The sequence below is a fragment of the Dipteris shenzhenensis genome, chromosome 18, assembly GCF_047967505.1.
Source record: "Dipteris shenzhenensis isolate YYH24624 ecotype China chromosome 18, Dip_SZ_1.0, whole genome shotgun sequence".
NCBI lineage: Eukaryota > Viridiplantae > Streptophyta > Polypodiopsida > Gleicheniales > Dipteridaceae > Dipteris > Dipteris shenzhenensis.
In genome coordinates this window covers 40,679,320-40,920,645 of record NC_141613.1, presented here as the reverse complement: position 1 = coordinate 40,920,645, position 241,326 = coordinate 40,679,320, and the positions used below count along the sequence as shown (strand labels likewise).

Here is a 241,326-nt window from a genome sequence, read left to right as displayed (position 1 = left end):
AACTCTTCATAACCAAGCTCGCTAGGTTTAGATGGGTTTTATCGCTTTAGTTGGATTTCCACATTCCTTGATAAAGTTCTATTTCCTTGTCTTTCTAGCAAAAGATTTTTGTGATTGTTAATAGTTGCGCGTATTGTTTGTATGTGCCTCTCACAAAGTAAGTTAGTTGAAACTTGAAACATGCCATAACCCTAAAATGTTTGGTAGATATTTGGTCTTGAAGTTTTAACATGAGCTTCTCAAAGAGCAAGTAGATCAAAACTTTAAACGTGATATTATAAATGTAATGTGTTTCATCATAGGATGCACTATGAGATCATTTGAGGAAGAAAGAACAAGATGGAAAATATAAAACAAGCTAATCATCAAGATGAGGTACTACACAAGGTTCATATGGACCCCCTGTGGTACCTAGTTATTAGTAAAGGCCAATTTTGTGAATTGAAACATTTATGGATCAAAATAAGCTCATAATTATGTTTTGGAACAATGATAAGTGAAACTTGGCATGCTCATGTTGATCATGTTCATAGCTTTTAATGTCCAATGACACCATTGTGGTCACTCTATATAACACATAAGATAGTAGGGTCGTTAATGGAAGGGGATTTTTGTCCATTTTGGAGAATTAAACATTGTGAACTTATTCAATCCAGATAAGCAAAAAGATCTGGTAAGCCAGTTCTATACACAAACATTTATAAATCCCGTGGATCCAGTTTTCCCGATGAGTCAAGACATCCCGATTGCTATGTGGAATACAAAATCCTATATGATTCCAAAAATACTAATTAATCGAATCATCAAGTCGGAATTGAAAGGGGAAGTAGTGCCACAAGTGCTAGTAGCGCCACAAGTTCCAGTAGTACCGCAAGTGCTAGTGCCATTAGCACCACAAAATCCTTCGGACAACCCAATGAATCCATAGGTAGCAAGTTTGAAGTGCAATTTCATGGAGTTTAAGGGTCAAAAGAAAGATGATCTAAATAACCACATCGTGCAATTTGAGACCTGATGGTGGTAGGCGAGTGGCTTCGACACCATGTTTGGGGATCCAAAAAAGCTACAACAGTTTGCAGGTATCTTGAGTGGTAGGACTATGAGTTGGTTCAACTCGTATGGCCTAGCACAATTCATGGATTATGAGGAGCCAAAGACAACTTTCCTGCATAGGTTCCATGAGCAAAAAACACCAAATAACATTCACAAAAAGTTGCGAGAACTCTGTCGGAAGAAATTGATGGTGGAAGAATATGCACAAAAATTTTGGGAACCTCAATTCTAGGTTGGATGTGGTGAAAATACCCACAATCGTGACATTGGCAGAATACTTCTACAAGGGACTAAAAAAAGAGATATGTATTGCAGTAAACTAGTTTGGAGATCCAAGGCGCTAGTGGCTTCAATGATTTTATAGATGCAGCTAAAAGATCGAAATGGTGATGTGGAATATTCAAAAGTCAATCCGATGACTTAGATAGTGAGTCTGATTTCGATATAGATGGATCCGGTAGTGATACGGATGATGACACAGAATCCGAGAAGCGAGGACTCCAAAAGTGATTTGGATGATGAGGACGGCAAGTTCAAAAGAATAAAAAACATGAGAAGAAGAAGTCCATCAAGAAAGAGATAAAGAAGTCCAAAAAAGAGAAGAGGAAATCAAAGAAGAAAACAAGTGCCATAGAGAAACTCCTAGATGAGAAACTGAAGGGTTTAGGAGCAATGAAGTCAGTCGCTCGGCCGAAGTGCGAGATTTGCACAAAGAATTACCTAGTTGCAGTCTAGTGGTATAACTTGAATGCTAAAATGAAGCCGATCACAACATGTACCTCACCCACCGGCAACCAACACTAATCAAGTGGCCATTGATCCAACAGCGGTATAGAACATGGCCCAAATCCAGCAAAGAAATAATTGGAATCAGAGAGGCAACTGGAACCAAAGGGGAAATTGGAACTCGCAAGTGGCCTGGGGTCAACAAAATTGTGGTATTAACAAAGACTGTAGGTATTATTTGGAGAACGGACATAGACAGGGTCTGGATTGCCCATTGTGGTGCAAACATAGAATGGGGAGAGGATTGGAGATCACACATTGGCCACCAAGAAGGGGACTGCCTCCACATGAACAACCACTGGCACAAACAAATGAAGCATTGATTGAAAAATGGGGAGATACATATGTGTGCCATACCAAATCCACATCCCATGTCTACAAGTGGCAGTAGTGCAACTGCTCAACATGCATACTCTTTCCCATTGAAATGTAAGGTGGTGCTAGAGACAAAAGCTATAATCTCTTGAGAGTGCCCAGCAAGGTGAACTACCAAAGATCAAATAAAAAAAGATCAATGTGTACGCGATAGCACGATCCAAGGGCCTAATTTGAGAAATTGCAGAGGAAGCGCAACCAAAGAGAAGGAAAAGCATTTGAAATGGAAGGACCAAGAAGACGTCTAATTGACAACTTTGAGCAAATTGATGGTCAACATTAAGAGCGGGAACAACTAGTTACACCAAAATTATGGGAAGCCAGATACACTTCTCTTAGAGCCAGTGCAAATCCAGGGAAGAATACGAAGGTAAGCCCTATGGTCTAAAGTCATGAGAAAACTCTCAGATTGGAGAACTTCTCTGAAGGACTGCTAAATAATGGCCTTGAAGAAGGTGAAAGTAAAGATCCCGGTAGAGCACCTATTATTACGGATGGTTCCCGAAGTAAGGAAAAGGCTGGTGGTGGATCTAATGTGGTGCCACCTAGAGTTTCAACCTCATTTTATACCACCAAGTCACTTGTTGAAGGAAGCACCAATCATATGCTGGGTAGAACTCAAGGATGTGGATTACATGGTGCCATCAGCAGTAAAAGCTTAGTACCAAGGTCAAAACCTGACAAGCGTGTTGAAAGATGGGGGATCAGGAGTCAATATTCTGCCACATTACATGTTCATGCAGTCGAGACTTTCTAGGTTGTAGCCTATAGCCCACTTCACGTTTGCATGGTGGATCAAAGGCAAATTCAGCCAATAGGAATAATCCGGAATCAATTGATATTCATGGAAGGTATGGTGTTTCACATTAATTTTGTAATCGTATAGATGGAGGAAGAAGATGTGTGTTATCCTATGTTGTTGATAAGGATTTGCTCTACTAGACTATTCTTGAGACTCTGATGAGCTCGAAGACATCTACAAACGTTACACATGATCATTAAAACACCACAATCCATACATGAGAATAAAACATGCAAAAAATTGAACCCATTTTGTTTAATCATTGACCATGCTCTATTTCATCAAAAAATGTTTTGGAAAATTTACCTGAGTCGATATTTTCATTAATATTAACGTCGAAAAAATAATTGATAATGCAAAGTATAGTATCCATTGGGTTCCATTTGCATCGTCAAGAATGAACATTTCCATGTTTTTGGCCATGTATCCCCTCTACTGGTTTTAAATAATGCCTCGATGGTATTTTAGTCATGCACATGGGACCCAATGGCCATGATACTTTGCAAGGGACTTAAAATCACCTAGATTAGGCCCATGAAAAGTATCATGGGCATTTAATGGGATTTAATGGCCATGATAGTTTGAAAGGGACTCAATCTAGGTGATTGTAAGTCCCTTACAAAGGGGGACGACCATTTTTTGAGCAAAATCTTTCGAGCGTCCAAGCCAAGGAAAAAAAGAAGCTTTCAACTATGTAAAAATATGGCAAAAATGGATCAAAAGAAAACATAGTTTCTATTTTATACACAAATATTTACATGAATCTTTGGGAATGGTGAGTAACATAATGGGATGGCTTTTGAAGAAACCCACATGTAGAGTAGACCTCTCTATGAAAATTCCCTTATGATCCTTCCTATAACTCTTACTTAATAGGGGGTGACAATGAAAACCCTCTCTCAACCTATCTTCATGAAAGGGTTTCGCCAAAGAAACCTCATTGAAGCAAGCCATCAAGGTAGTTTCGCCAGCGAAACCCCTTTGAAGTAGGTCTTCCACCAGTGAAACTACCTTTGACAACACTTTAAAAGTGACATAACTTTTGTATCCAATGTCCAAATATAGTCATTTGGGGTTATATTTTGTAAAATCTTGCATATATAGTATTAAATATTACGTGTATTTTATGAGAATGATATATAAGCCCAAGTTAATACTTATTTATAATAATTTAAACTTCTTTAGAAACATATCCTATAAAAACACTAGAAAGCGCTTGTAATATTGATATAAATATGTTTAAGTAATTATATATGTATAATATTATTACATTGAGAGTGATAATGAGGGATGTTTTATAAATTAATTATTTTTCAACACTTTTTCTAGGCAATAACAGGGGTACAAAGGGATGTCTATGAATAAGAAAATTTATGTTATGTAAAAATGAATGAGTGACTAGTTTGTCTATTTTTATGATAAAGGGACCTAATTCTAGTAAAAATAAAAGTGTAAAAACTATGTTTTATAAAGAAATACAAATTTTTGAATCTCTTGAAATGCTCGGATAAACATGCTCATAGGTTTTTGCTCGTAAAAATGATGTATCCCTTACAAAGTATTGTGGCCATCGTGTACCATTTGCATGACTAGAATACCACCGAAGCATTATTTCGAACTAGAAGAGGGCAAGCATGGCCAAAAACATGGAAATTTTTGTTCTTAACCATAAAAATGGGATTTGATGGCCATATTACTTTGCGTGGTCCTCAATCTAGGTGAGATTAAGTCCCTTGAAAAGTATAGTGGCCATTGGGTTCCATTTTAATTACTAGAATACCACCCGGACATTATTTCGAATTAGAAGAGGGGATGCATGGGGCAAAACATTGTTCTTGACGACACAAATGGGATCCAATGTCCATGATGGTTTGCATGGGGCTCAATTTAGGTGATTTTAATTTCCTTGAAAAGTATCATAGCTGTCAGGTCCCATTTGCACGATTAGAATATCATCGAGGCCTTATCTCAGATTAGAAGAGAGGATGCATGGGCAAAAACATGGAAATGTTCGTTCTTGACCATGAAAATGGGATCCAATGGCCATGATACTTTTCATAAGCCTAAATTTAGGTGATTTTAAGTCCCTTGTAAAGTATCATGGCCATCGGGTCCCATTTGCATGACTAGAATACCATCAAGGCATTATTTCAAACCAGAACAGGGGAGTGCATTGGAAAAAACATGTAAATGTGCATTCTTGACCATGCACAAGAGTTCATGCAGGTGAGTTTAAGTCCCTTGCCTTTTATCATGGCCATTGAGTCCCATTTTCATGATGAATACCACTGAGGCATTAGAAGAGGGGATGCATGGACAAAAACATGAAAATGTTCATTCTTGACCATGCAAATGGGATCCTATGCCTATGATACTTTTCATGGGACTCAACCTAGGTGATTTTAAGTCCCTTGAAAAGTATCTTGGCCATAGGGTCCCATTTTCATGACTATAATACCACGGAGGCATTGTTTCAAACCAACAGAGGGGATGCATGGGCAAAAACATGGTAATGTTCGTTCTTGACCATGCAAATGGGATTAAATGGCCATGCTACTTTTCATGGGACTCAATATAGGTGATTGTAAGTCCCTTAAAAAGTATGTTGGCCATTGGGTCCCATTTGCATGACTAGAATACCACCGGTGCATTATTTCGAACCAAAAGAGGGGATGCATGGGCAAAAACATGGAAATGTTCATTCTTGACCATGAAAATGGGATACAATGGACATGATACTTTGCACAGGCCTCAATATATTTTATTTTAAGTCCCTCGCAAAGTATCATGGCCATTGAGTCCCATTTGCATGACAAGAATACCACCGATGCATTATTTCGAGCCTGAAGAGGGGATGCATGGGCAAAAATATGGAAATGTTCATTGTTGACTATGCAAATGGGATTTCATGGCCATGATACTTTTCACGGGCCTCAATCTAGGTGATTTTAAGTCCCTTACAAAGTATGGTAGTGATCAAGTCCTATTTGCATGACTAGATTACCACCAAGGCATTATTTTGATACATGGTAAAAAATTGATAGGGATCCTAAAAAATAACACATTTTCTTGCACCAAATGCAATAATACCATTTTGAGTTAGAGGACTGCCAATTTCATCCGGTTTCGCAAATGGATGCCGAACATGGCCATGGAAAATTGGCATCTTGGACCCACAGTGTCCCAATTCAATTAAAACAATAATGGACCCTAAAACAATGCCCATAGGTTTTAAAACTTCACAACCCATTTCATGCTATCACCTTACCAACTCTCTGAAGATGTGGAATAAGGATTTGCATCTAAATTTTGAGACTCAATACCCTAAATGCCCAAAAATGATGTTAATTCATTTACAATGCTTTATTGAGGCTATGGGAAGTAAACTCCGATTCTGAATCACATTGTTTTCATTCTCCTCTCCCATCCTCAATGATCCTCTATAGCTTGTCCACAGCTTGGAAGCACTTCTCCACAACCAAGGACGACCACCACACATTGCAAGCATACCTTTTCACTAGGTATGTTGATTTTCTTTGGTCTTCTTGAGTTTTTCTTTCCTTTGCCTTTCCCCTTTTCCCTTTCCTTCACTTTCCATTTCCATCCCTTTCCTTTTCCTTTACGTTTCCGTTTCCCTATACTTCCCCTTCCCTTTGCTTTTCCCTTTCCCTTTCCTTCACTTTCCCTTTCCATCCAGGGCTTTCTTTTCCCTTTCCCTTTGCCTTTTCCTTTCCTTTCCTTCCCTTTCCCTTTCCTTCCCCTTCCCTTCCCCTTCCCTTTCCTTACCCTTCCCTTTCCTTCCCCTTCCCCACCCTTCCCCTTCTCTTCTCTTTTCTCCTTCTATTTTTCTTCGCTCTCCCTTCCCTTCTTCTGTTTCTCCCTTCTCTTTTCTCTTTCTTCTTTTTTCTTCCTATTCTCCCTTTCCTTTTTCCATTCCCTTTTTCCCTTTTCTCTTCTCTTTTCTCCTTTTCCTCCCTTTGTTTCAAAATTTATGGATGTTCAATTAATTGAATTTACAATGAGTGTTAAGGCTTTGGAAATGTATGTTTTTAAAAAATAGGCTTGAAACATATATTTCAAAATGAATGTGTGTTTAATAAGTTGAATTTGCAAGGCCTATAGCTTCAAATCATATGCATAAGCATATCCTTCAAAGCTTTAAGCTTTGAAGGATATGCTTTAAAGCTTTAAGCTTTATGCATTTGCTTCAAGCTTATATGCTTCCCGAGGCTTGAAGCATATTCATAAATCATATTATTTAAGGATTTAAATGCATAAATCTTTATTGCATAAGCATTTGCAACAACCCTATATGCTTCTCGAGGCTTTAAGCATATGCTTCCCTTCCAGGGGATGCATTTATCCAAGAGCAAGGATTTCAGGAAACACAGTTTAGATGGGGCAATGCTTCAGCTCTTCAAGAAAGATGTTTGATGTATATGAACATGAGGTAGAAGAGATTTCAGATATTGAAAAACAGGTTGGAAATACAGAATACTGATTTTCAAATGGCATAGGAAAACATGTCCAACTTTTACTACAGCAGTGGTAGCAAAATGTGAATATAAAATGTTGGGCATTTTAGATAAGACACAGTGGATACAAAGGTGTTGTGGCCGTTGATCCAACATCATGCCACAAGCTTTCTTTGAGGCCAAGCATGAAAAAGTATTCATTATCACTTGTTTCTCTTGATATTCTTGATTGGACTCGCTTCCTACCTTGCTATCTTAATCGATAGATTAAGATAGCAAGGTAGGAAGCGTGTCAATTAAGATAGCAAGGTAGGAAGCAAGTCCAATCAAGAATATCAAGAGAAACAAGTGATGATGAAAACTTTTTCATGCTTGGCCTCAAAGAAAGCTTGTGGCATGATGTTGGATCAATGGCCACAACACCTTTGTATCCAAGATATCTTATCTAAAATGTAGAAGGTGTATTCCTTCCCAACACTTAATATTCGCCTTCGAAAACTTTTTTGTAAGTACCTCTTCTTTCACTCTTTTATTGAATAATTTTGGGTAGCATGTCAATCACTAAAACTTATGTGTATTTTTATGATGTTAGTTTATGAAAATGGGCCAGGAATGTACAGATGATAAGTATAGGTATGCATACAACAACATGGAAGCTCTAATGAACCTACTCAAGGAGAGAGGATAATTTGTACCATCCCTCAATGTAAGCCCTTATTGAATTTATTTTTTAAAGAAATGCTCTCAAAGATATATATACTAACCATGAAAATCGTGTGTTGTCTGGTTGAAAAGGAGGACAAAGATGAATATTTGAGAGAAGCTTGGCAAGAGGATACTATAGCACATGGAGAGGGCGCCAGTGGGTGATTATAGTGGAGAGGGCACTAGGGGGGGTTGAGAGGATGAGGACACAGATGGGAGCAGTGAGGACTATCACTACATTCTAACCATTTGGTTGTTGATGATGGACATATAGAGACAATGTAGACTTGTATATATTATCAATATTTTACCTCATATGATGTAATAGGACAATTTTGTAATGAACAATTCTAAATGTTACAATACAATGGCCACTACAGTGTAATACATACCTTTATAAAAGGGCAAATTAGGTCTTGGCTAGGCCCGAATCTGCACTTAAAAAAACTTTTCCACAAAAAAAGCATCGATAAGGCTTTGGGATTTTTTTACCAACGTCAATATTAGCATCGGTATTATCATCAAAATTTGTGTCCCAGAGTCGATATTACCATCGAAAAAAGCATCAAAAGAGACCATTAGAAAAATCATAAAATCGTCAATATGAGCATCGATATTATCATTGCTATTAGCATCCAAAGTCTATATATCGACAAAATTTTTGACTGAAATGATGACGTTAATATCAAAGCTTCCTTATCAATGTGTTTTTCAATGGCTTCAGAGTTCAAAAATAATAATAATGTATTTTTAGCCAAAAATGAGCTGAACTATTGTAGTGAGAGTGAATCTCTTGAAGTTTGATCTTCAAACCCAATAGTTGGTATTAGAGCTTGTGATTCAGAGAGCCTATGCAAAGTCCTAAAATTTGCATGCATGTCAAAGAAACTGAATAGATAGATGATTGTTGAAGACGCACTTGTTTTTCCACAAAAGTTCACTAAACCACGAAGCTGTTCTAGTCACAGGAGAAGGCTAGCAATTGACTTATTGGATAAGATGTGTTTTCAAAAAAAATATTTAAGCATTATTTCTATTATCCATGGATTCAGTAAAGAAGAATAAGGTGGAAGCATCGATCATAAAATTCACTTGGTGAAATTTTGCGAGCTAGGAGTTATCCAACCAAATTATGGTTCATGTGGGGAATTGTTTCTATAATTGAGAAGGAGCCAACTATTGGGGAAGTAGAGAAGCATGTATGGAAAAAGGACAATGAAAAATCTATTGGGATGATGGGGCGAGCCTAGGAGAAGACTATTTTTACCACCTCGAGGTCATGAAGTCTACAACTGCCAATTGGACGATCCTAGAAGCTTTGTTTGGGGTTAAGATGCATCATTCAAAGGCAAACATGAAGCAACGATTGTGTGATATGCATATGAATGATAATGAGGACCTTGTGACATTTCTAAACCACATGCAAGCTCTATTGAAGCAATTATAAGAACTTGGTCCCAAGGTCAAGGATGAGGATAAAAAAGCAATATTGTTGAACAGTCTCCCCTTCAGGTACAGTGAAACTTCTCGTATTCTGAGGCTAGATGATGAAGCTGACTTCATGGATTGTGTGGGCTTGCTCATGAGCGAGGTGAAGCGGGAAGAGAATCTCTTCATTGGTGACACTGCCTAGCTTGTAAAAGATAAAATGAAAGGAGGGTTCACGGTCATGTTACTACTGTGGCAAGCTAGGCCATATCGAAAGATTTTGTGCCAAGAAGCAAAAGGACAAGGAGGCAAAACAAGAGAAGAACAAGGCTTGTATCATTGAAGAATCTTCACTAGAGGAGATGGCAGGATTAGTATCAGATGATTTATCTGACCAAGGGCTTTTTGAGTTTTTGATTATGCTTTTGATATTAGTGTAAGGTTAGCTCGTGATCATTGTTTTAGATAATAGTTGCAAGATTGATATGGTTTGGCTATGAAGCCAAGACCAAGCTACGATGCTTGAGAAAGTCTTGGTATTGGGCTACGATGCCTAGGTGTGTTTCTCTTCTTCTTTATTTGAGCTATATTTTCTTCCAAGCTAGTCACCATTGTTTTTTAAGTTCTCATTTTCATGCCCAACCCATCTCCATCTCTACCTCCGTTATTGGTATTTGTCATACATGTATTCTTCTTCAACATCAATCTACTTTTATATCCATGGTGTTGACTATCATATATGATTTCTTCATGGAAGCATAATTCATTTATTATTGCAATGTATTCAAAATTGGGAATTCTAAAAAAGTTTTTTAATCTAAGAAGTACATTTTAAATGATTTAAATAATTAAAAGTCCCTACTTTCACTTGCAAAATTTGCTAATTAGTTGAGCAAGAATATACCACTTAATATCTCATTTTTTTGCATGATACTATATACAAGTCATATATATCACATGGTAGTAAAGAAAATTCGTTCAAATGATAAGCATAGACCAATCTATCAGTCACTAAGGGGAAAAAATACTTGATTGAGTGGTTTTTAAAATGATTTTTATTCTTGAAAGTTTGATTCACTCAATTTAAATCACTTTTTTAAATCAAACGATTTAAATCCCTTGAAAATCCTTAATATAAGACCAAAGTTTTGTCTATCATGTGCTTCACTTGGGAAGCATCACCATCCTCATCTTTTGGTTTAACTAGGTGGACATCTTCTTATTGGAAGTCAATGGTTGAAGTTCACATCCTCATCGAGTGAGGATGTGACATTTTTCCTTTAAAGTATTAAGTGGTGAAAAATGTGAGTTGTGATTGGTCAATACATGCTGGTTAGGTAACTTGGATTGGTCCATGGATTAGGTGAAACGTGATTGGAGAGAAGGGGTAGTTACTGTTGCATGGTGGCAAAGTGGAGACACTTTGCTGATGGTGGTGTCACTGAGCTTCTACAAGACTCCATGGCGATGTAGATTTTCCTCTCTTTGCCAACACAATTTGCCTACATAGTGTCATAGGCTACAACTACATAGAAGTCGATAGGGTCCTATAGTTGAGTCTTGCTATCTAGTTTTATGAGGGCAAAAACCCATAGTAGTGGTGGTGAGCTCATGTAAGGGATTGCCGAGTCTTGTGTTCTCAATCGTGGAGCCAATTCATATTGCACCATCTTCTTTGTATGTCAGGTCTCTCAGTTTATTGTAGACATCATTTTATGTGAGGTGTTGTTCAGAGCTTCAAGTGCAGATTATTTTTGCATTAAATTGTGTAAAGGAATGCACATGTTGTATGAGAGATTTCCATGCTATGATTCACATGCATATTTCATGACGTACTCCTTAAGCAATCTTCAATTGGTGTGCAATCAAATTGTGCTCATTTTACAACATTTCGTATTAGAGCCAGGTTCTAATCTTGTGAGCTGCTATTTGTGGGACTGAGCTACATTTCTCACTGGAGTTCATGAGCAGAGTGAAGAAATACGGTGCTGCAAGCCTCTACATTAATGATCAAATTGTGACATGGAAGCCTAAGAGATTAAGGAGTAGTATTCTTTAATTTATTTTTTGTCTTTTTCCTCAAACGCCCCTTATTTTCCTTTTTGATTTTTCCCCTTTATTTTCTTGTTCGATTTATTACTTCTTAATTTCCTTTTTTCCTTAACATTTTCTAAATTTCCTTAATTTATTTATTTTTTCCTTAATTTCTTTTAGCTTTTTTTTTCCCCCCTTTTTTCCCCTTTATTTACTTTGGTCTCCTTTTTGCTTTTTTCCTTTTGTATTCTTACTAATTTTCTGTCTTCTTAATTTTTTAATTTTTTCCTTTTTCGCCTTTTCCACCTTATAGTTTTATTTTCCTATTTTTCATATCTCCTATTTTAATTTCCTTTATTATATTTTTAAATTCCCTTCATTATTTTTCCATCATTACTTTTTCTTCTCTTATTTTTTTAAATCTCCTTAATTTTTCCTTGTATTTCTTAATTTCCTTTATTGTTTATTGGTTCAACTTAATTAAACCCCCTAAACTAATCCTAATCCCCTTTAATTTAACTAATTTCCTTTCTTCTCATTACTCCAAACATCTAACTACATCTAACTCATGACATGTACCTCAAGTCAATTAGGTTCTAAGATAGATTAGCTTGGACTCATAAATAGAATCTTGAGTGAATGTGCATTCTTCTCTTGTACTCAACAATACATAATAGGCCTCTTATATAGAGAGTGCCCTTTGAATAGTCAACCATGTGGGATTCTCTCATCCACATCTCTCCTTGTGGATATCCTCAATCCACATCTCCACATCATGTAGTCCACATCCTAGGGTGGCTACTTTGATTCTTTCCTATACCATACCTTAGCCTCTAATTATGTGCTCATGGCACAAAAAGTCTCAACACACTCACTTTTTCTTGCTAGATTTTTTTAGTTCTCTTAGATTTCCTTGCTCACTTTTTGGTAATCCTTGGATATTTTTACTATAGACTGCAGTCAAAAGATGAAGGCTAATGATATTTTTACACTAGACTACAATTAAAAAAATGAAAAATAACTTAAATGCGCTGTTAAATAATGTGTAATATTTGCATTTTTTCAAAGCATTGCTAGGATGTCACTAGTACCTTTGCATGAACTTCTTGGCTGTACAATGCACCTAGTGAGAGAGAGCACTTGTATTTTCAAGTTAAACCCTAGAAGCAAGGCATTACTTGTGCCAATTACTTCAATCTCGTGCTGCATAGTCCATGTATTGCTCTCATGCCCTTGGATCCCTATCCTCTCCCATTAGTCCACATATTGCTCTTGTGCCCTCTGATCCCTAGCATCTTGCCCTCTCGCTCCCTTTTTCTATCTTGCCCTCTTGCCCTTCCTTTTCCTCTAGTCTTACATAGCATCTCTTGCACATCCACTTACCTCCATATCTTTGTAAGAATTCTCATGGATTCAAGTGGTATTTTGGATTTATTAATGATATTGAGAGCTTTATTAATCAACGCAAGGTTGCCTCAAGGTGATGTTGAGGCATCCTAAAATGCTTTAGCTTGCTTTCCGAAAAATCAACTAGTGAACACCATTTTTTCACTAAGTGCTTCTCAAACTACTACTTGATTAGGATTTCAAGAGGTTCCCATGACAATCAGGGGACTAGATGAGTCTATATCAGCCATGCTAACATATGTATTTAAAAAGCTTAAGAAGTATGTGGTGGATCTTGCTACCCAAGAGAATTAAGTATTACACTTTCTCAAGACTCCACAACTCTTGGATTGGTTCATCATAACACGAGGACCCTACTAGGGTGTAGTCTGAGAGTACAATGTGCTCGGTATGATGGGATATTACACTAGGTGCACCTCTTCGCCCCACGTACTATACAAGGCATCGTTGCTGATGGGGGATTAGAGTCAAGATTATTTTTTGAAGCTTGGTTAAAAAGTTGAAGTTGAAAAATATGAAGCCATCTCCATTCCACGTAAGAATGGAAAATCAACAACGGATGGATCCTCGAGAATGCTCTCAGATTTGGTAATCACAATAAGGGGCATCCTCTACACGATAAGCCTAATTGTTATAGCCATGTAAGAAAATGCCTATCCACTACTTTTGGGTAGGCCCTGGCTAAAGAGTGCCATCTTACTCCATGATTGAGGTGAAGATACTGATCAACCCTAGTAGAATCTCGAAGAGCTAGAAGCCATAAGGCTTGGAAATGGAAGACAATTTTGCAAGACGTGAAAAAAAGGCTGATGGAGATGAATATCTTACCAATAGGCAAGATTGACATCTTCCAAGTGGTAGCCAAAATCAAGAAAGGGTAAAAAGAGGAACATCTAGCAGACTAAAAAGACCTCTACTATCCCAAGCCATACTTTGAAGATGTAACGGGAGAAAAAACTTGGTCAAGCCTAAGGTGGTTATAAGTCAACATGACATAGAAAACCTAGTTCTTGAGCCCACATAAAATCTAAACTTAGGCACTGAGGAAGAACCTCAAACCGTTAAAGTGAATCAAATGTGACTATGTCTTAACTCAAGAAAAAAAAGGTTTTATTCACAAGTTTCAAGGATGTCTTTACATAGAGCTACATTGATTTGTGAGGTGTACCTCCCAAGATCTACTAACACAAAATCCCCTTGGTGCCTGATGCCAAGCCATAGAAAACCATAGGTGTAAGATGAATTCCAACTACACTAAGCAAGTTATTGACTAGCTAACCAGAGCTAGAATCACCTATGTGATTGATGGGAGTGATTGGTTGTTTTCCAATCATGGTATTCCCACTAAATAATGGAAAACTTAGAGTATGTGTGAAGTGTAGAAAATTGAATGACCAGACCATACCATTTCCCATTCCCTTCACATCCTTGGCATTAGATGATACGCAAAAGGTAGCCTTCATCACTAAGTGGGGGGCATATGCATGCAAAGTTATGCCTTTCAAACTATCAAAAGCCCATCTACTTTTCAAAGTTTCATGGTAGAAACCTTTTAGGGATATTTAACTAAGTTTTTGTCCATTTACTTAAATGATTAACCATCTACTTTTCAAAGGTTCATGGTAGAAACCTTTTAGGGGGTATTTAATTAAGTTTTTGTCCATTTACTTAAATGATTTTTGTGTATACACAAAAGAAACTAGTCATCTCTCCTACCTAGAAAAAGTTTTTAAGAAGTGCTGAGAAGTAGGTATCTCCCTAAATCTAGCAAAGTATGTGTTCTATGTAAGAGTTTGCAATTTTCTTACATTATCTCTAAGATTGTATCCGAATCAAGCAATCAAAGATATAAGCCATATAAAAAATTTCATAATGCGAGAACTCGTTGACACAGCTCCTTCATTAGCTTTATTAGCTCTTATAGGATATTTATCAAGGATTTTGCTAGGGTGGGTCTGAATGCCACTCATATGCCACCTCAACCATGCTCTTCCATCCTTTCATGAATCTCCTTGTGTGGTTTCTGGGCCTCAATAGCATATAACTCCTCTATTGCATTCCTTCTTAGATCCCATTTGCATGATGATGAGGATAAAGGGGGATGCAAATATTGCGATTGATATCACAACTAGAGGCATTGTTGTTAAAAATTCCTCTGAAAAATATTTCATTAATGGATGCATCGATTCATGAATGTCTATTTGCTTGACACCCACATTGAATGGATGTAAGTACATTTTTTTAAATGTTTAGATTTGAAATGACACAATGATTATCACTTTACTAATTCAAAACTTATCATTGCCCAATTAGAGGAGGAGTTTGGAGAAGGCTAAATCCATACCGCACTACACTCGAGATGTGAAAGCCCCTAAAGCATAGGCATGACAATGCTAGGTATTTTTAGTTACACTTGAATTCAATTTGATGCATTTATTATGTTTTTGAATGGGGGGGGGGGAGAGAGAGAGAGAGAGAGAGAGAGAGAGAGAGAGAGAGAGAGAGAGGAAAGAAAGTTGTATTAATGCCTTTGGGAGGCCTTACAAGCCTATGAGACAAAGTACAAACCAAAAGTAACTCATACAAGCCACTATGGGTGAAAGCAAAGGGCTCACTAAGGCCCTTGGTGAGTGCTAAAGTGCTAAACTAGCAAAAATAGCATCAAAGCAGCATAAATAGATCAAGTGCTCAAAGTTAGTTCTTCGAGTACATGTCCAAGCTCCATGTAGCCTAGCATCATGGTGGCTCTCTGATGAGATGCAAAGAGCTCATGTATCTATGTCTGTCAAGTTGCGTCTTGTGGTGGCAAAGAGTGTGGTCTCCTCGATCTCTGTATCCGATGGGCTACGTCAAGGGTGATGCCTCATCTCTAGCAATCTCATCGAGGGAGGTCTAAGATAGACTGACGGACCTCGATTATGTGTGTGCTGGTCTCTCTCCGTGCTACATGAGGTCTTCTACACTACTACTCCATGATGCCCTCATCTCATCTAGCTCCTCCTCCTCAACCTCCTTTGGAGATGACTCAGATGCATAAATGTATGTGATGCGTGTTTGCACACGGTCAACCTCTGTACCCTAGGGCATCACCCCTAGTTGTTCTATGGACTGTCACATCAGTGTGTCTCTATGTCATTGCATCTCAATCAAGTAGAACCCAATGTAAACTTGGTCAAGAAAGTAGATCAACCATGTAAGTGGACCAAAACCATGCCCATCTTGAAAGAGGCAGTGGTATCATCCTTCGATCTCATAGTAGATTGGACAGACACATAAAAAATGCTCCTATGTCTCAACCTCACCCATTAGGCATAGTCTACAAATCCTCTACTCTTGGTGTATGCCTGCATCTCTCCATGCCTCAATCCTCATCTGATGGGATGAAACTCATAGATGTTTGATGGCAATCCTCAATGCATGCGATACTCTCCTATCCTCAAGATATTGGAGTCTGATGATGAGACCATACTCCAAGTAGTCATGGTAGAACTGGATCTTGGTAGGGAACTCTTGGCCTCCCCTAAGTCTGGGATGTGTGGAGCTAGAGAATGTCCAACTTTATGATACAATTTATCTCATATTGTGGTATCAGCTCAGGTGACACATCCATGTTGTACTAAAAAGAGGAGAAGCCTATCCATTTGAATATCATGGCTATCAGACCATGTGGACACGTGTGCATACCAAGCTATGTCAAACTTACTCTCTACTAATCGTCTAAATGACTCTAGTGCTAGCCTTGGTAATCTCCACTGGGTTACGTAAGGCCCAAACTCTGTGGAGGAATGTCAATGTCTAAAAGACGGCATCAACCTGGAGAGGTGTCATGGGGAACTCTACTTGTATGATTTGATGAGGGACCAAAGGCTTACTTTGAATCATCCTAGATCTCCATTAGCTCACCTTGGTAAATCAAACTATGTCGATGGAGCACTGCTTGTGACATATTGAAGATCATAACCTTGGTCATTGTAAGGTTATTGTCAGGTCTTTTTCTCTACAAGACACCTCCAGAGCCTCTAGGTGTTTTTACAGTCTGTTTGTCCATGGTTTAATATATTTTATGCATAGGTTTATCTTTTAAGATCTCATGTCTAATATAAAGAGGGGATTCGAACCCATAATCTTTTATTTCACACACTTGAGCTCTACCACTAAGCTACAGAGTAGTATAGCATCGCTAAAGATAAATATAATATTATAAATGGTCCCTCCTTCCCCTCCATGTTTTTTCCTCTTTAATGCCCCCTTTGTAAGTGGTCCCTCCCGCCTCCCCAATATCACCTCATGTGGCTTCTTCTTTAACTCCATTATTCTTTAATTGAAACTCCTTCCCTCCCCCCTTTATCCCTTAGTTTAATCATGGCCTTGCCATCTTTCTTTTCACCGCTATTCTTTTCCCCACAACTAATTAATAGGGATTTTTGTTTGTCTTCAAGAGTCAAATTTAAATTACAAAGAGCTAAAATCAAATGCTATGAAAGCTTAGTTCAAGAATGCTTTGCAACTCCATTTAAAAGTATTGTGTTCTACTATCGTTGGAGATCACGTAAGGGTCTATTATTCCCCCTCTTACATCTACTTCATCTCCATTTTGCAAAAGATTGGCATAGAACCTGTGGGTGGCACAATGGAAGAATTTGCCATTTAAGATAAGCTTGTTTGTAGGAATTACCATAAAAATTTAGGAAAAGTGCTTTTGGGCAAAAGAGTCCATGATACTGGAAGCTTGAATGCTCAGTTGGCTTGTGGATATTGCCCAAATAGTAAATGCATGTTGGAGGATGCAGATGAGAGTGTGAATGCCCAATATTAAAAGTGTTTAATGCCCAAAATAGTGAAATATATTTCAGATTTGCAAGCCATTGCAAGTGCAAGTTTGGGATGCTCTTGAGGGCCATTTGAAGATATGATATATGTATTTGCACAAAGTGAAAAATGCCATGATTGCATTGGTAATGCTTGATTGGATGTCCACAAGTGGCTTGGCAGATGCCAAAAATTGATGCTCTTGAATGGCAAAAAATAGAGCAAGCTTATACACTTGTTGCAAAGTGTAAATCTCAAATTTGGCTGCTATATTCCTCACATGAAGCGAGTGGAAATTAGTGTGCAAAAAATTCCAAAAAGAGCCTTCACATTCGGTGTTGTTGAATTGCTTTTGAAGTATATGCATAAAGCTTGGGAATCAAGCAATGGGGTTTGATTATGGGAGAAGATGAATGTCCCGAATTGCCATGGGAGGATCCACTGGATGAGGATACATTGGCATATAGGACTTGGGTTGAGAATTCAAGAAAGGTGTTGCATTGGATATCAATATGCATTTTAAAAATTCTCATTCCACATATCAAGAAGGCCAACACTCCAAAGGAAGCTTGGGATATAATTTAGAAAATGTATGGTACAACCACCGAAGCAAGAAAAATTCAGCTTAAGCAAAGGCTCCATCGAATGTGGAGAGGTAATAGAAGTATTATAGATTATGATACAGAAATTAGACAAATCGTGGAGGATTTGGCTTCCATTAATTGCAATGTGGAGGATGATGACTTCGTGTCTATCACCTTGAATGCTATATGCATGATAGATACTATGCCCGATTTTGAAGAGTTGGACTCTTTATACATGATGGAGCTTGGACTAAAAGGATCAAGTACTAGTGGAAGAGACAATCTATTCTACCATAGGGGAGGTACAAGTGACTTAAGAGGGCAGAGTGGATCCTCAAGAGGCCATGGGAGAGCCTCATATGCTCATGAGGAACACAATATGGACAAAAATGAATATGTGCCAAGAGGTTGTGGTTATATGCAAAGACGAAGAGGGAGAGCCCCAAACTATGGTAGAGGAAGGGCCAGCCATGTGCAACAAGCTAAAAGCTATTTTTGTGAAAAATATGATCATTATGAGAGAGATTGCTATGCCAAGTAAAATTCTAGCTGTAGAGGATGTGGTGGAAAGCATCAATATAAAAATTATGTTGGCCAAAGAGAGTATGATTATGAGCAAAGGCATGGAGCTCATTTATTTAGCATGGAGCATGTTATGGGCAGCATGTCAACCCCCTCACAAGGTGATGATTGTTTTGTTGACTTAGGTGCCACCAATCACATGACTTATCATGGAATATGGTTTACTCATAAAGATAAGATATCAGAAGATGAGTTTGTGTGGCCACGGGAGATAATACCATGCATAAAATCACCCACATTGAAGATCTTCCATTGGTTGATAGAAATGGTGTTGAAAACACTTTGGGGGATGTGTTATATGTTTCCACCATTACTATAAGAATCTCACATCAATTGGACAAATGGTTGACCGAGATTATTAAGATTCAATAAGTTTGGATGATTTGTGGAGGAATTTTAAAATGGGAGAGTTAGAGAAGCAGTTGCAAGAGGCTATAAGAGAGGAAGACTCTTTACTTTTGCGGCAAGAACACCTACTTTACAGTAAGGTATGTTTACACAAAGTGGCCACAAACAAGATCAAGAAGCTGAACTATGGCACAAAAGGCTTGGCCATATCAATCACAGAAGATTAAAGGAGATGCACACAAAAGTAGTGAGAGGGTTGCCTATTTTTGGTCATTTGGATTTCTGTCTTGTATGCCCAGCATTATCAGTTTGCCAAACAAACTAGGTTGCCATTTCCAAAGAGGGGGAGAGTAAGAAAATATTCTTTGGAAATAGTGCACTGTGATATTTGGGGTCCTACGGACATTCTAGCCCTAGGAGAAGCAATGTATTATATTACCTTTATTGATGAGTTCAGCCACATGATATGGGTATACTTTTTGAAAGCAAAGAGTTTTGCCAATATAAAAGAATGGATGAGATGTGTCAAATAAAATGCTTTCACACAGATAATGGTGGATAGTACATGTCTTATGAGTTTGATGAGTTCTTGTATAGTCAAGGCATAAAGAGATGGGTTACATGTAAGCAAAATGCTATTGTAGAAAGGAAAAAAATAGAGTGATTGGAGACCTCTCTCGAGTGATGTTGAATATGTTGGTATATGTGCAATGTCCACCTTTCATATGTAACCACCAATGTTCCATAGTGCTCTTTTGTAAGGCTCCCATTATGAAGAGAAGCCATGGTGTAAGCACTGGACATTGGTAGGATCCTAGTTTTGACACTAGATGAGGTCTCATGGTGACCGTTTGATGGTTAGGAGATGGTAGAAGGATCAATGTACTCCTCGGGGGTTCAGGGGCAACGCCCTCGATGGGGGTGTGGGAGCAACGCCCCCAACGACGGGGTTTGAGGCTTGTCGTCGGTAGGCCCTGAGCCGCGATGGTATGCCCTCTGTTGCATGCGTGCAATCACACGTGTGAATGTCCCCTCGCCCGCGTGATCGATGGTGGTCAATGGTCTTTGGCCGGTGGCGAAAGTCAAGCAACATGTGCCACCATCCTCGCACTTAGTCACACACTGTGCTAAGTCAATATGCATGTGCCGCCCCAGCACACCACTGTGCTGGAATTGGTCTACTGCGAAGGGCTATATAAGGAGGCCACTTCTCAAGCCTCAACATCGAATGCCAATACCCCTACCTCCAGTCCTTCTCCATCCAGAGTCTGTCTAGATCGCTATCGAAGCTCTACTGGAGAGCGCATGGGTGGATAGCACCATCAGTTGTATCTGATACGAAATTTTTATTCAACTCTATTGTGTCTATCCTCTTGTTATTGTACTATCATTGTTGTCAAACGATCTCTCCGCCATTGCATCATATTTCTATAGGATAAAGCGAATATGCCCTTGACATATTGGGCCGAAGCGGTGCACATGGCTTTGTATGTAATGAATAGAACTCCCACAGATGCCATACATGGCATGACACCCTTTGAGAAGCTTTATGGGTATAAGCCAACCTTGGAATATAATTTGGTGTTTGGTTGCATTTATTATGTACATGTGCCAAATGAGGTAAGAAAGAAAATGGAGCCAAGGGATGTAAAATGTGTGTTTTTGGGATTCCCATATGAAAGAAAGGGGTATAATTGCTACGATCCCACTGCAAGACAAGTATATGAAAGTCAAGGATGTTAGATATAATGAGAGGCAATTATGGTTGAGGATGAATACATGCCTAATATTACAGCAAGTTGTACCTTCAAGTAGGTCCATCTCAGCAAGAAGAAAGTGTTAATAGTGTGAATTCTTGGAGTGATAGACTAAGGCGTATGCATGTGAAAAAAGGAAGCAAAAAGTAAAGTTGATGAGAGCATTGAGGATGCAAGTGTTGATGAAGGCAATGATTTATAGCTTCTCAATGTAGCATGCCACAAAGTATGTGCCACCACATGCAAGAAAACAAGTGTCAAATCCACAACTCTTGAGGAGATCGAACATCCCGTGGATAGATTGACTTACAATGGTTATATGAGGATGCACTATGCATATATGGTTAGCAAAGTGCAACATGTTGAGCCATCTTGTTTTGAAAAAGTTGTCAAAATTTCAGATTGAAGAGATGCTATGGATGAAGAGATTGATGCCTTGGATAAAAATTCATATATGGACTCTTGTAAAGTTTCCTAAAGGCAAAAGGCTATTGGTTGTAAATCGGTATATAAAGTTAAATGCAAATTGGATGGAGTGTTGAAAGGTACAAGGCAAGGTTAGTAGCAAAAAAATAAGCCCAAACATATGGTTTGAATTATGATGAGACCTTCAGCCCAGTGGCAAAGATCACTACCATAAGGACGGTGATTGGATTGGCTAGCATGTTTTGATGATGTTTTGGTAGATGGATGTTAAAAATGTCTTTCTATATGGTTCACTACAAGAGAAGCTATATACGCTATAGCCAGAGGGGCATGTACACCCTAAGTTTCCAATGCAGGTGTGCAAGTTGAGAAAAGCTTTATATTTGCTTAAGCTAGCACCTAGGGCATGGTGTGATAAGTAAAACCTTGTTGAGATTAAATTTCAGACAATCCAAAGTTGATTACTTCTTGTATGTGCAACAAGAGGAGTAAAAAATGGCGATCATTATCATATATGTTGATGACTTGAGGTCATAAATACTCCTCATGGTATTTAGATGATACAAAGACAATATGTTGAAAAAATATGGTATGACTACATGCAAACCGGTTGAAACTCCACTTGAGCAAAATGCTAAGATGGTTGATGATGATCACTACTTCTAGGATATGATTATGTTCAAGAAAATGATTTGAAGCCTAATATATCTCACCATCACAAGGCCGAACTCGAGCTATACATTGGGTGTGGTGAGTGAATTTATGCAAAAGCCTTGCAAGAGTCACCTCAATGTAGTAAGAAGGATACCTAGATATGTGAAAGCCACAATCAATGTTGGCTTGTTCTACACAAAAGGAGGAGGAATATGCTTGCATGGGTATATAGATCTAAATTGGGCATGCAATATTAAATGCAATATCTTCTACCAAACACATCGATGAGCAATGCCTTGAGAATCAACTTCCAATAAGCACCACTTAAAACATGTACCGACAAAATTTCTTTAGTAGAACATGAAGAATTAGTTAAAACAAGAAGAGAAGAAACCATATCATACCACATTGCTGATTAGAACAATAACAAACAAAAAATAATATGACAATTACTAGACTCCGATCAAATATGAAGAGCCTATGAAGAACTTGTTAAGAAAAAACGACAAGTCTCTCCAGGGCCCACCTTACAACAAGCAAGGCTCAAAGCAATGACAAAGGACTCCTTGTGTGGGGCGATGCATAACAAAAAGGGAGGGGGGATGTAAATCAAGTAAAAAATAACAAAGAGGAGAAGAAAATGGAAGGGGGGGAGAGAAAATGGAAGGGGGGGATATAAATAAAATATAGGATAATAAAGAGGAGGGGGTGGGGGATTGGAATCAAGTATGGGATAATAAAGACAAGCAACAAATGGATAACGCCAATCTTTTAAAAACTAAAGGGTTAAGGCTTTCTATTCTTGCAAGGCCAAAGTATTTATTTCTTACGACTCATGACAAGTCCAATGGGGCCTTCAAACCAAGTCCTCTTGTTGCTTATGACCAACTACATTGCTTGTGCCCACAACTTACCTCAACTATTGGGCCTTCAGGTTCCAACGCTGATCCTAGTATTTACCTCCTCCAACGTCATGGAATTATTTGTCTTGTGTTTGTCTATGTCAATGATCTACTGCTAGCTTCTTTCAACGATAACCCCATCCTTGAAATAGCTTCAACATAAAAGATCTTGGTATAGTTTCCCACTTTCTTGGCATGCACATTCATTGGGCACCTGATATCAGCAGTGTCCATATTTGTAAAGCCAAATATGTCTATAATCTCCTTCGTCAATGGGGTTTTCACCTTAGTCATCCTGTCTCCACTCCCTTGCAATCCCTTCCTATTATCCCTGCTCATGCTACTCCCGATAATGATTTTCCCTATCAAGAAATACCACTACAAGACACGGGCCACTTTCCGATGCGCTGAAAGCTAGTTATATTGAAAGCCTTTATCCTGATAATTATTGGACCAATCTCTTGAACTTCAAATGCCTATCAACTGAAAAGGAAATATTAGTTTTGTGAAAATATCGTATAAATATGTCCATGGCAAACAATGGTCACGTGTTCAAACTAAGATTCTCACAAGACACATGTTAACACTCCTTTGAAACACGACAAACATACACATGTTCTCATCAACTAGCTAATGATTAGCCTTTGGCCTGATGAGAGTCTAAATCATAGTTACGCTGAAAGCGTTTCATTAAAGGCCCCAACCAGAAACAGCGTTTAGAGCTGAAAAACAGGGCATTTCAAGTAACACCCCCCTCCCTCTATTTCGCGATTTCTGCTGACGGGTTTTTTCTGTGTCTGTGTTTCATTTTGGCCTCCACTTGCAATCTTTCACTCCCTCCACCCCTTCAGCCTCACTCTCTTGAACTTTTGAGGGTTTTCTAGCCCTCCTTGAGCCCCATTCACTCCCTGGGAGTCCTTTCTCTCCTGCAGGCTGCTTCAGCCCCCTTGAGCCCTTCTTCATAGCTCAGCCTCCACTCCTTCAGCCTGTAGAATTCTAAATCTGTGCGCGCTCAGCTCAAAACCCATTTTTCTACCCCTGTGATGACGTGGCAATTTCCCGTTTCAGCCCTCCTAAAAACCTCGAAACATTTCCGTTTCCCGCTTCCCCGTTTCCGTTTCCCATAACTATGCTCTAAATAAGCCATCTGCTAAATGTGGAACAGACCAACCAGCAATACTTGCCTTTTGACAAACAACTTGATCAACAACTTCAAACTATTCAGTAGCATTGTTGATCTTTGAAGTTCTTCAAAATAGGGGTGAGATATTTTTTACCCCTTTCCAGAAGTATTCCTTTTATAAGGGTTTATCAACATCCTGAAATAGCAGGTCTAAGAGCTTGAAGAAATTTGACAGACAATATATACTTTCACATTACAGAAATTTCAAAATCTTTTTCTTTGCCTGCTATTTCTTTTCAGAGATAATCTGTATTTGTGGTTGGGGGCCTAGGTTCCAGTTGGTCCTTCATATTTAAATAGCTTGTTGTCTATTCTTTTTTTTCTTGGTGCCACGATAGATTTTCTTGATTAACTGATTTACAAAGATACATCTGCATACAAGGATCTACACTGAGAGACAGAATAAAAACCCACTCAATTTTAAAGAGGAGCATCAGCTTACAATCATGACTGCAACAAGAGACACATAGAGGCCTCAAAACTGTAGCCAAATGTATCTGTGTCCTTGAAAAGAAGGCTTTGTGGTCAACAGAATGATAACTTCCAAAAGCGTGCGTCAAGTTCCTGCACAAATCTGTGGATTTCGCAAGCAGTAGTGCAGGTATGGTGGAGCAGTACCACAGAATAAATAGGCCTATGGTAATCCTTTTGAGAGTATATTTCCACGACCTTCCATTCATAGAATGATGTTGTTGAAGCCCAGAACTTGCACTCCTGTTGTTCACTGACCAAGCAAAAAAGAAACCCGATCACCTTTTGAGTTACTGCCTGACAGGTTGGTGGAATGCCCAAGGTAAGATGCACGCCCAAGGTAAGATGCACTAATAATTTAAGTAAACTAAATACAAGTGATACAGGCCCACACAATATAGGCAGCAAGGTTGAGAATGATTTATCTCTAATGGAACTTTAAAACTGAGGGCTCTGAATGTCAACCATTTTGTCAGATTTCAACAAAGCAATAGAGGAGAGAATGACAAGTGCAAAAAACGACCAAGGAAGAGAAGACTTTCCAAGGACTTTTTAAAGTGCCAATAAAGATTTTATAGTTTTATCAACACAATTTCACAAAATGATCCTCTAAAATAATTTGCAATAGAACTCTTCTTGCCTGGTACAAACACATTTCTAATATATTGGCATTTGCAAATTGATCTCTGATACTCTGCTTTCATGAATCAGTACACTTGGCGAAACTAGCTGATGATTATGCTGAAGGTGAACCTGCTGATCTTTGAGCTTTTATTTTGATGCAATAGTCAACGAACACCCCAGCAATTCTTACAGGATGATGTTACCCAATGACATAAAATTGGAAACTGTCTAAAGTAAAATTTTGGGGGAAAAAACATGGCTACTGTATCTCCATCACCAAAATTTACACAATAAAGAGAGAGAAAAGATATCCAGAATAGCCTTAGGTTCAAAGAAAATTATAAAAATATATTCTGATACCTGCTTCCATACAGAGCTTACATGGAATATCAATGGTCTGGAGGTGCCAATACAAAAGGCGCACAGAAAAAAAGGTGACAGTGCAGTGCCTTTCCTTCCATAGACTGCACATGAATTACATCGTGCCTTGAATAAAATCATCTCCTGGTTCTTCCCTTAGAACTCCCGCATTATACTACTGTACACTTTGATTCTACAGATAAATGATACATTTTGTGAAAATGTGTTATGAGCACTCGTTTGAACTGAGAAGATGTGAGTTTGTGACAGTCGTAGTGCAAGCGACTCCTTCAGGTGCCAATAATAGTAGAACAAGATGACTGAAGGTGCCAGACGTGATTGCAGGCAGGGATGAGCGACTGAATTTGCAGCAACAGCAAAAAACCTGCCATTATATGTACAAACATGGTTTTGTTAAGGAAGTGGGCATAGCAAGATTTTCATCCTCATAGAAGAAAGTAACAGCAGGTAGTTAAGACTAAAGAGGGATACAAAGCATCGATACAACAAGCCCTAAAGACCAAAAGATGGAAATATGAATATATCAATTAACATAGAGATCAATAGAATGTGCTACAATACCTGCGAGCACCAAATGCATACATGACCTTGAGCACAGATGAATACAAATATCACCTCATTTCACGACATTACAATTCACCTGCCTCAATCTTCTCCAATAACTCTACCCTTGTTTTCCTTTTCCAGTTGTTAGAGATAGCAACTAGATTTATAAGACCAATCACTTGCGCTTTGGTGTACTCCTGCACACAAATATCATTAAAACAACAATTTCCCTGTTAAACAAGATTTGTCGAGTCCTAGGGGCATCAACACATCAAGGCTGAGGGGAAATTAACCCCCTTGGATACAGCCAAGTTGTGTTTCCTCTCCTGGAGGTCACTCAGCCAAAGTAGGTGCATGACTGGTAATAAGTTGTATGCGTAAATGTATAGGTGAGCACAAAAATGAAACAACAAAAGCAAAAATAACATACCGGATGGGCACGCACCCAATGGGTATACTCTGTTTCTGGCAGATAAAATGCCTGTAAAAAAATGTATGAACTCAGTAAGAAAGAATGTTTAGAGGTTATCTGTGAGGGATATATCTATATACAAAAGCATACGGTGTTCTACTTGAAAACCACAACAGTCTAGACAAATTCAGTGTCTGCTACAGGCTATGAAGCCTCCTATGTACTTTTCCAGAAAGATGGTGACAAGTAAGCCAAACAACTCAGTTAATATATCTTCCACCGCATAGCAAAAGCCAAGTTGGGGCAGGGGAGATGTTTAATCCTGCAAATGCTCTCAAATGCCGAATGGGTTGATAGCAATGAGCTACAGGAAAGTACCTTGATGTAAGTTTCCACAATCTGCAAGTTAGAAACAAGCCTTTGTGGAGCTATATGCTTCAGTCCATTGATTAACACCTGCAAATAATGCAACGTGCCCTCAAAAACTACTTTTGCCTTCATCATCATAGTATGTACAGCTGCAATACCATTATGTATAACAAGAGAAATAAAACACGACCTGAAGATCTAGAGACATAAGAGCACGTCCCTCATTAGTGCATTTTTTTACACGAGAGAGACCCTCAAGCAGAACTTCTGTCAAGGTGTCCACTCCATACTCCAATAACAGCTCACGGATCTGTTAAGTGAGAAAAGAAGCTGCAGCCTTGAGTTGATAAACAAAAATTGTTGTTCCTCCCCTATGACAAGACTTACCTACTGCAATAACTCCAACTTCGACCACCATATCTTGCTTGTATTGAAAAGAACATAACACTACTTTTCACAATTCCAAAAAACAAAGAAAGATGAACCCTATAGATTGATTGACTGGCTTTGTTGTCCATGGAAAGCAACCATGGTATATGAGATCCAAACTGATTAAAAAATGTTGAACCAACAGCCTTTTGGATGATCTAGTTAGGTGGCAGACTGGTGCACATGGTGCAAGTGAAAATGCCAACTGAGCAAAAGAACCAAATACACAACAGCCTCACTGCACAATGCTGTTTTATAATACTCCAAACAATACTTGTGGAGCTTTGGAGAGGCAGAGAGAGACAGAGATTAGAGAAAGAAAGAAAGTTTATTAACGGCTACAAAAAATCAAAAGGTCTATAAAACTGAAGGAAAACAGATACAATGAAACCTAGGGGTGGGGGCCACTAACATGGGCTCCTCTACCCAAGGCTGATGCCTATGACGAGAAATAAGAGTAGTACATCACGCTATCAGTGCGAGAGAAACCTAGGGGAGCAAACACCAGGAGAATGTCCTGGTCGTCTATCACTCAGTCACCTGTCCCCAGTAGGCTATCGCTCGGTCTGTCTGGGTCCATCTCTCCTCTGTAGTCTCCGTGATGTGGCACGCTATCTGACAAGTGCTATTGTCACCATTCCAATGGTTTGTCTCCCAACTTTGAAGAGAAAGGATAGGTCTCTGGCTCTCATGTGAGTGTCCACTTGGGGTTGGGTTTGACGAGTTGCGTCCTCTGGCTCTCTCAGGCGTTTGATCCCTTGCTGATCACTAGAGCATAAGTCCATGATCGTGCTCCAACTACGCTTGACCAGTCTCTCATGTGCTCTCCTCTGTGCCAATATGAGCCGATCTCTGTGTCTTTGGGCCTCAAGAAGGAAAACAGCTACCCTTCGCTGATATGGATTTGCTAGGAACTCTCTTACCGGTACTAAAGAGATAGTGGTGTCGTCCATGGATCTCATAGTATACACGGCATATAAAAGCATATATATATATATATATAGAGAGAGAGAGAGAGAGAGAGAGAGAGAGAGAGAGAGAGAGAGAGATTTACGTCCACAGGAGGCCTTGCGGGCCTATGGGACAAAGTGCAGAATACACCAAAGGGAAACACTCATACAAGCCACAAGGGGCTGGAGCAAAGGGCTCACTAAAGGCCCTTGCTGAGTATTATGCTGAATAGAGAGCTAAATAGCTCAAGCAAAATCGAGTACAAAACATGTCATATCATATCATATCATGTACTATCTGAAGTAGGAGAGCTGGAGCTGGAACTGGACTGGAATCAGAATCCGAAACCCAGCACTGTGGTGGCTTGTTTATGAGTGACGAAAAGTCTCGGCGGATCTGTGTCTGTTTGGCTGTCTCATGCTGTGGTGGCGGAGGGGGGTGTGGTCTCCTCGATCTCTGAACCCGCTGACCTATGTTCAGAGTGACCCCTTGTCTCGGGCGGTCTCCTTTGAGGAAAGCTGTGATAGGTCGGACCTCATTCAAATGTGCTTTGGTCACTCTCTGTGCCACGGGTGGCCTCTGCAATCCTCCTCCTCCACCCCATTGTGTCCTGGAGCTGACTATAATGCATAGAAATTTGTGACATGCCGTTGTGTCTAGTCAGCCTCTGTGTCCTGTGGTTTGGTCACCTCCTGCTGCTCTCTGATCTATTGTAGCAGGATATCTTGTGTCGGCGCATCTCAAGCAGATAAGAAGACCATATGATAGACATAATCCCTAGTAGCAGGCCACCTAACAGACCTCCTTACACGGTCAGTGCAGCCCAGCAAGAGGAAATTATAAACCAGGTCAAGGACCTGTTGGAGAAGGGGCTGATTCAGCCCAGCTCTTCACCCTACTGCTCACCCGTGCTTTTGGTCCAAAAGAAGGATGGATCCTGGTGGATGTGCATTGACTACCGAGCCCTCAATAAAATTACAATTAAGAACAGATTCCCTATACCCAGGATAGATGATATTTTGGATAGGTAACAAGGATCTGGAATGTTCAACCGCATTGATCTAAAGAGTGGTTATCACCAGATCACAATTCAGCCAAAAGATGTGCACAAAACATCATTTTGGTCTGTACGAGTTTCTTGTCATGCCATTTGGGTTAACGAATGCATCTGCCACCTTCAAAAGAATGATGGACTGGATTTTTAGAGAACACCGAGCCTTTGTTGGCACTTTCTTTGATGACATCATCGTGTTCTCTCAAGATGAGGCTGAACATAAGAAGCACCTCGCAATTGTTTTTGAGGGGCTTCGGAAGCATCAGTTGCTTGTCAACGCCAAGAAAAGTGAATTTTTCATACATAAGATCCATTTTCTCCGGCACATTGTTTCCAAGGATGGAGTCACGATGGACCCCGCCAAGGTAGAGGCTATCAGGAATTGGTCACACCTAAAGACCATCCATGAAGTACGTAGCTTTTTGGGCTTGTGCTTGTACTACAGGCAATTTATCCCATATTTTGTAGAGATTGCATCACCACTCCATGCCTTGCAGAAGAAAGGAGTCACTTTCAGAAGGGGTACCAAAGAGATTGCAGCTTTTGAGAAGATGAAGGAGAAGCTCTGGTCGATCCTGTTATCATACTGCCCGATCTTGCAAACTTTTCACTGTCCAAGCAGATGCATGTGGGAGCAGTGTAGGCGGGGTGCGGGGTACTTATGCAGGACGGTAGAGTGGTGGCATACGAGAGTAGAGTGCTCTAGGACGCTGAAATGAATTTTGGCATCTGTGAGAAAGAGATGCTGGTTGTCATATATGCTCTTTCGACCTGGAAGCATTATCTTTTAGGTGCTGATTTTTATGTTCACACAGATCACTAGTCCTTGCGGTACTTTCTCACTCAGAGAAAGCTGTCCAAGAAGCATATGAGGTGGGTGAATTTTCTCTATATGTTTCATTTTCAGATTATGCATGTGCCAGAAAAGACGAATGTTGTTGCAGATGCACTTTCACGGAAGCCCACTCCAGATGCAGTGTCAAGCAGCAAGTTCCAGCCATTACCATTGCATATCATGATGAGCTTGATGCAATGAAGGATCAATACGCCAATGATGCTGATTTTGCACAGATTTATGATCAGTTGGTCGATGGCCAGAGGCATGAGCACTATACTCTCAAGGAGGGTCTTCTAATGATGCATGGCAAATTGTAAACAGTTGAGGCCAAAAGTTTTGACAGAAAATCATGTCCCACCCTATGCAGGACATAAAGGCATTGATGCCACCATCAAAGATTTCTTCTTTTGGCCAGCATTGAAGGAAGGATGTCGAGGCATACGTCAGGACATGCATCACTTGCTAGAAGGTGAAATATGACAGACAGAAGCCGGCTGGACTGCTGCAGCATTTACCTGTTCCCGATTGACCCTGGCAGAGCATTGCCATGGATTTTATCTTCGATCTTCCCCGTACACTATCGGGACATGATGGGATATGGACCATTATTTGCAGATTTAGCAAGAAGGCCCACTTTATTCCTGTAAGGAAGAAGATTACAACAGACCAAATGGTGAGACTTTTTATGTCTCATGTGTTTAAACATCACGGGATGCCTCAATCAATTGTCCGTGATCGAGACCCGTGGATGACAAGTCTTTTTTGGAGAGGTATCTTTGAGAATATGGGTACCACACTGAATTTCTCATCCTCTTTCCATCTGGAATCTGATGGGCAGTTAGAAGAAGCCAACTCCACTGCCCTTGATTGTCTCAAGTGTTATGTTTCGGAGCAACAATCAAAATGGGAGCAATTTTTGCCACTTGTCGAGTTTGCGTACAACAACATTGTACATTCCTCTATAGGGAAAGCACCCTTTGAGATTGTGGCCAGAGAACGCAAGGTACCTCCCATTTTGCATACAAAAGAGGAGATTTTTGACGTAGACAGATTTGTGGAAAGTTTGGATGTTGCTCACTAGAAGGTCAAAACAGCCCTCCAGAAAAGCCAAGAGAAGCACAAACGGGCAGCAAATAAACATCACCACGAGGTACTCTTGAAAGAGGGCGATTGGGTGCTGTTGCGTAAGATGTAAGGCAAGAACAAAGTGTACACAAAGCTGAAGATGAGGTACTATGGTCCTTTCCAAGTTTCTGAAAGGATTAATGATGTAGCTTACATGCTGAAGCTACCTGAAAATTGGACAATACACAATGCCTTTCATGTGAGTTTATTGAAGCCTTTCCACGGCGATGTGCCTACTGACTTGCTACATGAGGATCAGCCGAGTTGGATGAAATCTTGGTTCCGGAACAGATTTTGGCACATATGGAAAGAAAGGTAAGAGGTAGAGTTTCCCATTGCTACCTGGTGAAGTTCAGGAACTATCCTGCAATGGATGCGAAGTGGATGGAGGAGGGTGATCTGGTAGAGTCACCTCAGATTTTGCAGCTCTACCTGGACACAATTCAGCTTGAGCCCATTGCCGTGCAGGTTCCTATAGGTTCAATAGAGCAGAGATCTGGAGCATTGCCTGGTGCTCGAGAGGAGGGTAGCACCTCCCTTTCTTGATGCAGACTGCTCACATATTTGGAGATCGCTTGGTGACGCTGATTGTCTCACCCGAGATGCTGCTTGCTGACAGTATGTTTGCCGTGAGGTCTCCATGATGGATGTTTGCGACACTCGACACAGATGAACTCTCAAGCTCTCCTAGCCCATATTATCATTGCAGGTTGTATCTTACAAATGATGTATATTTTCGTATGGGCTATTTCTGCCTATTTTCCTTATTTTTTTTGTAAATTGTCAGCAATAACCTAGGTAGTTTGCTGTTTTAAGAGGAGGGTATGTCACGGTGACGTGAAAAGTGATGTAAAGTTTAGTGTAACTCAACTTGGGGTTAACCGTGGTTAAGTCTAGTAATAGTTTGGCCATGAGGGGCTGGCTAGAGGAAGTGCAAACTTCCTAGAAGTCCGTAGGGGCAATTCCTAAGTGCACCCACTAGGTCCTAGGTGCAAGGCATACGCATCTTAGAGGGTTTTAAAGTTGGGCCCAAAGACAACCAACGTTGTCCTTGGTATGATGGTGGTTAGAACTTTAATGAAGGGCCAAGTGGCATGCATGCAAATGCATGTGCTTCCCCCAACCTACCATCTCTCTACCTCTCCCTCCTGGAGCATCCTTAGCTGGCAGAAGCTGTTTTGGCGGTCCTCTCTAGGAGGGATGAAATAGATTGCACCTCGATAGTGCGTGCTCTGGTCCCTCTCTCTGTCGTGCGTGTCTCTCATCTAGTAGCATCGTGGCGAAGACTCCCACTGCTAATCCATGATGCTCTCATCTCATCAAGATCCTCTCCCTCAGCCTCACCGGTGGCTGACTCCAATGCATAGAAATCTGTAACAAGTGTTTGTGCTCTGTCAAGCTTGGTCACCTATGGCATCAATCCTTGCTTCTCTCTGGTCTATCGGATCAATATCTCTCTATCGCCTCATCTCAATCAGATAAAGCCCAACACAAACCTAATCGGGAAAATGGATCAGCAGTGTAAGTGGACCAAAGCCATGCTCCTCTTGAAAGAGACAATGGTATCACCCTCGGATCTCATAGTAGACTGGGCAAACACATAGAAAATGCTCCTCACTCTTGATCTCCTTCATCTGGCGTAGTGTGCAGATCTTTGCTCTCTGTGTATGCCTACAGCTCTCCCTGCCTTAACCCTCAACTGATGTGACGAGACGCGCTACTGACTGATGGCGATCCTTAATGCATGTGAGACTCTCCTATCCTCCAGGTACTGAGGTCTGATGACGAGACCATGCTCCGAGACCCTTAAGAAGAGGTCATGGTAGAACTGGATCTTGGTGGGGAACTCCTCTCCCCCCCAAGCCCTAGATGTATGGAGCTGGAGGAGGTCCAACCGTATGATATGGTTGATGTCATCTCGTGGGATCATCAGGTGGTGCATCCATGTTGTACTGAAAAGGGGGAACTCTGTCTATCTGGATGCCATGACTACCAAACCATGTGAATACCCGTGCATACCATGTGGTATCAACACCACTCTCTGCTAGTCGCCTGGAAGACTCCAATGCTAGCCTCGGTAACCTCCACTGGGGTAAGGCCCAAACTCTGTGGAGGAAAGTCACTGTGTAAAAGATGGCATCAGCTTGGAGAGGGGTCATGGAAAACTCTACTTGTATAACATGATGGGGGACCGAGGGCTTGCTCCGAATTATCTTGGATCCCATAGTCCACTATAGCCTCTCAACTTTCTTCCACTTTGCCACTGAAATATCACTCCTCCAAAAAGGTGCTGCATACATGGCAGTCGGTCTCACCAGCGTGTCTAAATGTCATCCTGGTTCAACATGTATTCACTTGCTTGGTACTATTTCTTTTTGTTTTTCAATAGTATGCTTATTAAAAAATGAAATGTTTTCCTACTGTTCAGTTACGGACAATGGAGACAAGGTCTAGCATTTCAGGGTGGACCCCCTTGCTTGGGATTATGGGCATTAGTGACCCACAAGAGTGATGGCCTCTCTTTGAGAGGGACATCTGGAAACCACACCCCACCTGACTACCCAAACATGGGACCAATCAAATGCACAGATTGCATACTGACCTAGGAACCATTCAAGAGAATGTTCCCTGAGCTTTGGGTGTGGGCTTGGCAACATGCCAAGAGTAATGGAGATACAAGATAAGACGACAAACAAATGAACTCAGTATGGCTCAATTATGACCTTAGAGTACGTCAATAGATAGTCCAAGCTGTTAGGAACCCGTGGGTGCGATTCAGACAACTTTGAAATTTTAGGGTTTTTGGGAGTGGCACGTGGCAGCTGACACGTGGCAGACTGCCACATGGAATCTGAGCTGGCAGTCAGTCCACCTGTCCCACACATGCGGCAGCCTGCATGGCAAGTGGCAGGGCATGCAGGCCAAGTGTCTGGCCCCAAATCTGGTAGATTTGGGGCAAGTTGTGGGCTGTCCTCTTTGGGACTGCAGCCCACCAAAAATCTGGGACAAGTGTCCACCTTCCACTCTAGGCTTGGGGGGGGGGGGGCCTGAGCCTATAAAAGAAGGCCTCTCCCCTTCATTCCACACATGAAAAATTTGTCACTTTTCTTCTCCCTCCTTTTGGATGATGCAGTAGCACCTCTCCAGCTCCTTGGGTGCAGCCAGCTTCTCCCCAGGCCATTCTCTCACCTCAGCAGCACTTTCTCTCTCTACAACAGCACATTCTCTCTCTATAGTTCCAACCGCTCCTCTCCAGAAATCTGCCCCCTCTCAGCTCTTTTGGAACAGCAGCAGCATCCTCTCTCCTTCTCCTAGCCTGGAGCAGCCACAGCCCCTTTCTCTCTCCTGCTGCAGTCTTTCTCTCTCTCAGAATTTCTCTCTCTACTGTTCCAGCCCATTCCCCTTGCAGAAATCTGCCTTTCTGTGTACCTTTGGAACAGCAGCAGCTCCTCTCTTACATCCCCTCCCTTGGGATCAGCATTGGCACTCTCTCTCTACAGCTATCACTCCATAAAGGCTTTCTCTCTCTAGCCTACAGGCTGTTTTTTTCTAAGCTGTTCTCATTCCAGCCCCATTTCCACACTCTCCTCACCCAAGGTAGCTTCAGAGGCATCAAGGACTTTATCTACAAAAGGGTCAAGTCACGAAGGGAGCCTGTATTGTCAAGTTTATCTCATTTACAGCACTATTTGATGTTGTTTCTACTATCTTTCTAGAAACTGGTGCTTGCCTCTAATGTTGGATGTAAGTGGTGATTGTTGCAGGCTTCTTCCTTGTGGATTGGGCAAGCCAAGAGTTGAAACCTGAGCTTGGAGTCCTCCTTTTTGTTGTCTACCTTGTACATATGCTCTTGAGTCTTGTATCTAGGTCCTAGGTTTTCACTGAGCTCATCAGTTTGGAAGGTGCATTGCACCTTGGTCTTGTATCTCCATTTTCAAGAATAAAGTGAGCCTGGATAAGGGGGGGGGCCTGTCTTGGCCCCTCAATCATATTGCAATTTCCAATGATGTCACTTTGTGTTTAAGCTGTATAAGTCTTAATTCCAGCTTAATTGCAAACTCTTAAAGTTCAAGTATATGTGTTTGGCAACTCACAATCATTTCATTCAAACGCCTCTGCAAAATCCGTTGTCTGAATTGATAGAAAGCACCGAGTAGTTTACATTGGTATCAGAGCTTAGGCAATGGTCCTGTACTCTGTGCTTTCTCTTGTTGAGTCTCTCCTTCATTGAGTCATCTTGTCATCATGGCAGCCAATGGACCTGACCCTCCTCCTAACCTGCATGAGTTGAGTGCTCTCTTGTCAAACATTGCTCAACAGGTTCAAGTGTTGGAAAGCAACCAAACAGAAACTCATGACATAGGGCTCCAATCCCAAGGAAGAGGCCGTGTGGACAACACCAACTCTAACAAGGAGGGAAGATCATCCTCTTCTTCCCCTCCTCGAGGTAGACGGCGTCATCGGAGTCCATCTCCTTCGAGACGTCCACGGAGACGAAGGTATGCAAAGCATAAGGTACCTCTTGGAGATAAGCTCTTCAAGTTTACCAAGTACAAGGGAGAGGACAAGCCCGAGGTCTTGCTGGCCTGGATCCGAGACCTCGAGTATTTCTTTGAGGGGGACGAGTACAAAGACAAGGCGAAGATCCGGTTTGCCATCCTGCACAAGCGGAACGACAGCAGCAGCAAGCGGAAGTCCCAGGGAACCTCTTCCAAGGAACAAAAGGGTAAGGAGACAGCAAAGGACGCACCAAAAGAGCAAAAGTCAGCCAGCCAGCCTCCTTCGAAGAAAGCAGCCCACACTTTCAGCTCATTGTCTCCACAACAGAAGCAAAAGTATTACTCCGAAGGGCGGTGTTTTAAGTGTGGCGAGCGAGGCCACAACTTCTACGAATGCCCTCAAGCTGCGAAAAACAGCAGCAACAAAGAAGCAGCTCCCAAAAAGCCAGTTTTGGTAGTTAACAAGGTGGAAGCACCTCCAAAAAAGAAAGCTATAAACGACACCCATAGTTTGTTGAAAACATGGGGTCACGTAAAGGATCAATCTGCTTTGTTTTTGTTCGATAGTGGAGCTACTCACAACTTTATTTCTCATGAGATGGCACAGAACTTGGGGATAGCCCCAGAGGATAAAGGAGAAGCCTTGGAGGCAACTGCAGCCTTCAAGAACCAAGAAGAGAAGGTGTATCCCATCATCAGCAAGCTTCGGGTACACATCCAGGGGTACTTGGATCATCTACCCTTCATGGTGGCACCACTTCAAGGATCAGATGTAATTCTCGGCATGCCCTGGCATAAGCAAGTCAACCCTCGAATCGATTATGTGAAGAATATTCTAACCCTCCAACATAAGGGTAGAGATGTGAGCATTACAGTAGGAGTTTCAGGAAACACCATTCCCATGGTAAGTCATGCACGAACTCCCAATTTGCTTAAGAAAGGAGTATGTTCTTTTCTAGTGTTTGTACGAGATAAGCAACCAAGTGAAGAAAAGTCAGATCCTCTCACAAAAGTAAGATTAGATTTCCTTCAGGAATTCTCTAGTTGCTTCTCTCAGGAACTTCCTAGTCACCTCCCTCCTGAGAGACCAGAGGATCACAAAATTGACATAGTTCCAGGGTCTTCACCTCCAAATAGACCCCCATATAGAGTTAGTCAATCTCAACAAGATGAAATCTTCAAGCAAGTCCAAGAACTCTTGGACAAGGGATTGATCCAACCCAGTAGTTCTTCTTTTTGCTCTCCTGTCTTCCTAGTCCAAAAGAAGGATAAAACCTTCAGGATGTGCATAGACTATAGAGCCTTAAACAAACAGACGGTTAAGAATCGTTTCCCAATTCCTCGTATAGACGATATCTTTGATTGTTTAGGAGGATTTGAAATTTTCAGCTGCATAGATCTTAAGAGTGGCTACCATCAGGTACGAGTTGTACCTGAGGACATTCATAAAACAGCCTTCCGAACCACATTTGGGCTGTATGAATATATGGTAATGCCATTTGGCCTTACTAATGCCCCAGCCACGTTCAATCGGCTGATGGAACGGTTGTTTAGGAACTAAAGACAGTTCACTGCCGTCTTCTTTGATGACATCCTCATTTTCAGCAAGAATGAGGAAGAGCATGAGGAGCATCTAAAGATTATATTTCAAATCTTAGCTGAAAATGCTCTTCACATCAATGAGAAGAAAGTGAGTTCTTTCTTCCTGAGATTCACTATCTTGGTCACATTATCTCACGAGAAGGTGTCCGTATGGACCCAGCCAAGATACAGACAATTGTAGAGTGGCCTAACTTGAAGAATGCCCATGAGGTAAGGTCTTTTCTAGGCCTATGCTCATATTACCGAAAGTTTATTTGGCATTTTGCTGAACTTGCAGCTCCTCTACATAATCTCACTGAGAAAAATCTGAAGTTCAAATGGACCCAAAAAGAAAAGGACTCTTTTAATGCTCTAAAGCATGCCCTGACTACAGCTCCTGTACTTATCATTCCTGACTTAAGGAAACCATTCCTAGTAGCAGCTGATGCCAGTGGCGATTTTGCCTTGGGGCTTCTCTTACCCAGGATGGTCATGCTGTGGCCTTTGAAAGCCGACGGCTAAGAGATGCTGAACTTCATTATGATATCTATGAAAAAGAACTCTTAGCTGTAATTCATGCTCTCAAACTTTGGAAACATTATCTTTTAGGGATAGATTTTCTTGTAAAAACTGATCATGAAAGTCTTAAATATTTTCTAACTCAACCTTTGATCAGAGAGAGACATATGAAATGGTCTACCTTTCTGCAATCCTTTCATTTTCAGATACAATATACTCCTGGAAAAGAGAATGTAGTGGCTGATGCCCTTTCTCGTAGACCACGGCTTCACCATATTTCGTGATGAGCTAACAGCCCTCAAAGAATTCTATGAGGGAGATGCTGATTTTGCTTAGCCATGGGCACATTTGAAAGATGGAGGCACCCATCATGCCTACCACATCAGGGATGGCTATTTATTCATGGAGAACAAACTATGTATCACAAAGCAGCTTAGATCTAAAGTGATGGAGGAAAGCCATAACCCACACTATGCTGGTCATAGGGGTATTGTGGCCACTTTTTCAGCCATGGATAAATTTTTCTACTGGCCTAACATGAAAAAGGACACTGCTGCCTACATTTCAGCTTGTTTCACATGTCAAAAAGCTAAGTATAAGAGAGGAAAACCCAAGGGTTTACTTCAGCCCCTACCCATTCTTGGGAGACCATGGGAACACATCACCATGGACATCATTACAGGAATTCCCAGGACCAATCAAAATCATGACATGATTTGGGTGATAGTAGATCGATTTAGCAAGCAAGCCCACTTCATTCCTTGCAGAAAGAATCTCAAGGCACCTGAAGCTGCCCATTTATTTATTAGACACATCTTTAGACACCACGGCATGCCCAAGTCTATAGTATCAGATAGAGACTCAAAGTTCACTAGTAACTTCTGGCAGGCTTTGTTTGAGAACCTTGGAACTCTTCTAAGTTTCTCCTCAGCTTTTCATCCTCAAACGGATGGCCAAACTGAAGTTACGAATAGTACACTCTTGGATTTGCTGAAATTTTATGTGCATGACCAGCAAACCTTTTGGGAGAAATTCCTTCCTCTTGTGGAGTTTGCTTATAACAACACAATTCATTCCTCCACTGGAAAAGCTCCTTTCGAAATTGTATATGGTAGATCTTTACCAACTCCACTCATGCAAACAAAAGAGAAAATCTTTGTCGCTGATTAATTCGTGGAGGATTATGACTCTGCTTATGCCACGGTTCGAGTAGCCATTCAAAAGGCACAGGAGAAACAAAGAGCAGTTGCAAATAAAAGACAATGGGTCTTATTGAAATTTGAGAAAGCCCGGTTAAAAACCAAAGTAGGCAAAAAGCGCATCTACTTCAAGCTATCCTTTCGATATTATGGTCCTTTTCAGGTGTTGCAGGTAATAAATGATGTCTCAGTCCCATTGAGACTTCCAGAGCATTGGAAGATCCACGATGTCTTCCACATAAGCTTGGTGAAACCCTTCATTGGGGAACCACCTCAAGAGCCCACACTGGACGATGCACCTGAAGTAGAGGATACTGAGATCTTGTTGATCCCACAGTAAATTATTATGCATAACTTCACTACGGGACGTTGAGGCACGACTCGCAAGATGTACCTTTTGAAGTTCAGAGGGCTCCCATCCACCGATGCCCAATGGGTGGATAGAGCTACATTTCAGGAGTGTCCTCAAATCCTGGATGCTTATGAAGAAGCATTTCAGTGGCGGACAACTGAATGAAAGACGAAGGGAATGTCATCCTGCTTCAACATGTATCCACTTGCTTGGTACTATTTCTTTTTGTTTTTCAATAGTATGCTTATTAAGAAATGAGATGTTTTCCTCCTGTTCAGTTACGGACAATGGGGACTAGGTCTAGCATTTGAGGGTGGACCCCCTTGCTTGGGGTTATGGGCATTAGTGACCCAAGAGTGATGGCCTCTCTTTGAGAGGGACATCTGGAAACCACACCCCACCTGAGTACCCAAACATGGGACCAATCAAATGCACAGATTGCACACTGACCTAGGAACCATTCAAGAGAATGTTCCCTGAGCTTTGGGTGTGGGCCTGGCAACATGCAAAGAGTAATGGAGATACAAGATAAGACGACAAACAAATGAGCTCAATATGGCTCAATTATGACCTTAGAGTACGTCAATAGATAGTCCAAGCTGTTAGGAACCCGTGGGTGCGATTAGAATTGAATTCTGACAACTTTGAAATTTTAGGGTTTTTGGGGGTGACACAAGGCAGCTGACACGTGGCAGACTGCCACATGGAATCTGAGCTGGCAGGTCAGTCCACCTGTCCCACACATGTGGCAGCATGCATGGCAAGTGGCAGGGCATGCAGGCCAAGTGTCTAGCCCCAAATCTGGTAGATTTGGGGCAAGTTGTGGGCTGTCCTCTTTGGGACTGCAGCCCACCAGAAATCTGGGACAAGTGTCCACCTTCCACTCTAGGCTTGGGGGGGGGGCTGAGCCTATAAAAGAAGGCCTCTCCCCTTCATTCCACACATGAAAAATTTGTCACTTTTCTTCTCCCTCCTTTTGGATGATGCAGCAGAACCTCTCCAGCTCCTTGGGTGCAGCCAGCTTCTCCCCAGGCCATTCTCTCACCTCAGCAGCACTTTCTCTCTCTAGAACAGCACATTCTCTCTCTACAGTTCCAACCCCTCCTCTCCAGAAATCTGCCCCCTCTCAGCTCTTTTGGAACAGCAGCAGCATCCTGTCTCCTTCTCCTAGCCTGGAGCAGCCACAGCCCCTTTCTCTCTCCTGCTGCAGTCTTTCTCTCTCTACTGCAGAATTTCTCTCTCTACTGTTCCAACGCATTCCCCTTGCAGAAATCTGCCTTTCTGTGCACCTCTGGAACAGCAGCAGCTCCTCTCTTACATCCCCTCCCTTGGGATCAGCATTGGCACTCTCTCTCTACAGCTATCACTCCATAAAGGCTTGCTCTCTCTAGCTACAGACTATTTTTTTCTAAGCTGTTCTCATTCCAGCCCCATTTCCACACTCTCCTCACCCAAGGTAGCTTCAGAGGCATCAAGGACTTCATCTACAAAAGGGTCAAGTCACGAAGGGAGCCTATATTGTCAAGTTTATCTCATTTACAGCACTATTTGATGTTGTTTCTACTATCTTTCTAGAAACTAGTGCTTGCCTCTAATGTTGGATGTAAGTGGTGATTGTTGCAGGCTTCTTCCTTGTGGATTGGGCAAGCCAAGAGTTGAAACCTGAGCTTGGAGTCCTCCTTTTTGTTGTTTACATTGTACATATGCTCTTGAGTCTTGTATCTAGGTTCTAGGTTTTCACTGTGTTCATCAGTTTGGAAGGTGCATTGCATCTTGGTCTTGTATCTCCATTTTCAAGAATAAAGTGAGCTTGGATAAGGGGGGGGGGGATGTCTTAGCCCCTCAATCATATTGCAATTTCCAATGATGTCACTTTGTGTTTAAGCTGTATAAGTCTTAATTCCAGCTTAATTGCAAACTCGTAAAGTTCAAGTATACGTGTTTGGCAACTCACAATCATTTCATTCAAACGCCTCTGCAAAATCCGTTGTCTGAATTGATAAAAAGCACCGAGTAGTTTACACTAAAAGCCAATCCTTCGTCAGAGGGTCCTTGAAGTGTGCCTAGAAGCACATCCTCTCTAGCGGGGCCAGGGCACTCCATCCTCATGTGAGTCGTGCGGTCCCTGCATGGATCATTGTGAAGCCTGGTCTAGTGAGCACTATCCCCAAATATGTGTAAGACTGTACTATCTCCATAGGCTCGTCTCGGTATGTGAAGCTATGGCAACAGGACATTGCTCGCGAGGTGTTGTTGATCATAACCTGGTTTTCCCAAGGTTAACTGTCAGGTCTCTATCTCTGCAGAACATTTCCAGAGCCTCTAGATGTTTCTGCAATCCCTCTGTTGAAGATGATATGAGGACTATGTCATTTGCGTATAGTAGTATCTGCACCATGAAGTCAGCCAGAAGTGAACCCTCTCCACCTATGCGATCTACAAAGGAAGTGATCTCATCAATATAGAGCCTGAAGAGAGTCGGTGAGAGGGGGCAGCCTTGTTTCACCCCAATAGTGCTCTCAACCCAGTCTAATAGACCTCCTGGGGCACATACCCTCCCTCTGACGGACTGATATAGACTCATGACCCCCCAAATCATGATCTCTGGAAGCTGCAACTCCTATAACCTCCTGATCAAGCGAGAACGTGGGACCGTATCAAATGTCTTACGTCTACAAAGCAAGTGTAGACTTTCTGATGCCTCGACTTCGCCTCCTCTCAATAATAGCCCTCAAGGTGAAAATGTGATCCAAGGTGGAGTGTTGTCTCCAAAAACCTGCTTGCCCAAGAGCCCGCTGCCCGCGACCCTCTGTGTGGCTGCTGTTGATCTCTCTCTCTAGTACCAATCCATATATCTTAGCAAGAGTGTGGCCAATCATAAGAGTGCAATAGTTTCCAGTGTCCATGGAATCACTCGCCTTGTGTATCGGTACTATGGTGGTGGTACTCTAGGTCGGTGAGAAGCCATGACGTACAGCATCATTGAACAATTGTGCTAGGACCGGGGACAAGAATCAAGTCATGGATAGCCCCCAGCTCGAGTAGATGCGTCCCATATGCTGTCACTGGTGCATTTGCATCTGCTAACTGCCTCACGATCCCCAGCTATGCTGCATCCATCTCCGGTACTATGAGGGAATCCTCATCGAAATCTAGCAGGCCAACTTGTCTGTTCCCAGTACGTGCATTGAAGTCACCAAGGAGGAGGGTGTTCCCCTGTCTAGAAAGCTCTGTGATGTTAGCATGAAAGTCTCATATGGGCTGTGTCCTTCAATGGTGACTTCTCGTGCATAGGATGATGTGTCTGGGGGGAAGTAACATACTGCAACAATGAAAACCGGACGTGTATCGGGTAGCTGAACTCGCACCCACATATGTCATGCGTGCTCCTCTCTCCGGATCATAGATATGAGTGGCCTCAGATGTGCTTTGAAAAGGACAACCACTCCCCTCGACCCGTATCCCCTAGTCTCCTCTCATCTCCTTCATGTGGGCTGATTCCCAGATATATCTAGTCACTGTCAGCAGCCCTCTTTCCGGGCTTTCATGGGTCTCGGTGTAGACGATCATGTCTTTGTCTGTGTGTGTTTCCAAGAAACCCCCAAGATCGGACCAAAGGGTACCATTGCAATTCTATACTGCTACTTTCAGCCCACTTTGTGCAGCCAGCCCAGTGGTCCGACACCGTTCATAATTCCCCCTCCTCTTTCTCCCCTTTGTATTTTCTCTCTGATGATCACTTTGCCATCTCTGTAGGCAGGCCAATTTCCTGCCTCTCTCCTGCGTTCTTGCTGTAGGAGAGTGAGGCCGCCATCCAAGTACATCTTTGTCCCTTTCAAAGTTGCCCTCATAGTCATAAGGGTGGATCTATCCATGGTAGTTTGGAATTTCAGCACTAGAGGTCTCCTTGGTAGTTCTCACACGTGAGATTGACGCCCATCTTAGTGAACAAAACTCGTGCATCTGCCATTGGAGTATCCCCCACTGTCAAGCCTCTCACTAGCACATTCAATGCTTTGCTGGCCCTCCTCGAGAGTTTCCGAAATGAATTCCTTTTTAGGGGCTGCTGCTCCCTTTTTAACCACTGCTGTCCATTCAAGCATCTCTTCTTTCCTTTCAGTGAGCTGTTGTGTAATTTCAGCATGTTTGCCATTGAATGTGGCCTGCATTGCAGCCATATATCTCTTGAGAGTTGCATTTTCTGCTCTGAGTTCCTCCATGGCTTTGCAGCCCCCTTTTGAGGTCACTTGCATGTCCCTCATTTGCTTTAGTTCAGTCCCTAGCGCATGTACCTTGTCTTGGAGGCTGGTTCTCTCGGTTTCCCATCTTGCTTTCTCTTTTTCCCATTCGTCACGCTTTGCCTTTTCTTTCCTCCATTCCTCCTGTATTTTCCCTCCTTGTTTCTTAAATTCATTGGATGTCTTGTCTACCTGAGCCTTCTCAGCCATTAAAGCCACATTAGTGGCCTCCAAATTGTCGGTCCTCTCAATTAATGCAAGGCAGATTTTGTTGAGGCAGGCTAAAACGTGGTTTGATGTTTTGTGAGCTGTACCTCTTGATGCGAGGGCTGTCATGGCACTGTCTAGAGCTTGTTTGCCCCATATGTCTTCCACGAAACCTTGTGTGGGCATTATGTTTGGCGTCTCTTCTGACCTACAAGACCTGTGACATATTTTTACTGCCTTGGGTGACCTTTGAGTGCGCTGGTAATCCTTCTTTGTCCTCCTAACTTTCTATTGCTGCATTTCTGTGTAGTTGCTGCTGTTCAGCTGCACAGAGAGAGAAAGAAAAGAAAGAAATTTTATTAGACTCTTCGGAAGACCCATGGGTCTATGAGAATGAAAGAAAACCTGATACAAATCACAGTAAGGGTGGAGCTACTAAAACAAGCATCATCACCCGTGCTGAATCCTAAGTCTGATCATACATAATCAAATACATCTGGGTGTGACAATGAAAAGAAAAAAGAGTGGAGCGGAGAGGAATCCTCCGTATGTCATGTCACCCTGGCTGGTGCATAGCCGGTAATGTGACGCTGGCGTCCGTCAAGGGGTGCCGTGCATCTCGGTCTCCTGGAGGAGGCTCGACGCAAGACCAGAGCCACCGTGACTCCCGTGGGACGTATCCCGGGTCTAAACAATGACGGGAGGTCCCCCAAAGTGATCTGTGCGTTCCCTCGATGTCTCGTGTGTTGTGCTGCGGTTGTTGGGTCGGGGTCTCTGTCACGTCTGCAGCTAGAGACTGGACGATCAATGTCACTCGATGGGAAGAACTCTGTTATCCTGCTCTGAGAGGTGTTTGATGGTGTGGCCAAGCCCCCTTGCCTGAGTAAGTACCCTCTGTGTCGGACCCCCTCGTGAATGAAGGCCGCGAGGCATCTCTGATCTGGATAGGCGAGGAATCTGGAAAAAAGCCCGGAGCCGTCTCTGAAGAGACAGTGGTAGCGACCTCGGATCTCGTAGTACATTGGGCACCTGAAAATAAAATGCTCCTCCGACTCAACCTCCTGACAGTTGCACAATATGCATATGTGATGCTCCCTAGGGATCCCCTCTGCTCTGCCGCTCTCTATGCGGAGGCGGTGTGATGATACCCAAAATTGTTTGATGGAGATCCGTAGTGAGTGAGGCATATGAAGCTCAGTGTACCCCGGTGGTGTGATGAATCCCTCCTCCGAAATACGAAGACAGTAATCTCTGTAGAAACTTAGCTTCACTGGAGGCTCCCTCGGCTCCAATCAGGTCCTAAAGGTGTGTAGCTGCAGGAGATCCTCTCGAATGATCTGGTTGGTGTGTGGCCCGATCGGGATGGTGGGTGGGAGTACCGGAGGGGCATCTAAACTGTACTGAAAAGGAGGTATCCTATCGATGTGAAACCCTAGTCTCACAAACCATCTGTGAGTCCGTGCATACCAGCATCGCTCGTCTCCCTCTGCTGCCAATCTCATGAAGGAATTGAGAGCCAACCACGGCAGCCTCTGTCTCCCTGATGTGCAGTCCCCATATGATCTAACTCGGTGTAGATATGTGATGGTCTGAAAGGCTGCATCTAGCTGGAGTGGAGAAGCACCAAACTCAGTCTGAATGATGTGATGTGGTACAGATGGTTTCCCCCAGATCATCCGTGAGAGCATGAGGATCTGCAGGCGCTCCACCCGTATCCACGTTATCTCTGACATGTCAGGTCCCTAACAAGGGCTGCCATACATACCGGCTGGTGGACCAAGGAGTCAAAGAGAAGAGCCTTGGTCCGAGGATCCTGGAAGTGGGAGTGGAAGCACCATCTCTCTAGCCGAGCCAGTGAGGCGTTACTCAGTCTGGCCTGCATCGCTGGTCTCATCGTGAAGATCGGGCCCGAGAAGATGACTCCCAAGTAAGTGTATGAGGATACGATCTCAACTAGTGACCCACCCAAAGTGAACTGCTTCCGTTGCATGTTTGCTCGAGAGGTGTTAAAGATCATGACCTTGGTCTTGCCAAGGTTGACCTCCAAATCATGGGATAAACAAAAAGCCTGCAGTGCATCCAGGTGTCGCTAGAGCCCCTCGGGTGTGAACGACAAGAGTGCCACGTCATCTGCATAAAGGAGAATCCTAATGATGATCCTGGTAAGTGAGCAACCGGTCCCTCCGGAAGCCCCCATGAAAGTCTCAAGCTCATCGATGTAGAGGCCAAACAGGGTTGGTGATAAGGGACAACCCTGTTTGACCCCTATGGTACTCATGATCTCATCTGTCCAACCTGCGCCTGTCCGAACTCGGCCTGAGACTCTCTCATAGAGTGCCATGACTACCCAGATGATCTCCTGATCAAATCCCAATGTCTGTAGGCGTGTGATGAGACGAGCTCAAGGTACTGTGTCAAAGGCTTTGCGGAAATCCACAAAGCAGCAATATACCCTCTCCTTCCGTGATCTGGCCTCCTCAATGACACTCCTGAGTGTGAGTATGTGATCCATAGTCCCATGGTCTCGCCTGAAACCGGCCTGACCCTCTGCTCTGAGCCCTCTCATCTCTGCGAACAGGCTGACCGACACATCCAATACTGCTGCATAGATCTTGGACATCACATGTCCAATCATGATAGTCCTGTAGTTACTCGGGTCCATGGGATCCCCTGCCTTGTGGATGGCGGTGATGGTGTTGAGTGTCCAAGTGCGAGGGAAGCCAAGGAAAATAGCATCATTGAATAGCTTTGCTAGGATCGCCGCTAATGTGTCGATCCCATATGCGGTAAACTCAGTGCATAGCCCCTCGTGATCCTTAGCTCGGCCATTGTGCATGAAAAACCAAATCGATCTATGGCGCCCAAACGGTAACAAGGTTGGAAGTGCGTACAACATCTCTGTCATTGCATGATTCCTCATGTTTGCTACTTGGCGAGGCAAACTGAAGAAAGAAAAGAACATTTCTATTACAACAGTTTAAGATGGAGAATCTAGGCTTGAATTCCCTCATAAATGCTTTGCCATCTCTGTAGACAGCTCATTTTCCCTGGTTTGAGCGAGTTTTTTTGCTATCTATATCTTCATGCCTTTCAATTTGTTAGTTTGTCTCAAGATCTCTACTTTTGTCTGCTTGCCCCTACAACGGAAAAATGATGAGAGTTATGATGGATGCTAGTGCTGCCCATAAACTTTTGAGCTACTCTCCAGTAAGAAGGTGAGATTTCTCATTGCTTGCCCAAGTGCAACATTCTCAACGAAGTAATTCTATTCCACCTAATAGACACTACTCTATTTTGAACTGGTGAAATGTATAAACATCGCAAAACATAAATTACAGTAGGTAGAAGAGCTTTGAAGAGCAAACTAATCACACATAATATCATCATATGGGGAAGTTTACAGTGAGCTCCACCCAAGCAGGATAAAAATGGAAAATCAAGTGCATAAAACAAGTGCGTGAGATGATGCAGAATCTAGAGACAACCAATCACCTAGCTTTAATGCAGTCTCCTGCCTTGCTCTATGAGCATGAAGCAGTGATATGACCTGCACCAGCAAGGACAGCTCTGTTCTATGTTTCTCTGCCTAAGAATACCAAAACAGCCACATACTAGCTTTAAGAAGAGCATATGATCTTCAACAAAATCTGTGGCGAGACCCCCTTGCACACAGAAAGATGCTTCCTGTTTTCATTCTTCTTTCCTTACGTTCATTTCCAAGGACTTTTCTCCAATGTAGTGAAGAGACAAGGGAACTCAAAAGTACAATTACGGGACAAGCAAGCGGATTGTAGCAATTAATATTCAGAGGTACAAAAATGATAGTTACCTCGTTCAAACGTGGATTAAATATTCATAAGTGGATCGTAGTTGAAACTTCAAACATAAAAAAAGATAGTTACCTCCTTCGAGATATCCACATGCGCTAGCTTATTTGCGAAGTGCTTAAACTCTCCAAGAAGAAGATCAACATACCTGGATATCAACAACACAGCAAGAAAGTCATCGTGTGCGAAATCTTAAAAATAGTAACCATCAACACGCAATCATCCCCTAAAGAAACCATATACTTAAATGGAAACTGTGCACTCCGCTTGAAAACAATGTCCATGCATATGTGCAGAATCACGCCACAAAAACATTGGAAGGAGGAGCATTGAGAAGAGGGCACCGTTCACCATTTTTAAAACCATGCAATAGCTTTCTACAAAAGTTCTTGCAACATTGCAACTAACGATACAAACAAAAGCAACCAAATAAGAGAAAACTAAAACCCCAAACCCTCCCTCTAAAGGAAGAAGAAGAAGAAAGATGCAGCACACACTGCCTCTAGCTTACATAAAGATACAATAGTCTTTAATAGCTAAACAGAAACCGCAAGATAAATGAAGGGATAGACCACCTGCCCATAATAAACTATGTTCCCCCCCCACCCCAAAGAAAGAGAATTCTATTAAGTATGAATAAAACTCCAAGAGCAAGGATCAAGGGAGATGTACATAACGCGATGCATGAAAGAACAAAATAAAATCAAGCTCCTGTAGTAAAAGAGCTGGAAAATAACCAAGGTTGAGGCTAATAATGCCACTTCAACCCTGTGGGGGTCTAAGGGGAGCTGCCCCACTCCCTCAGGAAAACATTCTACCTAGTAGGGGTTGCTCGTGAAGGTCCTTGCATAGTCCCCCAAATGCCTGTCAAGGTGTGTACCGTGTCTGTCCAAAGACTCTATCCAATGTGTGCGCTAGGTGGACCTGAGCACATCCAAAGCCTCTTTGCATCTAGATCTCCAAATATGCCATGCTGCTATGCTTGCTAGAATCTCCCATGAAGTATCCACAGAAGTGTGCGGAGGTCTGTACAGAGAGTCAAGAACATCATCTAGAAAACATGACTCAATCATATGTCATCGAATTGAAAGGGCCCAAGAAGAGTCATGTTTCTAGTACAATGCCCGAGGCCCTGAAAGAGAGAGAGATGCTACTGAGCCCCACGTGATGAAAGAAAGGAGAACACATAAAGGTGCTCAAAAATCTAGCGATCCCCTTCCAAATGACCTTTGCCTGTCTGCAGTCCCATAGGCAATGCTGAATAGACTCATCAGATCGAGGGAAACGAGGACAAGTGGAGTCTGTTCCAAACCTCGACCTCCATTGGTTCACTGCACTCCCTCCATGAATAAAGAGAAAAAATCAAGAAAGTGACGGCGGCCTTGAGGCCACCATGCAAGGAAAGTGAAGGGCCTGAAGGGGGAAGAAGAGTAAGAGGGAGAGAGTGTGAGAGAGAGAAGACACAAGTGTGCGGGTGTGAAGTGATGAGCCACACCACAAACTCATTAGTTTTATTAGGATTAGGTTTTACCCTATGACTGTCTTAAGACAGTCATAGATGTCCTATCTTTAATAAAGGGGTGGCAGTGTGCCTTTACCCTAACAACCTCCCACCTAAAGGCCAATGTGCCTAAAGGGGAGAAAAGAATAAAAATTACAGCAATATACAGTTATTGTATACAAGACCATAAAATAAGAATGGTCTTATCCTAATCCCATGATGTGGCGGCAATGTGCAAACCGCTCTGTAGGCAAGCTCTTAGTGAGCAAATCTGCAGGATTATCATCAGTGTGCACTTTCACAAGCTCGAGTCGCTTGTCCTCCCGTACCTCCCTGATGAAATGATATTTCACATCAATGTGCTTAGTCTTTTGATGAAAGACCGGATTCTTTGCCAACATGATAGCACTCTGACTATCACAATGCAAAACTGGCATATCTCTTGTAATGCCCAAATCTCCCACCAGCTGAGTAAGCCATATTGCTTCCTTGCAAGCCTCAGTGGCTGCAACATATTCAGCTTCAGTGGTTGACAGTGCAATGCATTTCTGCAACCGAGACACCCATGATATAGCACCTCCTGCAAATGTGAAAATATAACCGGTAGTAGACTTCCAGTTATCTGCATTCCCTGCATAGTCTGAATCTGTAAAACCATGCACCAATGCATCTTGCCTACCATAGCATATGCACAAGTCTTTGGTACCCTTGAGATACCTCAAGACACCTTTCACTGCTTCCCAGTGCCTCTTGCCTGGATTTGCCATATACCTGCTGATGACTCCCACCGCAAAAGCAATATCCGGACGAGTGGCAACCATGGCATACATCAAAGAACCAACTGCAGATGCATACGGAACCTTGGCCATTTCAGCCTTATCATCATCTGATCTGGGGCTGTCCTTACTGCTGAGTTTTAAATGTGGAGGCAACGGGGTACTAATAGACTTCCCCCCCTCCATTTTAAACCGCTGCAGTACTTTGTCAATGTACTCCTTTTGTGACAGAAACAAAAGTCCCTTGGACCTGTCACGAGTAATCCGCATGCCAAGAATATGATTTGCATCACCCAAGTCTTTCATGTCAAAAGACTTATGCAGTTGTTTCTTCAAAGCACTAATCTCATGCTGAGATTTACTGGCAATTAGCATGTCATCCACATATAGAATGAGTAGCATCAAACTGCCATCCTTTGCCCGTTTAGTGTACAAGCAATGATCGGTTTCACACCTATGATACCCTTGGGACTGCATAAAGGCATCAAACTTCTTGTACCATTCTCTTGGTGCCTGCTTGAGTCCATACAAGCTCCTCTTGAGCTTACACACAAGCTGCTCTTTCCCTTTAACAGCATATCCCTCTGGCTGACTCATATAGATCTCATCATGTAGATCTCCGTGAAGAAAAGCAGTCTTCACATCCATCTGACATAAATCCATGTCCTCATGAGCAACAAGAGCTAACACTGCTCTCAAAGTAGTCATCTTGATTACAGGGGAAAAGATCTCATCAAAGTCAATGCCCTTCTCCTGCTTAAATCCCTTGGCAACCAATCTGGCCTTATACCTCGGGGCGGTAAAGCATTTGAATCCACTTTGACTTTGTAAACCCACTTGCATGGCAAAACCTTTCTGCCTGCAGGTAGCTGCACCAAGTCCCATGTATCATTTTGAAGTAGGGAGTCCATTTCTGACTGCATGGCTTTCTCCCACTTCTTTTTCTCTGTTCTTCCCATAGCTTCCTTGAAGCTGGAAGGCTCACCACAATCTGTCAGCATGATAAAATCAGCCACATTATTGGCTCCTGGAACAAACCTGGTAGGAGGCCGTTGTACACAGGTGCTCCTCCTAACAAAATGTTCCGGATTAGGCTGCTGTCCAGCCTGTTCGTCATGCATGACGGGTGGCTGTACCACCATATCTGGCTGTTCTACAGCCCCATCTGCTGGCATATCCAGTGGTGCATCATTGGCAAAATTATCTGGCTGATTTTCAGCCTGTATACCCTCTTGAACAGGGTTATCTGCAGCAGCCTGCTGCTGCATATAAATGGGCATTCTTTGCTGTCCAACATCATCATAAATAACCCTCCTGTATTCCACAGGTTGCACGGGTTCCTTGTGTACACTATCCTCTTTAAAGATGACATCATTGCTGCGTATAATCTTCCGTTTAACGGGATCCCATAACCTGTACCCCATTTCACCTTCGTCACCATAACCCATAAAGATGCATCTGATGGACTTTGGATCCAGTTTGGTGCGCAGTTCTTTGCATACATGAGCAAAGCACTCGCAGCCAAATACACGTAAGTGCTTATATGAAGGTGGCTTGCCAGACCACACCTCCTCTGGCACTTTCAACTCCAAAGCCTTGTTTGGCGACCTGTTAATAATGTGAACTGCTGTTTGCACGGCTTCTGCCCAAAAGCCATGGGGTAATGCAGCATAAGACAACATACATCGAACCTTCTCCTGAATAGTTCGATTCATACGCTCACTTGCACCATTTTGAGATGCATTATGAGGGGCTGTGAGTTCCTGTTCGATGCCCTTAGCTTGGCAAAACTGCACAAAAGCATGTGACACATACTCACCCCCATTATCGGATCTGAGGCATTTCAGCCTGCGACCTGTCCGATTCTCAACCTGAGCGACAAACTTCTTGAAAGCATCTATGGCATCGCCCTTATGCTTCAAGAAATAGACCCACACTTTGCATGTGGCATCATCAATGAAAGTAATAAAATATTTTGCACCCCCTAGTGATAACTGTGGCATCTCACACAAATCAGTGTGCACTAGATCAAGTGGTGCTCTATTCTGGGGAGTTCTCCTCTTATGAGGAGTCACAGAATGCTTGCCAAATATACAATGATCACAAGTAGGCAAATCTGAAAAAGAAAGAGACGGCAAATAACCCAAACGTGACAGTTCTTACATTCCTTTAACAGACATGTGTCCCAACCGGCTATGCCACAATGAAACCTTTGGCAGCTCGGTTATGGCAACAACATGATTACCCACACTGGAAACATAAAGAGGGTACAAGGTATCACTCTTAAAACCCTCAGCCACTACAGCCTGGCCATCAGTAATCACCCATTTGGAATCCCCAAATGTGGTGTGGTAACCACTGTCATCCAATAAGCCAGTGCTAATCAGATTTTTCTTGATTTGCGGCACATGGCGGACACCATCAAGCATGAATATGCATCCATCAGGAAATACTATCTGTATACTGCCAATCCCTGCAATCTGACATGCATAGTTGTTCCCAAGATGAACAACTCCATGAGTACCTGTGTAGGAAGTAAACCACTCCCTATGAGGAGTAACATGAAAAGAAGCACCTGAATCCAAGAGCCAGGTGTGCATGTCATGGCCATCAATAACCAAAGCATGTGCTATTACAGCAGAAGAGCATAAAACATCATGTATGTCACTGTCACTGTCCTCTCCTGTGTAGAAATGACATACACAGATCCCAACGTACAAACACTCAATGATGAACCTTTTGAGCACTGTCAACGATGGACAGTTAGGGACCGAGTAAACTCGATGCGCCCTGGCCAAGCGTGGCTCAACTGAGGTTCTCTGAGTGTTGCACAAGAAATGTGACCTGCAAGAAAATGTCACCTCGACACTGCGGAAATCGAGGCAAATGTGTGCTCTGTGGCACCACACTACCTCAAGGCATACAAAGCATCAACTGCCAGGCAAAAGCCCTATGATCTGCTCACCCGGAAACTGAGATTCAAGCCCAGTAAAAGCATAAAAGTCCTCTGCAAAATCAAGGCATTTCCTTCACGAAAACAGACAACTGTGCAATCAACCACACAATGTGGTTCTCTTCACCTCAAGCACGAGGTAAATGAAGGTACTTGCTGTACTTTCAAGAAAACACAGTTTTGTGAACTGAAAGATGATCCTGAATCAAGAGCAGAGAGCTCTTTCTCCTTCTTTTTCTTCCCAAAAACAAATTCTGCCTGCTGTACTTGATGTACCTGCGCACGTGTGCAGAATCCCAGAAGAGAGAAGAAAAAAAGGTACCTTGGTCCAACCCGGGGTGTTTCTTAGAGACCTCATAGACCAAGATGTCATTTTCTACACTGAGACACACGAAAGCCCAGAGAGGGGCCTGCCCATAGCGACAGGGTACACTTGGGAGTCAGCTCAAAGAAAGGGGATGAGGAGAGATACTGGGATATGAGACTCTGGAGGAGTGGCGGTTCTCTTTAGATCACATCTGAGGCTGTTCATATCTTGATGCAGAAGAAGGAGCATGCATGCGACATCTGGATACAAGTTAAGTCGCTTGACACACGATCGGTTTTCATTGCAGTATGCTACTCCCCCCCAACACATGATCAAAGGTCACCATAAATGGACATAGCCCATACGAATTAATGTATGGTGATATCTTGGAGTTCTCTAGGCGGGGGGAGAACCTCTTCTAGATGATATCCATGTGTGCATAGGGAGCAGACAGGTGGCACTGCTTGACTTCAGATCTAACCCCTTGAAAGCCTTGCGAAGGCTTAGTGAATTGGGGCTGCGTGCTCATTTGCAGGGAAGGTCTCCCAGATGCAACTTGTAATCATTTCATTGTGAAATACAAAGAAATACCGAAAGGGGCACCACGGTGTTTGGGGCCAATCGGGTGCACTTGTCTATGTTTGTTGAGCAGGGGCATTCTAGCCTCCATCCCTTTTTCAGTGGTTTTGTTTGTGAACAAATGGGTAAATGCCAAATGGTGATCATGCAATGGTTAATGGTTGTGATATATGCTTTGTGAGCTGTAAATAAGTGCTGAAGTGATTAAAGGTTTAGTTCCACTGCCCTCTAAGTGATTAGAGGCCAGTTTCAGGAAAGCCCGTCTCTTCCAAGGCGATACGATATCCTTTGTGAAAGGAAAGCATGTCTTTGCGATATGATATCCGTTGTGCCCCAAGGCTTGCTCCCGTACGAGGTGAGATCTCATCTCTCGGTACTCATCATCAACCATGGGTCCCAACTAGGGGACGTGTTGTAGATTGAGTGGGAAAAGATCTGGCGGTGGCATCCTGAATCACGTATACCAGAGTGTCCTAGGCATGGGTAAGATCTCTATCATCTCCAAGGGAGGTTGATAGCTCAGAAGACAAGTGGCTCATGTAAACAGCAATCAAGGGCATGGTCAAAGTGTATCTGAACATGGGTGGGGACCAGTGGGTCCCGTCCTATGGCTAGCATGGTGATCGAGATGCAGAATGCTAGATAGGAGTGGTCAGCATAAACTAGGGGGGAGTTGCAGTAAGGCTCGGGAGCCCATCAAATAATCCATTGTGGGAAATAGGTGAGCCCTCCGGATAATGGCCATCTATGGAGACCGTTATATATGATCAAGTCATGCACTACTACCATCTCTAGCAGGTGTCGGCCATATCTTGTAGCCTGTGGTGCATGAGTTCCTTGCTATCCCAAGCTCTGTTGGGCCTATCTCTGGTTAGAACACCATCACATAAGTGCACTTAACCCATGGGCTCAATCCAAAGGCATTCTCTTTTTCGAGTGCAATTCCATTGGCTGTCTAGAGGCAATCACATTGCACCCCAGCTACACTCTCTTTGAGTGGTTTCCAGATGGCATTCACAAAGCTTTTCAAAGCTCCAAAATAAAATCAGCAAAGTACCCAATCAAACAATGACTCATGTAGCACTGCCTGGGCACCTGTGAGCCAAGAAAGAGGCGGCACACGAGGCCAACCAATAGCTTATGGCAAAAAGAAATTGGAGCAGCAAAATCACAACTCACCAAGCCCTGAAAACTCGAACTAAGTCCTCAATCGCCAAGAGGACATAGTAGCCAATGCCCAATTGCATTCTCAGCCAAAGAGGAGTGCAAAGGCATGAAGATAGAGCATTTACAAGAGCCGACCAGCAAGAATTCCACTGAAAAATGCGAAAAGAAGCACTTCTGTCGCGAAGAAATGGGAGTTCTTGGGCTCAAAAGAAGCATGCTTCAAAGAGGAATGCATTGAGAAGGTTTTGGAGAAGTTTCATCACCGGAAAGTCCTTCAAAACTAAGAAAAACCAGTCAACCAGCGCGTGGGACCACTCGAAATTCAACAGAAAGCTGTAGCTTTGCAAGAGGAGAGGCCCAGGAGGCGGTAGAAGCAAAAAGGTCCAAAAAAAGCCACTTTTGCAAATTCGACCAGCAAAAAAAGTGCTCAGCTCTGCCCGTTCTACCAAATGCACGGAGGGAAAAGCATATCACTACGAAGGGGAGGCAGAGGGGAAGCCATCGGGCCAAACGGAAGTCGAGGAATCCAAACGGGTGAGGAGTTATGAAGAAAAACGGAATTCAGCTGAAAGAGGCTGAAAAACCAGTCCAAAATCTCAACAAAGGGAGAAGATGAGAGAGAAAACCACACATGTGAAGTTTAGAAGGCCCAAGAAGGTCCAAGAATGGCAAAGGAGCATCTAGAAGGCGCTAGAGCCTTTTGGAAGCCTTCTGGAACTCTAGGGGGGGCCACTGAAGGTACATGGCCCTCTAGGGGGCCCATTAAAAATGCCACATCATCATTTCCCAACAACCACTCTTTTAATTCCTTGGAATGCCTTTGGGCCTAGGGATTAATTACGCTTATGTGCTAGGCACCATGCCGCGTTTAATTACACATTATTAAGCCCATGCTTGGACTTTTAAAACCAAAGTTGTCACGGTCTTGTAGTACATTAAAGTACTTAGAATTTCACGCCCCCGTTACATTTCCTTTCACAGAGGATGGATGAGTTGATTAGATCCTTTCATTGAGGGGATCCCATCATTGCATGGGGGCTTCTCTTTGAGTGTAAGTCACCCATTCCCATTAGAGATCCAAGCATCTACTGGCACACGTATGCGACCTCGCTGTATGACGTCCGAATCGAGGCACCAACCAATATGTCTTCTCTGGCCACGCCCACCACATCCATCTTACTCACCGCACTAAATGTGTGAGCTGCACTATGCCGGATCCACAGATGAAAAGCTCAGGATCATGAGGGGTTGCAAATTCAGTACTTTGCACATGGGCATGAGGTTTTGGCTCTGATCTTGGTGCATATCTTTAACCATGCAGTATGCCACGGCTTCCCTCCTTTGACTACCACCACCATTGTGCCGATACACAAAGCAGGGGACCCTATGGACACGAGGAACTACCGCACCCTCATGATTGGCGACCAATTGGCCATGATCTATGGATTGGTACTAGAGAGAGAGCCCAGCTCTTACATAGAGGCACATGGGCAGCAAGCTTTAGGACAGCAGGCTGGTTTCCGAAGGCAGGATTCCATCCTTGACCACATCTTCACCGTATGGGCAATCATCGAAGGAGGTGAGATTGAGATCCTAGAAAGCCTATGCTTGCTTTGTAGACTTTTTGAAGGGCCTTTGACATAGTCCCACAAGCCCACATGATCAAGAGACTCCAAGAGATGCAGATCTCGAGAGACATGATTTGAGGTGTGATGATTCGGTACGAGTCATATGGAGAGTACGGGCCCCTGGAGGCTTGTCAGATTGGATTGAGAGCACAATGGGAGTGAAGCAAGGGTCACCAACACTCTTTAGGTTCTATATTAATTAGCTCACAACTTTCATTGATCGCTTACAAGGAGAGGGATCCTTGCTTGCTGATCTGATAATACAGATACTGTTGTATGCATATGACATAGTCCTCGTTTCCTCTTCAACGACAGGCCTACAGAGACACCTTTAGGCCCTAAAGGTGTTTTGCAAAGAGAGAGACCTTGTAGTCAACCTTGGCAAACCAAGGTTATGATCTTCAACACCTCACGGGTAGTACTCCATCGACACCACTTCACTTACCAAGGAGAGCCGTTTGAGATTGTGCAAACATACACCTATCTAGGGATAGTTTTCGCAAGGCCAACTTTCATGATGACTCATGTAGCCAAGACATGACTCACGTGAGGGCAGGGAGCTCTGGCTCAGTTAGAGAGAAAATGCTGCTAGGCACACACCCAAGACCCTTTGATGAAGGGATTGTTGGAGCAGCAATGGAAACATGATGGAGGCACAAGAAGATGGAAGAAGCTTATTCATTCATGAGAGAGATGGCCAATATATAGGCAAGAGATACAATGTACCTATGAGCTCAAGAGAGCATCTAGATCCACAAATTTCTCCATGAATCTCTCAATCATACACCACTCCTAGATTCATTCAATCATACCTACTAATTGACACATCATCAGTCACACCTAGCTCAGGCACACCTACACACACACATGTGATCACAGTCGCAACCATAGACCTTGGTCTTAACCCATTACATCAAGTTGTCCCAACATAGCCCCCCACAAATTGATGAAAATTTCTCCATGAATCTCTCAATCACACACCACACTCCTAGATTCATTCAATCACACCTACTAACTAACACATCATCAGTCATACCTAACTCAGGCACACCTACACACACACGTGTTCACACACTCACTCATGTGATCACACTCATAACCATAGACCTTGGTCTTGACCCATTACATCAATTTGTCCCAACATACCCCCCCACAAATTGATGACCTCAACCCTAGCAGTAGTCCATGGGAAACTTTGTGGCTTGCCCACCTCTAGTGACAACACTCATGATCCCAACCTGGCACTCACTCTAGTTGCATCAGCAGTAGACTCATTTGGGCATCCTCACTCCAACATGATCTCACTCTGAATTTGGTCTCTTGGTTTACAATTGGGAGACTGAACAATGACTATGTGGGAAGTTCCCGTAGGTCTAACAAGGTAAAATTCACACATAAGACTAACAGTCACTTAAGGGGAACATCCTAGGGCAAAGAACCCTTATTGACCACACAAAAATTCTAATAATTTGGACATGTGGGAAAGATTTCCCCCTTAATAGCAATCCTTTTCGACGTCGTTTCCATGCTATCATTGTGTCTGGTCGACAAATATGGAATGATATATTCAATAGGGTGCATATTCTTGACCACCATGTTGATGTAGATGAAAGTGTCCAAGTTGATGTTCAAATGCCAATGCTTTGGAGAGGCTCATGAATCATATGTGGTTTATCCTTCATCGTGGCATTGCAAAGCTTTTCATTGTTCTTTGAGAGAGCATTTTGCATCCTTCTAGTGTCCATCTTACTTTTGGCTTGAGTGCCCATGAGGATAGATGAGAGGGTCTTACCCTTGATTTGGGCAGTGTCTGCTCTCTTACAAGGTTGAGATAAATTAAAAAATGATGCACACATATCACAAGTACGTGAAGCATAAAATCTCTCAAAGTAATTTCTTCTCCTAGATGCAACAAGAGATTGATGCAAGATCAAGAGTTAAGGGGCATTTCTCCGTCAACTATCAACCAAAATAAGTGAAATACTATCCGATTTACAAAAGCCCTAAACTTTCAACACTTGGTCAAAGTCAATGCAATGACCTTTTAACAAGATTCGGTCAAAAATAGCTTGTAGAAATAGCAGCAACTTGGATTGCTGAATTCGTGCAGCTGGAAGAGCTATTAAAAGGGCTTTTTATGCAGAAATGAAGGACACATACCAAAGAGTATCCTCAGCTAAGGATGGGCGAAATGTTGCCCTAGGTCGCTGGTACAAGCTGCTTCAATACCGGACTGCTTTTTCATTGATTTCTCCTCAACCACTAGTCCAAATGAACTCAAACTTTAACAACGGCTAGCCCATAAGGTCGCCCAACTATACCTAGGAGGGCTGGTCGAAATTGTACTCCTACAGCTCGTATGCAACAAAAGGTCGTCGGGCAGTAATCGTGGCGGCACAGGAAGAGGAAGGACACTTTCCGAAAACCCTCTGGAGTGGAAGTGCACCTATATGAGAGGATTCTATGGCTGAAAGGGTTCGGAGAATGGTCGCCTACATTCATAGAATTTGAAGCTCCAAGATCAGGCCAGAAAGGGGCAAAATGGGAGGAAAGATGGAGAAAGTGGAGAAGATGATGACGTAGCTAGAAATGGCTCAAGGAGGGCATGGGGGCTCTGACACCACATGTTGGAGCAGCAATGGAAACATTATGGAGACACGAGAAGATGGAAGAGGCTTTTCATTCATGAGAGAGATGGCCAATATATAGGCAAGAGATACAATGTACCTATGAGCTCAAGAGAGCATCTATATCTAATCTCTCAATCACACCACACTCCTAGATTGATTCAATCACACCTACTAATTCACACATCATCAGTCACACCTAACTCAGGCACACCTACACACACATATGTTCACACACTCACTCATGTGATCACACTCACAACCATAGACCTTGGTATTGACCCATTACATCAATTTGTCCCAACAGGGATGGCTATTTGATATACTTGTGAGGCCAACAGTCATGTATGTAGCATCCTTCTGGGTGAGTAACCACTCAATGGCGGAGATTCAAGAGGTTACATGTGATTTATGAGGTCTAGAATGATTTGGAGTAAGCCCTCTGTTCCTCATCAGATAGAATAGGCAGAGTTCGTAATGCACCACTCCAGATTGATGCCAGCTCTACACATCGCGGATGTGATCCAAGTCTGAGTATTAAGTAATCAGCTTCATGCAAATCTCCTACTTCTTATGGAGCATATGATTCGCTAGCCTAATCAAGCAACCTCACAGTTGATGTTCTGTCTGCCATTAAACCTTCAAGACAGATCCCTACTTATCAAAATCTGTAATTAAACCATCAGCAAGGTGCACACTGTACCCTGACCGAAGAGCATTTACTTAGACTAGTAACTTCCCTCCCCTTACTGGGCTACCTTCTGATTGTAGCTTGATAAGACTGGTCTCTGATGAGTATTCAAAGGTAGAATGTAGCTCTGGATTGCAAGCACACTAAGTTAAGGTATATTCAGACTCTTGCCCACAATCTCAGGTATTGACAGCTTCCATCTTCATGCAAAACATATCCATGGGCACTCCTGTACATGTGCCTCATACAAACAACTGAGTCATCCGCTCTGGCACAAGTGGACTTTGCTTAGATAACAAATCTTGTACTCCAAGACTGGCCTTTGTTTAGAGAACAAGAACTTGTACTCCAGAGGGGCCTTGTTAGCACTTTTGACATTGCAAGGTTGGACTCCATCAAATTTTGAATTTCAATAAGGTTGGGGAAGAGCTTGAACAAATACTCCAGTACACCGAGAAAAAGTATGGGAATGGATTCTGCTGTCAGGGTAAATTACGAGTATGACCAAGAGCCACAAATGCATCCACCAACTTACGAGATTAACCCTGCTTTAGTAGTATGGCCTTTTCTGTATTTTGAGATAGATTTGTGCATACTTATAGATGACAGGAAGATACTCCACTATACTTCTTTAAAAACTAGGAATTAAAGATTTCAGAACTGCACAATCTACAGAAATCCTGCAGTATTGGACAAGTAATGCTTACCCACTGTGTTCAGTACCGAGCTCTTTCAGCTCCCACCTTACATTAGGAATACGATCAATGTACCTGAAACAAAGTTACCCTTGAATATTTCTTAAAAACTTCATGAAAAGTTTCAATTACCTGTGTACCCAACTTTGGAATTTTTTAAGTCAAATTAAAAAGTCTTTTGACTCTCTAAAAACCGTGTTCTATTAAACTATGAAAACAAACAACAAAAGAAAGCCTAAGATAGACAAGTGATATCAAAGACAAAACATTCCTTGATTCAACAAATATTGCAGTTTCCACACACCGTTTATCAAATTTTGTCTGCAATTATTACTACAAACTAAATGAAGAACAGAAACAAAAGTTCTACCAAGGATCAGCCTACCCTACAGTTAGGAGGCCTAAAACCAGTTGACCAAGACGATGTTCGAGATTTTCAAAGTTCTCCATATTAGAGACAGTCTTTGTTATGCTCATGAGATAACATGACCTTGGAAAAGTCGATCGACATTTTCCTTTAGAGAACCGAGCTTTGTATTATATTTTATTGTGCTTCATTGTAAACGGTTAAAAGAATCAAGATCAAGGCCTTGGTGAAGATGAATCTAAGGCTGAGGAGCTAGGTGCACCTAACTGTGTGAACTGCCAAGGGGCAAATGGAATTAATGTTTATCCAAGAGGCGGGTAAAGGGGCTTCCAGATTTTGACATGTGGCATCTAGATTCATCTAGGGAGATGAGAGCTCTGGATAAAGCATGCACGAGGCAAAAAAACGTATGTGATATCTTTTGGCTTGCTTGACCAAAGGTTGGCTGGGTGGAATAATCAAGTGCCATCACCTGTAATTTGGTCGCCAAAGATTTCAGATTATGTTCAACTTTGCGTTCTAGATTTTTGGTTGTTTCATTCGGTATCAGAGCCAGGTGTGATGGACGCGTACGTGGTGAGGGTTGCTGTTCGTTGGTTCTCGAATGTACAATCACTTAGACGCTGTAAACAATGCTGGAACGTACACTCACTCTGAGGCTGCAAATGTGAGCGCTGGAACTTCCAATCACTTAGAGGTTGCAAATGTGAGCGCTGGAACGGGTTCTATAAAGAAGAAGCGAGGTAGGCCCCAAAAGTATACACTGGATGACAGTATGACCTTGGCGCTAATTCCAATCTCAACGGCTTCTAGTTTTGTGTCGCCATCTCAAAAGTGAGGCAAGGGAAGGCCGCCAGGATCCGCAGCTCTAGGGGAATCAATGGCAGGCTCTACGGGTTCTAGCTTTACTCCACATGTCATTACAGTTGCTGTATGAGAGATAGGATGTGGCCATAGCATGTATCCTGTCTGCAAATGGAGCCAATTCAAATGTTACTCTTCAGCAGCATGCAACTGATGGTGGTACTGTAACATATGAGACTGTGGAGTCCTATATACATCTGCGGAGAATAGAGATGTAGGCTTTGAAGCTTGGAATGATTTAGGAAGTAGATACTAGTTGAGTTTCCGTCGACGATCATCGACGGAATCCCATTTTTCCCCGTCCATAACCTGATGGAATTTGACAAAACCAATTACAGGCCATAAAAGTATTCTGGTTGGATAAATGATCGTGGCTTTGATGTCATAGAAGCCTGGTTGCACAAATGGGATGAAGGCTTTTTCCATTTGTAAAATCAGAAATAACATGACCCATATGTTTAATGAGGCAGCAAATAGGTGGTGTAAACAACAAAGGGATGGTGTGGCATCCACTACTTGGGAGGGGTTGGTTTAAGAAAGAATTTAGAAAACATTTCTTGCCTCCTGACGAAACATCCCGAGCTTGGGATCAATATAGGAATTTTTATATGAGAAAATTTCTAGTGGCTGAATACACTGATAAATTTAGAGAATGTGTAATGAAGATATATGAACCCCTTTCCTAGTTGGTGCAGTAAAGGATTTTATTTTCGGACTGAATGATAGAATCAAGATGCAAGTTCAGGCTAAATATGCAAACACTCTAGATGAAGCAATAGCCATAGCCTTGAACTATGAAGATGCAACAAGCCAAGTGGGGTTATTTAGGTGCAGTAAAGGATTTTATTTTCGGACTGAATGATAGAATCAAGATGCAAGTTCAGGCTAAATATGCAAACACTCTAGATGAAGCAATAGCCATAGCCTTGAACTATGAAGATGCAACAAGCCAAGTGGGGTTATTTAGGCTAAGACTTGGTATGGGTACCCGAAAAAGAGTGGGTATAAGAAGAAATGGATTAGTAAGGGTAGTGCCTCACAGTCTAGTGGCCAAGCCAAGCAGGCAAAGCCAACACAGTCCTTGTAAACCAAGTACCACCATAGGAGTGAAGAGAAAAAAGTAACTCCAATGGCAGCCCAGGCTTACTCAAAATCTTCTTTGACCCCAGAACAAAAAGAGAAAGCGAGGAGGAAAGGTTTATGTTTTGGATGCCTTCAACCTCATCAGTGGAAAGATTGTCCACGTAATAAGGATCATCGGATGGTGATCTCAGAATGCGACACGAAAACAGAGGGAAGTCCCAGAGCTGAACAAATGCAGATTTAACTAGCGAGGTCTTCTCAAAGATCAACACCTGTGTTATTGTGTGTATCTGTTGCTAAGTTAGTGGGTATTGCACTTGATAACATTCTGTCTAAGTCCGTAGCAACGGGGTATACAGCTTTTAGTGATAAGAAGTCAATTAAAATGAAGGGACAGGTAGCCAATCATGACGTCATTGTGTTGTTTGACTCAGCGTCAACACACAATGTAATTAACTCCAAGCTCGTAAAGAGGCTGAAACTACAGACTAGTTCATCTGACTATGCATATACAGTCAGAAAGGCAGACGGAAGTTCTATTGCAGTATGAGACCAAAGGGTTAACCAATTGGAGCTTCGAGACTATGCGGTGAAGCTGGATTTGAAATGACTAGGCTTGCTGACATAGATATAGCCCTTGGAAAGGCGTGGCATTCTAAGAAGAATCCAGCCATAGATTGGAGAAAGCACATTTATTAGTTTACGATAAACGATGTGCAATATGTCTTGTGAGGCAAAAAGGATTTGCCTCATGGACCATTAGTTTCTTTGATGGAAGTTCCAAAACTTAGGAAGAATTTTTGTTTCTTTGTACATCATTGGTAGAGTTGATTGACGGTCCATCGACTAGCACTGACGCTACCCAAGATGGAGAGATGGTCAAGTTGGCTGATCTAATCGCAAAGGAGTTCTCTGATTGTTTTAGGGATGAGTTGCCTTATGGTTGTCCTCTAGAGCGGAATGTTCAACATAAGATTCAACTTATCCCGGGGGTAGAACCGCTAAATAGGCCTCCCTATAGATTAAGTTTCGCTGAGGAAGCTGAAGTGCGAAGGCAATTGGGAGAATGCCTCAAGTTGGGACAGATTCAACCCAATTTCTCACCTTTTGCTTCGCCAGTGATATTAAAGAAGAAAAAGGATGATACTTTCCGTCTTTGTATAGATTACAGAGAAATGAATAATATCACTGTTAAGCACAGGTATCTGATGGCTCAAATTGATGATTTGCTAGATGCATTACATGGAGCCATAATTTTCAGCAAGATAGATCTTAAGAGTGGCTACCATTAGATCCGAATTAGAGCCAAGGATGTGCATAAAACCGCTCTTATAAGCAGGTTTAGACATTATGATTTTTGGTAATGCCATTTGGACTTACCAATGCTCTGGCTACATTCGTCATGCTTATGAACGACTTACTACGTCTGTATATCGTGAAGTTCGTAGTCCATTTTATTAATGATATCCTTGTTTACAACAAAAGTATTGCTGAGCATCGTGACACGTAAGAAAAGAGTTTGATACTTTGAGGAAAGCCAGTCTATATGTGAATAAAAAGAAACTGTGCTGCGCATGGTAAAACTTGAATATTTGGGGTTCATTATTACTCTAATGGGGTGGAAATGGATCCGAAGAAAGTGGTTGTGATACTGACTTAGCCGATTCCTCAGAGTTTGATCGCGTTACGATCATTCTCAGGATTTTTCCAGTTTTATCGAAGGATATTCCGCGATAGATCGCCTTTGACTAACGTAACCTCAGATAAAGTACCTTTTCAATGGGGACAAAATCAACAAGAGAGTTTTAACGCTATAAATAAAGTTGTGGTCTCTAGTCTGGTGTTAAAAGTTGTTGATCACTAGAAACCGTTTTTCCTAGAAACCGATGCAAGTGGCAATGCAGTAGGAGCAGTTCTTCTCCAAGAGGAAAGGCCAGTAGCCTTCAAAAGCAAGAAGCGTTCTCCCTCTCATCGAAATTGGCCAACTCATGAATTAGATTTGTATGCTGTTATTGACGCTTTGAAAACATGGAGGAATTATTTGTATGGTTTGGAGTTCTATGTAGGTGTAGACCATGATACTCTAAAGCACTTTTGTAAACAACTTGACTTAAGAGATTGCCAAGCTAGGTGGGTAGAGCTCATGCACGAGTTTAATATGACAATTCGGTACTAGAGAGGGAAGGAGAATAAGGTTGCTGATGTGTTGTCACGCATTATGCATAATATTCATAGTATTGGAGAGTGCTTTAATAACCGAGATTTGTCCAGCTTGTCTTCTACTTGTTAAAGTCACCCAAGACAAATGTATTGCCTCCTATCCTTGAGAGAGAATCCTAGGTGTAAATTCCACTTTGGGCCCCAGTGGGAAGCTATTGTAAGTTGTACTCGCTTCGTCAGACACTACAAAGCTAACCACCTTCATTTAGCATCTTGCCACTCTCTAATTATGTCATCTTTGATGTGAGACAATACTCCAATTGCAGTACCATCTCTTCCTTCCTCATGCTTGGTGTACTACCAGATTCTTCTTTTGTTGACTGTTCAATCTAGCCTTTCCGCTCTTTCAAAGGGGAACATATAGTACCCTTTTCTAGGGAACTTGATGATGGTGACTGTCATTCCTTTTCTGATCCAATTTACACTAACCCAGGACTCTAATACTACCACGGGGGGATGAGAACCCGGATGGAGCTTGACTAATGCATGAGACTTGAGCCAAATAATTGAATCCTCATGGAGATCATCATCCATAACCGTGATGTGTAGATGTGGAGGTGGAGAAGACAGCACTTTGGAAGATTTGTGCTCTCAGCAAGAGTTTCTAATATATTTGCATGTCAGCCTTGTTCATCTAAATGTTCTCTGGGCACAACATTGAAGCCAACTTCTGCATGATGCACTTCTTTCTTGCTGTTAATTTCCTTGGGTGCTTTTGGTAATGTAGAGTCCACTTCTTTGGCGCGTGGAAAGCTAGGAGCATTTCTTGGACATCTGGAGGGGACTTTGAAGAAGCCTTCGTACCCATGCCAGAGGGCTGGGCGGCAGGAGCTTCTCCGACATTTTCTTTGTTGGCGGGCTTTTATTAAGGTCCATATTTCCAGGACTTTGGAGAGTCAGTGGGTTTCTTACGAGGTAGTGGAGGAAAAGAAAGAGAATCTGCGATTTTGTCTTTCTAGGCAAAAGGGCTACAGGAATCTCAAAAGACAGCTTGGTCATCCCTGCTCTTGCTTAATTCTATTACCGGATTCTTCCTACGATTCTTGCTACTTTTGATTTGGTCACATACTTCTATCTTCCGACGGAAGGATGCTCGAGAGGATCCTGAGATGCGTCGTAGTTAGATATGGGCGTCTTTCAACTCCTGCTGGCCAAGAGATTCCTCCCCGGATCCTGATTCCCCATCTAGCATCGAGTAACCCTCTCTCCCACACATCAGCAAGTTCCCCTCAAGATGGAGAACCTTGGGTGACCTCACGCAAGAGTAGGTGGTCCTTTGAGTTCTCTTTGATAGGCAGGTTTATTACAGGCACCCTCCCCACCTCACTCAATGCTACCTATTGTCTTTTGGCTGATTGTGGTGACCTGCAAGAGCTCGTGCCCTCTTCCATTGTTAACATACACATGAGGTGACCCTTTGTCTTGTTTTATATAGGCAGGGTTATTAAACCCTGTCCCACCTCAGCTCAGTAATGCCTACTCTCTTTTGGCTGATTGTGGTGACCTAGGAGAGTTCGTGCCCTCTTCCATTGTTGACACTGCTCTTCAAGTGTCAACTTCCATTGCTTTGGGAATTATGTCCCTAGTGGAGTTTCCTTCCCTTGCCCCCTACTTCTACTTCAAGAGATCATCCTCACAGGGGCGAGGTGCTTCCACCACTCGGGAAAGGCTTTCCATGCTACATTCTCCCATCGATGAGGATTGTTAGCTAGAACATTCGAGGCGTTGGTCATTACTGCCATAGGTAGCTAATCCACAATCATCTTTCATCCAAGTATTATGGTGGATAATTCTTTTACAGGAACACAAGTTGGATGGTGAGATTGCACAAAGCTACGAAACTACTTTGGGCCATAATATTTGGTCCCTTGATCTTGGCACTAGGGGAGGAACTTGCATTTCAATTTCAGATACCTGTCTTCCACTAGTGGTTGGGTAGCATCATCATTCCCTCTAGAGCAGAGTGGAATTCACTCTTGATTGGCAGGCATAAACCTAAACTTCACAATCCTATGATAAGGCTATAATATGATAAGCAAAATTGCAAATGAAACTAACTACGGGTGACTTCAACACGGTGAAGTTACCCTCATATAAAAAAGGGGGAAGAGAAGGAGGCCTTCACTTTTGAGAGAGCTACTTGGAATGCATTCCTCTTTTAGTCCTTTCTTGTATTTATTCGTGGCTGAAGCCATGGGCATCCTTGTAATATCCCAAGCAGAATTTATGGGCTGAGACTTCCTCTTAGGTAGGACTAGAAGCTTTTGGATAGTGAGCTTGCAGATGACACTGCTGCTTTTTTGGATGCCACTCCATAGAGTCTCACTTCATTAAACACAGCCTTGGATTTATTCTATACTGTGGTTTTTGGATCAATGAGGAGGACACTCAAGATTGGGGGCTGATTTTGGCTTCCCATGAATTCAAGGGGGTGTCTTTGTCAAATATGGGGTGGGAATTTCTCCTTGCATCAGTTTGCTCCAGTGTTGGAGAGCATTAGGAGGAAACCCCCTTTTGGGAGTTTGGCTAGACTTGACCTTGCCTCAAGAGTGGAGTGGTCAACTAGTTTGTTTTCTCATGTTGGTGTCATTCTAGAGATTACATCTCTCAGCTCAAAGGCTGATCAGAAATTTCTAATGGATTGTGCTTCAAGGGTCAACAGGCACCAGAACCAAGGTGCTTGGGAGACCCATATTCTTCCTTTTAGGATGGGGGCCTTAATATCATAGATCCGGATTTATAGTGTATGGCTTCACTTTGCAAGCTAGTGGTCAAGGGTCTTATGCCAGGGTGGCCAATGAAACTCACATTTTGAATCCTGCCAAAGCATGTGCCAAAATGACCTGTTTGGTCTTTCTTTAAGAAGAAAATGATATTCGTTCCCCATTTTCAAAAGACAATGTGTAAGTTTATCTTAAGAAATTGTAGATTAAAGAGCTCTTTTATTAAAGATCTCCTATCTGTGCCTCTGTAGACCATTACCGATGCCTCTGTAGACCATTAAAGGAGATGGGAATCAAAGCTTGAAAGGTAGTTCAAAAGTAACGCAAGAAGAACACCGACACAAATATGCAGAATTCGGTGTCTAAGGTGCAGGAGGGGATTAATAGTGATCAAGCTCTTAAGAAAGCATGTACAACTTGAAAGATGTCACCATTCTACCAAAAGCGCCAACTATATTGTACATTACAGGACGGCTACCAAATCATGGCTTCAATAAGCAGATTTCTGTAGGTTACTCTAGCAAACAACAACTTCGCAAAAAGCTTCAACAAATCAAATCAATCACATAGACAAATCTTGTTTCTTTTAGAAATTGTTGTAATTTGGCATTCTTATGTAAGCTAAATTTGGATGGAGATAGAAAGCATTGTATCATCTCTTATTCTACATTCTGTTTTTCAATAATTATAGATGAGTCACATTTGGTGACCAGCTCCTGCCACATAAGATCATGCTGGCAGGCAAAGATTGCTGTTCAGAATGAGAGAAAAGATCCAAGACCAATAGACGCCAAAGCTTGCACGACAATGTTAAATATTGCATCCTATGGAATGTCTCTATATCAACTCGTTGAGAGCCAAGATTAGAGGCTTACGCTGTACATTACAACCACAGATGAAACCAATTTATAAAATAAGAGCAAGTGTGGCAAGGCATGAAAGGCATCACCAACCGAACAATATTTGCCTTTGAAATAAAAATGAAAGCATCCTAGGACACTCTCTCAAGAGAGTGAATGCCACCTTCCCTTCCCCCTCTCTTGTCTGTAGGTAACTCCACTATGTTGGAATCACCTCCAAATACCCATGAATCAGCAACAATAGCCCAAGAGAGCAACTCCTTCTAAAAAAGAGCTTGTTCACCTCTATTATTGGGAGCATAGAGGTTGAAGAACCCAATCTTACATCCATCTATCAACAAAATAACTCACTGAGACCAAGATGGAATCATGATACCATGGCCAAACCACAAGGGGAGAAAGGTGGCTGAATCCGAAATTCAAATCCCTCTTTCTTACATGAGATGACTCGCCACCGAAATACCTCTCCCCAAGCACGGCGACACGCGCAGCACACACAGCGTGAGGACACCCAGTGGCCCATCACTGATTTCTTCCAGTCACCGGATACCTCTCCTCAGTCTAGCTGACAACGCGGACGTGAGCGAGAGCCAGAGCCACGACAGCTGCGCCAGCGGACAGACTCACGCATCCGGGTCCATGACATCTCGTCTCTGCTCTCTGCTCGCCCCACCGGGGTTACTGTTGCCCTCATCCACAGGGCCACCCGCCGCCCCCGACGACCGAGCTCGACTAGGCCGCGTGACGTCAGAGGCCAATCATCTATCGCAGGGTTTTTTCCGGCCTCCCATTTGATGGCCCCTCTATGATTGGTCTCTGACGATCACCACCTGCACATATATATTGTATCTCCCCCCTCTACCCCATTTTTGGTGGCCCCCCCTTCTTTTTTGTATCATCTGGAGGTAGACACATTTTTTGTATCAGGACTAGACACACCGTCCTTCATAACCTCTTTTTTGTACCTTCACGGTCTCCCGAAGACTTTAATAAACTTTCTTTCTTTCTTTCTTTCTTGGTGCCAAGTGCAACATACCAAAAAGTATGACTTGAAAGAAGCTTAGCCGACTTAGTACAATCCCTAAAATTTAGTATATGCTTATGAAGAAAAATAATATCAATGGGTCCCTTGAGACACTAGGATGCAACTAATTACGATTATATGTCTTTGGTGGCGATGAGGAACACCACCAAGATTCTGAGTATTCGAGATAACAACCTCATCAGTGGGAGAAAGAAGCCTCAAACTGCTGTTTGAGGGAGCAGGAAGACCAAACCTTTCATCTTTGACTACCCTCCATCTTTGACAGGAGAACCAGGGGCCAAAGAAGGATCTTGTTAACAGGGAGGAGCATTCTTTCTTTTCTTCTTTGGGAAATCCCTGGCAAAATGCCCAAAGAGTCTGCAGATGTGACACTGATCATGACAACCAATAATCTCGCCCTATCGATGAAAGAATTTTTTTGAAAGAATAATTACCTTAAAAATGAGAGATCCAAATTAGAAGCCTAACATATATTGACCATGGAAAAGGTGCCTTTCCATATATACCAAACTTTAAAGAAGCTGTACGAATGTCAAACGATAGAATACAATATCATTAACTTCAATACTTATCGTTCTAAGAAGATGCTCCAGTAAAACTAAAAAGATGCCATAAAGTCATTGGAGGAGTCAATGCGAATGCTTAGACTTGCGTACAATGACTTTGGTAGTAAAGAAAGGGGCATAACCTAGGATTCCTTCACCGGCTCTAAGATAAAAACTCCCAAAGAAGGTAAAACTTACACAAACCGTGGACTATGCTTCTAGAAAAAAAGACCCATGTAAAGGTCTTATTTTCAAAACTCCCTACCGTATACAAAAGAGGGACAAAGAGATGATAGAAAGACATTCAGTTCAGTATATTTATAAAAAGTCAACTTCAGCATGATTTCACCCTCTTTTTGCCAAGGAAACAAATGGATCCATGCAATCACGGAGACCATGCTGGCTTGAATACTATGATAGTGAAGGGGATGTTCCCGATGTCTCACACAAAGTAGCACTTTGGCAAGCTCCAGAACTTTTGAAATTGTGCCCAACATGACATTACAGAATTGGAGCGGTCATTGAAGTATACAAACTGATGTCTTGTGCTTGTACAAGATATCAATCAATTGCCAGCCTGTATGCGGTGCCATTGGCACTATGAAATCCATGGTATGCCTTCATCCTGTAGAACAAGATTGCCGCTGAGGAAATGGTGCTTGTATCCTAGTTCATCCCAAAAAAGATAACTCCAATACCTCCTTTAGTAAAAGATAAAAGAGGATCAAAAGATCATATCCTAAGAAGCCTACATATAATGCTAACATCTGACTTCAAAGTTCATTGTACACATGCCATTCATACATGAAAGATGCCTCTACTGTGACCTCTTCCACATGGTATTACCTGCAAATCAAAAGGTATAAACTATAGCATATGTGTAAGCCAATCAAGGGTCGAGAATAGCTCCAATGCTCAACCAACTTTAAAGTCCTAGGTAAAAGATCAAGAAAAACTACACAAACAATAGGACCTTTGGACTGTAGGAAGAGCTGTATTAAGTTTGAGATAATAGTGCTATCGAACCCAAGCAAGCGGTTATCCATACAAGAACAATAACAAAAACACAATGTCACTCCAAACATGCTCAAAGCTCACATTCCAATGATATAATTATGTGCTAGATTGCTCCTAAGGCCTTGAAAGAGTGAGATGTTAAGCTCTCTGTATTGTAGTAAGAAGCATAATATACCATGTTATCTTCCAAAATCCACATTTTTAAGCTAGTCATGAGACAAAACCAACTTTAAACTTCTAGTAGAAGAACTTTTCCCTTCCTATTCATTTGCCTCAGCAACTAGATTACCTTCACCACTTTTCTTTATTGCAATACAGTTTTAGTGTTTGTGTCCTTTTCTCGGATAGCTGTGAAGTTGGAACACACATTTCAGGTTTAGGACACTAGGAACTACTGTGCTCTCATGATTTCCCACACACTGGCCAAGATTTACGGGTCTGTACTAGAAAGAGAGAAAGAAAGAAAGTTTCTTAAAAGTCTTTGAAAGAGCGAAGGGTCTATGAGAATGAAAGAGCCTAATACAATGAGCTGAAGGGGTGGAGCCACTAAGCGAGCATCAACACCTATGAAGAATACAAAAAGCCATAATCATAACGATACCAATACAAAAAAGATATCATTGAACTCATGGAGAGGATGCAAGATGGTTACATTGTGATGGTTGTCTAGATGCTGGTGAGGGCGTCAAGCCTAGGAGGGGGTTGGTGATGCACAAGGCTGTACATGCATCTTATGATAGAGTGCTAACGGCTATCGGTATGTGTGGTCCACTGTGGTCTCCTAGCTATGGCTCTGTGAGACGATAAGTGCCTTTATCACTCCCATCGGCCGTGCCCCTGACCAAACAAGCATGGAGGGAAGGCCCCCAAGTTTGATCTGTGCCTCGGCCCGTTGGTGAGTCTACCACGTCTCTAGCTTTGCTCCTTGGGTTTTTCGTCTCCCTGGGCCCTGCTGGTCAGTGATGTCTACCTAGAAAAACTCAATGATCATGCTTTGAGTGGAGTCTAGTTGTGCACCTTGATCTCGCTTATGTGTCTCGAGCAAATAATCCCAGTGTCCGACAGCATCACGGATGAAAGTCATTCAGCGTCTCTGATCTGGGTAGGACAAGAAACTAGATAGGGGCAAAGCTGCCCCTGAGAGAGAGATAAACACCTTCACAGTTGGGCTCCAAATACAACACTTTACTCTGGACCACATCTTCACTCTACGGCCCATCATCAAGGAGACGAGATCAATAGACGCTCGCTTTGTAGACTTTTGGAAGGCTTTTGACGTGGTTTCATGATCTCATATGACTAGGAGACTTCAAGAGGTGCAGATGCCAGAAGTATGATCTGCGGGGTTATGGATCTATATAAGTCATTCCGAGGCAGAGTAGGTGTCCCAGATGGTCTATCAGACTCTACATTTATGATATCACGACCTTCATTGACCGCCTTAGATGTGAGGGGTCATTGCTTGTCAACTTGATGATATTGATATTGTTATATATAGATGATATCGTTCTCTTAGGCCCTAGAGGTGTTTTGCAGGGAGATAGATTTGGACGGTGAACCTCGGTAAGACCAAGGTTATGATCTTCAACATCTTACGGGCATGTATTGCATTGATAGTTTCACTTATCGTGGGGAGCCACTAGGGATTGTGCAGCCCCCAGGGGCAGTCTTCACAGGATTGCTATTCACGATGATTCGTGCTGGTAGGGCACGGCTTATGAGAGGCCAAGGAGCTCTAGCTTGACAGTGCAGAGTGCAGAGATAGACCAGAGCACACATGATGGTCAGCCTATCTCAGAGGGGACCATTAGAGTCGAGGTATCACTCTTGAGATGGCCCATGCAGATACAAAGATCACAGAGGCCATCCCCCACCACAGGGAGAGATGACCTGATAGAGGTAGATACGAGATATCCTCACCCATCGGAGGACGGCCAAGGCACTAGGATCATAGCTGATCACATCTGCTGTTTTCTCTCAGGATTTTTGTGTTTTGAGTTTCTCAGTAGAGCAGGGAGCTTTTGCATCAGCCCATCTGTGGCTTGTACGAGACTCAACTTTTGAGTGTACTTCATCTCATAGACCCGTGAGGCCTCCAAAAGATGTTAATAATCTTTCTTTCTCCTACCACTAATGAGATCAAAGCATAGAATAACAGAATCCTTACATCCTGTATTGTAGCAGGAACTAAGAACCTCAGAAATTTGAGACTCATAAAGACATGAAACACTGGGCAAATTTACAGTAAGCTACATTTCAAGGACAGAAACATTGTGCAAGAATAGTGGGCCCAAGAACCAAGGTCCAAATGAATGTGAAATCAGCAAGAAAACAAGCTTTCCACCACAGAGAATTCAGCCTGACAAGCTTATAGATTTGACTTTTAGATGCAAAAAAGTAGAATTACGTCAAGATATCACTATTCCCAGCAATCAGATTTTCCAAGACATCTCAAATGAAAATTTTTGTACAATAACGTATACCTTCATTGTAAAGTATGCATATTTGTGCTGAAAACTACATGAACAAGTTTGCATTTCAATGGTGCAAATAGAAAACTCAACAAGTGTTTTTTTTAAAAAAGTCAGCAGGTGCAAATGTGACATTCTGTGTAGCTGTCTTTTTGCACAGCAGTTGCCAAAGGACATAGGAACCGCCCTAGATTGCATAGGAAGCTTCAATGCTCTGTACAGAGCTAATGTTTTGAATTGAGAGCAACAAAAAAGACTTGGTATTGCAGTTAAGAGAGAGGGAGGAGAGACACCCCCAAGTCCCTACACATACAAGTGCATGCATCACACAGAGCACATCTTGTGACTTACCCACCAACATTTAACAGCAATCTTGCGACTGTTCTGTACACGTGCTCCCTCAGGTCAGGGACGACTTCCACCTGCATGATTTGGACAGCAAATGAGATAAATTGTAGTTGACCAGAGAAAGCGCAATACTGTCAAGGGTTACAATATTGACATAAACGTGAAGGATCCGAGATTATCATATTCTCATGAAGTACAGGACCACCTGTTAAAACAAACCACCGTTTCTTTGAAGCTGCCTTGAGCATAGGAATGTGGCCCTCATATGGAAGCTCGCTCATATTCCCTTGTTGGCTCCTTTTCTGGCTCATTGCCATTTGAGAGTAGCCACATACATTGCTTGCTACTCTACTAAGCATAATACTTGCTGCAGGACTCATAGATTCAAACAGACCGTTGGGCTTCCTGTAGCCCGCACAGGAGCACTTAAATAGATTTTGATCACTAAAGGGTTCATGAGATCGTTTGGCAGCTTTTAAGATGCCAAAAGATGTGGCCCCCTTTGAGCCGAAAAAAATGTAAAGGATACCTACTCTACTCCATTCCCTTGAATTAGTCAATTGACGTGAGATATTGCCTAAATGAAGTTAAAAAACTCTTCTAATGTCTCCTCCCCTTCCTGTCTTCTCCCTTGTTCACTTCTTGTCTTCTAAGCATTGAATCAAACTGCTTATCTGATTTTATTCTCAAGTTGAGGTTTTCCGTTTGATCTAACTCTATTAATCAAATGATTTCTAATGACACTCCAGCCATCACGACCAATTCAAAGACCAATTCTTGTGACTTCTATAACAATACTCAATTTACCCACTCAAAGTGCAATAGCACCCTTTACGGGGGTAGAGGTCATCATGGATTACGATTTGGCTGTATGAAGCCTTGATATGTAATTTGGGTGTCTACAGATCGTGGACGCACTGGCCAACACAGACCGCGGAAGTTTTGTCATCAGTCGTCAGCCAGCATGGATTATCAATCCATGCAAGAACCTGCAAGTGGAATTAGAGTATCTATTTGGTACTCATATGGCTTGGATTGGTCATCTGTGAACTTTGTCATCAGATTGATTGTATGTGCTGAAGTAGATCGTTGGTAAGCAATCAGTTCTAAGTACATATTGCGCTAGCTGATGGACGGTTTGCTGACCTGAAGAGAGCCTAATCTTTGTTATAGACAGTCACTTGGGAAAAACGCACAACAGCTTGATCAAAATTTGAGCAGAAGCGATCTTGTCTCTAGCAATTGGTGATATTTGTCCTCCTGGATGATCTGTTAGCAGCAGATTGTGGACCAAACTAACGTAGGACACTGTTTTTTTAAATTACTACTTGCTTGGGATATAATATCTTGCTAAGGGCTGGCTTGCGGCAACAGCATCAGTTTAAAAGGCCGTTGAATGGTTAGTGCTTTCACTGCCTTGGATTAGGCAGATGTAGGAGTGAAAAAGCAGGTGCCTCATAGCAAATTTTTTGAGGCTGATTACTGGCTGCTGTACTGTGATGATCAGAGTGCCACTGGCTGATGTGGCTGATTGAAATCAGTCAGGTAAGCAGAGCAATCTGTGATTGCTGAATGCTCCCTGCGAACACCTCGTCTACCATGAATGACTTGTATGCCTCTCGAAAGGAGTGAGAGATGGCTGGCATAGCTTCTTCCTGACGGGATACTTATGTCCATAATTGGGTTAACTAGGACCTAACCATGATGGGCTTATCTAAGGTCAAGGCTGGGCTAACCTTGTATAGCTAGGGCAGTTTTTCGATGGAAATCATCACTGCAACATGAAAAGGTATAAATAACAATATTTCATTAGGATTGGACCTAGGGTTAGGACAGAATCTAACCTAGGAATAGAAATACCCTAAGGTTGGGAATGGAGCTAGCTTGGATGAGATTAGATCCATGGATAGTACCGATCCAAGTAAATTAAGCTATTTTTAAGAAAATCCAGCCTTTATTGCAAAAGCAAAGGTCCTAATGAAAAGCAAAGCTACTTTATGCATGAAAGTTACGGCTAGTTGCTAAAGATAACCAAGCTACGCCTACAAATACAAGACTAGGGTTAAGTATTGGGAGGACCTTGAAGTCGGATGTCTCACGTGGATGTAGACCTGTTGGACTGAGACTTGTAGCTAGGGGAAGGCTTGTGTGGTATTGGATGCATGATTTGACCTTGAAGCTGACAAGCTCCTGCAGTGGTCTAGACGTCAAGCTCAGGGGTGGCTCAACATACTGAGTCTCCAGCTGGGAGGGAAGCTGCTAGATCAACCCTTATGGGTTTCTACTCCGTGACTCGATTAGTAAAAATTCTAGCTCAAGGGCTACACCCTACCATAGGGAAAAAGTGATTTGACTTGGTTGAGGGTATTTCATCCTCCAAGAACAGTCCACAAACGTAAACCACACACATGTTAAGAGACCAAAACAAGTTCAAAAGGAGAGGCAACCTTGTTTGACACCCATCTTGCTAACAAGCTTCCTATTTGGCCTGCTGCCATTATATAGTCTGACCAATATAGGATCCAAACTCTCCCATCGATAGTATGATGATACGGGTAGTATGATAAGGTGAAGCTAGAGCACATAGCTTCATTATATAATTCCACCAATCTAGAAGCCAGAGTTTCTCATCCATAGCCAAGGTCCTTTGCCAAAGCTGCTCTAGACGATCAGAAATCTGAAAATAGCTACTAAATGAACTGCCACGCTTTATTGATATCATCAACAGTTAAGAGAGAGATGTCCAAGAGGGGTGATACCAATGTGTCAACTTGCTACCTCTACCCCCAGCATTGAGCAAACAGACCGAAAATTGATGATCCAAGGCTGAAACCTTGCAAAACTGCTCCAAAGGTGAAGCTCCTGATCTAAGAGTAGTCACTAATATGGTGTAACGTTCATTAGAACTAGAGTTTCTCTTTAAAAGAATGCAAGATTACTCCACAGGGGTATAGCAATATACAAAGCAATTAACATGACAGTGCATTGGATTGCTACTCCTAGAGGCCCTCTCCTGTAAGAGTACTTTCTGTGATATAACGCAAAAAGAGGCTAAACCTCCAAAAGACCGTGCAGAGAAGCACTGATAATAAATTAGCATATGTTGTTGAGCCTAACCTGTCCCAATCCTATCCAGCTATAGCAACTTTCCTATTACGACTTGTTGCCCTAGTCCTTCAGGGTGTGAGAACCATCTCTTACCAGTCTACAGAATTGTCAAGAGCCATAAATGGTAATTTCTTGGTATTGCAAAATGACAGGTCGTGCTACCTGGGTAGTCATGGAATGTGGAAGACGATTGTCAGATTCACATGCCTAATTGCAGAGTGGGCATCCCTGCCTTTGAATACTATTCACAAGGGTAACACGGTAGAGCTCCATAGCCTGTTGGAGCACTATTTGGCTTTAGCACACAGCTTTGCGATGCAGGAAGGCTGTCAAACTTTGTTCGCATCATAAAGTACTCCTCACTCTCACGATCACCACACTATTTTGGCACATGGATTAGACCCCTGAGCTAAGAGTTTTTTAGATGCCGCATCTTGTCATTAAGGGACCTGCCAGAGACCCACGTAGACAACACATCGGAGCACACAAAAGTGGAAGTTACAAATCTGGAAGCAGAGGTTACAAAGGTTTGAGGGCTCTGAGATTGTAAGTTCATCCCTCCATTTACCCTCTCATTCCTTGCAAACATGGTCTTATAGCCCTTGAAGGAAGAGAGAGGAGGGAGATTTAGCCATTGTGGAGTCTACTTAGTGAACAGCCTTGGTAGGCCTGTTGTAACTGACTTTATGTTAAGTAGCTACTGCAGCATATTCCACACTTGCTATGTTTATATTAAAGAAAACCTTCCCAACAATGAGGTGATTTTTTTTTTCTTGGTTGACGTGGATAACAAAATCTTGAAGGAATGCAAGGACAGATCTTTTACATACGACCATATCCCTCCCCCTTCCCCCAGCCCCCTTCTTTCAAGTGTCACCACCCACAGGTGACATTTTTGCACATAATCGTTCGTTATTTACACACTTATTATTAATAGAATATCCCGATGATGTGCTTGGAGTCTGCTTGGAATCATATGGTGGTTTGCTTTCCAAAAAATGTCTATCAGTGCCAAGGTTCAGGCTTGCAGCCATAGAGCTTAAGGATTACCTTACCCAAAGCTCTTGTGGAACTTAAGCAACCATCTGCCTTCTGTGAAGACAAGACCAAAACCCCCTTGGCCTTCAGCTACATCATGTGGCCACTGGAATTCGGAGTCATTCCTAACAGAATAGGTATAATGCAGCAGAGCTCTCAGCAAGCATCCTGTTCTGGTTGAAAATAGACCCTTCGAGCTACATGAGATCAAATGATAACCCTGCTTAGGGATGGAGAGCATGATCTGTTTGTAGAGAACAGGCAGGATCCACCTGACTAGAGAAACCTAGGTTTAGGACTGATTGATGCCTGGGTTTGGCTACACAGATCCCAGAGTCAGGAGAAGTGAGATTTAATAGTATGATCTTTCAGTTCCAGACACTGTTAGGCAGCCACGTGCCCTTAGTGAGGTAAACTTCTGAGCTTAGCCTGGCCAGCCGGTTGTGGGGTCGGGGCAGAGCCAACAAAATGCTCTTGAGTAGCCTCCTTGCCTCATCACAGCACTAAAGTGACCTGACAACAAGCAGGCTGTTGAGTCTCTGTGCCCATTCCAATTTGCTAACTCTGTGGAACTGATACTTTGCTACAGAAAACATGATATTGCTAACATAAAAACACAAAAATAATTCTTTGAGTTCTCTATACTTTTATAACCTGTCTTTATTAAAGATAAACATTGCATTTCTTCCCTTGAAAAGAGAACATGCCCTGTTTTTTCTTTTGTGTGTTCATAGAAAACTTCAAAAAATAAAGACAAAATCAAGCAATCAATGCTTACTGTCCGATTGTAGAAATTCTCCAGTGAAGCTAATGCATCTTGGGTCAACAGAGTCTGAAGGTGTGCTCTTGATCTCTTCAACATTTGGGCAACACATAACAACGATTCTACTGCTACACATCGCTCCTGTGGCACAACACAGGCATTGTAAACAGGCATCCTCTCAAAGAAGTGTTCTGAAAAAAGAAATACACAAGAAATAGAAATGGGACATTTTCTTCAAGCAGCACTTTTTCCGGTTGCAAAAGAAAATGATATGCTTCAATGGATTTCTGGTTACTGCATTGCAAATATACTGTCATCCTCAAGTCGTGTCAATCTTACAAACCAAGTGAAAGACGAGCACACACTCATTTTAAAGTTTCTCAATTGGACTGAGTTCTGTATTCACTTTAAACAAGTTGACTAGAAAATTAAAAAAGTACAGTACCATTAGGAAACCATCAGGAATAGCATTCATAGTACTGCATCTTTACATGCATTGTCTCTTTTGATAGAGCAGATGATCCGCTACAGATATTGTGAGCTCTACCTGACATGAGATTTTTCTGGCTAAAATACAAAATTAAAATATACTATCATTCAAGTGTGAAGCCCCACTTTAGGCAACCTACAACTGATTTTCTGGACCTTTGTCAGCTTCTCATAATTGCAAAATTGTGAAGGACGGGGTCTGGTGTCACCAAATTGGTTCTTCTCCCAAGACACAAAGAGGAATCTTTATTGCATTGATGATGGTCAAGAAAGTTGACTTTGGTTAACTAGAATAGGCTTTGTTTTACTTTTGGTTTGCATTGGTAAAAGAGAACTGCGGGAATGCCCACAACTTACAAGGGACTAGGATTAGTCCAAGATTAGAATGCATGCATTTGTCTAACCTTTAATGGGTTAAAGTGTTGATATTTGTTTATTTTGGTGTGTAGGACCTTGAAGGGTGCAAAAAGGCCCTAAATTCAAGGGGCAAGTGCCAAAAAGCAGGTCCCACAAGGCAAAAATTAAAAAGTGGCGCCCCTACTTGTAAGGAGGGCCCACTAGTGCTATAAATTCCATTAAAGGCACCCCCCAAGGGGAAAAAGTGCTTTGATGATGGAGAAAAGCAGTTAAAGATAGCTTTATGTAAACAGTAGCCTAAAAAGCAGGTTTAGCTTTTGTGAAAGCACAAGCTAGGCCAAGTCTATAAAAGCAGGGCCTCAAGGCTTCTAGAGGGATGGAAGAGTTGTACTCAGCTTCATGCTCTTCTCAGAGGCAGTTGTACAAAGTATTTTCTATTGCAATAAAGACCTTTGGGGAGGTCCAGCCCTTATTTCTAGGCCCTAATGTTGCACGTGCTACGTCTCCTTCTTCTGCATTCTGATTTTCAGATTTCAGTTTGTGTTCTCCAGTTTCTATTGCGAAGTTCTTGTGAAATATTGCAAAAATATTGCGTGGAAGTGTTTGCTACTTGTGACATCTAGGCCCTTGGACATATTGGTTAACATGAACTCTTCCAAAACTAGTCATTGCAACAACAAAAAAAAAAACTCGAGCAAAGAACATAAGAAAAACAACAAATGTTGACTCAATAAAGGCTTCAAGCTCTCTTATGGCTTACTGACAGCCTCTCTAGAGCCAAATAAAAATAAAAATGATATTTTTGAAGTGATTCACATAGCAAGGGCACAAATAGGATGTCTGAATTTGTGTTACTCACCTTCAGTCCATACATGTTTACTGCAGACAAGAATGCACTGGGAATCCCCTGATTAAGTCCTGTTTGAGAGATGTCTAGGTGGTTCAATTGATTGCTTGGAATGGCATGTGATAGTTGATTAGTGGTAGTCATGGCAGTCTTTGAGCGCTGATCTTCCAATCCTTGTGATATACGAACTAAACTTGCTCTTAGACGAACTGTCATCACTGTGTAAGCACAAAACCTTTAAAACGAGTTAATTATGCCAAAAACACAGAGGTTCACATTGTAAAGAGTTGTGGCCTAACAAAACTCACTTTTTGCCTCACAGTGATAACAGTAACTTTGGAGGCTCAGACAATTATTGGATAATCAAAGCTGTCAGCAATCAATGCACACTAGACCGGAGTAATATCTCAAAATCAACAAAAAGGAAACTCACAATTGGCATTCTCAACTTGCCCTCTAGCACCACCAAAGGCATCACGCTGACCAAAAATCTTAAAAATGAAATGAAAGTACAACTCGAACAGCTGACCAAATCCCTGAAAACAAGATTGCAACACAATTACCTCTAGTTAGGAGCAACCAATTAATGGAAGTACACATTACAACCGTCCATTTCAATGGCAACATCAAAGAAATACTTATCTTACAAGTTTCGGGGTTCTCAATTTAAACAATATCCTATTCTTGAAGATGTGCACATAATAGCTCTTTCTTTGCAAACTAAGCACTGGAAACAACACGAAACTTTCGTTACACCATTTAAAGAAGAAAATTACAGAGAACAAAGAAAGAAGCCATGTGGCCATGTGGTCATTAATGCGGAGACACTTAGTCTTGAAAAATTGGCATTACGTTCTCAATCACATTTTGGATGTTTGTAAACCAGGCCAGAAGGTAGTAAGTCGAAAGGTCATCAGGTTATAATGGAATCTATGGTACTCAATTTACACAATGAATCTTCCTGCTTGTATGAATCATGAATTGTGAATGCCTATCTCAAGCCATAGAGCACAAGTTCTTAAAAAATCATGTGTGCTTTCATATTTGAGGTATATCAAGTACATATTAAATGAACTCTGGAGCAAGCAAAAGGAGCTTTAAAAAATCCAGAAGTATTTTTTTTCACCCAAAAAGAAAGGCATTTGGGATGAATTCATTTTGACTCTTGTCAAAGAGTATTGACTTTGCTCAAAGTGAGTTGACTTCTGTCAACTAGAAAAGTTTCTATCTTTTGTATTGTTTGCTTGGTTGCATGGTGCGGACGCCCACAAAGGACTAGGATTAGTCTAGAGAATTAGAATGCATGCATTGGCTAACTGTTAATGAGTGAAAAAGTGCTTGGTGGTGTTTTATTTGTGGCAGGAGGGCTAAACAGCCCCACAATTTCAATGGGGAAAAGGCATGCAAACTGGATGTCCAAAGTGCAAAAGGAACTCAACGTTCAAGATTGCTATTTTGAGCTCGAGCTGCAATGATTGGAGGTCAGCTCGCCTCTACTAGCCACAGGGGCGATTTTGGAGAGCTATCTGCTTTGTTGTATATGCGATGTGCTCTGGCATCTTCTTTGAGCCCTCCATGAGCTGGACTTTGTATCTAACTATTGAATTCTGAATCGGGAGAGGCCAGCATTTATTTCTAGCCCCTAGTGTGCATGTTCTCTTCTCCATTTCTCCCCTTCTCTAGTTCGAATTTGTCTATTAAAAGAATCAGAGCTAGTTTCATACCGGACCAAGTGTCCACGCCCATGTTTTCCTTGAGAATTTGAAATTCGATTTTGTTTGGGGAGGCTATCAGTTGCTACGAATTGATCTTAAGTGCTGCGATTTGATCTTATGTGCTGTGAATCGTGATTTTCTACCGCAAATTAAGGTTTACTAGGTTGATTAGAGTAGCCATCTCCTTGGCATGCAGGATAACTTGTTCTTTAGAGCTGGATTAATAATGCATGATGATGCAATCTCTAAGAATCAACTCAGACTCCTCCAACCATTTTGTATAATGGGGAGGATTGTTAGGCTTATGCTATTATGGATAGCATAATGCCCTCAAACATTGTAAACAAGTTCAGATCAAGAATCTAAGTCCAGTTCAGTGAAGGACTAGGTCCGCAAGAGGATGGTGCAATAATAAAATTTTGCACTATACATGTGGCATTATGCCAGTGTCACTCTAGAACTTAATGTAATTTGGGTTTAGGGTGTTCTACAAAACCCATTGTGTCTTTGCATTTCAAAGTTGTGTGCAATTCATTGCAGGTTCTCAAGGTTTCTCCAATGTTGTGTGTCCTCTCCCCATTCTTAAAAACTTCATAATCGTGACCAATGACCTTGACTCTAAACATGCCAAGTCAGCAAAAAACTCGACTCAAGCCTACAAGCACTTGCTCCATTCAGTATACTGACACTACCACATAGCGACGTTGGGCCACCCCACGTCGCCCATAAGTAAACCCTACAAAGAGGGGTCAAGGACGCTGAGAAGAAATTTCGTTAGAGACACTAGGACTGTTGATGGTACCCCAATTGAGATCATGCAAAGCTCAGAGGGTGTGTCACAGAAAGATATGAGGGCAGCATAGATAACTAAAAAATCTGCTGGAGCAGCCAGCCAAAAAGTTAGGGAGCTACTTGAAAGAGGTTCTTGAAAATCGCAACAAGGTACTGGAGCTAGCACACAAACTAGCCCAACCATTACTCACTACACAACCAGTTTGTAATCTTCTTTCTCCATGGATGTAAGGGATCACTATTAGTTGATAGTGATCCCCAATTCCATGAATACCGAAGGGTCTCACGCGGACTTTGATACAACCATATCACATCATATCATCTCTCTCTCTCTCTCTCAGAAAGGCTAATATACCAGAAGAACAGATGAAATCAGAGATTTAGTGATGCTGCCAATGCTACAAGATATGGCACAACCCAGATACAAAAGTGCAGTTCTACAAACAGGAAATCAGCCCAATGCAGAAATATCTTGGGGAGGACATATCAATATTCAAAAGGCATTTAATCTGCAAGCTAAGGACCAGATCACATGATCTAGAAGTGGAGAAGGGTAGATGGATGTGGCCCAGATTCTAAGAGAGGCAAGGTTTTGCAAAATCCGCCCTACAAGGGAGGTAGAAGATGAGCAGCACGTGCTCTTAGAATGTCGAGCATACGCACACACTAGGGAGAATCATGGGAACAATATATGTAATCAGAAGAATCTATTGGAACAGCCAGCCCAACAAGTTTGGAAGCTACCTAAGAAAACTTGGAACCGCAGCAAATTTCCAGGTCTAGCACAAAAAATAGCCCAGCAAATAGTCACAATGTAAGAAAGTTTGTGAAAATCTTATTTCAAGGTTGTAATTCACCACTATTTAGTTCAATAGTGGCCACCAGTCCCATAGATCTTAAGGGCCTCAAGAGGACATGCAGGAGGTTGAGACAAAGGAGCATTTCATCTTCAGGTGTCTTGTTTACTATGAGATCCGAGGGCGTTTCTACTGCCTCTTCGGAGAGAGTTATGGGGTTTTGGCCCGTTTCCTCTCCTACCCATACCAATGGCGTTTGGCTGGTTTCATTCATGAGATGCTTAGACACCGTGAGAGGATACTCCGAGCACGGAGACAGGAGCAAAATTCTTCCTCAAATGATACCTCTCAGAGCTCTATCACGGAGTTCTTTCAGCTTGATCACATAGACCCCCACGAGACGAGACCTCGGCATGACTATGACCCGGAACCAGTGACCCGACAGCTCAGACAGAGGGTTGACACACAAATCATACTTGGGGACATCCCCTCCTTGTTTAGAGTCGGAGCCCGACCGATGGGGGTCACAGTGGCCCTAGTTAGACGCAGAGTTATGACTAGGAGACGTACCAAGACTGCACCTTTGAGGGGCCGACAATGCTCTATTGCTGACCTCATGCCTCCATTGCCTCATCCATCCTGATGTCCTGCTGATGATGATGATGTTGATGATGTTGATGATGATGCTAAGATTGATATATAGTTGACTATCGACATGACTATGTTGTACTATGTTGTACTTAGGACTTAGTACTGCCATTTTGCATTTTTAGCATTCTGCATTGGTGTGGATGCTCGTTTAGTAGCTCCACTACCACAGCTCATTCTATTAGGTTTTTCACAGTCTCATAGAACCATCGGTCTTCCGAACACTTTAATAAACTTTCTCTCTCTCTCTCTCTCTCTCTCTCTCTCTCTCTCCGAGCACGGCGACACGCGCAGCACACACAGCCTGAGGACACCCAACGGCCCATCACTGATTTCTTTCAATCACAGGATACCTCTCCTCAGTCTAGCCGACGACGCGGACGTGAGCGAGAGCCAGAGCCACGACAGCTGCGCCAGCGGACAGACTCACACATCCGGGTCCATGACATCTCGTCTCTGCTCTCTGCCTACCCCACCGGGGTTACCGTTGCCCTCATCCATAGAGCCACCCGTCGCCCCCGACAACCGAGCTCGACTAGGCCGCGTGACGTCAGAGGCCAATCATCTATCGCAGGGTTTTTTCCGGCCTCTCATTTGACGGCCCCTCTATGATTGGTCTCTGACGATCACCACCCGCACATATATATTGTATCTCCCCCCTCTGCCCCATTTTTGGTGCCCCCCCCTTCTTTTTTGTATCATCTGGAGGTTGACACATATTTTTTGTATCAGGACTAGACACACCGTCCTTCACAACCTCTTTTTGTAGAAACGGTTGGCTGGCCCGTTTTGAGACCGCCACCGTTATGCTCATTGTATCAGTTATCTTTAGTCTCATAGACCTTCATGGTCTCCCGAAGACTTTAATAAACTTTCTTTCTTTCTCTCTCTCTCTCTCTCTCTCTCTCTCTCTCTCTCTCTCGCGAACATGTAGGTGGTTTGAGAGAATGGGGCTTCACATAGACAGGCTGCCTCCCTTTTAAGACAACTCCATCTATCCCATTGGGATACCACGAGGTCAACTAGGTCATTCGAGCAGTCTACTACCAGTTTGCACCCAATAGCATAACTTGTGCGCTGAGTAGAATATCTAGTACTTCGAGTAAAGTACCATAGAACATAAGCTAGTTAGCTTCAAATTATCAAATGGGGGTTACCATGGTAAGAGAACAATTTTACAAGGGTTTTCCTCAAAACAGGGTATTTTATTTATCATATATAAAAAGGACTAAGAAGTCTTTACAACTGTAGGAGACCAAGTAACAACTATAGGATCTACTAAACAACACATAAGGTTTTCAAAAGTAGAAGAACGCCACATGGGGTTGAGGCGGTCCGCTATAGGGAGCACTTACTCAGGACGCAGAGACAATCCTCAGACACAGGACCCGTTCCCTCTCAGAGCAGGATCACATAGTTCTTCTAGTCAAACCACATGCGCCCTACAATCACTGATTAGAAGGCACAGCAGAGACCCAGAGCTTGAGGCACGCCTCACTCGACAGCAAACTGACATGCAGATCACACTGAGCGACCTCCCATCCCTGTTCAGGCTTGGGGCTTGGCCCACAGGGGTTACTATAGCCTTGGTCAGGAGAAGAGTCATTGCCAAGAGACCGAGATGGGCGGCACCCATGGATAGTCGCCAACGCTCCATCACTGGCTACATATCAGTATCCCCCTCACACACATATACCTCTATGGGGCCGCTTGCATGGACTAGTGCCAGCCAGCCCTATTGGTGACTGACCCGAGTATGAGGATGATGATGATGTTGATGACGGCAATGATGATGTCACTACTAATGATATGACTATGTACTACTTACCACCACGCTGATCACCTTCTTCCACAAGGCACACCTTCTTGTTGCTGCTCTGTGCGAGCTTGTTGCTCTTGAGGTTGTAAGCTCGCTTATAACAATATTTTTCTATATGGACATCTCATCCACAATAGTGGAATATTAGATTCTTCTCGCCTCCATTGTTTCCATTCTTTCTTTTATTTTTCTCTTTGACAAATTTAAGCTAGCTCACCACTTCCAATTATACTCATTTCGGCTCTCTTTTATTTGCTGAGAAGTATAGACCCTACATCATGAAAACTCACATTGTCAGAATCCAATCTCAGAATGGTTCCAATCTCAGAATACTTGGGTGATAGGATGGTAGGCTTGTGAGTAGAACCACCTTAGCATCATCGTCTTCAACCCGAACTGAGAGAGCTTGACGTTGCTTGATAGTAGCCTGTATCTTGTTGAGATGAGTCGCCAATGAGTCCCCTTCTCCCATTTGAAACGCCAAAAGCTCTTGTTTGAGCAAAATCTTTGAATTCCTCACCTTTGGACCAAACAATGTCTCAAGTATGCGCTTTTGTCTTGTAACATCAACATGATGGAAATATGCCATCCTTAAAGCCCGTCCTAGAAGGCCCAAAGCCCTTTCATTTTTCAAATCCGAGGCTTGCATCCTCTCTAGCTCTTGATTATCGGCTGGCTTCTTCCCCTACACGACCCCCTAGAGACCTTTCTCCATGAGGAGAAGTCATACAAGCAACTACATCAAATTTGACTATAGACGTATCTGGTAAAGCAGATTTAGACCAAGACTTCGACCCAATTTCCATCTCGATTGACAAAGGACTGATCACAAGCTTCTTGATGACTCACAGACTCTCACTAACCGGCTGTGATACCAATTGTAGGCTTTTAGAGCATGCGACAAATTGTCCTTTGCAAAATAAACTGGTTCAGCACATAAAATATAACAGTTCTCACAAAAAATGACACCAGTCATTGAAAACCAAAGAGATGGCGACTTTATAAATATATCGAACTCTATTACATAACTTTAAACTAGCAAAGACTCAGACGATCTAGTGCTCATACATACGGGCTTGTTACAGCTTAGAAATATGCTTTGAAATACAAACTCAGCCACAAAGGCCTGTGATTAGTAGACATTGAAACATTTTTATATATTATACGCCAATGGTGTAACATGTATTGTATTTATGATGGACACTGACCGATTTGTTACGGCGGTGGATCATCTCAGTAGATAAGACTAGTCCGAGTTGGAGCCACTACTTCAGACGACATTGAATTTGGACATGTGATACTTATTCTATTAATAAAAATGTGCACACACGTGTCTAGGTCCTAGGAGCAATAGGAAGGGAAGGCTGCATTAAGGTGCATTGAATGGTAGATGCATGGGTCATAGGCTAAGGGTAGGTATAAATGGGAAGATGAAACTTGAGTGATCTCAAGGGACATTTATGAATGGGTATCACCCTTTCATTGTGAAATCTCACGTAGCATTCTCATTCACCTTGCATTCATCTGCCATCTCTCACACACCTTGCATGTAGGTCGAAATAGAAACAAGTACTCTCATGAGGGCACTCTTCCCATTGGAGGGTCAATTGACATTCAAATTTTGCATGCATTGCACACATTTGCATTCTTGAGAAAGTTGGTTCTTCACATTTGGTATCAGAGCATCAACGATCCACTAACGGGACAGCAAGAGAGTACGCGGGACAGAGGACGAGAGGTCACGAGAAGGAAGGCTGCACGGAAGGCAGAAGAAGAGCGGAGGGCTACGCGAAAGGTTGCGTATGGACGAAGAGGCAAGCGATAGCAAAGACGAGGGCAACCGAACGATGTCCTATAGAAGTGTCTTGATCGGCGTGTGTGCGAACCAAAGATCGCTGCAACAGACCAGGAGGAACTTGGCAAAGGGTGAGTTTGGAAGGCTCGCCACGGAAGACTGGAAGGCAAGGTGTGAGTTTCGGGGGGAGATATTTCTGATTGTTGCAAACCCTGCATTTCGGAGGCCCTGAGGTAAGGGATTTCTCGCTTTCCAGGTTTCTGAAAAGATAAACGAGGTAGCTTACGGCAGGCTGAAGTTGCCTCCGCATTGGAAGATACATAATGCCTTTCATGTGAGCTTATTAAAGCAATATCATGGAGATGTTGCCGAGGATTTACCTGATGAGGTACAACCTGAAGTGGAAGAACAGAGCAGATTCTAGCACACAGAGATAGAAAGCTCAAGGGTAAAGTTATCCGTCGCTACTTGGTAAAATTTCAAAATTACCCATCACTCGATGCGAAATGGATGGAGGAAGGTGAACTGGCAGATTCACCTTGGATATTGCAGCTTTACCTTGATGCTTTCCAGTTAGAGCCGACTGCGGTCCGCGCTCCTACAGGTAGTCAAGCAGAGCGAGCGTCTGGAGCATTACCTAGTGTTCGAAGGGGGGTAGCATCTCCACTCCCTCAGTACAGATAGGCTCACCGTGATTTCATGAGGTCACTCGATGACACAGTATGTTTCATCCGAGATACTGAGCTGACAGTATTTCTGATGTGAGACTTCATGATATTGATGCATCTTGACTATTGAACGCCGAGGATCACATAGATTTTGAGCAGTGTATATGGATGGATGCATGCCTCTCCTAGCCATGTGCTAGTCAACAACCTACCATCTCAGACCACGGCCCATTTCCCCTCCTTGCGGGCAACATCGTGTAGGTGTATGTGGCACCCCTTTTGGACTTGACTCATTAAGACATTGTGGAGCATGGTAACACGTTTTGGCTTGCATATATTGATGTATGGACTTATGGAAAACACAACAGTTTTACAATAGCACCCCAGACAGTTCAGTTTCAATGACTCAAGCAAGCTCTTACTATGACACTAGTAATGGATATTGTTTTTGACATTGATGTAATAAAACAAACCAATTCCTGTTCACAAGCATCCAGATATCCAGAAAGAGTTCCATCTATCTATTGCATTGGCACATTATTTCATGGAAGCCCACTCCATGGTGAAACGTCAGTAGAGGCGTGGGCCACCCTGAAGGATCTGTACGAGACAGACAATACCTCCCGGATTGTGCTTCTTCAGCACCAGCACCACTACGACGCCCATGGAGGAGGCGATCACCTTTGTGACCACCACCATGGGGGTCCTCGACCATGGCATAGAGGGAGCATGGCGTGTTGGGAGAGATCCCAACCGAGAGCAGTCCCTAGTCATTCGCTTCACAGATTCACATGTTTGACTAGCAACACTCCGACGCCGAGCTGCTCTACGAGAGCATCCCACCCTGTCCATGGACGAGGATTTGACACCACTACAGATTGATGGGTGATGATGCTCGTTTAGTAGCTCCACCCTTTCAACTTGATTTGCATCAGTTTTCTATCAGTCTCATAGATCCATCGGTCTTCCGAAGACTTTAATAAACTTTCTTTCTTTCTTCTTCTCTTTATTTCAGCACAGTACTCAGCAAAGGGTGTTACCATGCCCTTTGCCTCAGCCCTTGTGGCCTGTATGAGTTTTCCCCCTTTGGTGTCACCTTGTCCCATAGGCCCGCGAGGCCTCCCATGGATGTTAATCTCTCTTAGGTAGCAGCGACACCCAGCCCTTATGCATTGCATTTCAAGCGAAGGCCTGGACCAAAACCGCAGGAGTAGATCTACTACCTAACACAGGAAGTAAGAGAGCTTAGGCTTATATTAGCAGCTCTCGGGAAGAAAGTGAAGGAGTTGGAAAACAATGAAGGTAAGCAGGAAATCATTGCTGAAGTTTTACAAAAATGCAGCTCATCTCCACCAGCACAAACACTTGTCTCCACGGTAGAAAAGATTATCAGTACTCAGCTCAGCTCAGCCATCTGAGCTCAGCCAAGAAAGAGATGGCTATTCTAGCCAACAACAAAATCAACAAAGCAGATTTATATACGGAGGTAAAAGAGCAGGAAGCCATAGCAAAAAACAAGAAGAGATTGCGCATAGGGGGGCTGCCAAAGGATTGTATGGGATGTCCTGCAGATAATTTTACGGAGGGACACACAGTAGAAGAGAAGATCACAAGTCTCAAGAAGGAGATACTACAGATAGAATGGGATGAAACTGATTTCAGTTGGATCTCTCAGAAGGGAACACAAGTACAAGTTGAGTTCACAGAGAGGCCACATAGAGTCAAGATTCTCCGACAGACAAACAAATTGAAAGGAACACGGGTATGGATATCTGAGGAGCTTACCCCGAATCAGCTGAAACAAAGGAATGTTGAACTTACTAAAGTGAAGGACGCACACAAAGATGGAAAATCGGAAATATATAGGGATGGACAAGCCTTGATCCGTGATTTCAAATCTAAACCTAAAGACTCTCAGTCTTAAACTGATGTTGCTCAAGCCGTTTTTTAATAAGATAAAATTAGTAGCTGGTTATGCATCTAAATAAATTGGGGCTGAGCTGATATACTCCCCCAAAGACTCTCAGTCTCTAACTGATGATGATTTTGGTGTTTTTTTGTCCCATAGACCCGCGAGGTCTCCTGTGGACGTCTCTCTCTCTCTCTCAGCTTCGCCTCAGCCTAGATGCCTAGCCTGCTGCAATAGCAGCACTGCCACCAATAGCAAGAGGTGCGCCGCCAATCATAGCAGCAATGCCTCGTTAGCCCCGCCACCAGTTGCAGCAGTGCGCTGCCACTAGCAGCTACAACAGCGCAGCTAGTAGGCCAAGTCGAGTCTGCAATTGATTTCTTTCTCCCTCCCTCTCTCTTTCTTTCTTTCTCCCTGTGAGGCCTCCCACAGATGTCTGTGTGTGTGTGTGTATATGTGTGTGTGTGTGTGTGTGTGTGTGTGTGTGTGTGAGCGTGAGCGTGAGCGTGGAGCGTGAGCGGAGAACAGATCGCTACAGCCCCGCTTCAGCTTCCCCCGTCTGACCGTACACCTGTACGGCAGCCGTACAGGTGCCGTACGTCAGTACGGTACTTTCCCGAGTTTCTGCCTACGCATCCTGCGTGATTTCGCTCCAGCCCTCGTGTGTGTGCGTCGATATCTGCATCTCTAGGCTTCGTTTCGTTTCAGTTCGTTTCAGTTCCATCTTCCATCAGCATCTCGTCTCCCACCCGTAACCAGGCACCAACCCTCTTCCGTACGTCTGTACGGTCACCGTACGGTGTCCGTACATTCTGTACCTTTCCGTACAGTTTCAGCTTTTGCATACTTTTGGGGCTTTCAACCGGAGTCTTCCCTACCTGGTTTTTCAGCCAACTCCTACCTATCCTTTTGCTTTTTCCTTACCAGTTCTACACTTCCTCTTCTCTCTTGCGGGCTTCCTTTGATCTTTCTTTGGGACTGGTTTTTTTGGCATTTACCACCCTTATACAGGTACTTCATCCTCGAGCTCCTTTTCCTACTGAGTCATGGCAGAGTATTCATATGAAAAAACATTTCAAAAGGAGCGTTCGGCTCCCTGCAAGAAACAAAAGCAGGTTGAGGGTCAGTATGACCCGAGGCATGACACGATTGAGGCTCAACTAGTATATGATGTAATGCATGAAGGATTTGCAGATACGAGAAAAGAGTGGAAAGACTCGGTTCCTTCAGTTGGCCTCATGGTTGAGGTCGATGAAATTGTGGATCCAGTCAGAGCGTATGCCAAGAATGCAGTCATTTTATTTTTTCCAGGCCGGATGCCACCTGCTGCAGAAATAGGCAACTGGCTGACACGCACATTGGCTGGCTCTTTTGTTCGTAAAGTACATTATGCAGCCAGGGGCTTTTTCGAGGTTATCATGGTGGACGAGATCCACAGACAAATGCTTTTGGAACATTCACCTCTCTTTTTTGGGCAGCAAATGGTGCATGTCTTGCCGTGGTCTCCCACAAGGGACTTTCAGGCTTTAATCCGACACAGATGCCCAGTCTGGGTTGAAGTTGTTGATTTTCCCCAATGCATGGCCTCACTTTTGCCTAAAATTGCAGCCTCTTTAGGTAAAGTGGTCTGCCCACCACGGCCAAATGGTAATTCAAACAGATTTTGCATTCTCTGGGATACTGATAATCCCACACCGGACTCTTACTCAGTCACGGTGAATAATGTGAACATGGGGAGTGCATTTTATAAACTCAAATGGGGTTTATTTGCAGGGGCCTGTTTTGAATGCAAAAAGTTTGGACACATGGCTTCACAGTGTCCACTGAACCAACATAAAATGCATCCTGTCACATTGCCAGTCCACATGCCCATTAAAGATGCTCCTACTCCAGTTGCCAACAAAAATAAAAGCAATAAACAGCATTCTGGGAGTCAGGATAAAGGCAAAGATTCAGTAGCTCCCAATGCGAATTTTACTTCACACTCATCTCCTGCTACTCAATCCTTGCCCAAAGGCAAGCAACCTTCAACTGATGGCTGGCAGAGCCCAAGAAAGGTTATTTCTGCTCGAAGAATTCCACCCCCCCGCACTTGGAATGGTGCCTCTTCTAGCGGAAACACCCCAGAGATCAACACAGGAATTGGAATTACATGGGCTGCAGTAACAGCCAGCAGAACACTCTTCCCTGAAGAAGAGGTTGCTGCTTTGCTGTCCACTTCTGAGGCGACTACTTCTCAGGGGCGAGGCCTCGACCCTGAGATAGAAATGCAAGGCTGACTTCATACATTTTGCTGCTGTACATAGTTGTTACATTACTATAAATATCTGTATATATGACTGCTCACATCACCTCTTTTACACTTAATGTCCAGGGCATATGTGACAGTAGGAAATGGAAATCTGTGTGGCTGTACATCAACAGATTTCAGCCTGACATAGTGGCATTACAAGAGCACAACCAGCATATTTATGCAGGCAAGACAGGACACTACTGTGGGTATGACATTTTCTATGCTGGGGAGCACTCTTTCTCAGGGGTTGTCCTTCTGATCAAACATGAGCTTCAACCAGTCGTTGCATTAAATGACAACAAAGGCAGATGGCTTGTTCTCCAATGCATTATAAGAGGAGAGGTGTTTGAATTTGCTTCAGTTTATGCACCTCAGTCATCTCGAGACAGAACTGTAATTTGGGATGCTATGCAACAATACCCGTGGAGATCTCATGCCTACATATGTGGGGATTTCAATAATGCTCCACAACAAGGAGACAACACTTCCAGTCACGATCATATGTTATCTCCTGAAAGGCATGCCTGGTCTCAACTACTTTTGCATTTGGATCTAGTTGACCTCTGGAAGGAATTGCAGCCTCTGTCACCGGGCTACACTTTTCAACATAATGCTCTTTCCGCTTATAAGGCACGACTGGATCGTTGGTATAGTGTTGCTCCACAACAAAATGGGGATTTCGCATGCAAAATGTGGATTGACTATGCCTTTGTGCATTCAGACCATGCACCACTATGGCTGCGGTTATCTTTTCATAAGATGCCAGATGATAGATTGCCACAAAGGCGACATCTAATCATCAACAACAGTTATTTGCAACATGCTGAATTCAAGGCAATGGTTACTGAAGCAGCTCATTGTCTTTCATCTAACAACCATCTTCATGTTGATGATGCCTGGGCTTCTTTTACTTCTAAAATGCAAATGGTGATTAGAGCTTATGGCAAGTCTTACATGAAGACTCTGAGGGAAACCATTGCTCAGGCCAAGTCTACTTGTCAAGACCTCACTGAACTCAGTCATCATCGTTCGTTGTCCATGCATGAGCAAACCACATTATGTCAGGCCAGACATTGTCTTAAACTAAATGATCACAGGAAACTGGCAAAATGGGAGACTAGAGCAAGACAAAGAGCCTTCACAGATAAAGGTTGCTCTTCCAAAGAATTTTTCAAGAGTTTGCATCAGAGGAGAATCCAAACAGAAATTTGCAGAGTGCTAATGCCTGATGGATCATGGACTACTTCCCGGTCACAGCTTGCCTCTGTTTGTGTGCATCACTTCTCTCAGCAATTTGGCTCTGTAGCTCCTCCCTCGCAACAGGTTTTGCTTGCACGAAATTTATTGTTGCAAAATGTTTCTCCAATCATTTCCCCTACTCAAGCTTCGGAATTGGAGGAACCTTTTACTGAGAGGGAACTGTCAGATGCCATCAAATCATGCGGCAGATGGAAATCCCCTGGATGGGATGGCTTGACAGTCGAGTTTTTTCTAGCTAACTGGCCTATTTTGAAGCATCCATTACTATCTATGGTGAATGCTGCATGGCAACATCAGAAAATGCCAGACACATGGAAGAGAGGTCTTGTTAAACTCCTTCCTAAAAAACAAATTTGTGAGTCTTTGGCAGACTGGAGACCTATCACTCTTATGCCCGTAATTTACAAAGTCACTACCAAAATGATTGTTGCTCGGCTAAAGGGCTTTTTACATGATGGGTTGCATCCTGCGCAATATGGCTTTGTCCCGCGTAGGCATATCACCGATAACATTGCTAATGCCTACATTGGCATTGAATATGCCAAATACACACAGCAGGATGTTTTGTTATTGCAAGTTGATATTGCCAAAGCTTTTGATACAGTTCAGTGGGATTTTATTTCATCGACTATGCAGGCTTTGGGTTTTGGCACAAAAATGCAGCAACTCATTAATTGGCTATATCAAGATAGTGAAGCTGCCTGCATACTTTCAGGAGATATTTCTCCATCATGGACTCTTGCTTGCTCTGTCAGACAAGGATGTCCATTGAGTGCTTTACTTTTTGCCATAGCCACTCATCCACTGCTTCAATATCTGGATCACCTCTTGGACACTGACCAGCTGCACGGTTTGGAGATCCTTGGTAGTCGCAGCATGATTGCTCAAGCATATGCTGATGATTCATTCTTTACTCCAAAAAATAATCGGGCTGATCTGTCCATGATCATGCATGCTCTTTCTACATATGGTTTGGCTGCTGGCCTTCGGGTAAATTTTCAAAAATCAAAATTGTTGCCTTTACATGCACAGGACTGGCACAACCTTTTGTGGCCTGGGGAAATTGTCCCTGCTTCTCAATTCATTCGACATCTTGGTTATCCTTTAGGCTGGGGACTCACCCGTTCACAACAAACTGATTGGGTGCTAGTAAAGTTGAGGGCAAAACTTGAATACTGGAAGCTTGCAACTTGGCCATTACATGTTCGTCTGCGAATTACACAATCCATTTTGATAGCATACATACAATTTTATCTGCCTCTTACTATGTTCACTAAGGCAGATTTGGTTTCATTTATGTCAGCTATCATGGAAATTTTCTGGCGTTCAAAACATGGCAAGAAAAGTCTCAGATTACTCTCCATGCATCGTCTCTGTTCTCCAAAGATGCACGGGGGTCTGAACATTCTAAATATTCAAATGCATTTACTTGCTCATAGGGGGAAAATGATGATGCAGTTTCTACAAGGAGATCAGCCTTGGGCTTTTATGATTCGCTCTCTCTTATTACATCTTCATACATCTGCTTTTGGGAATTGGCAGCCTACTCAGTGGGAATTTTTATTTGGCTCTATCCAAGGCAAGATCAGAGGATGCCCTTTTGTCTCTTCTCTGCTTCTTGATTGGAAACACATTCTTTCCCACTTGGAATGGAAAGGCAGGGACTCTCTCTCGGGCAACTCTTTGAGGGAAGAGAATCTCTTTTGGTCTAAGGTATTCCAACCACCTTTGGCCATCCAAGAACCTCGACGTTCATATTTTCTCTCCTTCAAAGGCATTTCATCTGTGGCAGATGTACTTCAAGATGATGGCACCATTCTATCTTTTTCTTTGGCTGCTCGCAAATATGGCTTGGGAGCTCATTATCGTCCTTTATGGCATAAAATTTCAGCAATGCTCCAACCGTACTTGCCGGTACCTCATTTAGAAATTCAGCATCGGCTTGAGGATTGGATTTTACGCTCTCCTTCCTCATATGTCCGTCCTTTGAAGCTTTCACATATCACAGTGTCATCATTGTATAGAGTGTTATTACCTCCACCTTGGATTTCCAACAGAGCAAATACTGTTTGGCATATGGATCGTCCAATGAAGTGGTGGAGAAAAAGGCTGCGTCTCCTTTGGCATTACAAAGTCCCTCTTCGACAACAGCTTTTCCTATGGCGAGTTCTCCTTGGCATTTTTCCATCTGGACAGTTACTCGCACACAGACATATTGCTTCGGCAGTTTGTCACAGATGCTCGCACTCTACTGAATCAGTGATCCACATCTTTTGGTCCTGTCCAAATACTTCTGATCTCATTGCTCTCATCAGACAGAGGCTTCGACAGCGATTTCCTACTGTTACTTTTGGCAGATTTTTCTGGTTGTTTGGATTTCATCCCCAGAGACAGGGTTTTGATTTATTTTTCGTATGGGTGCGATATTGGACCCTATGGACTTTATGGATGGATAGAAATCATAGAGTCTTTGGTGATCCACTCTTTTCATCCTTCCTTTTTTTCAAACGATCTCTGCAACAATCATTCTACGATTGTTTTCAGACTCGTTTGATTGATCAGGATGTGTATACAGCCTATACTGAGATCTTTTCTTGAGTAGTAGCTACTTCGCTTTTGAAGCAGCTATGAATGTAATTATTCTATAGAAATAAAGCTTTCTTCTCACAAAAAAAAGTGTGTGTGTGTGTGTGTGTGTGTGAATCTCTTCTCTGTTGGATGTTCAATTAGTCTTATATGACACTCCTTGTGTGGACATCCGTTGGCATATGTAGAGGTTAGCCCGTTTGGCTGCGTGAAGAGCTGTGCACACCTGTGTGTTAGGTGTGCAGTCATCTGTCATCTCCCACAGCAAGGGGCGACTGTCATCTTTCTGAAGATAGTAGTCACCTCTGGACTATTCCTTTTGCTCCCATTGCAAAGAGTGTTAGTAAACAGTAATTCTTTTCTGCTAAGACAGATGGGAACTCCTTTCAAGCCTCCCTTCAGACTGAACTAGAAGAATGACTTGGTCACACCACTCCCGAAAGCATATGTCACAAAAAACAGTAAGAGAATTGATATGCTCATGGACATGTTCTGAAAGCTTCAAGCTGAGAATTTTCAACTGAAAAAAACAGTTACTCAACTCCAAAGCAAAGTGCATAAAGTGCTATGGAAGCAGGATGCAAGCAATTACAAGAGGGTGCCCAGCAACTAGAACAGTTGCAAAATCTGATGCAAAACAAGGGAAAGACTAAGGAGAAAGCCAAAGTGGAAGAGCCCAAGCAATGGGTAGAGATTGCCTCCAAGTTCCCCCCAATGGGTAGAGATTGCCTCCAAGTTCCCCCCTACGGAACCTGCAAGTGAGCCTAAAGCCCAACCTCAAACACGCAGTAACACCCCATCAAAGGAGGACATGCAGGAGCAAAAGGAAAGAGAAAAGCGTGCCCAAAATCTAGTGATTCGTGGACTCCCAGAAGTGGAAAAGGAAAGCCCCCTCACCTTGGCAAAGGAGGTGGCGGGTTTCTTTGCTCAACACTTCGTGATCCCAGATGTGGCGGTCTATGGAGCCCATTGGGTTGGAAGGATGCAAGAGGGCATGCCCAACAAGAGAGCCATTGTATGCACTGTGATGGATGCCAGGAAGAGGGCTATCATTCTTGACAGTAGCAGGATTTATCTCAAAGGTTCCCCCTATTGTGTCAGTGAAGATCGCACCCCGAAACAGCAAGAAGCCAGAAGGAAGCAATATGCAGAAAGACAAATGAGACAAGGCAAGATGTCCCCTACTCAAGAAAGCAACTAGGATGCCAAATAGAGGTACGAGACCCATGGGACATACACGTCGTTACAAGTGATGTTTTGGATTTGTAGAGGTTTCCCTTGGAATAAGGGAGTTAGTATTAATGCATTCATACAGGAAGCAGATATAGTTTTCCAAGGGGAAACTTGGGAAAGCGATCTTTGCAGAATCCTAGATTCTACCGGGATATGCGGTACATAGAGTCTACCAAAAACAAATTGGAAAGAGAGGCCAAGGAGGAGTGGCATGCATGATCCAGGAACACTTAGCAGACAAAATTAGCATGTATAGAGCTGATAAGCACAAGAGGTTTATATGGCTGAAACTGGAATTTGGTGACTACCCTCTCTTCTTGGCAGGATGTTATATACCTCACCATGAGTCCCCTTTCTATGCTCGGAATGGAATAGATTCAAGTGATGCATTTGAATCACTATGCCTAGACATTGCAGAACTGAAAGACATTGGCAAGGTAATACTCATGGGAGACCTCAATGCTAGAATTGGAGAGTCGCAATTCCAATCTATTATGCACGATGAATTGGATAAAGAAGCTGCAATTGAAATAGATGCCTTGTGGCATAGGACATCAGAAGATGATACTGTAAATGCGCAAGGAAGAGCACTCAGGTGTATGATGAATGGGCTGCATATGCCAATTTTGAATGGGATGCAACGCTTTCCAAGGACCAGCAAGATGGCATGCTTCTCTGCAGGGGGCATAGTGTCCTTGATTAGGTCTTGGCCCATATCAATGCTCTACATGATATAGAAACTTTTAGGATAGGAGAGAAGTACCCTGAGTCAGACCATCTCCCGGTATTCCAACTGAAAGAGAAGTGCAGAAATTTGCAGCCACTTCAAGAGGCTTCCGTATAGATCAAGACAAGCAGAAAGACTATGCCATCACGCTAGATGCAAAACTGAATGCAATGGCAATCACACCCACATGGGAAGCCCTCAGAAAAGCTGTCCTTGACACTGCAATGCAGGTTTTTGGAGAAATTTCCCAGGACAGAAAGAAGAGACATAAAGGGCTACCCCACAAGAAATGGTATGATGATGAATGCAAGCAACTATGCAGTGAGCTGAAACATATTTCTGATATTAACCTCCACAGACAGAAGGAAAAGCAATACAATGCCCTCACAAGGAAGAACAAAAGAAATTATATTTTAGAAAGGGAAAAATCTGATTTGCTTACATTCCTCAAGAATCCCAAAAAGGGGTGGAAACAGGTTAAGGGCCAGAAGAAAAAGGTCATGAGCAATATCTCTGATGAGGAAATGCTGGAGTATGTCACCAAGCTCTATAATCATGCCAATGCCACAGAAATGGGAAATGAAACAATGCCATATGCTTCAGCCAGCCCCTTTTACTTTTGAGGATGTTGAAGCAGGGTTGAAAAAGATGGCAAATGGCAAGGCCTCTGACCACATGCACATGTGTGCTGAACTCTTCAAATGGACAGAAGACAGGGCACGACAATGGCTATCCCACATACTGACAAACGCTTTACATCATGGCTTCCCTCCATATTGGCAAGAGAATTCAGTCACCAATTACAGGACTATAATGGTCAGTTCCACACTAGCTAAACTTTTTAGCACAGTGCTTGAGACAAAAATCAGCAATTGGGCTGAAGAGGCCAAGAAGACGGCAATTGGCCAAGCAGGCTTCCGTAAAGAACATAGAACTGCAGATCACCTCGTCACATTAAGAGTACTCATGGATGAGAGCAGGCTCAAAGGAGAAACTCTTCTGTGTTGCTTTGTAGATTTCAAGAAGGCATTTGATACAGTCCTGAGAGGTGGCCTATGGAAAAGAATGCAAGACCTCGGAGTCCCTCTAGCACTAAGGGTAGGCATCTCTCGCATATACGAGAAGGTATCATGCAGACTCAGGCAAGAACATGGACTGTCAACCGCCTTTCAAAGTAATATGGGGGTGAAACAAGGTTGCCCTCTTTCACCCACACTGTTTGGAATATGCATTGACAAGCTAGAAGAACTGATTAATGAATTTGCAGCAGAAGAAGGGATACAAGGGCCCAAGCTTGGGCTATGGACAATACTATTGCTCCTATATGCAGATGACGTGGTTCTTTTCGCTAATGACCGTGACTCCATGCATCAACTATTACAGGTACTACAGGTCTTTTGCACGGGAAGTGGGCTGCAAGTTAACCCTGCCAAAACCAAAATGATGGCAGTATGCACCACCCGACCTGAACATCCCCCGGTTATCAGCTTTGAGGGGCAGCCCATTGAATATGTCGATACCTTTAAATATTTGGGAATTGACATACCAGCCGATCACAGATGGTGGCAATGTGCACAAAGAAGGCTGGATACAGGTTGGGGGAAGTACTGTCAATTTGAAAACGACTGTAGGCACACTGACACCCGGAACTGGAAGATTCGGAATATGTTGTTTGATGCATATGTGGTTCAAACAGTGTTATATGGAGTAGAAGTATGGGGGGACAGCATCTCTCTCTCCACATGGAATGAGATTGAAAAAATGCAGAAATCTTTCCTACGAACACATCTAGGAGTCAAGGCAACTACCCCTTATTCAGTCCTCTTATTGGAAACGGGCAGGCGGCCAATTGAATTCCATGCACTGATCAGAGTGATGCAGTACCTAGTGGAAGTACAACAAATGCCAAAAGAATGGACTGCTAGTATGAAACTTCAGAAGAATCATAAAAGCAAGATCATCTGCACAGGATGGGGGACAGATATAAGGAAATGGTTCAGCAGATGGAAAGTGGAATCATACCTGACTATGCCTCCTGAAAAGGTCAAGATGCAAGAATTCCAGTTGTCCCTACTATGCACTCTACAAACCCAATGGTTGACAGCAGAAAAGAGGACCAAGCTAGAATACTATCAAGATCAAATAAATCCTTTTATGCTGGTCATCTTTCATGACACCAGATGCCCCTGCTCAGCCATACATCAGTACTCCCATACCTCTTCTCTATCACAGGAATATTGCCAGATTCCGCACACGGTCACATACCTTGGCAATAGAGACAGGAGCTTGGCTAAATCTGCCGCGACATGTCACAGTTTGCAGATTCTGTGATTCGCAGACATTAGAGACAGAGGCACATATAGCCCTACATTGCCCCCGATATGCACACATCAGAGACGACTATCAGCAGATACTGGCAGACACCACTCAGATCTCGTCAGTTCTCTGCATTGCCTCTCCGACAGCATTGGGATCTTTTGTCACTCGTCTTTTTTTGTACCGTCAAGAACTTGAAAATTCTTGACCCCTCCATAGCGGAGGAGATTTTTGTACTGAGGATTAGGTCCCATGGGTCATTTTTGGCCCCCCGAGGACGATAATAAAATTCTATTTCTACTTCTACCTCTCTCTCTCTCTCTCTCTCCCCCTCATATCATCCTCAGCAGAGGGATTGCGAAAACATCTAGAGGCTCTGGAGACGTTCTGCAGAGAGAGAGACTTGACAGTTAACCTTGGGAAGACCAAGGAACACCTCGCGAGCAATGTCCCGTCACCATAGTTTCACATACCGAGGCCAGCCTATGGAGATAGTGCAGTGTTACACATATTTGGGGATAGTGTTCACTGGACTAGGTTTCGCGATGATCCATGCGGGTACGGCACGACTCACACAAGGATAGGGTGCTCTGGCCCGACTAGAGAGGCGATGCTTCCAAGCACACTTCCAGGACCCCCTGACGAAGAGTTGGCTTTTTGACACGTTGGTGAGACCAACTGCCATGTATGCAGCACCTTTCTGGGGAGTGATATTTCAGCGACAGAGTGGAAGAGATTTGAGAGGCTACAGGTGACCATGGGATCCAAGATGATTCGGAGTAAACCCCCAATCCCCCATGAGATTATACAGGCATAGTTTGCCATGACCCCTCTCCAGGTTGATGCCATCTTTCAGACAATGGCATTCCTCCATAGAGTCTGGGCCCTATCTCAGTGGAGACTATCGAGATTAGCATTAGAGTCCTCCAGGCGACTAGCAGAGAGCGGTGTCGGTACGGCATGGTACGCACAGATATCCACGTGGTTTGGTAGTCACAGCATTCAGATGGACAGACCCCCCCTTTCAGTACAGTCTGGACGCACCACTCGAGATGATCCCACGAGATGAGATCAACCATATCATACGGCTAGACCTCTTCCAGCTCCATACATCTAGGGCTTGGGGGGGAGAGGAGTTCTCCACCAAGATCCAGTTCTACCATGACCACTTCCTGAGGGTCTCAGAGCACGGTCTTGTCATCAGACCTCAGTATCTCGAGGACAGGAGAGTCTCACATGCACTAAGGATCACCATTGGTTAGTTACGAGTCTCATCTCATCAGCTGCGGATTGAGGCAGGGAGAGCTGTAGGCATACCCAGAGAGCAAAGAACTTGCACACTATGCCAGATGGAGGAGATCGAGACAGAGGAGCATTTTCTATGTGTATGCACAGTCTATTATGAGATCCGGGGACGATATCATTGCCTCTTTCAGGAGGGGCATGGCTTTGGTCCACTCACATGGCTGATCCATTTTCACGATCAGGTTTGTTGGGTTCTACCTTATCGAGATGCGTCGACAGAGAGACACATTGATGCGGCAGACCAGAGAGCATCATGGATTGATGCCACAGGTCACCGAGATCGACAGATCACAGACTTTTGTTACAAACTTCTATGCATCTGAGTCAGCTACCGGTGTGGTTGAGGGAGAGGAGCTTGATGAGATGAGAGCATCATGGATTAGCAGTAGGAGTGTCCACCACGATGCTGCCAGACGAGGGACACACACTCCACGTGCGACACAGAGAGGGACCAGAGCACGCCCGATCGAGGTTCAGTCTATCTCATCCCTTCTCAGAGGCAACCGCCAGAGACGAGGCATCACCCTTGACATGGCCCACTGGATCCAGAGATCGAGAGACCACGCCCCTCCCCCACATCGCGAGACAGCTCGACAGACACAGATACGAGACCTCCTCAGATCTCATAAGAGAGCCGAAAATGTACTAGGAGTGCTAGCTCTACGCACAAGACTCTCTTCTGTTATTTTGCTACTCTAGTATTTTGTTCACTACTTTAGCACTTTAGCTTTTAGGAAGGGTCTTGGTGAACCCTTTTCCTCAGCCCTTAGTGGCTTGTATGAGTTATCTTTTGGTTTTTCACTTTGTCTCATAGGCCCATGAGGCCTCTTGCAAACGTTATTACATCTTTCTTTCTTTATTTCTCTCTCTTTGACGCAGATCCGAGATATTTTAACTGCTCACAAATGAGCCACGGTGCCCGGCTTCGGTTTCTTAGTCCCTTCCATTATAGCATTGACGCGCCGTTCTCTCCTCTGTTGTCACATGAGGTCAACTAGATCATCCACAAGGATCTTTTCCAGCTACACACATTCCGGACCTGGTTGGGACTGAGCGAGCTTCCAGTGAAGCTCAGCTTGTACAGGAATCATTGTTTACACATCACAGAGGAGGGTTTCATTGACCCACCAGGATATACACATATCCACTTACCCCACTCACCGAGGATCTCTACTGGGCAGTTTCGGGTCTCTTCACATAGACTGCGCATTGAGAGTGGCAGGGCAGAGGGTCTACTTCGAGAGAGGTGCACATGCACATTATTTGACACACAAGAGGTCGAGTCAGAGGAGCATTTCATTTTCACGTGCCCAGTTTACTATGAGATCCGAGGACGCTTCTACTGCCTCTTCAGAGATAGTTCTGGGGTGTTGTCTCCTATCCAGACCAGAGATGCTTGGTGGTTTGCATCCATGAGGCAGTCAGGCACGGCGAGCGTCTACTTAGATCACGAAGACAGAAGCAGACCTCGTCCTTGGTAGACTCTTCTCAGAGCTCGATCACGGAGTTCTTCCAGCTAGAGCAGGTGGACCCACATACTACGAGGCCCTGACATGATCAGGATCCACTAGAGCCAGCAACACGACAGCTCAGACAAAGGATTGCCGCACATATTACACTTGAGGATATCCCCTCTCTGTTCAGAGTCGGAGCTCGACTGACAGGGGTCATTGTAGGCCTCGTTAGGTGCAAAGCTATGACCAGGAGACGACACAGGACCACGCCATTGAGCAGTTGACATCACTCTATAGTCGACTTCATGCTCCCACACTGTCTCATCCACTTGGATGAACTGATGACGATGATATTGCATTGGTGTGGATGCTCGTTTAGTAGCTCCACCCTCACAGTTTGTTTGTATCAGGATTCTCACAGTCTCATAGACCCATCGGTCTTCCGAAGACTTCAATAAACTTTCTTTCTTTCTCAGCCTACTTCACTTAGTATCTGATTTATACTTGATTTTGCTCAAGCTATATTGAGCTCTTTAGATCAGTTTAGCACTCAGCAAGGGCCCTAGTGCACCCTTTTCCCAAGCCCATTGAGGCTTGTATTAGTTTTTCCTTTTTGGTGTACTTTATACTTTATCCCATAGGCCCATGAGGCCTCCCGCGGGCATTAATACATCTCTCTCATTGGTGTGGATTCTCACACTCTCATAGACCCAATGGTCTTCCGAAGACTTTAATAAACTCTATCTCTCTCTCTCTCTCTCTCTCTCTCTATATATATATATATATATATATATATTATATATATATATATAATCTCAATGTCTTTTTTGATGTGAATGTTGGCCATGCTGTGTAGTACAATCTCCCTCTAGTTTGCAACTGATTTTGCATAATCATAATTCTTAGCCTATGTGGGGAGTTCATGGAGTGTCAATGAATATGCATACAGAAATATAGCACAGTTTATTAGTTATTTCATCTCTTGTTAAGTGGCACCAAGAATTGTCAATCAGGTCCTTTAACGATAGATCCCAAATATCAGGTGTTGAACAAAACAGCAAGGATGTATAGAATGAGAGCATACTCTGAAAACCTCTATAGAGATTGGCTGCAAGATCTGCATGAGCCTTGCATATTTGTCCATATACCTGAAAGAGAAGAGGGCTCGAATTAAATCTCATGAGACATTTTTTCCAAAGACAAGATAATGCATTATTTGTATAAATCAAAGGTAGAAGCTTGATATGCAATGAGCTCTGATTCCTATTGCATTTTTCATACACATATTACGACCATGATTTTTTCGTGAATCGAACATCAAATCTCCATAATTCCCACAATAGGCCAACTATGCTTATTGTAAACCCATTGCAAATCAAACTTGTTTTACAAACTCAAGATTTGGCATGCGAAAAGAAACACCACACCAATTCCGAGGGAGCACCAAAAGGTTTTCACCTAGCTATTAGTGATCAACCTACAATATTCTGTCTACTTAGATTCTTTCTTCCGTCTTTGATTTAACAATCTTAAGGTCATAAATCAGCAACAAATTAAGACAAGACATCATATGGCTCATCATATCTTTCACCACCATTATAAAGAGCATGGCCAATTGTAAAAATATATCTCATCATATAATCTCTTGATTTCAACACAATGGATTTCATATGCTCTACTTACCCACCATACGCTAGAAATCCAAGCTTGTTTATTCATGTCACAAAAAGCACATAAAGGAAATTTAGATCCTCTACTTTCCCTCCTCAACCAAACACTCAAGCAAGCAAGCACCTTGCATGTAAGGAGCTTTGTTCTTACTTAGCACTCCAAAAGATTCTTCTATTTGGATAGCAAACTTTGAAACTCCTTTCTCTATGGCTTTAAACAAGCACGAATCCAAAAAAAGAAGAAAGCCAAAATTTTGTGCCTTTTAAGAAAAGCTCCCTTAGAAGGACATAATATTGATAGCAGCAACATGTCCAAAAAAGCAAACCTGTTAATAGTGCAACGAGGGCTACTAGGAATGGCAAACTTTCCATGTAGTGTAAGGTTTCTACTAAGTTGACACAATTTGAGAAGTGCCATGATTACCCATATGATCTCCTGCAAATGCCCGGTGAGGCAAGCTCTCGACACTGTGTCAAAAGCTTTATGAAGTAGCAATAACCTGCCTATATTCGTTCTCCAGCCTCCTCAATGACACCTTCGGGTGTGAGTATAGATTCTCGTGATTGGCCTTGAAGCTCGCTTGTCCCTCGGCTCTGAGTCCCTGAAGCTCTGCAAATCAACTAAGCTCTGTGTCGAGCACCAATGCATAGATCTTGGACAGGATATGCCCAATCATGATGGTCCTGTAGTTTCTCGGGCTCATGGGATCCCCTGTCTTGTGATGTCAAGGGTCAAAGTGTAAGGAAAATTGGTGCAAACTGCTTCATTAAAAAGCTTTGCTAAGATTGGAGCCATAGTAGCTATTCCATATGCAATGAATTCAATATGTAGGCTCTCAGCCCGGATGAAACGCTAGGCTATCGAAGAAGCCAAGGCACACGTAATGCCAAACGCAGACAAGCTTTGTTTTATGAAGCTAGATCTGCGAGTTGGAAACCATGAGCTATGAAAAGTGTGTAGGATGTAGGACATGTTGAATGCAAGAGATAGAAGTCCTAGAGTGTGGTGTTTGTGAGAGGAGAGGGGGCTTGTCGCTCAAGAAACGCCAGCCAGAAGTCCTCAGAGGTGTTACTAAACAAAATATTTATTCACTCCTCGTTCTAGCGAACAACAGTCTTCTTCTTCCAACATACCAGATGACAGGTCACAATACTCATGTCTCACCTCTGCCTCACTTGGAAGGTGATGTTTAGGCTTGAATCTGAGTTGCTAGGATAAAGCCTTATACTCATTATCATACTAGCTGTTACAAGATACTTAGCCAAGAGGCGATGGGCAAGTGAAATGGGCAAGTAAAATAGGTTGATGTGTGTGAAAGAGTGTAGGGCAACTTCATGAAAGAGCGGATGATTAGGGCGGCTCAATCCTCTAGGACCACTATGTCATCGATGTATGTGAGTACAGTGGAAAGGTGTGTGGAGTACTCAGGTGAAGACTATGATAAAAATGTAGATGTGATATGTAGTGTGCGTAAGCGATGTCATGGTGTGTGTTATAGGATACAAATAGATACTCTCACAAAAAGATAGGCGTAGTCTGCTTCTAGACAAATCCGTGATATGCGAGGTGAAGGCAGGGGATTCCATGAGATAGCCAACTATGCTGGAGGTCCCCAATGTGGGAAATAAGTGGAACCACCTAAGGAGGATTATTGATCCAGGCCATTATAAATGACAACATCATGTATCTTGACCATGTCCAAGAGTGCAAGTCCATAGGATGTGATTGGAACTCGGCTGTCAGCAGAGACTCAGTCTCATCTAGATCAACATCTGCTAATAAGATAGCGTCATCACAAAAATCCAGAAGCAATACTGAATGTGTACCCATCCTTGCATTGGAGTCTCCAACAAGCAAAACTTTCCCGTAGCTCGGGAAATCCATGATACCCGGGTATTGGGATGCAATGAAGAGCAACAACTGGTCAATGGCTGGTTGGTGCAGCTGAGGTGCAAATCTGAAGCTCGAACAGATGGTGCAGCATCGCACTTAACAGCAACAATTTATTGGCGATGGCAGATGGGCTGGAGAGGCAATTTTGGGTTAGGATTAATTTAAAAGGTAAAAAAGAGTGGTAGGTAGATCTTAGATCCTAGGTTAGGACATTCATGTTGTTGTCATGGACATGGGTTATAGATTTCTAAGGAGCCACAACATGTGGCAAGCCCCCACATACATCCATCATGGATGAAAAAGGTTTCCACATGGCACCATTCCATTGGTCTATCTCTTGTGGCCTTGCCACGTGTCACACAAAGATACACTCACCATCACTCTCACTCTACGGGCAGCCAATCAGATGCAAGTATTGCACCCGGTGCCTGTGTTTGATGGATTCTGAGTGGGCACACTTTGTAAGTGTGCCATATAGCATATGACTGAATTGTTGGCCCTATAGAAGCCACCACGAAGCTTCTCCCTTCTCACCTCCACACCACCTCAGTTACGGCTCGCTATATTTGGGGTTCGTTGTGTGTTTGCAGTTTAGTTGCTACATATTCAGTTGCATGCTTTTATTCTGGAATTTCCATTGCAGCAATGTGTGTGCATGCAGGCAAGTGTGAGTGCTTGTGTTCATTCCGACGTGTGCAGTTGTGGAGGGCATTGCAGTCTAGTAGACCTCCTGTTCTTGTTTTCTTTTACATTATAGTGGTTAAGTACATTTCGCCAGATTTGGATAAGTACAATCATGGCTACATTCTAACAAGGATGTGAAGATCTAGTCAAGTTACATGTTGATATTCACAAGCCAGCGCAACGGAAGGATGTCAATTCTAGTTAGCTTCCACCAGCTCAGAATATTTACTTGGGCCATGAAGTAAGCATTAACTTTTTCTTGGCTTGCCAATTCGCTCCCATCATGAAAGCAATTGTCAAAAGCTTGTTTATTGGAGCTCTATAAAACTTCTCCCTTGGCAGGTAGAGTCTTAGTTGCCAATCAAGTTCACTTGGCAATCACTCTTGTTGGTGCTTCTCTCGCATAGCAAGGACTAGCTACTATAACATCCTCATCATTGCCCAACACTAGATGTAGACCGTAGTAAAAACAAGTGTTATTGCACATATATATCCATGCATCTACACACACTTGGCATCCATTTATACAATTTCTAGTGCCCTTAGCTTAACTAAATTTCTTTCAAATCTCCCACATTAACGAGAGACTCAGCCATGCGGAAGGCTAGTGCTATAGAAGAAGGCTAATCAAAAAATATTCCACCTCTCTTTATTAAAAAGATGTATAGTCACAATATCTCTGCACTGGGATGGCAAAGCCATTGATTTCTCATGGACCAAAGCTATCCTTTCAATCTATAGATGCCACAATGTCAAGGATGTGAATGATATTTGAATTCTCAAAGACTTTAGGGTTATGTCTTGAATTACAATGCAACCCTCTACAACTGGTCCGCATAAAGCTTCAAGGAAGGATAGAGCAAAGATCGGAAAAGTCGTATGATTGGATAGATATAAAGACCAAGAAAGTCTGAAAGTGGAAGTTTGAGATGTGGCTCGAGATCTGGCCTTACATCCTCTGGACCAGTTCACATTCCTTCACATTGTAAGCTTTTATGCATTGTAGCACTCTACTCACTTCATCATTCTTTTAAGCTTGCTAGCTCTTCCCAATGGATTCATCCCTCTTCTTGTGTACATTGGAGATTCTCTTTCAGTAGTTTCACTGTTGTGAAGGTGTTCTTGAAAGGAATGATCCCCTTTTAGAGGGAATGGCCATTTGCATTCCTTTCAATTTGCCAATACGGAAGGTCCATCACTTGTCAGCCACAATGATGGTTTGTATATGACTTTGGACTGGTAGTACCTTTACTTTTGGGGCAAAGGATGGTGTATCAGAATGGAAGGCTATTTGGCAATAACAGCATTATATACGAGTCTCAAAATGGATCTGTATGATGAGGGTGGACAAAGGAGATATTAAGCATGCTTGGAACTAAACAAGGTTGTTCTTCATCGCCCCCCTTGTTTGGCCCCTTTATTGATGAGCTATCCGCCTGTGCACAGATTTTGGGAGAAGAGGGAGCACCCTTTAACCAAAAGATAGATTTGATTTGGCCCAATGCAGATCATGAGGTCCTCATTTCACCCACAGCAGCTGGTCTCGGTAACATCCCACTCTCCGACTTTATGTGATCACCAGGCTGTGCAGGTCCCATTTCCTGGATCTGTCGTCGCCGGGGTACCAGCTGCACGTGCCAGTTTCAGCAACGGATATGCATTCCTTGAAAGACTAAAGAGCTTCTTTTTCCAGGAAAACTTATAGGAGCAGAAGACAAAGCTACTACTGTTCATCTCTAGAGCTGTTGTAACATGTGATGCTACCCACACAAGATCGGAGCCTTCCCTCTCCTCATCCGCAGGTCGAACCTTTCGTTCGTCAGCATCCCGCCCCCCCCCCCCCCCAAAAAAAAAAAGAAGAAGAAGAAGAAGAAAAAATGCTCCTATCCCAATACACCCCATCCTTATTCATACCCATTGCCTTATTTGATGTCCCTTTACAACTAAGAAAACATAGCACAGAAAACACACACAGAACCTGCTGTGCATGTGCAACAGTTCATTGCTCATATCTGCGATGTGAAAGCCCATGCAACCCCACCTGGGTGCAAACAGTGCTGTTTTTGAAACCATGTAGCAACTTCTATTTAGACCTGATGCAAAAGGCATGGAGAATTGAAAGGCATATAAAGTTAAAATGGCACATCTACCAACAGAGATCCTCTAAAAATCCACATGAATAAAACGCCATGTCTTCAGATAACTTCACACAGCTCATAAAGTTTACCTTAATTTAAGTTTCTTTAAACTCTGTCTAAATCAGCTTATCACTCATAATATTATGTACAGTACCGCACTGGACAGTAAAGGGGAAGCTATAGTAGTGATTTCATTTGATTTAAGTTTCTTGGAAGTCTAAATCTGCTTATTGCTCTTATGCTTCAGCAGCTCTTGCCTGCTCGTAGGAAAAATATGACAGGCTTTGCAGAGTTTCAAACACCACACTACACAGAAAATATCATCTGGAAAGTAACATCATTCCAAACTAGATAACAAAAATGCCGACGACCACAGATACTTTTGATGGTAGGGAGCTGAGATTGCCTTAGAATACCAACTGAAGAGCCAGTCAGGATCAGATTCTCATCATCCACAACATGTGCTTGGCCATCTTTAGAACTGATACTGTTGTTTTTAAAATTACTGTACAATCGACTTGGAAGTTGGCTATCTTCATCGATGAAGTCAGCCAAAAGATCTTCATTCTCCTCGTCCTCAACATCATCAGCCTGAACAGCATGTTGCTCCACTGCACCATTAACCATATTCCCAGTTAATGTCCATTGTGTTTGGAATCCTTTAGATGGACCACCTGCAATGTACACCCTCTCTACCATATTATCATGGTTTCTCCCCATACCTTCAGATCCCTCGATTGCTCTTTCAGTTGTCAATGACAAGCCTTGACTTCTTCGTTCACTGAAAGGATTACCCCTCTCTAACCAAACAGCAAAGCCTGCCTGCTTTTCCTCATTCCCACTTGCAGCATTGTCAGCAATGGCATGAGAGGTTCTTGACTCAGCGCCTCTGGATAAACCCACAGGCGATGCAACTAGCACAGGTGCTCCATCCCCCAATAATCCAGCCAAGTTGACTGTTTTGATAGCCTCTGGTGGAAGCTGCTGCCATGTCTCTTTCTCTAGCATCATCCGCAAGATCTGATAAACAATGAACCATTAACTATGACTTCTGTTGTACTCGACATAGTTATAGAATATAAAGAGAATATAAAGAAAGAAAGAAAACAGATACACGTGTAAAACATAATCACTCAGCTCTTGCAGCAAACTTTGACAGCAAACACAGGGGGGGGGAGGGGGATTGATTGGAAATCAGGAAACACAAAAGAACTGCATCAAGCAGAAATCCAGGTTTGCTCCCACCTAATCTTTGAAGTCCACCAAGCATCAAGCTTTACCAACTAGCAGTTGAATCTTAAACAATTTTTAATCCGCGTGTAAAAAGGATTAATCTTTCCCATCCTATCTAGATTTCTCTGCTTTTCTTTGAACCAGTAATGAGCAAAATATGTGTCTTCCTGTGGCATGTGGGACATCACCACATTTCCACCACTCATCGCTTTGATTAAAGCTGCTTAAGTTCCATATCCTTAATGTCCTGATATCGTTTTCGTATCTGCTCCTTAATTTCCCAAAAACCTGTAGGATTTACCATACGCATCTATATGCAACGCTTTCTTGCTCTCTTTTTCTCAAATGCATCAATTTTGACTATATAGGCGTTTCGCAATTCCTAAAAAAAGAAAAAAGGAACAAGGGGTGGATGCTTTGCTATTGCTAGTTGTCAGAGGTAATTAAAATCGATCAAATGCCAATTTACCTGCCATCAAATTATTTATTACCCTTAGTAGTCAAATGGAGACAATCTCAAGTCTTGGGAGCTTGTATTACTAAACAGTGACCTATTAACCAAAATATCAGTGACCACACACCTATCTCAATGAATTGCTTGAAGCTGACCCTTTTAATGCAAAATTGTTGAGGGGTATTTAGGCACCTAGGCTAAGTCAAAGTCATGTGGAAGTTGGAAGGTCACAAGTCATATACATGAGTGGCAGTTACAAAGAACCATCGTGGGCAGTTATAACTCCTTTTGGGATCTTCTTTGTAACAGTTCTTGATATGTACAGTCAGACTGCTGTCTGACTGTATTCAGCCTGCATATTTCCTTTTGGCAAGCTCAAGGCTGATCATATGCTGATCTAGAGGATTTTCGTCCATGTTCCTGAAGGGAAAGGATGTAGTTTTTTCTTCTATTCCAATGTTGAATGTTGTTCTTTGATGAGAAACTATATTTGGATTGCTCTTTGTCTTCCGACTACGATCCGACTGTGTATGCTTGTGCTTGCTTCATGTTAATGGTTGGAAAGGTAAAGTTCTAAAATGTTCAGGGTTGAATGTACTCTGAACACATTTGGCGATCCTGCAAATACTCCAAGGGCACGGAAAATAATCGGATCTTGTTGTATCCAGGTGAATTGTGGCCATATGGCTGCAAGGAACGAGCCTAGAGCAAAGTTTGTTAAGACTTCTTGATAGTCCGACGCTTATATCTGAAGTTCGGCGCAAAATTACAAGTTTTTGTCTTCAACCAAGTTGTAGACAACTTCAAGGCCGACATTTTATCTTTTTATTTCGTCTTAATCCGAGTTTTCCATAAAAAGTTATGGCTGTTGCAAGATCTGACAAAAATTCTGCCTGTTTTCGGCGTTCTGTTGAACTGTGGTGGCCAATTTCAAGGGCGAATGTGGATCCTCCTCAGTTTGTACCTTCATCATTGGGTTGCAAAGAAGAAGAAAGATCTGGAAACTTCAGCCAGATGTACGCGTTGCAAACAACTCAGTCATCAGAGGAAATATTGTCCATCACTTTTGGATGACAAGTTCTATGATATCTTTCCGACAATATGTGAAGCAAACTCTGATCGAAAGGTCAAGAAGATATTGGGTAAACTTGGCAAATATTATGATCTGCTTGATGATGCATAATCTTGGCATACTAAATTCCATCGAGGTGATTGGAGGTCTAATCAATATATCAATGACATCCTAGAGCTTCAACACAGAGTTCAGATTTTGCAGTCTGAATATGGGCATGAAGAGGACAATGATTCCAATCCCGACTCCAATTCCGACTCATATTTCAAAGATGATGGTAAGATTTGCAATGATAATTCAGTGATTTCTGTTCATAATCAAATAGATGCAAATGTTTCAGATCAAAACCAATCGGACATTCAGTTCAAAAAATCAGATAGTAGTCCGATAGCAGTCAGACAGGAGTCCAACTACAGTCAGATTGGAGTCGGATAGCAAGCAGCCCAAACAGTTGGACAGTAATTTTGACCAATTGGAAATAAGTTCTTCAAAGTTTGAAAGCATGGTAGATGTGTATGCAGACTATCCAATGCCTATAAGTTCAAGATCTTTTCATCGACAAATAGAGCAAGAAGAACTTGGATCAACAAATGATGATAAAGAGATTTGCTTTTCGACCAAAGATGATCAAAACTCAGAAGAGACATATGAGGAGTGTGCATGTTATGCCTTTGCACCATCTTTTGCCATTGATGTGATGTGGAAGCAAGAGAAGATCAATCCGCATGCAATGTTTGATGAGCCTGACTACAGGAATCCATACAACAAGCAAGGTTTGGGGTACATCTCTGATCTGATTCAAGTCAATGATTCTAAAGTATGTCAAAGCAATAAAGCTGATGTTGTTTCTGCTAATTATTCACTTCACTATGCAAAGATTGCAAATTTCATGTGTGATGATGATGAAATAGATATTGAGGATTATGCAGTAAGGTCATGTTTTCATATTTTTCCTATTGAGGATAAACAAATGAATCAACAATGAAAGCCAGAAATAAACCAATGGTTTGATGTCAATGTTGAAGATAATATTTCAGATCATGATGTTTCTAATGATGCTGTTCAAGTTGATAACCAGGTATGTCAAAAAGATGCTACAAAAATGGCACATATTCATAATGTTGAAGAAGAAGCAAGCAAAGAAAAGAAGTCAGATGGAGATTACAAGTCAGATCCCAATTGTGGCAAGGTTCCAATAGTTTGGGAAGATGCAAAAATACAAAATTCAAATTCAAATACAACCAAAACATATTCAGAAAATGATAATGATGATGTTGATGCTGATGATAATGAAATTCAAAGGATGAAAGATGAAGGGAAAAGGAGGAGCTTAGCCCGTAGCCAATAGAGCCAAAATGGAGCCAAAAGAGCCTAGAGGAGTTCCCTAATCACCTCTACTCATACCAAAAATATTCTGACACTTCACACATGATCAAGGTCAGCACATGCAGGTTTGCAAGAAAGAAAAACAAAAATAAGATATTCAGCAAGTAATCAGACTACAATCTGACAGTTATAGGCAATCTGAAAGAAGTCGGATGCAGTCCGAAGGTCGGAAGCACTTCAAACGAAGCCTTGAAGGTTTAATATCAGTAAAAGCAAGTTTAGAAAACCTGGATGCATTGACATTATCTCTTTTTACACTCTTTATGATAGAAAATGATGTCCTACAGCAGTCCGACAGTTCTAGGCAGCTTGGCAACAGTCCGAAGGTTGGAAACAGTTCAAAAGATAGATTTTCAATTTCATCTCAATAGAGCAAAGTTCTGAAGGTCTGACATTATTTTTTGTGGTCTTTAGTTCAGCAAATAATGACCAGACAATTGGCATGATGGGGACATACAGTCCAACAGTCCGACTGCAGTCTGATGACAATCTGATAGCAGTCCGACTACAGCCTACAGATAGTCTGACTATCTATTCTCCTATTTCTGATTTACTTTTCAAAATCCAACTTGATAGCAAGTTTTTGCTATATATGAGCTTTACGGATATGTTTTCAGATTATGTAATTGGAAAGATTTTAATAGTCAGGTTGGATTCCGACAGTAGTCTGATCTCAATCTGACTATGTCAGATTCAAGGCAGAAATTAAAATTCAGTCAAGGAGTTAAAGCTGATTCAGAATTCAGTATCTCAATGGATTTATCAAGGTCAAATGCAGATGGTTCAAAGACAAATCAATGATTTCTTCGAGGACTCTACACCGACATATGTTGCGGATGTTGGAGCTTCATCGACCTATTCCTTTTGCTTGATCAGAGCAATCTGTCCATTCCGTGCTAGTGGAATGTGAACATGCTGATTCATGCATGGTTCTATTTATTCATTTTGTATAAACTAGCATGGATGGCATTATATTTCATGGGTTCCCAGCCCTCGCATGTAGCCATGAAATGGTACAAGAGTAATCAGTAAAACCTACACCATGGAGGTTATGAAGGGTTCGAGTCTTTCACTTTTTACAAAAAGTTTTACCATCGGGTGTGCCAGGTGTTGAGGAGTATTTAAGCACCTAGGCTAAGTCAAAGTCATGTGAAAGTTGGAAGTTCACAAGTCATATACATGAGTGGCAGTTACAAAGAATCATAGTGGGCAGTTATAACACCATCTTTGTAACAGTTCTTGATATGTAACAGTCAGACTGCTGTCTGACTGTATTCAGCCTGCATATTTCCTTTTGGCAAGCTCAGGGCTGATCATATGCTGATCTAGAGGATTTTCGTCCATGTTCCTGAAAGGAAAGGATGTAGCTTTTGCTTCTATTCCAATGTTGACTGCTGTTCTTTGATGAGAAACTATATTTGGATTGCTCTTTGTCTTCCGACTATGATTCGACTGTGTATGCTTGTGCTTGCTTCATCTTAATGGTTGGAAAGGTGAAGTTCTAAAAGTTCAGAGCTGAATGTACCTTGAACAAAGACACTCCTTGTATCACCTTCCTAAAAGTTCCCTACACAACTTCCTCTTAACCGAACTCAAGCTTGCCATCTTTTCTTGTCTTTTTCTTTCTTCCTTGATTTTGTTAGCTGATGTGCTCCATCTCTCACTTTTGGAATTCTGGACTCCTATGCAAAATTACTACATTCTTACCAACTAGGTAGAGCTTTATTCTAAAGAGTAAGAAACATTGCTTGTATTCTTTAAATCTGTTGTTCAAAAGGCCTCCACAATTGGACAAAACATACATTTGGCCCTCCCCAAGGTAGTTTAGGGTGTCTTTCCAAGCTAGCTCATGCGAACAGGGCTACATCACAAATAACTCCCTTCAAGAGAAAAACAACTTTTCAATTTGCATTAACTCTTTGACCCACGCCATTGCTAGACTAAACAAGAACCATGTACAAATCTAAAGAAGGCTTGTATTTCTCAAACCACAGAAACACAGACCTTTCAATTGTACCCTAGGACAAACAATGGAGCCTCAAAAATGGAGGTGAGAAGGAGAAAAACGAGATGTTGTACTGAATTGCTGCAAAACTAAGAGTGGAGGCTCAAGAGAGAGCCAACATAACAAAACTCATGCCCTAACTAGACTAAGTGTCCTAACTGACCTAGGTGGTACATGTACTAACTGTACCAACAGACCTAACTAACTGTAACTAGGCCTACAAGGCACATACCAAGGAATAAGTGGCACCTATGGATAGCCCATAGAATGACCTACAAGCCCGCCTCCATGGTATGGGCTGAAGTATCCTGGACATGACTCAAGATACCTGAATATCTAATGTCATGGTTGCACATGTTCATCCTGTAGGGATATAGCAACCTATGACTGCACAGAGTATAACAGATCAAATCACAAAAGGTACTAAGTTTAAAGCTTGTAAAAAAGCTTCAAACTTAGGTCGAGGTAGAGTCTTTGTAAAAAGATCTGCCAAGTTGTCTTCAGTAGGAACATAAGACAACTGAATATTACTTGCTGATAATCTCTCTCTGACATAGTGATAGTGAATCTTAATATGCTTTGTATGAGCATGAAAAACAAGATTCCGTGCAATAGCCAAAGCACTCTGACTATCAGTGAAGATGATGGTAGGAGCAGTCGGACATGCATAAAGATCTGCAAGTAACTTCCGAAGCTAAACACACTCCACTATAGCTGTAAAAGCTACTCTGTCATAGCTAGAAGAAGCAACTGTACTCTGCTTCTTGTTAAACCAAGAAATGCATGAAGTACCAAGCATGAAACAGTTGCCACTATGTGACACACAGGTATCCGAACAGCCAACCCAATCACTATTAGTGAATCCATGCATAAAAAGTGAAGTATCAATCTCATAAAGGAGACCCAAATGATGAGTGCCTTTGAGATACCTAAAGACATGCTTCACGGCATGCCAATGGTACGTAGAGGAGTTGTGCATATATCTGCTCAACTATGAGACAACATATTGTAAATCAAGTCTCGTATGGCATAAGGAAATCAAACCACCAATAGCTTGCTAATAGAGAAAGAAAGAAAGTTTATTAAAGTCTTCGGAAGGTCTATGAGACTGTGAAAATCCTGATACAAGCTGTCATAGTGGAGCTACTAAACGAGCATCCATACCAATGCAAAATGCAAAAATGCAGAATGGCAGTACTAAGTCCTAAGTACAACATAGTCATGTCGATGGTCGACTATATATCAATCTCAACATCATCATCATCATCGACAGCAGCAAGATATCAAGATGGATGAGGCAGAGGCATGAAGTCGGCAATAGAGTGTTGTCGGCTACTCAGAGGTGGAGTCCTAGCACGTCTCCTGGTCGTAGCTCTGTGTCTGACCAGGGCTATTGTGACCCTTGTCGGTCGGGCTCCGACTCTAAACAAGAAGGGGATGTCCCCAAGTGTGATCTGTGTGTCAACCCTCTGTCTGAGCTGTCGGGTCACATGCTCCGGGTCACGGTCATGTCGAGGCCTCGTCTCATGGGGGTCCATGTGATCTAGCTAAAAGAACTTCGTGATAGAGCTCTGAGAGAGATCAGCCGAGGAAGAAATCTGCTCCTGTCTCTGTGCTCGGAGAATCCTCTCGCGGTCTCTAAGTTCCTCATGAATGAAACCTGCCAAACACCACTGGTCTGGGTAGGAGAGGAAACATGCCAAAATCCCATAACTATCCCTGAAGAGGCAGTGGAAACGCCCTCGGATCTCATAGTACACAGGACACATGAAGACGAAATGCTCCTCTGTCTCAACCTCTTGCATGTCACACAATGTGCATATGCGCCTCTCCCTGGGTAGTCGCTTTGTTCTACCACTCTCGATGCGAAGTCTGTGTGAAGAGACTCGGAACTGCCCACGAGAGATCCTCAACGAGTGGGGTAGGTGAATTTGTGTGTATCCTGGTGGGTCAATGAAACCCTCTGTTATGATATGTAAGAAGTGATCTCTGTAGAAGCTAAGCTTCACTGGGAGTTCACTCGGTCCCAACCAGGTCCGAAATGTGTGTAGCTGTAGTAGATCCTCACGAATAACTTGGTTGACCTCGTGTGATAGGAGGGGAGAAAACAGAGCATCCATGCTGTACTGGAAGGCAGGTAGTCTATCCATGTGGAGCCCCAGTCGCTCAAACCATCTCTCTGTACGTGCATACTAGCACCTCTGGTCTCCTCCTGCTGCAAGTGCCATAGAAGAGGATAGAAAGAAAGAAAGAAAGAAAGTTTATTAACGTCTTCGGGAGACCGTGAAGGTCTATGAGACTAAAGATAACTGATACAATGAGCATAACGGTGGCGGTCTCAAAACGGGCCAGCCAACCGTTTCTACAAAAAAAGAGGTTATGAAGGACGGTGTGTCTAGTCTTGATACCAAAAATATGTGTCTACCTCCAGATGATACAAAAAAGAAGGGGGGGGCACCAAAAATGGGGCAGAGGGGGGAGATACAATATATATGTGCAGGTGGTGATTGTCAAGACCAATCATAGAGGGGCCGTCAAATGGGAGGCCTAAAAAAACCCTGCGATAGATGATTGGCCTCTGACGTCACGCGGCCTAGTCGAGCTCGGTTGTTGGGGGTGGCGGGTGGCCCTGTGGATGAGGGCAACGGTAACCCCGGTGGGGCGGGCAGAGAGCAGAGACGAGATGTCATGGACCCGGATGTGTGAGTCTGTCCGCCGGCGCAGCTGTCATGGCTCTGGCTCTCGCTCACGTCCGCGTCGTCGGCTAGATTGAGGAGAGGTATCTTGTGACTCGAAGAAATCAGTGATGGGCCGCTGGGTGTCCTCACGCTGTGTGCTGCGCGTGTCGCCGTGCTCGGAGAGAGGTATCTCGGTGGCGAGTCATCTCATGTAAGAAAGCGGCTAGGCATCACTGATCCGGGAACTGCAGCATGTGTGGGAGGGGGCCGAATCCGTCGCGGAAGAGGCAGTGGTACCGGCCCCGAATGGCATAATAGATAGGACCTCTGAAAGCAAAGTGCTCCTCCGACTCGATCTCCTTCTACGCCCCGAGGTGTAATCCCCATGGTACCTGCTACGCCCCGAGGTGTAATCCCCATATTCCCTAACTCGGTACAGATACGTGATGACCTGAAATACAACATCTAGCTGTAAAGGGGGTGACCCAAACTCAGCCTGAATGATCTTGTGAGGGACAAATGGCTTACCACGAATCATCCGTGGTAACATGAGAACTTGTAGCCGCTCTATCCGACAAGTCTGGCTCTCAATAAGGGCTGCCGTACATCCCCATTGGGCGAAACAAGGAGTCAAAAAGCAACCCCTTGGTGCGTGGATCTTGAAAGTGCGAGCGGAAGCAATGCCTCTCTAGTCTGGCTAATGAAGCATAACCCTCTGCTCAAGCGTGCTTGCATCGTGGGTCTCATAGTGAAACTGGGTCCAGAGAAGATAACCCCAAGATAAGTGTATGATGAAACTATCTCAACAGGTGACCCCTCAAATGTGAACTGCTCTTGACGCATGATGGCTCGAGATGTATTGAAGAGTAACATCACATGCACCGCTCCCATTCTCTGAAGAGAAGTGAAAACCATGCTCTGATGGTGTGGATACTGGCTTGCAATCCTCAAACTGAAAATGCTGCAAGAGCTATCCAATATACTTGGATTGTGACATCAAAATGCCCCCCTCACTGCTAGCATATGGATTCCCAGATAGTAGTGCTTTCCTTAAGCGGCATACCTTGCTTTGAGAACCTTCAACCTCAAAGCTAAGAGGTTGGAAAACATGGACCTCTTCCTTCAAATGCCCATGAAGGAAAGCTATCTTGATATCAAGCTGATGTACCTCCCAATGAAAGTGGGCAACAAAGGCAATAACAATGCGAATAGTAGTAATCCTGGAAGTGGGAGCAAAAGTCTCCTCAAAGTCAATGCCTTGCTGTTGACCATAGCCCTTAGCAACAAGACGGGCTTTGTAACGGTCCACTGAACTATCAGCTTTCCGTTTAATCTTATAAACCCCCTTAGTTCCAATGGCATTCTTGCCAGGAAGCAAGTCACAAAGTCCCAAGTGTTATTCTAATAGATAGAATCCAATTTAGCTTGCATAACCTTCAACCAACAATCATTCTGAAAGGCGTCTTTATGGCATAATGGCTCTTCATTGCATGCTGTAGCAACCAATGCATAGGCAACAAAACTAGCATGCTCTTTCTGGACAGCTGCTCTAGTATGGGCTGGCAGAGGAGTATCTTGTTTCCTGTCTATTAATGTGTCAAGGAGCCAACGGGGGACCTTCTTTCCTGGTCAAGAGCTCTGTGCACATTGTCCTGATCAATCGGAGGCAAATCAGGCTGAATATCATGCTGAATATCTGGCTGCACATGTGGCTGCAAATGACCAACAGATGGAGGAGGTACATCATCATGAGCATCTGACAGAAATAAATGTATCAAGCTGTCAAAGATATTTGGGGCATCAACAACGGGCTGTTTTTGACAGTCCAGCAAAGGCATAGTGGAAGATTCATCAAACACAACATCCCGACTGAAACACTTGCCCGTGCAGGGCTGATAGAGATTATATCCCTTGCTCTCTAAGCTATACCCAATAAAAATGCACTTGACATCTTTATCATCGAACTTGGTGCGTGTCTGAGAAGGCACATGGGCATATGCTAAGCATCCAAATGTCCTCATGTGAGAACTGCGAGGCTTACGACCTGTCCAAGCCTCATAAGGTGGGATAGTCTGCAATGCCTTTGTGGGACATTTGTTCAAAATGTAATTAGCACACATAACGGCATCCAACCACAACTTGTTAGGCAAATGCTTGCCTTTCAACATGCACCTGCCCATCTCCATCACTGATCTATTCTTCCCCTCAGCCACGAGATTCAATTGAGGAGTATAAGGCACCGTGCATCGATGATGTATGCCATGTGAAGCCCAAAAAACAGCAAACTCCTTTGACATATATTCACCCCCCCCCCCCTCTGTCTCTATTAAGGTGAGCAATGTGCAGCCCACTCTCATTCTCAGCCAAGGCAATAAAATGCTTGAAGCATATAGAAACTTCAGATTTGGATTTCAAGGCGAAAATCCAGGTGTATCTGGTGAAGTCATCAATGAATGTAACAAAATTATAGAATCCCCCAAGAGCTGCAGCACGCATGGGTCCACAAACATCACTATGAACCAAATAAAGCTTGTGTGAGGCACCAACTCTCCCATCCTTGGGAAACACAGAATGGTGCATCTTTCCAAGCAAGCAAGGTTTGCAAACATTCTTTGAAGGCATATGCATTTTTAAGAAGATTAATAACCATACCATCCTTATATAACTTCACCAAGGCCCCAAAGTTGAGGTGTACAAACCTCTCATGCCACAAATGAGTATCTGCCACGGTAGAAGAATCAAGAGCAAAGGCATGTGCTTCAGCAAGTGCAGCATCATCCAAATATCCGTCATAAGCATTAAGTCTATACAAACCTCTAGCCAATATGCCAGTCAAGACCATGGTAAAGGCATGCGTAGCATCACACACTGCACACCGAATACCATTAAAAAAAACCTGATAGCCACATGTAGCTATGGCTGAAATAGAAATAAGGTTCTTGCGAATGCCTGGAACATAAAGCACATCCTCAAGAGTGACAAGACCACCAGAAACAGAAGTAAGAGCAACTTGCCCAACACCTTTCATGGTATATAATGCATTATTGGCACATGTGACACCCCCCCCCCCTTATATGTATGCTCTAGTGAGCTGAAGAACTTCCTGTAGGAAGTAATGTGCTTGCTAGCACCACTATCAAAGAACCAGGCATCATGAACATCAGAAACTGCCATGCAAGCATCATGAACATCGTGAACATCAAGATTATACTGAAATGCTATTCTTGTGAAAAATCAGCTAGCTCATGTCGATCTTCTGCACTAAGAGAACCAGATATTGCAAGACCAGACTCTTTCTTCTTCTTTTCAGATGCAATTTTCTTCCTACATTCAAAGATATCATTCCCAGGTTTCTTGCAATAGTTACATTTTGTTATCCCCTGAAGAAGAGACACCATGAGAATGATAAGCATGTTATGAGGGGTTTACCAGCTGAAACCTTACCTTTGCCTTTGTTTTTATGTTGGGCAGCAAAGGCTTAATCAATAGCCATAAAAGCATTGCGATTTGCACAACTTTGCTCCTCCTGAAGTAGAAGAGCAACCAGCTGATCAAAAGAATAATGGTTGGCATTGCCACCTGCAACCAACCTCAATGTAGTAGCAAAGCCCTGATAAGAATCAGGCAACCCATAAAGGGTACTAGAAACAAGCTGAGAATTAGACATATTCTCATCAATATTAGCCAATTGCTCTTTCAAATCCTTCACATTAAGATAGGCATCCATGTTACCACCCTCTTCAAGTTTCAAGTCCTTCAACTGCTTGCGGAGATAGGCAACCCTCGCCTCATTCCGCACCTGATATAAGGATGCAAGCTGATCCCATGCTTGCTTAGCTGTCTTGCAAGACTGGATACGAGGGGTAATGACTCTTTTCACTGAAAGAGCAATCACGGCATGTGCTTTGGCACTCAATTTGCTCCTATGTAGAAGGCAAAGTACGTGTGGTAGAAGATGAAGCTGCTCCAGAAGATGCAGCTGCTCCAGAAGTTGCATGACAGCCTTCACCTGAAGAGCATGAAGCAGTACATGTAGTACAAGAGGCAAGAGGTGTAGCACCAGAAGTTGCATTACGTGTAGGCCTGGCCTCGGAGCTTGTAACAATGTGCCATAGATTCTTGGCAGCCAATACATGCCCCATCATGTATGACCACATGGGGTAATTGGTGCCATCAAGCTTGTCATCAATCCCAAGCATCCCAAAAAGATCATCTTTGCTACCATAGCGCTAAAAATGCGAGGCAAAGGCACCAATTTGACAAAGCAAATGAGAGGATGGCAACCTCTCAAAATCAAGTGGCAAAATTCTGCTTAAGCTTCAAACCTTATTCTTGCAAAAGACTCTGCTGTCCCAAGGTGTACCTGTTGCAAAAAAAATCCCCAAAAGGCAACACGGGCCTTCCAAAGTCGGAGGCAATACCTGTAGAGGCCTTCCAAGGCAACACGGGCCTTTCCAAATGCAAATGAAGCAGAAATTGGAAAGAACCAATGCAACAACGGCTTACCCAATGATGTAGCCCGAAAGGACAGCAGTGAAAGGCTCTGAATGCGAGCAAAGAGATTCACCCTTGAAGGAGAGGTGAAAATGATAACAAATGGCAATAAGAAATGGCAATAGTGGGCTGGAAACGAGAATTACAGCAAGAGAAAGTGCTCCCACGAGGAGGAGAGCATGTGAAAATGAGAGGAGAGTGATCCAATGGAGGGGTACTCGCAGCCCGAGGCAAAGGGAAGCCAAAAGAGAGAATGGGCTCAAGGAGTGGCCTCCAGATCGCTTCAACAACCTCCAAATGTCAACAACAACTGGCACACAGCACAAGACAGCTCCAAATGCTGAAGGAAGCTTCGAATCAGCTAGCATGAGCCTCGAGGCAGACTGAGCAGAAGTAAATGAGACCATACTGCATTAAATGCAGACCGTACAGCAATAAACGGAGCCGTACTGCATTAAATACAGATGCAATATTCCGTACAAGTTCAGAACAGCCTTAAATGAGCCCACAGTGTTCCGTACAGCATTTAATATGCTGCTGTCAGTGTCCATACAGTCTGTACGGACAGTATGTCTCACACGTGTGGAGTCGCCTGCAGAAAAAGGGTTCAGATGCTCTGAAATCAAGTTATCTATGCAGCAGCAGCTCCTGGAAGAAATTTATGGCGACAAAAAAGGGAAAACCTGAATGCTCACACATGTGGAGTGCCTAGGAAAATAAAGTGACCAGCAAAAGAACGGGCTGCCAAACAGCTCCCAATGCTCCAGAAGGACTGCGGGTGTAAGGCTAGAAGGCGGATCCCTGACCTGCTCTGATACCACTGTAGGCTACGGCAAGCAATGGAAGCTCAAAAATGGAGGTGAGAAGGAGAAAAAGGAGATGTTGTGATGAATTGCAGCAAAACTGAGAGTGGACGCTCAAGAGAGAGCCAACATAACAAAACCCTAGAGCTAAATGCCCTAACTGGACTAAGTGTCCTAACTGAGCTAGGTGGTACATGTACTAACTGCACCAACAGACCTATTGGATTTTAACTAGGCCTACAAGGCACATACCAAGGAATAAGTGGCACCTATGGATAGCCCATAGAATGGCCTACATCAATGTGATACCTTATTACACCGTGCCTCCCAAGAGTGACGTCGAAATACATGGCCTACCTTTGTCATCTAGAACATCTCTCTATTTGGATTCCCCACAAAATGTGCCGTCCTTGATGCCTAAATCCACTACTAAGGATCAGCACTGAGGCATAAGGCCCCATGATCTGCCCTCATGCAACAGTCACCAGCATGTTAAGAGCACACTATCATCCAATGGTGAAAACGTTGGTCACATGGCTAAGGCACAACTTAGATGGCCCAAACCCCCAAATTGTAGGATGGAGGCTGTGCACCTTAGCTCAAACGGACTCCTACCCGCAAGCACCCATGAAACACATCCTAAAGGGGATGGTTGGCGAATTTTGATTAATACAAGGAAGGAATGTGTTCTCAAATAGTAGGGGCAAGACCAAAGGCTAGCAGCTCCACCCTCGAGCACCTCGGCTCAAGAGGCATCATGCAATGTAATGCCCAAAAAAAACGCCCTACTAGGAACATTTGGCAAATTTTGATGAATAGGAAAGAAATGTGTTCTTTGCGAGTGTGTAGTCTCCTCTTGCTAAGGTAGAAAGCAGCATACCTTCTTCCTCCCAGAACACTTCCTCTTTGCCGAGAGCAAGGAGAACTACCATACACATTGTCACAATGCCCCAAAAGGGACAACACTGTGTTTGGAGACATGTTCCTCATCTTACAAAAACCGAATTATCTAGGGTTGATTATCTCAAAGTTACATGTGCACAAAAACGAGAGGTGTGTCCTTAAAAGTCTTCCTAGACTATGTGGTTGATTGGATGTCGTCTCAAATTGTGAAACCTTCTCCATGGAGGGGGCTAGTGTTTTGATGCACTCGGTGTCATGTGAGGCATGTGTGTATGGTGTGATGGTTGCATTATGGGGATATTATGTTATTTTGGATGTCCATGGATGCTTAAAAATTTGAATGTTGTACATGATCTCCAAGGCTTCCCTTTTGATTGTGGAGTAATTCTTGTCTACCATTGAAAAAATTCGGCTCACATAGAGATTGATTTAGGAGCTCGTGGCATCATAGATCATTGCACAGTGCCATACACACCACAACAAGATGGTGTTGCAAAACGGAAGAACAAAACTTTGATAGAAATGACGTGGTGGATGATGAAAGGGAAGTATTTGCCAAAAAAAAACTGGTTGGATGCTGTCATGTGTGTCATTTAAGACATCAAACCTTATGAGGCATGGATACATCTTAAGCCAGTTTTTTCACAATGAGAGTGTTCAAATGCCTTGCATATGCTCATGTTCCGTCTCAGCTTCCACAAAAGCTTGAGGACCAGGCTGTCAAATGTATTTTCATTGGATTTAGCCCAGAAAGGAAAGGGTACATGTTATATAAGCCTAGTCTAGGCGAGGTTATCATTAGCAAACATGTGGTTTTTGCTGAAAACTATGTCATGCCTTTTGTTGGACTGTCAAAAACAGCCAACTATTGTTGCTTCTGGAGTATTCATGAAGTATCCCACAGAGGCATATGTAGGACTGTAAGAAAAGGCAAGAACGTCATACAGAGAGCATGACTCAACCGAATGTCATCGCACAGAAATATCTTATGAACACATGAGGTCATGAAGAAAGGAGAAGGCATAATGTTGCTCAATAAACTAGCAATCCCCATCCAAATGAATGTCACATGTCTACAGTCCCATAAACAATGCTCAATAGTCTCCTCAGCAGAATGGCAACAAATATAGATAGAATCAGCCACGAGCATAGACCTCCACTAGTTCACTGCAATCCCTCCATGAGTAAAAAGCCAAAAGGTCATATTGATGTTTCTATTCCTGAGGGATTTCCAGAGTCTCTTTCAAAAGGGAATTTTCTATTCCTAAGGGATTTCCAGAGTCTCTTTCAAAAGAATTTTTGCAAAATCTGAAAATTTTCCCAATGAGGAGATCTGGTGGATTTCCAACCTGTTGAGCTGAAACTTCCTAGCATTATTGATTGTGTAACAAAAGAAGGCGAGGCTCTTCTATCTGTGCCCTACATCAATCCATTCCCACTCCCCAGGGTCCCATTGCAAATACTTTATGATAACACCTCCATATAGCAAAATCCTCCATGAACCCAAGGAAATGTGATCTAGGTTAGGGTCTAGATACCATCCTGAAGCCAAAAAGCATTGCTCCACATGACCTACAATCCTGACAAGCTGAAAAGAAAAATATGTTAAGTATATCATCTATAGACTTGGACAACCTGGCCCCAGAATGAACATCAAAGACCAAGGCGTCCCTATCTGATCCTCGCAATCCTATAACCTGAAGTGGGATCCTTGATCCCATAAAGACCCCTACGTTCAAGCTCTAGCTTACTAAATCTCCACCAAGCCCCAAAATTCCCTAGATGGATCTAGTATGCCACATGTCTTCATTCTAGGGTCCCTCCTTAATGCATCATTTACCCCTCTCTTGGGATATCATTGAAACCAATTGCCCCTAGGCACATTTCATGCATTTAGGTCCCTTAGCCTTAGATCCACCTAGTCTAGTGCCATGTCACCCACACCAAGGACCTTGACCTTTATTCCTTTTTTATCATTTACATGAAGCCCAAACAAATATAATACAAACATTGATCCTTTAAAGGAAAATTTCGACTGACCCTTTCGAGGTCATGTTACCTCAACTTGAGCGTAACATTCCTTTCCTCTTCAAGCATCAGCGTCCTCGATGATAAAGTCTGGAAACACTCTCCGTAACTGGCATAAGGATTCTAACAATGGCAGCCACTTGTTTCATGTATGTTGCCTCAATGACACATATGCTCTAAGCATATCCTCTAAAATTTGGTTGATTCTTTCCGTCTGACCATCCGCATCCGGATGATCCCCACTACTCATTCCCAACTCAGTCCTTAGTGTCTCAAATACCACAGTCCATAAATGACCGGTAAATTTGACATCCCTATTTGACACTATGGATTTGGGTAATCCATGCAAACAAAATATATGTCTAATAAACAAATCCGCCACTTGCGGGGCACTGACAGACTCTCTAGTTGGAATGAAGTGAGCCATCTTAATAAGACGATCAATCACCATAAGGATAGAATCATATCCACCTTGTGTTGTAGGCAGACCTACAATAAAGTCCATGGAAATGCTCTCCCACCTACCTAGTGGTATCTCCAAGGGCTGTAAAAGTCCGGGTGGCTTCACCCATTCTGCCTTACTTACTTGACACGAAAAACAACGTGTCACATATTCATGAATATGCTTTTTTCATCTTTGGCCAAAAGAAATCTCGTCTCACGAGATCATATGTCTTCTCGACTCCTGGATGTCCCGCACATGGGCTATCATGGCATTGTTGAATGACTCTTTGCCTGAGATCATTCTGATTAGGTACTACTACCTTGCCATTTCTTTTCAGCATACCATCCCTTATGGCATATCTTACATAAGTTTGACCTTTTCTGGATGCCAGGTCATCCTTTTCCCCGGGTTTGAATACATGAGCCTTAGGCCAAAGGCTCTGGACGAGAACTCGTCCACCTTTTGAGTTTTTCTAATCTCGGTTATTAGAGCACTCTCTAATACCGTGAAACTCATATTATGCATAATGTGTGACAACGCATCAGCAACTTTATTATCCTTCCCTACCAAGGCCATTGCTCTTATTGGTCTTTGCGTGGCCGACTCTCTCATTCATCATGTGGACTTCAAGTCAACTGCTAAGGAGGTTGGGGATCGCCTTGAGAAGTTCTTTGGTAATAAAATCACCAACTCTAAAGTCTTTTTGAAGCTTAAATTTTATGATCTGAAAATGGAAGAGAGTGATGAGTTGAGTGATCATCTAGCCCGGTTTCAATCTCTTGTTCAACAACTCTCAAGTTTGAAGAGTGTTCCTGATGATGAAGATAAGATGGCCGTCCTTCTGAAGAGTATGCATGGCATTTCTCGCTTTGAGCACTTTCTTGAGATCCTTCGTCTTGCCACTACCACGTTGGATGATATAGTCAGTTGTTTACAAAAATGTTTCAAAGTATCGTGATCAACATCAACATAACTGACCCATACAAATAATGTCTCCATGTTTTCAGAGCATGGACAACAGCATACAACTCTAATTCATGAGTTGGCCAATTTCGTTGAGAGGGAGAAAGCTTCTTGCTTTCAAAGGCTACTGGCCTTCCCTCTTGGAGGAGAACTGCTCCTACCGCAATGCCACTTGCATCGGTTTCAAGGAAAAACGGTTTCTGGGGATCAACTATTTTTAACACCGGTCCTGAGACCACAGCTTATTTTATGGTGTTAAAACTTTCCTGTTGATTTTGTCCCCATATAAAAGGTACTTTATCTGAGGTCAGATCAGTCAATGGCGATACTATTTCGGAATATCCTTTGATATGCCTTCGATAAAATTGGACAAATCCCAAGAATGATCGCAAAGCGGTCAAACTCTGAGGGATTGGCCAACAGTATCGCAGCCACTTTCTTTGGATCCATTTCTACCTCCTCAGGAGTAATTATGAATCCTAAATATTCAAGTCTTACCATACATAGTATAGTTTTCTTTTTATTTACATAAAGACTGGCTTTCCTCAAAGTACTGAACACTATTCTTAAGTGTTCATGATGCTCAGTAATACTTTTACTGAATACCAGAATATCGTCAATAAAATGTACTACAAACTTTTTGATATACGGACGTAGTAAATCGTTCATAAGCATGACGAATGTAGCTGGAGCATTGGTAAGTCCAAAGGGCATTCCCAAAAACTCATAATGTCCAAACCTGCTTCTAAAAGCGGTTTTATGCACATCCTTGGCCCTAATACGGATCTGATGGTAGCCACATTTAAGATCTATCTTACTGAAAATTACGGCCCCATGTAATGCATCTAGCAAATCGTCGATCCGAGCCATCGGATACCTGTGCTTAATAGTGATATTATTCAATGCTATGTAATCTATACAGAGGCGAAAAGTATCATCTTTCTTCTTCTTTAATATCACTAGCGAAGCAAAAGGTGAGAAACTTGGTTGAATCTGCCCCAACTTGAGGTATTCTTCCAGTTGTCTTTGCACCTCCGCCTCTTCAGTAAAACTCAACCTATAGGGAGGTTTATTTACAGGTTCTGCCCTCGGGATTAGTTCAATCTTATGCTGAACATTCCGCTCTGGAGGTAACCCATAAGGTAGCTCATCCCTAAAACAATCAGAGAACTCCTCTGTTATTTGATCAGCCAGCTTGGCCATCTCTCCATTTTGAGTAACATCAGTGCTAGCTGAAGAATCATCAATCGACTCTACCGATGCTGTACAAAGAAACAAAAACTCTTCTTGAGCTTTTCGAATTTCCATCACAGAAACCAACGGTCCTTGAGGTATATCTTTTTCACCTCGTAGGACATACAGCACATCATTCATCTTGAATTGATAAATGTGCTTTTTTTAATCTATGGCTGGATTCTTCCTAGAATGCCAAGCCTTACCCAGGGCTATGTCTGCATGAGCAAGCTTAGTCATCTCAAAATCAAGCTTCTCAGCATAGTCTTGAATTTGAAGCTCCAACTGGGTAACCCTTTGGTCCCATACTTCAGTTGAACTTCCATCTGCCATCCTGACTGTATATGCATAGTCAAATGGGCTAGTCTTTAGTTTCAGCCTCTTTACAAGCTTCGAGTTAATTACATTGTGTGTTGACACTGAGTCAAACAACACAATGACATCATGATTAGCTACTTGCCCTTTCATCTTAATTAACTCCGTATCATTAAAGGCTGTATACCCCGTTGCTGCGGGCTTTGACAAGATATTATCAGGTGCACTAGTTACTAACTTAGCAACAGACACACATAACAAAAAAGGTACTAACCTTTGAGAAGATCCCGCTAGCTGAATCCGCATCTGTTCTGCTCTGGGACTTTCCTCCACTTCCACGTCGCATTCTGAGACCACCATCTCAGCCATCCGATGATCCTTGTTTCGTGGACAATCTTTCCACTGATGAGGCTGAAGGCAACCAAAACACAAGCCTTCTCTCCTCGCTTTTTTCCTTTGCTCTCGGTTTAAAGAAGACTTTGACTAAGCCTGGGCTGCCATTGGTGTTACTTTTCTTTTCATTCCAATGGTGGTACTTGATTTTGGAGTCTCAACTGGTTTCGCCTGCTTGGCTTGACCACTAGGCTGTGAGGCACTCCCTTTGCTAATCCACTTCTTCTTAAACCCAGTTTTCTTCGGGTACCCATACTGAGTCCCAACCTGCACAAACCCACTTGGTCTGTTCTCTTTTGCATCCTCATAGTTCAAGGCTATGGCAATTGCTTCATCTAGCGTGTTCGCATACTTAGCCCGAACTTCCATCTTTATCCGATCATTCAATCCAAAGATAAAATCTTTTACTTGGATTGATTGAGATAGGGGTTCATCAACCTTCATTACACTTTCTTTGAGCTTATCAGTGTATTCCGCCACTGATAAGTTTCTCTGACGAAGGTTTCAATACTAATCCCAAGCTCGGGATGCTTCGTCAGGAGGTAAGAAGTGTTTTCTAAATTCCTTTTTAAACCCCTCCCAAGTAGTGGATGCTACTCCATCTTTCTGCTGTTTTATCCACCACCTATCCGTTGCCTCATTAAACATATGGGTGGCCTCGCGGATTTTCTTCATATCATTCCTGATTTCACAAATGGCGAATGCCTCGTCCCATTTGTGTAACCAGGTCTCAATGATATCGGAACTACGGTCAAACATCCGACTAGAATACTTTTTTGGCCTATAATTGGTAATATTAGGCACTTTAGCCCTCCTAGGCTCGACCGTACGAACACTCGACTCCGGTTCCATTGGAGATTTACCTTTCTCCTCACGAGATGGTCTGGCAGACATACTATGCACCATTTTCCTAAGTTCAGATTGCCCTACATTTGCTTGTAACTGCTGCGCTAAAATCTGTTGCAAGGCATCCTCTAACATTGAAATTCTGCCAGATAGTGTATGACCTGCTGGACGCGACACCTGTGGGGTCGGCCGGACTCCCGACTCTACGGGATCCATCCTGGAAGCTTCTTCTTCTACTTCCATTTAGGTCAATGGGTGGTTTTTTTTTTAAAAAAAAAATTTAAATAATAAAACACCGCTTGAAACTGTATCTACAAATCGAAAGTCCAACTTCCAACTTTACAGCTAACCAAGCATATATCACATTGTAACCAAAACCACTCTTCCTTGTACTAGGGAAAACTCCTGCAATCCAAATTGACTCATACATGGAGGCAAATAAACAAGCATATGCTCCAACTAAACTTAGAAGGCATAGAGAGCTCCCTGATTATAATTCTTGCTGCATGAAGAGATCAACTAGTCCCTGTAGTCCACTCCAAATCTGCATTTATGACTTGCCTTGTGACCACAAACATACTCTAGTATCTACCCCTTCACACGAGCTCACGATCAAGCGCAACCAACGAAAGCCTAGCTCTGCACACACATGCAGCCCGTCGCTGCCCGAAGCGCCGTTCGCATGCCCCAGACTTCCGCTTGTCGATCATTCTTTCAAACTATGGTCTAGCCTTCCCGTCCGTCGACTGCTTTAGCTGCATCGTCGTCCATCACCTACGACTTCTACTAGCACAAGGTCGCCTTTATACTTCTCAAGATAATTCCCACGGATGCTATGACGTTGCCATTGGTTACGGTGGCAGATAATATCCAATATCCTTTTCTTGTTACAGCCAATATCTTCAAAGACGATACGTAAGACGATCGATTGATACCTGCTCCAATGGCACGACCTGCATCTTATCTTTGGCGCTTCCAGAATTACAAACTCCAGACAATTCCGCTCGCTACCCCTGATCGCTCTGCGCGTTTCTTCTCATGGAGTTTGCACGTCCTATGCAATAACTAGCCCCCGCAATGTCCAAAAGCCTTTGAAGACAACAACTCGTAAACCTCCGCGTGCGCCACTGTTGATTATCCAACACAACTCCAATGTTGATGAATTACTCGATGGCCTGAACCAGACGACACGAACGATCTACTCTCCACAGATCGTACCGCTCTAATATCAAATATTACACGAAAATCTGTCTGCTCCCAGAAAGTTATGTCGAATCGCGGGCACAAGCACGTAGAATCACCTCCCAGCCAATTCTCGGTGGTCGTAAGCTTTCACGCTCAGGAAATCTACGTTCAAGCTCTAGCTTACTAAATCTCCACCAAGCCCCAAAATTCCCTAGATGGATCTAGTATGCCACATGTCTTCATTCTAGGGTCCCTCCTTAATGCATCATTTACCCCTCTCTTGGGATATCATTGAAACCAATTGCCCCTAGGCACATTTCATGCATTTAGGTCCCTTAGCCTTAGATCCACCTAGTCTAGTGCCATGTCACCCACACCAAGGACCTTGACCTTTATTCCTTTTTTATCATTTACATGAAGCCCAAACAAATATAATACAAACATTGATCCTTTAAAGGAAAATGTTGACTGACCCTTCCGAGGTCATGTTACCTCAACTTGAGCGTAACAGAGAGCACTCTCTATGTACGCAAGATCGATGCTGACTTGCTGATTCTTATTCTTTATGTGGATGATATGCTCCTCTACATAGCATATTGCAGCCCTTAGAGCTGATTTGCAGCATTCATTTGCTATGAATGATTTGGGCCAGCTCCACTGTCACGTTAGAGGTTGCGAGAGTGGATCCCTTACATACAAGTGGTATAAGAGGTTACAATATGTGCTCTTCAGTTTTAATACCGCCTGCTTTTCCCCTTATTAATTAATTTATTTCTAAAAAATAACCTTGGATCCTGTTGATCTTCTAATGATCCAAGCAAGTAAATGATACAGGAACATTTGGAGCTTTTTATATGCTGTGCCCACGGCCCTCCACTTTGAAGGGGGGGTCGTGCTGTGATTTAAATGGCATTTTTAACATAATTTCTCATAAAACGTTAGTATGTACCACACGAAGCTTGTCTTTACATTCGTGAATAAATTCTCTTTTTCTCTAAGAAGTACCCTAGAATCTTCAAAGTATATGTCCACCCTGTAGAAGAAAATGCTTATGAACATAGAGTGTAACAATAATGCTCCATATTTGAAAGAGAAGCCCACCCTTATTCTGGGACAGGCTTCATTGCTTCAAATCAATTTCCTAAAGTGAACCAGCTATTTCCACCTTAAGGCGCATTTTAATGGCAACTAGATTCAATTATCAGTTTGTGCTCCGCATCCATCCTTCTCTAGGCTCATCTGTTGTGTGTTCAAGTGACAACTGAAATCCACTACAACAAGGGCTCATTCCCTCGGTACACATAATACACCCGAATAAAATTTATAACTATTTCCATTCGGCCTTTCATTTTCTTACCACGCCAGATACTTTCACACCATTAATATAAAGATTGCACCAGACTCTTCAATCAGACACGTGGAGTCCTTCAGCTGACAGCTGTAACCTGACCCAGCTTTTGTTTATACCTTGAAACAGTCCCCTTTCAAAGTATCTTGGCTTGCTTTTCCTATGCCAAGCTGCAGCCCATGATCAGTGTACTTGGTCTCTTCCTGTTGGTCTTCAAACATTAAGAACCTAGTCTGACTCCAGAAAACTTCATCAAAAGGGCCGGCCTTACCAAAGGGAAATCTCTATCAAGGACTTGGGACTGCCCACCAACTCTGGCATGGCAGTCCTCTTGGCAATACATCACAGGATCTGTTTCCTCTCCAACAGCACAAGGAAGTTAAAAACCAGTTCCCCTTTATCCACAGCATCTCCGCGTCAAAAGGAAGCCAATCTCCTTATTAAATTTACAATAAGCCTGCAACTAGAGCACTTCCTAGTCTCCCTCCATAAAAGTTCATCAAAAGGCCAGGCCATACAAAAGAGATGTCTCTATCGTGGACTTGCACATTCCCAGTTGGTGATACGCCACAGCATTTGCCTTTCCAACAGCAGCAGGAGCTTAAAAACTAGTAGCATCTCAGTGTTGAAGGAAGCCAATCTCCTTATTAAATTGACAATCAGCTGGCAATTGTAGATCTTAAGCTACGACGCTCAGCACTTGACAGACTGGTCCTTACCCATAGCGCAGCCTACAGTCACTGTGTCATTTTTTAATCACCGCTCTAGATCTCTTCACGACTAGCTTCTTTCTTTTAATTTTAATTTTATTTTCTTGTTCCCTTTTTTGAGGGATGGCTTCTTTATTTACACAAAACTCCAGTTTTTGTGGCACAAATGTCACATGGCATATAGACTAGTTCACCATACAAAGACATTTTTATTAAATGTGTACAAGAAGTTTTTTTCTGTGTCACATTGAAAGCCTACAACCACAATCTCTCTATCTGTGGTGCAGAGGCGAACTCAAGCAGTGGTAAAGGGCTAATCATTAAAATAGAAGACATCCACCTGATATTCTTCATTGCTAGATAGAAGCCTCCTATTCCTTCACTAGGTGAGAAAACCTTTTGATTCTAAACTTTCTAATACTTCTGCCATGTCCAAAAAGCCATATAGAGTTTGATCTTTTCAGTACCTTCATAAACACAAATTTCATTGAGAAATATCTCACAAGTGTGCTACTGTTAAGCATTGATATTGCCATATTGTGTGCGAATGTGTTAAATTTAAAAAAGGATTCCACATCAGACAACCACAATGTCGTCTTTCACATTTACTAGTCAGAAAAGTAATTCAGTGCAGAAACTGTAATGGCAGCAAGATCATACAGTGACAAGCAGACCAGGTACAGATGCAAAAATGATAACTCTTCCAATGATGCTCACCTCCAGATTTTGCCGGTGAAAGGTCCCAAAATACTTCTCGCATAATTTAACCAGTTTGGCTCTAAGCGAGATTGCTTCTGCACCACTGAAGGCCTCTCCGGCCAAAACAAACCTGTTCACCCAATCTAAGCTTTGCAAAAAATGATGCGGGCTTGTCGCACACAGTGCATCACAAGATAGTAAGGCTGACACACGGCGGGCAGCAAGTTCCCACACATGCTTTCTGCCTTTGTCTAAAGCCTTACTCACATTAAAGACCGTTTCTTTTCTCAAATTCTCAGTCAGATCACTGAGTGATCCTCCAACAACCACTGCTTCATCCAGTACCTTTCCAATATCATGACTTCCTACCAAAAAAAGATCCTGCTTCTCATCTCCCATGACCAAAGCAGAATTTTTACCATTTTCAGACTTTCCCTCACTGAGATGGCAGGAGTTCAGCAGAGAACTACTTACTGACATATCTACATCCTCCACTGCCCCCATAGACAATCGTAGTGGAGACCATTCAGATTCACAGTTTCCGGACACACCTAGAGACAAGGGTGCTGCATTATTTTGGTGACTCTCATGCAGGAGGGCATGTGCTTGTATATTTCCATGACTCATACCGCATTTTTCCTTGCCATTTGCAAGGGGTCTCCCAGGCTCATCCCCTGCTAGCGCTCGTCTTCTTTCCTACAAGGCAAAACCAAATAAAAAGATGTGAGGAGCTTCAAATCACAATATAAGATATTTACGTTGACTCACATATGTTTGTCCTAATTATTGCATTCCATGTGCTAAATTAGCCAAACATCCTTGAGTATTTATGGAACCAATCAAACTACGACACTGGCAAAAGTGCAGCCAGACGTCTACTGAGGTTCCAATATCCCTAAGTCTATGACATAAATGAAAACTAAAACCATGCACTTCATATAATTTTTATATTTAATTAAAAAAAAAAAAAAAAGGTCTGCTGCTCCTGCGAGCCTCCCCCTCCCCTTCCGTACCTCTACCTCCCTTAGCCCCCTCCTCCTCGCTTCGACCTCTCCCGCCCCTACCTCTCCGCCCTCACCTCCCCTCACCCGCCGTTGCCGCCGCGCCCTCCCTCGCAACCCCCCGCCTCACCTCCGCCTCACCCCTGCCCTCCGACCTCACCCCCCCCTCGCACCTCCGCTCACCCCCTCGCACCTCCGCCTCACCCCCCCCCCTCACTGCTGCCTCTCCGCCCTCACCCCTCACATCCCGCCTCACCCCCGCCTCACTCCGCCCCCCCTCGCTATGCCCACCCCCTCGCCGCTCCGTCCCCTCCCCCCTCGCCCCTCCGCTCCACCCCGCCCCACCACCACTCCGCTCCCCCCCGCCTCCCGTTTCGCCCCCCCGCCCCTCGCCTTACCGCCCCCGCCCCCTCCCGCCTCTCCGCCCTTCCGCTCCACCCCCGCCTTCCCTTCCCGCCCTCCGCCCCCGCCCCCCCCCGCCCCTTCGCTCCACCCCGCCCCTTCCGTCCCACCCTTTCACCCCGCCCCCCGTCCGTCCTCCCGCCCCGCTCCGCCTCTCCCCCGCTTCTGTTCCCGCCTCCCCACCTCACCCGCGCTCCGCCCCCACTCCTCCACCCCGCGCCACCTCCGCTTCCTGTCCTCCCATCCCGCTTCCTCCGCCCTCCGCCCTCCATCCTTCCCGCTTTTCGCCTCCGCATCCGTCTTCCGCACACCCAGGCTCCACCCTCCCGCATCTATCCCCCCCTTTTTTGGGTGGCAGTCTCTTCCTCATCGGAAGCCTCGCAGTTTGTCTTGGCGGTATGGCGGCTCCCTGCCCGAAACTGGAGGCCCAGTCGGACCCTCCCTCTCCAGATGCCTACAGCGTCATCCTGACAGAGCAACAATCATCTCGGGTTCAGGAGGTTGCCAATGACTTTGCCCTTACCTCTGTTTATGGCAGAGTCATTGGACATTCCCCCTCCAGATCAGCCATCAGGGACTGGCTCCAGTCCACTCTCATGCTAGAGGACGGCCATATTGAGGAGGTGGCCCTTATGGGAAGGGGCATCTTCTGGCTCAAACTCTCCAATGCGAAAGCTGCGAGCAACCTGATTGCTGGCTCCCCCACGTCAGTGGATGGAAAGATTATCATGATAGTCCCGTGGTACCGTGGATTCAGCGCAGCGGATTTTGATGCTCGGTTCCGTATACCTCGCCATCCAGTGACGCTAGTTTTTCCAGGTCTTGCTGCTGAGCTGCGGCCGATTGTCAGGGACCTGGGCTCCCACTTTGGCTGCGTTATGCACGATACTTTCGCCGATGCGGTGACTACGGTAGGAGCCCCCCGAGTCCGTGTGGCTGTGGCGGATCCTGCGACTCTCCCGGCAGTGATCGAGATCGTGACAGATGCCGGCAGCATCACCCAGAGCATGGTAGTCACCGGACAGCCAGGACAGTGTCTGAGGTGTCACGGCTTTGGGCACCTGGCGGCTGTTTGTCCATGCTTCGCCATCTCTTCTCGGCCTCCCCCGCCCCCTCCCCTCCCCCCCCCCTCCGGGCAGCCACGCCAGGAGGAGCAGAGGCAGCCGGAGTCCGGACCAGAGTTAGCTGGCGGCTGGACTGAGGTTAGAAGGAAAAGAGGAAAGAACAAGAAGATTTCTGATAAAGGCAAGGAGGCAGAGGTTACCCAACCTGCAGCAGCACCTCAGAGACCTGACAGGCAGCCGCCCCAGGGACCTGGGAGAGCATCTTCTTCGACGGTAGCCCGCCCTCCACAGCCTCAGGTCCCCCTCTCTTCCGCTCCCCAGCCTCTTCCCACTCAGCCCCAGCCCTTTCCCCAGCTGCACCCCATTTCTCCCGACCCGCAACTTCAGCCCCCTCCTCTCCCTCAGTCTCCTCCCTCTCCTTCTCAGCCCCAGTTCCAGATGCATCCCCATCCCTCCCCCCCCCGCCTCTTTCAGCTCTCCCGCAGAGCTAGCTGCACCGGCGGTTCCTCAGCCGAGGGCAGCCCCCGCTCCCCCTCCTCCTCCTCCTCCTCCGCTAGTCGCCCCTGAGGAGTCTGAGTTGCCTATTCCCCAGCCTCCTCCCCCTCCCCCTCCGCTGGCAGGACACCGTGAGTCTACACCACCACCGGAGCAGGCTTCTCTGTCCGCTAGCCCCTCAGTGGCAGACTCTGACGGGCCTCAGCTTCAGGAGAGAGAGCTCCCCCGCGACTTTTACAGATCTGGCCCCTGGGACTACTTGGATGTGGCCGACCTCGAGACCTTCCCTGCTTGCCTCGACATCAGTATCTTCCTGCTCCGCAAAGGGGCGGATGGGAAGATAGCCGCCTTGGCCCCTAGGGATGGCCCTAGCTTTGCTTTCATGTTCCTTAGCGATGGCACCGAGACCTGGACAGACGACTCGGTCTGGGAGGCTCTCAGGGAGCAGACGCATGCTCAGGTTTGCTCCTGGATAGGCCCGTCCGAAAGGGCAGCTTCTCGAGACTCAGTGGTCCGAGGGTGACGTGCGCCTGCGGTGGCGTTGCGCCGCCAAACGCTTCAGACTAATTGTGATCCTTAGGCCCCCCCTGTCTTGGTCCCTCCCCCAAGATGTCAGAGCCTGGACTCCTCAGAAACTCCGAGCCTTCTACGGGATGTCCACCTCAGAGATCTCGAGCTGGCTCGAGAAAGCTTTCGTTCATGGTACCAAAGGCCTCTCGCCTTTGCTGAAGGTGTTGAAGAACGGGCAGGACGACCCCGCTTCCCCCTCCAAACCTTCCCATAAGCGTCAGCGCCTCCACTCCGAGATGTCAGCTTCTTCTTCGACTTCGACCGTGAGCAGACAGTTGTTCGCAGCCTCCCAGTCCTCACCATGAGCCTACACCTCGTATCCTGGAATGTGAACGGGTTTCACTCTTCTGGCACCCGTGGTCCTAGGAAGCTCATTTTGAGACAGGAACTTCAGCCAGCATTGATTGGTCGTTTGGATGTACTTCTACTCCAGGAGCACAAGCTTTCTGCGGCTCACTCCCGTAGATGCGGGAAGATCCTCCCTGGACGCTCTCACACTTATTGGGAGCCCTCGATCGGCGCACTGGGGAGGAGTGGTGGTGTCTGTACTTCCGTGGGCGAGCAGCTAGCCCAGGGAGTTTTCGGTCATGGCACGTTGATACCAGGCCGTGCCCTTTGGGTAGGCCTGGAACTGGAGGGCTCCAGAGTTGGAATCCTCAACATTTATGCTCCCACAGATCTCCGTTGCAGAGCCACCTTCTCGAGGACACTTACAGGGATTCTCCCAGACATGGATTCCTGGATTGTTGGAGGTGACTTCAACAATCTGGAGACCTTGGAGGACCAGCAGGGCAGAGGACCGGAGTTTACAGGTATGTCGCAGGCAGAGCAGTCCACTTGGGACTCTTTTATCTTTGCGACAGGAGGTAGGGACAGTTGGCGAGACCCGTCCTTCCGGCGTTGGCACGGGAGCTTGGACTTCTCGTGGGGCTTCCGCAGGGAAGGAGGCAGACTCTTGGAGAGGCTAGATAGATTTTATGTTAGTGATTGGGCCATCAGCAGAGGCGGTCAGCGGGTATAGTTCCAAGGACGACACTTTCCGACCATGCGCCTGTGCTCTTATCATTAGACTCGGCAGTTCAGGCCCTTCCCCCCCGCTCATGCCGGATTCCCGACTCCATTTTCTCGAGGGAGGACGTGCGCAGCAGTATATGCAGTCTTTGGGACAAAGACTGGGGCGAGTGCGTGGATCTGGTTGATTCGGTGGCGCAGGCTTTGCAGGAGTCCAGCCAGATCTGCCAGCTCGCAGCCCTACAAGTTCGACAGGAATGGTGGGGTAGAGAGAGAGCTCTTCGGAGGGACCTCGCCTCCATTCCAGCGACTCCAGCAGGCATCCCCGGGCTCGGAGGAGCTTCGGATCCAGGCCTTCGAGCCAGAGCCCTTCTTGAGGAGACACTCCAGCGTCGCTCAGAGTTTTCCTATCACGCCTCTCTCTCCTTCTGGGCCCGGAAGGGTGACCGGATGTGCAGGGAGTTCTTCAGGACGCATGGCCAGAGAGCAGCAGCAGGTGATCAGCTTCGGAGTCTCAGGACAGCGGAGGGACACATCGCTACGGATCCGGGAGAGGTCTTGGGGTTGGCCACTGACTTCTACAGGACCCTTTTTCAGCAGGAGCCGCTTGCCCCTCGTACTCGACGTTCCCGTGAGGAGGTGTGGAGGCACACTCCATCCCCAGCCTAGCATGCAGGCGACGTTGTTGGCACCATTCACCACGGATGAGATGCTGGAGGCCTTGATGGCCATCGATGGGCAGAAATGCCCAGGTGAGGATGGGCTATCCCGGGCATTCTTCACCTCCTTCTGGGACCAGATCCATCAGCCCCTCCTAGCAGCTCTGCAGAGGATTTTCAGCAGCGGTTATATGCCAGAGAGCCTCTCCTCGGGACTGATTTGCCTCATCCCGAAGGGAGGAGATAGACAGGAGATCCGTCAGTGGCGCCCGATCACTCTCCTTACCACTGCCTACAAAATCCTTGCCAAGATGATCAGCGCCAGAGTTCGGCCTCTACTCCCAGACCTCATTCATGACACGCAGACAGGCTTTGTCCAGGATCGCAGTATCCTGGATAATGTCTTCACCTTTTCAGAGGCGGCGGAGTGGGCTCAGCACAGTGGATCACACCTAGCCATCCTACTTCTCGACTTTGAGAAGGCCTACGATCGAGTGGACTGGTCCTTTCTGGAGGGGACTCTGGAGCGGCTAGGTTTCCCAGCAGGATGGATTCAGGGTATTTCAGCTTTGTACAGGACAGCTTCTAGAAGAGTCATCATTGGCGGCAGGATGGGTGAGCGTTTTAGCTTGGAGAGATCAGTGCGTCAGGGCTGCCCCCTTGCTCCTTACCTGTTTCTCTTCTTCGCCGAGGCTATGACTTACTACCTTCGGGCGAGGTCTACAGGGATCGGGGGTGTTCGCCTTCCACTCCGGGAGGACACGGAGCTCTTGGACTCGGAGTACGCGGATGACACAGCCCTTATGTCCAGGACGATGAGATGATGCTGGAGAGGGTGAGGATGGCCCTGGAGGTCTTCTGTTCGGCTGCTAGTGCGAAAATCAACTGGAACAAATCAGTTGGTTTTCTCACAGACCCCGGGGCATGTTCTTAGTGGGGGAGGTTTTTGGGTTTCAGGTGGATCCCACGGGGACAGACAGCTAGATACCTTGGTTTTCAGGTCGGCTTGGATATCACGCCAGCTCAGCAGTTTCTCCCGGTGCTAGATTCCATTCGACGGAAGCTGGCCTTCTGAAGCACTGCTAAGCTTTCCCTTGCAGGTCGTGCCCTGGTAGTCAACCAGGTCCTCCTAGCCACGGCTTGGTATGTGGCTTCCTGCTGGTGTTTCTCGAGATCCAGCGTGGCACAGCTTAGGAGGCTGGTTTGGAACTTCCTTTGGTCCGGGGAGGATGGCCTCAGAGATACCAGAGCCAGGGTTGCTTGGCAGACAGTCATTCTTCCGCAGGCTGAGGGTGGCCTGGGAGTCATCGATCCAGAGCTTCAGAGTCAGGCCCTGTTAGGCAAGCTAGTCATCCGCGGTTTGACCCCGGGGGGGCAGACGTGGAAGATGCTACTTCAGCAGGGGGTCGGTTCTTGTGTCCCGCGCCGAGGTGGAGAGTGGCTCTAGTCCCTCAGGTGGATCTTCACTTCCGCCCCGCTCACTCAGCCCCGTTCCCCACTCGTTCGTAGCCTCCTCATGGTTTGGAGGCGGCTCCGCCTCAGTCTCATTCAGTCCCCTCCTAGCTGTCAGGAGGAGATCGATCGCCAGCCGCTTATCTGGAATGATCAGATCAGAGATGCCGAGGGCCTACAGTTGGGGGAGAGATCACACATCAGGTGGGATGGCTGGATGAGGGGGCCAGCCCGGTCCCTTCGAGTTTGGAGGGACACGTACAGACATTTGGAGACGGCTGATCTCGCAGACGCAGCTGGAGGTGCCCGTGGAGCCCAGGCGAGACGCACGGAGATCGACGGCGCGATCCCAGCTGATTGGTTGGTTCCACCTGAGCTTCAGATCCTCATGCCTGGTGACGACCGTTGGCTGGGACAGTTCACCCCCCGTGGCATCCCACTGGTGGTCGCAGGACGTATGGACGACTCCTCTATTTCCTTCTTCGCGGTTTTGGGGGATGGACGACTCAGGAGAGAGAGGATGCGCTCATCGACCCCCTACTCCCATGGCAGAGGGTTCGGGTCGTAGGCCTCTTGGGGAAGGTCTGGCGTACCGATCCTAGCATTGAGCAGGATCAGCTGCAGCTTTGGCGACTCTGGCTCTGGGAGGGGCGGGCCTTGTCAGAGCTTGATTGGGACCCAGGAGAGTGGAGATGGCCAGAGATTGTGACAGGACAGGGGCCGACCTCTTTCTTTGCCTACAGCACGACTTTGGGCAGGCGAGTTCTTGGGAGGATGCAGAGCCGCCCCCCCACCCAGCGGCCCAGTTGGTATGCACAGGGTATTTCCAGGTTCTTTTTGCAGGCCTTCTGGAAGGCCTTGTGGGAGAGTTGGCGGCCGCGGAAGATCTCCTACTTCCTGTGGCTTCTTGCCCACAAAGGTCTTCCAGTGGGGAGCTGGTTGCGGCAAATAGGCCAGGACGGACGCTGTCAGATCTGCCATGAGGATGAGGAGTCACCAAAACACTGCCTGTGGAGTTGCACTCGCGCCCAGGAAGTGTGGAGGTGGACTTTCGGGATTCTTACTCGCGCAGCACCGGAGCTAGGTTTGATCACTTGGGGCGCGTTCTGTTGGTGCAGCACCGCACCTGGTCTTCATCACTTATTCGAGGCATGCCAGCAGGACCCCACCTTCCTTATCACACAGGGGACGTGGGGGCCGCTCGAGGGTATCCCGCAGCACCTAGTGATACAGGAGTTCAGGAGAGGCAGTCAGTCTAGGATTAGCAGCATCGCAGGGTGGCACATTTGGACCTCGCGTTGCGTGCAGATCCTCGGTGGCACCTCCTTATCGACTGCCCAGATCATGACTGATATTTGGAGCGAGATTATTCATACCCTCAGAGGCCAGTGGGACCAGATTCAGGGAGATTCCCGGGCCGGTCGAGAGAAGCGGAGACGCTTCCTCCGGGCTTGGGACACACAAGGCCTCTTCTTCGAGCAGACTTCGCAGGGCCTTCGGTGGCGCTACTCACCACCCCGATGGCTGTTCACTCACACTCGCCTTATCCCTCCGTGAGAGAGAGATTTACTTTTTTGTTACCTTTTAGGGCTGTGTCCGATTTGTGAACGCAGCCCGTCAGCTACAAGCTGACCTTTTGTATCTTGCTCTCGAAGTAATATAATTAGCACTGTTTTTTCGGCAAATATAATTAAAAAAAGTTGCAGTTTCACATACATTTAAGCATAAAGCAGAAGCAAGTATACAAGACTAGCTCACCAACTTGAAGACCAACCATGAAGAAGTAAAAATGTTTATACCTTTGCAAGATCCTGACACAAGGCAGGATCAATAAAATAGTGGACAAGTGTAGATGTGCTTCCCAAACCATGCTCTCAAGAATAGAGGTCAATAGCCACAGAACTCTTACAAAATGAGTGAGCAAAGACCCATGGGTCAAATTGAAACATGACTTATCTTACCAAAGGTATAACAAGTCAAGACGATGCAATATAGAAAATTCGTAAATGATGCACGTGGAACTACCCCTGTTGGCAAGCTATAATTGATGATTTGGGCGTACGACCCAAGGTTTTCGAGAATTATGGCTACTCTTGCAAAAGGTACCACCACCATAGCAAGATCGTGTAAACTTATGGTGTATAAACCATGGAAAAGAAAGAGAGATCTATACCGATAATGTCCAGTGCACTAGATTTGATGATGACATCTATTTGATTTTTTCCCCTGGTATGGCCTTGTAACTAATTCTAGTGATTTTCACTAGTTCTAGTGATTTTGGGACTTTTAGTTGGAACATTTAGTCAACATATGACTTCTGATCAACTCGGCACTTCTGGCATTCCCGGATGTCCTGCACTCGGATTATCTTAACACTCGTATAACAATTGGCGCCTCATGTCTTTGTTATACATGATGCAAATTCTACCCTATATAGAAGATATCCATCAACTATGGTATACTTCTCCCATTTCTATCCTTGCTTAGCACCAATTTGTAGGTTCTTCTATTCTATTCTTAAAGGAGACTAATCCCATACGTGAGAGGAGGGAGGTTCGTGGGAGGTCCGGAGGGAAAAGGAGGCTCGCGGGAGGTTCGGTGTGAAGAGAGGAGGTTCCGGGATGAGGAGAGATCTGTCTCGACGGAGCTTAGCAGGAGGTTCGGCAAGAGGCGGACAAGGTTCAGAGGAGGCATTCGTAGCGAGAGAGAGGTCGCCACATGGAGGGTTCAACTGAATGAGCCCACGAAAGGTTGCCATGTGGCTGGGGTGCAGTGACAGTGCTTGGCAGGGGTGTAATTACAGCGCCATGTGGTGCACTCCGGAGTAAATGCGAGACCAGGGGCTTGCAAGACTGACACGTGGCCGTCAAGGGGCAGAGCAGCATCCTGCGCAGACTAAGATAGGCCAAGTGGCCGTCGAGGAAGGTGGAGGTGCTATCACGTCAACCGCCACATAAATGTCTGCCCGTGCAGACTGCAGAGGGTGGCCAGCAATGGTAAATGCATGCATCTAAAGGGGCGCACACACCCGCCACGCGGCGAAAAGCGGGTTAGAGACTCAGAGAAGCAGCTGCAGGTGAGGTGCCACTTCGATCACTCCTCGCACCACGTGTCAAGTGACTCTGCAACTCGACTGTATGGAGGCCATGCCAATCACACACCTCTCAACACCATTTGTAAATGGAAGCTCGAAATCTCCCCATTAAACTTAATTTTCATACCATTCTTTGTAATAACAAGGATGTTGTAGAGTTTTAAAGTACTTGTATTGACATCTTGGTCTCTCATGTGTCATCCTAACTGGGTATTGGACTTATCCAGCTTGGCTTCTCCAAATTTGGCATGGGATAAACTTGGAAGTGGCCATAATCAACACCTTAAACATACTACAAATAAATGAGATTTCTCTAGTATGCCCATACTCCAGACATAGAAAACCCTAGAATACATTTTCCATTGTTAACAAGCTCCTTTGTTAGCTACAAACCTATCCACCATAGAAACACTTAAAACTTTGAGCTAGTCTTCACTTTGGAATACACTTGTCTCTCATACTATGTCAGAGGTTCACCATGCATGTATGCACAAGACTAGCTCACAAAACTTGACACACAGTAGTGGAGGAAGAGAAGGAGATCTATTCCTTTGCAAGCTGTAGCCCCAAGGCAAGCTGAATACAAGGGTCGACAATGCAGCTGGCTTTTAAACTTTGCTTTCCACACTAGAGGTCAATAGCCAAACAATGCTAACAAATCTAGAGGAAATCCCCCACATTGGGCCACACTAAATCAGCATCCCCGCGTGGCACTCTTATTTGTCCAACCAGGCAGGGCCCAGAGATGACTGGAGTCAGCCAAAATGCCACAGTGGCATTTCAGCCATGTGCCCTTTGTAGACTCTGTCAACCAGATCTATTTTTGGCCTGCTCACTGCAATGCCCAGCAACGTGCCTGACAAATGGCTTATTTCTGGATCTGCAAGGTTCCCATTGGCCAGGTTCTGATTGGCTGATTTCTGGATCTGCCAGGCTCCCTCTTATCCTCTCCATTGGCTTATCATCATATGGGGGACTTACAGATTGAGCAACTAAGAACTGACCTCGATCCCAAGGGTAGAAGCATTGACATCTGACAGAGACTTCATCTCAGCTTATCTCACCACAAAATCTAATAAAATACGTGCAGCAGAAATTGAATAATCCACACTCAGAAAATCCAAAGGTGAGTGTAGGTTTAGTTTCACCTTGATGATGATCACATGCACTGATTAACACCTCTATTCACTACACTCTCCAAAATTCAATTAATTTGTATATCTCACCCCTTGATTCGAAGGTAGTAAAAGCCTTAATCTTTAATTAAAGCCAGGCTGCGCAGACTTTATCGCAGGCCTCCTCCGCGCTTGAGGCCTTATCACAGGCCTCTCTGCCCTTGCCCCACCCCCCCCTCTCTGCCCTCCTGCTCGGGGGGGCAGTGCAGAGGCTTCCAGAGACTCGCAGGTGGTGGAGGGACTTCTCGCGGCGGTCATTTTTTGCCCTCTCATTCGTGCCATCCTCTGCTGCAATGACTAATTATTATATTTTTATTTTGGGAAGGGTAGGGGGGCCTATTTAGTAGAGAAATTCAAGGTTTACTTTTGTCTACAAAACAAGTCAAGCTCATGCCTGAAACAAATGGATATTGTTAAAGATAATCCAACCTTTTGAGATGATTGCCAAGTCATCATTGAATAGTAAGAGCACATGAGATCAAACAACACCTCGAGTGTTTTATGAAGGCATTGTCGAAATTTTGATTCGGGCAATTGTACACAAAGGTCATTGTAAGGAAGCCTGCAGCGCAACAGCAGTGTTATCATGGCTTGTAACTAGAAGACTTCATATCATGTTAGTCCAGTATTTAACCAAATCATTATTCAAAAGAGCAGCGAAACTTAACCTCACTAGCTTTTACTCTGACAAACAGAAGAAGTGCACAGGAAATATAGGATAAGAATAGCCTTTTAGCACACAGTCGGTGAAACAGTAGTCATGCTTTTAGAAAATAATACCTATGCTTTATTTGTTAAGACTAATTAAAGAAGGATGGATAAGATGACATTGTACCAACACTTTCAAAAATGCTACACACTAACGAAAGGTTCTGTTTTTCCTGTGATTCAAGTCTGTCGGAGGTACGAACAGCAAATGGAATGATTACATATGATGGAATGGCAAGGTGACTGCTACAAGACTCATGTACTTACCATATGGAGGTGGGTACATTGTGGCAGAAAACATTATCGGCTACCCACCTGTCATCCCCCCTTGCCACACATACAGCAACCATCTGACACATATTACCAAGTCCTCTTTTATCATGACTTGAATAATATTCACAATTCTCATTATCACACACTCTTAGCAAATATGCATGGATTTTTTAGCCTTTTAAGCTCCTGGTCCCACTCCAGCACTACACACAAGGGCCTATCACTATTTTCCTTGCACCATCAAATCCAGTTAAAAGAGCCTTTGCCAAAATTTGTCCCTCAAGACATGTATGATCAAGAGTGCAGAGTTTCGCCAGAAGGAAGCTCAAGGGTTTCTCTTTCCGACATGGACACCAATAGACAGAAAAGCTTGTACATCACAAGGAAGGGCCTTTGTTGCCAAAATGAGAAGGAGCCAGTTCATATCTTTCCTCCTAAGCAACTGCTAGAAAGAGTCACCTCCCCCTCTTAAAAACCCAGAGATATACAACAGATACGCACATATATGATATACCAAATCAGCATCTATCTGACCTCCCCACAATATGTAGACCCACTTCAGCCTCCATTTTGATATGGGCGATGTGATGGATGCTATCCCTAAGCTCCATGGTGGTCAAGGCAAAGACCATGATATCTCCAAACAGAGTACTAGAACAAGGTTTGGAAACCTTTATTGGCTTGACTGTGTATGAATTCTGGAGTGTGGTTCCAGTTTCTGTGTATATCAATTTAACAACCATATTTCAACATCAAATGTATGGCCTCAAAGTGCTTACCTCCATTTCTTTTGTGATATCATTGGGTCTTCTCCCTGCAAATGAGAAGAAGAAAAAGCAAAATCATCAGGACCTTCTTGTCATACTTTGTCTCCTGATAATGCATAGAAATATGTAAGCAACACAAACACCGGAGTCAATATAGTGCTTAAAAGTGTCAAAAAATGATAAAAATACCAAAGCTGGGTGGACACAAATGCCAACATAATTCCTAGAAAGCATTGTTAAAATAAACTCGGTGTCAAAACATTCTGATGCAATTGTTGTTAAGTATTGATCTTGAATTATAGTTTCTTAATCCTACAAGCTTTAAGTTTTACACTTAAAGGATATTACAACAGAATAGTCACATAGTCTATCTAGATGAGGGTAAGCCCTTGCACACCAACAGATAAACTCATTGTGAGTTCAGTTAAGTTGAAGCATCATGTGATCTTCTATGTCACAGCATCATAGTTTGGGGAGGCAAGGCGGCCTCATTGCAAGCATGCAGCCTTTTACATGTTGCATTCAGGGAGGCTTCAAATGCTCTGATAAAACTTGGCACACAACAGCATCCTAAACTACAAAAGTTCACAAACATGATATTTATATACATTTACCACATAAACACTATTTAATGCAAAGTTGACATCCAGTCCAAAGCACTCGAAAGTACAGTTTTTTCAGTCATTTTGCTGAAATTCAGATATTGGACTGCAGTTGGAATGGAGTGCACTCAAAAGTATAGGTTTTTTAGTCATATGCTGAAATTCAGACATTGATCAGTTTTGGCACAGCTTGCTGCTTCATGGCCTCCAGAACCATAAAATATGTGCTGTTTTTCTCATTTTTTGCATATTTCTGCATATTTGCAGTAGATACATGGTCAAAGACAGGGTCCAGCAAGACAATAGCTGATTATTGGTAGGCGTATTTCCCAAGTCCATCTGATGATATGAATTGCAACTGCACTCATTCTGGAAGCTGCCACTATCTAGTGTAGTGAAAGGCATTGTGTCCCTTATTTTGCACATTTCAAGTTAGCTTTAAGGCTTTCAGATATTTTTGCAATATAATATCTCAACTTGCCGGGCTGGGAGTTTACAATGTATGAACATGGAGAACAAGTAGTTTGCATAAAGTGCTTAGTCTGGGCATTCATGATTAAAAATTATGTGGAAAGGAAAGTATAATACAATGGGTCCAGAGAAAAATTAGACCAACCAGCATTTCCACTACTGCCAGTATGGCAAGCAGTGCATCCTTTTCCACATGAACACAAGCTCCAACTAAGGAACATGAAAAATTTCATCAGAAAGATGCACAAGCTCTTTTACTTAAAGGCACATTAGATGAACATTGAGAACACCAAACATTGTAAGGATACATGGAACACTTGGGTGTATATCAGGTCAAAAAAAATTTGCTAACATTGATGAGTGCATGGAGGAGAATATCACTTGGTCTTGATTACATTGAACAACTTCGGCCCATCTCAAGGTGATTATACTTCCAAATATTTCACCCAATTTCCATCACTTATGTGTATATATTGCACTTTTCAGGGCAGAAGGATGAGAGAGTCTTCATGTTTACCAATGCCTCAAACGCCACAAAGCAGGCGTAAAACATCGGAAAAAGCCAGAAGAAGCAGGATACTTCAAATAAGCTCATGTCTTTTTTTTGGCGGGGGAAAAAGGCAGGGGGTGCGCACGCCATGTGGACAGTCATGGGAAGGGGATTGCATCTACAAATGATGTCATTCTTTACATCCTGGGATGGAGGACATAGCTCACAAAGGTGCTCTTACTTTGTTTCTTTCTTACATGATTCTCCGATTATTTCTTGGGTGCTCTTACTTAGTTCCGTGCCTTAATACTCCACAACACAGTAGTTCCAAAAAGGAACTAGAAACGTATTGTATCCAAATCATTTGGGGTGAGCTGTAACTCCAGCTACATACATCACCTACGTTCCCTAAACCCTTTCAGACGTTCCTTGGTTAATGGTCCCTTCAAATGCCAACCTGTAGGGCAGAGGCTAAGACTCCCCAAACCCACAACTAGAAAAAGCATTAACCAGCAAGGATTTTGTATTGAAGGACAGTGAGAGCATGTAGGCCAGTCCTTTGTCTCCTTTACTATGAGCTTGAAGTGATGCCTGAGGATCAAAAACATGTTGAGTTACAACCTGCAATTTTAGATGCACCGCATCATTTTCTTCTCATTGCTCTGCAAGATGCTCTTGTTCAGTCCACACATGCAAGAGCAAGGAATGAAAAAAGAGTACCGATATGGTACATACAAATCACTCACAAAACTTGCTCAGGCTACATTGGAAAGGACTAGAGGGGCCTGCAAGCAGGCCAGAGTGGCTTTTTCACATCACAAATTACATCTCCCTATATTTTAGTACCAAAATGGCATGCAATCAAAGAGCTGTGCAACAGAGAAGCAGTCTCGTCCCCTAAAAAAGACCATGACACCTGTATAAAATATAGAAGAGATCAACATATTTTCTCTAAAGAAAATCCCATGAAATGCCATCTTTCTGGACAATGCCAACAAACCCAGTCCATATATAGTTCAAGAAAGCTCTGATTCCAATAGGACATCACAGCCGGGATGCCTAGATTCCATTGCACAGAGAACAGTATGGGATTAGCCTGATAAGAATAGGGAAGGAATGGAGTATAAGGAGCAGGTGACATGACTTGGAAACCAGAAGTTTTCTATTTGCAATAACCTTTTCCTTAGAGATAGTCAAACCATAGAAGACCCTACACAGGGCAATTCTTTCCATGCTATTTTCACTTTCACTCTGTCGCAGGGTCCCAGCTCTGTCCTCCCCTCGCATCTATAGCCTAACAGACCTCAACCCGGCCTAGTTGGCGTACAAAGTCCTACCAGATTTGCCACTGACTTCTGTTCCCATTACAAACATGCATAGCCAGTTATATCTAGTCTCTTCAAGGACACATCCTCAGTTTGGTAATAGAGTACCCTCTGGAACAATGGCATGGAGTACCTTTCCCAGGTTTTCGTTACATGGGAGTTCAACAATCGTGGATCCAACGGGCGAGGTGACGGACTGCAGTGCAGATCCCATTGACCTCTTACTCATTTCAAGGTCATGCTGAAGCTCTCACACTGTTCTTCCAGACAGAAATCAGCATCCAAAACCTCTTTTTAGTATAAAAGGATTCATGTCAATTATACTTTACATGACTTTGCCCATTTGAGCAGATATAACATTAATACACATAATGCATTAGATCATCTAGGCCTCAAATGACAGAGCAGCAAATTCCTGTACATCACACTTTCCCTAAGGCTCCTTTAAGGTGCTACTGACAATTGAGATGTGACCCCTACAGCACAATTATCATACGGCTTTCATCAATTTCTCAAATCAAAGTTAAGAGCAGTCTAATGAGCACCCTCCATAAGCATTTGTTTTTAAGCTATTCAGAATAAGCCCTCAGCCAGTGCAGCTGATCTCAAATCATGCTGTGTTTCAAAACATGCTTAATGAGGCAGCCACGGCTAGCCAGATGACAGATGTTCAGTCTAGCCACTTGCAAATTGTTTCTTTAAGGATTTATCTTTTCATGCAATTTCTGTCGCCTTATTGGTTTTAAATTGATCAAAAAAGTATCCAAAGACATGCTGCACACGATTGCTGAGAATATATAAACAGCATAGATGAAGTCAGAAAGACAGTTTTAAATTACACACCTCATATAGAAGATTCTTCAGAACAGTGTGTGTTTCTAAGACAACAATTTGAACAAAGCAATTCTGAACCTTTTCACCCAGGCCACCATCATCGATCATAGCATAGGCATCAATCACCTGTAAAACAATAGAAGCCAGATATAACCTTCCATTAGGCTTTGAAATTGCACAACCATGATGAAAATCACCTATACACCTGGCATAAGCTACAAGCTTTGAGCAAATGTAGCTATTGCAATGATTCCAGATACTAGATTCACTTGGTTGACTGAAGATGCACAAGCATGCACTTTGGCAGCATCATTGCATATTAATCTCCCAATATTAAATGTTACATCCCTCATTTGCTCCCGAATGTCTATTTTTTTTGCCCCTGGTGGACCAGGATGTAACCAATTGCTAAGTTTGAACAGACCTTACTTTAAGGCTACTTGAGGATGAGATAAAACAACAATTGTAATCAAGCAAATACACCATCTTAACCTTTTGAAAATGTAATGAGGAACATCATTTGCCCCAACCACCAACCCAGGCTCTCCAAGCAGCCTGCCTTCCCCCTTTGACTTCTGCCATCTCACACGATCTCTATTTTCCTTCATGCCTATTGTCTTCTTCAGCTGGGTTCCCCTTCTCTTCCTAAACCTCTCTGACTTCACCTTGTTCCACTTCAATTTTACAGTTCTCCTCCTTACTTTTTGTTAGGAAAAACTTAATCAAGAGTGAAAAGTCAAAGTTGCATCATTGAAGTTCTGAACCAAATAGATCTAGCAGCTCAAAGTCTGGTATCTAAGAGGTTGTTTAATTACGAAAATCCAATGATTACCTGCAATTTCGTCTTCTGCACCAGCACAGCAATACATCTCACCAATAAGATGAATTGAGAACTGCCTCCCACCACTACCGCCCTCTTTAATATCTTAGTACCCATTTTTTAGCATGTGAATACAAAATCTCTGCTATTTGACTCACTATTCCAACCAGCAGCATCATTTGCAGATGATAAGAGGATAACTATAGCATTTGAGAGGTTACAGGTTGTGATGCTTTCACATATCACTCAGGTAAGAGACACACTCCACAAGATATAATACTTGCAAAGTTTGCAGCAGCGAAACCTCTACACATGGATGCCTCTTTCCAGATTAACACCTACCTCTGGGCTCAACAATATGGCCAGACTGAGATGGGTAGGCAAAGTGTACCTTGGAGGGCTGTCCATGCAGCTAGCAGCTGAGGTGGACAAGGATTGTTATATGCGCAGGCCAGTAGATGGCTTGCTATCATGGCATGTCTATCAACCATCTCTCCCATACGAGTACTCTTTGGATGTGCCCTTAGTACACCTAACGAAGAGTGAGGACCATCAGATCATCAGACATGATCTGCTCATATAAAAGGCCTACTTTATGTTAGAAAGCCTCAACTTGTACCGCAAGCTCAGAACAATAGCTCTGATACCATGTTAGAGAATCCACGCAGCGGAAATATGTTAAAGTGTATGGTGTATGTAATGGAAGAATCTCAATAACAAGAGGAAACTCTCTAATCCACTTATGACAATATGTGCGCACAAGAAACAACTCATAAGCACTTAGATCTGGAGTAAAAGACCGCAGTAGAACAACCAATATACCTCAATATGTATTGCTCCAAACCAAAAAATCTCTTACACATAGCTCCCACAAAGATCTGTCCCCATGCAACACTGAGCTGCTGTGGTGACCACATGTACTGCTCCTAGCTCTGCCCTGGCAATGCTCAGGTTCTGTGTTCCTCAGTAAGCTTCCATGCTCTATTACTCGGCATGGGGACCTCAGTCTATCCCCCCAGTCTGCTGGCCAACCAGCCCTGTAGTAGGGCCATCGACCCTGGTCTGTAGTCGACCTGACAGAGTGACTAATCCTAACTAGGGCTCACTACTTACCTACTCCATAGGCTGGGCATTTTATGGCCCAACAACTCCAGTCCACAGCCACAACATGGTTGCCACATATGCTGGCCCTAAATCTCTGCCTACACAGCAAATCTGCAGCTCTTCTCACCTGGATCTCGGTTCCCATACACAGCAACCAGCCTCCATCTCCGTTAAGCTTGCTTTGCTGACATGTGGCATCCTTCCCTCTGCCAACATGTCAACATTAGTTCCGGCATCATGGCGATCCTCTCGCTACACTTTTAGAGGATATTGGTAACCAGCCAACAATGGACCCCAAAGCCAAACTCTTCACTAGTGTGTTCACATTAGCGTGTACAGCACACCTTTCCCCACACTATCAAGCCCACGGGGAAGGCACTTGAAGGTCTATTCCTTATAATGGTTGGTACAAAGTTAAGTGTAAGGCGCCAAGGCAACAGCACTCACACTCCAACATCAAACATGAGAATCTAGAAAAGGAGGGGATTGGGAAACAGTACCAACGCGTACCACACACAAAAAAGGTAATTCTGTGTGCACCACAAACAAGAACGACTAAGCATACTATATAGCAATAATTCAAAAGAAATTCAAATGAAAATCTTGGAAACGAGACCACCATGTCACTATTCATAACCCTAGTCTTTGGAAGGCCTACATCAATATACTATATGACTTGGTGGACATGCCATGCCCCACACTCTTCACCACAGCACACCTCAAAGAAGCCATTAAGAAAGTGCAGAACATCAACGCCAAGGATCATGAAATCCTTCAAGTAGACTCCTGACCCATGGTTGGCGCAATATTTAGTCTGAGCCTGGCCAAGCTTTTCAGTGAGGCTTTCCCTTGGTCACTAGATGCCCACGATATATGGATCAGCATTGGATCACTTCTTCATCCTTAGATCTCTCATACAAGAGGCTAGACACACAAAAAAAAGAGTATATAGCTGTTTTGTGGGTTTCCGAAATGCCCTCAACTTTATACAATAGGTTTGTCTCACCTTATAACATTTGGACTGTACATTGACGACCTCACCTCTTTTGTGGATGGTTTGGGTGGACAAGGATCAACACTAGCACAACCCCTCATCCCCATCTTGTATTTTTCTGATGTGCTGCTGGTCGCAGACACAGCCAAAGGCTGCAAATGCACTTGGCAGCCCTAATAGCTTTTCGTAAGAGTCAAGATATGAAGGTCAACCTCGGGAGCCAGTGAGAGAGTCACATCCTACTCGGCATGCATTTTCACACACCCCACATTTGCCATGAAACCAGCAACACAAGCGCACTTTACTAGAGGACACATGTCACAATGAGATTGCACACTTCCCAACATATCTAGTCAAAGTCCCCCTCACAAAATACCCCATAGAAAGGAGTAGATGGCGACAACATTAGGTTTCAGACATGTCCCAGAGGCACCAATATCCTAGTGGGACCCCAATCAGGCTTGAACAGAGCTCAGATTACTCATGGATGATAACCACTACCAGCCGACCAGGGTCGGTCAGTTAGCAGCGTTAGTCCTATAAACCCCACCAGTCCCCTCTCATTCTTGGATCTTCCAATGTAGCAACCGTTCCTCCACCTTACCCAGACTTAGCTCCAGCAGCAGCCTTCATAGCAGCAGCAAACAGTGCCACCCTTGGACCAGCAGCATCAAACGGCAGCAGGTCCATCTTCATCCACAGCTCCTCAGGCCCGCAGAGTAGCAACTCCAGCAGATGCAGTAGCTCCCCATGTAGCCTGAGCAGCTCCCTACCCCATCCTTCCATGGACACAGCTCCCCTCAGTTAGCCTCAGCCTCACAGCCGTGAGCTCAGACTCAGCCCTACAGTTATAGCCCTTCACTGGGATTCCATCATGTAGCTTCAGCCTCATGAGTATGAAGAAGAAAGATAGTAGCTCAGCATAAACTCTGAGTTCATGTCTATTTCAATATGCTTCAGTTTATCTCTCTTTCTATTTCAGTTAAAATTTTCACACTTTCACTCGCACTCAGCCTGGATAGGCTTAGCTTAGTGAGAGAAACTCTCACCCCTCATGGCCACCACAAAAGTCCATATCCTATTTAAAAACTAGCAGTAATGTGGTGGACAATCTACTCATCTCACAAAGAGGGCTACACAAGCTAGCGAATTTCACTTTGACCGATGGCCTTCATGTCATACCACAGACCTTCGATGACAAAGGTGTGTAGATGATTGAACCAACGTGCTAGCAGACCATTTGGACAGGCACAGAGGGCCAGACTGTACTTGAACCACACAAAGGGCTGGCTTATATGCTCAATTGGTAGATCCACAGATACATAGGTGTAACAGGAACCTCCCCTTACCCAAAAAAAAAGTGAATCTTTCCAAATGCATTGAACAACATTCTGCCTCAAAGTAGGCAAACCAAGACTGCAGATCTACAGCACAACTCGATTAAACCACTCTGTAAACAGGGGAACAAGAATAATGCAGAAACTATAGAACTATTATGATTACCTCAATCAAGGCAAACCTGTTTGGGACAGTTCTGGAGATGAAAAATCATGCGATGGCCAATGATTTTCATGAAAAAGCTGAGGGACAAGCTGATTTCCACCAAGCATACAAGACTTCTGATCACTTAGGGACATTATTTGTCCTCCTGGAAGAGAGCCGGGAAAGGCATTTACTGCTGTTGTGTTCAATTCAAGAAGACCTTACGGTCCCTAGACATGTGGAGAAGGATGGAAGAAATAGCCAAAAAAAAAAATGCACACACTGTGCATGCATCCATATATACTATAGTGTCCAAAGAATTATGCATGCTTTAAATTACCTTGACCAATGACCCTATCGGTTAAAATATGAGGAATTAAAAGTCCTCAGTGTCCCTCTTGATAAAAACGGCCTGAAAATCATGTCTTACCATTTTATACTTATTAGCTTCAAAACTGTGGCAGACCTCTAGAAGCACTCTATCAACCTTCTCCAATGTTCCATGAAGCCAGTCCTATAAAGTAGCAACAGGAGAAAAAGAAAACGTATGAGATATAATATTGATCCTTTCTACTTCAGAGCAAGTTCCGTACGTAGACATTATTAGATGTTGGTTGTCTGCTATAATCTATTTTCCCAAGGACACTTTATCTTCATGTCTGGTCGTGTTTTAAAAAAAACAATGTTCTCACTTAGTTCTTAGTACTCCCTATTGTGCCTTCATATGCCCATCATATCATCTCTTTCAGTCTCAATAGTTTTCCAAAAAGATTTACCTCAATGCTGTGATTCATGTCAATGACTGCGAAAATTCCAGAGCACTCATCCATTAACTGCATGCATGCAGAGCACATTCGCAATGCCTGCCGAATCCACAAAGTCACAAACATTTCAAAGTTTAGGGCCTGGCTTTGGAAAGTGAAGACCAAGACCCCAGTTTCCCTTCAAGCTGGTGCAAAAACAGATGCAAAACATCCAGTTCATTATCTCAAAACGTAACAGGCCACACAGTACTTTAAGAAAAGTTAGGGAATAGATTTGGAGGTAAAGGTCAAGACCTTCCTACCCATCTGTGCAGAGTTCAAGCACGCTGAAAAAACAATGCACAACATCCAACTAATTATCTCACAAGTTGACAGGACACAAAGCCATACAACGTACTTTGGCATAATCTCCTTCCTCAACTATACTCTCCAGTCGGGACTTGATGTCCATTGCATGCTGTATCTTCACTAAAATGGGAAGAATATCCTGAAGCGGAAAAAACAAAGATTTATCAGACTTTTGCTCCAAATGAAAGCTAGCACAAAAAACACCTTTGGTAACATGAAGAAAAACATTGCAATATCCAGTTTAGAGGTATTATTACAGGCTAGGGCATAATGAGGATGAGTCTCTAGAGACTATGGAGGTGTGTCTGCTTAGAGATCAATCCAAATCAACAGGACTCAATATATTGATATTCCTTTATTAGAATCCATAGAGTCCCTAGAGGACTGTATGGATTCTAATACAGGAATATCAATATATGCAACTTGGTGGGGGTCAAGACTCAATCTCATAGGGACTCTACGAATGTGTGGTGGGCTTGGTGCTGAACATCTCTTTTTCCAAAACCATAGCAGATCATGAGCCAGGTAAACATTTCAAGGAATAAATCAAAGGACATTACAAAATCAAAGAAGTAGAAAGTTTCTGAGTACACATTTCCATCCTTCTTATATCCACACGCCCACATTCAAAACCCCTCCATTGGATGAATGTTACTGAATCCAGAATTATTCCAAACTCATGATGCAAAAGAAAAACAAAGAGCGTGAATTGTAACCCCGTGCAGACCATTGTCTAAACATATGCTGTCCCTCCTGCACACATACCAATAAACTTGTACATTCGTTGGCATATATTCATACAAAGATATACACACTACCATGCTTCAGAGCACCAAAAATGATGGCCAGGTGCAGTCATTATGAAGAGAAGGCTAATCAACCTAGACCACAATTCTCTATCCAGGCTGTAACTACTAACTTCATCTTAGCCTCAACCAAACAAACAGTACCAAGCAAAAAACTTTGAATTGTGTGTGTGTGTGTGTGCCTTGTGTGTGCACGCACCACTACATATGGATTGGGCTCTCATTATCGTCCTTTGTGGCGACAAATTACTTCTATGCTTTCGCCTTTTGTTCCGATTCCTCCTTTGGAACTCCACGACCGGCTGGAAGATTGGACTTTGACTTCTCCAAGGTCCTCTTCTCGTCCTTTGAGGCTATCTCAGATTATTGTACCTACATTGTATAAAATCCTTTTGCCTCAACCTTGGGTTTCAGAGAGAGGTGATTATGTTTGGCGAATGCATCACCCAGCCAAGTGATGGAGGAAAAGATTATAGCAACTTTGGGCCTATAAAGTACCGCTTCGGCAACAAGTTTTCTTTTGGCGAGTTCTTTTGGGAGTGTTTCCATCTGGACAGTTATTAGCTCATTGACACATTGCTCCTGCACTTTGCCACATATGTTCTGCTTCTTTAGAGACTGTGCCTCACTTGTTTTGGCATTGTCCATGCTCTTGTGAGTTTTTTTATCTGCTTCGACAGCACCTGCGAGCGAGATTCCCATCTGTTCCATTTCGGAAGTTCTTCTGGCTATTTGGGTTTCATCCATCCAAACCGGAGCTTCATCTTTCCTTCATTTGGGTTCGCTACTGGGCACTATGGACTTTATGGACATATATGAATTGTAATGTCTTTGGTGATCCTGTAGGCCATCTTCTGGTGGTTCTAGTGATGCCCTATAGGCCATGGTATGTGCCTTGTAGGCATAAGTGTAGGCACTTGTAGTGTTGGTGTCTTTTAGGCCACATAGGACACTTAGTCCTATGTGACACCTAGGATACTTAGTCCTAGGTCTAGGTACAAGTACCTTGTACTTGTATCTTTTCATCATCTAAGATTTGACAGCAGACTCTATCGACTCTTTCCTACCTGCACTCTCTCTCTCTCTTCTATCCGATCCTACAGTGGTATCAAAGCGAGGCTTGACTCGTCTTCCTGCCCCTGGACTTCCTGCATTCCCTTTCGTACAGTCGTACTCAGCCTGCACCGTACATCTCTTCGTACAGGCGTACGGAAGGTATGGTACCTGTTCCATACTGCATTCAATACTTGCGTCGTACAGCCCGTACGTGAGCAGACGTACAGATCCGTATCTGCATCGCCGTACAGCAAATACGGACTGTGACTCCGTACATTTCCGCACTTGACACGCCATACCTGCGCATAAGAACGTACCTGCTTCAGTACTTTCGTACCCGAGTTTAGTACATCATAAATGTGCGTATATCGTCTGTACTATTCCGTACATCGTACCTACGCTGTGCACCGTACATTGGAGCTGCTCCATACAACTGTACACAGCAGATGTCCGTACAGCTTCCGTACAGCGTACCCGTTCCGTACATCACCGTACAGGGGTTTGTACAGGTTCCGTACAGTTGTGCATCTCGCATCCATACAGCCGTACATTGGATTCCGTACTATTCCATACGTCTATTCAGTACCTACGTCGTATGTTGTACTTGTTTCGGGATTTGGTTCAAGACTGTCACATTCTGCCACGTCATCACTCAAGTCAACAAAATTTGGGGTTTTTGTGTTGGGAGCTCAATTTCAACTGGTGTTTGGGACAGTAACTCATACGTTTGCAGCTTCAAGCCTTGAGGCTATACATTGAGTCACATTGGCAAAACATTGAGTCAGATTTTTCAGACATTGAGTCACTTTTGCAGGACATTGAGTCAGATTTGCATACATTGGGTCACATTTGCAAAAAATTTCAGCAAAATTTGGGGCTTTTCTGCATTTGCCCTCTTTTTGGCCTATTTGCCCTCAATAAATTTGGGGCTTTTGCTAGATTTCTTGTTTTTGCAGTGAACATTGCCTGTCACAGTCACATTTGGGTCAGATCTGCATTTGCCCTTTGATTTGGGTCAGAAATTAGCAGATATTTGCTGTCATTTTTGGACAGCCAGCTTTTTGCAGTGATAGCCTTGAGGCTTTTGGGTTTTCAGGTCTTTTTCAGGGTATCACATTTGCTATGGCTGGGAACAATCAAGATTTATTTGGAGTTCTTCGTGAAGATGATAAGTTGGATGGCACCAACTGTCCGATGTGGTCTTATCTCATGAAACATATTCTTGTTGCAAAGCATTTGTGGAATATTGTTTCTGGGGCTGATCTGAGGCCAGCCAATGCTATAGTGGTTGCCTCTATGGGGCGCGTTCTATTGGTGCAGCACCGCACCTGGTCTTCATCACTTATTTGAGGCATGCCAGCAGGACCCCACTTTCCTTATCACACAGGGGACGTGGGGGCCGCTCGAGGGTATCCCGCAGCACCTAGCAGAGGCTGATACAGGAGTTCGGGAGAGACAGCTAGTCTGGGAGATTATTAGCAGCATTGCAGGGTGGCACATCTGGACCTCGCGCTGCGCGCAGATCCTCGGTGGCACCTCCTTATCGACTGCCCAGATCATGACGGAGATTTGGAGCGAGATTATTCATACCCTCAGAGGCCAGTGGGACCAGATTCAGGGAGATTCACGGGCCGGTCAGGAGAAGCGGAGACGCTTCCTCCGGGCTTGGGACACACAGGGCCTCTTCTTCGAGCAGACTTCGCAGGGCCTTCGGTGGCACTACTCACCACCCCGATGGCTGTTCATTCACACTCGTCTTATCCCTCCGTGAGAGTATGATTTATTCTGTTACCTTTTAGGGCTGTGTCCGATTTGTGAACGCAGCCCGTTAGCTACAAGTTGACCTTTTGTATCTTGTTCTCGAAGTAATATAATTAGCACTGTTTTTTCGGCAAAAAATAGTGGTTGCCTCTACTGCTGGTCCTTCTGCAGGGGGTACTCCTCTTGATGCCTCTTCCTCTAGCACTCCTGCTGCTGCTCTTCCAACTCCAGAACAGTCAAGATGGGATGCAAGAGATGCAAATGCACATTCATGCGTTGCTTTATCATGCAAGAGAATCATTATTCCACACATCCCGTCTTGCAGGACAGCAAAGGATGCTTGGGATAAATTGGCTTCTCTCTATCAGATTCGCAATGAAGCTCGTGTTGCATATTTGAGAAGGCAATTACAAGAAGTCAGTATGAATGAAGGTGAGTCAATGGATGCATTCTTGACAAAGGTCAAGGACCTCATGGAACAGCTTGCCAACATTGATGAGGTGGTGCCAAATTCACAGCTTGTTAGTACCACATTGAATGGACTGCCAGATACATATCAAGGGTTTGCTACAACCCTTCGAATAGTGGCCATGGGTAATCCAGACCACTATTCTTTTGATTAGCTAGTTACTTTGCTTTTGTAGGAAGAGCAAAGTAGAGCTAACAAACAAGCCATTATTCCTGATCATGCATTTGCTTCACAGTAGACAGGAAGAGGCAAGGCTTCCAAGCCTATGGGCAAGCCAAAATCTGTGCATAGCAGCCGCAATTCCTTCCATGCATCTAAAAATACAGCAGATAAGGCAAAGAAGAAAAGATGCAACTATTGTCGCAAGCCTGGACATGACATTTCAGAATGCAGGAAGCGCATTGCTTCAGAGAAAAAGAAAGTAGGATTGACAGTTAATGCCTCTCATGCTATTGAATCCCATGAGCCAAAAGATGCTTCACATGCACATGCTCTTCATGATGATTGGGCATGGGCTGTCCATTGCTCATTTGATCCCTCCAAAGCTGATGCACTCTTTACTGCTAATGATGCTTAGTCCTGGTACTTTGATAGTGGTGCTTCCAAGCATGTCACATCTTGCAGACAGTTGTTCCATTCTTTAGCTGATGCACCTCGAGGGGGGACTGTTACATGTGCTAATAATGCTTCATATGCTGTAAAAGGAGTTGGAGATGTGCTGCTCACATCCATTTCAAGCCATCCTGTCACTCTGACAAATGTTCTTTTTGTGCCTGGCATTGAAGTCAACTTGATTTCAATTTCAGCAATTGCTACTTCAGGTTTCACAGTAATTTTTCATGGCTACAGATGCCTAGTTTATGATCTTCGTGATGACAATGCCATAGTTCTCACTGGCACTTTACAAAAAGGGCTTTATCACCTTGATCATCATTCACCTGCACTTTCTATTGAAGCATTGGCTATTTCAGATTCACAGCTTGCTGAAACTCATCTTTGGCATGAGAGAATGGGCCATCTCAATTATAGAGCTCTTGCAAAGCTACATTCACAGCAGATGGCAAATGATGTACCTCAGACTCACACAGTTTCCAAACATGTGTGTGAGGGTTGTCTTTTGGGTAAGATGCATCAATTTCCTTTTCAAAAGAATTGTCCAAAACTCTCACAAAGGAAATTGCAGCTAGTACACAGTGATGTCTGTGGCCCAATGAGGACAAATGCCATTGGGGGGTATAAGTATTTCATGACTCTCATTGATGATTTCACAAGATATTGCTGGGTATATCCTTTAAAGGCCAAATCTGAAGTTTTCTTAAGCTTTCAGAGATGGCTGAATATGGTTGAGAATGAATCAGGAAGCAAGCTTGTCACCCTCAACACAGATAGGGGGGGTGAGTATATGTCAAAGGAGTTTGATGCATTTATGTCTTCACGGGGCATTATTCACTCATGCACTACTCCTTACACTCCTCAACAGAATCATGTTTCTGAAAGGAAAAACAGGTCCACAATGGAGATGGCCACATGCATGCTTAAGGCCAAGTCTTTGCCCAACAAATTTTGGCTTGATGCAGTAATGTGTGCCAACTATAAGCTGAATAGATCACCTACACGGGCATTGAAGACTATTACACCTTATGAAGCATGGAAAGGCAGGAAGCCTTCACTTTCACACATGAGAGTTTTTGGGTCTCTTGCATATGTTCATGTACCATCTCAGCTGAGACATAAGCTTGATGACAAGGCAATCAAATGCATATTTATTGGTTAAAGCCAGGAGAGCAGAGGGTATCGATTATATCAACCAAATACTGGGAAGATTATTCTCAGTAGAGATGTGATCTTTGCTGAACATTCAGCTTCTCCTCTTGTGGACTGCAAAGCAAAGCCAGATGTTGACATGTTTGATGCCTTTGAATCTTGGTTACCTCTGCCATCATCAGAAGAGGATTTTGACCAGCAACATGAGCCTCCTGCAGGCCCTCCACCAAGCAATAATCAACCACTATCTCATGCTGATTTGCAGGTTTCTCTTCCAGGACAAAATGATCCCACTACTCATGATGCAGTCATTGAAGAAAGAGCTGTCAATAGACAGCAAAGGCAAGTTCCCAGATGGCTTCTTGATACATTGAGGAACAACAAACAAGATCAGCCTTTTGCTGCCCGGACAAGATCAGGGAATAGACAGCATGGTCACTTTCTTGAGTTTGCACTCCTTGCTACAGCTTGCAATGAAGAGCCTCTGTGCCATAAAGATGCTTTTGACAGCAAAGAGTGGATGGATGCAATGAGAGCTGAGTTACAATCTATTGCCAAAAATGACACATGGGAATTAGTAGATCTCCCTCCCGGCAAGCATGCCATTGGAACGCGGTGGGTCTACAAATAAAAAAGGAAATCTGATGGCAGCATAGATCGATACAAAGCCCGTCTTGTTGCAAAAGGGTATGCTCAACAAGACATTGACTTTGAAGAGACATTTGCTCCCACATCCAGGATTACTACCATTAGATGTGTCATTGCAATTGCAGCCCATCATCATTGGCAAGTGCACCAACTTGACATCAAGACTGCTTTTCTTCATGGGGATCTGCAGGAAGAAGTCTATATCACACAACCTCCTGGCTTTGAGGTTGTTAATTCTGAAAATAAGGTATGCCAGAATAGTCCCACAGAACCCACTCTTTATGTCCGTGGGAGTGGATCTGATTTTTTAGTGCTGATTTTATATGTGGATGATATGCTCATCACGGGCCCAGATACTCAGCAAATTGCAGCTTTCAAGGCTGATTTGCAGCAGATTTTTGACATGTCAGACATGGAACGGCTCCATTATTATTTGGGCATTCAGTTTGCTCATGTTGAGGGGGGTATCATGATGTCTCAATCCAAGTATATTGGACAGCTCCTTGATCGTTTTCAGTTTGAGGATTGCAAGCCAATCTCTACTCCAATGGACCCTCGCTTCAAATTCTCAGCTCATGATGGGAGCCCACCATGTGATATCACTCTTTATCAGCAGGCTGTTGGATGCCTTATTTATTTATGTCACAGCAGACCTGACTTGCAGTATGCAGTATCTTAGCTCAGCAGATTCATGCACATGCCCACTTCACAGCATTGGCAGGTAGTGAAGAGAGTCTTCAGATATCTCAGAGGCACTCAGGATTTAGCCCTCTTCTATGGTGATCAGGGTTCACTTACCATGCATGCTTACACGGATAGTGATTGGGCAGGATGTTCCGACACCAGAGTGTCACATACTGGCAATTGTTTTTTGCTTGGCAATTCATGTATCCCTTGGCTCAGCAAGAAGCAACCAACATTTGCCACGTCTAGCTGTGAGGGTGAGTACAGGGCAGCTTTCACCGCTACAGTAGAGTGTGTTTCGCTTCGACAATTACTTACAGATCTTGGTATTTGCCAGACATCCTCCACTATTGTCTATACTGACAGCCAGAGTGCTTTGCTACAGTAGAGTGTGTTTGGCTTCGACAATTACTTACAGATCTTGGTATTTGCCAGACATCCTCCACTATTGTCTATACTGACAGCCAGAGTGCTTTGGCCATTGCGCATAACCCAGTGTTTCATGCGCGTACCAAGCATATTGAAGTTCACTATCATTATGTTCGGGAGCGGTTGTCAGTAGGAGACATAGAGTTATCCTATCTTCCCATAGAGGACAACATAGCAGATATGTTTACAAAGGCACTTCCTCGTCCCAAGTTCGAAGTCTTCCGACAGGCTTTACACTTGGTTCCCTTTGTTACATGATCTGACATCCCTTGTACATTCATAGGTGGCTATATCCTTTTGGATGAACATGTGCCACCATGACCAGAAACTACCAGGTATTCTGAGACGTTTCCAGACTACTTCAGCCCATCCCATGGAGGGGGGTTTGTAGGCCATCTTCTGGTGGTTCTAGTGATGCCCTATAGGCCATGGTATGTGCCTTGTAGGCATAAGTGTAGGCACTTGTAGTGTACATTGTTGCATTTGTTCAAGTCCGCATAAGATTTTGATAAGCCCACGGAGGCTTCAACTCAGCCACAAGCAAGCCCTCGTGCTCCCACGCTGCAACTGCTTGTTTCTCCCTCAGTTTGACGCCCTCGAGGTTCCGTTTGACGCCACGTTTTGTGTCCGTATGCTCTGTCAAAAAATTTGAATAAAAAATCGTACTGCCAAAAATTCGTACGGTTTTGTCCGTACAGCCAAGAAAAATCCGTACAATCTGTACAGTTTTGTCCGTACAGTCGGAAAAAATCCGTACAGTTTTGCTGTCAAAAAAATCGAAAAAGAAAAAATCGTACAGCCAGGAAAATTCCGTACAGCCACGAAAAATCCGTACAGTCCGTACAGGTTTGTCCGTACAGTCGGGAAAAATCCGTACAGTTTTGATGTCAAAAAATCCCCCGGGGGAGGGGGGAGTGGGTCATACTGTCAAAAATCCGTACGATTTTGTCCGTGCAGCCAGGAAAAATCTGTTAGTTTTGTGCCTGCTGTGCTTTCCTTCTTGTAAAGCGTTGTTGCTTCCAAGCCTTTTCCTTAACTCGAATGGCGAATTATTCCTATGAGAAAACCTTTCACAAAGACATGTGGGTTTCCAACAAGAAACAAAAACAGGTGATGGATTCAGATAATTCCCTTCATGACTCTCCTGAGGCTCAGCTTGTTTATGAGGTTATGCATGAAGGGTTTGAAGACACCCGCAAAGGTTGGAAAGATCCACTTCCCACCACTGGCATTATGGTGGAAGTGGATGATATATTTGATCCAATTAAGGAGTATGCAAAGCATGCCATTATAATTTTCTTTCCAGGACGGATGCCTACTGTAGCAGATGTTGGGAATTGGTTGACTCGAACCCTGGGTGGTTCTTATGTCAAAAAAGTTCATTATGTAGTAAGGGGATTTTTCGAGATCATCATGGCTGATTAGGAGCACCGTTAGGTTTTGCTGGAGCACTCTCCTCTCTTCTATGGCCAGCAGATGGTCCATGTCCTGCCTTGGTCTCCCACCCAGGATTATCAGGCATTGATTCGGCATCATTGTGCTGTTTGGGTAGAAGTTGTGGATTTTCCTCAATGCTTGTCTTCTCTTCTACCTAGAATTGCAGCTTCCCTCGGTAAGGTGGTATGTACACCGTGACCCAATGGAAATTTGAATCGCTTCTACATTTTGTGGGACACGAATCATCCCACTCCAGCTTCATATTCAGTTACTGTGAATAATGTTTCCATGGGGGAGTGCCTTTTACAAGCTCAAGTACGGGCTGTTTGCAGGTGCTTGCTTTGAATGCAAGCAATTTGGGCATATGGATTCATAATGCTCTTCTCGAGCTCCACGGATGCAAGTGCAAGCTAAAATGGTTCAGCCTTTGAATAAGAATGCAAATGCCTCTTCTGTGGTAAAAAACAAAGGGGTCAAACAAATTTTCTCTGTTCAAGACAAAGGCAGAGCCCCGGCTGTCTCAAATGGTAATGCTTCTTTTCCTGTGCCTTTGTCCTCTCCACCTCAGGGGAAGGGGGGAAAATTTTTGACTGATGGATGGCAAACTCCTCGCAAAGTGATCTCCCCCAGGTGACCTTTGCGTTCTCGGACTTGGAGTGGTGCATCCTCTCATGGGAAAACACCTGCTGAAAACTCTGGTGTTGGCTTGACTTGGGCTGCTGTGACTGCAAATCGGACCTTGTTTCCTGAAGAAGAAGTTGCTGCACTTTTGTCCTCTCCTCAGACTGATGCTTCATCCCAGGGCAGAGGCCCGGACATTGAGGTGAAAATGCAGACGTAGACAGCTTGTTAGTTGCTGTACATACCTGTCCCATTACTATAAATATGCTTGATCGTCTGAAGTGTGTTACTCTCAATGTACGAGGAATGTGTGATGGTCACAAATGGAAACTAGTCTGGATGTATATCAGGCAATTGCAGCCTCATATAGTTGCTTTGCAAGAGCATAATCAGCATATGTATGCTGGTTAGATAGGCCATTTTGCAGGTTATGATATCTTCTATGCTGGAGAGCACTCCTTTTCTGGTGTGGTTGTTTGGTAAAGCACGACCTTCAACCTGTTGTGGCTCTCAATGATCGCCATGGTAGATGGATTATTGTTCAATGCCTTGTTCAAGGGAAAATTTTTGAATTTGCATCGGTTTATGCCCCCCAATCCTCTTGTGATAGAGCTTTGATCTAGGCTACCATGCATACTTATCCATGGCGACAACATGCCTTCATTTGTGGTGATTTCAATAATGCCTCTCAATCGGGTGACAACACCTCAGGCCACACTCATATGTTGGCTTCTCAAACACAGGCATGGTCTGATTTTTTGCTTCAGTTGCGCCTGGTTGATCTCTTGAAAGAATTACAGCCCATGCTTCCGAGCTATACCTCTCAGCATAATGCTCAATCTTCTTATCGGGCACGCTGGGACAGATGGTATCAGGTTGATCCACATCATTGTGATGCCTTTACTTGTCAAATTTGGGTTGATCATACTTTAACACATTCGGATCATGCTTCTCTTTGGTTGAGGCTTTTCTTACATGAATTTCCCACTAATAGATTGCCTTGCCGAAGGCTTTTGCTGATTAATAATAGTTATCTGGAGCATGTTGACTTTAAAGCCTTGGTCTCTGATGCTATTCAGCCTCTCTCTGATGATGATGATTTGTTAGTAGAGGAGAATGATGAGGAGGAGGAGGAGGCAGAGGTTGAGTCTCAGGATGAGGATGAGCTTATTATTTGATCATATATGATATCATACTTGATGTAGCCTTTTTTGGGTTTCAGCTTTCTTTTTGTTACTATGACATTTGGGCTTTGAAAGCTGAATTACCATTTATGAATCATGATTGGTTTCTTAAATATCATGAATCATGAATCATTTTTCCATTTTGTAACTTGTTATAGGATTTATAAATTACCCCACCTTGCGTAATTGAAATTTGCATTGTGTGATTGGTAACTGGTTGAACAATGAAACTTGAATCTCCAAAGTTCAAAGTTACAATCAATATTAATGGTACTAGGTAGAGCTATAGCTTATTGTGCACTTTTTATGAAGATAGAGCACTCTAAATGTGTGTATGCATTACTCTAAACCCCCTTTTGTAAACCCCCTTGATGACGTGGCGTTTTCCCGTTCCCCTCTCAAAAATCCCGAAACGTTTCCGTTTCCGTTTCCATTTCCCGTTTCCATTTCCCCGTTTCCCGTAACTCTGGTACCAAAGCCCATTGACGATGTCCTACAAAGGCTACTTCATTTGCTTACCCCCCCACTCAAGCTAGCAACCTAAGAGGAGGGGTAGGGACCCTTCACCTTAGCCATCTCCAGCCCCAATTGATTACTGCACAAAGCATTGCATGGTTCATGATTGAGCAGCATCATGAGGAAGTCAATGGGCTTTCTCCTGATGTGGTTCAACTTTGGCAGGGAATGGTCACTTGTTGTGCACACTACCGTCCTGAACATGGCTTCCTCCTTGGTGGTTCACCACTCTGGTTTTGTCTCCAAATCGCTCATGGGTGATGGGAATCGAAGGTACTTCATCACATTCCTGCCACCCAAAGTGGAAATTCAAGTAGAGGATTTTGGGACTCTGTTTGTTACAAGGACTGCAAGGATACTTAGAAGGGTTTTTTCTATTAAGTGGCTATTGGCATCACTTCCTGTTACTCAATCCACGTGATCCCTTTATAGGACCCTTTCCTTTGATCCCTCAAGCTAGGTTTTCAAGGCCATTGCCTCTATTCATCAGTAAAGCACCGTTCCCTGTTGTACTATGTATGTCACCACAATGTAAATATCCTAAGTCAAAGTACAGTTGACCATTTATTTGATCATAATTAAAGAGTTTTATATGTGTTAATTATGGTCAAAGGATTGACTCCGGTCAAAGATACTTGACTCTAGTAAAGTAAACCTGACTTCAGTTGGGGAGACTTGGTTTATTACCAAGAGGGTTAACTGCACTTAACCAGAGAACCGCAGAGCTGACTACGGTCAGAGAGTGTTGACTTTGGTCAACGAGACTTGGCATGTGCCAAGAGGGTTAACCACGGCTAACCAAGATGTGCCAACTTCGGTTGGAGAGACTTGGCTATAATTAAGGCACAACGACCCTTGGTCAAAGCTCCTTGATTATGATTAAGAGTGTTGACTCCGGTCAACCAAAGAATAAATATATATTTTTATATTTGTTTAGGTGTGCACATGTATTCAATGGGGACGCCCACAGTGACTAGAATTAGTCCACAGTGTGTTATTTGCATGCAAAGCGCTAACAATTAATGGGTGCCACGGTCAACCAGAGAATAAATATATATTTTTATATTTGTTTAGGTGTGCACATGTATTCAATGGGGACGCCCACCGTGACTAGAATTAGTCCACAATGTGTTATTTGCATGCAAAGCGCTAACAATTAATGGGTGCCATGGTGGTGGGCTTTAATTAATTGTTGCAGGTACTAGGAAGAGTTATTTTTCCTAAGCGCTACAGGAGCCTAACAAGCATCTAGGAGGCGGTTCGCGTGACCAAGTGCTTTGAAGACTCCAGAGTGGCCCTTAGTGGCATGTAATAGGACTTAGTCTAGATTTTAGACAAGTGGCATGTTGCCAATTTGAAATGAGCTTGAAGCTCTTGTAATGATTCATTCACGTTTTGGATTTTGTATCAGACAGCTCTACACTAAACTCTTGTAACATATTCTCTCTTCAAGAAATTAAATACCTTCGGGGGGGTCTAGCCCGACTTGTTGTCCTGGGCCCTAGCAGTGTGTAGAGAGAGAGAGAGAGAGAGAGCTCTTATGAGTATTTCTGCAGTAAATTCTGAGCATGAGGATCTGTAGAGAGAGAGCTAGCAATTACATTGGTATCAGAGCCTAAGGTCTCATTTTCTTCCAAGGAAGTGACGATCCAAGATTAAAGAGTGCAGGCTTTGGCATAGAACGCCTGACGGAGATACAGACGTGCGCCGACGAACGAATTGAAGCGCTCAAACGACGAACGCTAATCCGGAAGGTGTGAGCTTCACGTGACCTACGAAAGGTGATTTTGGAGATTTTCTAACGGGATTTCCAGGTTCCATCGTCGACTCTGTGAGTGGGCACTAGATGTTGCAGAAGCCAGAAGAGACTAATGCATCAGCGCGACGCGCGATGTCAGTGAGCCAGCCAAGGTTCAACCTTAGGCTTACGTGGATAGGCGCTGACGTAGCCAGGTACCAGTTAGAAGTACACGTGGCAGATGAGCAGCAGGCAGGTGACGTGGTGCTTACACGTGGCACACAGATGACGTGGCAACCACAAGTGCGAGCTGACATGGCAGCCAGCAGGTCCAGCTGACGTGGCAGTGACACATGGCATGCTGACATCGCACAAGCATGTGCAGAGAGCAGACACGTGGCAGCCAGCCTGGCAGGGCAGTGGTTAAGTTAACCTTGGTACAGTTAATCCTGGTTGGTTGACCCGTGGTTAGTGAAACCCTGGTTAAGTTAACTACAGCTAGTTAACTCTAGTTAGTTGAACCAGTATCTAGTTAGTTCAACCTTGGTCCAGTTAATCTGGCCTAACCAGACCAGTTTGGTTGGTGTAACCAGTCCAGTTAGTCTAATTGCAGACTAACCAGACCAGAACCAGTCAGTCTGGTTAGAGTAACCAGCCAGTTACTCCATCTGGTTACTGTCCAAAAAAAAAAAAAAAAAAGAGACTGTTTCTGCCAGCAGTCTTCACCTATCTGAGAGAGTATTTACTGTCAGAAAAGCAGCAAAAACACAGTAAAATCAGAGATTTGCAGAAAAAGAATATGCATGCCTTTGTGCTCAGGAAAAGATGAGTCAGATGCATTCTGAATGCTTTTTGTAATAGCCAGAAAAGAGGCACACAGCTTTAAGTTTATGCCTTGAGCTGACAGCTAGTACTGGCATAGATTGTGAATACAAGACACCTCTTGTTGAGGTAAATTTTCTCTTTGAAAAGCAAAGGCAGTGTGCATCAGTTGCATACACAGTGTGTGTGAGAAACTTGTAGATCTTAGACAAGTTGTAAGAAAATGGCTCAATCACCTATTCAGTGGGATTCACAAGATAGGGATGTACATCCAAGACACATAAGTGTGCAACAAACTCAACAAGAATTTGAGCAGATGGTACGCACTCGTATACAAGAGATGGAAAATCTCAGAAAGGATCCAAGGGCTCACCATTTGTTTCAAGCAGAAGCTATGCCTAATGCAGTATATGACGTGCCAATGCCAGAGGCACACTCTCGTGTACAGCCAGAGAAAGAGTGATCTCATAGGGGACGGTCTCATAGCAGGAAGAGATCGAGGCATCATCACCGATCTCCTAGTCCATCACCGTCTACCTCGAGTTCGACTTCTGTATCTTCTTCTTTATCAGATAAACCATCAAGGAAAAGAAGGAAACACAAGAAGTCTAGGAAGAGAAAGTCTTCCAGAGAGACCAAGGAATTCAAAGAGGGAGGTAAATCTGTCAAGTTTATGACCTACAATGGACAGTATGGTCATACAAACAAATCATTGCAGTTCATCAGGCAGTTTGATGCTGCATTCGGTACAGAAAAGTTTTTAGAATCCTCCAAGTTAAGAATGGCCAGTTTGCACTTGATAGCGACAACTAGTGCATGGTGGAGTGCACAGACCACAGATGGGTCAGCCCCAAAGAAGTGGAAGGACTTCAAGAAAGCCTTCTACCAGCAATTTATGCCTAAACAGTTTAGAGACCATGTTCTTCAAGATTGGGACAGTTTGCATATGGATGCAGGAGATACAGTGGATGTGTACAACCAAAAGTTTTGGGATGCTTATTTGCAGGTTGCACCTTTCAAAAAGATCTCCGAAGGAACCCAAATGAGAAAGTATAGAGCAGGTCTCAGTCCATGAATTCAGGCAGTAGTAAATGCTTTGGGAGCAAAGAACATTCAAGACCTTATGCATTCAGCTTCAGTAGCTAGTCTTGTGCCGTTACAAGATCCATCCACGGTACTATCCTTGCATGCAGGATGTGCCGAAAGAAAGAAAACTGATTTTTCAAAATCAAAAAAGAAAGAGTATCCCAAGGTTGAAAAGAAAGGGTTTCAGCTTTAGAAGCCGAGGGGTACTCAGTTTTCAAAGACTTATAAAGGCAAATCTCCATTCACCCCTGAACAGATAGCTGAATTCCGTAGAGATGGGAAATGCTTCAAGTGCGGCAAAGAGGGGCATGTGGCTGCCCAATGCCCAGAAAAGCCTTCAACTTCGAAGGGAAAAGAGGCAGAGAAGCCACGGGGACCGCAAAAGCCAATGGCAAGAGGAATTCCTGACATACTGGGTCATGTTTCAAACCCAGAAGAACGAGAATTGCTGCTATCATGGGGCAAGGTCAGAGACCAGCAAGCGCTAATTTTATTTGATCCAGGGGCTACTGATAATTTCATATCAGAGGACCTAGCCCTGAGGCTGGGAATAAAGACGGAGGAGTTGGGCAGGGCTTTAGATGCCGATCAGATGTTTTGTGGGAATCCTGTGCCAGTCACTACCTTGATAGGGAAGCTCCGTCTTCATGTACAGAATTATGTGGATTAGGAAGACTTCTTCATTTCTCCACTGAAACATCATGATGCAGTCTTGGGAATGCCTTGGTTTCATCGCAAGGCAGTGAAGTTGACTCTTCCTGAAAGAGTGCTGGAGTTTGTGCATAGGGGGAAAAACCAACGTTTAGCTGCTAGGAATAAAGGGGAGACTATCCCCATTGTATCTGATGTTACATGTGGTAAAGCAATAAAGTCTGTAATTTCCGTGTACATGGTTTTGTAAAAGAAAAAGAGAATGATATGCATGCTGAAATGAATGATGCAGACAAAGATAAGTTTCAGTTTCTTGTAAAGATTGCTTTTCCGATGCTTTGCCAGGGGAGTTACCCCCAGAGAGACCAAAAGATCATCAGATAGAGTTAATGCCTGGTAGTGAGCCACCAAACAGACCACCTTATAGAGTCAGTACGACTCAGAGAGAGGAGATTATGGCTCAGGTACAGGACTTGCTGTCCAAAGGGTTGATTCAGCCCAGCTCGTCTCCTTTTTGTTCCCCTGTACTGCTAGTACAGAAGAAAGATGGTTCATTCCGTATGTGCGTCTATTACCGCGCACTGAACAAAATGACCATCAAGAATAGATTCCCTATTCCGCGCATTGATGATGTGCTGGATCAGTTAAATGGAGCTTCAGTTTTCAGCAGGATAGACTTAAAGAGTGGTTATCACCAAGTGAGGATACAGCCTCAGGATGTGCACAAGACAGCGTTCCGCACTACATTCGGGTTGTATGAATACTTAGTGATGCCTTTTGGGTTGACAAATGCTCCAGCCACATTCAATAGAATGATGGATCGCATCTTCCGAAAGTACAGGCATTTCACGGGTACTTTCTTTGATGATATCCTAGTCTTTCCAAAGACCGAAGAAGAGCACAAGGAACATCTTGCTATAGTTTTTCAAGAGCTGAGAAACCATCAGCTCTATGCAAACAGCAAGAAAAGTGAATTCTTCCTAGAAGAAATCCATTATCTGGGGCATATAATATCCAAGAATGAGATACAGATGGATCCAACAAAGATCCGTGCCATTCAGGAATGGCCAGAGCTGAAAACTGTGCATGAAGTTCGAAGTTTTCTAGGCCTGTGTTCTTACTATAGAAGGTTTATCAGGCATTTTGCTGATATCGCAGCTCCATTACATGACCTTACTAAGAAAAATGCAGCCTTCACATAGGGAATATCACACAAGAACGCATTCAATACACTCAAGGAGAAGTTGACTATAGAGCCTATTCTTGTAGTCCCGGATCTTTATCAACCTTTTGATGTTGATTGCAATGCTTGTGGAGAGTGTGTTGGGGCTGCATTACATCAGAATGGACATGTAGTAGCCTACAAGAGCCGAAGATTGCGTGATGTAGAAAGATATTTGGGAATCTATGAGAAAGAGTTATTGGCTGTAATTCATGCCATCTATACATGGAAGCACTATCTTTTGGGTGCAGATTTTACTGTTAAAACAGATCATCAAAGTCTGAGATACTTTTTGACTCAGACCAAGCTTTCCGAGAAGCATATGAAATGGGCAAACATGCTGTCAATGTATCATTTTCAGATTGTCCATACCCCAAGAATTCGGAACAAAGTGGCAGATGCCTTGTCCCGAAGACCCCAGGTCAATAATGTGACTATTGCTTATCATCAGGACCTAGAAGGCATGAGGGAGCAATACGCTAGTGATGCAGATTTTGGTGAGATTTTACAGCAAATGCAAGAGGGGCAATCCACCAGTCACTATTCCCTGAAAGATGGGTATCTAATGAAAGATGATTGCCTATGCATCACCTAGGAGATGAGGAAAAAGATTTTGGAGGAATGCCATGCACTTCCCTATGCTGGACACAAAGGAATTACAGCAACCACTCTAGCACCAGAGAGGTATTTCTTTTGGCCAGGGATGCGGAAAGATATACATCAGTTTGTTACTGAATGCCTTACGTGTCAAAAAGTGAAGTATGATAGACGGAAGGCACCTGGCCTACTTATGCCTCTTCCCATGCCTCACGCACCATGGGAAAGTATTACAATGGACTTTACTTTTGATTTGCCAAGATTGAAGTCCGGGAATGATGGGATTTGGACTATCATTGATAGATTCAGCAAGCAAGCTCATTTCATTCTGGTTCGCAAAACCATAAAGGTAGATCATATGGCTAAGCTTTTCATGGTACAGATCTTTAAGCATCATGGTATGCCTAAGTCCATTGTTAGTGATCGAGATCCCAGAATGACCAGTCTATTCTGGAGAGCTTTATTTGATAACATGGGGACGAATCTGAATTTTTCTTCTTCTTTCCATCCCTAGACAAATGGTCAAAGTGAAGTAGCAAATCCTACAGCATTGGATATGCTGAAATGCTACGTGGGTGACCAAGGTTCAGACTGAGAAAAGTACCTACCATTGGTAGAGTTTGCTTACAATAATGCACTACACAACTCTACAGGGAAAGCCCCCTTTGAGGTCATTTATGGGAAGGTGATTTTGCCACCTATATTGAGGACCAAAGATGAAATATTTGCAGCTGATCAGTTTGTGAGAGACCTCCAGACAGCTTACAGCCAAGTCCGGATAGCAATCGAAAGGTCTCAAGAGAAACATAAAAGAGCTGCAGATAAGCATAGGAGACAGTTAGATCTCAAGGAAGGGGATTGGGTACTTTTGAAGTTTGGAAAAGCTAGGCTCCGCAAGTTTAAAGGCAAACAGAAAGTGTATGCAAAGTTATCTCCCAGATACTATGGCCCTTTCAGGGTTACAGAAAGAATAAATGAGGTTGCATACAGGTTAGCATTGCCAGAGCATTGGAGGATTCACAATGCATTCCATGTGAGTCTTCTAAAGAAATTCCAGGGGCCAGAGCCTACAGAACCAGTATCAGAGGATCCACCAGAAGTGGATGAGCTGGAGGAGGTCCTTCAGCCAGAGCAAATTGTGTACCATACTGTACGCAAAGGCCCTCAGGGCAAGGAGTTTTAAAGGTATCTTGTAAAATTCAAGAATTATACGGCATTAGATGCCAAGTGGATGGACGAAGACATGTTATCCGATCATCCACAGCTTTTGGATGTTTACAAGGAAGCTTTTCAGTTGAGGTCAACTGAATAGAAGCCGAGGGGATGTCACCACAATGTAAATATCCTAAGTCAAAGTACAGTTGACCTTTTATTTGATCATAATTAAAGAGTTTTATATGTGTCAATTATGGTCAAAGAGTTCTTTTAATGGTCAAAAGATTGACTACGGTCAAAGATACTTGACTCTAGTCAAGTAAACCTGACTTCGGTCGGGGAGACTTGGTTTATTACCAAGAGGGTTAACTGCGGTTAACCAGAGAACCATAGAGCTGACTACGGTCAGAGAGTGTTGACTTCAGTCAACGAGACTTGGCATGCGCCAAGAGGGTTAACCACGGCTAACCAAGATGTGCCAACTTTGGTTGGAGAGACTTGGCTATAATTAAGGCGCCTCGACCCTTGGTCAAAGCTCCTTAATTATGATCAAGAGTGTTGACTCCGGTCAACCAGAGAATAAATATATATTTTTATATTTGTTTAGGTGTGCACATGTATTCAGTGGGGATGCCCACCGTGACTAGAATTAGTCCATTGTGTGTTATTTGCATGCAAAGCGCTAACAATTAATGGGTGCCATGGTGGTGAGCTTTAATTAATTGTTGCAGGTACTAGGAAGAGTTATTTTTCCTAAGCGCTACGGGAGCCTAACAAGCATCTAGGAGGCGGTTCGCGTGACCAAGTGCTTCGAAGACTCCAGAGTGGCCCTTAGTGGCATGTAATAGGACTTAGTCTAGATTTTAGACAAGTGGCATGTTGCCAATTTGAAATGAGCTTGAAGCTCTTGTAATGATTCATTCACGTTTTGGATTTTGTATCAGACAGCTATACGCTGAACTCTTGTAACAGATTCTCTCTTCAAGAAATAAAATACCTTCGGGGGGGTCCAGCCTGACATGTTGTCCTGGGCCCTAGCAGTGTGTAGAGAAAGAGAGAGAGAGAGAGAGCTCTTATGAGTATTTCTGCAGTAAATTCTGAGCGTGAGGATCTGTAGAGAGAGAGCTAGCGATTACAATGTATCTGTTTGACAAGCGGTGTTTCTAGGTTTGCCCAAGTTGTGCACTCAAATACAATATACAGTACTCCTAGGAACTTCATATGACTATAATAAATCCAACATTGACTAGAAACGATAATTTCTGTTCCAAAACTGCTGGTGTCTTCTGTCTTAAACAAAGATCAAAGGCCAAACGCCTTTCTACCCAAAAATGATGCCAGGCTTCACATCCAAAATATCACCTTCCATGCATGCTCATGGAGGTGAAATTTTAATTCTATTGTAAGGGCCCTCCTCAGAAACGCTTGCAACCATTAGGAGACCAAATAGACAGATTGTAACACCCCTTCGTCGTTCCTAATACTAATTACGCCTCTCTCTTGGATTACGTTCTAACTGGTAAATGTTAGATAATCTTTCTCTAATTTGCGAAGCTCTACTTCAAGCGTGGATACAAGTCGCGGGCGATGGTAGACGATTGTTCCTCCCAGCCAATTCTCAGGGACATTGATGCGTCATATTACGTATATATTCTTCGTTATTTTCCATTATCCTTATCCCTGAGACCCTCAATTCCCTAGATAGTTCTCCTTGCCAAATGTCAACATTTTGGCCTCTCCACTTGGTGCACCATTTTACCCCTCTCTTGGGGCACATTAAAATCCACTTGCCCCTTGGCATTATTGCACATTTAGGTGCACCTAGGCCTTAGCACTCAGAACTATCTAGTCAATGCCATTCCGCCCTCACCTAGGACCTTGGCAGTTACTTCTCTTGACCGTATTGCAGCCACTTTCTTCGGATCCATTTCTACCCCCTGTGGAGTAATTATGAACCCTAAATACTCAAGCCTAACCATACACAGTATAGTTTTCTTTTTATTCACATAAAGACTGGCTTTCCTCAAAGTACTGAACACTATCCTTAAGTGTTCACGATGCTCAGTAACACTTTTACTGAATATCAATATATCGTCAATAAAATGTACTACGAACTTTCCGATATACGGACGTAGTAAATCGTTCATAAGCATGACGAAGGTCGCTGGAGCATTGGTAAGTCCGAAGGGCATTACCAAAAACTCATAATGACCAAACCTGCTTCTAAAAGCGGTTTTATGCACATCCTCGCCTCTAATCCGGATCTGATGGTAGCCACACTTAAGATCTATCTTGCTGAAAATCACGGCTCCATGTAATGCATCTAGCAAATCATCAATCCGAGCCATCGAATACCTGTGCTTAACAGTGATATTATTCAATGCTCTGTAATCTATACAGAGGCGAAACGTATCATCCTTTTTCCTCTTTAATATCACTGGCGAAGCAAAAGGTGAGAAACTTGGTTGAATCTGCCCCAACTTGAGGTATTCTTCCAGTTGCCTACGCACCTCCGCTTCTTCAGTAAAACTCATTCTATAGGGAGGTCTATTTACAGGTTCTGCCTCCTGGATCAGTTCAATCTTATGCTGAACCTTTCGCTCTGGAGGTAACCCATAAGGTAGTTCATCCCTAAAACACTCAGAGAACTCCTCTGTTATAAGCTTAGCCAGCTTGGCCATCTCACCACTTTGCGTAACATCAGTGCTAGCCGAAGAATCATTCACCGACTCTACCGATGCTGTGCAGAGGTACAAAAACTCTACTTGAGCCTTTCTGATTTCCATCACGGAAACCAACGGTCCCTGAGGTATATCTTTTTCACCTCGTAAGACATAAAGCACATCATTCATCTTGAATTGATATACGTGCTTTTTCCAATCAATGGCTGGATTCTTCCTAGAATGCCACGCCATTCCCAGGGCTATATCTGCATGAGCAAGCTTGGTCATTTCAAAATCAAGCTTCTCAGCATAGTCCTGAATCCGAAGCTCCAACTGGGTAACCCTTTGGTCCCATACTTCAGTTGAACTTCCATCAGCCATCCTGACTGTATACGCATAGTCAGATGGACTTGTCTTTAGTTTCAGCCTCTTCACGAGCTTGGAGTTAATTACATTGTGAGTTGACGCCGAGTCAAACAACACAATGACATCATGACTGGCCACTTGCCCTTTCATTTTAATTAACTCCGTATCATTAAAGGCCGTATACCCCGTTGCTGCGGGCTTAGATAGGATGTTATCAGGTGCACTCGTGACTAACTTAGCAACAGACACACATAACAAACAAGGTACTAACCTCTGAGAAGGTCCCGCCAGTTGCATCTGCATATGTTTCGCACTGGGACTCTCCTGCATTTCTACGTCGCATTCAGATATTATCATATTAGCCGTGCGACAGTCCTTATTCAGTGGACAATCCTTCCACTGATGTCGCTGAAGGCAGCCGAAGCACAATCCTTCTTTTCTAGCTTTCTCTTTTTGTTCAGGGGTCAACGAGGACTTTGACCAAGCCCGAGCTGCCATTGGAGTTATTTTCCTTTTCACCCCAACGGTGGTACTTGTTTTTACTGGTCCCTCAACCGGCTTCACCTGCTTGGTTTGGCCACTTGGCTGCGAGACACTTGTCTTTGAAACCCATTTCCTCTGAAATCCCCCTTTTCTCGGGTGCTCATACTGAGTCCCTACCTGCACAAATCCACCAGATCTGCCTCTGGCATCCTCATAGTTCAGGGCTACTGCTATAGATTCATCTAGCGTAGTCACATATTTAGCCCGAACTTCCATTTTGATCTTGTCGTTCAGTCCATAGATATAGTCCTTTAACTGAACCGACATAGGGAGAGGGTCTGTTATCTTCATGACACATTCCCTGAATTTGTCAGTGTACTCTGCCACTGACAAGCTCCTCTGACGAAGATTTCTATAAGCATCCCAAGCTCGGGATTCTTCATCAAGTGGAGGGAAAATGCCCACCGATCTATCCGAGGTCATGCTATCTCGGCTAGAGCATAACATTCAGGTGGGAGAAAGTGTTTCTTGAACTCAGCTTTAAACCCTTCCCAGGTGGTTGGAGCAACTTGATCCTTCTGTTGCTTTATCCACCATCTGTCCGCTGCCTCAATAAACAGGTGTGTGGCCTCGCGGATTTTCTTTAGATCGGATCTAATCTCACAAATGGCGAAGGCTTCTTCCCACTTGTGTAACCAAACCTCGATCACATCAGAGCTGCGCTCGGTCATCCGACCAACGTACTTCTCCGGTCTATAATTAGCGATATTAGGCACTTTGACCCTTGCGCGCTCTAAGGAATGTATACTGGGCTCTGGCTCTGCTGGAGCTTTGCCCTTATCAATCCTAGACGGTCTAGCCGACAAGGCTTGCACCATCTCCCTAATCTCATTTTGACCAGCATTCACTTGAAGTTGCTGGTTCATAATCTGCTGTAAAGCATCCTCTAATATCAAAATCCTACCAATCAAAGTAGGTGCTGCCTGATGTGACATCTGTTGTGTAGACTGTACTCTAGACTCACTAGGATTCACTCTTGAATTCTGTCCTTCTGCTTCCATAGGTTCACAGTGGAAGATGAGGGGTTTTTTTTTTTTTTTTTTTTCTTCCTTTGTTGGGGTTTTTTTTTTTTTTTTTTTAAATGATGGATTTCCCCCTTTTTTTTAAAATACAGAAAAGATAAACGACAATCCCTGCTGTATAGAACGAATTAACTGCAACTCAGAATTTTTTTTTTCGAAAGAGGAAAAAAATGCTTCCTGGATTCTCCACGCGATCCGAATTCGTGCGCTCCTGACTTTCGCGGTTATGATCTCCTCCAACAAAAGCCAAACATTGTTAAAGGATAAGGAGCTCGTGGAGGAAAGGCCGAGAACGCCGACTGAGGCTTCGCTTGGTCACTAGAATTGCGAGGTCCAGAGGTAAGGATGGAAGGCCATCTGCGTAGAAGACGAGGTCTTCTGCAATTTGAGCGACACATTCCCTATCTCAAGTCCAAAAAAAAAACCAGTTGCCAACACTGCGTCACATCTGACTCTCTCCTGGCGCAGATCACTAGCTTCATCGATCGTGAAATCGATTCTTCTTCCAAGCCACCGCGCAACGCCTCACGGTGATCAGCAATTAACCCACACCGGTCGTCTACTGTCCGTCCACGCACAGCCTTCCGTCAGCTTTCCGTAAAATCCTAGGTGAGGTTGAGCCCGTCGAACTCTTCCTTGCCTCGGCTCTGATACCAAAATGTAACACCCCTTCGTCGTTCCTAATACTAATTACGCCTCTCTCTTGGATTACGTTCTAACTGGTAAATGTTAGATAATCTTTCTCTAATTTGCGAAGCTCTACTTCAAGGGTGGATACAAGTCGCGGGCGATGGCAGACGATTGTTCCTCCCAGCCAATTCTCAGGGACATTGATGCGTCATATTACGTATATATTCTTCGTTATTTTCCATTATCCTTATCCCTGAGACCCTCAATTCCCTAGATAGTTCTCCTTGCCAAATGTCAACATTTTGGCCTCTCCACTTGGTGCACCATTTTACCCCTCTCTTGGGGCACCTTGCCCCTTGGCATTATTGCACATTTAGGTGCACCTAGGCCTTAGCACTCAGAACTATCTAGTCAATGCCATTCCGCCCTCACCTAGGACCTTGGCAGTTACTTCTCTTGACCATTTCAATTACGCACATTAACTATTACAAAAGTTGGTCATCTAAGAGAAAATGCCCACCGATCTATCCGAGGTCATGCTATCTCGGCTAGAGCATAATATTGATGAAAAGATTATTACACATGATATGATGCCCACTAATGACAGAAATCGCTGAAGCCTGAAACTTGTTGTACACAGGTCTAATCAGTACATGGAATATACGAAATTAATCCCAAACTAAAGACCTGAAAAAGAACTGTGAATAAACAAGAAGCAGTTCTATTTACTCGAGAATTCATTTATGGATTTGAAACCACATTTCCAACTTTACTTTGTTAGTAGCTCTGCAGCTATTTAGCTACATCTTTACAAAATTTTACGAAGGCACCGTGTATGACCACCATCTCTAAAATTGATTCAAGACTGTTGAAAATGACAACAATTTTTCACATTCAGATCACAAAATCAAGGACATTTCCCAACACTATATAACACCAACATGACATATATCATCAGCCAAGCGTATCGCAACATACCAGTAAAACTTGTTTTTTCCTCACATTGGATGTCACAACAAGATCCTGTGAAACTTCATGCATAGCAGAAGATAGATGCCTTCTGCCATTCTGTTGCAATACAGCAAAATAAAAATTACGAAACCACAACTATAATGTCCTGTGCACAGAAAATTTTCTCAGAAAATTGGAAGCAATGGCACGCTCGTAAAATGAAGGTATTAAATTGTTTTTGCTGGCAGGCAATGAGAAATAAGCCTTTTTTATAAGACATACATGTGAAATGCCCACATTTGCTTTCCCTATCAGACAGTACACGCAAAATGACACAGTAAGGTCCAGGTTGCAAACATTAAAACATGTGTAAAGTCCACAACTCCCTTTTGCACTAAAGCTTCTTGACCACATATGAACATCACCTTTCCAGCTGAAACCAGCCTCAACAGCGTCATAGAGAGTGGTAGGATCCACTTAATTACAGCATACACAGTAAATTGACAAGTAAATATGCACCACAGAACAAATCACAGGGGAGCTAGAGCGCTCCTACTCAAAAACAAGGACACTGATTGGCCCCAAACGTTGGCGCCCCTTGCGGTATTTATTTAACATTCATTTGAAGCCAAGCTGTTGATTACAAAGGTCTCTAGGAAGCTGCACCATAGCCAAACCAACGCCTGCAAACTCCCCGTCCAGGCCACCCTGTAATTTCCTGCTCAACTTCAAACGGTGAATGGCATCCAATCACTAGACAATCCTGTATCCTCAGCCAACCAAAGCATGCAACAGAACCCCAACAGCATCCACTGTCTGAGCCACACTTGCAATAGCACAACCAAGTGCCCAACCAAAAACAAGGACACCGATTGGCCCCAAACGTTGGCGCCCCTTGCGGTATTTATTTAACATTCATTTGAAGCCAAGCTGTTGATTACAAAGGTCTCTAGGAAGCTGCACCATAGGCAAACCAACGCCTGCAGACTCCCCGTCCAGGCCACCCTGTAATTTCCTGCTCAACTTCAAACGGTGAACGGCATCCAATCACTAGACAATCCTGTATCCTCAGCCAACCAAAGCATGCAACAGAGACCCCAACAGCATCCACTGTTTGAGCCACACTTGCAATAGCACAACCAAGTGCCCAACCAGCCAAACACGGCTGAACAACTGCAAGACAAAGCCCTCAACAACTGAACTCTGGTGCAATCAATCGACAAAGCTCTTCCAAACGGGTTGCCTCAATCTATAGCCTCACTGGTCATTGCCCAATTGCATAAAACAACCTTTCTTCGCGATGAGGAAAGAAACCCAAATGTAATAACCAGCCAGAAAACAATCAGGGAACGGCAAAAGTAGGCAAAGACAAGCCTTCTTCTACCTAGTATCCACAGAAGAAAGGTCACTTGGGCTGGAAAACCTAGACCCTGTAGAGAAAAGCTGATTCCATCCTAGCACAGTCCTAAGAGCAGCTTAGAAGCGAACACCCACACCTGGAAAGTTACCAAAATCGGCAGCAACACCCGGAAGTCTCCAGAAAACAGATCGCAATCTTCCTTGCACAGCCTGGACAGCCTGATAGCAAATCATAATTTTCTTGGGATGGACTGGACAGCCTAGAAACACCTAGAAACAGATCGCAATTTCCTGTAGTAGCCTGGAAACACCTGGAAACGAATCGCAGTTTCCTGACGCAGCCTGGAAACACTTGGAAACAGACCCAGAACAGGACGCAATCACTTGGCACAACCCGGAGAACCTAGAAGTGAAATCACAATCTGCAAAGGACACCTTGGTTGAAATCGCAATCTGCAACAGGCTCCTGGATCAGGTGCGATTTTCAATTTTGTTCTAGTAGCACCTGGTAGGTTCTAGCAGCTCACAATTGATGACCTGACTCCCTCTAGAACTGATTTGGCCTTTTGAGTCCAAAAGAAGGCTCTCCCCCTCTTTTTCGAGCCCTATGCTAAAAATAGCAATTTTTAATTGCAGCACTCTTTTGGCCCCTTGCTGCACACTTTGGCCCTAGGAATTAATTGCCTAGTAACTGGGCGCACATTCACTACTTCCAAGGGCCCACTTGGGGAATTTTAATTCCCCAAGTCTCGCCCCATGGCCGGACCTTCGTGTCCTGGAGGCTCAAGACAGTCACGCGCAAATTATGGGAGTCGCGAATCAAAAGTCCCATAACTTCACGTCCTCGTGACAGACCCCCCTCTTGAAAGAAGGCAAACGTCCTCGATTGCCTGCAAAAGAAAACCAAGTGGAAACACTACAATGTTTGTTTGGCAAAAGACAAGCAAACACTCCACATGCATGCATATATGCATACATAAACAATATGCTCCCCACGATGTCCGATCCACCTCACGTATGGCCATCCCTAAGGACCCACTGCCAGTGGTACATCATGAGTATATGTAAACACTTATGCATGCACATAGATACTCAGACTGTACTTCCCAAGGATTCTTCATGCATGCTTTACCCACCTATGGCCATCTCTTCAGAGCCACACTAGTGGTACATCATGAACATCCGTACCTGAGATATCAAATCCAAATCTGAGTGGACAGCCAACCATGCCGCCAACGGATCACCAACAATGCATATACGATTTGTAGAGCTGTAGATAACAAACACGTATAGCATTGCAAACCAAGCAACCAGTACACCCAATGTGACTAGTACACCACGTACATCGCGGCCAACGATGCACGACAGACCACTTCCAGGAATTGCGCATCTGGAACCAAGGTCTAGGGGAATCCATTCTCTTTTTGTCAAAACCACATGACAAAAAAGAGCATTCCCATCTTGTCAATTCCTCATGACAAGAATAACATGCATATTTTATTGAAACCTCATGGCAAAAATAGCATTCTTATTTTTGTCGAAACCTGATGACAAAAATAGCAATCTCATTTTGTCGAAACCTCATGACAAAAGAGCATCCAAAAGTAGCAGGGAAAAAACCATCCTGCAAACCGTTTAACATACATCATCCACAATCCGATACCAAAAAGAGTGGTAGACTTTACCATACAAAATTCTTTTTGCAAGTACCTGTATATCGCGCTATACAAAACCAGCCGTAAACAACCCGCTGTGGAATTAGAAACTCTTGTCCTTCAGAACATTCGTGTCACTAGCCGGCTCCTTCCTCTTACGGTTGGGACAAATCTCTAGACCGATGTCCCTCTTCTTTGCATATAAAACATTTGCCAGCTTCATATAAAGCACATCGTTCCTCTGGAGACAAACAATTACATTCAGCCTTTTTCTCTATTTTGGAAAATCGGAACCCAGATCTCTTATCGGTGTCATCTTTCTTAGATTCCTGCTTGTGTCCACCTTTGAACCCAGAAGTCCTCCCCTACATCAAAGCATATGCCGTGCTAGCATTCTCGATAAGTTGAGACATATTGGAGACTTTAGTCTTCGTGCAGTAGTCTCTCAACTCCTTAGGCAGCCCGCAACAATATTTCTCAACCTGCTCAGTGAAAGGAACAAGCCGGTAGGAGCTAATGGGCAACAAAGCTGCCCAAAACTTGCTGCTAGTTGTGGTAAGCTACGAGGTTGAAAACACATGTTTGAAACCTACCCATGTGTTTGGTGCGGTGTTTTGCATGAGCATAGTGGTCCACCACTGAAGTGCATTCACCTTTAGAAAACTTGCAGCCCGGCGTATTTTGGATGACTCTGTAAAATTGCCTCCTGTGTAGGCTGCATCAAACTGCTGCAAAAAGGTCAAAGCCTTAAGTTTATCCTACACCCCACTAAATGTCTCAAATTTCACGGCTGCACCTGCCTCTTTAAAGTCCTTCAACTTCCCTTGAGGTGCCAAATTGTCATAAACAGGTGCCTAGGCAAAAGGGACAGCAGGACTCACCCTATCTCCCACACTACCAGCATTGGGAAAAGCTGTATTATTCAGACCAGCACCCATATTTTGCATATTTCCCAAAGCAAGGCTACCTACTGCTGCATTAGGCATACTTGTTTGCATCCTTGGGGCTGCTCCAACATTTGCATACATCATATTCTAACTGTTTGACTAGCACGCATACCCAAAAATTGGGCTTGTGGGCTGACCATAGCCTAAAACACTGAACCACCACCAAACTAACTTGGCTGCATCGAATTTGCCAAAACTCCTTGCTGTCCGGAAACCATGGACTGAAAATTATTACCTTGAGTCAGCCCCGGAATCGCATTAGACTACTGCTGAGCATAGGCGATTTGAGAGGGCTGACCCTGAAAGCTGACATGTGGTCTCTTGTTAGCTTCAACATCCCTATCCCCATCATCAGGCTTCCTTTTCTTCGGCTGCACATCAGAATTCATCATCTTCTGGAAGCGAGGATCCTGTGTGAACTGCGTGAAAGCACTCATGAAACTCTGCATCAGTGCCTTGAATAGTTCCACATCCTCCTTATCCATCCTGCAACATGCTGAGTCTCCTCTCCTACACCTTGGTCACCACCAAGAGACTAAGACATCTGCTCTTCCTCCTCCTTAGTAAGGCTCACAGATCTCTCCCTATGTGACATATTTACTGAATAGTATGTTGTCTTCTTCACCTAGTCTGCTGGACTTGCACCAAGCCAACCACAGGCTCCTCTCTAGAAGAAGTTAGGTGGGTCCCAGCAACGGAACCACTAAAACCAACCTCAACAACGTTGTAAAGGGTGGTAGAATCCACTTAATTACAGCATACACAATAAATTAACAAGTAAATATGCACCACAGAACAAATCATAGGGGAGCTAGAGTACTCCTACTTAGAAACAAGGACACCGATTGGCCCCAAACGTTGGCGCCCCTTGCGGTATTTATTTAACATTGATTTGAAGCCAAGCGGCTGATTACAAAGGTCTCTCGGAAGCTGCACCATAGGCAAACCAACGCCTGCAGACTCCCCGTCCAGGACACCCTCTAATTCTCTGCTCAACTTTCAAACGGTGAATGGCATCCAATCACTAGACAATCCTGTATCCTCAGCCAACCAAAGCATGCAACAAAGACCCCAACAGCATCCACTGTCTGAGCCACACCTGCAATAGCACAACCAAGTGCCCAACCAGCCAAACACGGCTGAACAACTGCAAGACAAAGCCCTCAACAGCTGAACTCTGGTGCAATCAATTGACAAAGCTCTTTCAAACGGGTTGCCTCAATCTATAGCCTCACTGGCCACTCCCCAATTGCATAAATCAACCTTTCTTCGCGAGGAAAGAAACCCAAACGCAATAACCACCCAGTAACCAATCAAGGAACGGCAAAAGCAGGCAAAGACAAGCCTTCTTCTACCCAGTATCCATAGAAGAAACCCTGGGCTGGAAAACCCTAGATCCTACAAAGAAAAGCTGATTCCGCCCTGGCACAATTCGAAGAGCAACTTAGAAGCAAACACCCACGCCTAGAAAGTTACCAAAATCAGCAACAACACCCGGAAGTCTCATGAAAACAGATTGCAATTTTCCCTCCACAGCTTGGACAGCCTGATAGCAAATCGCAATTTTCCTGGGATAGCCTAGACCTCCTGGAAACACCTAGAAACAGATCGCAGTTTCCTGTAGCAGCCTGGAAACACTTGGAAACAAATCGCACTTTCCTGTAGCAGCCTGGAAACACCTGGAAATAGACCCAGAACTGGACACAGTCACCTGGCACAGCCCGGAGGACCTGGAATTGAAATTGCAATCTGCAAAGGACACCCTGGCTGAAATCGCAATCTGCAACAGGCTCCTAGATCAGGTGCGATTTTCGATTTTGCTCTAGCAGCACCTGGCAGGCTCTGGCAGCTCACAACTGATGACCTAACTCCCTCTAAAACTGATTTGGCTTTCTGAATCCAAAAGAAGGGCTCTCCCCCTCTTTTTAGAATCATGTGCTAAAAATAGCAATTTTTAATTGCACCACTCTTTTGGCCCCCTGCTGCACACTTTGGCCCTAGGAATTAATTGCCTAATAACTCAGCACACACTCACTATTTCCAAGGGCCCACTTGGGGAATTTTAATTCCCCAAGTCCCGCCCTATGGCCGGACCCTCGCGCCCCAGAGGCTCAAGGCAATCATGCGCAAATTACGGGAGTCGCAAATCAAACGTCCCATAATTTCACTTCCTCGTGACCCCAGCTGTACCCTACAGTTAGTTAAATGTATATATAATATCTTCTACCTTCTCCTCTGCACAAACTTAATCTAAGTCACAGTTAACATTATCTTCTCCAGAAATCTAGCTATAGCATGTCTCCTTAGCATTAGGGTGCAAGTCAATAAACCACAAGTTTTTACTAAAGGTTGTATAGGACTTTCTAGCATATATTAGGGAAAATCCGTAAAGTGAACCCTTATGAAAGTGGCTTTTGTCAAAAGTGAATTGGCCAAATTTCATTAAGATTCATGACCTAGAGATATCAACCATTATGGTAAGTAGCTTGGTGGCCAAGCTCTACAGAACCATTTTAGAGCAAAAAAACAGTAAAAATTTGCATGAGAAACTGGGATAAGGGCTCCATCTCAAGCTGGTTTCAACGGTTGACCGGTGACGATACAATCTGTGATAGAAGGAGCTAAGAGTAAGAACAAGGCATAATATCTCAGTTTTGTAGACTTCAAGAAAGCATTTGACACTTGACACTATATCCCACAAGAAACTATGGGAAAGAATAGAGAAACTGAAAATATCCCAAGAATTGAGAGAAGCCACATTCAAGTTGTATTATCTCAATTGGCAAGGCCGTTAGTAGACCGATCAAACTCAGTAAAAGTTAACCATAAGAGGTCATATAAGGCCTTCAGTAGACTGATCAAACTCGAAGGAAAAGCAATGACATAGGGGTCAAATAAGAATGTCCGCTCTCACCAAATCTTTATTGATGCATTAGAAGAATGGATGAAATCTCACAATGGAGAGGAAATGCAATTGCTGCTTATGGCCTACTTCTACTGTTATATGAAGACGATGTCGTACTCTCTGAAAAAGATAAAAGTAGCCTACAAAGACACTTGGATATTATGAGCACTCAAGAATGCAGGTGGACACTGCAAAGACAAAATCATGATCATTGGGACACGAGACCAGCATATATATTTTACTTTTGAAGGAAAGAAATGGAGATGGTTTCATCACACAAATATTTGGGTCTAGAGTTTGCTCTGCAATTGTAAATGGAATGCATGCATGGAGAAAAGAACTATGGGTGGCTTGACGGCTTAATACAGCTTCCAAATTAATGCAGAAGGTCGAACTTGTGGAGCTGGGAGATGACCAAATTCTTGTACACAATGCTGGATCAAACAGTTGTTCTCTATGGATGCCAAGCTTGGGCACCTCGACTCTCTAGGGAATACTGGAAAAAAAATAGAGGCAATACAAAAAAGGTTTCGCACGAGAGTTGGGAATCAACATACAAATCACTTACAAGTTACCCAATCATGCTAGCAGAGGCAAGGATGATAGCTGTGGAAGGGGAAGCACTATGTGCACACTCACTACCTTAACACCTGTGGATGCAACAAACGACAATAATGGCTGGTACAAAGATGGAACTAATTGGCTGGAGTTTTGGAAATTGGAGGGCAAATGTCATCATAGGTCTTCCTCACGAAGAGGACTCGGGAGAACTGGTAACAAAGAAAATGTTGGATAAGCTATGGCATGAACCAGGAGAGAAAATGGAATTTTACAGGAAATAGATCAATCCTATGCTGAAATATGGGAAAGAGAAGATTACCTTAAAAAAGATATCTCAGTCTTCAACAGACGGTAATATGCAAAATGAGGAGCAGCTACATGATCTAGAAGTGGAAAGCAGCACATGGAAAAAACCAAAGACAAAACATGCAAGATGTGCCCAATAGGTGAAATAGAAAGTGAAGCACACACTCCTCCATTGTCGAGACATCAAGGAGAAACACAGTATTGATGTCATTTCATTCAACAAGCTACAATACCTCTTTGCTAAACCAGCCAAACATATTTGAAGGAGGTTTTGGAGCACCAACACAAGATCTTGGCCATGGCACACAAGCTAGCCAAACAAGTACTAGTCTCATAGAGAGTCCTAGAAAATCTAACAGCTATTCTGAGAGCTGTTATCAGCATTACTTGTGGATTATTGGATCTGTCCCATACATCCCATTGGGTCTCCAATAGTCTCATGGACCCTTTGGCCTTCCCAAGACTTTTAATGAACTTTCTTTCTTTCTTTCTAGGAGGCACTTATTAAGCAACTAGCAATCCCCAATTTCTGGGGCAAACATAACAGTCTGCAGGCCAGCCAAAAGGTCAGCCAGCAGGGCCAAACTAGTGGCCAGAAAGGCCAGATCTGGCCGACCAGAACTGGCCAGAACTGGCCGACCAGCTGGCCGACCTGCTGGCAGGTCCACCGACCAGCTGGCCGACCAGCTAGGTCAGGCCTATAAAGGCACTAGATCCCCACACTCTAAAATGACAGGACAAGACCTGCAGCTGCTCCTCATCTCCGCCATTCTTTGCTGCAGCCCCGCCTGCTCCATCTACCTCTCCTCTTCAGATCTGCCTTCTCTCTGCCTCTCCTTCCTGCCTCTTGGCTGCTCCATCTTCTCCTCCAGATCTGCCCCATCCTGCTCCAGATCTGCTCCTCTGCTCCTTCTGCTCCAGATCTGCTCCTTTTCTTCATCATGTTGCTATTCCAGATAGCTTGAAGGTTCCTTCCTCAGAGCATGCTGGTTTTCAGCCATTTCCTAGGGCAGCTCTAGCCCTTCATCTTCTTCGTCATCATCGAGCTACACAGAGGACTGCGTTTCGCTCCCTCTGCTGCTATCTTTTCTACTGTTTCTCTACATGGAATCATCTTTCTGATTCACCTCAGCCACGGTCCTTGAGACACACCGGCTTGAGGTTCTTGTATTCAGTTTTTCATATTACCGACAGGCACTATGTTTTCTGAGTTCGGTTCTTCACTTGTGTCTAAGTATTGTCTATTTTTTGATCGCTCCACTGCAAACCCTATCGTTTCTCTATATGGTATCAGAGCCATGGTGATCTAAAGACCCCAGATCTCTGGTGATCTAAAGATCCTGCTTCTTCAAGGAGGCCATAGGTACGGGGAGCATCACTCCTAAAAACATATCAGTTTCCTCTTCATTCCGCTGCGCACTAAGGGAGAGAACTCCATCTTCTACTCCCATCCCTCCCTCCCTTTCAGAACTCCATCTTCTACTCCCATCCCTCCCTCCCTTTCTTACCTCCATCTTCTACACCCATCCCTCCCTCCTTTTTCGGTTTCAGGCTTGACACTCCCCATTCCTTCGAACAAGGAGGGCATGATCCTTCTCCTCTACCAGATCTCCATCGGCATCGACTTCCAAGATCTACAAGTTCTCCCTAGGCGGAACCCTTTTTTTGTTCAAATGTGTCTTGATGACTGTTGTTTCGATTCTTCTACACTTATGGAGGCGGGGATAGACTCTTCTCTCCCGAGGTCCAAGATCGGGCACACACTGGCTCACTATTCAGCTACGACCTCTTCCTTTGGCGGAATCCTACCATCTCTAGATTATTAGTGCTGCTACGACATATTTGCTTTTCCCTCCACCTTTCGGCGTTGAGAGGGGGTGGCTTATTCTCTCAAGCTTCACAGTGTTCTTAGTTCTATATGGTATCATACGTGTAACTCAGGCACTTGAGGAAGTGAACAATTCCCTTGCAAGGGCACTCCTCTTGTGACCTTCTCTGCATTTTTTGCATTTCATCTCTAGGGCATTTTGTAGGGATAGCCACCACCGTCGACATCCCTACACGAAGCTCCAAGCACACAATGTCTGCCCCTCCAAATTGGCAATTGAGAGGGGGTATTAAGCAACTAGCAATCCCCAATTTATGGGGCAAACATAACAGTCTGCAGGCCAGCCAAAAGGTCAGCCAGTAGGGCCAAACTAGTGGCCAGAAAGGCTAGAACTGGCCAGAACTGGCCGACCTGCTGGCAGGCCCACCGACCAGCTAGGTCAGGCCTATAAAGGCACTAGACCCCCACACTCTAAAATGACAGGACAGGACCTGCAGCTGCTCCTCATCTCCGCCATTCTTTGCTGCAGCCCCGCCTGCTCCATCTACCTCTCCTCTTCAGATCTGCCTTCTCTCTGCCTCTCCTTCCTGCCTCCTGGCTGCTCCATCTTCTCCTCCACATCTGCCCCATCCTGCTCCAGATCTGCTCCTTCTGCTCCAGCTCTGCTCCTTTTCTTCATCATGTTGCTATTCCAGATAGCCTGAAGGTTCCTTCCTTAGAGCATGCTGGTTTTCAGCCATTTCCTAGGGCAGCTCTAGCCCTTCATCTTCTTCGTCATCATCGAGCTACACGGAGGACTGCGTTTCACTCCCTCTGCTGCTATCTTTTCTACTGTTTCTCTACATGGAATCATCTTTCTGATTCACCTCAGCCACGGTCCTTGAGACACACCGGCTTGAGGTTCTTGTATTCAGTTTTTCATATTACCGATAGGCACTATGTTTTCTGAGTTCCGTTCTTCACTTGTGTCTGAGTATTGTCTATTTTTTTATCGCTCCACTGCAAACCCTATCATTTCTCTATAGCACTTTGCATTCAAACGTCCCGTGTGGGGTACGAGGACACCGCCATTGCTTATTAGGAGCAGATTTGGACCACTCTCAGCTTTCTTGACCCATCCCAATCAGCGACGCATGGTGACCACACAGAGGTCAACTTGTTCGAGCGCAGAGGCAAGACCAGAAGGGCCCATTGGAGCCCAATCAGAGGACTATGACGAATTTCTTCCATGTGGGAAACCCTGACTAGAAACCACAGGGGACACGATGCAGTCAATATCCAAAGAGCACAACACAACAAACTCATCATGGTGTTGACCCAGACATGAGAACCGCAAATATCTCATCAATTCTCTCTTACTTGGGGATTTCTCAAACGTATTAGCTTTCATTTCCACAATGCTCACTATTAGCTGTATCTAATCTCACCAACAGGTCAGTCCTTTACAAATTATTTGTCTCTAAAAGACTCGAAAACATTGTAGTTGAGCTATCCAATTTGTTTTGGTCACTGAGATCACATCCTGAAGCAGAGACACCTAAAACAATTTGATGACGTTCAACGATCCAAAAGTTTGCTTCCTTACTAGGCAGATGCATTATTGAACTTTGTTGCCAAGATTCAGGCCACCAAGATTCAGACCCTCCTTGATACAGGGCCTTCTCCGCTACAGCTTCCTTAAGAGTTCAATCTCTCAGAAGAAGGGGCATAATTCCTTCGCATATGCTAGAGGGGTGCTTCACAAAGATCACAGGCTCAAAGGACCACTCAAAAATCTCAAACGTATAGGTATATAAAAGTGCTCAGATAGTCATATGAGTGTGTGAATAATTTTAAACCAAAGTGGCAGCATAGAAGACACATTTCCTTAAAGGAGACTTGTTGTTAGCACATCAGCAGAGGGCAATCAAAGACTAGAGACAATGGACTTAACCTGTGCCTTCATAGGTATAGAGCAATGGGAATTTTTTGCCTCAGTCAGGTGACTGCAGACCAATCTTCAGGAACGTTATAGTAGCAGCCCTCTAAAGAGACATCTAGAAAGACTTCTGGAATTTTCTGGTACAACATACACATTTCTGAAAACTTACGAAACATGACAAGGCGACTGGACTTTTGTCAGGTTGACCATACTTGCATAGGCAAATCCTTGAGAGGAAAACAATTTGGTTTATTAAAAGCAAAGTGACAAAAAGTAGTCTTTTGTAACCTTTCAGAGACTGTTAATATTATTAATTGTCTCTTTTTAAACTATCCTATAAATTAGAGCTATCACCAGGACGTGAAATTCTGTACCTTGGGGTAATTTACGGTGAATACCATGGCCTTTTGATAAATTAAATGCTTAAAGGGGTTAAAAATCCCTTTTGCTGATTGGGCTTGGAGGCCAAGTTTGGATGAGGTGACTTGTAGGACAAGCAAAGGCAGCTTTTCCAACTAGATGACTTAAGGGCCAAGCAATGGGCCACCTAGCTTCTCCAGGGCAAGTACATATCCAAGGCACATCGTTTTTGGAGTCAATTGGCTGTTTGCAGCTTCCCAAAGCCCAGCTTGCTGATTTGCACCTTGCTAGAGCCCTGTTAGGGCTTCAACACTAGTTGCCTAGCTATCTTGAAGCTGCTCGAGGCCTGCTAGAGCTCTCAGACAGATCGCCTAGTTGATTTTCATCTTCCTGGAACTGTCCCAATTGATTTCCTCCAACTCAGGGCTTCCAGGAGACCTTCAAATCAGTCGCTTATCAGCAAGAGGGCTTCTTGTGAAAAACGCCTATCTTTCAGAGCTGCTAGAAGAAAAAACCTTGCTGGGTGTTTGTCTGCCAGAAAGTGTTCTTGCTGTCTTTCATCCTCCTGAGAATGCCTCTTCCAAGGTGCCTGAAAGCTGCCCAGAGAGAAAACCACCCTGCTGTAATCTCTCTCCAGAGTGCCAGGGACAGCTAGGGTTTGGCGGTATTGCTGGTCTTTACCTTACTAGGACTCTTTTAGAGCTGCCAAGACAGATTTGGTTGGTTTCTAAGCTGCCAGGACTCTTTTAGAGGTGCCAGGACAGATTTGATTGGTTTTTATCCGGCGGGTGATGATGGAGTCTGTGTTACAGTCATACGACTTGGCAGATTTCATCTTGATAGGTGTTGCTCAACCACATTCCCTGGCAAAGGACCTTAGCATCCTGGAGCAGAAGGAGGCCGAGACTGTCTCTCAAATCTGGGACCGTGTCAATGCCAAGGTAAGATCATTTATATTTCTTAATTGTACTCCTCAGGTGATTAAGCATGTGAAGCACATGATAGTGACCAAAAGTATATGGGAGCATTTGGCGTCCATGTATAACCGAATGAAGAGGGTTTCACTGGAGATCCAGATGAAGTTGTTGGATCCCAAGAAGTCTTCATCGATGCGGGACCACATCAATAAGTTATAAGAACTTCAGCAGTAGATCCTCCAGGCAAGGAAGCAGATTTCATCAGAGGACATGCCCATTACTTTACTATCCCAATTATCCGCTCAATATGGGCCTTCTATTCATCCTTGATCACCAGTGGTAGGGTGAATGAGTTGACTTGGGAGGAATTGGTCCCCATGGTGCTTGACTAGGAGGAGCGCTTCATCGATCATACCTATGACAGTCAGCCTCGGGCCTTGACAATTGATCACAAAGCCAGAAAGCAATTGACAGCTGAGGGACGAGAAGCTCTCAAGGCATCCTGTACGTGTAACCGATGTAGCCAGAAAGGTCATTATTGGCGTCAGTGTACCCAAAGGAACGTTGAGGGGTCCAGTAACCAAACAGTCAATAGTCTTACTGCTGCGACCACATATACTCCAGCCTTTTAGTAGGACTTGGCAGGCGCTACCAGCAGGCTTTCCAGATCCAGATGGAGGATTGCTTGTTTGTTTGTGGCAGCAAGACCTGCCGATCAGGTGCACCGAGCAGGGAGTCATTTATCGAGGCAGGCTTTCAGATAGGCCCTTGAGCCACGAGGAGTTGTTCCTGCCAGGTGGCAGTATGTTACCAATTTGTATTTTTTTTTGGACGTTATGACCTGGTAGATCCAGAGATGGTCTCCTAGTGTTCTGTTGCAGCTTTTGTCTGATGCTGCTAGAGATCCGGATGGGTCAGTAGATTGCTAGTGCAGGAACCCAGACACAATTGTGTTAGAAACATGGTGAAAGGAGAGAGAGAGAGAGAGAGAGTTAGGGTGTGAGAAAATAATGCTCGAATGAAGACATGAAGAAGGCTTTCATTCATTATATATACCTAGATGAATCCAGGAACATTCCCAAACTCATCCTCTAAAAACACAACATGGTGCAGTTTCAATCTCATGATAGTCACTCACAAGGTTGAAAACCATAAACTCCATCATGCATAGCAGGGACTAGCTACTATGACATCCCCACTGACGTCATCAGCGCCCAACAGTGGGTGTAGACCATCAAGTATGACAAGACAAGTGAAGTACAAGCCTTATGTAGGCTTTCATTCATTCATCAAGTATGACAAGACAAGTGAAGTACAAGCCTTATGTAGGCTACTCACTCACACACTAGCACCTAGTGTATATGGGATAAGTCCCATGATGACATGTGACACTCACACAAGACTCACACACATAGACTAGTACTAGATCACCTAGTACTACACACCAACACTTCACACCAACACATTCTTTGACTATGATATCTCCAACACCCCCCTTCAAAAAAGCAAAGAGTGTGAGACCCAACACGCAAGAGTAGACCAATCCCCCCTCCACCGTAATACTCAAAGAGCAAGCCCAACTATCCAACACCTCCCGTGTGATAGTGACTTCTCAGTCAGCTTGTGACCGGCAAGGACAAACCATCACTCGTCATCCCCCCTTACTTTGAACTGGGTGGTCAATACCATCAACCAAAGTAAAAGACAATACATTCATTTTTTTGGGGACAACCCAAGGCAGAGGACCTCTTAGTGACTCCAAAGACATTCAATTTAGAGGGACAACTCAAGGCTGAGAGCCTTTATTTGACTCAACACAAACACACATAGCACAGGGGCCTAGAAAGCCCAATCCTGGTCAAATGGATCCTCGTTTTCAAGAGAGAGGCCATGAACCTCTGCTGTAGCTGCATGTATCTCCTCCGGGGGCTCTTCAGGTTCAACTTCATCTTTAGCCAGAAGATTGGCATGATGCGTCTTGTTCCTGTGCTTTCTTCTTGAAGCAATGGGCTTCAATGTGTCCTATCATCTTGCAAAACCTGCAAATGATGTTCTTGTTGGTCTTCCATTTGCTTGTGGAAGCAAATACATGATCAACAGGAGAGGCAAGAACGGCTTCCTTATTGCGACGATCCTTCTCAATGAGGAGGGCCACCATATCATCAAGCGTGGTAATGGCAAGACGAAGGATCTCAAGAGTGTGCTCAAAGCGAGAAATGCCATGCATACTCTTCATAAGGACGGCCATCTTATCTTCATCATCAAGGGCACTCTTCAAACTTGAGAGTTGTTGAACGAGAGATTGAGACCGAGCTAGATGATCACTCAACTCATCACTCTCTTCCATTTTCAGATCATAAAATTTGAGCTTTAAAAAGACTTTAGAGTTGGTGATTTTATTAAAAGAAGGTCTCAAGGCGACTCCAAATCTGCTTAGCTGTTGACTTGAAATCCACATGATGGATGAGAGAGTTAGCTAAGCAAAGACCAATGAGGGCAATGGCCTTAGAATTCTGTTGCTTCCAAATCTTTTGGTGTTGTTGATCAAGTAGCTCAACCTGGTCATCCTCAACAACATCCCAAACTCCTTCACACATAAGCAGCAATTGTATCTTGGTTTGCCATGTTAGAAAACCTTCCCCCTTAACTTTGCAACAAGGATAGAACTTGAAGACAAAGAAGTCATGATTGAAGAGAACTGCGTGAAGGCAGGCAGCAGCCTCGAAATGAAGTAGGACAGCTCCAAAAATACTTCGAACTGCAACAGCAGCCTTCAAAATAACCAAGTTGGTTGGAATATGGGCCAAACAGCAACAAAGAAACTCCAAAATAGTGAGGCGGCCGCAGCAGATGCTCCAGAATGTAGTGAAACTCTCACATGTGAGAGGCTGCAACAAATGGATGATAACATCTCCAAAATGCAAAACCGGCTGTCCAAAGTACACCGAGGTGCTGCAGCAGGTCTTCAAGGAAAGAATCGGCTGATTTGGATGTGCTGGAAGTCCTAAAACACCTCGAAAATGACTATGTTGAAGGCGGATATGCAGCAGCACCACCGAGACCTTGAGAGAGCTCCACACATGCATGCGGGCCTTGAAGAATGTGCCAACCAGCTAGCTTACACGGCGCCAAAGCTGCGTAAACCTCCACACGTGTAGGCGGAGCTTGCAGGAGCAGCCGACCAGCAAGGCTGTGGAGAGGTTAGACGGGCAGAAATGGATGCGAAGAAGAGGCGGCTATGGAGGTGGCTATGGAGGTTCTAGGTGGGCAAGTAGAAGTGCGAAGGACTGCAAGAGAAGGAGGCGGAATTGAGGCAGCTGCAAGAGAGAAAAGAGCTTGAGCTAGATCTGGCGACAATGTATCAGTTTGGACTTGAGAGGGGACTTCAAAGGGGGCTATCTAGCTTTGTGATACAGTGTCCCATGCAGGTTAGCAGACCTTGCACCGGTGGTAGTATCAGTCGGATTATTGTCCAGGATCCTCTGTTGGAGTCATGTACCAAGACTAGTAGTTGGATTCTTGTACCAGATGACCCAGTGTACGAGTACCAAACCAGAGGAGTGTACCTAGCACTTGTGGCTTGGGAGCAACAGTTCCAGATTTCCAGTGATCGTGCTGAAGCAACTCGTGCCACGAGGGGGCTTCTTCGACAATACTTGTGGCAATCTTCAGCGGTGGAGTATCACACGATGGATTCCTCCGGTTGTTCCAGCGGCACACCCATCTTCCTTGCGTCTCTATTCCATCCAAGAGTTGAGAGGGGGTGTTAGAGGTCAACATCTCCTGATGTCACCTAGAGAGAGGGCCTTGCTTGTGGGTGTGCCCGCTCAGTGAGTGAGGCTAGCATAGAGAGTGAGGTCTTGTGTTGTGGGTGTGCCCGCCCCACCGTGAGGGTAGTGGCAGCCTGATCAGTGCTGAGGAGAGGCTCCCTTTTAGGGCTGTCCTTGAGCCCCTTCTAGGGCTGTGTGGAGGCGCCTAGGGAGTCAGCTCCCTCATGTGCAGGTTGGCTAGAGGGCCGAGGGCACAGCCCCTCATATAGGCTAGTGAAGCTCCCTGTGGAGGACTAAGGGCAGTCGGCCCTAGAGCCCTACTTGTCGGCTGGCTGACCCACACATTAGGGCCTTGTGCAGCTCTATATAGGAAGCTGTAGGGGTCGGCCGATGTAGGCAGCTGGTCGGCCCTGCCCCTTGCTGGCCAACTAGGAGGCTGGGGGGCTATCTATAGGCCCCCCCCACATGTGCATTGATCACTTCATTGCGGTGCCTGGCAGAGGAGCAGAGCCAGCCCAGAGTAGCACTTGAAGAGTGGAGCAGTTCATCCACTCCCTTGTGCTCCCGTTCTTGTGGTTGTTGAGCTGTTTGTCTGAGCTCTCGAGCAGCCTGTTAGTTTCGAGGTTTTACCCCAGTTGTAGCGGGATTTTCTCCACAGATCACTTGTTCCTTTCTCTCCTTCTCAGTGTAGTGTGTGTGTGTGGAGCGTGCTCTCTCTCTCTCTCTCTCTCTCTCTCTCTCTCTCTCTCTCTTCCGTTCATTTCCACTGCACTTCTCACTGGAGTATCCCTACATCCGAGACAGGATAGCATATTGCAGTCACTGCTATCATCGAGAAGCAAAATGGCCAACCTACTAGAACAAAAACAGGAAGTGGTAAACTGCAGTCACTGCCACATAATTCTGATGGCACTTGATGCCAAACTGGTTGGTTCACTCTCTATGATATTCTTGTGAATATGTGTGGTTTGGATTGTGAACTTGAATATCTGATGTTATCTTTTGCCATCTGAATATAGTAAAGAAATACCAAAAGCGGCGCTAAGTTTTAGGGCCAATTGGTGCCCAGCTTCACGACAGGGGCAATCTAGCTCCTTGTGTTTATTCTGTGATTATTTGTTTGGCTGTTATTATTTTCTGGTTGGCTGTAATAATTCTCTAAGTGGCTGAAATTATGGTACTTGCTGGTTAATATTCTCTTCACTGCCCTTTCGTATTCCCGCAGGCCAGTTTCAAGAGCCCGTTACAGAACAAAGTGTCCCATGTAAGATACTGGGTTACAAACAAGCACTAACATCAACATGTACTTGGCCTCATCTGAACTTGTTATTAGATTAACACAAGCTTTGAAGGATGTCTGAAGTCCTATTCGGTTAGTCAAGTCTCTCATTTCTCGTACTATCAATGCTTTCTAGCTTTTTGCTGAATTCATAACCTGCTCAAGTGCATATCTTGAAACATCTTCAATGGGCTGAGATAAGGAAATTTCTCTCTCCTTTCATAAGTGGCAACTAAATCTTGAAGCCGATTGAGCGTATAAAATACTGCACCTATGACTCAACAATAGCTGAGCTTGAAAATTAGCCAGATTTTACTGCACAGAGTACCCAAATCTATTGGCGCTTTTTGCAGTCAATTTCAGCACCAAGCATGGAAATTCATCTTCTAAGCAAGAAATATTAATAAAGAGATAGAATACATGCTCACATCACTGACAGTGCTCCATACCTTACAAATAATATTGGTTACTTGCAAATCCTTTTCAAGCTCCATGACCAATTGCATCCCTTTTACTGTGGCAAAAAAGAATCAGTGAAGCTATTGATTACAAAGATGCCTCAAATGCACTAGCTAGCATTAAGCATTGTAACAAGTACACAGCACAGCAATCAGCCAGCATGACATGTGAACATCAAAAGAAGATATACATGTAAACGTACTTTCATGGTACTCTAAAAGTCATTTTGCATTTGCATCTGCCAGGTGCATCAGATCTAGAAAAGAACGAACATAACACAAGGCTGGAGGCCTCAAGGAACTGAATGATTGAAATGTACTTCAGTGCAAACCATGTTACAAACAACCACAAAACTGCCCTGGGATCTGGAATTATTATAAAATATGTACACGTTCTGACTAATGGCACAGAAAAAGATGAATGAATATACACCAGCATCTAACACAATGATCATGAAGCAAAGCCACAGGTGTTTTAACTAAGACAAAACAGGCACAACCCCTCCAGTGTGGAGCTCTCCCAAGCTGAAACATCACAGTTGCTCTTAACTTGCCTTAATCCTTTACTACCACTAAATCCCTGTGCCCCTTTCTCCACCCAATATATTGCTCCAAGTGAGGGAGCAACCATGCTACCGTCCTGAAAGAAAGGGCTGTTGGGGTGTTGTAGGGTCAAAGTGTTGGGGGGCAGCCACTCATCTAAAGTATCAACGAAAAAAAACCAAGATTTTGGAAGGATGGACAGGTCTTTGTAATCATAACTCAACAACACGAGATTGACAGCTGAGGTTGAAACAAAAAAAACAGCTACGTCTGCAGCAGCTTTCATGGTCTTCTTTTGCTTCAACCAAATCATCTTTTATAGGTGAGTCTATGAGAAATGAGCAGAAGCAGGACTGGTAAACAACTCTGTAGGCAGCAAATCTATTTACAAGGCTCAGATTGAGTGGAGCTGCTCTATCAAAATGCAGCAGATTTAGCTTCAAAAACATGCCTCAAATTGTGTCCTTAATGGCTGCAAGGAAAAAAACAAAGAGGTTGAAACCCTTATAGCATCGAGAGTTCTCTGAAGAATAGTATATATACCTTCATAAGACTAGAATATATCCAATCTTACAAATTATAAATTTTTATAGAACAGGTAAAACAACAAAGGAAAGAAGAAGCTTGTAAGCGACTTTAGACAAAATGAGAAAAATACAAAAGAAGAAAAAGAACCTAGTAAGCAAAGCTACGCTTGTGTTCTCAACATAAGCTGCCATCTAGTTTCGAAAGATTCCGAAATAGTGCTTACTAAGCTTCCAGTAATAAATGGGAAATCTTATGGCTTCATTTGACAGGGAGCAGCAGCACTTTTTTTCTGAGAATCAAAAGAGAAAGGGAACAAGATGCCACACTAGGGCCCAGAAATAAGGGCTGGAACCCTTGTAGGTCTTTATTGCAATAGAAAACTCTTTACAACTGACTCACGATGGAGCATGAAGCTGATACAACTTAGTTTCTCCATATAACAGGGAGCCTAGAGGCCCTTATTTTTTAGACTACGCCACCCAGCTAGAAAGCAAGTGCTTTCTAAAAGCTAGGGCTGCTTCTCTTACCAAGAATAGGCACTGCTAGAAAGCAATAGCTTTCTTCTCAAAATGGCGATTTCCTTCCTTTCAGCCCTCTAGGCCCTCTTTTAAGCTACTTTGCCACGTGCTTTCTTCCCAAAATTGGGCATTCCATGTCTGCTTTTCTCTTGTGGGACCTGCTTTTTGTGCTTTTTTCCTTAAAATAAGCACTCTCCAAGGTCCTGCCACAATAACCAACACACTTTAACATTTAAGGTTAGCTAATGTGTGCATTCTAGTTCTCTGGACTAATCCTAGTCCTTTGGGGTGTAATTAACTTGCACATAAACAACTTTTCTCTTGTTGACCAAAGTCAAAATTATTCTCCCTTGGGGCGTCGAAAAAATCTCCTTGGCTTCTTTTTCCGTTGTCCTGAAAAGCTTCTTGGTATGGCTGCAAAACTTGTGGATATTTTGAGGTAAACTCCTCATCCACCTACTTGGCATCTAGGGCCGAGTAGTTCTTGAACTTGACAAAGGGCTTGTTGTTGGTAGCCTTGCCTCTAGGCCTTTATTTCTTGGCAAATCCATGCCTTCCCTTTTGTTTCTTGGCAAATGCATGCCCTTATTTTTCTTGCACCTTGCCCTTCTCTTTCTTGGCAAATCCCTGCCCCCCTTCTTGGCAAACCTAGCCCTTTGTGTGACTTTTCTTGCTCCTCGAAGCACTAGGCAGCCACATGCCCCTCTCTTTTCTTCGGCCTAGGGTTTTGGCCGCTCGTGACTTCCCTACTCTTAGAGCACTGAGCAGTCACATGCCCCTCTTTTTCTTACCGGAAAAACACTTTGCTTCCTTAGTCAAACTATTCAATAGTAAAATCGGCTTTCTCTTCCAAGAGCTGGTGTCCCCCTCGGCTTCTTTAGCTACAACTCCATCTTCTTCTTCGAAGGAGTCATAAAATGATAGAAACATTTGGGCGATGAAAACCACTCCAATATAACCAATACTTGATCATACTTATAGACTTCTCATTCATGAGGAGTGTCTTCTTGGAACAAATTGAAGAAGAAAATCCACTTTTCTCCTTGCATTGTCATACAAGGGTTACCTCTTCAAAAAATAAACATAAGGCAAACTTTATCAACATATAAGGGATACTTAGCCTTAGATATTGTAAAAGTTATTTCTTGGAGCCTTTCTTTGTCTTTTTCCCTTGAGATACTTCTCAAGTCTTCTCGAATGGAGTGATTTGCAGATAAACTCCGTACTGATACTCTTCCAAGTAGTGTGAACCTCATCTTGGAATTGCTTTGGAAAAAACTGTTCTTTGAAGACTTTCTTAGATTCCATTCACTACTTGTGCTTGCTTTTCAACAAGATGTTCTCCTTGCCAAGCACTTACCGTGCCTGTTAGGTGTAAACTTACTATTCTTAACCTGGATGGATCCTGAAACTTCTCTATCAAAACAGTATGTTACTGATAGAATAAACTATAAAGTTGTGTCACTCAATCCAAATAAATGCATGAGAGACCATAAGAATTACGGTAAGTCCCAATAAAGGAAACTATACAATGATAAAATTCTGAGGAAAAAGACACTTGGCTGATGATGACCATATGAAATATTGTCATATGAAGAGCTGGTACTCCAGCATATCATGCTCCAAATTAACAGAACAACTTAACTGAATATCAAAATTGAAATCCTCTGAAATGAGAACCCAAAACATATAACTGCGTCATAATGGAGTAAAACCATCTTCATTATTGTCAAGCGGGCTTATCTTAGAACATGCTACCCTTAAGTGGGGTCTAACCTTGAATTCCAAAAGTATGAAACTCTTCAAGCCATGCTTGAATCATAAATATTCTCTGTTCCTGCAACAATCTGGAAGACAACACCCTTCTCTTCCTTAGCACATCCATGCTTACTCTGCAAATACCTCTTCATGATAAACATCCGATCTTGCCGCTCACATGAATTAATCCCATAGCTGCATATATCTTTGGCATAAAAACTTGAATATCTTTGCTATGTCCAATGCTTGGGCTTTGTCCCATCAAGGAACTCCTCCAAACATCCATGGAAGTATAGCTTTGATAAATTATCAAACAAAGTGTGTAATCTCTTGTTTTCTTGAAATAAACAAGGAAAACAACACACAAATATTCAGGGCTAGAGACATAAAAATAATTATTAAATCAAATATACTTAGCCTTTATTAGAAATTCCCTTTTTAATGAGGAATTCCACATGTATCTGATCCTTTGATCGTTTTGTAGATCTTTGTGATCCTTGGGTTTCCAGTCCCTTAAAATCAATGTTGATAATGCTGTCCAATGTGGAATCTTGACGTGCTGGAATAACCCTCAATACAAACAATCCCAAATCTGGGTTGTTCACCCATTTGTCTACCCGTTCTCAATAGAGGCTTGCAAGTCGACTTTGAAAAGGGGGCTGATCTTCTGATTTGTACTCTTTGTGAGAAATGACCCAACAAAGGGTACGCACAGCGGAAGACTGATAGTAATGCCCACGAGCTCACACAATGTGCGTGTGGGGTGTGGAATCACAAACTTCTTAACTTATGTGCATAGATGTGCAAGCCAATAAATAGACAATGCTCAGAGACAAATATAGAAGCAACACTTTATATTTCCGTCCGTCTAGAAACTAGGACAGGATACAATACCAAAAGGTCCTTCTACTACAAGCCTGGCACTTCTAGATCTTTGAACCCACGTGCTCCACCTCGAGCATATGTAGACTCTCTGTCCAGTGTGTTCTTCTCCACCTTACTGCTTGTGAATCAGCCTAGGTGGGCAGCACCTTGCTAAGCTAGGTCTGCAACTCTCCAGCCTCTATGTCCTCCTGGATGTAGGCTCATAGGCTGCTGGTCTGCTGCTCCTTCTGCTCCCTGAAGTGCTGCTCCAGAAGATTATGATCACAACACCTTGCTGCCCTACAAGACAGCCAAGGTCCAGCCTCTAGGGAACTCAATCTGCAGCACACCTTCCACTCTCCTTTCACCCCCAGTGTGAGGCCCAAGGGAGTGGCTTCTGGCTGCTCATGTCTGCTCCTTTCCTTGCTGAATGTTGGATGATGAAATGAGACCCAAAGCCTCTCCTTTTATAGGCCCCAAGGGGGCTGGCAAAAACTGACCAGCCTGCCCTAATCTGGCCGACCAGACTGTAGCTGGTCCAGCCCTACTAGGGCTCACAAACCGGGGCCTTTATGACCCACTCTTCTAGGGCCTTGGCCCTCCAATCAAGGCAAGGGCCCAGCCTATATAAAGGCAGGTCCCTGCCTCATGGCAGCCTCTTTTGCTGCTCCACCAGGCCTCATACAGCCCCGTACAGCTTTGTACCCTGCTCCGTACACATGCTGATGTCAGCGCCACTTGTCCTAGGTCTGCACAGCCTTGTACCCTGCTCCGTACACTTGCTGATGTCAGCACCACCTGTGCGCCTCTATCCGGGGCCTGTTCCAGCTTGTACAGACAGCCCTTGAAGCACCTCTGACAGGCTGCTGTGCTGCCCACATGACAGCTCATGTGCTGCCCATGTGGCAGCCCCCTCCCTTACCTTTTCTTTTGGGCATATGCCCGAGGTCTCCCTCCCCCATGCTCTCCTTATATGGGAGCTTACAGATAGGGAGGTGACCATTCCAACACTCTTTTTCCTGACTAATCGCAAGGATTTGATGACAATCCTTGGGTTATTGCAAAGCATCGAATGACTTGCTGTTTTGTGACAGCATACCAAACTGAATCAAATCTCAAGATTTGGAACTGATCTGAGCTTGAAATTCCAGTAAACAGGGCAGAATTCTCCATGCCCAGTTTCGTGAATTTTCTGGGATTGCTTGGAGTTCGAAATTCAATTGCTTTCTTGGCTGAAATCACGAGCTAAGACAAGCTGATTGGACCGAACAATCCGTGCCTAAAATTGTGACCAAATTAAGGACTGCTTATCTGGATTATTTGCACTAAACTTCTCTTTTTGCTGCTTGTTGAAGCTGTCTTCCCCAATTTGCTCAGTTCTCTACTATCTCCATGGGCTTGGGATCGTTGTCACCAAGGAAAGTGACAAAACTATGCTCTGATACCCCTGTAACCTTTCTTGAACCAAAACACAGCTTTAATGGGGTGTCCTTAACTTGCACATAAACAACTTTTCTCTTGTTGACCAAAGTCGACATTCTCTGAAGTCAAAAGTATTTTCTCTTGGGGTGGCAACATACCTTCTCCTGACAAAAAGGGTAGAAGTTTGCTAAGAAAACAGCAAAATTAGTGCCCATTGGAATACCAATGCTTTATATGTTAATATCACCTTCAAGACTATATATACCTTCATAAGACTAGAATATATCCAATCTTACAAATTAACACTTTTTATACGAGCAAAAAAAACAAAATTATGAGTAAATAAGAAAAATAAAAAAGAGTAATAACTTAGTAAGCAAAGCTATGCTTATGTTCTCGCCAAAAGTACCCAAGCATAAGCTGCCATCTAGGTTTCGAAAGATTACAGAATCTCTTGGGTAAACCAGTACTTACTAAGCTTAGAAATCACAACCAAACAACAAAACTTTGATAGCAAAAAGGAAGAAACAAAGCAGAAACTTAGAAGAAGAAAATGCAAAGAGAGAGCAAGAGAGAGAAAGAAAGATGTATTACCGTCTTCGGGAGGCTGCGCAGGACTATGACACAAAAGTACAATCTAAACGTAACTCATACAAGCCACTATGGGCTGAAGCAAAGGGCTTGCTAAGTGCCCTTGTTGAGTGCTATGCTACGAAAGCTCAAACTCAAAAACTAGTACTCCAAGCTAGTACTCAAAAACTAGTACTCCAAGCTAGTACTCAAAAACTAGTACTCAGAAGATATAAACAATTGCCATAGTGGCTCTTCTATGGGCTGAGAAAAGATGGCCCGACTTTGTGCCTATTGGGTCGTCTCTCACTATGAAGTGGGGGGCATGGTCTCCATGATCTATGTATCCGGTGGGCCATGTTAAGAGTGACGCCTCGGCTCGGATGGTCCCCTCTGAGTAGAGCTAGGATGGGCTGGACCTCCATTGTGCGTGCTCAACCTCTGCATCATTTGTGGTCTCTGTGTCCCTGGCTCCACCACTCTGCCGTCTCTTCCCGCTGATCCATGATGTCCTCATGTCGGCTATCTCCTCCTCCTCTACTCCACAGTCATAGGGCCGACTCGAAAGCATAAAAAACTGTAACCTACTACCGCGCACAGTCAGCCTCTTGTGGTATTGTCACCTCTTGCAACTTGGTCATGAAAGTAGATCCGTAGGGAGAGTGGCCCGAAACCGTGTCCCTCCTAAAAGACGCAGTGGTAACGTCTTCAGATCTCATAGTAGGCTAGGCAAGTGCATAGGAAGTGCTCCTCTATCTCTACCTCAGCCAGTGTGCATAGCTTGCCTATCCTCTGCTCCCTAGGCATGCATGTGGCTCCTCAGCTTGTGAGACGAGACCCGTATCTGTCTAATGGCAATCCTCTGCAGATACTGAGGTCTGATAATCACCCTGCCCTCTGATACTCAAGAAATGGTCGCTGTAAAGCTGGATCTTCGTGGGTAACTCCTGCCCTCCCCCCCAAAGTCCACGATGTATAGAGCTGGAGTAGATCCAACTGTATGATACGGTTGATCTCATCTTGTGAGATCTGAAGATAAGGAGGATCCACGCTGTATTGGAAGGGGGGAGGGTTGTCCATCTGAATACCTTGACTAGAACCTCGCTCTCGGCTAGTCGTCTAGATGACTCTGGTGCCACCCTCGACAATCTCCAGCTAGGCACGACCCAAACCCTGCGAAGTTATGTCATCGTGCAAAAGATGGCATCAATCTGGAGTGGTATCATGACGAACTCTGCCAGTACAATCTGATGAGGAACCGAGGGCTTACTCCGGATCATCTTGGATTCCATAATCACATGTGGCCCCTCGAATCTCCGCCACTCGATCATCGATAGGTCACTCCCCCAGAGGGGCACTGTATACATGACTATCAATCTCACAAGTGTATCAAATAACCATCCGTTCGTCCAAGGGTCCTGAAAGTGTGCATGAAAGCACTATTGCTCTAATCGAGCCAGAGCCCCCTACCCCTGTATATGGCTGCATGAGTCATTGTGAAAATTGGCCTTGCAAAGACTGCCCCTAGATATGTGTATGACTGCACAATCTCAACCGGCTCGCCTTGGTACGTGAAGCTATGTTGATGAAGCATTGCTTGTGAGGTGTTTAAGATTGACTATCAAGTCTCTCTCCCTACAGAACTCCTCTAGGGCCTCTAGGTGTCTCTGTCATTGAGAATGCATGGAGAGTGGGAAAGGATGACACATAGGAAAAGCCATTAATCATCCAGTTTAAGCGGAATTGTAAACATGTTAGCAGATTATGATGAAGAAGGCCTAAAGACAAAGAGTTTCAAAAAAAAGAGGACTCCATGAGGGAAAAGGAGATAAAAGAGTAGAGAAATGTACAAAACGTAGTCTCCCAATTCATTGACATCATTTAGGCAATCGTAAGGACATTGACTTAAGCACAATGGAGATCATAAGCCAGAAATCCTACTTGATTGGATGAGGAACCTAGACCATTATTTTGCACGACATGAATCGTTCAAAAAAGTAAAATTGAACTTTGTAACTCTGTACTCCACAATTCAAGACATCAAAAAGATTCAAGATGCAGCTCCAAGACCATTTCCTACCTCAAGAGTTTAAGGGGAGATTCTCAACTTTAAGCAAATATCGATAGAGATTGTCGTGCGTACATCAATGATTTCTAGAAGACCCTACTCAAGAAAAGTTGAACTTAGCAACTCTGTACTCCAAAAAAGTAAAGTTGAACTTTGCAACTCTGTACTCCACGATTCAAGACATCAAAAAGATTCAAGATGCAGCTCCGAGACCATTTCCTACCTCAAGAGTTTAAGGGGAGATTCTCAACTTCAAGCAAATATCGATAGAGATTGTTCGTGAGTTACATAAATGATCTCTAGATGAATCTACTCAAGCTGCTGTTCTTAAAATGGAAGAGTAGAGAAGAACAAGCAAGGAAGTATTTCAGGCTTTGCACCAAAGTATCCCGGCTGAGGTAGTGTGCTTCAATGTGAAACAATTGAAGACCTTGTGAGGAAAGAGAAGTAAGGAGGGACGGTTTAGTTCTAGACGGTTCTGAAATATAGAAACAAAATTTAGTGTGAGGGTGGACTGCCCATTTTGGAAAGGTAGAGGACAAAATTCAGGAAACCCGATAGCAATAGAGACTGCATAGAATTAGTCCAAAGTGTACGATTGAAGAGCAGCCCATGTACTTCTGCATGCATCAACATGTCATACAAGATTGAGACAACTATGCACATCTATACAACGTCCATGTCCATCGAAGTCCAAGGGATGTGCACAATTTCTGAGCAAAAACCTACGAGCAGAAAAGTCCAAGCGATAATTTTTGACACCAAACATGCTTGTATATTTTTCAAAGGAATATATAATTCTTTCTTGATTTCTCATTTATGGAACCGTATACTTACTTATTTATCATTATACCCCTTGTTTTAGAGAACATCATCTATATATGAAAATAGTGCAACACTTTTAGAAACTCTTACAAATCCCTCCCTACCATAGTCTCTTTTAAGGATTATGGTAATTCAATAGATTTAGGAGAGTTTCCCTTAGGTTTAGCAATCCCATATTTGAAGTATTGAGAAGCTCTCATGCAATAGTGTATATCATATTCCTTGGACGAGTAGGAAAGAGATATTGAAAACCCTCATACTTGAAGCCATTATAATCGATCATAAATTCATCTCTACTATATTATCAAATATGTAAAGGCAAGGGAGGGATTTTCAAAACTTTCCAATTCTCCAAACCGAAGTACTTTTAAGGGAATCTGGTCCCTGCTGAACTCCTTCCTACCATAATATGAATTAGGGAGAAGCTGTAACTCTCATATACATCTTGAAATTCCCAATTTATCTCTGCTATACCTCTCAAAGTTATACTTTTAAGCCTACCATTGCATAGATAATGAAGTTTTGAACATTTTTTCTTTTTACAAGTCTTCAATCCAAGCTAAGGAGAAAAAGTTATAACAACTCCTTTGTAGGCCCTCCAAGGGTATTCCGCCGGTGGAATAGGGTTGGGGAAAGCTCTTCAAACCATATTCCTCTAGCAGAATACACTTGGAGGGTCTATCAAGAAGGGGTTTTCTCTTTTTCTTAGCTCAGCATGAGGAACTATAACGAGGAGATTTGCTCAAAATTTCATAATCTATCCAATGGTTAAAGAAAAAAAAAAGAATATTTGAAAGTCATAAAATAAGTCACCACTTGGACACTATATATGAACATTGTATAAAGGTATATTTATATATATATATCTCTTCATCAATATTTCACATGTAATTACATATTCCTTGAAAAAAATTAGAAATTTTGTGTTCCCAAAACATAACTTGAGACTATATATTATGACCCCTCCCACTTTTTTTCCGCTAGTCGCTTGGGGGTTTTCGCTCGAAAAATGGAAACCCCCCAGTCCAAGCACCCTCTCGGGGCAAGCCTTGGTGTGATAGACCAAGATACGGAGTTAATCATGCCAGTTCAAGGTCACATAGAAAGCCCATGTCAAAGTTAGATGTGACCTCTACGACAAGTCAACCTTGAGTATTTCATTGTTGTCTAGGGCTTTTATTTCCAATCACCAAGCTACTTTGATCCTGCCACAGTGCCTATCATTGCCATCCAAATTATTTAAAAATTTCCTCTTCATCCTCGTAATTGTTGTGCATATAGGCTGTTGTCCTATTGTTGGGGATTCCCATTTGCATTGGATAAAGCTTTGCTTGCACTCAAAGACCATTCACAATTTTCCATCTAGATCTAGATATCACCTATTTCCACTTGAATTGCCATTTCAGCTTGGGGACACATCCTGCTATTTCCAAAAATTGCAATTTGCTTCTAGCCTCTCCCTGTTCATCTAGCAGATATGTCGAACTGGGTGACGCAGCACTCAAGAAGCTGAAGAAGAACACTTTCGAGTACTGTTGGCCTTGACTCCCCCTATTTGTTGCAATTGATGGTAACAAGCCCTTGAGATTCCTACAGTTAGAGCTGGCTTTGGACATTCAGATACACCTTGGTTCATGCTCTTACATCAACTTAGGAGATAGAGACTGACACACGAGATCGTGACTTCTATAAAACTCAAAACTATTCCTATCATATCATGCGTCATGTCGCATTTATGTGTAGCCTAAACTCCTTGTGTGCATGTACCATGTTGGAGGTTATATAAGCTTTCATTCTATTTGACCCATCCCACATTAGGGACGGATTTGGAGTTTTCATGGCATTGTAACTCTATTTTGGTCGATCCTAAAATGAAATCATTACAGTCTTCACACAAGCAATTGTAGCCTGAATAGGGGCCCCCGGTGAGAAAAAAATCCCTATTAATTAATTAGTGGGTGTGGGGGGAGAGGGGGAAGGCGGGAGTGGTATATGATGGCTAAATATTTAGGGATAAAGGTGGGAGGGCTTTAATTAAATAAGGTGGGGGGGGCAATAATTAGTCTCACGCGTTGGGAGGGGGAGAGCTTGAATTCAATAAAGGGGTGAGGGGGAGGGGCATTAAAGAGGGAGAGACGTGTGAGATTGGGGAAGGGGGGGGGACAACTTATGAAGAGGAAAGGACATCTCAAAGGGCGAGGGGGATTTATAATACTATTATAAGAAAAGGGGCATATAATGTTCACACGTGGGAAAAAAAGGTTTTGGGTTCGAATTTTTTCTTCAACATTTTGGGAAGCCCCCCTTGGACATAGTCTATGCATTAAATAAATTAAGCCATGGAGGAACATAGGTTAATTAATGCATAAATAAATTAAGCCATAGAGAAACATAGGTTAATAAGCAATAGATAAAAACATAGGTAAATTAAGCCTCCATGCACCAAAACTAATTAATGAATGGGTTGGAATAGGAGAGGTGAATAGAAGAGGTGGATAGGAGAGGTGAATAGAATGGTTTAACCAGTGAAGAGGTGAATAGAAGAGGTGAATAGGAGATGTGAATAGAATGGTTTAACCAGTGAAGAGGTGAATAGCCTGAATGAAGAGAATGTGGACTACTTTTTGAGTAGCCTTCTCCTTTAGTGCTAGCCTTTATCACGGCTTAGTCTGCTGTTCACCTCCGGAGGCTGACAGAAACTCAGTACAAAGACCTTTGTATAAAGGATGCTCACGTATATGTGGGTGTAGGGACATGTATGTGTGAGAGCATATGGTCTACACCCCCCGTTGGGCACTGATAACGTCGGTTGGGGACGTCATAGTAGCTAGCCCATACTATGCGTGCTGGAGTTTATGGTTTTCAACCTTGTGAATGGTTTTTATGAGCTTGAAACTTGACTGGGATGAGTTTGGGCATGTTCTTGGATTCTCTTCATAGACATATTCATGTGTTAGTGTTCTTATATTTCACACATGACCTAGTTATAGTGAAACCTGCTTTTTGTCTCTGGATTGATAGTATAAAACACCAAGGATTCAAACCTTGATGGAGGAGATGGTCCTCTGTCACACCCCACGCTTCATCAATGGTTCTTTTTAAACATTTTTTCTAAAAACCTTACGTCTATGCTTGAAATGTGGACGTCTTGATCTCAAAGTTCAAATTCAGTTGTGTGAATTATTTTACAATCAGATATAAATAAGTATTTTGCAAAGGAAATCAAGTTTTTGCAAGCAGGCATTAGAGAGATGTCAAAGTCTCTGATCCTTTCCTTTTTAATTATCTTGGAATTCAGCTCTACCTCAGCCTGGCTGTTAGCCTACCCTCCATACTATCTACTCATGTATTGCTTGAGAGTCAGTGATGTCAGGCTCTCAATTGGTCATTGTACGCACAAGAGACGCAGGTTGCAGGAGGTAAGCAGAAAACGAGAGTGGACAAAATAGCAAGAAACTACAAGTCAAATGAAATACCTACATGTAGAATGTGAGACAACAGTGCAGTTATACATTAAGATTTGAATTGGCTTAATCTTCTTTGGGAAAAGGATAATTGGCTTAAGCTTCTTTGGGAGAAGGATTAGATTCACCCCTTTGAAAATTCTCATACTATGATTTTCTCTGGTTTCATTACCGTTTCCATGCACTTTGATTTTTCTGGTCTCATATACTCATGCATTTTATGGTCTCAAGACCCTTCAGATTTCCCCATAACTAAGACGTTACAAAACTGAGAGGTATTAGCCTCACCCCTTTGAAAATTCTCATACTATGATTTTCTCTGGTTTCATTACCGTTTCTATGGACTTTGATTTTTCTGGTCTCATATACTCATGCATTTTATAGTCTCAAGACCCTTCAGATTTTCCCATCACGTTACAAAACTGGGACCTCTTTAGGCTTCCAATTTCTGTCTGTGTTAGCATGTGTGCATGCACACAAACACACGCATGTCTTCTTGCCTTCATTTCGATGTTTGTGTGCTGTAGCTTGCCAGATTTGATTTAATTGATACAGTTCACAGTAACATCACACACAGCCAGTCGTAACCTCTGCCTATCAAAATAACAGACCAAACCCAAAAAATCTCTTTGAAAAGAAGAGGCAACGCACCCATCTCCTCATGATGTTCCATAACTTTGCGAGACAATTTCTCTGTGTTGTAATCTAACTGCAGCAATCTCTGTGCAACCTGATTGGAAAATAAAAGGAGACGAGACACTCAGCTCTCATTAAAAATTAATGATTATCGCTGTTTGCAAGATTTATCTCTTTTTACCCCCACGTAAAGAACCCTTTCTAAGAAAAAAAGTAGAAAGCTCCACGCACTAGGGGACCTGGAATTATAAAATAAAATAAACAAACAAGAAAGAGAAATAAAAAGGGATCGAATGACGAGGCAAATGAGGAAAGAAAGGGCACTCACTACCTTTGCATCAAAGTACTTCTGATCCACATCCTGAATAGGCAAGTTTTCCAGCATGTATCTTACTGGATCAAAGTCCTGCAAGTATTATGTGCAATGGCTATGTGGGAATCTGCTCTAAGTTTAAAAACAACATTATCAAAAAGATATACAAAGGCTATCACATACTGAAGATTGTTCAGCCCTTCAACAATCCCTCCTTGTTTAAAGATTAAACAGTTATAATTTTGATATATATACATACATATTATTGATCAATGGTAGCATGTTGGCATTGAAAAGGTCATGGGGTAAGGACACAAGGAACCCTTTTCCAAAACGATCAAATAATACACAGTCAAGGCCCTTTGGTTTGTCAAGTGTGAAGGTTGCAGTGCTAAACATGATAATGTAGCATGCTAAACATGGTTCCAAGAGATCCTAATGCAGTGTTATTGCCAATGACCAAATCAGGTCTTTAAAAATATGAGTGAAGTTCTCTTACAATACAAAGACTCGGATTAAAATTGATTATACTGACCAACACTTCAACTATATCTTACAAATCAACCAAAAGAGTAAAAGCCAACCAGATAGGCTAATCTTGGGCAGTGAAAATGTTGATGGCATATCTACAGATACACGCCACATCAGTGGAATTTCGACCATAAAAGCAAAAATGTGTGACCCATCCAAATAATTTAGCACATTATCACATTGACTAATTGATATCTAAAAACAACCCGTTGAAATTTTCAAACCTAAAAAAAGTCCACGCCAGTCACACACATCTACAACATTTAATGTTTCCAATGTTTAGGGCCTAGGCTTTCACGATACGTTGACACAGACAAGTGAAGGCGCACCTTCTAAGTTCTAACATAGTAATCATCATTAAAATAGTGCATGGCAAACCTTTAATATCATATCTTTCATCAATTTATCTGTGACATTTTGTTAAACATTTGGAAAATTCCAACAAAAACAACAACTTGATTTCGCATCCCTAACTAGGCTGAGGAACTGAAATTTTGTTTGACCTGCAGATAAAATTGATGATCCAGCTCCTCAGGCTTCTCTCCATGAGGACGACCACCATAAACAGACACAGTCCCTCCCAAAGTTGATGGAAGGGTCAGACGTTGATGAGGTGGAAGTCCTGCGATGGTTCGAGCTACAGCTGCCGCCGCTGCAGCACGAGCTGGCACCTACAGGAAAGGTTTAATGACAAGAAATAAGCCGACCGACCTGGGGTGGGGGGGCTAACTTGATTAAATATGTAACAATAATTTGTCATCCCAAAAAGTCCATGACAATTTTTAAAAAAAATCACGGAACCAAGCAAAAGCAAAGATGGTATTAAAAATATTCACACCACCAGAAGCGCAAATAAGCAACTTGCAACATAATAAGATAAAGGATGAAAAGAAAGGGCCTTAAAATCAGTACTTTGGGGCAATGATGTGTCAAGCATACAGAAATGTTTTGCAAAACTAAAAGAAAAGCAATTCATTGATGCTTGAAACCACAAAATTGTAGAATGCATAACGCTTCTTCCGTTCCAAAAGGTAGACACAAGTGCAAGTACGAGAAGCACAAATCAATAAGTGATAAGTTTGGAGCTGTTTGAATAGCCTTGCTTGTCGATCTTCAGCATGGTTTCATTCCCATTTGTAATCTTACTGACCTTGGGCGTGACAATCTTGGTTGGTCAAAAGTGCTAAGAGGGTAGGTAAGAGCGTAGGTCTCAGGAAGGAAAATGCAGAAGACGATTGCAAAAGAGCTTATCACAGCTAGTTAAGATTGAGGATGAAAACATGGGGACTTAAATAATCAATCGCTGCAGGGCAACAAATATTCAACGGCACAATAAATCCTAGCAACTAAAAGCAACAAATACTGCAAAAAACACATTACCTGATCTCTTTCTAAACACGTACATCATGCATTTCACCAGCATATCCCATTAAATTGGGAAAAGACCAAGCTAGGATGTGTGGTAATGCCTCCTATCACAAAACAATGCATGACAGAATACACTGCATAGCAATGATCCATCCTCAAAACAACTTTGGACTGGGAGCTTGCATCAACGATATCAAGGGTACTGTTCTTAAAATAAAATTCCATACCTCAGGCTTGTCTGAAGACGATGGAGCAATGCTAAGAGTTCTTCCTGATCTGACAGACTGCAAAATTTTGCCTCCAATATTTACAAGATCCATTACTACGATTGTCAGCCTGGACTTTCAAACATTGCTGGAGGATGAAAATATACTGCAGAAGAAGCCATCATGATTCCATGATATGCCCAACGTGACCACTGCAACATTTATAAGTTGCGTTGACCTGGAGATGAAATGGACGATCGAGAGCCATGAAGTAACCGTCGGCATGCTGGCAATGCCAGCTGAGTTCAGTTTTTTGTCTCATTGCACGACCACGTGTGCTTATTCCAAAAATTGATCAAACCATTACTATTGGGCAACTTTCAAGGATTTCCTGGTCAATTCTGTATTTAGTTACAACGCAAGACCCTGGAGTTTAATTTCGCATAAAGAAGGTGTAAGAGAAACAGCGACACTTTGAAATAAAATCACGCCATTGCTCCGGCACGTTAGCACCAAACGGTGCTTCACATTCCCACTCTTCTGGACGAGAGCCAATTCCGTCTCCTTACGTCACGCTCTAAAGTGAACATACTCTGCGACGATCCGTAACGTTCACGATCGATCCGTAGGAGAAGGCAATCGATCCCTGCATTAGACAACCGCAACAAAACGTTTCGAAAAGAGAAAATCGAGAAAATGCGAAGCTGTTCAAGATTCTAAGAAGGACCGCGGAGACGAAACGTAAGCATCCGGCATGCCTTCGGAGGATGAAAGAAGCGAATAAGGAACCAATTTGGGATGCGGGGATGGAGGAAGCGCCTCGATGCTAGCAATTTCAACATGATGCGACGGATTTGGACGCAAATGCGAGCAGGTCCGAGGGATGCAAAGCGAATGCGTGGATGGAGAGCAAATGCTAGGGGATTGCGACAGAAATTCCACAGAAATGTCACGAAAAACAGGCGAATTGAAGCAGGAGAGGGGACTTACAAGGTGAGAGGGGGTGGAGATCGGCGGGAAAGGGATGAGATCTTGCGGAAATGTTGGATTTTTGGCGATGGAGGCTGGCTGGCTTGTTTGCGTCGATGCTCTCGCAAGTTTCTGTCGTCGATGGAACACAGAAAACACACAAACACAACGAAGCTCAATCTTAATCCTATTCACTTGTTTTTTTTTTTTTGGTGAATATAAATTTTCTTTTCCTTCTTTCCGTTTTGTGTTTCTTTGGGCCTCGCCTCTCTCGAAAACTGCATTCCTTAACTCGTCCCCTCTTGAGTTGGCACCTTATAAATACAATCCCCGGAAAGAGTCCTCCATAACATGCCTCGTGAGTATCCTTAAGACGTCCACACTTGCGGTGGCACCGAATAAATTTGTGTCCGTGGAAAGAGTTCTCCATGAGTTGCCCGGTGGTGGTTGTACGTGCCTCACATAGCAACGTCGGCTCTCAAGAAGGTATAGTTAATGGCGTCCACTCGGGATTTCCTCCCCGCCTCTTGCCCCTTTTTTTTCCTTCGCATTTTTGTTGGCCCTTTTTTTTTTAATGCATTTTTACCTTGCCTTTGCTTATGCCTTCCCGCTATTTCTCTTTCGAGGTTCTTAGATTTCTTCTTCAGGGCATGCCATCTGAATGCAAATTCAACTTGTTCTTTTTGTTAGCACTGCCCCGCTACTACGGGCTGGCTATAGCACCCATAAACTTGCCATTTCAGAACTTGTCTCGAGGGCACATCCTAACATGATTTTAACCTTCCAAAAGTAGAATTTGTCTCGCCCTCTCTCCCTCCACTCAGTCCCGCCTCACCCCTTGTCTCCCTCTCCTCTCATCTCCCTCTTCTTAGAGATGTGAGCAAGAAAACCTATTTTCTAATTTTGCTAGAGGGCAGTGCACTCGACACCCTGTGCCTCTTGTTAGTTATTAGCACTGCCTCCTTAGGGGGAGTGCTAAAGTGAAGGATTGAAACTCTTTTGTGAATTTCCATCTCTAATTTTCCAAAATTTTCATTAAGTTGTTTGTTTCAAATTGCCATTTATGCATATCATCCCTTTCAAAAATCTGTTGTTTTCTCTTTTGCATCCTAAAAGTGCTTGTTTTAATACTGCAAACTAGGAGGCAATGCCTAGGCACACTTGTGCACGCTTGTTAGCTATGCTATAGTGGAGAATTCAAACTCTTTTGTGATTTTCCACTTGTAATGTTTTTTTGCGCAGTGCTATAGTGGAGGATTGAAACTCTCTCGTGAATTTCCCACTTGTAATGTTTATTAGCACAGTGCTATAATGGAGGATTGAAACTCTTTCATGAATTTGCACTTGTCATTTTATAAAAAAAAATTTTGGAGTTGTGTGTTATTTATGGAGATCATCGCACAAAAATTACCTTTTAATAAGCTCAACATCCTTTTAAAAATGGTTTGCTTTGTCTTTTGTATTCAAAAGCGCTCACTGCACCACTATACTAGAAGGCAGTGCCCAAATGCACTTGTGCACTCTTTTTGTTTTAAAGTAAATCTAAATTTAAATCGTCTCCAACAAGAAAATCTTGCATGTCTTTTATTTTAAAAAAAACATGTAATAGAGTTTATTATCTCTTGATGACTTTGTTTTTTGTCTCATATGTACATGATATTTGATTTAGTAGATTGTGACCAGGTCTTTGATAATTTAATGCCATCTTCCTAAACCTTGTTTCAAAGAGAGAACACATAACACACAAGGAAGGAACCATAGAAACCCCTCAGTACTCAAAGAGGAATAACTCAAGCTCTATAAGTCATAATTGAGAGCTTAGCTTGAAATAGAGAGGAGATGAAGGGAAGATGAAGCTCTAAGCAAAACAGAATGTGAGGATGCCTCAAGGGGAGGACTTATGCCTTGACTGAAGCAAGGGTTTGTCAATGAAGGATGGAACATTCGGTGCTTTGATACCATATTGAGAGAGAGAGAGAGAGAGAGAGAGAGAGAGAGAGAGAGAGAGAGAGAGAGAGAGGGGAGAGAGAGAGAGAGAGAGAGAGAGAGAGAGGAGTGCACATACAAGATGTCTAATCGTACACTACATTGTAATGAAAATATGAGGAACAACTTACCCCTTAGGATTAGGTTCAAGGCTTGTCCCATTAACCCTATCTTATCCTCTATGGATCGGTCCAATTTACATTATCTTCAATAGTCATCTAGAGAGCTAGCTAAGCAGGCTAGTATAGTTTATACATGGGCCAAATTTTGGGTCACTTTGAGGGCTGGACTCTGGCTTTGTTCCCAGGCATGGGACAAACCTACAAGTGCTCTAAGAACACATCTTCTTTATATATTGGCTAACCAATTATTGAGTATGGATCCTCTAAAAGGAGTTTCAAAACCCCCATAATTGTAGAAATGTGGACTCAAAAAGGTCATCAACATAGTGACCTCGTTAAAAGAACAGAACCTTGGATAAAAAGAGCTCCTAGGGTCCCTAGAACAAGGGCTAAGGGCTAACCATGATAGTTCTAATATCCCATTTTAACAAAACCAACTAGGCTCTTCATGGTTCAATTACTCTAGTCAAACACAATGGAATATTTGTGAGGAAAGTCAGACTACAACTCTATTCAAAAAATACAAACATTAAAAGACATATTTTGAACATATTGTAAAATCTTGATGCTATTGACAACAAATATGGGGCACAAAGCTTGATGATGGAACAAGTATGCTTCTTTACTTGATTGTGAACAACTGTATTAATCAATCTAGTAGAATAATTACAAATGGTATATAATGACTTTGTACACATGGGTTGTAGCGATGTGTTGACTAACCTCCCCCCTAAAAGTAATTTACATAGGGTTTTACTTAGTTCACATGTGCAAATGTTGTCGTGCTATTTGAGAGTCATTTGAGCCAGCAAGTGCAAGTTGTAAGTTTTTTTAGAACTTTGTAAGGGTGAACCCTTTTATGCATGAATCTCTCAACAAGGTGTTTCTTTCAAACTAGATAGTACAAGGATGCCAAATCACCTTTAAAGAGAAAAGAACTTTCTATTATTGCTTGAAAACCAACCATACAAATTAGTTATCCTTGAGGCGCTAACCATAGGAAACATAAAAGAGAAAAATTGGTTGTGAGGGACTAGCCTGTTTCTAGAGAACCTAGCTCATTGCCTAGGGAATCTCAGGAATAGGGGCTAACGACCAAGGGAGGGGACTATACAGCTAGAGAATCCCTCACGATAGAAAATATAAACAAACCTATAGGCCAAGCCTTGCAAAAATGCTCTTGCCTCTCAATTGTCGCTCTAGATCTCAGTGTCCCTCACTCCCATGTGGCACACAGGGTGTAGATAATACCTTGCCAAATGGTGACCCATGTTCACCCATCAACAAGTTGCAGTGCACAACCCATATGTTCCATCTATTGTCTCCCATACGTTGTCCTCTGGGGAAGGGCAAGGACAATGTTGAGTAGGTGGGATCACCTTGTGTAGCTCAATCCTATGGATGCTTTATCAATGTGTATCGTGTAGCTCAATCCTATGTATGCTTTATCATGTAGATCAAGGAGACCTCATTGATAGGGAAGGCATGGCCCCCCTCAACTAACCAGGCTGCCATACCCCAAGCGAAGTCCCTTTAAATCCTTTATATCCAAGTCAGAATTCGAAGGGATCCCAATCAAATCCTCTGTGTGCTAGGGTAGCTCCATAAGCAGCTCAAGAACTCCATTAGCATAGCGGTGACATCGTCCACCCATCGGCATCTGCTCTAACTAAGAGCCGATGGATAGATCCCTATTGGCAACCATCCAAAAGAAGCAAGATATCTTCTGTGGCCACCAATCGACTACAAGCGCTCCTAGAATCTAATATGTCCCTTACATAGTAGTTTGCTTCGATGCTAGAGAGTATACAAAAGGAATCATGCATATTGGACTACTACTAGGCTTTCTTTGGATGATATAGAAATTATGACCATGTGGAATGTAGCTTCTTGGCGGTGTTTTCACGTTGAGAATATCAGATAAGTGAGGAATTGCTTGGGTATTTTCTATAGAGTGGTGGGGATGGTTCAATGGACACTAGAGCTAGAGTTTCATGGGACACTATCACCCTTCCCACAACATCAAAAGGCATGGGGATCCTTGATCCTAAGATTTCGAGAAAAACTCCTATTCAAGCTTCTCATGAGAGGATTAACTCTAGGGGACCAGCCATGGAAGCAATTTCTATAACATGGTATCCTTCAATGTATACCATCACGCTTGTGTTTATGTAGCAAAACTCCCTTGAAGCAGTCGTGAGTGGTAACGATAGTGTTAGATATGATGCTTGTTGAGAACTTATGTGTTGTGTGTTCAAGATTATGTCGCCCACCTTACAGTATGTGTTGTATCTCAAAGATTCTTGTAGAGCTTGTGCCATGGCTTCCACTGTTGAACGGTCCACCTTTGTCATGTACGACGTACAATAAGATGTTGTGCCATGGGGATGCAAAACGAATTGGATGTCCGTGTTTGTAGCCCTCAATGGGGAAATGGAAACATTGAAGTTGTTCGTGTAAATGTCTTTTGGATGCCTTCGCAAAAAGATTGTTGGTTGCACAATGGCGCCAGGAGATACTCTTCTTCGGTGAACGACAAAGCTTGTAGGAAATCTTTGTAACAAAGGTTTTTTTTTTTCCAAGAAAATTACTTCATTACGTATGAATGAAAATTGTGAGAGCAAGCTCAAATGCGGGAGTACATCATGCAATGCATGAAGAAAAAATAGCTCAAAGTGAGCTAATAAAGAACCAAGGCGGAGGCTGAAAATGCCATCTCAACCTTGAAGGAAACTCAAAGAAGAAAGAAGATCCCTCCAAACTCTGAAAAAAAGCAACTCTTCTGGCAATGGTTGCTCTGGAGGGTTAGTTGTCAGGAAGTGTTAGTGTACACCTAGGGTAGCTAGTCAATGGTAGGGAAGTGCTAGCTAGATTTTCTTGGTGGATCATCACACTTAACCTACTTCTCCATTAGTGAGAAGGACCATTCATATGTGGTACTATTCCCTCCAACACTCATCCATATAGTAGCATCTACCAGAGAGGAGATTAGCCACACAACCACTTTTCCACAACACCTTGGTGAGATATTAGGGTGTCACCCTTGATTGTGAGTGTAGACCCAGCTTGAAATAACGGCATGCCTAGGGATTGATAAGTATCGGTGATTGGTACAAGGGAGATCAAGAGATCATGGAGGAGACTATTATGCATAGGTATGGACCTCTCCCATATGTTGCTACTACTAGCTGCTAGGTTATGAGAGCCACCCCTCAATGGTGAAGAGAGATTGTCATTGAGCCTCAGGAGGATCCTCAATGTATATCCAACTGGTTTGGACTTTTTAGTGATCTTGGCATATATTTAGGTGTGAAAGTGAGACAATCTTTCTTTTATTACTCTATAGAGACTTCTCATAGATTTACACATATGAAATTGATGGACTAGTAGGATTTGTATTGGTAGAGGAGTTATTCAATGCCTAGAGAAGGTCTAGTCACCAGAACCTTCTCATTTGACAATCATAGGGGGACATCTAGCACGTTTAGATTGGGACCAATAAAGTTAGTCTTCTCCTTCCCCTATCGCTCTAGATCCTTTTCCATTTTTAAAGGATTTGACGAGGACCTAATATAGGATTTAGTAGAGAGGTAATTCACCATTTACCCATAGTTGTTTAGCATTAGTAGCTACACGAGATTAATCGAGCATATTATGTCGAGGTTTGAGACACGTTTTTGGGGGATCAGTAGAGCCATCCACAGGGGAATCATAGTGGGCTCTTGGTTACATCAGATGGGTAGACTTGCATTGTGTATGAGGTGCTAGATTACATAGGAATCCTACAAGCATTGCTTGTGGAGTTGTCACATTGCCATTGTGGTTTGGACCAGATTTCACATTATTCTCTTATATTACATCAAATTCTTTCACAATGACATGAGGAGAAGCTCTTTGGGGTATCATGGATGGTGCTTTTGCTTTAAATGAGCCTGAGGCTAGTGACGATGCTTTCTTCATGCAATGCCATTTGAGATGTGGTCATGCAGATCTTAGCATCATGGATTTGCAGGATTTGTTTGATTCCTATCCAACTTAGGATAACATTCCTTCTTCATGGGTAGGTCATCTTGGGAGGTGGTTTCTAGTATTACGTTGTGGTGGATCTAGTGTTTGAATTGTGGACATGTTTTAGGCGGCTGCCCATCCACAACAACTAATATATTTGCTTCTATTTGGGTAGATCTTATTTTCACCGTCAAGAGTTAGTGGGAGAGATGTACCGGGTCCTTTTAAGTGCTTGAGAGAGATTGATCTCATTCATGAGGACTTGGGATTGCTCTTTATTTTTCCATTTGATGCCACTTAAGATGTCATGGTACTGTAGACAATGCTCATGGCTTTTTTGTCATTTGGTAAAGGCCAAGGATAGAGTCCTTATGTACCCTCCCACCCCTTGTATAATTTTCTTTGAATGGAATAAATTATCACAGTTTGTAGTAGTTTGAATGATTATTTTAAATAGTTTTGGCCATATCTTGGACATTTTAGACCAAATTTTGGTTTTGACTTTAATAAATAGCTTTCACATAGTAAAAGACATGATTATTTAAAAAAAACTAGCTTATTGGATGTATCTTTGGGCATCATTTCAAAGTTCATACTATTTAAGCACATTATGCAAGTATACTCTGCAACAACATTTTGGACACATCAATAACTTTTCAAGTCCATACATCAGATTTTGCAACATATTATCCTTGATCAATCACTCTTTATGGGACAATACTCTAGACTTTGGATCGTACTTCTATGTTGAAGCTCTTATATGTGATAAACTTACATAAGTATCAAGCATGATAATAGCTCAGTCAAGTGAATCAACCAAGTCCTAGAGAAATTCAAACTTCAATTCAATCAAATGTAGATATTTTATTTAGTGTGACAACACCAATAAATGGCCAAAGCTCCACATACAAAGTGGTTTAGTCTACAAAATTATACATCTTCATTAGTTTTCATCAATAAGGTTTATTTTGCTACACCATTCAGGACTAAGGCATTCACTATGTAAAATAGACCCACATCACATTCATTAAAGAAAAGGGGTTTTAAGTACTCCTTATATCTCGTATATTTTCAACAGCCCCATAAGAACATAGAGCCCCTTCTATTGAATCCACATGGCATCTTACATATTGCTTGGTGAGCTCCTTGGGCATTCATAATCATTTAAGGATGGACTATCCATGGCAGAGAACCATTGTTGACCTCACACACACATAACTTGGAAAACATATGGATCCTCACCCTTGTCAGAATTGACTTGGGTGTTGTAAGCAGTGAGAGCTTTGACATTCTCTAGTTCTTCTTCTTCTTTAGTCTCTGCTTCCTCAACAAGATTGGCTGAACATCTCTTCTTAGCATAACATTCCTTTTCAAAGTGTCCAGGTTTGCCACAAAAGTTACACTTCATTTTGCTCTTTCCCTTGAAGCTGCTTTTGGCCAAATATGCCCCTTCTTTGTAATCACTTCTTTGTTTGATCTTTCTCTCCTCTTCCAAGAGTGATGCTTCAATTTCTACTAGACTTATCTCTGGAATATTGGTGAGTGTGGTTACAATAGTGCCATATTCTTCAGTGAGACTTCTAAGTAAGATGGCAATTACAATATCTTTCATCAAGATTAAACTTGATGCCAGATAATTGTGTCAAAATGCTCTTCATTGAATTTAGATGTGAAGAGAAGGACTCCCCTCTATCCAATTTTAAGTCAAAGAACTTGATAAGCAAGCTAAACTTAGAGCATCTTCCCTGTGCTCCAAAACCATGCTCAAGATGAGTCCATGCAGCATGAGCAGTCTCACATTTTATCAATGTGATGAATAAAGGAATCACTAACCAAGAGCAATTATAGCAAGTGCTTTTTCATCTTTTGGAAGCCATGAAGCTTCTCCTTCTCTAGTTGTAGGTTTAGTTTCTTTTCCATTTGCTACCTTCCATATTCCCTTTTTCATGAGAATAAACTTCAGTTTTGTTTGCCAAGTGTGGAACCCCTCTCCTTCAAACTTATCTATTTTCAGTTTGGAAGCCATTTTGGGAAGGTCTTACCAAAGTAATGGCAATGTCTATCCCTTCACAAACGATCAATCTTTCTGAACAAAGAAATCACCTTCACCATATAGATGCAAATTGCAAGATAAGAATTCAGAAAATCCTTATTGTTTGGCATATTCATAACCAGTTGGCTTCTCCCACAACCTCTTAACTGGGGTCTTCTTTACCTTATACTTTGTCTTTGTAGTCTTGTTGACATTTGAAGAGCTTTGAGAGCTTGAAGTTGGCATGTTGTCAAGAGATTAACATCAACTGAACTTGGAAGAACGTTCTCTGAACTGAAAGAGCACACTTTGAACTGATACTTGGAAGAACAATCTCTGAACTGAACTTTTACTACTCAAGCATTTAGTGTAGCATCAAAAATTCCAAAAAATACACTAGAAATGCTTGCAAAGAGCATCGAAACTTTGGAGGCTTGATACCTCACTTTAAGCATCACCGAGCTAGGGGGGCCTTTATTGCACAATCATAGATCTATATACAAGGAAGACTCAATTTAAACCATAGCTGAAATGGTGCATTATATCCTCTGGGGCAGTAGCATCTTCTTCACTTGAGGAAACTCTGTCTTCTCAGAAGTCGACTGGTTTTTTGCTAAGTACTCCCTCATCTCTGGACCAAATCACTCCAAATCTCTACAAAGGGTAGCTCTAGTTGTAGAGAACGCTTGGCTCATAGGAATTGCAAGGTAATTGATTGAGGTGAGTAGCATTGCAAAAATGGCATAGAACAGATAGAGAGGCAGTGCGCAAACATGGCGATTAATCTCTTCAATCCCACCGGTCAAATAGGTTGCCCAAATTGGAGGAAGGTCTGGCTTAATGGGTTTCTCAAACCATTGCATGGATGGAGAGAACTAAGCTTCTGAAGTTCAAGGTAGAAGAGGGAGAGATAGGAAGCATTTAGGAAGAAGATAGAATCTAGTTGGAATCTACTTGGAATCTCATTTTAGGCACTCAGATTCTAACCAAGCTCTGATACAACGTGTGAATTCATGAGAAAGAAATGCGGCATATAACAATGTAAAACTTTATTCCAAGAGTGGTTACATATATAGGCAACTGCCTCCATGTAGGTAGATCCCAGATCCACAATCATCTCCATGATTATCTCAATCAGTCATGTCCTATGATCACTCACTCATCACTCCAACCTGACACACCTAATTGATGAGTCACTAGAACCTTCTAGCACACCTACACTCACACACTTCTTGCATAGGACTCCAAGCCCATAGGCATACACACACACACACACATCAATTTGCCCCTTCAGTGTAGAGAGAGGAAGAGGATGGTGGAGTGGAGAGAGGTAAGGGGATGGTGGTGTAGAGAGGTAGAGGGATAGTGGAGTGGAGAGAGGTTAGGGGTGGGGCGAGAAGGAGGTGTAGAGGGAGGTAGAGAGATGGTGGGAGGTAGGGGGATGGTGAGGTGCAGAGAGAAAGGGGGACAGAGGGAGGTAAAGAGAGGGTGGAAGAGGGAGATGGAGGGGTGAAGGGAGATGGGGTGGTAGAGAAAGGTAGAGAGATGGTGGCAGGAAGGGGGATAGTGGAGTGGAGGGAGAAAGGGGGATGGAAGGAGGTAGAGAAATGGTGGGGTGGAGGGAGATGGGGTGTAGAGAAACGGGGATGGTGGGGTGGGAGGAGATAGGGGGATCACCTTGAGTGGTGGAGGTGGAGGTGATGGAGGTGAGGGGGTGGGGGAGTTTTGACAAAAAAGTGATGGTGGAGGGGGGGATGATGCAAAAAGGAGTGGTGGTCAAAGGGAGATGATGGGAGGTGGAAATGGAGATGGAGGTGGTGGAAATGGAGGGGGGACCTTGCAGAAAAAGGGGGATGGTGGTGGTGGTGATGGTGGTGGTGATGGTGAGTGGGAGGTAAAGGGGACGGATGACAGAAGTGATGGTGGAGGGGAGATGTTGGATGGAAAAATTGATGGTGGAGAGGGGAGGTTGGCAAAAAAAGTGGTGGTCATGGTGGTGGAGATGGTGGATGGAAGGTGGAGGATGGAAAATGGAGGTAGACAGAAAATATGGAGGCTTGACAAAATTTGGAGATGGAGGAGAGATGGAAGTGGCTTGGAAATGTAAGGGGAAAGAAGTGAAGGGGGGGGAAGGGGGGCATAGGATGCGGGGAATTTAAGGGTAATTTTTTTGTGATTGGCGCATTAATGTGCTTATGTAAGTGAACATTGTTTAGGATGTAAATCTCATCCTTTTGTGCCAGTTGGAAGCTTCTTTTTTTGGGGGGGGGGGAGAAATTGGAAGCATTTTTTTACTCCTTTGCCTTGAGGGGTGTGCCTTGAATGGTTTTTCAAATCAAGTTCTTTTTCACACATGCAAACACATGCTCCGCTTTCGCTTCAGGTGCTAACCTCCCCGACAACGGCGCTAAAATTTTATCATTGTCTCTCCCATGTCTAGGTACTAAGGGTGTTGGTCACCTACAGTCGTGTCGTTGCTCATTGTAGCATAGGTGTTTCACAAGCGTAGCATAGGTCCTCGAGTTGTAATCTAGTGAGAGGAGTAGGTTGAAGCGTGGAAATAGCTCTCATACTCGCATAGGTGAGAAAGAGTGTTGTATCACAACAATGGGTGGAGACTCTCACCTCCATGGGAGTTCAAGGGTTTAGAAAGGGGTTGTAGGGTTCACAAGGGGGAGAAAGGTTAGAGCTAACTAGGAGTTCCAGGGTTGAGATAGGGTTGCAGGGTTCAAGAGGAGTCCAAGGTTGAGGAGTGGAGAGCTAATCTCCTTCGTGACTTCAAGTAGTAAAGGGTTGAAAAGGAGGATTAAGGGAGGAAGGAGGAGGTAGAGGGAGGAGGACGATGGAAGAGGAGAGGAAGGGGGAGGATGGGAGATTGCAAGGTTAGAACATGCTAACACATTGAGGAGCATGGACCCAAGGAGAACAAGCACATGAGCACTAAAGTGAATTGAACACTGAACCCCAAAGAGTGGGAGCTTCATTCCATTGAGAGATATTTATACATGTTGGCCTCTACACAATTCGTTAGGTACCTCCAAGCTGGGACCTCTTTTGTGGGGACCTTTTGGACAAGAGTCCCTCTACTTCTGGGGGGACCTCTTGGGTCTCTACACAAAGTGGGGGAACCTCATGAGTCCCTCCACAAAGTGGGGCAACCTTTTGGGTCTCTACACAAAGTGGGGGAACCTCATGAGTCCCTTCACAAAGCGGGGGGACCTTTTGGGTCTATACACAAAGTGGGGGAACCTTTTGAGTCCCCCCACAAAGTGGGGGGACCTCAAAAAGTGTAGGCTTTTAGTCTTTCTCACTCTAGTTTTAGTATCTCTCTCTCTAGATCCTGTTTTGCAAGTATGATTGGATCTTTTCTAGAGAGGATTTTGGCTATCCTCATCCTTCAAGATTCCTCATGCCATCTTTCACGATCAAAATATTACAAGCGCAACTTTGCCACTACTCTACACACACAATGGTCTCATCTTCACTGTTGTAGACTGTACTTTTGTCCCTTCTTGCTACAGAATAGTGAACAACCATTGCGGTCTCCTCATCCGAGTTGCTCTGGATGATGACTCGGTCTAATACTTTCCTACCTTAACTGCACTTGTGTAGCCTTTACCCTTAGACCGAGAGGTGGTTGCTCTTTCCCTATTAGCCTATTTATATGAAGCTCCTTACTCATGCCCTTAGCTTGGGCCCTCGTGATCACATTCAATGGGGTGTGATTTTTTGGTGAGCTTTTTGTCATGAGCTTTTTTTCAATTTTCATGAATATTACGAGCTTTTCATTCACCTGAGAGAGAGAGAGAGGGGGGGGGAGTTCATGGAGTCGGGTGGGTTGAAAGTTTGGGTTGTGGTTGCAGTTAAGAGGAGAGGGGGGGGGAGGGGAGATAAAGGAAAGGGGGAGGGATGGGCGCATGGGTAAGGTGGCATGGAGAAGGGAGGGGAGGGGAGTTGGAACATATATTCATTATCATAGTGGAGAACGTAGAGGGGGAACTTATAAGGTATGCAAAGAGGAGTGCAAGGAGGAGAGAGAGGATGAGGAATGTGAAAGTTATGTTCATCTACTAAATGTAAAGGGGAAGGGAGAGCATGTGGGAAATTTGTTTATTTTCAAAGTGTATAATTTGACAGATTTGACCTCATATTTGAATTCCTTGTCGAATTCCGGTCATTTTGAGTACCAACATGACCATATTCTGATAAAAATTGGAAAAATTGTGTTTTTGTCATGAATTCATTTTGACCTGTTTTGGGCGTACTCAAAATAGGCCCAAAACAGGCCAAAATGACAAAAATACCATTTTTTCAATTTTTATCGGAATATGGTCATGTTGGTACTCAAAATGACCGGAATTCAACGAGGAATCCAAATATGAGGTCAAAAGTTTCAAATTATACACTTTTACAATGCACATATCTCCCATAGTTCCTCCCTTCTACTTTGAATATGGACATATCTTCCATAATTTTTTGCCTTCTACTTCCACTCATATCCGCCCCCCCCTTGTGCATAGTATACACTCTTCCACCCCTCCCACATGCTATGAAAATGAACATATCCTATATTCTCTCCCCCTCTTTCTAACCTCCCCATCTTTCTTATAACAAAAACATGTATGGATTTCTAAAAAAAGCTCGCAAAAACAAAGGAAATGGTAAAAAAGCTCACATTAAAAAGCTCGCCAAAAGATTTCCCCCCATTCAATGATACTGAGGACATCTGGCCTTTCTCAATTCTTGATAGGTTAATGCTGGTTTTAAGGTCAAGAGATGATCTGGGAGTCCTTGACAATCTTTATAAAGATGGTCCCCCCCACAACACGGGGTGTTTGAATCGGTTATTGTTATCTCGAGTGCAGGTTGGGGTCACATCCTTGTATGTGCAGTCCTTAAGAAAGTGAGGTCCTTGGCATTTATAATAGGCTATGGTTTGATTGGCAACTGCACTATACGAAAACTCACTTGCGCAATGTGGACCTTAGCAAGTGTAGCATTGGATAGCCGGCGGTCTGCGATTCATAGTGTTCATGTTTGTAGCTCATTGCATTGTGGGAGCCGTCTGGTAGACCAAAATATATTGTTTGTCCTACATGACGTAGTGACTTATCTAGCTTGTTTGATATGCATGACATTCATAAGAAGAGGGATTGGGTGCCAATAGAACATAATCAGGGTCCTCCCACTCGCTCGGTGGCTCCTCAATGATAACCTAGTTTATCGGAGTAATCCGTGGTGGCAAGGGTTGTGGACCTAGAATTGACGGTGGCAATGGTAGGTTTTGAGCCCGAAGTGGCCCTTGGTTGGCCGGGTGGTGCCTTGTATGGCTGGCGAGCACTAATTGTATTAATTTAGTGGTGCAAATAGAGATTACAGTTGCCTTTGTTGGTACATGGGTGGAGACATTGACTTGGGCTATCTAGATTGCAAAATCTCATGGTTTCCCCATCCGACGGTGGCAATGGTAGGTTTTGAGCTGGTAATGGCCTCGATTGGCTAGGCGGCGCCTTATATGGCTAGTGATCTGTGATTGTATTCATTTGGTGGTCCAAACAAAGATTACAATTGCCTTTGTTGGTACATGGGTGGGGGCATTGACTTGGCTATCTACACTATAAAATCTCATGGTTTCCCCTTCTAGCACAATGGACACAATAAAGCAATAGCCTTGCCTGTAGGCAAGGGCACTTATTCATAGTGTGGTTGCCTGTACATATTCAACACCACACATTGTCTCGCCTTGAAAAAAAATTGCAGATTGCCAAGGCCCTCTTTGCCTAGACCACCCTTGAGCTATTGCACCACTCAATTTAGCAAATCCGTGGCTACCTCATCTATGTTCATGCCCTTAGCCACTTGGGTGGCATCCTTGGCCTCAATGGTGCTAATTCTCTTGCCAGTATGATACACTACAGAAGGATCAAAATTTGATTTTTTTGCTTGTGCATATTGTCATCCAGGAGTACGGCGGACTTGTTGTGTAGTTCGAAGGATGTGGGATTCAGGGTAAACAAGTAATCATGCAACTTGGAATCCCTTAATCCAATGACGAATTGAGGCAGAAGCCATTCGTTGCTCATCCTCTTATGTGGTTCACAATGCGAATTTAGGTGTTTAATCCTAGCAATGTATTCCTATAGGGTTTCATGTTCCTTTTGGTTAACCTTGTACAACTATTTGATCAGACTCCATTTCGGCCTAGTGGGAGCCACTCTTCCTTAATGTTTCCCAATTGAGATTTTCCTCAACTCCTAAGGCCCTATGGTCTACCTTACCATCGAGGCTAAGCCCGAATGCATTCAGTTTATCTAGGTCACTGATATCTCCAAAGGTCTCGGAGATCTTCTCAGACCTTTCAATGTGGGAGATGGGATCTCCTTCTCCTAAAAACTTAGTGATGATCTTAGAGATCGTGACTAGATGGTTCCATGAAGCATAAGTGTCTCTTCCCATGACCACTTGCGGCGTGGCCCCCCTTCCTAGTGCTTGCACTAGGATCCTCATTGCCTAATCCATGAGCATTGTCCATGGTATAGGCGGAGGTGCTTAAGGGGCTAGCACTGTACCATAGTTGGGTGGTCCTTGGGGTGGATTATAGAAGTTTTTCGGTCAAATAAGAATTGGGTTTGCTAGTCCTAGCCTCGTGGGACTTGGATCCATCATGCATGGTGGGCTCCAGTCAACTGGCCTCACTGGAATGGGCATTGACATAGGTATGCTTATGTTAGGCACAGTCCTGTAAGAGGGGCCGTGGGGCAAGGAGTATCTTCTGGAGCTCCTCCCCAAGTTGGGTACAGATTAGGAAGAGGGGCCATTGGATGTGGTAAGATGGACGAAGTTGATGTTCCAAATAGCTATGGGTTCCCCCAGCCTGTGTGACGACCTGAGCTCCTGCGAGCCCTCCTTCCCTCACCATAGCCTCTACCTCCCTACTCTCCCTTCTGCCTCGCCTTGCACCCTCGCCTCACCTCGCCTCGCCTGCGCCCTCCCTCGCCTTGCGCCCTCGCCTCACTTGCGCCCCCCGCCTTGTGCCCCCCCTCGTCCTTCGCCACCGCCTTGCCCCCGCCCAACCTCGCCACCGCCTCTCCCCTCACCTCGCCATGCCCTCGCCTCGGCCCTCCGTCCTCGCCTCTGCCCTCTGCCCTTCGCCCTCCGCCCTTTCCACACCCTTGCCTCCGCCCTCGCCGTTGCCCCTCGCCCTCGCCTTCTCCTCGCCATGGCATTCGCCTTCGCCCCTGTCTTCGCCCTCGCCTCTCCTCGCCTTCGCCCTCACCCTCGCCATGCTCTCGCCTCGCTCGCCGCTTCCTCATCCACACCCAGGCTCCACCCTCGTCTAACTCCTCCCTTTTTGGTGGCAGCCTCTTCCTCATCGGAGTTCTTGCAGTTTGTCTTGGCGGTATGGTGGCTCCCTGCCCGGAACCAGAGGCCGGACCCCCCTCTCTAGAAGCCTACCGCGTGATCTTGATCGTGATCTTGATAGAGCAACAATCGTCCCGGGTACAACAGGTTGCCAATGACTTTGCCCACACTTCAGTCTATGGTAGAGTCATTGGACACTCCCCCTCCAGACCAGCCATCAGGGATTGGCTTCAATCCACGCTTATGCTAGAGGATAGCCACATCGAGGAGGTGGCCCTTATGGGAAGGGGCATCTTCTGGCTTAAACTCTCCACTGCAAAAGCTGCAAGCAACCTGAATGCTGGTTCCCCCACATCGGTGGATGGAAAGATCATCATGATGGTACCGAGGATTTAGCGCAGCGGGCTTTGATGCTCGTTTCCGCATACCTCGCCACCCAGTGACGCTAGTATTTCCAGGCCTTGCTGCTGAGTTGTGGCCGATAGTCAGGGACCTGGGTTCCCACTTTGGCTGGGTGATGCATGACACTTTCATCGACATGGTCGCTGCGGCAGGAGCTCCCAGAGTCTGTATGGCCGTGGCAGATCCTGCGTCACTCCCTGTAGTGATTGAGATTGTGACAGATGCTGGCAGCATTACTCAGAGCATGGTAGTCACAGGACAGCTTGGCCAGCAGTGCCTGAGGTGTCATGGCTTTGGGCACCTGGCTACTGCTTGTCCACGCTTCTCCAGCTCCTCTCGGCCCCCCCGCCCCCCCCACAACCCCCTCCCCCTCCCTCGAGGCAGCCATGTCAGGAAGAGCAGAGGCAGCCGGAGTCCAGTCCAGAGGTGGCTGGCGGCTGGACCGAGGTCAGAAGGAAAAGAGGAAAGAATAAGAAGACTTCTGACAAAGGCAAGGAGGTAGAGGTTACCCAGCCTGTAGCAGTGCCTTAGAGACCTGACAGGCAGCCGCCCCAGGGTCCACGCCCCACACCCCAGGGTCCAAGGAGAGCTTCTTCTTCGGCTGTAGCTTGCCCTCCGCAGCCTCAGGTCCCCCTCTCTCCCGATCCCCAGCTCCCCCCCACCCCCAGCCCTAGCCCCTACCCCAGCTGTAGTCCCCTTCTTCTAACCCGTAGCATCAACCCCCGCCTCTTCCTCTTCAGCCCCAGTCTCAACCCCAGCCCCATCCCTCCTCCCCCGCCTCTCTCAGCTCTTCCGCAGTGTCAGCTTCACCGGTGGTTTCTCAGCCACGGGAAGCCCCCACTCTCCCACCTCCGCCCCCCCGCTAGTTGCTTCCGTGGAGTCTGTGTCACCTACCCCACAGCCTCCTTCCCCTCCCTCACCCCAGGCAGGACACCCCGAGACTGCACCACCCCTGGAGCAGCCTTCCTTGTCAGCTAGCCCGGCCCCCTCAGTTGCAGATTCTGTCGGGCCTCAGCTCCAGGAGAGAGAGCTTCCTCGCGACTTCTACAGGTCCGGTCCCTGGGATTACTTGGATGTGGCCGACCTCGGGACCTTCCCAGCTTGTTGCCTCGACATCAGTATCTTCCTGCTCCGTAAAGGGCAGATGGGAAGATCACAGCCTTGGCCCCGAGGGATGGCCCCAGCTTTGCTTTCACTTTTCTCAGCGACGGCACCGAGATTTGGACAGACGACTCAGTCTGGAAGGCTCTCAGAGAGCAGACGCAAGCTCAGATCTGCTCCTGGATAGGCCCGACGGGTGGACAGCTTCTTGAGACTCAGTGGTCTGAGGGTGACGTGCGCCTGCGATGGCGATGCGCCGCCAAGCGTTTTAGACTGATTGTGATCCTCAGGCCCCCTCTATCGTGGCCCCTCCCCCAGGATGTCAGGAGCCTGGACACCACAGAAACTTCGCACCTTTTACGGGATGACTACTTCAGAGATCTCGAGTTGGCTCGAGAAAGCGTTTGTCCATGGCACCAAAGGCCTCACGCCTTTGCTAAAAGTTTTGAAGAACGGGTAGGATGACCCTGCCTCCCCCTCCAAATCCTCACAGAAGCGTCAGCGCCTTCATTTTGAACTACCAGCCTCTTCCTCGACCTTGGTCGCGAGCAGACAGTTGTTCGCAGCCTACCAGTCCTCATCATGAGCTTACACCTTGTCTCCTGGAACGTGAACAGGTTTCATTCTTCTGGCACCCGTGGTCCTAGGAAGCTCATCTTGAGACAGGAACTTCAACCAGCAGTGATTGGTCGCTTGGATATACTCCTGCTCTAGGAGCATAAGCTTTCAGTGGCTCATACCCGTAGCTGTAGGAAGATCCTCCCTGGATGCTTGCACACTTATTGGGAGCCCTCGATCGGTGCACAGGGGAGGAGTGGCGGTGTTTGCACTTCCATTTGTGAGTCGGTTGCCCAGGTAGTTTTTGGCCATGGTATGTTGATCCCAGGCCGTGCACTTTGGGTTGGCCTAGAGTTGGAGGGCTCCAAAATAGGAATCCTCAACATCTATGCACCCACAGACCTCTGACGCAGAGCCACCTTCTGGAGGACACTCACAGAGATTCTCCCAGACATGGATTCGTGGATTGTTGGAGGTGGCTTCAACAATTTGGAGACTTTGGAGGACTAGCAGGGCAGAGGACCAGAGTTTACAGGTATAGCTCAGGCAGAGCAGTCCGCTTGGGACTCCTTTCTCTTCGCGACAGGAGGTAGGGACAGCTGGAGAGACCCGTCCTTCCGCCGATGGCACGGGAGCTTGGACTTCTCATGGGGCTTCTGTAGGGAAGGGGGCAGACTTCTGGAGAGATTGGATAGATTTTATATCAGTGATTGGGCCATTAGTAGAGGTGGTCAGGTGGGTGTAGTGCTAGGGACGACGCTCTCCGACCACGTGCCAGTGCTCTTATCACTAGACTCGGCAGCTCAGTCCCTTCCCATTCGTGCAGGATTCCTGATTCCATCTTCTCTAGGGAGGAGGTGCACAGTAGTATCGGTAGCCTTTGGGACAGAGATTGGGGCGGGTGCGTGGATCTGGTAGAGTCGGTGGTGCAGGCTCTACAGGAGTCCAGCCAGATTTGCTAGCTCACAGCCCTTCAGGTTCGCCAGGATTGGTGGGGCAAAGAGAGAGCTCTTTGTAGGGACCTCACCTCCCTTAGCGGCTCCAGCGGGCAGCTCCGGGTTCGGAGGAGCTTCGGATCCAGGCCCTTCGAGCCAGAGCCCTTCTTGAGGAGACTCCCCAGCGTCGCTCAGAGTTTTCTTATCATGCCTCTCTCTCCTACTGGGCGCGACCGAATGAGCAAAGAGTTCTCCAGGACGCATGCCCAGAGGGCAGCAGGTGACCAACTCTGGAGTCTTAGGACAGCATAGGGGCACATCATTACGGACCAGGAAGATGTCTTGGGGTTGGCTACCGACTTCTACAGGACTCTTTTCCAACAGAAGCAGCTTGCCCCCCACACTAGACATTCCTGTGAGGAGGTGTGGAGGCACATTCTGACCCTAGTTCAGCCTAGCATGCAGGCGACGCTGATGGCACCATTCACCACTGTCGAGATGCAGGAGGCCTTGATGGCCATCGATGGGCAGAAATGCCCTGGTGAGGATGGGCTTTCTAGAGCTTTCTTCACCTCTTTCTGGGATCAGATCCATCAGCCCCTCCTAGCAGCCCTCTAGAGGATTTTCAGCAGCGGTCATATGCCAGAGAGCCTATCTTTGGGATTGATATGCCTCATCCTGATGGGGGGAGATCGACAGGAGATCTGTCAGTGGCGCCCGATCACTCTCCTCACCACTACCTATAAAATCCTTGCCAAGATGATCAGTGCCAGAGTTCGGCCACTACTTCCTGACCTCATTCATGACACTCAAACAGGCTTTGTCCAGGATCGCAGTATCCTGGATAATGTCTTCACCTTCTCAGAGGCGACGGAGTGGGCTCAGCACAGTGGGTCGCACTTAGCCATCCTACTTCTCGACTTTGAGAAGGCCTACGATCGAGTGGACTGGTCCTTCCTGGAGGGTACTTTGGAGAGACTTGGATTTCCAGTGGAATGGATTCAGGGTATCTCAGCGTTATACAGGACAGCTTCCAGTAGGGTCATCATCGGCGGCAGGATGGGAGAGTGTTTTCGATTGGAGAGATCAGTGCGTCAGGGTTGCCCCCTCGCTCCTTACCTATTTCTCTTCTTTGTCGAGGCGATGACATACTATGTTCGGGCGAGGTCGACAGGGATCCGAGGTGTTCGCCTTCCTATCAGGGAGGACACGGAGCTCCTGGACTCGGAGTATGCAGATGACACAGCGCTGTATGTTCAAGATGATGAGATGATGCTGGAGAGGGTGAGACTAGCCTTAGAGGTCTTCTGTTTGGCAGCTGGTGCGAAAATCAACTGGAACAAATCAGTTGGTTTTCTCACAAACCCTGGGGCATGCTCACAGTGGGGGAGGTTTTTGGGTTTCAGATGGATCCCGTAGGGGCAGACTACTAGATATCTCAGCTTTCAGGTCGGCTTGGACATCATGCCAGCTCAGCAGTTTCTCCCGGTGCTAGATTCCATACGATGGAAGCTGGCTTTCTAGAGCACTGCTAAGCTCTCTCTTGCAAGTCATGCTCTTGTAGTCAACCAGGTTCTCCTAGCCATATGTGGCCTCTTGTTGGTGCTTCTCGCGATCCTACGTGGCACAGCTCAGGAGGATGGTCCGGAATTTCCTATGGCCTAGGGGGGATGGTCTCAGAGATACCAGAGCCAGGGTAGCCTGGCAGACAGTCATTCTTCCGTAGGCTGAGGGTGGCTTGGGGGTCATTGATCCGGAGCTTCAGAGTTAGGCCCTGCTGGGCAAGTTAGTTATCTGTGGTTTGACCCTGGGGGGGCAAACGTGGAAGATGTTACTTCAGCAGGGGATCAGTTCTTGCGTCCCGCGCCGAGGCGGAGAGTGGCTACCATCCCTCCGATGGATCTTCACCTCTGCACCGCTTACTCGCCCTCGCTCCCCGCTCATTCGTAGCCTTCTCACGGTTTGGAGGCGACTCCGTCTCAGTCTCCTCCAGTCGCCTCCTAGCAATCAGGAGGAGATCGACCACCAGCCGCTCATCTGGAATGATCAGGTCAGAGATGCCTTGGGTCTTTAGCTGGGGGAGAGGTCACATATCTCGTGGGATGGCTGGATGCGGGGGCTTGCCCGGTCCCTTCGAGTTTGGAGGGACACTTATAGACACTTGGAGACCGTTGCTCTAGCAGCCATAGCCGGAGGTGTCCGTGGAGCTCAGATGAGACGCACAGAGATAGATGGCATGATTCCTACCGATTGGTTGGTTCCACCCGAGATTCAGATCCTCATGCCTGGTGATGCCCGTTGGCTTGGACAGTTCACCCCTCGTGGCATCCCACTGGTGGTTGCAGGCAGGCTGGACGACACCTCTGTATCCTTCTTTGCGGTTTTGGGGGATGGCTGACTCAGGAGAGAGGGTGTGCTCATCGACCCCCTTCTCTCGTGGTAGAGGGTTCGTGTCATAGGCCTCGTGGGGAAGGTTTGGCGGATCGATCCTAGTACAGCTGCAGTTATGGCGCCTTTGGCTTTGGGAGGGGCGGGCCCTGTCAGAGCTTGATTGGGACCCAGGTGAGTGGAGATGGCCAGAGGTTGTGGCAGCCAACCCCTTTCTTCACTTACAGCATGAAACTGGGCAAGAGAGTTCTCGGGAGGATGCAGAGCCGACCGCCCACCCAGCGGCCTAGATGGTATTCTCAGGGTATTTCCACGCTATTTTGGCAGGCCTTCTGGAAGGCCTTGTGGGAGAGCTGGCGGCCGCGGAAGATTTCCTACTTCCTTTGGCTACTCGCCCACAAGGGTCTTCCAGTGGGGAGCTGGTTGCAGCAGATTGGTCAGGATGGACTCTGTAAGATTTGTCATGAGGATGAGGAGTCACCAACGCACTACCTGTGGAGCTGCACTCGTGCCCAGGATGTGTGGAGGTGGGCCTTCGGGATCCTTACTCGTGCAGCTCCGGAGTTAGGTTTGATCACCTGGGGCGCGTTCTGCAGGTGTAGCACCACACCTAGCTATCATCAGTTGTTCGAGGCAGGCCCGCAGGACCCTATGTTCCTTATCACACAGGGGACTTGGGGGCCGCTTAAGGGCATCCCGCAGCACTTGGCAGAGGCAGACATAGGATCTCAGGTGAGGCAGCCAGTCTGGGAGATTATTAGCAGCATCGTTGGATGGCACATTTGGACTTTGCACTGCGCGCAGATACTCGGTGGTACCTCTCTTTCGACTGCCCAGGTCATGGCCGACATCTAGAGCGAGATTATCCACACGCTCAGAGGCCAGTGGGACGAGATCCAGGGGGATTCCCGGGCTGGCGGGAGAAGCGGAGATGCTTCCTCCGAGATTGGGATACGTAGGGCCTCTTCTTCGAGCATACTTCTCAGGGCCTTCAGTGGCGCTACTCACCGCCTCTCTGGCTGTTTATCCACATCTGCCTGATCCCTCCGTGAGAGAGAGCTTTTGTTTCCACTTAGGGCTGTGTCCGATTTGTGAACGTAGCCCCATCAGCTGCAAAACTGACTTTTATGTATCTTGTTTTTTCGAAGTAATATAATCAGCACTGTTTTTTCAAAAAAAAAAAAAGTGGTAAGATGCCCTCCCCAAAGTCCATTTGATCATTCCTCGGCCCATTTGGACTTGGTAGCCAAAACTTGGGTACCCAGGGCTCAGACGTCCTCATGAAGAATGGTTCACCCTCATAGAATTGAACACGCAGCCCTATAGGCTCCACAACTAGAGTCCCTCAAATGTGAGGTTGTAGTGGAAAGGGTGGGGGATTGGGGCCTTATAGAGCTAGAGTTAGGAGCCATGGAGGCTCCAAGATTTGGATTCAGGTTTTCCCCCATTTCAACGTCAAAGCTCATGGCATCCTCTAAACTCAAGAACTCCGTGTTTGTGGGACCATGTATCGAATACAAACTTAGGATTGAGATCTCAAGGGGAATTGATAGTGCGGCTTTAGATGGGCCGATTAGGATGTTGTTTGAAGAGTTATTCTCTAGTTTGGGTTCAATATCTATCACCCTCCTAGACCTCAGGTGCATGTGTCGCTCCCTTAGCTTAGCTGCCCAGTTAGAATCATTCTCTATGTCTTTCTAGCCCTTAAAGCAATAGTTATTGCATTAGCCTTAAAACAATGACTTAGGGAGAAATTGCGCTATGTTGATAGTGTGGCATTAGAGGGATTGGGTTAGGACATTGTTTAAAGAGTTATTCTCTAGTTTAAGTCCAATATCTATCACCCTCCTAGACCTCCGGTGCATGTGTCACCCTCTCACCTTGGCTACCTAGTCAGAATCAGTCTCCATGTCTTTCTGGCCCTTAAAGTAGTAGTTGCTACGTTAGCCATAGAGCAACAACTCAGGGAGTTGCTGCATTGTTAGTCATATTGCATTAGCAATATAGCAACACTCGCTGCATTGGTTTATAGCAACAGTTGTTGCATTAGCAATATAGCAGCAACTCTTAAAGCAGTAAGATTTCTTAATATCATGGGTCAAATATAGCAGGGCAACTGAGAACACCTCTGAAGTGACACTTGTGACTTCATTAAATGCCACGTGATACTAGGTGAGGTGGGTGTGGGTAAGTAGCAGCTGGCAGTCCATGTGTCAGTCACTACGTTATAAAGCAATGATTGACTGAGTCGTTGCATTATAAATAAAGTAGTGACTCTTAGTCTGGCTATGTCACCAATTGGTTTTTGGTGCTCTCAGTGGATTTTTGAGTTTCTTTGCAAGGTTTGTGAGCACAAATGGATGCTATACTACCTATTCTACCTACTCAAACCAAACAAGCACCAAAAACAACTTAAAAGCATAAAATGAGAGATTTTTGAAGGGGGTGGCTGAGAACTCACTCCTGTGTCAACTGAATCTGATCCAAACTCATTTTTAGTATTTTAAAGTGAGATTTGACACCACACACACTTTAACAATCTCCCAACTAGCAAATCCTACAAAGTGACAGCAAAAAACACTATAAACAAGCTCAAATGTGTGAAAAACACTCTATGGGCAAAAATAACAGTTCTTACTTTTCCTACTCCAAACTCACACTTTCCTCCTTCAATCCCATACTATACACCACTAACAACATTTCTAGATAAGCTAGGAGCATTGTGCAATGGGTGGGTAACAATAGAGGGCTTGTGCGATATGAAAGCATACATCAAACTCCCTGCTAGCGGTGCCAAAAATGTGTACCTCGGTGGTGACTCACGTGTCGTGGGGATCTTGGAAGGATGCTATCAAAGCTTCTAATCTTGAGCGATTCCTTATGGGAGCTTTGTATGTGCAAGCCTCAAGCTTGTGTCACCCAAGTGTCTACCGAATTGCATGGTTCAAGTGATTCCACAA

General features: G+C 43.9%; 1 protein-coding gene and 1 pseudogene across 2 annotated transcripts; one reads left to right on the top strand and one right to left on the bottom strand.

Moving 5' to 3' along the window:
• Window positions 1–25,447: 25,447 nt before the first annotated feature.
• LOC147891230 (coiled-coil protein) lies at window positions 25,448–217,635 on the bottom strand. 2 transcript variants are annotated; one of them, XM_087389276.1, is made up of 28 exons: window positions 217,494–217,635; window positions 216,525–217,149; window positions 215,433–215,600; window positions 214,417–214,491; window positions 214,101–214,179; window positions 200,881–200,945; window positions 182,651–182,740; window positions 157,852–157,941; window positions 157,467–157,553; window positions 157,121–157,204; window positions 152,300–152,416; window positions 148,581–148,615; window positions 147,250–147,382; window positions 135,916–136,593; window positions 111,427–111,724; window positions 111,111–111,315; window positions 105,403–105,466; window positions 81,435–81,537; window positions 81,014–81,219; window positions 79,324–79,449; window positions 74,403–74,473; window positions 60,869–60,931; window positions 48,008–48,080; window positions 27,304–27,423; window positions 27,123–27,200; window positions 26,763–26,813; window positions 26,348–26,529; window positions 25,449–26,150 (listed from the first exon to the last, which is right to left on the bottom strand). In XM_087389276.1, exons 2-27 carry the CDS (start codon window positions 216,615–216,617, stop codon window positions 26,416–26,418), a joined length of 3,366 nt encoding a protein of 1,121 aa, XP_087245402.1. In that variant the 5' UTR covers window positions 216,618–217,149; window positions 217,494–217,635; the 3' UTR covers window positions 25,449–26,150; window positions 26,348–26,415. The 2 variants fall into 2 exon arrangements, with proteins under 2 accessions (XP_087245401.1, XP_087245402.1); XM_087389275.1 differs by having other exon boundaries at window positions 25,448–26,150; window positions 111,111–111,724.
• LOC147891231 (AT-hook motif nuclear-localized protein 10-like) lies at window positions 61,828–62,305 on the top strand (annotated as a pseudogene).
• Window positions 217,636–241,326: the final 23,691 nt, after the last annotated feature.

Excerpts from the sequence above, each read along its gene's own strand:
- LOC147891230 (XM_087389275.1), bottom strand. The coding sequence starts at position 216,617 with ATGGATCTTGTAAATATTGGAGGCAAAATTTTGCAGTCTGTCAGATCA. Across the intron at positions 182,741-200,880 it reads TAACCAATATTATTTGTAAG|AATGGCAGAAGGCATCTATC; the intron begins GTATGGAGCACT and ends GTATTGCAACAG. Across the intron at positions 81,220-81,434 it reads GCAAGTTGAGAATGCCAATT|TGATGACAGTTCGTCTAAGA; the intron begins GTGAGTTTCCTT and ends GTGCTTACACAG.